This window comes from Hypanus sabinus, chromosome 1 (genome assembly GCF_030144855.1).
Source record: "Hypanus sabinus isolate sHypSab1 chromosome 1, sHypSab1.hap1, whole genome shotgun sequence".
Classification (NCBI taxonomy): Eukaryota; Metazoa; Chordata; class Chondrichthyes; order Myliobatiformes; family Dasyatidae; genus Hypanus; species Hypanus sabinus.
In genome coordinates, this window is record NC_082706.1 from 144,564,005 (window position 1) to 144,799,396 (window position 235,392).

A 235,392-nucleotide genomic window follows, 5' to 3' on the forward strand; every position below is an offset into this window, starting at 1 on the left:
AATAGGGGTACAAGATTGCAAATAAGGATGCAGCTTGGCAGTCCTGGGCATTGATAGTTTCACCCGAGAGAGATGAAGCAATCCCAGTACATTGCAGTATCAGTACTTGCTGCAATACTCTTTGTCAGTTGGATCACCAGTACCAGAACGTGCATATTTTTTTTTGTGCGGCACTGTAGTGTAGCAGTTGGCACATTGTTTTACAACACCCATGACCCGTGTTGAATTCCAATCACTGTAAAGTGTTTGCATGTTCTCCGCATAACTGCATGGGTTTCTTCCAGGTGCTCCAGTTTTCTCCCACATTTCAAAGCCATATAGATTAGTAAGTTAAATGGTCACATGGGTGTAATTGTGCCGTAGGCTCTTTGGGCTGGAAGGGCCTGTTACCATGACGTATCTCAAAATAAAAGAAATAAGTTCATGTTCCCCTCCTCTCACAATTCAGTATTCTGAAGGAACTGTTCTCTCTGCCACTCCCTCATCCATTTCATCATGTACACCAGTCACACCCTTTCTCTCAACACCTCCCCTTGGAACCACAGGAGATGTAGAACACCATTTTGCAGATTGCAGACATGACTCCAAGCTTCCACTTGCCTGTCACTAGAATTCTGAATCTTCTGACCTGTAATGCCTTTGGCTTCCTACACTGTTTCAACAACGTATGAGGAACATTACCTCATCTGCATTGTAGCACTTGAAATTTAATACTGAACTCAACAACTTCAGATAACCAGTCTTTCCAGTTCTACTTGTGTCAGAATAGGCTTATTCTCATGTAAGGTCATCAATCTTTCTCTTGGCAGGGTATTCCCAACTCTCTCTCTAATTTCAGTTTACCAGAATATGCTCTGTCATACCACTTATTCATCATTATCTTTTTCCCTCTCCCTAATTGTTCTCAGTGCTCCAAGCACAATCCCTTGGATATATGACATGTAAGGTAATTGTGTCATTTGGGCAACCCTAGTTTCCTCCCTGCTTCTCCCCACTCCTCACATCTCTACAATTACAAGCATGTAAGTTTTCTCACTTCCCTACTTCTTATGTATGGTTATTCACCTGCATTACTTACCTTGTTTCCCTCTCCACAGTTGTCCCACCAAGAGTGTGTCTTGGATTTCCTGTTTTTAAAGAGTCATAGAGAAGCACAGCTCAGAAATAGGCCTGTTGGCCCATCTACTCCATGCCAAAATCATTTAAACTGCCTACTCCCAATGACCTGCACTGGGACCAGAGCCCTCCATGTCCCTACTACCCTTGTACCTATCCAAACTACTCAAATGTTGAAATCGAGCTTGCATGGACCACTTGCACTGGCAGCTTATTCCACTCTCACCACCCTCTGAGTGAAGCAGTTTCCCCTTATGTTCTTCTTAAACTTATCTTTTACCCTTAACCCATGACCTCTGGTTATAGTCCTAACCAACTTCAGTGGAAAAAGCCTTCTTGCATTTACCCAGTCTATACCCCTCAATTTTGTATAGCTCTATCAAATCTCTTCTTAATCTTCTACGGAATACAGCCCTAACCTATTCAATCTTTCCTGATTTCAAACCTGATGAAAAGTCTCAGCCCAAAATGACTGTACTCTTTTCCATAGATGCTGCCTGGCCTGCTGAGTTCCTCATGTCAGACCAATTGTGTTGTGTGTGTTGCCAATCTTTCCTTTTAACTCAGGTCCTTCAGCCCCAGCAACATCCTTGTAAATTTTCTCCCCACTCTTTCAACCTGGTTTACATCTTTCCTGTAGGTAGGTGACCAAAACTGCATACAATACACCAGTTTAGGCCTCACCAACATTGTATACAACTTTAAAACAACACCCCATCTTCTGTAATCAATACATTGATTTATAAAGGCCAATGTGCCAAAAGCTTTCTTTACAACCCTATCTACCTCTGACACCACTTTCAACGAATTATGTCCCAGATCCCTTTGTTCTACCACATACCTCAGTGCCCTACTGTGTAAAACCTACCCTGGTTGGTCCTACTGAAGTACAAAACCTTGCACTTTTCTGCATTAAATTTTACCTGCATTTTTCCAGCTGATGCAGATTCCTCTGTAAGCCATGATAGCCTTCCAAGCAGGACCTTGTCAAATGCTTTACTAAATTCCATGCAGACAACACCCACCGCCTTGCCTTCATCCACTTTCCTGGTAACTTCCTTGAAAAACTCTATAAGATTGGTTAGACATGACCTACCATGCACAAAGCCACGTTGACTATCAGTCCATGTCTTTCCCACAACTGATGTCAGACTCATCAGCCTATAAATTCCTGGTTTCTGTTTAGAGCCTTTTTCAAACAGTAGAACAAAATTGACTATCCTCCAATCTTCCGGTACCTCTCCTGTTGCTAAGGTAGTTTTAAATATCTCTGTTAGGTCCCCAACAATTTCTGCATTTCCCTCCCGGAAGATCCGAGGGAAAACCTTGTCAGGCCTTGAGGATTTATGCACTCTGATTTGCCTCAGGGTAGCAAACACCTCCTCCTTATCTGTATAGGGTCCATGAAATTGATGCTACTTTGCCTCATTTATATAGACTCTCTATCTGTTTCCTGAATAAATACAGATGCAAAAAATGCATTTAAGATCTCTCCCATCTGTTTTGACTCCACACACAGATTACCATTCTGGTCTTCCAGAGAATCGATTTTGTTCTTAGCAATCCTTTGCTCTTAACATACCTGTAGAATTCATTAGGATTCTCCTTCACCTTGTCTGTTAGAGCAACTTCATGCCTTCTTTTAGCCTTCCTGATTTCTTTCTTAAGTGTCGTCTTGCAGTTCTTGTACTCCATAAGCACCTCATTTGTTCCTACTTGCCTATACCTGCTATGCATCTCCTTTTTACTCGTAACCAGGGCCTCAATAGGTCTTTTTAAAAACAAAGGTTCCCTACTCCTGTTATCTTTATCTTTTATTCTGACAGGCACATACAAACTTTATACTCTCAAAATTTCATTTTTGAAGGCAGCCCACTTTCCAAGAACACCTTTGCCAGTAAATAGCATGTCCCAATCCACACTTGCCAAATCATTTCTGATAACCATCAAAATAGGTCTTTCTACAATTTAGAATCTCAACTCACAGACCAGACCTACTTTGAATCTAATAGCACTGTGGTCTCTGGATGCAAAGTGTTTCTCTACACAAACTTCTGCCACCTGCCCTGTCTCATTTCCTAATAAAAGGTCCAGTATTGCACACTCTCTCATTGGGACTTCTACATACTGATGAAGAAAACTTTTCTGAACACATTTGACAAACTCTATCCCATCTAGACTTATTATCTGGGATTCCCAGACAATATGTGGAAAGTCAAAATCACCTACTATAGCAAACATTTATTTTGCTTCAGTACTGGAAAAAAATGTAATGTGAAATTTGAATAAAACTTTTAAGACTAGAGCACTAAGTGGTGAAAGAACACAAACACAAGAGACTGTAGATGCTGGAATCTGAAGCCAAAGAAAAACAGTTCCCAGCTTTTGTATTCTGTGCCATGGCTATGAAGGGATGTATCTCAAATGTCTTATTTACTCCTTTTTCACCTGTGCTGCTGCTTTCAAGGACTAATGGACTGTACTCCCTGTGTTCATCAACACACCCTGTCATTAACTGTGAATGGCCTAAACTTGTTTGCCCTTCAAAAATCATCTGTCACTTAACAGGATTAAAGCCCATCAATTCTATTTCCCTGAAATCTATTCTCTTTCATGTACCCATTAATGTCATCCTGATTTCCTGCCAATCACCCACACTATGGGTAATTTATTGTAGTCAAATAATCATCTATCCAGTACACCTTTGTTGATGCAGAAGAAAAATCTAGGGCACCCAGTGGAAATCCATGATCTCACAGAGATTTTGGCATAGAGAGGGTCAACAGTCAGAATATCTACCAAAGTTAGAAATATCAAATACTAGAGGACATACCTATGCTTTTAAGGTGAAAGGGAGAAAGTTCAAAGGAGATGTGTGGAGCAAGTTTCTTTATATAAAGAGTAGTGGGTACCGAATATTGAAAGGCCTAATTGAAGTGTACCCGGAGAGGATGTATCCATTAATAGGAGGCTCTAGGACCAGAGTGCTCAGCCCCAGAATAGGACGTCTCTTTAGAAGGGAGATCAGGAGGAATTTCTTTAGCCACAAGTTGGTGAATCTGTGGAATTCAATGCCACAGAAGGCTTTGAAGGCAAAGTCATTAGGTATATTTAAAGCAGAAGTTGGTAGGTTCTTGATTAGTTAAGGCATCAAAGGTTACGGAGAGAAGGCAGGAGAATGGGGTTGAGAGGGAAAAAATCAGTCACGGTCGAATGGTGGAGCAGACTCAAAAGGCTGAATGGCCTCATTCTGCTCCTATGTTTAATGGACACCAAGAATGGGTTGCAGGGGTGGTGTGGTGGTGGATTCAGATACGATATTGGTGGTTAACAAACTGTTAACACATGAATATACAGGGAATGAAGGGATATGAATCATGTGCCTCCAGAAGTAGTTTAGTTTAATTTGGCATTGTGTGCAGTATATACATTGTGGACCAAAAGGCCTGCTCCTTTGTTGTAATATTCTGTGCTGGAGGGACTCAGTGGGTAAGGTAGCATCTGTGGAATTGAACAGTTGGTTTCTGGTCAAGACCCTTCATCTGGAGTTTAAGAACATAGTGTAGTAACAGGAGTAGGCCATTCAGCCTCTTATATCTGCTATATCATTCAACATGAGCATGTGAGACTGAATCCTAATGGAAATAGAGACTTATTCACTGAGCCTCAGAGACATAAAAGAAAATAACATATAATTTTCCAGGAATGCTTTGCAAGAAACGTAAAAAATACACATGAGCAGGATGCTGTGCCATGCATTGATCGTGACTGACCTTTTACCTCAGTGCTATTTCCTACTCATTAATGCAACCCCATATGTTGATACCATGAAATCCAAAAAATGTATTAATGTCTTGAAAATAACCAGCCTCCACAGTCCTCTTGGATAAATATCTCCAAATATTTGCCACACTCTGTGTGGAGAAATTTCCTCTCATCTTTGCTTGAATGGTCAATTCTTTATCTTGAGGCTGTGACCTGGTTCCAGTCACCTAGCTAAGGAAAACATGCAAACATATTTGAAAGAGTCGGTTTCCTATAATAAATGTCTTCTCCACTCTCAGTTGTATTGTCATTCTTTAACTACTCTGTTACCACTTCCTTAATATAGATTCAGCAATTTTCCTGCCGCTGATGTCCAGCCACCTGGTCAGTAGTTAGAGTAGACTTTAACTAATTGTTCTCCTTGGGCTAGATCACCTTTCTTTTTTGCAGGCTGCTCATTTGTACTGATCAAACAACTGCAGCTTATCAGTTCCCCCCCCCCACCCCCCAGCACTAGAGCCAGCAGTTCGCCTGTGATACAGCAGGAAGGATTGTGTTCCTTTCTTTCTCCCCCAGTTGGTAATAAAATCACTTCATAGTGAACATTAGCTGCTCAAAAGATGTGTTGGTGATTTTTTTCCAATTGTTGTTTGGGGAGACTGCTACCACTTTAAGTTGAAGAGAAAAATAGGGTTAAGACAGTCCTGCTTACTGGAAATAAATCCTAATCAATTTTTCTTGATCTAGCTTCCTGGTTGAGGATGGAGTTGGCATGGTTTTTAGATTTATACATGAGAACAAGCTTGATGCTTTGGTAGAAGATAACAAGATCTAGATCAATTGGGAAAGTGAGCCAAGATGGTATTTAACTCAGGCAAGTGTGAAGTGTTAAAGCAAGGTAGGACCTGCACAGTACGTTGCAGGGCCATGGAAAGTGTCGTTGAACAGATGTACAAATGTTCCTGCAAAGTGCTAGACAGGATGGTGAAGAATGTTTTTGGCATGCTTGCCTTCCGCTATTGTGGATACTACACTTGGAACATTATGTGCAGTTCTGGCCATCTTTGCATAGGTTGGATTTAAGTTAGAAAGGCTGCAGGAAAGATTCAGAAGGATATTGGTGGGATAGAGGATTGAGTTATGAGGAGTGATTGATTAGATTGGGATTTTTTTTTACCCAGGAGCGAAAGTATATAAAATGATAAAAGGGGATAAGGGGATAAAGTGGACAGCCACAGCATTTTCCCCATGGTGAAGGAATCTTAAACTAGAGGGCAAAAGTTCAGGTTGAAAGAGGAAAGAGATAATGAGAACCTACAGGGTAACTTTCCCATGCAGAGAGTGATAGGTATATGAGGACGTGGCAGAGGCAGATGTATGGATAAGTTCAAAATTAAAAGTACATATATGCCACCATGCACTACCTTGAGATTCATTTTCTTATGGCCATTCACAATAAATACCAAGAAACACAATAGAATCAATGAAGAACTACACAAACCAAACAATCAACGTGCAAAAAAGACAAATTGTGCAAATACAAGGGAAACTAAATAATAATGATAGATAAATAAGTAATATTGAGAAGAGGAGTTGTAGAATCCTTGAAAGTGAGTCCATACTCTGTGGAATCAGTTCAGTATTGGGAGAGTGAAGTTATCTGCTCTTGTTTAGGAACCTGATGGTTGAGGATTAATAATATTCTTGAACCTGGTTATGTGGGACCCAAGGCTCCTGAACCTCCTTCCTGTTGGCAGCAATGATTAGAGGGCATGACTTAGAAAATGTGAGTCTTTGATGATGGATGCTGCTTTTCTACACTCATTGTAGATGTACTCACTAGTGGTGAGGGCTTTACCTGTGATGGACTGGGCTGTATCCACTACTTTTTGTAGGCTTTTCCATCCAAGGGCATTTAGTGTTACTGTATCAGGCTGTGATGCAACCAGTCAGTATTCTCTTCACTGTGTAGAAGTTAGTCAGTTTTAGATAACATGCTGAATCTTTGCAAACTTCTAAGAAAGTAGAGGTGCTGCTATGTCTTCTTTGTAATGACACTTACGAGCTGGTACCAGGAGAGATCCTTTGAAATTATAACACCAAAGAATTTTAAGTTGAAGAAAGTTTTAGAGAGATACGGGCAAATGAGAGTAGCTCAGGTTGGCAGCTTGGTAGGCTTGGATAACTTGGGCAGAAGGGGCTATTTTGCATTGTTTTGTACTGTTACAACTGGAACCTGCAAGGCCAAGTGAGGGCAAATTCCTGAAGAAGATCACAGCATAATCTCAGAAGCACCAGGCTATTGTGGGCTTCTGTACATTGTCAGAGGGGAACACCGACAAGCTACATTTGTCAGAATGATAGGTACAAATGAGCAGCCTCCACATGCATCTGTTATTGTCCAGGGACTGCTCTAACAGCTCCATTTGCATCTCAATAGGAGCAGCCTCCAAAAGCTGAGAAGGCTCTAAGAAAGAAAGGTAACTAAGAACTAAGCCCAGGGATAGCAATTAGTTAAAGTCTATGACTAGGTACCTTGACATCAGCCACAGGAATAATGATACACTGTTTATGAATCTGCTGGTGGACCAATAACAGCAAATAATTGGTGATTCAATTCCACTGAATTCACCACCAAGAATGACAGCCTTGATTCACTCTGACTCTGGATCTCTCTCCACAGAAGCTACTTAACCTGCTGAGTGTTTCCAGCATTTTCTGTTTTTACTTTCGGATTTCAAGCATCTGCAGGTTTTTGATCAATATCACCAAAAAAATCCAACAGGAAATTCAGAAGAAGCTTCTTTGTCCGAAGAATTTGGGTTGGACACTCAAGAAGGTATTAGTGTTGGTATGGACTGTGGGTTGAATGGTCTGTTTCTTTGTAGTACCTCCCTTGCACCAATGACAAATGAACTGATGGAAAACAATGGGGTTCATAAGAGGCGAGTGACCCTGCTTCTACAGCTAGGAGCTGCGTACCCAACGACACAGGGAAAAGAGAATCATCTCTAAGGATTGCATCAGTTGAGAAGGTGGTTCACCACTGTTCACAAGGACAGTTAGGGATAAGCAATATTGCTGGCCTTGCTAGCAATTCCTACATGCTTAAAATAGTGAGTATAGTAGCATCACTATTGAGCAGGCTTAGAATATCCATGGATCCCATCATGGAATTAAATAAATTGGAAATATAAAGGCTATGAACTTTTATATAAATATAATTTTAATATAAAATAATATAAAATTTATAAGCTCTGGTGGCTAGAAGCTACCATATTGTATCCCATTTATATAATAAATGGAAATTATGTATAATGAGATGGACTTTTGGCCTCACAGTCTACCTCATTATCTTGCACTTTATCATTGATTTGCACTGCACCTTTTGGGTAGTTTTTATATTTATTCTGCATTGTTAATGTTTTACCTTATTCTAGCTCAATATATTATATAATGATTTGATCTGTATGAACAGTTTGAAAGACAAACTTTTCACTATACCTTGGTACATTTGGCAATAATAAACCAAACCCAATACCAATAGTTAGAAACAATAACCTGGTTTTACATACTCATGCTACAGTCCCTGAAATGTGACTATACTCCCGGTGCTGTTAGGGAGGGAGTGCCAGGGGTTTTGACCCAGTGACAGTGAAGAAACAGTAAATTTAATTTTTCCAACTCAGAATAGTGTGAGGCTTGGAGGACAACTTCCAGGAGGTAGTGTTCCCCTGCACCTGCTGCCCCTTTCCTTTCAGGTGGTAGAGGCAGATGCTGTCTAGGAGTCTTGGTGAGTTGTTACAGAACATTCTGTATGATACACACTGCAGCTACTGTAAAACAGCTGGTGGAGTGAATGGATAGATGTGGACTGGGTGGCTGTCAAATGCACTGCCCTGACCTGTATGTAGTCAAATAGGCACTCATCCGGGCAAGTGGAAGGTGTTCCATCACACTCCTTATTTGAGCCTTGTAGATGGTGGACAAGCTTGGGATGTTGGGAGGTGAATTACTCACCACATGAGTCCTGGTCTGTAACCTGCTCTTGTAGCCACACTGTGTATATGGTTACTCTAGTTCAGTTTCTGATCAGGATATTTATAATGGGGCATTCAGTGATGGTAATGCCATTGAATGTCAGGGGCTGATAGATGGATTTCCTCTTGTTGGATATTGTCATTATCCACCATCTGTATGAAACAAACATTATTTGCCACCCATTAGCCCAGTCCTGAGTGTCATACAGGTTATGGCATCTCTCAATCTGGGGACCACCGGAGGCCGAGATGGATCATGCATTTGGCACTTAAAACCAGCAATGGAACTGGCCCTTTGGCCTATAGCACCTGTACCGACCGTGATTCCATCTGCCTCTACCCCCCCCCCCACCCCCATCATTCCCTGCCTGTCTAAATTACTCCTTAATCACCACTGTTAAGTCCGTACCACCACAATCCCTGTCAGTGCATTCCTGGCACTCACTACTCTCTGTGTTTAAAAAAAAAGCATTCCCCTCTCACCATAAAGCTACGCCTGCTAGCAATTGCCATTTCCACTGTGGGGAAAAGACTATCTACCCTATCCTTGCCTCTCATGGTTTTATATATTTCTACCAAGTCACCCTTCAGCCTACGATGCTCCAGAGAAAACTAACCAAACTTATCCAATTTCCTTTTATAGATGATCTTTCTAATCCAGCCAACATCCTGGTGAACGAACCTCACCTGCACCTTCATCAGTCTCCACATTCTTCCTGTAATGTGGTGACAAGAATCTAAACAACACTCCAAATAATGGCCTGACCAAAGTTTTATAAAGCTTCCCAACTTTCACACTCAGTGCTTCAGCCGATTAACACACGTGCTGTTTGCCTTCTTTCTATTTGTCAGCTATGGATTTGCACCTCAAGATCCCTCTGTACATCAGTGCTCCCAACGGTTCTGCCATTTACTGTATAGTTTCCCATTATATTTGACCTCCCATCAGTTGTCAACTCCACAAGAAACTCAGTCAAGTTCATAAGACATGACCTGCCTCATACGTAGCCATGCTGATTATTCCTAATAAGCCCATATTTTTACCAAATGCAAGTAAATCTTGTCCTTGAGAATCGTCTCCAGTAGCTTGCCTACTACTAATGTAAGGCTCACTGGTGGATTGTTGAATTATCCCTATTGCTTTCTTGAATAGAAGAACATCATTGGCTACTCTCCACAAAATGCTGGAGAAACTCAGCAGGCCAGGCAGCATCTATGGAAAAGAGTAATCAGTCGATGTTTAGAGTTGAGACTCTTCATCTGGATTGGAGAGAAGGAAGAAGTACAAGGTGGAAGGTACAAGTGAATCCAGGTGAATTTAAGAGCTGGGAAGCTGATAGGTGAAAAAGATAAAGGGCCGGAGAAGGGAGAATCTGATAGAAGAGGATAGAAGACCATGAAAGAAAGGAAAGGGGGAGGAGAACCAGAGGGAGATGGTGGGCAGGTAAGGAGTACCCTCCTGGAACTTATCCTTGCAAGCAAAACAAATGGCATACTTGCCCCTACACCTTGTCCCTCACTATCATTCAAGGCCCCAAACAGTCTTTCCAGGTGAGGAGATACTTCACCTGTGAGTCTGTTGGGGTCATCTTTTGTATCCGATGCTCCCAGTGTGGCCTCCTCTGTATTGGTAAGGCACAACGTAGATTGGGAGACCTCTTTGCCAAGCATCTACTCTCCATCCACCAGAAAAAGTGGGATCTCCCAGTGGCCAGCCACTTCAATTCTACTTTCTATTCCCACTCTGACAAGTCAGTCCATGGCCTCCTCTACTGCCACAATGAGGCTACATTCAGGTTGGAGGAGCAACACCTTGTATTCTGTTTGGGTGGCCTCCAACCTGATGGCATGAACATCAATATCTCAAACTCCTGGTAATTGCCCCACCCCCTTCACCATTCCCATTTCCCCCTCTCACCTTATTTCCGTACCTGCCCATCACCTCCCTCTGGTGATGTCCTGACGAAAGGCCTCGGCCCAAAACGTCGACAGCGCTTCTCCCTATAGATGCTGCCTGGCCTGCTGCGTTCCACCAGCATTTTGTGTGTGTTGTTGTTTGAATTTCCAGCATCTGCAGATTTCCTCATGTTACCTCCCTCTGGTGCTCCCCCACTTCCCTTTCTTCCAAGGTCCTCCACCCTCTATCAGATTTCCCCTTCTCCAGCCCTTTATTTCTTTCACCTATCAGCTTCCCAGCTCTTTACTTCACTCCCCCCTCCCAGTTTCACCTATCACCTACCACCTTGCACTTCTTCCTCCCCTCCCCACACCTTCTTGCCCTAACTTCTTGAATTTTTTTCCAGTCCTGATGAAGGGTCGCAGCCCAAAATGTTAACTGTTTACTCTTTTCCATTGGTACTGCCAGGCCTGCTGAGATCCTCCAGCACTTCAGATTCAGATTATTGTCATTTAGAAACTTTGTAGGTGTTGCTTGGATTTCCAGCATCTGCAGATTTTCTCAGCTTTGTCTACTCTCCAGTTCTCTGGAAACTCACCCATGGTAAAGATTTTTGTAGGAACCCCAACAATTTCTTCTTGCCTTTCTCAAAAATTAGCATAGCCTACACTGATCTCACTATGCTATTCTCCATCTGAAGTTTCTTGAAAAAGTTTCAGCTTTTGGTCCATTGACAATGAAGCCCAGGGTGATTGGAGTCAGAAACATATAAACACAAGAAATATGTAGATACTGAAAATATTGAGAAACACTCACAAAATGTTGGAGGATCTCGGGAAGTCTGGTAGCATCTATGGAGGGAATAAACAGCCTTGGGGTCTTAGCCTGAAACAGCAACTGTTCATTCCCTTCTATAGTGCTGCTTGTTTGTCCACAATTTTGTGTGTGGAGACTGGTACACACACACACACAAAATTTGGTTCAGCTGATAGAATACAATTTCAGAAGCAGAGATCAAAATGCATTTGTCAATGTATTGTGGGTTAGAGATTACTAGCCATTGATGACATTAAGATAGAGCTGGAGGTTATCTGTGGCAGGCCCATTCTTATTCTTACATTTGTAACTGCCTCAGAGATAGTGCCTTATCAGCCACCTAGTTCATGAAGTAAATTACTGTAGGACAAAAATGCCAGCCTTGTTCAGTGACATCCATATTCCAAAAGCAAGTGTGTCCCACTTTTACTCATCAACAACCCTGCTTATACAAGCAGAACATAACTGCAAGAATATTTAGTAACACCAAAGGATATTTCCTATCATAACCACTTTTTTTTCCCCTTAAACTTTTCACAGTACCATTCAATCACTTCACTCTGCATCAAGTTTGCCCCTTGTACCTCTCTGTGGTAAGACCATCAGCATGAAGAATTATATGAGAAAGCTCACACACTTACTTTTTGTTCCTTGCAAGCCTCCTCAAAGGGCGAGAAGCTGTGTGTCTTATGCTTGCTCCCCACCAGACATCGAGGGCACACACACTCCACACAATCATTGCAGAAGAGGATCAGATTTTCGCTGTGTATCACACACTGCACATCCAAACTCCCATTGCTGCTGGCAATACTCCCCTGATTACTTGGTAGAGTCATGTCAAATGGTAGGGGAAGGTTTTAAAATCTTCCTGAACTTCAAATTGCAAATTTCTACAGGAAGGTAAGTACAGCATAAAGAACAATCCTGACTGATAGTATCAAGGAAGCAGTGGGGTGAGTTATATATTAAGTTGCCACAGGGGAGGGCTGTGCAGTATGACCTCAGTTATTACACATGTTGCAGCAATTTTTTAGATTGACATTTAAAGTAAGATAAGGCCAAATTAAAAATAAATTAAAACTATGAACATAATTACCTCATTTAAAAAAAAATTCATAGGTCTTGAAAACGATGCTTTGTTTTTCTTCATGAGTGGTTCCTTTGCTTCAAAGAATCAGAGGCCTGTTTAAATTTACTATTGTAATTTATAACACCCAAGGGCATCTCTGCTGATCAAGACAGAATGGGTGGTGCACAGAGCTCCAAGGATTTGTGTTTCATCCCCATCTAGACTGCTGTCTCTGCAGAGTTTGCATTTCTCTCCATTACTACATGAGTTTTCTCTGATGTTCTAGTTTGCTCCTACATTTGAAAAACGTAGATTGGATAGTTGTAAGTTACCCCCTTTTTGTAAGTGGCAAAGAAAATCTATTAGAGCTCCATATCTAAGAAAGAAATTGCTGGCATTGGAGAGAGTCCAGAGGTGGTTTATGGGGATGAAAGGGTTAACATTTGAGGAGCATTTAATAGCTCTGGGCCTGTACTCACTGGAGTTCTGAAGAATGATAGGGGAATCCTACTGAAACCCATCGAATATTGAAAGAACAACACACACAAAATGCTGGTGGAACACAGCAGGCCAGGCAGCATCTATAGGGAGAAGCGCTGTCGACGTTTCGGGCCGAGACCATCAGGACCTAGTTACAGGATTATCAAAGAGGTGGCTCTGGTGGCCTTAAAGCACATTGAAGTGGATAAATCTCCAGGTGTGACCAAGTGCTTAACGATGCTACTTACGTAATTCTAGTTCCCATTCTGATGTGTCAGTACATAACCTCCTCTACTGTCAAGGTTAAAAAGCAAAACCTCATATTCTGTCTGGGTTCCCTCCCTATTGATGGCATGAACATCAATTTCTCTAACTTCTATTAATTTCTCTCCCCCCCCCCCCTTCCCTTGTCTCTTACCATTCCCCACTATGGCTTCCCTCTTAACCCTTCGCCCCTTCTCCCCTTTTTGCTCAGGGCAAACTCTCCTCTCCTATCAGATTACTTCTTAGGCCCTTTAGTTTTGCCACCTCTTACCTCCTAGCTTCTCACTTTATTCCCCCCTTCACCTATTCCCCCCCCCCCCATCACCTGGCAGGTTGTACTCCTTCCTCTCCTCCCACTTTCTTATTTTGGCTTCTTCCCCCACCCCCCTTCTGTTCCAGTCCTGATGAAGGGTTGTGGACCAAAATGTCAACCGCTTATTACCCTCCGTAGATGATCACTGGCATTTTGTGTGTGTTCTTTAAGATCTCCAGTATCTGCCCTTCTGTTAGTGAAGAGCAGGGCCTAGTGGATTACTGTAGAACAGGGGACTCAGGAGTAGAATTACATTAAAGCAACAATCTGCTCTAGGAATTCAAGCAGCATTCTGATGGGGAGAGGATGTGGGGAAGACAATAGGTAGGCTAGAATTATCAATATTTTAAATTAAAACACTGTGTCTGATACAGTGACTGCCACTGGAAAATGTGCAAATGTATTGACAAGGGCCTGTAAACAAAAGGTTGGTTTGGATTCCATACTGGATAAGGCAGTGGAGGATGACCAGCAACAACACAGGCACTTTCTATGGAGTCATCTGTAATAGGTGGCTATAAAAAGCCTGAAATGACAAGCTTTTGGTTTAAAAACAGGAAGCTATTCCTCGCAACCCCGAAACAGGCTGCATCCACATAAGGGATCAGGTAACCTGTGCCCGTGCATTCTGAATAAATCGAAACTGCGTAGAATGTCAGGACATGCCAATCTGCTCTCCCATTTCAAATACTGATATCCCTCAAGCTATTAAAGGAAGTCTTCAAGGGTTGCTAAGGCAACATTCTACTATTTGTAATTGTCAGTTACAGCAGATTCATTGAGAGGCACATTTGTGTTATGCTGAGAATAGATTTGTCAGGATTTTTGGAAAGCAAGATTGACATTGCAGTTGGACACAACCAGCAGCAGACTGAGAGCTAGTAGTAGTGTCGACTCATTGGTTCAGATCTATAGCACTCAAAATGATCAACGGGAAGATTCAAGGGCTCAGCTTAAATGCATTCTCTTAACGTAATGGTCTGGGTGATAACTTCCCCCACATTGGAAGCTGTCACCTGTTGTACAATCACCAGCCTTTAATATTTAAACTCACCATTCTGTCCTAGTGACCAAAGTACAATGATAATTCTTCCATCAGCCTCAGTCTCTCAGTTTTAAGATGTGGACATATTTTCTCCATCAGATTCTGTGTTTTTATATTTTATATAAAAATACTGAGGGCTAAGAACACAGTTATTTTAATTCAGGGCCATGATAAACTATTTATCCTGTAAACAAAAAAAAATCAAAGGATATTGATTGGGATCAATCAGAAAAATTGAATAGCTGTACATGGAACAAAAGGAAATGTAGTGTAATCCAGCTCCTATTTCTTATCAATAATGAAGGTCCAAACATTGATCCTTGCCGTACCCTACTAGCTAATGTGTCTCTGCCCCACCCCCAGCCCCAAGATTCATCCATTCCTACTGCTTCACATCTACATAAACATCCCAAACCATTTTCACATTTTTGCAACATCTTGCTCAATCATCCCATTCCCTGAAAGCCAACTCTCTCTGCTTCCCTGTATCACTATCCACCCACGCCAGTTTCTTGCCCTCCAGCTCGCACTGCCTGCAGTACACACTCAAGAAACACTCCCACATTCATTCACATTTGCAGCCTACTCTTTTATTCATTCAAGTACTGTGAGCCAGCATTTAATTGCCTGTCCTTAGCTCCCCTTGAGAAGACGGTATTGAGCTCTTTTCTGGAACTGCTAGTCTTTGAAGTATGGGTACACCCCTAGTATTGTTCTCCAGGAAGGGAGCTCAAGGATTTTGACCATATGGCAGTGAAGAAACAGTAATATATTCCCAAGACAAGAGAATGGTGTGCCTTGGAAGCACATTTTGGGCAAGAGGGAGGGAGCAATTTCTCCTCCATGGTTTTGCTGCCATTTTCTGTCTAGCTAGAATCAGACTGTGGTTTTGAAAGACATTGTTTAGGGAGTATTGGTGACACAGTCCTGCCTCCGTGCATTCATGGCAGAGTGAATAGTTGTGGATGAAGTTATTGTGAAGTTATTGTCTCCATTATTGTGTAGAGCTCTTGAGTGTTTACTTATTTAGCAATACAGCAGAGATCCTGAAGAGAGAATTTAGAGCTAGGCAGAAAGCTGAACAGGACCTCCCAGGTAGTAATTTCTGGATTGTTACCTGCGCCACATGCCAGTGAGGGTAGAAACAAGTGACTTGGCAGATTAATGTGTAGCTGTGAAGTTGGTGCAGGGGGCAGGGCTTGAGGTTCTTGGATCATTAGGCTCTCTTCTGGTGGAGATACGACCTGTACAAAAGTGGTGTGTTGCACCTGAACCCAAAGGGGACCGATATTCTCACAGGCAGGTTTGTTAGAGCTGTTAGGGAGGGTTTAAACTAATTTGGCAGAGTGGTGGGAACCAGAGTGATGTGACTCAGGATAGGATGAATGGTAAAAAAAAAGTGCAAAAATAGCACAGTCAGACTGTCAGGAAGTGCAGGCAGATGTTAAGACAAACTTGGAGCTGTTAGGACAAATCGTGAATCACGATTGAAGGATGGTTGTAGTTGGGTGCTTAATGTCCAAGGTTACACGTTGTATCCAAGGGTTGGAGGGTAGGTAGGGGGTGACATGGCTCTGCTGGTAAAGAATGGCATCAAATCAGTCGAAAGATGTGACATAGGATAAGGTGGTGTTGAATCCTTGTGGCTCCGCCGGCTCCGTCTTCGAGCCCACTTCTTCGGTAGGGACTCTCCTACCCCCACCGATGACCCGTTCTCCCGTCTCCAACCCTCCTCCGCCTCATGGACTCCCCGCCCAGGACTTCTACCCACCCTGGATCTGTTCATCTCTAATTGCCATCGGGACATTAACCATCTCGACTTCACCACCCCTTGCTCCAATTCCAACCTTACCCACTCTGGACGCTCTGCTCTCCATTCCCTCCGCAACAATCCTAACCTTACTATTAAACCCGCTGATAAGGGGGATGCTGTTGTCATCTGGCACACTGACCTGTACATAGCGGAGGCACGACGACAACTCGCTGACACATCCTCTTATCTACCCCTGGACCATGACCCCACTAGGGAGCACCAGTCCATTGTCTCCCAAACCATTTCCGATCTCATCAACTCAGGAGATCTCCCAACCACGGCCACCAAACTTATAGTTCCCACACCCCACACTTCCCGTTTCTACCTGCTACCTAAGATTCACAAACCTGTCTGTCCAGGCAGACCCATTGTCTCTGCTTGCTCCTGCCCCACTGAACTCATTTCTGCCTATCTCAACTCTGTTTTATCTCCCCTTGTTCAATCCCTTCCCACCTATGTCCGTGATACTTCCCATGCTTTACATCTCTTCAAAGATTTCAAGTTCCCTGGCTCCCACCGCCTCATTTTCACCATGGACGTCCAGTCCCTATATACCTCCATCCCCCACCAGGAAAGTCTCCAAGCTCTCCATTTCTTCCTGGATTCCAGACCCAGCCAGTCACCCTCTACCACCACTCTTCTCCGCCTCGCGGAATTAGTCCTCACCCTTAACAATTTCTCCTTTGGCTCCTCCCACTTCCTCCAAACTAAAGGTGTAGCCATGGGCACCTGCATGGGTCCTAGCTATGCCTGCCTTTTTGTCGGCCATGTGGAGCAATCTATGTTCCAAGCCTACACCAGCATCTGTCCTCTTTTCTTACGTTATATCGATGACTGCATCGGCGCTGCTTCCTGCACACATGCTGAGCTCGTCAACTTCATTAACTTCGCCTCCAACTTTCACCCCACCCTCAAATTCACCTGGTCTTTTTCCGACACCTCCCTTCCCTTTCTAGATCTTTCTGTTTCTATCTCTGGAGACCAATGTCTACTACAAACCTACTAACTCCCACAGCTACCTAGACTATTCCTCCTCCCACCCTGTCTCCTGCAAAAATGCTATCCCTTTCTCTCAATTCTTCCGCCGCATCTGCTCTCAGGATGAGGCCTTTCATTCTAGGAAGAAGGAGGTGTCTTCCTTTTTTAAAGAAAGGGGCTTCCCTTCGTCCACTATCAACTCTGCCCTCCATCGCGTCTCCCGTATTTCACGCACCTCTGCCCTCACCCCATCCCCCTGCCACCCCATCAGGGATAGAGTCCCCCTGGTCCTCACCTATCACCCTACCAGCCTACAGATCCAACGTATAATCCTCCGTAACTTCCGCCACCTCCTACATGATCCCACCACCAACCACATCTTCCCCTCCCCCCCCAGTCTCAGCTTTCCGCAGGGATCGCTTCCTAAGCGACTCCCTTGTCCATTCATTCCCCCCCCCCCCCCCATCCCTTACCATGGACCTCCCTCCGGGCACTCATCCTTGCAAACGGAAGAAGTGCTACACCTGCCCCCACACTTCTTCCCTCACCACCATCCCAGGCCCCAGACAGTCCTTTCAGGTGAGGCACCACTTCACCTGCGAGTCAACTGGGGTGATATACTGTATCCGGTGCTCCTGATGTGGTCATTTATACATTGGGGAGACCCGCCGCAGACTGGGAGACCGTTTCGCCAAACACCGGCACTCAGTCCTCCAGCAGTGGCGGGATCTCCCTGTGGCCACACACTTCAATTCTACAGACCACTCCCACTCCGACATGTCTGTCCATGGCCTCCTCTACTGTCAAGATGAGGCCACACGCAGGTTGATGGAGCAATACCTTATCTCCTGCCTAGGTAGCCTCCTACCTGCCGGCATGAACATCCAACTCACAGACCTCCGTTGATACCCCTGCCCCCCACCCTTACCCTCATCCCTATTATTTTAGTCTGGTTCTCTTTCTCTCCCCCCCCCCCACTATAATCTCCCCCCAGCCTTAAATTTTTTCTCTTTTATTTCCCATAATTCTCTACCTTCCCCCTAGCCCATTTCCCTCCAGCCTATCACTTCCCAGCTCTCTACTTTATCTCTCCCCCCCCACTTCTTATCCCCCCGCCCATCCCATGTTACTTCACTCCTGATGAAGGGTTTCGGCCCGAAACGTCGTCACTACTCCCTCCCATAGATGCTATCTGGCCTGCTGAGTTCTGCCAGCATTTTGTGTTTTTATTTATTTCCAGCGTCTGCAGATTCACTTGTGTTGCCTTTGAATCCTTGTGGATTGAGTTAAGAAACTGCAAGGGTAAAAGGATCCTGATGGCAGTTATAGGTGTCCCCCCACCCTTTATAAAGGTAGAGCATTACTATAAAACCTTTCTTAAGCCAGAACAGTGTAGTGAAGAACCATTTATTTATATGGGAAAATTTTTCATAAAAGCGAAAATCCTCTTTGTAACGCGAAAACAGGTTACTAATAAAGTGAAGTGTATAAAACGAACATTCGTAAAGCAGGGGCCACCTGCATATACAGGTCTTCCAACAGTAGCTGGGATGTGGACCACAGATTACAATGGGAAATGGAAAAAAGTGTGTCAAAAGACTCTAAGACATAAAATCTGCTCTGCCAATCAATCATGGCTTCCTAATAATTTTCAATGCATTTGGTGAATTTCTCCATCAAGTGATCAAGGAATTTAAATTGAGGTTCTATTATTAAATCTACATTTCTGCAACATTTTGCAAATAGTTCCTTGGAAAGCTTCAGGTTACAAGTATAGCCTAAATTAACATGCCCTAAAACATGGCTATAAAAAGGGCAATGTATGATAAGTCATGGGAGATTTCAACATGCAGGTCAATTGGGAAAATCAGGTTGGTAATGGATCTCATACCTATGAGTTGGCCTTTTAAGAACAGTTCGTTGTTAAGCCTGCTAGGGGATCAGCTATACAGGATTGGGTGTTATGCAATGAACCATAGGTGATTAGGGAGCTTAAAGTAAAAGAACTCTTAGGAGGCAGTGATCACAATATGACTGAGTTCAACTTGAAATTTGATAGGGAGTGAAGTTTAATGTAACAGAATTTCAGTAGATTAAAGGGAATTACAGTGGCATGAAAGAGGAGTTGTCCGAAGTAAATTGGAAGGAGAAGTTGGCAGGGAAATATTAGGATGATGCAGGATAGAAGTATTCCAAAAACAAAAATACTCAAATGGCAAAATAGAACAACTGTGGCTGACAAGGAAAGTCAAAGCTAATGTAAAAGCAAAAGAGAGGGCATACAACAAAGCAAAATTTAGTGGGAAAATTTAAAAAACCCAGAGAGCAACTAAAAGAATCATTAGGAAAGAAAAGATAAACTATGAAAGGAAGAGGGTAAACAATATCAAAGTGGATCGTAAAAGCTTTTGCATATGTAAAAAATAAAGAGTGGATATAGAACCGCTAGAAAATGAGACCAGAGAAATAATAACAGGGGATAAGCAGATAGCAGATGAACTAAATGAACATCTTCCATCAGCTTTCACTGTGGAAGGCACCAGCAGTGTCCCAGATGTTAAAGGATGTGAGGGAAGAGAAGTGAGTGCAGTTACTAATACAAGGGAGAAGGTGCTCAAAAAGTTGCAAGACCCAAGGGTACACAGTCACCTGGACCAGATGAACTGCAGCCTAGGGTTCTGAAAGAGGTAACAGTAGAGATTGTGATGGATTAGAAATGATCTTTCAAACATCATTGGACTCTGGCATGGTGCCAGGGGACTGGAAAATTGCAATTGTCACTCCACTCTTTAAGAAAGGAGGAAGGCCGCAGAATGGAAATTATAGACAAGTTAGCCTGACGTCAGTGGTTGGGAAGTTGGAGTCAATTGTTAAGGATAAGATTATGGAGCATTTGATGACACAGGACAAGATAGGATGAAGTCAGCATAGTTTCCTTAAGAAAAAATCTTGCCTGACAAATGTGTTGGAAATTCTTTGAGGAGATTACAAGTAGGATAGATAAAGGGGATGCAGTGGATGTTGTATATTTGGATTTTCAGAAGGTCTTTGACAAGGTGCCATACATGAGACTGCTAACCAAGTTAAAAACCCATGTTGTTACAGGAAAGATACTGATATGATCAGGGCATTGGCTGATTGGTAGGAGGCAGTGAGTGGGAATGAAAGGATCCTTTCTGGTTGGCTGCCAGTGACTAGTGGTGGTCCATAGGGGTTGGTGTTGGGACCACTTCTTTTTATGCTATCGATGATTTATATGATGATATGAAGATTGGTGGTGGGGCATGTAGTGTTGAAGAAATAAGTAGGCTGTAGAAGTACTTGGACAGATTAGGGGAATGGGTAAGAAAGTGCTAAATGAAATATGATGTTGGAAAACATATGGCCATGCATTTTGGTAGTAGAAATTAACATGTAAACTATTTCTAAGTGGGGAGAAAATTCAAAAATCTGAGAAGCAAAGGGACTTTGGAATCCTTATGCAGAACACCCTAAGTGTTAACTTGTAGGTAGAGTCGTGGTGAGGAGAGCAAATACAATGTTAGCTTTCATTTCAAGAGGTCTAGAATACAAGAGCAGGAATGTGATGCGGAGGCTTTATAAGGCACTGGTGAGGCTTCACCTTGAGTATTGTGAACAGTTTTGGGCTCCTCAACTGGGGAAAAATGAGCTGGCATTGGAGAAGGTTCAGATGATGTTCAAGGATCATTCCAGGAATGAAAAGGTTATCATTACGAGGAATGTTTGATGGCTCTGGGTCTGTTCTCACTAGAATTTAGAACAATGGGATCTCATTGAAACCTTTTGAACAAGAGAGGTTGCACTTGATTTGGTATTGGGAAATGAACCTGGTCAGACATCAGATCTCTCAGTGGGAGAACATTTTGCAGAGTGATCATAATTCTGTCTCCTTTACAATAGCATTGTAGATAGATAGGAACAACCAAGTTAGAAAAGCATTTGATTGGAGTAAGGGGAATTATGAGGCTATCAGGCAGGAAATTGGAGGCTTAAATTGGAAACAGATGTTCTCAGGGAAAAGAAGTGTGGCAAATATTCAGGGGATATTTGTGTGGAGTTCTGTATAGGTATGTTCCAATAAGACAGGGAAGTTATGGTAGGGTACAGGTACCGTGGTGTACAAAGGCTGTAATAAATCTAGTCAAGAAAAAAAAAGCTTACAAAAGGTTCAGAGAGCTAGGTAATGTTAGAGATCTAGAAGATTATAAAGCTAATAGGAAGGAGCTTAAAACGGAAATTAGGAGAGCCAGAAGGGGCCATGAGAAAGCCTTGGCGGGCAGGATTAAGGAAAACCCCAAAGCATTCTATAAGTATGTGAAGAGCAGGATAAAACATGAAAGAATAGGACCTATCAAATGTGACAGTGGAAAAGTGTGTATGGAACTGAAGGAAATAACAGAGGTACTTAATGAATACTTTACTTCAGTATTCACAATGGAAAAGGATCTTGGTGATTGTAGTGATGACGCAGCAGACTGAAAAGCTTGAGCATGTAGATATTAAGAAAGAGGATGTGCTGGAGCTTTTGGAAAGCATCAAGTTGGGTAAGTCACCATGACCAAATGAGATGTATCCCAGGCTACTGTGGGAGGCGAGGGAGGAGATTGCTGAGCCTCTGGTGGTAATCTTTGCATCATTAACGGAGACGGGAGAGGTTCTGGAGGACAGGAGGGTTGCGAATGTTGTTCCTTTATTCAAGAAAGGGAGTAGAGAGCGCCCAGGAAATTATAGACCAGTGAGTCTTACCTCAGTGGTTGATAAGTTGATGGAGAAGATCCTGAGAGGCAGGACTTATGAACATTTGGAGAGGTATAATATGATTAGGAGTAGTCAGTATGGCTTTGTCAAGGGCAGGTCGTGTCTTATGAGCCTGATTGAATTTTTTTGAGGATGTGACTAAACACATTGATGAAGGAAGAGCAGTAGATGTAGTGTATATGGATTTCAGCAAGGCATTTAATAAGGTACCCCATGCAAGGCTTATTGAGAAAGAGGCATGGGATCCAAGGGGACGTTGCTTTGTGGATTCAGAACTGGCTTGCCCATAGAAGGCAAAGAGTGGTTGTAGATGGGTCATATTTTGCATGGAGGTCAGTCACCAGTGGGGTGCCTCAGGAATCTGTTCTGGGACCCTTACTCTTCATGATTTTTATAAATGACCTGGATGAGGAAGTGGAGGGATGGGTTAGTAAGTTTGCTGATGACAAGAAGGTTAGAGGTGTTTTGGATAGAGTGGAGGGCTATCAGAGGTTACAGCAGGACAGTGATAGGGTGCAAAACTGGGTTGAGAAGTGGCAGATGGAGTTCAACCCAGTTAAGTGTGAAGTGGTTCATTTTGGTAGATCAAATATGATGGCAGAATATAGTATTAATGGTAAGACTCTTGGCAGTGTGGAGGATCAGAGGGATCTTGGACTCTGTGGTTAAGAAGGCGTATGGTGTATTGGCCTTCATCAATCGTGGAATTGAATTTAGGAGCCGAGAGGTAATGTTGCAGCTATTTTGGACCCTGCTCAGACCCCACTTGGAGTACTGTGCTCGATTCTGGTCACCTCATTACAGGAAGGATGTGGAAGCCATAGAAAGGGTGCAGAGGAGATTTACAAGGATGTTGCCTGGATTGGGGAGAATGCCTTATGAGAACAGGTTGAGTGTGTTACATACCCTGTAACTGGGTGTCTGAACGGCAGAGAAAGAAGAATCCGTTGGAGTCTGGTGGTACCAAACTAAAGGTGTTTATTAATAAACTACACAATATCAAAAATGCAAATATACATATAAAACAAGTTAGCAGTAATAAACCTAAAAGTGTAGGAATAATAATAATCAATAATAAGCAAGCTCTATTGATGTCTAGGGGTAAATGAATTGTCATAGGAAAGTATAGAGTTCAGTTCATAAATGCTGAGGTGGTTATGGTTGTATTGAAATCATTGGGAGGGAGAGAGAGAGAGAGCGCAAGCAAAATGTAACAGCAACAGCTGCGGCAGGCAAACCTTTTGTGGCTTTCTTAATCCGTCGTGTCATTGTGGCTATTCAGTTATGACCCTCTGTTCTTCAGCTATACCGTTCTTCTGTGGTGGACTCGTCACTCTGGCATGAGTGGACACACACACACACACACAAGTCCCCATCAGCCCTGCTGTAACACTGTGAGCTTTACTGACCGATCTCCTGGTTCGGTCTCCGAAGCCCCCTTTCTGTGGGTTCCCAACACTCAGTCAGTGTCCACTGGTGTGTCTCTCCAGACCTGTCTTTTATCCCCACTTACGGGGTCTCAGCTATCCATGAACTCTGAATGACTGTGTCCATCAAATCAGGCCACTCCTGCTGTCTCCTGAGGAATATTAACGAGCAAAGTCCTTGTAGTGGAAGATAAATAATCCAGGAAGAGACAAAATACAGTAAATCAAGTCTCTCTCCCCCTCTTATCTGTAGCAAATGTTCTTACCTCTCTCTCTCTCACATGAGCAGCATAGCAACAGCAATAGTTCGTAGTTCTCAGGAGGGGGGTTGGGAATGGTTAACTCTGCACCCCATTGTCGATCAGGTCTGTTCATCACTCATAACAAGTGAATTTGGCCTTTTCTTCTTGGAGCGACGGAAGATGAGAGGTGACCTGATAGAGGTGTATGAGATGATGAGAGGCATTGATCGTGTGGATAGTCAGAGGTTTTTCCCCCCAGGGCTGAAGTGGTTGCCATGAGAAGGCACAGGTTTAAGGTGCTGGGGAGTAGGTACAGAAGAGATGTCAGGGATAAAATTTTTTTACTCAGAGAGTGATGAGTGCGTGGAATGGGCTGCTAGCAACAGTGGTGGAGGCGTATAAGAAAGGGTCTTTTAAGAGACTTTTAGATAGGTACATTGAACTTAGTAAAATAGAGGGCTATAGGTAAGCCTAGTAATTTCTAAGGTAGGGACATGTTTGGCACAACTTTGTGGGCCAACGAGCCTGTATTGTGCTGTAGGTTTTCTATGTTGAAAGGTCAAGACTGATGTGGAAAGGATGTTTCCCATGGTGGGGGAGCTTCGGATAAGGGGGTGCAACCTCTATTTAGTGGAGCATCCGTTTAAAACAGAGATTGTGGAATTTGTTACCACAGGTGGCTGTGAAAGCCAGTTCATTGGCATCAAATGCTAAGGGGTGAAGGCAAGGGAGTGTGGCTGAGGAGGGGTATAGAAGGATTAAATGGCCTAATTCTGCTCCTCGGTCTTATGTTCTCTTCTAGTAGGCCCTTCAAGCCATGCTGTGCAGCAATCCTGATTAACCTCAACCTAATGGCTTACCTGGGACAAGCTGTGGCAGCCGGTTCTCTGGCACTGAGCCTGGTTCTGCAGTGCAGAAGGGAGGGAGGAAGAAGAGGTGAGCGGTAGTGATAGGGGACTAGATAGAGGTACAGACAGGAGATTCTGTGGTCGTGACAGAGACTCCCATATGGTTTGTTGCCTCCCAGGTGCCAGGGTCAGGGATGTCTCTGATCGCGTGCACAGCATTGAGGTGGAAGGGTGATCAGCCAGATATCATGGTACACATTGTTACCAATGACATAGGTAGAAAGAGTCAGGAGGTCCTGAAGAGTTGAGTGCCGAGAGCTTGGTAGAAAGTTGAAAAACAGGACCTCAAGGATAGTAATCTCCAAATTGCTGCCCGTGCCATGTGCCAGTGAGTTGAAGAGTAGGATGCTCTGGCAGATGAACATGTGACTGAGAAACTGGTGTAGGGGGCAGGGTTTCAGATTTCTAGATCATTGGGACCTCTCCTGGGGCAGGTGGGACCTGTACAAGAGACGGGTTACACCTGAACTACAAGGGGACCGATATACTTGCAGGGAGGTTTGCTAGTGTTATTGGGGAGGGTTTAAACTAGATTTGCAGGGGGATTGGAACCAGAGTGCCAGAGTAGATAATGGAACCGGGGTAAAAATAAATGATGTTAGTAGTTCATGCAAAGTCACAAATAGTAAGGTTGTGTGTAGTGGTAACAATCTTCTGAGGTGTGTATATTTCAATGCAAGGAGTATTGTGGGAAAGGCAGATGAGCTGAGGGCCTGAATTGACATGTGGAATTATGACATCATAGCCATTACTGAAAGTTGGCTGCAGGAGGGGCAGGACTGGCAGCTCAATGTTCCAGGGCTCCGATGTTTCAGACACGATAGAGGCAGAGGGAAGAATTTTGGGGGGGGGGGGGGGGGTGGCTTTGATAGGGAAAATATTACAGCAGTGCTTCGGCAGGAAAGATTAGAGGGCTTGTCTACTGAGGCCATATGGGTGGAGCTGAGAAACAGGAAAGGTATGACCACATTAATAGGGTTGTATTATAGACCACCCAATAGTCAGCGAGAATTGGAGGAGCAAATCTACAGAGATACGAAACAACTGCAGGAGACAGAAAGTTGTGATTGTAGGGGATTTTAATTTTCCACACATTGATTGGGACTTCCATACTGTTAAAGGTCCAGATGGGTTAGAGTTTGTGAAATGTGTTCAGGAAAGTTTTCTAAATCAATATACCAACTAGGGAGGATGCAATATTAGATCTTCTATTAGGAAGTGAGTTAGGGCAAGTGACAAGTGTGTGTAGGGGAACACACTTAGGGGAAGTGATCATAACATCATTAGTTTCAACTTGATCATGAATAAAGATAGATCTGGTCCTCCAGTTTAAGTTCTAAACTGGAAAAAGGCCAAATTTGAAGAAATGAGAAAGGATCTAAAAAGCGTAGATTGGGACAGGTTGTTCTCTGGCAAGGATGTAGTTGGTAAGTGGGAGGCCTCAAAGGAGAAATTTTGAGAGTGCAGAGTTTGTATGTTCCTGTCATGGTTAAAGGCAAAACGAATAAGAATAAGGAACCTTGGTTCTCGAGGGATATTGGAACTCTGATAAAGAAGAGAGATGTATAACATGTATAGGCAACAGGAAGGAAATAAGATGCTTGAGGAGTATAAAAAGAGTAAGAAAATACTTAAGAAAGAAATCAGGAGGGCTAAAAGAAGACATGAGGTTGCTTTGGCAGTCAAGGTGAAGGATAATCCTAAGAGCTTCTACAGGTATGTTAAGAGCAAAAGGATAATAAGGGATAAAATTGGTCCTCTTGAAGATCAGAGTGGTCGGCAATGTATGGAACCAAAAGGAATGGGAGAGATATTAAATGGGTTTTTTGGAAACCTATGGAAGTCTATGGAAACAAGGAAAACAAGTAGGGAGGTCATGGAACTTATACAGATTAAAGAGGAGGAGGTGCTTGCTGTCTTCAGGCAAATTAGAATTGATAAATCCCCAGGAGCTGACAGGGTATTCCCTCTGACCTTGAAGGAGACTAGTGTTAAAATTGCAGGGGCCCTGGCAGATAGATTTAAAATGTTAATATCCACGGGCCGGAGGATTGGAGGATAGCTCTTGTAGTTCCGTTGTTTAAAAAAGGCTCAAAAGGTAAGCCGGGAAATTATAGGCCGGTAAGTTTGACATTGGTAGTAGGTAAATTATTGGAAGGAATACTAAGAGATAGGATCTACAAATATTTGGATAGACAGGGACTTAGTAGAAACAGCATGGCTTTGTGCATGGTAGGTCATGTTTAACCAATCTATTAAGAGTTTTACGAGGAAGATACCAGGAAAATGGATGAAGGGAAGGCAGTGGATGTTGCATACATGGACTTCAGTAAGGCCTTTGACAAGGTCCCACATGGGAAGTTAGTTAAGAAGATTCAGTCGCTAGGTATACATGGAGAGGTAGTAAATTGGATTAAACATTGACTTAATGGAAGAAGCCAGAGAGTGGTAGTGGACGATTGCTACTCTGAGTGGAGGCCTGTGACTAGTGGTGTGCCACAGGGATCAGTGCTGGGTCCATTGTTATTTGTCATCTATATCAATGATCTGGATGATAATGTGGCAAATTTGCTGATGATACATAGATTGGAGGTGTAGTGGACAGTGAGGAAGGTTTTCAAAGCTTGCAGAGGGATTTGGACCAGTTGGAGGAATGGGCAGAAAAATGGCAAGGTGGAGTTTAATATAGGCAAGTGTGAGGTATTGCACTTCGGAAGGTCAAACCAAGGTAGAACATACAAGGTAAATGATAGGACACTAAGGAGTGCAGTAGAACAGAGGGATCTGGGAGTACAGATACATAATTCCCTAAAAGTGACATCACAAGTACATAGGGTTGTGAAGAGAGCTTTTGGTACATTGGCCTTTATAAATCAAAGTATTGAGTACAAGAGTTGGAATGTGTGGAATGGTGAGGTTGTAGAAAACCGAATTTGGAGTACTGTGTGCAGTTTTGGTCACCAACTTACTGGAAGGATATTAATAAGGCTAAAAGAGTGCAGAGAAGGTTTACAAGGATATTGCCGGGACTTGAGAAACTGAGTTACAGAGAAAGGTTGAATTGGTTAGGACTTTATTCCCTGGAGCGCAGGAGAATGAGGGGTGATTTGATAGAGGTGTAAAAAATTATGATGGGTGGAGACAGAGTGACAGCAAGCAGACTTTTTCCATTGAGGCCAGGGGAGAAAAAAAAAGTCATGGGTTAAGGGTGAAAGGGGAAAAGTTTAAAGGGAACATGGGGAGGGGGGCTTCTTCATGCAGAGAGTGGTGGGAGTGTGGAATGAGCTGCCAGATGAAGTGGTGAATGCGGGCTCAATTTTGACATTTAAGAAAAACTTGGACAGGTATATGGATGAGAGGGGTTTGGAGGGATATGGCCCAGGTGCAGGTCAGTGGGACTAGGCAGAAAAATGGTTCGGCACAGCCAAGAAGGGCCAAAAGGCCTGTTTCTGTGCTGTAATGTTCTATGATTCTAATCACAGGAACATTTACAATGACCAATTAGCCTACCCTGTATGTCTTTGAACTGTGGGAGGAAACCTGAGCACCTGGAGAAAACTCATGTATTCCACAACGAGGATATACAGAGACTCCTTACAGATAGTATTGGAATTGAACTCTGCTGTAGTAGTGTCACATTCAAGCTGCCCACATCCATTCCATTACACTTTAAAAGAACCTAGACTGAGCTTCTGTGAGAAGGATGTTGCAGTAAACAGACAATACACTGGCAATACAAGTATATTTATTTATTTAGATACAGCGCGGAATAAGCCCTTCTGGGCTTTCAATCCATGTTGCCAGCAACCTTCGATTTAATCTTAGCCTAACCAGGGAACAATTTACAATGATCAATTTACCTGTCAACTGGTATCGTTTTGGGTTGTGGGAGGAAACCGAAGGACCTGGTGGAACCCTATTCAGTCAAGGGGAGAATGTACAAGCTCCTTTCAGACAGTGGTGGGAACTGAACCTGGGTCGTTGGTATTGTAAAGTGTGCTAACCACTATGCTGCCATACATTACTGAAGACTTGTGCTACCGAACTTGCTGTATCCTTGGCCAAAATGTTCCAGCAACAACACTGGCATCTACCCAAGTAGGTCCTGTCCATAAGCAGCATGATAAATCCATCACTGTATATGTGGCCACACAAGGTATGTGACAGGTAAAATTCACACTATATATCAACACAGACCTGGATACTGACCAAGCTGCAATGATGTGATCTCTCCAGCAGACAATTCAATTCAAAATTAGGGACTCAAAAGATGCTGGAAACTCCTCAGACACTCCTTTTGACCAGCATCCTATTGATTTGGTACTCAAGATCCCCGAAGTCAGTCAATTCCTTGAGGTAAGTAAGAAAGAAAACTGTTGCACCAAAAGTTAAATAGGATTAGAAACATTCTCCAGTAAACTTTATTTTTCCCAAAATATAATGCTGAAACCAGACAATCTGCAATCACCATCTCCACATAACTGGGTGCTCTTTACTGCAAGGGATTCAAGTGTCCAATACATTTTAAAAATAAAATACATCAGAATCATTACTGCAAGACATCGCAGGATCCATAAACAATGCCAATGATACCATGTTTAGGATAGGTGACAAAAGCCCAACTATAATGTCCTTTCAAAATAATCATACTGGAGAATGCTCCAAATTGTGTGGTGTTGGACTGGAGTACTGGAGGGAACAGTTTGATCATTAACTCACTAATACTGGGGTACAGCATTGGTAGGTTAGTGGTGAGACCAAAGTGAGTGATGGGGTGAGAAAATGCACTGTTTCTGTTTTAAGTAAGAAAAGCTGTCCAAGCACTCTCCCGCCCCCCCCCCCCCATTGCACTATGGCCAGAGTTAAATCTCACGAGTCCCATGCCAAGATTTATTTCAGCAAGGTGGTAGGGAGAGGCAGAACTAAGCATGTTCTGGAACTCCTGGGAAGTGTCCAATCCACTCATCTCCAAAATAATCTCATTAGGAAAGAATGGACTCAACCCTTGAACAGTCTGGGAAGCTCCATCGAACTTCCAAAGGCAGGATGTCTGAAATATCCTCCAAAACAAACAGATGTTCAGCCCTGATAAGGATCTCTAAACCTTGTCTTTTACAATGCAGTTATTATTGGAATAGAATGCTCTTCTTTATGGGATTGGGTAGGAAAGTAAGAATTGGGAAAGGCAAAGAAAGGAAATAATACATGCAAATTCCAGACTGTTTTGCATCCCCATGAGCAAGGCCCCTAAGTTTACCTCCATTGTCAAGCATACCCAAGATCAAAACTTGGAAGACTTTTACAAAGAAAATGTTGGTGCTGATCTAAGCATTCACCACTTTGGAACACAACAGAGTAATGGCAGACACTGGTTTAGCAAATAAACAGCTGAGAAAAGAATGGAAGCCATACATTTCTCATGGATTATGGGACAATGACCAAGAGCAGTGTCCATACACAATAGAACAAAGGACTGTTTAAGCAAGCAGATATAGGGATCATCCCAAAGTTAATATTGAAAGATTACTTCCAGTCCCCTTTCCAGAAAACCTACAATTTTAGTTTGGGTGATACTACAGTATGGATTACAACCTTTCACATTGAAAGGATCATTATGCTACAGGGCAGCTATCACACAGTGGCAAAAGAAATGTGAATTTTTACTCAGATTCCATAGAAGTTTAAAAGGGACGTGGAACAGATTCCTGAAGCTTAAATAGAAACCACACTTCACTCTGTATTGTCCTTGCAGCAAGGGTTACAACTGTGCATCAACCACAAATAAATAGCTTGTGGTTCTCTCAAACTTTCACTTGAGAGCACCACTTTCGGGTGCTGGGGGAGGTATTGTGACAGTGCAACAAGTTAAAAGCATTCTTACAAAAATGAGCAAAACATTAATATAGAATTTAATTGGAATTGGCCATCAGAACCATAATCTTTGGATGGTTTCTTTGAGAGAAGCCACAGGTGTTCTTCTTTGAGAAAAGCTACAAAAGAATGTGGAGCTGTGGGTGTAAACTGATTGCATTAATCAGACAACAATGCACCCATTCCTTTCAGCAAATGTGCAACACCCTATATCCAGCCTGAACAGCAGAGAATGTTTAGTTCCTGGTCTGTTGCAGTAGGTGCAGCATGCAGATGTTAGGATTTGTCACTGCAAAGGACACTTCCTCTTCTTGGAAAACACTACAGCCCTGCCTGTTCAGGGCTAAAGGTCACAGGGAACAAGCATTCATGCCATAACAACCCCCAATCCCACTTTCTAAATATTCATTCCTGTAAAAAACAATGGGCTCAACAGCTTAATTTGAGGAACGGTTCAAGAATGGAACAAATCAACCCCCTCCAAAGAAAGTGCTGAAGCACAGTGGGGCCAGAAAAATCTTGGGGCTTGGCACAAAATATGAGGCAAGAGGTCAGATTTTCCAAGAATAGAGGTGCATTGCAGCAAGATAAGGGGTTGAGACAGGCAGTGGCCACATCAGTCCAAACTGAAGCAGGCAATCCTCCATTGGAGGATGAAGTGTTTTTCAGCCCTTCCTGTCCCACCCTAACCAGATGAGAACTACAGCTTCTAGGATTAGTAACCTTATGAACAGTGATTTCTGCACTTGATTTTTAATTGTCTAGCATGCTTAAGCTCAGCTGCACCCACACTGCTGTGTCAAGCCCCTTGGGGATAATCTGTAACACTTTATAGAAATTTTCCTAATGTCGATACCAAGTTGCTGCTGATACATCAGGCACAGGGAGTCTTCCTGCTGCTTTGAGGATTGTCACCCAACATCTTTGATTTCAGATGCTCCTTGTAGGACAGGATACCGCCTTGCCACTTCCTGATTGTCTGCTTCTCACACACCCAGATCTCCTGTGCTACCTGAGAAACAAATTGGAGATTAGTGTCAAGATATGCAAACACTTAAACTAGGACCCCAGAGGGAATTTTCTCCCAACCCAGCAGGCTAAGGCAGCCAGATCTCAATGAACTGCTACTCAAAGAGCACCAGTAATTCCTCCCACCTCTCTCTGGCTTCTCCCTGCCATGTTCTCCATTGTAGGCTCAGCAATCCAGTTAAATAGCATGACAAAAAGATGTTGGTGTAGCGGTGTGCTACAAGCAGCGCTAAAATTACGACACGGAGTCGGTAACTGCAGTCGAAGGAAAAACTTTATTCGAAAACTTCAGCCTCACTTTTAAGCCTCTGTCAACCGGCCCCCCATGGCGAAGAGGCTCCAAAGCTCTGTGCTCGCAAACCCCCGTAGGCTATCTAATTGTGAGTCGGTTCGCATACGCTAGGAAATGAGCCGCCACATAACCCCCCCCCAGAACCGGCGATACACCCCCCAATGTCCACAGCCTGGGCCAGAACCTGCTTGGGAGGTCGGCCTCTGCGCCGAGGCGCCGGAAACTCGGCCGGTTGCGCCAGGTCCACATGGGCCGGCTTGAGGCGGTCCACCGTGAAAACCTCCTCCCTCCCCCCAACGTCCAGCACGAACGTGGACCCGTTGTTCCGGAGCACCGTAAACGGCCCCTCGTATGGCCGCTGCAGCGGCGGCCGATGCCCGCCCCTTCGTACAAACACAAACTTACAGTTCCGTAGGTCTTTGGGTACGCAGGTCGGGTACCGCCCATGCTGTGAAGTGGGTATGGGGGCCAGGTTACCGAGCTTCTCGCGAAGTCTGCCCAGGACTGCTGCGGGAGCTTCCTCTTGCCCCCTTGGGGCTGGTAGGAACTCCCCGGGGACGGCCAGGGGCGCGCCGTATACCAACTCGGCCGACGAGGCGTGCAGGTCGTCCTTGGGCGCTGTGCGAATGCCGAGTAGGACCCAGGGAAGCTCGTCCGCCCAGTTGGCTCCTCGCAGGCGGGCCATGAGGGCCGACTTCAGGTGACGGTGGAAACGCTCCACTAGCCCGTTCGACTGTGGGTGGTAGGCAGTGGTGTGGTGCAGCTGAGTCCCCAAAAGGCTGGCCATAGCTGACCACAGGCTGGAGGTGAACTGGGCGCCTCTGTCGGAGGTAATGTGGGCTGGTACACCAAAGCGGGATATCCAGATGGCGAGCAGGGCTCGGGCGCAAGATTCGGAGGTGGTGTCGGTGAGCGGGACCGCCTCTGGCCATCTTGTGAACCGGTCCACGATAGTCAGGGGGCCCACGATATCCACATGAATGTGGTCGAAACGCCGGTGGGCGGGATGGAACTGCTGCGGTGGGGCTTTGGTGTGCCGCTGCACCTTGGCCGTCTGGCAGTGCATGCACGTTCTGGCCCATTCACTGACCTGTTTGCGGAGACCGTGCCAAACGAACCTGCTGGAAACCAGCCGGACAGTTGTCCGGATGGAGGGATGCGCCAAGTTATGAATGGAGTCGAAAACACGTCGCCGCCAGGCTGCGGGGACGACCGGACGGGGCCGGCCGGTGGCGACGTCACAGAGTAGGGTCCTCTCACCTGGGCCCACGGGGAAGTCCTGGAGCTGCAAACCAGAGACTGCAGTCCTGTAACTCGGAATCTCCTCATCTACCTGCTGTGCCTCTGCCAGTGCCTCAAAGTCTACCCCTTGGGAAAGGGCATGAACGGTAGGGCGAGAGAGCGCATCCGCCACGACATTGTCCTTACCCGAGACGTGCCGGACATCCGTTGTGTATTCAGAGATGTAGGACAGGTGGCGTTGCTGGCGGGATGACCAGGGGTCGGATGCTTTCGTAAACGCAAAGGTAAGCGGTTTGTGGTCCGTGAACGCGGTGAAGGGCCGGCCTTCTAGGAAGTACCTGAAATGCCGGATTGCCAGGTAGAGCGCCAACAGTTCCCGGTCAAAAGCACTGTACTTGAGCTCGGGTGGCCGCAGGTGTTTGCTGAAAAACGCCAGGGGTTGCCAGCGACCTGCGATGAGTTGCTCCAGCACCCCACCGACTGCCGTGTTTGATGCGTCCACTGTGAGGGCGGTAGGGGTGTCCATTCTGGGATGTACTAGCATTGCGGCGTCAGCCAAAGCTTCCTTCGTTTGAACGAAAGCGGCGGCGGACTCCTCGTCCCAGGTAATGTTCTTGCTCGGACCCGACATCAGGGCGAACAGGGGGCGCATGATCCGGGCAGCTGAAGGGAGGAAGCGGCGGTAGAAATTGACCATACCTACGAATTCCTGAAGGCCTTTGATCGTGGTGGGTCGGGGGAAGTGGCGGACCGCATCTGCCTTAGCGGGCAGAGGGGTCGCCCCGTCTTTAGTAATCCTGTGGCCCAGGAAGTCAATGGTATCAAGTCCGAACTGGCATTTGGCAGGGTTGATTGTAAGACCGTACTCACTCAGTCGGGCGCAGAGTTGACGGAGGTGGGACAGATGCTCCTGACGACTGCCGCTGGCTATGAGGATGTCATCCAAATAGATGAACGCGAAGTCCAGGTCCCGTCCCACCGCGTCCATTAACCGCTGGAACGTCTGTGCGGCATTCTTCAGGCCGAACGGCATGCGGAGGAACTCGAAGAGGCCAAACGGGGTGATGAGAGCCGTTTTGGGGACGTCGTCAGGATGCATCGGGATTTGATGGTACCCTCGGACAAGGTCGACCTTGGAGAAGATCCGGGCGCCGTGCAGGTTTGCCGCAAAGTCCTGAATGTGCGGCACAGGGTAGCGGTCCGGTGTGGTAGCCTCGTTCAGCCTGCGGTAGTCGCCGCACGGTCTCCAGCCCCCCGTCGCTTTGGGCACCATGTGCAGGGGGGAAGCCCAGGGGCTGTCGGACCGCCGGATGATCCCCAATTCCTCCATTCTCTGGAACTCCTCCTTCGCCAGTCGGAGCTTGTCCGGGGGAAGCCGCCGAGCACGGGCATGGAGGGGTGGTCCCTGTGTTGGGATGTGGTGCTGTACGCCGTGCCTGGGCATGGCTGCTGTGAACTGCGGTGCCAGAACCGATGGGAACTCCGCCAGGACCCTGGTGAAATCGTTGTCGGACAGCGTGATGGAGCCGAGGTGAGGGGCTGGCAACTGGGCCGTGCCCAGGGAGAACGTCTGAAAGGTCTCGGCGTGTACCAGTCTCTTCCTGGGCAGGTCAACCAGCAGGCTGTGAGCTCGCAAAAAATCCGCACCCAGAAGCGGTTGGGCTACGGCGGCCAGTGTGAAGTCCCACGTGAACTGGCTGGGGCCGAACTGTAGCTGCACCTGACGGGTGCCATAGGTCCTTACTGTGCTGCCATTCACGGCCCTCAGGGGGGGACCCGGTGCCCTGCTGCGGGTGTCGTAACTCGTCGGAGGTAAAACGCTGACCTCAGCCCCAGTATCGACCAAAAAGCGGCGTCCCGACCTGCTATCCCACACATACAGGAGGCTATCCCGATGGCCAGCCGCCGTAGCCATCAGCGGCGGCTGGCCCTGGCGTTTGCCGGGAACTTGCAGGGCGGGCGGCAACGGCGGGCTTCTGCGCCCCACCGCTGGTGGTAGAAGCACCAGTGGTCATTGGGCCGGGGGTTAGTGGGCTCTGCGACCGGGCCTGGACTGGTTTGCTGCCGGGAGCGTGGCTGGGAGATCTGTGCGATGGACGCCCCGCTCACCTTTTTGGCGTTCCACAGCAAGTCCGCCCGGGCTGCCACCTTCCGGGGGTCACTGAAATCCGCGTCGGACAGCAGCAGGCGTATGTCCTCGGGCAGCTGCTCCAGGAATGCCTGCTCAAACATGAGGCCTGTGTGTCCCTCGGCCAGAGACAACATCTCATTCATTAAAGCCGATGGAGGTCTGTCTCCCAAGCCATCCAGGTGCAGTAAACGGGCAGCCCGCTCGCGCCGTGAGAGTCCGAAAGTCCTGAGGAGCAGAGCTTTGAATTCCGTGTACTTGCCGTCTGCCGGGGGCGACTGTACGAACTCCGCGACCTGGGCAGCTGTGTCCTGGTCGAGGGAGCCCACCACGTAGTAGTAGCGGGTGTCTTCTGAGGTGATCCGGCGAACGTGGAATTGGGCTTCGGCTTGCTGGAACCATAGGTCCGGGCGCTGTGTCCAGAAACCCGGCAGTTTCAACGAAACCGCATGAACAGAGGCGGCGTCGGTCATTTCTGGTCCAAAAATCGTTTGGACCGTCGGGGTCACCAATTGTAGCGGTGTGCTACAAGCAGCGCTAAAATTACGACACGGAGTCGGTAACTGCAGTCGAAGGAAAAACTTTATTCGAAAACTTCAGCCTCACTTTTAAGCCTCTGTCAACCGGCCCCCCATGGCGAAGAGGCTCCAAAGCTCTGTGCTCGCAAACCCCCGTAGGCTATCTAATTGTGAGTCGGTTCGCATACGCTAGGAAATGAGCCGCCACATTGGAAGCAAATCAAATCCACATCAATACAATATTTTTTGTGAGGTTTGACACCTTGAGGTTTGCGCCTTGATTTCCAGTGACCTCAGTTTCAACATTACTCTGATACCATACCCTGGTCTCTTCACATCAGTATATTGAAGGAGCAGTGTTTAAGTGTTTCATATGCAGGGCACAGAAGGAATATTTACCAAAGCTTATGGGATCTTAAGTTTTATAAATGTTGGTTACAAAAGCAGTCAAGTCATGTTGAACTTTGTTACAATTAGTTTTCTACCTGTTTGACGCACACTATAGGAATGAAATGAAATTCAAGAGTGCACAGAAAAGATTTGTCCCGATGGCTTCAGGGATTAAGAATTCTACAAAGGTAGGTGGGAGAAGCTGGGCTTGCTCTCAGAGGTTGAGAGATTTCATTGAGATGTTAAAAAAAGACAGATAAAGCAGAAAAAAAATAAAATTTTTGGCATGTGGTACAAGAACTAAGGGACAGACTTAAGGCTTCGGAGAGAAGCGAAGCAGGATGAGAGTTAGACTTTTTTTTAAAAAGAAATGACTCAGAAAGGTGTTATGGAAGTAATGACAAAGAATTCCGAAGAAAACTGCTTACAAGGGAAGATTGCAGGGCTTTTATTGGTAGTGAAGGAAGACAACCAACTGGTTTGTTCAGATTTGAGCTAAACAGCTTCGTATACTGTAACAAACAAGACAAAATCTACAGATGCTGGAAATCCAAGCAACACACACAAAATGTTGGAGGAACTCAGCAAGCCAGGCAGCATCTATGGAAAAAAGTACAGTTGACATTTTGGGCCAAGACCCTTCAGCAGGACTAGAGGAAAAAAGATGAGGAGGAGATATTGTTTGGTGGTAGGATCCTTTGAAGATGGCAGAAGTTATGAAGAATGACTCGTTAGAGGTTGGGTGAGACTAGAACCTGAGGTCATAGATTAAAGGTGAAAGATTTAAGGGGAACCTTGAGGGGAATATTTAATAGGAACCTTTTTTTACTCAGAGTGGTGTGTGTGGAATGAGCTGCCAAAAGAAGTGGTAGATGCAGGTTCAATTGTAACATTTAAGAGAAGTTTGGATAAGTACACAAATGGGAGGGATATGGAGGATTATATTCCAGGTGTATGTTGATGAGACCAGGCAGAATAACAGTTTGGCATGGACTAGATGAACCAAAGAGCCTGTTCCTGTGCTATAGTGCTCCAAAACTACCAACAGTCAAATCCTAAAATGAGGAGAGGAAATATTCCTCCAGAGTGCTGTTAGAAGTATGGAGTAATCTGCCAAGAAATGGTTCAGAACATTGCACTTAGCAAAAATCTCATTGAAAATTTGAAGGAAGCATAGATTTAGGCCAAAGGGAGCAAGGACAAGCTATCGTCTTACATTCTGGAAACATTTGGTTAACAACGTTGAAGGGAATATTCACTATGGACCACCTCATGAAGGACTGACCTACAGCTGATCTCATGGGTCTTAAAGCCTAACAGATGAGTTTGGGTGGAAAGCAAGAAAAAAAAATTTCCTGACCTGTTGAATGAGCCTGAAGTCGTGGCTGACCAGCATCATACCGCCCTCAAACTCATTGATAGCATCAGCAAGGGCATCAATAGTCTCAATATCCAGGTGATTTGTGGGCTCATCAAGAAACAGCATGTGAGGAGACTGCCAAGCCAGCCAGGCAAAGCACACTCGACACTTCTGTCCATCCGACAGGTTTCGGATGGGACTCACCTGGAACACAATCCAGAAATAAACAATTTACCTAGACTGTGAGGTACAGCACAAGTTCAGACATGTGAAGCAGAAGAATGTTGTAGAGCTCTAACACAGCTCCTCTGTTCATCAAAATCATGAATGATCTTCTATTAGCACCATACCCAATCCTTTAGTGATCAAAATCTCTTGATATCTTTCTCGAATTAACACAATAAACAAGATTTTACATTTATTTAGGGGTTAAGTTCAGAGATTCCAGCCTCTGAAGAATATGGCCTCATCCAAGTCTTACACTGCTTATCTCTTATATTACACTGTGTCCTCAGTCTTCATCCTGACCTGTAATAAGATTGTAAGTTTTAGATCTCCTCTCATCCTTCTAAACTCCAAAGGATACAGTCACAGTCTACTCACTCTCCCCCTAAGCAGCAAACACACCAATCCAGCAACCAGACTAGTTCTTTATTACACTCCCTCTATGGCAGGTTATGTCTTATTTAAGCTAAAACAAATCTGTACTCAATTCTTCAGATGCAGCCCTATACAAAAGTGGTAAGGCTCATTTAATCTTGCTTGATAAGCATTCATATATTAAAGGCTAGTTGCTCTGCTAATCACTTGATGGATCTCCAAGTTGCTCTTCACTGATTGTGTACCATCTGCCATGCACTCACTTAGCATGCCTACATCTGACTATTTTACATCCTCCTCCAAACTTGAATTATTCTGACGGCACTACCAACAATTGGCTTCACAAACAAGCTTACACTTGAAAGACAAAAATGGGTATCCAAGGCCAGATGGTTATGGCTATATACCCTTTTCCACTTTCTGGGAGAGGATTCAAATTGATGCCCTGATCTAACAAAAGATAATGCAACACAAGACTCTCAAATCCCAGCATTCAAGCCAACTGTTCCAATTGTGGCACAAACCTGCTGCTTCCCTGAGAGCCCATAGCGCCCAATGATTTTCCGCATCTCCTCCTTTTCTTTGATTTCTGGATAGCACTTCATCATGTAATCCAAAGGGGAGAGGTCCAAGTCCAACTGATCTTGCAAATGCTGGGAGATGAGGAGAAATAACATTATAATAAGACTTCAAAGAAATGTAACATTGAATCATTCAAACCCGCTCAAGAAATCTGCAATCACACCTGATCCTCTAACCTGAATAGCCTATTCTCATTCTGTTCCCATACACTATGCTTTGTCCTTACAAATCAACACATTTTCTCAATATGTCCTCCCTAGCATTCTGTGTTAGAGAAGTCCACAGATTCACCACACTTTGACTAAATCAGGCAGCCTCTATGGAAAGAGAAGCCAGTTAACATTTCAAGTTGAAGATGTTTCATCAGGTTTCCATCCATAAGTGCTGCTTTACTAGCTGCATTGTTTCAGATTTTAGTAACTACAGTTTTTTGTTTTCTGTTACTTAAGATATTTCTCAACTCAATTGAAACCCTTATCCCGAAAATGACCCCTGGTTTTAGATGAGCCCTCTATGTTATTCTCACCAAGGTGAACCCTGCACCCAGCTTGTCAAATTGAGGTACACTTCAATAAGATCCTCCCCCTCATTCCTCCAAACTTCATGGAACTGTCCTTGAATGACAGTCCATGAGCAACAGAAATCAGAAAGGTGAACATTCCCTACACTTGCTCTATGGCCAGCATATCTTTTCTGGGATAAGGAGTCAAAACTGCACATAATACTCCAAGTGTAGCTCAGGATAATAGCAAGACAGCCTTATTCTTGAACTCAAATGTTCTTACAATGGAGGACAACATATTTTCTGCCTTAACTATTTGCTCTATGTGAAGATTTGCTTTCAGTAACTGTTGTACATTAAGTTATTTTGGACATTTCCTAGATTTCAGTAATTAAATTATACAACATTTGATCTCCCCACCAAAATGGACAATGTCACATTCATAACGCATCTGCTGTGTTCTTGCCCATCTACTCAAGCTGTCCAAATCCCGCTCCATTCACAATCCCAATCAGTTTTACAACTTTGAAGTTCAATTTGTTCACCAGAGCACTGATTAGCTGGTGCCCAGGCACAGATCTCTACAGTACATCGAAAGTTGTAATTATAGTGCCTCTGTAATTCTAAAAGTATATTCTGCATTGTCATTGCTTTTACTCTTGTACTACCTTGAAATACTGAGGTACAGTGGAAAAACTGTTTTGCATGCCATCCATACAGATCTTTCAATCACATCAGTAATTTACCAGATTCTGTCAACCCATTTTCGATCTATGTAAACATACCACCTCCAATCCCACATGCTTCTATTTTGTGTACTAACAAGACACTCTGAAAAATGCTTACTCCATCGGTTCCACCAGCTACATCCTCAAATCACTCCAGTAGATTTAACAAACACCATCTTTTCATAAATTCTTGCTGATTATCTAATCCCATTGAAATTTTCTATTCCATTATCACATCCAGTGGCATTTCCCTTATGAAATGAGTAACCAACCATATTTTCCCTCTCCCTTCTATTTCAATTTTTAAACTGGGGTTACATACAAAACCCTCCAATCTCAAGGAACCATTCTTTGATGTTTTGAAATTCTGTAGGTTATGTCCAAAGCATTCATTATTTCCATGACTACTTCAAGTAATATAGACCATTATGCTCTTGGGATTTATTAGCTTTCTGTTCCATTAAATTTCCCAGCAATTTCACCCCCTTCCCCAACAGAACTAACATACTACCTTGGTTTAACTCCTTTTTAATTATACACCCAAGTTATTTACCCTCTTCTGAAGATGGATTGTGGCTCCTCAACACAATGGCTTAAAAAGTTATCGCATACACATTCCAATTCAACTTGCACAATATTTGATTTGATCAGTCTACATGTAGACTAAACTCACCACTCGTTTCTGCTATACCCTTGTTATGTGCATTTCTGATTTCCTGAATGATGTTACCCCCTACATTACCAGCATTTGCAATCACAACTCCTCTATTTCCTGCCCTTTATTGCTTTTTAACTGTACCAACTTACTCTACATTCAGAATTTCTGAGCATCCATTTATTCACACCAATGCTGAGTTAATCCTTCATGAACACCCCACACCTCTTTTCCATTCTTTCTCAGATATTGAATATCCTGATTTGCAAATCCCAGCTTTGATCACCCTGCATAATTCAAATATTATGAATGTTTTTTTTTTGAACATTCAGATGTCTTTTTCCAGATACCTTAGCATTTCTTTATCACCTTTTTCCCATTTTCCCTTCCCCACATCCCATGCTTCAAGGCCACTCAAGTTTATACACCATCTTTCGGAAATGAACTTGATGGTTGCTGTCCCAAACAATTCCCTGGAATTAAACACCTTCTATCTTCTGCATTTCTCTCCAATGATGGTGTAAGACCAAGGGAGACAATAGGACTCAGACTCCCTGTGGATGTGGACAGTGAATGACTGCTCTAATTCAGCATCTCCTTTGCACACTGCTGACTTCTTCCTCAGTCAAGTGACTTGACAAAAGATCACAAATGGGATTTAGGACCAAAAGTTGTAGGAGCAGAATTGGGCCATTTGATCATGGCTGATTATTTTCCCTCTCAACTCCATTCTCCTACCTTCTCCCTATAATTTTGATGTCCTTACTAATCAATAACCTAACAAGCTCCACTGTAAATATACCCAAAGACTTGGTCTCCACAACTCTATGGTAATGAATGCCACGCTATAACCAAAGAAATACCTCATCTCTGTTCTAAAAGGACGTCCTTCTGCTGAACCTCAGAAGAAGCCCACATAGCAGGCCTACAGCAAAGGCAATTAGAAATAAACAATCCAGTGAGCAAAGCACTTCCTTTTGCCTATGGCTTCAGTCCATTTGATCCTGCAGTGACCAAGGAACACAACTACCAGAAAAGTAAGTTCACAGAAATTACTCCCCACATCCTCAAACTTGTCACACACACTCTGGACCAATAAATTACAAATGCTTCCAGCATTCCACCCAACAAAAGAGTAACATTTTCAAATATAGTAAAGGCAACTCTTGGAAGGTGGGGGGGGAAGCACAATCATCTTTGTTCAACAGGTTAATCAGTTTGGTAATGATTCAGCAATTCAATCACCACTGTAGCCATGCCACATATTTAATCCTTCATGAGTGATTTGACAATTAAAATTTGAGACTTCAGATCCTTAATTTTTATACCAGGGAACTCTGAAGAAACCGAGTCACTTATCTCGATAAAAGAAAACAGAACCAATACACTCCCAAGCTTTGGATACAAAATTGTTTGAGATTGCAAATACAGAGAATGTACAGAGGCATCAAGGCAAAATGACATGCTGAGTGACTGGATGAAAACAGGGTAGACAGCAAATGTGAAGTGTGAGATTACTTACTCCAGTGCACAAAACAGGATATGGGAAATATCGATGTTCAAAACTCAGGGGTACTTGTACAGGTCTCTAAAAGTAATACACAGTTCAACAAGCTGATAGGAAGGAAAATTCTTAGGAGTGGGGAGGACAGAGGGATCTTGGGGTCCACGCCCATAGATCCTTCAAAGTTGTTACACAGGTTGATTGGATGGTTAAGGCGGCGTATGGTGTGTTAGCTTTCATTGGTCGGGGGACTCAATCCATTAATTGTGAAGTGACGTTGCAGCTCTACAAAACTTCAGCTAGACCACACTTGAAGGATTGTGTTCAGATCTAGTTGTCTCACTATAGTAAAGATGTAGAAGCTTTAGAGAGGGTACAGAGGAGATTTATCAGGATACTGCCTGGATTAGATAGCACGTCTTGTCAGGAAAGGTTAAACAAATTAGGACTTTTCTCTTTGGAGCAAAGGGGGATGAGAAGTGACTTGACAGAGGATACAAGATGGAGAGAAAAGCACTGAGGGTAGACAGCCAGCAACTTATTCCACAGGGCAGCAATGGGTAATAGGAGGGGGCAAAATGTTAAGGTGATTGGAGTAAAGGATATGGTGGAAGTCAGATGTAAGTTTTCATTAAAAAACTGTGTGGTAGGCGTGTGGAACACGTTGCCAGGTGTGGTCTTACGAGGACATTTGAGAGTCCCCAAGATAGGCACATGGATGAAAGAAAACTGGAGGACCATGTGGGAGGGAAGGGTTAGATTAATCTTAGAGTAGGTTAAAATATCAGTCTGACATCATAAGCCAGAGAGCTTGCACTGTTCTTTGTTCAATTGTTGTGCTGGCCTTTCTGGTGGCAGGATGTAAGTACAGGTATAGGACTACTTACTGCAATTGCATTGCTCTTGGCAAGACCACATCTGGAGTACTGTGCAAGTTTGCTCTTCTGACCTAATCAAAGGATGTACATACTCTAGGTGAGCGCAACAGATTTGCCTGGCTAGGTCTTGGGATGGCTGTTTGATGTAGGAGGAAATACTGAGCAGAGAAGGCCTGTATTCGTTGGAGTTTGGAAGAATAAAAGGTGGCATCTTTGAAACTTACAGCCCAACAGTCTGAATTGGTAGGACATTTTCTCTGACTGTGTCTTAAAAGCTGTTAACAGGAAAAGATATTTAGGACTGAGATTGAGATTCTTCAGAGTGAAAAATCTTAAACAAAATTTATAGCCCAAAGGGTTGTGGTAATTCAGCTATTTATTCAGAACAGAGTGAACTATGATCTCGAAGGATGACAGTACAGGTCTGAAATGCCAAATGGCCTCCTTCAAATTCTTATTTGACCCAACTTCTCTATAGAGTAATTTAGATACATAGTAATTAACAGATATAGTAAAGGATAAAGAGGTGTAAAATTGTTTAAAGTAGCCCATAAGAAAGTGAACAATGTACACATTTCAAGGAAATGAAGCTAGGCAAGTGGTGGCTGTGAGCTCATTTTTGTTGCAGTCATCATAATGACATTTACCATTGTTATGGAAAAATAAAGGTATCCAAGGAACAAACATGCTGAACTGGGGCATGAGTGATTTATTAAATATGAACAGGAAATAAAGTGGTGCAAGAAGGCAGAATGGGTTTGGGAGAGGATGAGGGGCGGAGAGAGAAAGAAAGGGGAAGGTGCAAGTTTCTTTCAGAACATGGGCGTCACTGGCAAAGTCAACATTTACTGCTTGCTGCAGTTACTCTGAAAGTGCTTCCAAAGTGTTGTTGGGTAGACGGCTCCAGATTAGTCATGAAGGATTAACAATAAATTTCAAAGTCAGGATGGTGTGGGATTTAGAGGGAAATCTACATCTGGTATCATTTCCTGCTACAATCTACCTTCCTGGTGGTAGATATCAGGGTTTGGGAGATGCTAGGATAGTTAACACAGTACAGTACAGCATAGGAACAGATCCTTTGTCCCATGATATCACAATGTCAAATTAAACTGGTTGTCTTCTGCATTTACCTCCACATTCATGTGTATATAAAAGCCTCTTAAATGGCACTATAATTTAGTTACACTCCTGTCACACTGTTCTAGACACCTACCATTCGCTGCAGCCTATAATGGATGAGGATTAGATTTTCCAAACTGGGAAAAGTACTGACAGAGTGGATACAAAGAAATCCAAGACTTACAGCACAGCTACAAATTTTAGCCTTTCAGCATTTCCTTAAACAGCAATAGATCACAATCTATTTGAGAAAACAAGTCCAAAATTGATTTTTGTTTTGGCTAACCAAATGGTATGACAGAAAGCTAAGCATATTTAGTTGGGTCACATATCAACAGTGAACAGGCCTTCTCATTCATATTTTCCTACAAGATTGGTGACATTCGTTGCCCACCTTCTTGCATCACAGAAGTAGATGGGACCTGAGAAGGTTAGTAAGTTACCTGATGGTATCTCCCGATCTTGACGTGCGAGTGCTTTCGAATCATTCCATCGCAAGGCAAGAGCTACAAGAGAACACAAAAATGGGCAAAATGGTCAGTACAAAATTAGGACTGCACAAAGGCCCAAAGTTCAGTCAACAGTATCTCATGTTTTCAGGCAAACTAAAAACTTGCTAAAGGAAAGTTTATTTGAGCAAGGGTGACTAGGATGGCCATGATTTAAAGGGCATCAATGGACAGGAATCTCACCCAAAAGGACAGCCATTGCAGAGCTACTGGTTCAACTCCTACCTGATCTCAAGCAGCACAAATAGGAACCCATCCAGTCTCCTAGGGTAGAGTGTTGAAGGTGAATGGAAACCACTGCCAAGTGTTGTGGTAGAGGCAGGTACATTAGGGACATTTAAGAGACCCTTAGATAGGCACATGGATGAAAGAAAACGAGAACCATGGGAAGAAAAGGTCTGATTGATCTTAAAGTAAATTAAAAGGTCAGCACATCATCTATGTACAGTATAACACAAGATGTACAGATAGAGTAGTCCGCCAGGGGAGCCCTTCTCCAAGACATACCAGAAGACATCCTTTTAAGATGAGCAGAAAAAAGTTTACAGGAGATGTCAGAGGTAGTGTTTTATTTAAAATGTACAGAGAGACATTAAGTGCCTGGAACACAAGTGCCATAGGTGGTGGTTGAGGCAGATATATCAGGGACATGACTCTAGGATTGGTACATGGCTGTACAGGAATGAGGGATTAAATAGATCATGCACTAAGCATATATATATTGGTCGGCACAACACCTTGGGCTGAAGGGCCTGTACTGTGCTATACTGTTCTGTGATATTGAAAGGTGTCGCTATTCTGAGGGACCTGGCTACCTTGCATAAGAATCACAGAATATTAACATGCAAGTTTAACAAATAATTAAAAAAACAAATGGTATGGACTTTACTGTAACGGAATCCAAGTACAGAGTATTGCTCCAATTATATGAAGCCCTGGTGAGAACACATCCAGAGTATTATATGAAAGTCTGGTCTCCTGACGTGGTGTCTTGCACAAGCACAGTAAAGACTCACAATATTGAGCTCTGGATTGTAGTAGCTTTGTGCTAATGGAGAAACTTGGTAAACCAGGTCTATACTTTTGACTTTTGATAGAGGAGTTATTTATTAAAAGGTATTCTCAAGGTGGATGCACAGCTGATATTCTGTTTAGAACCATATTACTGCTTCAAAATAAAGGAATTTGCCACGGATGCAGAAAAGAAGAAATTTCTTCCCCGAGGTGCTGATCTCTGTAATTCTCCATTTGGATCGGTAACCATTCAACTGTTTGAACCATCCTTAATTGTACTTACATCACCGGCTAGCAGTTTGAGTAATGTTGACTTCCCAGCTCCATTTGGCCCAACCAAGGCCACCCTGGTATCCAAATCAATACCAAATTCTAGATTCTTGTAGATCAAAGGCTGTAAGAGAATAAAATGCCAAATAACATTTAATTTATGTCAAAACACTGGTCCACCATCCTGACTGCACCTTCATCTCAACCAAAATTTCACCATACTATTTCTTCCACCTACTATGAGTGCAAGTGGTTACAGCACTTTGATTTCTCTCCCTTGTGCACTAGATACAGATTTTAGATGAGGGACTACCCTGGAAGCATCAGCTGAAATGGGATATTGAGACTTAAAGATAAGAGTGTCTCAAGCCAGTACATTGAAGGATGTGAGTGAACAAAAATTCCACATGCCGACATACAAAAGCAGAGAACTTAACAAACCATCACAACACGGCCAAGAGAAATTAAACAAAACAATTACAATATGGGGATTCTCAGTATGGTTACGAGGAAAGCATACAGAGCTGGGGAATGAGCAAACAATGACAAATGTACCACATTCTCAAGGTCACCCATGGATACTCTTATTCAACATACCCCATCATTTGTGTACTTGAAGCTCACATTCTGCACCATAATAACCGGAGGAGGAATCTTCCCACATGATGGGAAATAGAATGATAAAGTCTGCAGGAAAATAATAAAGAATTAGAATGATAATCTCTGGCATATTCTCCCCATATCAAGCCCTGGAAAACATGTAGGAAAATGAGAATGGGCTACCATACCTCTCCCTGTCCATGCACCCAGAGAGAATTCAGCCACATAGCAGCTGAGAAGGAAATTCATGAATACTAAGGAAAAAATCCAAGATAAAAGTAATGCCAAACACTAACAGAACAAAGTCATAACATACTTAGTATTTCTCCTCTTCCCCAAGACCATGCTACTCATCTATTCCTTCAGTAAAATTCCCACTAACATCTGGGGCCTAGGTGATGCAATCACCCTCTGCACAAAGTGGTTTACTTCAGGCTCTGCAGTATGTGACAACAGTTGTGATCATGTTGTGGCAAGAACAAAAAATGCGCTTTATTGAGATATGATTAAACAGACTGTCCTCTAGGGCAGAGTAACCTTGGAATTTGGCTGTTGTAACTTGTTCCAAGTCAGCCATTCAAAAGAACGAACAAAATTTCTGAACACTATTTTCAGTGTATGGCTCAGCAGTGGTACAATCTTAGAATCCCACCATACACTCTAGGTCAGCAAGTAATTGCTTAAGATGTGGGAATAGCCCAAAGCACACTGTATGGGATAATATACAAGAGAAGTAAAAGGCAGTGACAGAACATACTAAATTCTAACAGGTTCAACTGAGTGGATACAGGATGATATTTCACCTTGCTAACTCTGGAACTAGGGGCCAGCTTCAAAATAAAGGCTGACTTCTTAGGATGTAATGAGGGGAAATTTCAAATGGCTGTGAACATTTGGAATTCTGCACACCAACTGCAAAGGTCCAATCACTGCACTCATTTAGAACAAAGATTAAATTGATTTCTGAATATCAGAGAAATTGAGAAATGAGGATGGGGCAGGATCACAGTATCAAAGGTAGGAAACAAACATAATCTAGAATGGCAGAGTTGTTGTAGAGAACTGAATTTCTGACAACTTATTTGTGAGACGGAGGTTTAAACTACAAATGGTTGCCAGGAAGAAACGCAAGCCTCCATCTGTGAACTTGCTCAATCTGAAATTAATAAGGCTTAGACTCTAATTTTTCCCTACAATAGAAAGGAAGGCTCACCCCAAGTAGGGCACCAGAGGCTCACGTGGATGTTAAGGGGTCCATCAAACTCACTGAAAGATATTAAAGAAACAGGACCTTCAGCTCATCAAGTCCATGGAACATTGCAAACAACCAAGGGAAGTTCAGCTCAAACTGGAGAGCTCTGACTTCCAACAACAGACGGGCTCTGCTTCGGACTGCAGAGCTCAAGGTATCAATTTCAACACATTTATCTCAACTAAGGAAAAACAATAAGTACAAGGCCCTGAGGATTTGCTTGCACCGAAGCAAAATTAACTACAGCCACCTGTTTTTTTTAAAAAGGGTGGATAATACTGAACGTCATGTGCTGATGCGTCTGAGAAGTATCTAGAGAATGCAAGGCCAAAGAAATACAAAAATACCGATGTCATAGTAATTACATCTTAACCTGACAGTTATGAAATGCTCAGTGCATGATAAGTAGCTTTAAAAAATCTTAATTAACTCTGGCTGGTATATATGGAAAAAGGAAATAAATTGTTTTGTGTTGAAGACAAGACAAATTCCGATTATGATCTCAGTTAAGCAACTGGTTTCTACTGGAGGTTCAAAAATTGCCCTGGTTTAAATTTAATGATAACATGGCAAAAATAATTGACAACAAAATAGAAAATGCCAAGGATATTCAGAAACCCAAGCAGCCTCTGTAAAGGAAAAAAGAATTCATGTTTCATATTGGTCAACTACCAGTTTCTTCAAGTATTGCTAGTTTTTTTTCCTAGGTGAGCAGCACTTACAATATGTTTCCAGAATGCAAGCTTCACTTTGAAGGTGCTGAGCACGATTCCCTGCAGTGCACCTGGAGGCTATGCTCAGATAAGGCAAATACTGAAGGTATGAAGTGCAAGCTGTCAAGGTGGATTAAGACACTTTGTAAAAAAAAACGATAGGTATGGCTGTGGCGACCCACTTCCTAGCGCACTCGAACTGGCTCACAAATAGCCAGCGCGCTGGCATAAAGGCCAGTCCCAAAAGGGCGCCAGGCCTGCTTCACCAACAAAGGGAAAAGCCCGCGCGGGACTGTGAACACGTGCCCCCTACAGCATCTGCGCACGGGACAGGACTGTGAATACGTGCCCCCTACAGCATCCGCGCCCGGGGAGGGCAGGATCAGGGAGGTTTTTAAAGCGAGGCCGCGAAGTTCGAATAAAATCTTTTTTAACTGCAGTTTACCGACTCTGTGTCGTTATTTCAGTGCTGTGTGTAGCATACCGCTACATGGCTACATTTAAATGTAAATGATCAGCACCACCTGAAGCTTTTAACACCTTAGATCAGGGGTCAGCAACCTTTACCACTGAAAGAGCCATTTGGACCCGTTTCCCACAGAAAAGAAAACACTGGGAGCCGCAAAACCCGTTTGACATTTAAAATGAAATAACACTGCATACAACGTTTTGTTTTGCCTTTATGCTATGTATAAACAAACTATAATGTGTTGCATTTATGAAATTGATGAACTCCTGCAGAGAAAACGAAATTACATTTCTGCATGCAACAAAAACATTTTGAACTCCGAAAAAAAGACGTTGGGTTGAAGGTTACTTTTAAGTAAAATACTCAACGGCTATTTGAGTCCTTCTTTTATTTATGAAAAACGCCAAACTTAAATTTGCCGCCAGCAGCAAACCAAAAATAACTTCAGCCAGCTGTCAACCTGAAAAATAAAAGGACTATTTCACTGAACAATGAAAACATATGAATATACGTAAAATAATAGGCAATTAAAATATTTATCATACTTGTTCAGGTTGACTCACACCTGACAATGCAGTCGTATTCAGTAGGGATGGATCGATGCTTAGGGGAGTGACCGGGAAGGATAATGTGTTTTTTTCCTCTCTGAACTCACAGAAGCGTTTCCCAAACGATGTTTGCATTGCGATGATTGCAGAATGTAAATACCCCGAATTTATCATGTCGTGACCTTGTTTGAACTCTCTCAAATTGGGGAAGTGAGACATTGTGCCTTTCTGTAAATCTCTGGCAAGCAACGTCAACTTGCGCTCGAATGCCAAAACATCCTCCAACATGTGCAGGGCTGTACGTCCTTACCCCTGAAGAGCTGTGTTCAGCGTGTTCAGGTGCGCTGTCATGTCTACCATGAAGTGTAGCTTTTCCAGCCACTCTGGCTGTTCCAGCTCAGGAAAGGTAAGCCCCTTGGCTGCCCAGGAAAGTTTTCACTTCTTCCAGACACGCGACAAAGCGTTTCAGCACCTCCCCTCTGGACAGCCAGCGATAAAAACACGTTGTAGCGGTGTGCTACACGCAGTCAGTAAACTGCAGTCAAAGATAGCTTTATTCGAACTAAACAGCGTTGCTTTTAAGCCTCCCTCAACCCGCCCCCCATGGGCGCGGATGCTGCAAAAGACACGTACTCACAAACCCCCGTAGGCTATCTCCCTTAGCCTGAACGCTGGCTAATTGTGAGCCGGTTCGGATGTGTCAGGAAATGGGTCGCCACGACGTCTTATTTAGATTGTACAAGATCACCATAATCTTCAAATTTAGATTTACATTTCAAAAACTAACAAACTAACATAAAATACATTTTAATTAAATACTGACCATGTAGCGGTGTGTACACGCAGCGCTAAAATTACGACACGGAGTCGGTAACTGCAGTCGAAGGAAAAAACTTTATTCGAAATCTTCAGCCTCACTTTTAAGCCTCCCTCAACCTGCCCCCCCCCCCATGGCGCAGAGGCTCCAAAGCTCTGTGCTTGCAAAACCCCGTAGGCTATCTAATTGTGAGTCGGTTCGGATGTGCCAGGAAAAGGGTCGCCACAACCAATTATTTCCCAAAGCAACAGGGAGCCGCAGCACAGACGTAAAAGAGCCACATGTGGCTCCGGAGCCGCGGGTTGCCGACCCCCGCCTTAGATTAACAGCATTCATTCCTTAAACACATGAGATCTGAAAATCCAGAGCAAAACACAGGAAATGCTAAAGAACTCAGTAGGTCAGACAACATCTACGAACATGAATAAACAGTTAACATTTCATGTTGAGACCCTTTGACAGGATTGGAAAGGGTGGCAGGGGTGGGAATACCAGAATAAGATGGTGCGGGAAGGGGAAAGAGGACAAGCCAGGTGGGAAAGATAAAGGACAATGTTATGTTTTGTATCTCCAAGCCATAACAACTAATTAAAAAAAACACAAAGCCGGGAGATGATTCGCTTTTACTTTAAGCGAGGTGCACACGTATTAAGTGGTAGCGTATTGACATATACCACGCATATACTTTTACATAAAACCAACAATGATTTAAAAAATGCTTAAACAATATTACTCAAGTATTACTGAAATATTAAATACACAACGGGCTGGAGAAGAAAGAATATGGTAGGAGAGGAGAGTGGATTATGGGAGATAGAGAAGGAAGGGCACTGGGGGAGGTGATAAGCAAGTGAGGAGGAGAGGTAAGAGTTAAGAGTAGGGAAGAAAAGATGAGGCAAGGGTGAACGGAAAGAATTTAGTAAGGAAAAATCAATGTTCATGCTATCAGGTTGGAGGCTACCTGGATGAAGTAAGTGGTGCTGCTCCCCCACCCTGAGAGTAGCCTTCTTTGTAGCAGAAGAGGTGGCCGTGGATCAACATGTCAGAACAGGAAGGAAGGGGATATGAATTAAGATGGCTGGCCACAGGGAAATTCTGCTTTTGGGCAATAGAGCGAAGTTACTCAATAAAGCGGCCTCCCAATTTACGTTGGACCCACCAGCATAGAGAAAGCCACATTGGGAGCACTGGACACAACAGACAACCCCAACAGATTTGCAGGTGAAATGTTGCCTTACCTGGAAGGACCGTTTGGGCCCCTAAATGGAAGTTGGGTGGGCGGGGGGGGGGGGGGGTTGAATAGGCAGGTTCAGTAGCACTTAAGGGGAACTTTTTCCAGTCAGAATGGTGCAAGCATAAAATGAATTGCAAGCATAAATGGTAGATGTGGATTATATTGCAATATTTAAGAAAAACGGGTAGGTATGCCTGTTTCTCTCTTCACCCTGCACAACTTAGAATAGGCAGAAGATGTAAAAGCCTGAAAGCATATACCACCAAACTCAAAGGAAGTTTCTATCCTGCTGTTATAACAGAACCATTCCCAGGAATGATAAAATGGAACAAACACACACACCTTATCACTGATTACTTTCTCAGTCAGCCCAGAAGCCATCATCTTCTGCAGGGTTTTCTCTTTGCTCTGTGCTTGCCTTGCCAATTTAGCACTGCCATGCCCAAAACGTGCAATGTAGTTCTGGGGAATAAAGGCAAAATAGAACCAAACAGGTCAGTGGGTAACAGCCCATCAAAACTCCAACAAGCAGTATCAGCAATGTGACACAATGGACATTAAGCACCTCATGCATGTTAAGCTTCTAAGAGAAAAATACAAATTAACAGTAATGTTGATAGTATAATTTATAAGTATTTTCAAGCAGGGCAGAACAGTCAAAGATAATGTTGTTTTCTGTGTTTGAGTCATTAATAAGTGTGATTTATGACAGGTTGAGGAATACACCAGAATTAGCAACTGAAGAGAACATAATACTTTTAAGGCAAGAGGTGAAGGAATGCAGAACTGGGCAATTAAATGGAAGAAAGCTAAATACAAATTGTGCATCTTCTGAATGACTTTCGAAACTAAACGAGATTTGTTATTTAATTTAAAAAAAATACCAACTGCTGGAGAAATTCAGCAGGTTGAACAGCATCTGTGGCTGGAGAGAGTTGAAATCCTATATCAAGGCTCAGGCTCAAATCCTAATACAGTGTCTTTAGCGAAAACACTAGCACTCCTCCCTGTACTCAATCCCCACCACCCAGATGCTGTTGAACACATCCAGCTCCTCTTGCGGTTATTTTTTGCTTCAAACTCCAGCATCTACAGTCAAGTTATTTAATTCGATCTTCTCCATTTCAAAAGTGTTAAAACCTCTGTACATTCCCACTTCTCCTTATACATACTCACCTTCATATGAGTGATTTGATCTTGCTCCCAATTAAATCGTTTCATCTGGTTCTCTTCCAGTTCTAATCTGGTCTTTACATACTGGTCATAGTTGCCCTGAAACAAAAGCACAAGCAATGCAAATGCAATATCAACATTTTTCTACTTGCATTACAGGAGCAACCTCGCTTTATTAAAACAACATTTAAGAGGCACTTGGACAAGCACACAAGCAGGCAAGTCAAGGGACAGCAATCAACTGCAGGCAGGCGTGCAGTTAAAATGGTCTTATGGTTGACAAAGACACCATGGCGCAAAAGGCCTGGACTCTGTTATACTGCAACAATTCAAGATGGCAGTTCACATCTTCTTGAAAGGTCTACTGCCCGGGACCAAATGGATGGCATGCTCATCTCCATCTGAAAGTCATGTGTTCACACATCAGGTGGTGAATTTCCTGCATTTGATTATGATATTTGCAAACACTCAAACTTGCTGAAAGAATCAACATTTCAGAAAAGAACACTTTTTATTCCTGGCATCAGTGCTGACTCTCTTCATTCAGGGTAGATCAGCATTGATTAGAAGCTGGGTAAAAGCTCCCACTGCACTCTTCTCTCAACCAGAACACCAAGAAAATACTTAAAATAATTATAGTCCCCACACCAAATGCTAGGGGGCAAAAGATGCTATCAGAATGTATTAACGGAAAATTTGTATTATATTTAGTGCAAGTTTCCTCAGAAAATGAGGCACCTCAACTTAATGTAATTCACACTCACTGTATAGTACTTGAGCTTCCGATTATGCATATGAATAATATTGTTGCAAACTCCATTCAAAAAATCCTGGGAATGAGATATCAGCACAAGAATCCTTGAGAACCTGAAGACAAAAACAAACCACCAACATTTCATTAGAAATTTTTGTTGATACTTTCCCAGAACTCCCAACAGCTGAGAATTCACACACCAAACACCAACCTTTCTTGCTTCCAACTTTAACCAAGAACTAGGGATACAAAATAAGAGTCAACCACTTGGTTCCTCCAGCCTGTCCTGTCATTCAATATGATCATGGATGATATGTTCATGGCCTTATTTCTTCTTTTCTATCAGATCCTCAAAGCCCTCAATACTTTAATCTTTCTAAAAATTAATCATCTGCTTCTCCTGAAAGAGCCTCAATGTACCAGACTTCACAAAGCTCCAGTATAAAAAGAAATTCCTAAAGTTCTATGAAACTCTATTTGGAGTGACAACTCTATAATTTTGGAATTGAGTTAACTTTTTTTAAGATTCACCCTTGAGGGGAAAGACTGATATCATGCTCCCAAAGGATATTGTGTTTTAGTAAGGTCACTCCTCATTGTTCTCAACTCATTACAGGACAATTTTATTGAAATTAAACTAGTGAATGTCTTTTTGATTGCTTCCAATGCCAATACATACTGCACTTTCTTATGGGGACCAAAACTGTCTACAGTATTCCAGCAGTTTCCTCACTTGGACTCTACAATGAAACTGTACTTTGCATTTATAAAGTTAATCCCTTTTGCGATAAAGACAAATAAGCAAGCCTCCTTCCTCACCATTTGCTATATCTGCCAGCTTTTGCAGTTCATGCATAATAGCATGTGAATGCTTCTGTACACTCATCAGAAATAGTTCTCCATTTAGATAATTGCCTACATTCTTATCAAAAGTGCACAACCACCCAAATTAAACTCCTTTTACCAAGTTTCTATCCACTTAATTGATATCCAGTTGTTCAATATCCTCATGTGTTCTATTTACTTCTATGTCACTGGCAAACTTTTGATACTTTACATCGTGCCCCTCCCAGATACAAATCATAAATACCAGACCCAAGAACTGATCCTTGGGACACCTCACCAATTTTCTATTCAACAACCAATCTTCAATCCATGCAAACATACTCTTCCCCCACACCCACAGCACTCAGCTCTTGTGTACTAGCCATTTGTAGCACCTTGTCAACTGCCTGCTAAAAAAAAATATCCTGAGCCCTACTTACTGCAACCTCAACCAGGGATATATAGTGCATGACAGAATTGATGATTTTGTAACCAAGTATGTCTAACAATAATAATAATGACAATAATAATAAAAAACTTTATTGATCCTGAGTGGGAAATTATTTTGATACAGCAATAGCATTTAAAAACACACTTAGCAATAATAGTATAATGAAGTGTAGAATAATAGATACACAATAATTTACCAATGTGCAATAATAATGCACAACACAATAAAACAGAGACTATTGTACTATGGTGTGTGTTCTCCTGTCGTACAGAGATGAACTGTTGTACATGCTTATTGCATTTGGTAGGGAAAATTTTCTGTAACGACCCTTGTAACAACAGAGCTGAATGAGCCTGTTTGAAAGGGTGTTCCTGGAGTCAGCTGGAGACGCTCATGGAGTGAGTACCGTTTTGGATTCGCTCCATAACTTTTACTTTTTTTAACCTTTGATCACCCTTATTCAGCTTATTTTTACCTATACCGAAAGTTTCTTTATTCTTTTTTTTTTTGTGAATTTGTTTGTTGTGAACTTTTGATGATATGCAAACAGAAATGTCTCTCAGGTCTAAGGGACGGGATCCCGGACGTAATCCGAACGGTAACGGAAAAAAGCAGGCTCCGACACAACAAACACCATTAACTTTTGAATTGTTTATAGAGGTTTTGGATCAAAAATTTGCTGAACTACAACAATTTTTTAAAGAAGATATAAAGGCTTTTCAAGAGTACATGGTTAAGACGGATTTAGTAATTAAACAGCAACAAGCTCTTATTGTGTCTCTGCAAGAAGAAGCTCGGAAGCGAGATTTGACTATCGGAAAACTGCAACAGGATTTAATTTCGACCATTAAGCTGATGGAAGTCCTTAAAGCCAAGAGTGACGATTTTGAGAATCGGTTCAGAAGACAGAACTTACGTATACTTGGTCTTCCAGACGGCATAGAAAAAGATGACCCTTCGAAATATTTTGCTCAACTTTTAAAAGAAGCGTTTCCGACAATTTTCCCGAATAACCCCCCTTTATTGGATCGGGCACATAGAATTCGGCGTCGATCACCGAGTGTTACAGACAAACCTTCGGTGGTAATTGTCCGGTTCCATTATGTACATGACAAAGAACAAGTTATAAGAGCAGCTCGTCGACTAGGAATGATTAAAATCAAAGATTTTTCCTTCCGCCTGATTGAAGATTTTAGTTCAGATCTTTTAAAAAGAAGGCTTCTTTTTAAACCGTTGATGGCTGAATGTTATGAGAAAAATCTGAAACCTGCGCTCCTATACCCTGCGAAGCTTCGAATTTCTCCGTCGAATGCTCCACGACAAGTTTTCCTTTCAACTTCAGAAGCGAGAAAATATCTGGAGGAGAACTTCCCTACTGCTACAGACACCAGTCTTTAATAAATCAATGATTCTGATCGTGTAAGATGGCTCTCGATCTCTTAAACCAGAATTATAATCTGGTTATTGGTGTAGGTTCATCCTACACTTTATACTCAAGTTAAAGTGTGTTTGCGTCATGTTAATTGTTTTGCCTTATACACTTTAATCATTTAACTACATACTTGTCTATTAACTTTGTTCCTTCGAAGGTATATTTTCCTTGATTAAGATGGTGGTTTTTTGGAAAAGATTTTTGGTTTTGCTTAAGATGGCATTATGTTTATATTTTTCGTGTTTCTTCCAGACAATGCATCGCTTATCTTAGCTTAAATATTTTTTGTTTTGTCTGGGCCAGAGCCCGAGTTATAATTGTTTTTTAGTGATTATATTTTTATTCTTTTTACAACTAACTATACTTAGAAATATGGTTTTTATTATAGCGATTTTATTTTTAAAGTCGGGGTGATTCTTTTATATATATCCTTTTTATATGGAGTGTTCTTCAGCTGACAATGGGGTAGGATTAGTCTTACTTTTTCTCTTTTTAAGTCATATTTTGGCTTTTTCTTGGGGGGTGGGGGGGATGGTCTGTTTTCTAATTCTATTTTTTTTGTACCAGTTTGTGTTAGTTTTTTTATTCGGGCTGTTTTTGAACTTCAAATATGTCTGTGTTGTCGTCACTTCCGGGTCTTCTCACTACTTTTGTTCCTCTTCCGGGTGCATGAGTTTATAAGTTGGTTAACCCTTTCTATACCAAAGGGTTGATTATAGAATTATGGCTCAGACCATTAATTTTGTGTCTTGGAATACTAATGGTTTAAATCATCCAATTAAACGAAAGAAGATTTTCAAAGTATTCCAAAGACTTAATGCTCATATCATTTTTGTACAAGAAACTCATGTGAGGAGGGAGGACAAGTTTTGTTTTTTTAGATTTTGGCGGGGTCAACAGTATCATGTAAATTCGAATGCTAAAGTAAAAGGAGTTTCAATTTTTATTGACTCCTCTATTTCATTTGTTCAACATGATATTTTTTCGGATCCGAATGGCAGATTTTTGTTAATTACGGGTTTACTTTATAATAAAAAGGTTGCTTTGGTTAATGTTTATGCTCCAAATGTGGATTGTCCTGACTTTTTTTAAGTCTTTATTTACTTCTTTACCCAATCTAAACGAATATAAGTTAATAATGGGTGGTGACTTTAATTGTTGTTTAAATCCTCTGATGGATAAATCTTTATCTATTCAGACTTTACCTAATAAGTCGGCCACTTGTATTAACTCTTTTTTGACTGACAATGGAGTTTTTGATATTTGGAGATTCCGGTATCCTAATGACAAAGAGTTTTCTTTTTTCTCACATGTTTATCACTCTTATTCAAGAATTGATTATTTTTTTGTAGACTCTTGTTTTATTCCATTGGTAATCGGTTGTAACTATGATATTATAGCTATCTCTGATCTCCGTTATTACTTTCTATGAAATTTACGGATACAGCTTTTAATGCTAGACAATGGCGATTTGACTCTACCTTGTTGCAAGACTCTGACTTTATAAAATTTATGGAGGAGCAGATCAACAACTTCTTCTCAACTAATTCTACAGATGATATTTCCTGCGGAACACTTTGGGACACTTTTAAAGCTTATATACGTGGACAGATTATTTCTTATTCTGTTGGTTTGAGGAAACGTATCAAGATGGAAACTCTTTTATTGGTTGATAAAATTAAAGAGATTGATAAGAAATATTCGATTGCTCCTAGTAAGAAGCTTTACAAACAAAGGGTTGAACTTCAAATGGAACATAGTTTATTACTTACATCCTCGATTGAAAATCAATTAATGAAAACTAAATCTGATTTTTATATACATAGTGATAAATCTGGTAAACTGTTAGCTAGTCAATTGAAGAATGCTCTGGTTAAACGTCAAATCACTAAGATTGGTCAGCAGAATGGGAATCTGACAGTTAATCATGATGAGATAAATAAGGCATTTCAAGATTTCTATACCTCCCTGTATCAATCTGAATTTCCTCAAGATTATAATACCATGTCTGATTTTCTTGGAAAATTAAATTTTCCAAGGTTATCATCTGATGATCTTTTGATATTGGATACTCCTATTACGGATGTAGAAATTAAAGGGGCTATTTCCTCAATGAATTCTGGGAAAGCACCGGGTCCAGATGGTTATACAGTTGAATTTTTTAAATTTTTTTCCGCTACTCTTTCCCCTTGGTTAGGTAAGGTTTTTGAGGAGGCCATTAGATTAGGGAATTTGCCACAATCTTTTTATAGAGCTTCCATTTCTCTAATATTGAAGAAAGATAAAGACCCTACTAATTGTGCTTCTTATAGACCTATATCTTCATTGAATGTAGACTCCAAGATTTTTTCTAAGTTACTGGCATCTAGATTGGAGAAGGTATTACCCAAAATTATTTCAGACAATCAAACTGGCTTTATTAAAAATCGTTATTCTTTTTTTAACATTAGGAGATTGTTGAATATTGTTTATACTCCCTCACATGATACTTCAGAATGCGTGATTTCATTAGATGCGGAGAAAGCATTTGACAGAGTTGAATGGCCTTACTTATTTAATGTGTTGGAGAAGTTTAATTTTAGTCCGATATTTATATCATGGATTAAATTGATTTATCATACTCCAGTAGCCTCAGTGGTTACCAATAATCAAAGATCTCCCTTTTTTCGCCTATCTCGGGGCACTAGACAGGGATGTCCTCTTAGTCCATTACTATTTAACATTGCCTTAGAACCTCTGGCAATTGCCTTCAGACAATCACAGGATATTTTGGGTATTAATCGTGGGACAGATATTCATAAGTTATCTTTGTATGCAGATGATTTATTACTATTCATTTCTAACCCGGAGAAATCCATTCCAGCAGTTTTATCATTATTGGCTCAATTTAGTGAGTTTTCTGGGTATAAGTTAAATCTTAATAAAAGTGAATTGTTTCCATTAAATAAACGGGTCCCAATTTATGGAAATTTACCCTTTAAATTAGTTAATGACTCTTTTACTTATTTAGGGATCAAAATCACAAAAAACCATAAAGATTTATTTAGATTTAATTTTTTACCCTTAATTGATCAGATTAAAGGTTTGTTTACTAAGTGGTCACCTTTATCTCTATCCCTAATAGGTAGGATTAATGCTATTAAGATGGTTATTTTACCTAAGTTTTTATATATTTTTCAAGCGATACCAATTTTTATCCCGAAATCTTTTTTTACTAATGTTGACTCTAAAATTTCTTCATATATATGGCAATATAAAAATCCCAGGTTAGGTAAAACATATTTACAGAAGACAAAAAAGGAAGGCGGGTTAGCATTACCTAATTTCAGATTTTACTATTGGGCAGTTAATATTAGATATTTGTTATGCTGGTTGAAAGATGGGGGTGGATCTTTTGGCCCTTGTTGGGTGAGTTTAGAAACTAAATCGGTATCAGCTTATGCTTTGGGTTCTATTTTAGGGACTTCTCTCCCTTTTGCTCTTTCTAAATTGCCGAAACGAATTGACAACCCGATAGTTAAACATACATTGCGTATATGGTTTCAATTTCGGAGATTTTTTGGGTTGACTCAATTCGTTTTAAATAGTCCTATTGTATCTAATTGTTTTTTTCACCCTTCCATTATAGATCAAGCTTATTCAGCTTGGAAATCTAAGGGATTACTAAGATTTTCTGATTTATTTTTAGATAATTGTTTCATGTCTTTTGAACAATTATCCAACAAATATAACTTGCCGAGATTTCATTTTTTTAGATATTTACAGATTAGACATTTTTTAAGTTCTGTACTCTCTACGTTTCCAAATTTTGTGCCTTCAGATACTTTGGAGAGTTTATTTGAATTAGACCCTTTTCAAAAAGGGCTTTATTTCAAAACTTTATAATATAATTATGAAGATACATTTAGAGCCTCTTTATAAGACTAAACAGGATTGGGAAAGAGAGCTTAGTTTTAGTATTTCTAGTGAGAATTGGGATAGAATTCTTCAATTAGTTAATACATCATCGTTATGTGCCAAACATTCACTAATACAATTTAAGGTCGTACATAGGGCCCATATGTCCAAGGATAAATTAGCTCATTTTTACTCTCATATAAGTCCTATTTGTGACAGATGTCATTCTGAAATTGCGTCTTTAACTCACATGTTTTGGTCGTGTTCATTTTTGGAGAAATATTGGAAAGATATTTTTGATATTATTTCTGCGGTTTTGAATATTGATTTACAACCTCATCCTATTACCGCAATTTTTGGTTTACCAATGTTAGATTCACAGCATTTATCTTCTTCAGCCCGTCGAATGATTGCATTTCTAACTCTGATGGCTAGAAGATCTATATTGTTGAATTGGAAAGAAATTGATCCTCCCACTGTATTTAATTGGTTCTCTCAAACTATGTTATGTTTAAATTTAGAAAAAATTAGAAGTGGTACTTTTGAGACTTCTATTAAATTTGAAAAGTTATGCAGACCATTTATTCAACATTTTCATATGATGTAATATGACCCTGTGCCAAGTACATTTGATTTTCCAGCTTTTAGCTTATGTATTTTGAGAGGACCGGAAGTGACGGCATTGATGAATACTTATTTTTGTGAGATATTATAAACAGCCCATTTTTTTTCCTTCTTTTGTTTGTTTTTTTTCTTTTATATTACTTATTAGTTATAGTTATTAGATTAGATTAGCTAGTTTTGCATTATATAAATTTTTTTTTGTTTTTTTTTCTTTTTTCTGTTTTTTTTATATTATACATTATGAAATATTTAGATTTACTATGTCCATACATATATCTTATGGCTTATGTCTTGGTAAACTCATTTATATTGTAACTATTATGTATGGGTTTTTTTTATATGTAATGGAATGTGTATGTTGGTAATTTCTTTATCAATATATCATCTGTATTCTGTCCATATTACTAATATTAATAAAAAGATTTAGAAAGAAAGAAAGAAAGAAAGGGTGTTCCTCTGCTTATTCAATAGGTCATGGAAAGGATGTGCCTGATTGTCCATAATGGATAACAGTTTGTTTAATGACCCCCCTCTCCACCACTAACTCAGAGTCCGGTTTCTAGCCAAGCGTGGATCCAGCCTTTTTGTTGAGTTTATTTAGTCTTTTTGCATCACCAACACCAATGCTGCTCACCCAACATAAACCCGCAAAGACTGCACTCGCTACAACAGACTGGTAAAAGATCTCCAACATCCTGCTGCACATGTTAAAGGATTTCAGATTCCTTAGAAAATAGAGTCTGCTCATCCCCTTCTTAGAAGCAGTCTATGATACAAAGATAGCTAGAGAAGCAGGTAGTGTTGAGGAAACAGAATCTGCAGAAGGACTGGGACAGGTTAGGAGAATGGGTAAAGAAGTGGCAAATGAAGAGGGTAAGAAAGTATGGTCATGAATACTTGGGCAGACTATTTTCTAAACGGAAAGCAGATTTAGAAATTCGAGACGCAAAGGGGATTTGGGCATTCTCGTGCAGGATTCCCTAAGGGCTAACTTGCGATCCTTACTACCAACTCAGCAAATGCAATGCTACCATTTATTTCAAGAGGACTAGAAAATAAAAGCAAGGATGTAATGCTGAGATTTTAAGGCACTGGCTAGACCACATTTGGAGTAATGAAAGTTTTGAGCAGAAAGGATGTTACTAGCATTGGAGAGAGCCCAGAAGAGGCTCAGGAGAATGATCCTAGGAATGAAAGCCTTTGAAGAGTGTTTGATAGCTCTGGACTCTGTACTTGCTGGAGTTTATAAGAACAAGGATCTCAATGAAACCTATTGAATCTTGAAAGGAACAGATAGAGTGGATATACAGAGGATGCTTCATATAGTGGGAGAGCTAGGCCATGAGGACTCAACTTCAGAATAACAAGGCTGTCTCTTTAGAACAGAGATGAAGAAAAACTTCTTTAGCCAGAGAGTGGAGAGTATGTGACCACAGACAGATATGGAGGCTAAGTCATAGGGTATATTTAAAGCACAGCTGGATAGGTTCCTGATTAGTAAGTGTGCCAAAGATTATGGGAGAAGGCAGGAGAATGAGATTGAGAGAAAAAAATTAAATCAGCCATGATCCAATGGGTGAGAAGAATTGATGAGCTGAATGGCCTAATTATTCTTCCATTTTTTTTTAATCATGCTGACTATCCTTCTATGTCTATGTGATTCAAGTACTCATTGAGAGACTTAATTAAATGCTGTCAGTACCCCATCTCAACCATTCTCGGGCAGTGTATTCCAAGTGTTCACCACTGCTGAGTGAAAAAGCTCTTAGCCATTCCCCTCTGAATCTCTTTCCCCTTATCCCAAATCAATGTCCACTTGTTTTATCTACTGATATAGGGAAAGGTTTTCTGAAGTTTATCTTTAGCCCTCATGGTTATACACCACATTCATGTCCACTCAATCTCTTTTGTTCCAGAGGACAGACTTTGCTTCTCAGGTTTCCACTCAAAGAACTTTCCATCCCAAGAAACATCCTGATGAATCTCTTCTGTACTGTCTAGTACAATCACATCCTTCTAATGGTGTGGTGCCCAGAACAGCATGAAGTACTCTAGTAACAATAGTTTCATGAAGTTGGAACATAGCCTCCTGGCTGATAAATGAAGGCCAGAATCCCATTCATGGTGCATATCATTGCCTAATTAATACTTCCAAGTGCATAAACTCACATTTATTGAGATTGAACATCTGCCATATATCAGTCCATTTCAACAACATATTGACATCACTACCCTCCACACAACAATCATCAGGAAATACTATGATACCTCATACATCCATATTGAAATCATTTGCACATATTACAAACATTGAAAGTTCTCATCACCAATCCCCAAATAGGCACAATGCTAACAGGTTAGCAGTTACAAAAATGACCTTCAAATTAAACTTCAACCCAGTTTGCCAAGATGACTTGGTTTAATTCAGGCTTCTCTAAAAGGTTTAGCGTTTCCTTCTCAATTAGAGGCTTCTCCAGGATCTTGCTAACAAATGTAAAGCTGCCAGATCTACATCTACTTTTATTGCCTTAGTTCCTGCTTGAGTATCGTAGTCATTTTTGTGATTTCCAACCTGCTAGTACCTTTCCAGAACTCAGTAAAAAAAAGCTACAAATTGCCCCACTATTTCTGCAGCAGCTTGCTTTTACAGATCATTGGGACCTAGCAACTTGTCAGCTTTTAATCTTATTAGTTTGTCTATTGTCTTGACCCCCGATAATTGCAATTATTACAAGTCCTTGCACAGTATTTGGGATACTTCAATTGAAGTTTTCTGGGCGTCTGTAGCATCATCCACTATGAAGACTGACTAATTTCCTCAACTACTGTAATTAATTGCCCAGATTTGCACGCTAAGGATCTTACGCTGTTATATTCGCTCATAACAGACAGACATGCTTTATTGATCCCGAGGAAAATTTGGTTTCATTACAGTCGCACCAACCAAGAAAGGTGTAGAAATATAGCAATATAAAACTACAAATAATTAAATAATAATAAGTAAATAACGCCAAGTGGAAATTAGTCCAGGACCAGCCTATTGGCTCAGATTGTCTGACACTCCAAGGGAGGAGTTGTAAAGTTTGATGGCCACAGGCAGGAATGACTTCCTATGACGCTCATCTCGGTGGAATGAGTCTCTGGCTGAATGTACTCCTGTGCCTAACCAGTACATTATGGAGTGGATGGGAGACAGTGTCCAAGATGGCATGCAACTTGGACGGCATCCTCTTTTCAGACACCAATGTCTATAATGTAAATGTAAACCTTTACCTAAAAAAATTACCTACTGGCCAAACCTACTCTGGGCACCCGAAGTGGGAATGTCTGAAATTCCTGGAAATCCTCATCTCAGTGAAAAATCCTAGTCACAACACCTGCTGCAACTACGTCCAACAATGGCATCAGGAAGAAACAGTAAATTCTTAAAGCAAAGTCAGCATGATCAGCTGGTTAGACTACTTCTGCATTTTTTAATACGTTCCCATTTCAGGATGTTGGTGTTGCTGACGAGAAGAGCATTTTAGCACTGGGTTAAAATTTCCACGAATGACATGGCTTTTTAAATCACTGCAGAGGACACTTCAAAATGCATTGTTGTGAGTTGGAGTCGCAATGAGTCAACCTTTTAATGATAGATTTTCTACTCCCCAAATCCACTGCATGAAAAACAAAAATCATTTCCGATTTCAAGCAGCTGTTTTTTTTTCTGCTTTTCAATCCATAATGTAACCGAGTTCATCTCTGCACAGGTACTGACCACAGGACCACAAGATATAGGAGCAGAATTAGGCCATTCGGCCCATCAAGTTTGCTCTGCCATTTCATCATGGCTGATCCATTTTTCCTCTGAGCCCCAATCTCCTGTCTTCTTCTTATATCCTTTCACACTCTGACCAATTAAGAATCTACGAATCTCTCCCTTAAATATAAAGACTTACGCTCCACAACTGCATGTGGCAAAAAATTCCACAGATTCACCACTCTCCAGCCAAAGAAAGTCCAACACATTTCCATTCTAAAAGGACAACCCTCTAATTCAGAGCCTATGACCTCTGGTCTCAGATTCTCCCACCATAGGAAACATTTTTCACATGCACTGTATCAAAGCCTTTCACTAATTGATAGGCTTCAATGAGGTTACCCCTCATTCTTCTCAATTCCAGTGAACACAGGCCCACCAAATGCTCTTCATATGACAAGTCATTCAAATCTGGAATCATGTCATGAACTCCTTTGAACCTTTTCCAATTTCAGCACATCCTTTCTTAGATCAGTAGCCCTAAATTGGTTACAACTCTCCAAGTGAGACATCACCAGTGCTTTAAAAGAGTCTCAAAATTACATCCTTGCTTTTATACTCTAGTCTTGAAATGAATGTTAACATTGCACTTTCCCTTCTCACCACAGACTCAACCTGCAAATTAACCTTCATGGAATCCTGCACAATGACTTGCAAGTCCCTTTGTGCCTCAGTTTTTCTGTATTTTCTCCATTTAGAAAATACCGTACATTCTGGAGTATAAGCCGACCTCCCCATTTTCAAGGCTAAAAAAGTGACTTTTCATGTTACCTTTGTATAAGCTGACCCTTTTTGTAGAGGTTTTGGACTTAACCAGAAAAGATCACAAGATCTCACATGCCAGTACTCAGCTTTACCGGATCTGGAACCTGGAAATTTTGTGAACCAGTACCTGCTAAGGAAACAGGCATGTAGCAGAAAACATTATAGAGCATTATAAGGGAATTCTTAACAAATAAATCAGGGAGGGAAATTTTGGATTAAGTTTCCAATGGAAAAGAATACTCTGAAATGTAACCCCCAGTGAAACTATTTAGCACCCATCGTAATCTCATTAAAACATAACATGGGGACTTCCGGTAAGATGGCGATTGCTTAGCTGCTCTGAACTTTTGTTCCGTTATTTTCGCTATCTTTGCACTAAATGTCTCCATTTTTTTAAACCTTAATTAGGAACTTTATTTGGTTTCTTTTACTTGCCTGTGAACACATCCACCTTGCAATGTCTAGCAAGAGTTCTAAAACTGGGAGAAAGGAAGTTCCAGCTCTGCCTTTTGAGACCCTCGCTGCGCTGGAACACCCCAACTATATTTTAAAGGAATTTAGAACCACTTTCAATCAGCTGGAAGCCAAACTGGATTGGATCAATGATAGAGTGGACGAACATGCTGAACACTTATCTCGCATCGATTCGACTTCTGAAAATTTAGAAAGTCGTGTTTGATACTTGGAGACTCTCTGTTCCAGCCTAGAAGAAAAAAATAATAAACTCCTTTCTAAAATGGTCGATCTCGAAAATCGGAGCAGACGTTGTAACCTTCGAATTCTTGGGTTGCCAGAGGCCACCGAACAGGGAACAACCGTGAAGTTTTTCGCCAAGTTTCTCTGTGAGATAGTCGGGAAAGATTTGCTTCCGAATCTGCCCAAGCTCGAAAGGGCACACTGGGTCTACGTTCCCCCCCGGAATTCTGGGCTCCCGCCCGTGACCGGTAATTTTATGCTTCCATCAATACCAGGTAAAACACCGTCTGATTATGGAGGCACATCGCAGAGGTACTTTTACTTTCCAAAATACAATCATTCGCTTTGTGGAAGATTTTGCACCCCAGACCTTAAAGATGTGCGCTGAGTTTAAAGGCGTAATGAAAGTGCTTTTTGATCGTGGTTTTAAACGCTCTCTTCGCACTCCTGCCGATTTACGAATCACGCTTAATACTGGAAAATAGAAGTGGTTTAAGTCAGTGAAGGAGGCTGAGGCATTTGTTGCAAGTCTTCCGGCTATCCAGCCATCTTCGGAACCCGATCGGACCTCCTAAAATGGTGGATAAGTACTTCTCATAGTAAAATTACTTTTCCCGGACTCAGACTTTACTTGAATCACTCAGACACTATTTATTGAAACTCTAAGGGCTGTTGACAATCTCTCCCTGGATTTGGTGTGTCTTTTTTAAATAGACATTCTGTGCTTAATGTTTCCCTATGGACGTTTAAATAGTACTTGTGTAATCTATTTTATTCTTGTATAACTTTATCTAGAGAGTTCTACAATTGACTCTAACTTGTTTTGGAGGTTTGAAGTCTTTTTTTGAAGGCCTCCCTGTTTGTTGGTTCACAGTTTAACTGCTGATTATTTTTTATTTTTTTATTTATTATTTTTTTTCACCTTTTCTTTTAATCTTTGATTTTTTTTTCCCTCTGTAAATGGTTGATAAGTACTTCTTGAATCTATAATTTTCCCCTTCCTCCCTTTTTTTCCCTTTCTCTTACTTTATTCTTCCATAATTTTTCGCGGGTAGGTTAGTTTTGGTTTTCTTCTGATTTACTCTGTATTAAGTTTTATATTTCTGCAGAAGATGTTCCAATTTGTAGTTATGTTTTCTAGTGCATAAACTAGTTACTATTTACTAGAGTATTTATACGGAACTGCTGTTAATGACACAGATCTGGAAGTTATATTTGGGTTAATTTTTTTGGTAGCCATCTAGTTTTGGGTTGTGTGGGTGGGGTGGGTTTTCCAGTTCCAACATCATTCACTGTATTTATTGTTTGTCTTTATTGCTCAGGACATATTTATGTTTTGATTTCATGAATCTATGCTTACATTTCTGCTCCCAGACTGCTATCGCATTGCTTGACTTTTTACATGCCTGCTGCCTTTTATGCATTAGTAATTGATAATGGCTAGTGCACTTAAATTCGTGAGCTGGAATGTAAAGGGATTGAATCACCCAGTTAAAAGGAGGAAGGTATTCGCACATATTAAACAACTCAAAGCTGACATTGCTTTCCTTCAAGAAACTCATATTCGTTGTCTTGATAACTTCCGGCTTCTGTCAAAGTGGGCAGGTCAGCATTTTCATTCATCCTTTGCCACTAAAGCTAGGGGAGTCTCCATTCTTATTAACTCAAATATTCCTTTTGAACTCTGTAATAAAATATCTGATACAAATGGCCGTTTTATTATTGTTTCTGGTAAACTATACAACACTAAAGTTGTACTAGCAAACCTGTATGCCCCCAACTTTGATGTTAACTTTTTTTTCCTCCCTACCAGACTTAAACTCATACTCTCTTATACTGGGTGGTGACTTCAACTGTTGGTTAGATCCTAATCTGGATCGATCGTCCTCTGTTACCAGATCACCTACTAAATCTGCCTTAGCTATCCAATCGTTTCTCTCTAATTTTGGTATCTCTGATATATGGCGTTTCCTTCATCCTACTGAGAGAGATTATTATTCTTTTTTTTTACACATGTTCACCATACCTTCACTAGAATTGACTATTTCTTACTCCATAACCAACTTATCCCATTGGCCTACTCTTGTGACTAACAGAGTATACTGATTTCTGACCATGCCCCAATTACTCTCTCGCTGAACTTTCCTGGTCTCCCTCAGAGGAATAAACACTGGTGGTTTGATTCAACTTTATTATCGGATGATGATTTTTTAAAATTTATTTTCACCTGAAGTGTCACCCCAGATTGTCTGGGATGCCATGAAAGCATATCTGAGGGGTTAAATAATCTCTTACACAGCAAATCTCAATAGAAGATCCTGTGCAGATCGATTAGACCTCATTAACCAGATTAAAGAATTGGATCAACTATATGCTCAAACTAAGAACCCTGAACTATACAAGAAGCGTGTTGAACTCCAAACTAAATTTAATCTTCTGTCTACTCAACCTGTCGAACGCCAACTTCTTGAAAGTAAGAGTCGCTTTTACATTCATGGGGATAAGTCTGGTAAATTTCTAGCCAATCAGCTGAGGCGTTCCAAAGCCAAACAACATATTACAAAGATCCGGAAGGAGAACACATACTTTACATCGGATCATTTAGAAATTAATGACGCATTTAAAAATTTTTATTCTCAGCTTTATTCCTCTGAATCTTTGAATGACAATATCTCTGCTGATCAATTTTTAAAGAATCTGAATATTCCTTCACTTTCATCTGATTCTAAAGCCAAACTTAATGCGCCTATATCATCAGAAGAAATATCTTTTGCAATTTCTGCACTGTCCTCAGGGAAATCTCCTGGACCTGATGGGTTCCCTGTAGAATTTTATAAATCATTCTCTTCACTTCTTTCTCCTCAGTTACTTTCAGTATTATCTGATTCATTTAATTATGGCAAATTACCACCCTCTTTCAATGAGGCACCTATTACTCTTCTATTAAAAAAGGGCAAAGACCCAACAGAGTGTTCCTTGTATAGGCCGATTTCTTTGCTCAATGTTGATGTAAAGATCTTAGCTAAAGTTTTGGCTCATAGATTAGAAACCGTCATTCCCTCCATTATCTCTGATGACCAATCAGGTTTTATTAAAAATCGTCTCCCTTTTTTTAACATTCGGCGTTTATTTAATATCTTATACTCACCTCCAACTGGGATTCCTGAATATGTTATTTCCCTCGATGCGGAGAAAGCATTTGATCGTATAGAGTGGAACTACCTTTTTGCAGTCTTAGAAAAATTTGACCTCGGTCAAAGTTTCATCTCTTGGATCAAATTGCTGTACCTGTGTCCTACTGCCTCTGTTTTAACTAATATTCAGAAATCCCAGATATTTAATCTCAAACGTGGCACCCATCAGGGATGCCCCTTAAGTCCCTTTCTCTTTGATTTGGCTATGGAACCTCTGGCGATAGCATTTCGAAACTGCCCTGAATTGACTGGGATTTGGAGAGGGGGTGTTGAGCATAAAGTTTCTCTCTATGCTGATGACTTATTACTCTTTCTCTCAAATCCGTCTACATCCTTACCCCTAATGTTTTCACTTCTTGACCAGTTTAGCCAGATCTCTGGCTATAAACTTAATTTACATAAGAGTGAACTTCTCCCAATTAATAAAGAAGCACAAGAACTAACATTTCATGATCTCCCTTTTAAAGTAGTCCATAATCAATTTACTTATCTTGGAATTACAGTCACAAGGAAGTTTAAAGATCTCTTTCGTGAAAACTTTGCCAATCTTTCATATGCTATAAAACAGAGTCTGGTACAATGGTCACCTCTATCTATGTCTTTGGTAGGTCGTATTAATGTTGTTAAAATGTATGTTCTCCCCAAATTTTTATACTTATTTCAATCTACCCTAATTTTTATTCCTAAATCTTTTTTTGATTCCTCAGACTCTATTATTTTGTCATATTTGTGGAAGAATAAGCGCTCAGAATTAATAAAATCCATCTCCAAATATCTAAAAAAGAGGGTGGCATGGCTTTACCTAACTTTTGTTTATATTATTGGGCAGCTAATATACGTTGTGCTACCTTTTGGTCTTTCTTCCATGGCCAACCCAAGTGCCCTAATTGGGTGGCAATGGAGTTGAGCTCCACTAAAGAATTATCTATCTCTGCACTCCCTAGCAGTCTGTCCAGATTAATAGCTAATCCTCTTGTTAGACACACTTTGCGTATATGGGCTCAGTTTAGGAAATGCTATGGTTTCCATGGTTCTTCCGTTTCCAGCCTTGTCATACATAATCACCTTTTTTTACCTACTACATACGATTCAGCATTCCAGGTTTGGTATAGGAAGGGCATTGGACGTTTTGAAGATCTTTTCATTGATAATCGCTTCGTTTCTTTTCAGCAGCTCTCTGTTAAGTTCAATCTGCCCAATGCTCATTTTTTTAGATATCTCCAAATTAGACACTTTATTGCTCCTTTAATTCCTAACTTTCCTGAAATGCCTGCAAAAAATGCTATGGACTTATTTCTTTCCATTAATCCACTAGGGAAAGGTTTAATATCAATTATCCAAGATAAATTAGCAGCCTTACAACTGGCCCCTGTGGATAAAATTAAAATGGCATGGGAGCATGATTTAAATACCTTCTTATCTGATGAGAGCTGGGACTCGATTCTCAAATCAGTTAACTCAACCTTTCTTTGTGCTCGCCATTGCCTTTTACAGTTTAAGATTGTTCATAGAGCCCATATGTCTAAATCTAAACTATCTCGATTCTACCCTGACATTAGTCTGCTCTGTGATAAATGCAAGAGGGGTGAGGCCTCTCTCATTCATATGTACTGGTTCTGTCCTAGCTTGGAGAAATTTTGTAAAGATGTCTTCACTACGTTATTGTATATTCTGAATCAGTACTTAGAACCAAACCCCTTAATTGCTTTGTCCGGTTTCTGGGGTGAGAAAGATTTACGTCTGAGTCCGACCAAATGCCGAATATTATCCTTTGCCTCTCTCCTGGCTAGACGCTTGATCCTCCTTAGATGGAGAGATGTTGCCCCGCCCACTCATGCTCAATGGCTTAATGACATTATGGCCTGCTTGGACCTCGAAAAAATTCATTATTCAGTTCTTAATTCGGACCTAAAGTTCCAAAAGGTCTGGGGACCTTTTATTGAGTACTTTCATAACCTTCCTCTTGACTGGGGTTTTTTTTTTCTTTTCAGTCCCTTGCTTTCAGCTCCTTTTTTTTTCCCCTGGTAGGAGGCATTGCTATCCTCTGTTGCTGAGTGTATTCACAGTCTGGGAGTTTGATTGTCCTGATTTATATTCTCTATATTGTGCTGTGGTTGGTCTGGAGTTTTTTTGTGTGTTGTGGGGCTTGGGGAGGACACTAAGTTTACTTGTCTTCAATTTAGGTGCTTTTTTTAAAAATTCTCTTTCTCTGTATCATATTGTCATTGTATGCTTAATTTTGCACTGTATTAATGTTCCTCATTGTGATTTGGGTTTTTTAAATCTGTAAAATGTATAAAAAAAAAACTAATTAAAAAAAAAACATAACATGGGGTGACAGGATCAGTAAGTGCACTCAGTATTGAGTTTGCGACCACCATGTACAAAAGATTAAAACGAATGCGATATGATGCTGGCTTCAAGCTGAAGGTTGTTGATTTTGCTAAAGGAATGAATAATTCTGCAGCTGCTAAGAAGTTTAGTGTAAACGAGAAACAAGTGAGAAAGTGGAGAAAGGCACAGGGCACGCTGAGGGAAATGCCAAAGATGAAATGTGCAAACCACGGGAAAACATGCCAGTGGCCAGAACTGGAAGAAAAAGTTTCAGAGTGGGTGAATCACCAGCGATCGTCTGGATTCATTGTTACCAGAGAAATGATTTAAGTTCAAACTTTGAAATGGGACGAAAAACACCATGAGGTCAGCAAAAATTTCAAAGCTATGCGAAGTTGGTGCACCCGATTTATGAATAGACGTGATCTTGTATTGAGACAGAAAACAAAGATTGCTCAGAAAATTCCCACGGGGTGTTGTTGTTTACGTCCAAAAACGCTGCTGGATGGACGAAGCAGGTTGCTTGAAGTAGGGGAAGAGGTGTGGTGTCGACGTCCCAAAGGTTTCGGGAAGAAAAAGTCGATACTTGTCTAGGACATGTTCAAAGCGCACTTGTCAGCTGAGACAAAAGCAGCATTGAAAGCTGAAAATACGATCACTGCAGTCATCCCAGGTGGTTTGATGTCCTTGCTCCAGCCACTAGATGTGAGTTTAAACAAACCATTCTAAGAATTAATGTGTCAACAGTGGAACGAATTTGACTCAATAACAGCCAATAAATACAACCTGTCTTCCATGTATTCGTTTTTCCAAAGTTGGCATCCTCTGTATAAGCCGACCCCCTAATTTTAGGACCAAAATTTAGGGCCAAATTCTCGGCTTAAACACTGTAACTTACAGTACTCAACCTTTTAATTTTTTTCTACCAAAGTGCATGACCATACACTTTGACAATGTATTCCATCTGCCACTTCTTTGCCAATTCTCGTAATGTCTCAGTCATTCTGTAGCCTCTCTACTTCTTCAAAACCACTTGTCCCTCCAACTATCTACATAATCGCTTGCAAACTTTGCAACAAAGCCATAATTATTAGCATATAACGTAAAAAGAATCGGTCCCAACACAGACCCCTGTGGACCACGGGGGTCTGTGTTGGGACCGATTCTTGGTGATTCGAAGTGATTCTTGGTGAGTGACATCTGAAGAACCCTACCCTATCCACACGTCATGATCATGATACTTTAAGCATTTGCAAGGAAGCTTTGACAATACAAAACATTCTGTGAATCCTTTGCATGTTCAGAGTTGTTTCTCAGATTGATATTTGTTGGTCGATCTGGTTTATGATACAACTTGCTAGGCCAAAAAGAGGAAAGAAAAAACAAGCAAAAGGAGAAAACTATGTACAAGTAGGGAGTGATTTTTTTTTTAAAACATATTCATTGATTTGTGAGGATAAAATCAGGCCTATGAGGTGTTATGTAGTTAAACCATTTCCCCAGTATGCATCAAATTATTCCAACTTATGATTAACAGATGCTGTTATCTTCTCCATTTTGTAAATGTCCATTGTAATTTCCATTTAAGGTTGGGCTCTCCTGTGATAATCATTTCCTTGTGAGTCTTTTTACCAGCCACCAGCAGTATATTCATTAAATATTTATCTCTTTTCAACCATTCTTGAGGTATATACCCAAAATATATGGTCTTACTTTCTAGGGGTATTCCACATTTAAAGATATCTTGTAGAGCATTGTGCATCCCACTCCTATAGTCTTTGATAACGCGGCATTCCCAGAAAATATGATAATTGTTTGCATTTTGATTTTCACAATTTCTCCAGCTAACAGGGAGGTTACTATCATGATGAGATTTCTGAGAGGGTGTAATAAAATATCTTATCAAGTTTTTCCATCTGAACCCCCTCTATTTCTGTGAACAGGTACACTTCCATTGATACCTACATAATAGTGTCCATTCTTCCTCATATATAATTAACCCTCCTTCCTTCTCCCATTTAGTTTTAATGTATGAAGTTGAACATGTTTTAAGATTTGACTTATCTGAATTATATGCTTTTCTAAACAGCTCTATCAAACATGTACTTGCGTTGGTTATATTTTTAACCATCCTATTGAAATATTGTCACATCTGTAAATACCGATAAAAGTCTTGTTTTTCTAATAAATGTTGCTCTTTAAGCATTTCAAAACTGAACAGTGTTCCTTCTTTCATTACATTGCAAAGAACTGTTATTCTTTAAATCTAGCATCCAGTTTATTCAGTGTAAAATCCGAGTCATATGCACACCATTTAAAAATTGCAATATCTCCCTCTCGTTCATATTCTTTTATAATAGTTTTCCATATTTTAAGAGTCCATTTCACCCATGGGTTATCAATAGTATTTATGTACCTTTGTGTTTTTCCATTGAGCGTCATATGATGGGTTGCACCAACATATCACAGCTCTCAACTGTGCTGCAAAATAATAATCTCCGAGAGAAGGTAGGCCCCATACCCCGCTTTCCTTAGCTAATTACAAAGTTTTGAGATGAACTCTAGGCCTTTTACCTTGCCAAATATATCTTGATAACATTTTGTTCCATTCATTGAATTGATTTTGATTAACCTCTATTGGTAGGGTCTGAAAGAGATATAATAGTCTGGGCAGTATATTCATTTTAGTAGATTCAATCCTTGAACTGAGACTAAAAGAAGGAATTAGGTTCCATCTTGTAATAACTTCCTTAATTTTTTTTATATATAGGCTGATAATTGCATTCTGATAATTCTGCCAAATCTCTTAGCATAAAATATTTGAAATATTTTATGCCCAAATATTTGAAAGCCTGTTTGCCACACCCAGGGATATCTCCTATTAATTTCTCTTGGTGGGCTATAATTATATTAAAGTAATTTGGTTTTATCTATGTTGATCTTGTATCCTGATAATTGACCATATTGTTCAAAGGATTGCATCAATTCAGGTTAAGAGTATGCTGGTTGCCCTAGATACATCAAAATGTCATCCGTGTAACAGCCAATTTATGCTGTCCTTTAATAGTAACTCCCCTGATATCTTCATTTTGTCGGATGTATTGAGCTAATGATTCCAGATATAACGCAAAGAGTAGTGGTGATCATGCATAACCCTGTCTCGTGCCCCTTTCTAGAGTAAAGCTATTTGATAAGTATTCATTGATTTTAATCCTAGCAGTAGGGTTTTCATATAGTGCCTGTATAGTTTTAATAATTGTGTTATGGACACCAAATCTATGTAAAACTCTAAAGAAAATTCCGATCAACCGAATCAAACGCCTTTTCAGCTTCCACACTTATCACTATTACTTTGATTTTATTTTTTTGTATATGATGCATAATACGAAATGTCCTTCGTATATTGTCTTGTGTTTAACGTTGTTGTAGAAAACCTGTCTGATCAGTATGAGTAGAAACTCTTCTAATCATTTGGCCATGATGGAGGTATATAATCTATAATCTACATTAAGAACAGATATTGATCTAAATGACCCACATTCCATTTTATCCTTGCCTTCTTTCGGTATAGGTGAGATTATCGCTTCCTTCCAGCCGGGTGGCATTTGTGCCCTTTTTGGAGCCCAATTCAGTGTGGGGAGTAAGACAGTAATTAACTCATTTTTAAATTCTTTGTACCACTCTGCCATATACCCATCTGATCCTGGTGACTTACTTAATTTAAGCTTACTAATTGCAGCTTTTAGTTCAACTTCAGTTATGTCAGCAATCATAGTTCTATTTTGTTCTTTGCTTAAAGTGGGTAACTCTTGAGAATTTAGGAAGGTGTCAATTTGGGTTATGCTTCTTGAATTTCAGTTAGCTTATTTCTCATAATTTTTGTTCTTGGATCCCTAATTCTATGAATTGTATTTTCTGCTATCTTTTTTTTTCCCGTTTCCATGCCAGTATTTTCATAGACTTAGATCCACTTTCATAATGTCTGTTTCAAAAACATTAAATTTTTCCGAGTTCTTGCATAGCCACACTATTACTTTCATTCCTAATTTTTAAAAATTTCCTCCAATGTATCCATTGCCAAATTCAATGTGTTTTTTTTTCTAGTTCCTGCAGCCTATTTTGTAATTCCTCTATAATGTTTTATTCCTTTTTTTTCCTTATATGAAGATATCGCTATAATCTTCCCTCTTAAAACAGCCTTCAGAGTATACCATAGAATGGGAGGTGAAACCTCTCCATTATCGTTGGATTCTAAGTAAAGACCAATTTCTTTTTTAATTTGTTCCTTAAAATAGGGATCATTGAGTAGACTTTAATTTAGTTTCCAAATAGTATTCTTTGGTTGTAGGCCAAAATCAACAGATAAATATATAGGTGCATGGTCACTTACATCTATTGTCCCAATTCCACAGGTGTTTATCTTGTCTGTCTTTTCCAAATGTTGTGAAATAGTCTTTTCTTGTGGGCAGAATAATGAGTGTAATCCCTTCTGTCGGGGAAAAGGTCCTTCCATATATCAATTAGACCAACATCCTTGAAAAGTGTATTAACCTTCTTATGTAAGGATTTTGTTTCATAGGTTTTTCTATTGTAAGAGTCTAACTTTGGTTGTAATTGTAACTTTAAGTCTCCCCCACATATCAGGAGACCTTCTGTTTCCATTACCATAATATTAGTAATTTTCTGAAAGAAACTACTATCACTTCCTGGGGGTGCGTATATATTCAATAGAGTAATTGAATTTCCCTCTATATTACCCCTTACCAGAATATATCTGCCCTCCTTATCTCCCATTTTGAAAACTTTTTCAAAATTTAGCTTACTTGAGATAAGAATAGCAATTCCTCTCCTATATCCTGAAAAACAAATTAGTGAAGCCCATTCTCTTTAGCTTTCCATGCTTATTATCACTTAAGTGAGTTTCCTGTAAATATACTACATGGGTTTGTTCTTTTTTTATTTTGGATAGAATTCTACTACGTTTGATTGAAATTTACAGCCCATTGACATTAAAGGAAATGAATTTTACTTTGTTCTTAGCCATGTGTATTTATCTGTCAATATATCATTGAAATTTGCAGAATAAAATTTAATCGAACTTCTCCCTGAACAAATAAGAACCAAGAAATGCAAATTAAAAAAAGGCAACAAAGGTGTGATTCCAAGGCTGAGGTCTCCAGTAGATGACCCTGGATTGAGCTAGAGGAAACATCTAGCTATGGAGGATAGCCCTTCCTACCTGTGAGTTGAGGACCCCCATTGCAGTACCCATAAAAGTAAGTGAACAAATCTATATCCATTACACAGAAAAGATTTCCCTGTGTACAGTCGGCCCTCCTTATACACAGGGGATTGGTTCCGAGACCCCCCGCGGATACCAAAAAATGCAGGTGCTCAAGTCCCTTATTTAACCTGTCTCAGTGCAGTGGACATTAGGACCCGGTTGCGCAGATCTGAATCCGCAGTATTTCTGTTCACGAAAATAATCACAATCGCAATTGAAAATAAAATGCAAGTAATAAAGCGATCAGAAAGAGGTGAAATGCCATCAGTCACTGGAAAGGCATTAGGCTATAGTCGGTCAACGATCGGAACAATTTTAATGGAGCATGTGAAAGGCCCCTCCCGATGAAAGCTGCAATTATTACTATACAACGCAGTGGTTTAATTATTCAAATATGCATTTTTCTTAAGTGTTTTATATGCACAGAAAGGTAAATATGTACTGTATGCTAAGAAAAATGTTTGACTAATTGACACTAAATAATAACAGATGTACCTGTTCCGACTTCAAATCCGACTTAAAGATGGGCTCAGGAACGAAACTCATTCATAACCTGGGGACTGCCTGTACTTTTAAGTCATTTCTAGATTATAATACCTAAGATAATGTAAATGCTATGTAAATAGTTGTTATACTGTATTCTTTAGGGAATAATGACAAGAAAAATCATCTGTACATGCTCAAGCAACCAGTGCTGGAGAGAGAACATCTGGGTCTTCCCGATCCCCGGTTGGTTGAATCCGCGGGTAAGGAGGGCCGACTGTATTCCTCCCGTGGGGGGGGGAGGGGGGCGGTGTGTGTGTGTGTGTGTGTGTGTGTGTGTGTGTGTGTGTGTGTGTGTGTGTGTGTGTGTGTGTGTGTATTCTCATTTAGGTGGGGGAAAAAGGAGTGAACGAATGGAAAAAAAAAATTGAGTAATATAAAATCCACATTATCTTAAGTATTTCTCGAGATAGGTGCAGCACCACCTATTTTTGCTTCTGTTTAACTTATCAACATTTTTAAAGTTAGCCAAACCTTATGGCTCTTCTGGAGGAGGCGAGGGCTGTCTTCGGAAAACTCACAGTCTCTTCCTGATATATTTCTCTCAACCTCCTCCCCTCCCCTGCTTTCTCTCAGCCAGGCTTTCCCTCGGTTTGATCACGCTGACGGGCAACCCTCTGGCCTTCATGTCTGTAGTCACCTCTTCCACTGTCTAATATAGTTGCATCCCATCTTCATAAAACAGCCGCAGTTTAGCAGGATACAGAGTTTGGAATCTAATCCTTCCTTGCTTTAATATTTGCTTTACTTCAGAGTATTCTTTTCATTTCTGCAGGACCACTGGGAGGTAATCTTGATCGAAATATATTAATTTCCCATCTAAAAACACCCTCTTCTTTCCCCAGGCCCTTCGTAGAATCTCTGCCTTGGTAATGTATCAAAGGAATCTAATTACTATTGAGCATAGCTTATCTTCTCTATCTCCAGTAGGCACATGATGTGCCCCCTCAATTTCAAGCTCTGTAGTCAAAGGAATCTCCAGCACATCCCGCAGCAACTTTCGTACAAACTTCATCATAGACAAACCCTCCGCTCTTTCCGGAATATGGCATATCCTGATATTTTTACGCCGTGATCTTCCCTCCTGGTCAAGCAGTTTACTTGCTTGTTGATTTAATATTTTTATAGTCTTACTTAGTATCCATTCCACATTTTGAACATGATCTTCCACCTTCTCAATTTGTGTCTCTGCCACTATTATTTGATTGACGTTGGCGAGCTCTGACTTGATATCATTTAGTTGCTGTTTTCTATATTTTTGGAATCCCCATATCTCTTCCAGAATTTTTATCGTATTTGCCGCTTCGCCTGAACGAAGCCCATCATCTGCCTTGCTACCACGCGTTCAGGTAGGAGAGTTGCTCACTGCACCCCTCTCGTCCACAGGCTCCGCAGAGATGCTTTTTTAAAATCTCCATTCTTGCCCCTCTTATCAATTCAGGTATTTTCGAAAAATCTTATATCTGATGGATTAACAGGGCAAAATATGCGTTTTTCTGGAGGAGCTATTGATTTAAGCTGCTATTCTGGACGATGATGTCACTGGAACCCCTCAGGCCAGGACATTTTCAACAGGCAACATTCATCATTAAGGATCCTCACCATCCATGCCATACCGTCTTCTCATTACTACCATCAGGGAGGTGGTACACAAGCCTGGAGCCCCACAGTCAACATTTTAAAAACCGCTACTTCCCTTCAGCCATCCGATATCTGAACAGTCTATAGACATCACCTTGCTATTCCTTTTTCAAACTATGTTTTGTAATGTATAGTAATTTTTGTCTTGCACTGTACTGCTGCCACAATACAAATTTCATGACATACTTCAGTAATAATAAACCTGATTCTGACCTCATTCCTGCAGGTATGGAAGTCTAGAACCACCTAGAGGGCATATCAGGGAAAGTCAGCCAATTCCCTTCCTAATAAAAGTAAACCAGATGAGTTTGAAACTATTTCATGGCTTCATCAAGTCAAATCCAGTTTATTGTCATTTAACTATATACATGTATATAACGGATATAATGTACAAGAAATGAGACGACGCTTCTACAAGCCAGGGTGTAAAGCAGAGTAGTATACCAAACACACATGGCACACAACAACTTATGGCAAGAATAGAATCTACAGATGAATTACACATAAATAACAAACTAAAGTGCAATATTAAATATTGCAAGTAGATATTATCATGAAGATTGTGCTTAAGTACTAATTATTAATTGAATTTGAATTCTACAACTGTTAGTGGTGAGATCTGAACCCATGTCTCAAGGGTCAGGACTACCAGTCTGAGAACCACTCTGCCACCACCAGTCCCACTAATAACAGTCATTGTAAAAATTACAAAGTGTCCAGAAACATCAGATTCTCCCAAGCTCCACATTCTAGTTCTTGTCTACATTCTCCAAACTCCAATTAAAGTCATGCATTTGTTTAGGATGTTTCTTATACGGTGCAAGTGTAGAATCAGAGGGCATAGCCTCAGACTGGAGGGACATCCATTTAGAAGAGAAGAAGAAGAAATTTTTTTAGCCAGAGGGTGGTGAATATATAGAATTCATTGCCACAGGTGGCTGTAGAGACCAAATCATTGAGTATATTTAAAGTGGAAGCTGAAAGGTTCTGGATTAGTAAGAGTGTCAAAAATGTCAAAGGAGAATAGGGTTGATAGGGATAATAAATCACCCCTGATGGAAGAATGGAGCAGTCGGAATGGAATAAATGGTCCAATACTGCTCTAATGTCTTATACTCTTAATTATTTAATAAATATGTACATGCAATTGCCTCCATGACACTGTAAAATTAGAGGATGTTAGCAGATTGTGATGTCAATCCTTATCATACTTGGCAACCATTTAATAGTCTTATTATGGAAGTGGGGCAGGGGAGTAAAAAGAGGGTCACTGAGCCTGGTGGTACATGCTGGAGTGAAATCCAAGCAACATCAATATTAATTAAATCACTCAACTTACGATTTCAGTTCTTCCTCGAGCCACACACAGGCATCCAGATCAAGATGATTAGTGGGCTCATCCAACAGTAGCATGAAGGGTTTGATGAACAAAGCTCTGGAAAATGGTAATAAGCCACAGTAATCAGAAATGATGGATCACAAATAATAAGCTACCTAATAGTAAATGTTTCTAACTTGCACTTTGGTTACTAATAGCTTCAAACTATACCATCCAGGTGGTGCTGAAGGGGAGGCACTGAGACCCAACAAAATTACCTGGAATCTCACTCAAATGCTCCTTACAAATTCAAATTAAAGCTCATGGAATAAAGTTAGATTTTTTTTTGTACAATTGTAATCCACATCATCCACTAATGCTACTTGACAACAATGAAATAACAAGGGATAGCAGAACTGCAAATTAACATACAAATCAGAGGCAGGATAATGTCACATGGCCTCTCAAGCCTGTTCTTTATTAACCAAGATCATGAGCAATCTGATTAGTAAAATCAGTTAAAAACTTCCTACTGTCAAATGCCAATTATGTTTCAAACACATGAATTCAAAATGCACCAAATGTTTTACACTGAACAGGGTAGGTGCTTTTTACACAAGAAATATCATATTATATTGAAATTAATGAGAACTTTGTACACTTTTGAACTTTCAGTTGATAAAGGAATGCTAACTGTACTACCAAAGAAACTGACTGGAATTGTGGAGAATATATCTAAACAGCTGTGAAATCTGGATTCAATGAGACAGTTAATCATACAAAAGAGCAATATACATTTGGCAACAAGTTTTTTCACCCAAACTTGAACTGCATCTCCTTTCTCAAAAAATCTACCTATGCCATTGTTTCCACGATGCTGAAGATTATCTAATGACCCATGATCTTTAGAAAAAAAAATTACATGTCATCTGCCTTAGACAGGCCACTGAATCTGCATCACCAAGACTCATTCTTCACTCGCTTACCTGGCAAGAGCTACTCTCATTCTCCAACCGCCACTGAAATCCTTCATCTTTTTCCGTTGCATGGCTGGTGAAAACCCAAGACCATGTAGAATCCGTGAAGCTCGCATTTCTGCCTTATCCGCATCCAACTCTTCCAAACGTTCATAGATTTGTAGAAGTTTCTCGCATTCAGCTGGAGTCCGGTAGGGAAGGGGAAGAAGACAGTGAAACTTCAAAAGTCACTGCTGGAAAATCTCAATCATAGGTCACATTTATTAACTGCTTTAGGCTGATAGACCAGCTGGAGCTCAAATGTGATAGTGAAAGACTGCTCATCAGCTTGCAAAAATGTGATTTGTAACAACTACAAACACCACATAGCACGTGAATTTGAGTCCCACCACAATTTCAGCTCAACACTATGATAGAGCTTGTAATAGCAGAAAGACAAACAGTCACCTCATGCCAAATTCCTCCAGGCCTAGAGAGTGTCCTACAAGAATCCAAAGTAGTTTCACCAAATACATCTCAATACTCGCGTGCTATCCAACAGGAAATAGTGCAGTGGAATCTGCTCCACAATTGGCCAGCCCATATCACAAAATTGCCAGTGTTAGCTATCAGTATCTGATGTTAGTGATAGCTGCACATGCTCTCACTAGCAATAATTGGCCACAGTGTTACTCACTGAAATTAGTTTGAAACCATTCACGTTCTGAAAATATTGCACAACTTTATCCATCTAACATTGGTGCCACATCTTTAAGGGCTTTTTTCAGCTAAGCACTGAAAACTGAATTATAGAACAGTGAGTGTCAAATGGATTACAACAGGTTTACAATTTATAAATGGAAAAATTGCCTCTAGAACATTACCTCCCTTTGTTACACTTGTCATACTGTAGACTCTTACCTCAAGAAAATGTAGAAAGAGAAATGATAGGGATTAAAGATAGAGGTGCCATAGCCAATGGAAAAGGAGACAGAGCCTGTTTAAAGCACAAGTTTCCAAAATTGGATTTATTTCGTCTTAAATTTATCTTCAAAATGATGGTGGTGAATCACCTTCAGCCATAGAATGCGCAAGTCATTGATGCAAATGACATACTTCATTGTGTTTTGATGTGTATGTGATTATTAAAGTTAATCGCTAACCTTCAAAATCTTTACCATCATATCTTTGGGATAAAGTAGGAAACCAGAGCAGGCAAGGGAAACTCAAGCAGTTGCAGAAACGAAGAGCAAACTCCACACCGGCAGTAGCTAAGGTGGGGATTAACCCTGAACAACTGGAGCCATCCAACAGCAGCACTAACTGCTATGCCACTGCACTCTCAAGTTCCACTTCCATGGACAGTCAACAACTTGAGATGTTTTTCCACAGATACTGTCTGACCTGTTGGCAGAAATCTGTATTTATTTCAGATTTCCTGCACCAACTATTTTAATTTCCAACTTTCACGCTTCAAATATAACCATCACAAAAACTAGACCAAAATCCAAAAGATAGTTACAGTCTTCATGGGCCAGACGCTCTGCCTCTTTCTCCAAATTGATGCGCTCCTTGTCAACCTCGACCACACAATCCAGTGGTGTATTGTCACTAGGTGGCATTTCTCGTGTAAGGTGGTAAATGTCGATGGGTTCTGGTATCGGTAACTCCCGATGACCTAGAGCAGACAGCAGCATGGATTTGCCTGGGATGAGAAAAGGGGGTCAATATTAGCAAAGAGCAAGACACAAATGTCCCCTCCCAAACTGGAGTGTCTGTTAGATTCTTTGGAAACAAAGTACAGTAGCACTGCTCAATCTGCAAAAATACTTTTGGGGCTATATTTATTGGGTTCCACACAGTTTTAGTTGACAAGTTTATGCTGTCTACAAGCTCCAATTTTTAAGTTGGCCAATTGCCCCAGTTTAATGATCTGGGAGGTCCCCATAAATCCCTGACCTACTGGCCCAAATACTGCACAGTTGAAGATCCAGTTAAATGATAGCAATAAATGCCCACTAGGGACCCTCGTAACCAGACACATTATGGAATCAGTAATGGACTGACCACATATGCCAGTGACACTGCTACGAAAAACCTCTTACAGGGTAATAGAAGCTGCCACATTTGATAAGCTTTCAAGAAAATTGAGGAAAATCAACTTTGGAAAGAGACACCAGCTCCGTAAAATGTTGAAGAGCTGCGGACTTCAAAAACCTTACAGGTACTTGTCCCAACATTCTGACCACTTATGACCTTACCAGTGCCATTGAGACCAATCAATCCATAGCGACGGCCAGTATTCAGCTCCAGCTTGGTGTCACTCAGTAGCTCTTGACCATGAAATGTGAGTGACAGATTAATAATATGAACATCTGTACTATTGGGATGAGAGGCCAAGACTCCTGTGACTGCCCGGGCTGCTGCTTTCTTCAGCTCAAACTCATCCAGCTCATTGATAACATGAGCCAAGCCTGTGAAAAAGAGGTACTTTTCAGGGACGTGGAGCCGATAACTAATGAAGGAAAGGGTTAATACAAGAGTTCCTAGAGGATTCAAGACACCCTGTATGATTGGGTGGCATTCCATTTAGTTCTTCAAGACGAATGTGAAACTAACTTGCTCTTTTTAAAATTAGATAAAATTATATTAAATTTACAGTTAAGTGATCCCTCAGCTGCACCATTGTATACTCCCCTTTGTGTCACTTCTCACCCTAACAGAGCACTTAATTTATTTCTCCCTTTTAAGCATTTAACCAGCTTTACCTTGAATGCAAGGTAACCAACACATAGTGCAGAACTTGCTCCTCTCAGGTGTTCTCTAGGTAAAGACTCATGAATTACCTACCGGAAAATTCCAAATTATAAACCATCTCACAATTTTGAACATCTTTAGGACATAATTTTAACATTCACATGTAACAATCTAGTTATGTTGAAATTAGAGGCCCAGCCTACTGCAAGGTAGCATAGCAGATAAATTACCCACAATCAGAACCATTGATCTGGAAATGTGTTCAAAACTCATTGTGGAAAATATGGAATTTAAATTCAAGAATAGATCTGGAATTTGAAATGCATTTTTAATTGATGTAATAAGCGATGTCCACATTCTTGTATATCGGACATCAATGCAATGCCTCTTATTCAAGGAGCTAGTGATGAACCACATTCTGGAACTGTTGCTGTCTTTGCAATAAAGGAACCTGTAGTCGCACAATGCAAAACATTGAAGATGCTCAGTGTTTCTGGTCAACAGGAACCTAAAGGTGAATTAGGGACCAGAATTTCATAAAAACCTGCCTGATGCAATAACTTCAGGGAAGGATATTTTGCCAACCTTACTTTGTCTACTTATGTTTGCAGATACACCAAAGATCCGTTAAGAGTATTCATGCTAAAATAGGCGAGCAATCCATTCAGCACAGTGCAAGTAGAGATAGTCCTTTTACAACAAACAAGTTAAAACCTTTCCTGACATTTATAATCTAACTTCTGGCATGTTGTATACTGCCATAACCAAAGTCCCTACCTGCATCGTGACCAGAAGACCCATTAATCTGTGTTTTGGAATTTTCCACTTCATCTGTGCCAAGATCACCATTTTCCTCAGTACCTTCTGTGGCTTTAGGCTTACGCTGACGAGCCTTTGCTGCTTCCTTCTTTTTGGCTGCCTTTTTCTTGGCCAAATCGGAAGGCATTTTTGCTATTAGTTTGTGTTACAGTGGAAGCAGAATCTGCCAAAAGATAAAATAGTTTAGTTTTACACCTTGGGGTTCCCACTATATGTTGAACTAGTGCTTCAGAAAAGTGACTTTGGTGCACTCCAGAATGTCATCCTCTGGCAGGGAGTGGGGTTGGGAAAGACACAGAATCATTCAGATACTTCATAGGGACCAACTACAGCTCCTAACACTGAGTAAAGCTGAACTAGATTGCCTTTTATCTGATCCTGTCTAGCTTCCAGCCCGTTATCATTGATATCCAAAGACTCTGTGTACCACTCCCTGCCTGCTCACCTGCTAAAAACCTATATCCGTAGCTTTACTAACTTCAGGCTCCACCAAAATAACATTCCCGACAGTTCCTTCAAACTTTTATTGCCTATATCCTAATTCACACTAAGTCCCATTCCCCATTATTCTGGCAATCATTCTAGATCTTGATACAGCAATGCCTCAAATCTTGTTTTCATAGTGGTGGCCTTGTTCCTTCTAATCCCAAATTACTGTCAACCTACATCTGGGATCTTGCACACTCTAAATAATTTCACTGAAACTGGCATGGAATCAAGAGCCCAAGCTCCAACCAGGTTCTTTATCATATTCTCTACCCTCAATTGTCCTGAGTTTAACTTATCTTTTACTTTGCATAGTTCAGTTTCAAATGTGTGAAGCCCCAAATAAGATTTTTACTGCTAATGCTGTAGGGCATTTAATTTAGTAGCTTTCGTAAAAGCAGTGTCCTGCTGGTAGAATGCTTTGGTTTCGGCTAAAGAGGAGCTATGGCATTCAACTTAGGATAGTGGAGTTGGCAGAAGAGCGGACAGAGATTAGTGACGGACACTGTTGAGGTTTGTGGGCTTTTGGTGGGAAATACGAGAAGAAAAGATCAGGAGAGATGGTCAAAGGATTCAATCCGACGGGAAGACGTGATTGCAAGGAGAGCTTTGCAAGACCAAGGAGCCAAAGATGAGTCATACCCAGCTTTTGGACATTATGAGCTTCAACTTCATGTGCACATTTAGACTGGCTTAATTGTAACTGGCCCTTCTATTTCTTTTCTCTTCACTGCTTGATAAAGGTGAAATTAGTAAATATACTTTTATAATTGTATGCAATTTACGATCCGTTATTTCTTGCCAATTGATAATTGTGTCTGGGCAGTAGTTACACAGTATTCACTCAAACTGGGGTACCATTAAATTGAAACATCACAACTTTCTTGTTTGGTTGAACCAGAAGCATACCGACCCGAGGAGTATATTGTTTAAGAAAGGTGGCCACTAAATCATATGGCTGTTCGCAGAGCCTGTTAACTAGCCAAGTTTGCATATGAGCTAGGTGAGGATCATAAATGCTTTGTTAATCAACTCATTGAAGTACCAGGAGATATTTACTATATTAAACTTGTTACATAAAAGTAATAATGAGGAAAGTCTGTGATCCAAGGGCACAGCCTCAGAACAAAGGAACATTCATTTATAACTGAAATGGGCAGGAATTTTTTCAGTTAAAGAATGATGATTCTGTGGAATTTGTTGCCAGAGAGTTGTAGGCCATGTCATTGGCTGTCCTTAAGGTTCTAGACTGGTAAGAGGGTTTAGGGTTACAGGGAGAAGACTGGATAAGATGATTTTAATAAAAGCCATGATCGAATGGCAGAGGAAACTCAGAAGGGAAAAATGGCCTAATTCTGTTCCTGTATCTTATGTTCTAAAAGGAAATCTGCATCAAATCTGACCAACATTCATCTGAGGTATAGACCACCTGGCACTTGGCTCCTGAGGAATGGCTCTGCAGCCTCTACACCCTCTGAACAAATCATGAAGTGCTGCCCAACTCTGGTTGATCACTGCGAAAAAAAAACCTACACATCTTGAAACAGTTAGCAGCTGGCCACATCTGCAATAATCCTATCAATTCAGAATACAGGAATACAAACCAGTTGGTTAGATTGAGATGTTTGGGGGGTGGGGGGGAAGAAATGATGAATAATACTTTTCCACACCAAGAATAGTTGAAATTGGAATGAGCTGCCAGTGACGCAACAACAATATTTCAGAGGTTTCTGGATTAATTATATATTCCTCTATCTCCTGCTCACTTCAATACTTTTCAAGATGCATAAATGAGCATGGCATAAAGGGATGTAGAATTCATGCAAGCAAGTTGCATTAGTACAGACAAGAAGTCAATTAGAATAGCAGAATTAGGCCATTCAGCATATGTTAGCTGCTCTGCCATTCAACCATAGCTTGATATATTTTCCTTCTCAACCCCACTCTGCTGCCTTCTACACATGACCTTTAATAATTAAGGAGCCATCGATCTCTGCTTTAAATATATACAATGACTTGGCCTCCACAGCTGTCTGTGGCAATGAATTCCACAGATTCACCATCTTTTGGCTAAAGGTATTCTTCCTCATCTCTGTTCTGAAGGGACAGCCTTCTATTCCGAGGCTGTGCCCTCTAGTCCTAGACTCTGCCACTATTGAAAACACCCTCTGTATGTCCACTCTATCTAGGCCTTTCAATATATACGAACAAGATGGCTGGAGTAGACATGGTGAGCCTACATAAGCCTGTATCAATGCTATGCGACTCTGACTTTGAATAAAAAGATATTGCAGAAACAATTAAAATTACAAATTTCAAAACTAATGGAAGTGACCCAAAAACTCAAGTCCAGGCATTTTGAGCACAGTGTACATGCTATCTACCTCCCAGAGTACACAATAGCAAGGTCAAACAAAAGAATACATTTTATCTAGTCATGCAACAGGCCATTTGGCCCAGCACATTCACACCAATGGAAACCTACCCTCATTAATCACAAATTCCAGCACTTGGCCCAAACCTTCTTTTCTAGGTGATTCAAATGTACATCCAGATCTTAAATGTTGCCTGTGACTCTGCTTTCACCACTCTTCAACAGTGTATTCTGGAATTCACCAATCTGATTAATAGAAGTCCCCTTCATATCCCTTCTAAATCATTTACCTTTTACCCAAAATCTATGACTAAGTTTACCTGTCTATATTAGGAATGTCACCTGCAATTTACCCTATCTATAAGCTCTTTAACCTCTTCTACACCAAGTAAAGCAAACCCCTGGCCTGTGCAATCCCTTCTCCTGGACAAAGAGGTAGTCACAGGATACAGGGGAGCAGCTACAGGATTGCTTCAAGATGGTGGACTGGGCCTTGTCCAATGACTCAGAGGATCCTGAAATACACCTTGGTTGTCATGGACTTTATTAAAAGTTGTACACCACTGTGTCTCCACAAAATCATTAAGGTCCCCCCCCCTCCCCCAACCAGAAGCCCTATATAAATCTGGAGAGCCGTAATCTGCTGAAGGACAATCAGAGACTTCCAGGTGTGGCAACCAAGTAAAATACAAGAGATCCAGGTACGATCTCTGGAAAGCCATCTCACATGTGATGTGTCAGGATTTGAACACCTCTTACAAAGTGAAACAGAGTGGCAGAGATGACAAACACGAGGAAATCTGCAGATGCTAGAAATTCAAACAACACCCGTCTCGGCCCAAAACATTGACAGTGCTTCTCCTTATAGATGCTGCCTGCCCTGCTGTGTTCCACCAGCATTTTGTGTGTGTTGGCAGAGATGACAACAAAGCTTCTCACCCTGATGAACTCATGCCTCTTAAGCTCGTTTTAACTGTCAAAACATGGAGGCAACTTCACAAACTCCCAGAGCTCTGATCACCCTGTGATTTCAGTGACATAACAGCATTCTTCACAAGGGAGAACCCACGAAGGATCTGGCCCAGATGGTGTACCTGGCTTGAGTACTAAAGACCTATACCAATCAACTGGCTGGAGTGTTCACTGATATCTTTAACCTCTCGCTTCAGCAGTCTGAGGTACTCACCTGCTTCAAGCAGGCTTTAATTATACCAGTGCCCAAAAAGAACATAGCAACCTGCCTCAATGACTGTTGTCCAGCAGCACCTACATCCACTGTGATGAAACATATTAACATTTTCCTGAGGAGAGACTTTGATCTGCTCTAATTTGCCTACCACCTTAACAGGTCAACAGCAGATTCAATTTCTTTAGCTCTTTACTTAACACTGGAACATCTGGATAGCAAAGATTCATACACCAGGATGCACTTCATTTACTCCCATTCGGCATTCAATACTATCTTCCCTTCAAAGCTGATCAGTAAGCTTCAAGAACTAGGCCTCAATACCTCCTTGTGCAACTGGATATTTGATTTCCTCACTTGCAGATTCTAGTCAGTTGACACTGACAAAAACAGCTCCTCCACAATCTCCAGTGGCAAGGTTGTGTACTTAGACTTTACTTGCCTGAAACTTATGACTGTGAGGCCAAGCTGATAACACCACCGTTGTTGGTCAAATCAAAGGTATTGATGAATATAGGAGATTGAAAATCTGGCCGAGTAGTGTCACATCAACAAGCTTCACTGAATGTCAGCAAGACCAAGGAGTTGGTTATTGACTTCAGGAGGAGGAAACCAGAGGTCCTAAGCCAATCCTCATTGGGGCAATCAGAGGTGGAGAGAAACAGCAACTTAAATTCCTCGGTGTCATCCTTTCAGAGGACGTGTTCTGGTCCAGCATGCAAGGCCAATTATGAAGAAAGCAAAGAAGCACTTCTGCTTTATTAGAAGTTTGTAAAGATTCAGCATGTCATCTAAAAACAGCAGACTTCTTTCAATGTGTGGTGGAGAGTATATTAACTGGTAACATCACAGCCTGGCATGGAATCACCAATGCTTTGAATGGAAAAGTACTGCCCAGTCTAGTACAGGTAAAGCCCTCCCCACCATTGAGCATATCTACACAGAGCTCTGTTGACAGAAAGCAGCACCCATTATCAAGGACCCCCATGTTCCTGGCTGTGCTTCTTGCTGTCATCAGGAAAGTACAGGAGACTCAGGACCCCCACCACCAGGTTCAGGAACAGTTATTACCCCCCAATCATCAAGCTCTTGAACCAAGGGAAGACAGCAAGATCCTTCCAGTAAGATGGCAGGACATTTAATTGCAGTGGCTTCTACTGGGCTAACCAAAGGTGTTACTGTAGCGGTGTGCTACACGCAGCCCTAAAATAATGACACGGAGTCGGTAAACTGCAGTTAAAGAAGACTTTATTCGAACTTCACAGCCTTGCTTTAAAGCCTCCCTGATCCCGCCCTCCCCGGGCGTGGATGCTGTAGGGGCATATACTCACAATCCCGCGCAGGCTTTTCCCTTTGTTAGTGAAGCAGACCTGGCGCCCTTTTGGGACTGGCCTTTGTGCCGGCGCACTGGCTATTTGTGAGCTGGTTCGAGTGCGCTAGGAAGTGGGTCACCACATTACTGTCTTTTTTACGATCACAAGGTGCTGTTGGACATTAAGAACTTAAATACTGCAGGTCTACATTATCAATGAGTTGCTCATTGGCAGAGAAACTGAATGAGCTGGACGTTGCAGGTTGTGCTGCTGTCTGCATTAGAGGTGTCAGAGGAGTCAGTGTGCAGTTTAACAGCCAGTGATCTTAGTCACTTTTCTTATGATCACAAGAAGCTGCTGGAAATTGTTAATGTGGAATTCTGCACGTCAGATTCACTGATATATTGGCAGATGGCAGGGCAGACTGTGAGGGAGCTGGATGGCCTCAATCACAGCGAGAACTAGGCCTCAAGATGTGGCGTCACCTGCTTATAGCAGCCTAGGAAAGAGGCATGGAGTTGATGCACTCCAACGGCTGCCACCCCCAAAGTTCGCTCAGCAGAAAACAAGCCATATTGTGTTTGACTGCAGACTACTGTAATATTCATAGACCAAGAGTCTTGGATATTATTTTTTGTGTGACAGTATTTTACTGATATTGTGGCGACCCATTTCCTGGCACATCTGAACCGGCTCACAATTAGCCAGCGTTCCGGCTAAGGGAGATAGCCTACAGGGGTTTGCAAGCACAGAGCTTTGGAGCCTCTGCGCCACGGGGGGCAGGCTGAGGGAGGCTAAAAAGCAAGGCTGGGTATTTCGAATAAAGTTTTTTCCTTCGACTGCAGTTACCGACTCCGTGTCGAAATTTTAGCGCTGCATGTAGCACACCGCTACAATTGGTGACCCCGACGGTCCAAACGATTTTTGGACCAGAAATGACCAACGCCGCCTCTGTTCATGCGGTTTCGCTGAAACTGCTGGGTTTCTGGACACAGCGACCGAACCTGTGGTTCCAGCAAGCGGAAGCCCAATTCCACGTTCGGCAGATCACCTAAGAACACACCCGCTACTACTACATGGTGAGCTCCCTCGACCAGGACACAGCGGCCCAGGTCGCGGAGTTCGTACAGCCGCCCCCGGCAGACGGCAAGTACAAGGAATTCAAAGCCCTGCTCCTCAGGACTTTCGGACTCTCACGGTGCGAGCGGGCTGCCCGTTTACTGCACCTGGATGGCTTGGGAGACAGACCTCCATCGGCTTTAATGAATGAGATGTTGTCTCTGGCCGACGGACACACACCCTGCCCCATGTTTGAGCAGGCATTCCTGGAGCAGCTGCCCGAGGACATACGCCTGCTGCTGTCCGACGCGGATTTCAGTGACCCCCGGAAGGTGGCAGCCCGGGCGGACTTGCTGTGGAACGCCAAAAAGGTGAGTGGGGCGTCCATCGCACAGATCACCCAGCCACGCTCCCAGCAGCAAACCAGTCCAGGCCCGGCCACAGAGCCCGCCAACCCCAGGGGCAGGGGTGGGGGGCCCAACCAACACTGGTGCTTCTACCACCAGCAGTGGGGCGCAGAAGCCTGCCGTTGTCACCCGCCCTGCAAGTTCCTGGGAAACGCCAGGGCCAGCCACCGCTGATGGCTACGGCGGCTGGCCATTGGGATAGCCTCCTGTATGTGTGGGACAGAAGGTCAGGACGCCGGTTTTTGGTCGACACCGGTGCCAAGATCAGCGTTTTACCTCCGACGAGTTACTACATCCGCAGCAGGGCACCGGGTCCCCCCGAGGGCCGTGAACGGCAGCAGAGTAAAGACCTATGGCACCCGTCAGGTGTAGCTACAGTTCGGCTCCAGCCAGATCACGTGGGACTTCACACTGGCCGCCGTAGCCCAACCGCTTCTGGATGCAGATTTTTTGTGGGCTCACAGCCTACTGGTTGACCTGCCCAGGAAGAGACTGGTACACGCTGAGACCTTTCAGGCGTTCTCCCTGGGTGCAGCCCAGTTGCCAGCCCCTCACCTCGACTCCATCACGCTATCCGACAACAACTTCACCAGGGTCCTGGCGGATTTCCCATCGGTTCTTGCACCGCAGTTCACAGCGGCCATGCTCTGACATGGCATACAGCACCAATTTCCGACCCAGGGACCACCCCTCCACGCCCGTGCTCGGCGGCTTCCCCGGACAAGCTCTGACTGGCGAAGGAGGAGTTCAAGAGGATGGAGGAATTGGGGATCATCCGGCGGTCCGACAGCCCATGGGCCTCCCCCCTGCACATGGTGCCCAAAGCGACAGGAGGCTGGAGACCGTGCGGCGACTACCGCAGGCTGAACAAGGCTACCACACCGGACCGCTACCCTGTGCCGCACATTCAGGACTTTGCAGCAAACCTGCACGGCGCATGGATCTTCTCCAAGGTAGACCTCGTCCGAGGGTACCATCAAATCCCGATGCATCCTGACGACATCCCCAAAACGGCTCTCATCACCCCGTTTGGCCTTTTCGAGTTCCTCCGCATGCCGTTCGGCCTGAAGAATGCCGCACAGACGTTCCAGCGGTTAATGGAGGCGGTGGGACGGGACCTGGACTTCGCATTCATCTATTTGGACGACATCCTCATAGCCAGCAGCAGTCGTCAGGAGCATCTGTCCCACCTCCGTCAACTCTGCGCCCGACTGAGTGAGTACGGTCTAACAATCAACCCCGCCAAATGCCAGTTCGGACTCGATACCATTGACTTCCTGGGCCACAGGATTACTAAAGACAGGGCAACCCCTCTGCCCGCTAAGGCAGATGCGGTCTGCCACTTCCCCCGACCCACCACGATCAAAAGCCTTCAGGGATTTGTAGGTATGGTCAATTTCTACCACCGTTTCCTCCCTTCAGCTGCCCGGATCATGCGCCCCCTGTTCGCCCTGATGTCGGGTCCGAGCAAGGACATTACCTGGGACGAGCAGTCCGCCGCCGCTTTTGTTCAAACGAAGGAAGCTTTGGCGAACGCCGCGATGCTAGTACATCACAGAATGGACGCCCCTACCGCCCTCACAGTGGACGCATCTAACACGGCAGTCCATGGGGTACTGGAGCAACTCATTGCTGGTCACTGGCAACCCCTGGCGTTTTTCAGCAAACACCTGTGGCCACCCGAGCTCAAGTACAGTGCTTTCAACCAGGAACTGTTGGCGCTCTACCTGGCAATCCGGCATTTCAGGTATTTCTTTAGAAGATAGGCCCTTCACCGCATTCACGGACCACAAACCACTTACCTTTGCGTTTACGAAAGCATCCGACCCCTGGTCGTCCCACCAGCAACACCACCTGTCCTACATCTCTGAATACACGACAGATGTCCGGCATGTCTCTGGTAAGGACAATGTCGTGGCGGATGCGCTCTCTTGCCCTACCATTCAGGCCCTTTCCCAAGGAGTAGACTTTGAGGCACTGGCAGAGGCACAGCAGGCAGTTGAGGAGATTCCGAGTTACAGAACCGCAGTCTCCGGTTTGCAGCTCCAGGACCTCCCCATAGGCCCAGGTGAGAGGACCCTACTCTGTGACGTCGCCACCGGCCAGCCCCGTCCCGTCGTCCCAACAGCCTGGCGGCGCTGTGTTTTCGACTCCATTCATAACTTGGCGCATCCCTCCATCCGGACAACTGTCCGGATGGTTTCCAGCAGGTTCGTTTGGCACGGACTCCACAAGCAGGTCAGTGAATGGGCCAAAACGTGTATGCACTGCCAGACGGCCAAGGTGCAGTGGCACACCAAAGCCCCACTGCAGCAGTTCCACCCCGCCCACCGGCATTTCGACCACATTCATGTGGATATCGTGGGCCCCCTGCCAGTGTCGCGAGGAGCGCGGCACCTACTGACTGTTGTGGACAGGTTCACAAGATGGCCGGAGGCGGTCCCGCTCACCGACACCACCTCCGAATCTTGCGCCCAGGCACTGATCTCCACCTGGATATCTCACTTTGGTGTGCCGGCCCACGTTACCTCCGACAGAGGCGCCCAGTTCACCTCCAGCCTGTGGTCAGCTATGGCCAGGCTTTTGGGGACTCAGCTGCACCACACCACTGCCTACCACCCACAGTCGAACGGGCTAGTGGAGCGTTTCCACCGTCACCTGAAGTTGGCTCTCATGGCCCACCTGCGAGGAGCTAACTGGGTGGACGAGCTTCCCTGGGTCCTACTCGGCATCCGCACGGTGCCCAAAGACGATCTGCACGCCTTGTCGGCCGAGTTGGTGTACGGCGCACCCCTGGTTGTCCCCGGGGAGTTCATACCAGCCCCAAGGGGGCAAGAGGAAGAACCCGCAGCAGTCCTGGGCAGACTATGCAAGAAGCTCGGTAACCTGGCCCCCATACCCACTTCACAGCACAGGCGGAACCCGACCTGCGTACCCAAAGACCTGCAGAACTGTAAGTTTGTGTTTGTACGAAGGGGCGGGCATTGGCCATCGCTGCAACGGCCCTATGAGGGGCCGTTTACGGTGCTCTGGAACAACGGGTCCATGTTTGTGCTGGACGTTGGGAGGAAAGAGGAAGTTTTCACGGTGGACTGACTCAAACCGGCCCATGTGGACTTGGCGTAACCGGTTGAGTTTCCGGCACCGCGGTGCAGAGGCCGAGCTCCCAAGCAGGTTCCGGCCCAGACTGTGGACATTGGGGGGTGTATCGTGGGTTCTGGGGGGGAGGTTATGTGGCGACCCATTTCCTGGCACATCCGAACCGGCTCACAATTAGCCAGCGTTCCAGCTAAGGGAGATAGCCTAAGGGGGTTTGCGAGCACAGAGCTTTGGAGCCTCTGCACCACGGGGGGCAGGTTGAGGGAGGCTAAAAAGCAAGGCTGGGTATTTCGAATAAAGTTTTTTCCTTCGACTGCAGCTACCGACTCCGTGTCGTAATTTTAGCGCTGCATGTAGCACACCGCTACAATATCTTATACAGTATCTATAAAAAGTATTCACCCTCCATCCCCACCCCCCGGAAGTTTTCATGTTTTATGGTTTTACAACATTGAATCATAGTGGATTTAATTTGGCTGTTTTGACTCTGAACAACAGAAAAAGACTCATATCAAAGTGATCTAAATTAATTAGAAATGTAAAACAAAATAATTGGTTGTGTATGTATTCACCCTTCCCCCCCCCAACCTTTAATATGACATACCAAATCATCACTGGTGCAGACAATTGGTTTAGAAGTCACATCATTAGTTAAATGGAGATCTGTTTTTGGATACCTGTGTGCAGTCAAAGTGTTTCAATTGAATGTAGTAAGAATACATCTGTACCTGGAAGGTCCAACTGCTGGTGAGTACATATGCTGGCAAGCACTGCACCATGAAGACAAAAGAACAGTCCAAGCAACTTTGCAAAATGGTTATTGAAAAGCACTAGTCAGGAGATGGATACAAGGAAACTGAATATCCTTTGGAGTACAGTTAAATCAATCATCAAGAAATGGAAAGGATATGGCACAGCTATAAATCTGCTGAGAGCAAGCCGTCTTCCAAAACTGAGACACTATGCAAAGCAGAAATGCAAAAGGGAGGCCACCAAGAGACCTATGACACCTCTGAAGGAGTTACAGGCTTCAGTGATTGAGATGGAGAGTGGAAAAGAGAAATCCTTGGTTGAAAAACCTCACACAAAATATCAGCTAGAGTTTGCCAGAAGGCAAGTGGGAGACTCTGAAGCCGGCTGAAAGAAGGTTCTAAGGTCTAATGCAGGGGTGGGCAAACTTTTTGACTTGTGGGCCACAAAGGGTTCTAAAATTTGACAGGGGGGCTGGACCAGGAGCAGATGGACGGAGTGTTTTGGTAATACACCTCATAAGAGAAAATAAAATATCATGGGATATGTAGAAAATATGTGCTTTAATTTCAATTGAAAATGAACAATTGCATTACAACAAAATATCTATCTTTGAAGTCCCATGGTATTTAGCTATTTATTGAAATTACTTTTAAAACACTTAAAATTAAATGAATACAGCTTTTTTTAATAGTAAGTTATTATTTTAAAGCACTGAAAATTCTGTTATCCTTCAAGATATTATCATCATCACTCTCCTCCTGACCGTCTTTATTTCAAAAACGGTAGGAGATGCAGGTTTTCTTGTCCTGCTCCTTATTCAATTGTCCCGAGCCAAAACTCAACAACGACCAGCACAAAGACAGAACAGTGACAGCGCGCCAGTATGTGGAGCGCGTTATTTGATCTGGAGCGCATTTTTATTTTGAGAATGTATGTGCACCTGCGCACTACTCATGTCCATCACTTAACAGAAATGACATGTAACATGTAAGGCTTATTGAAAAAAATATTTTCAAATGCATTTTTTACATAACACAACGAAGAAACTTATTTTTAATTTCAGTGGGAACAGTGTTGTTGCTCTCCCTTTTTAGACAGCACATCAAAGTCTGGATTTAGTTTTGTTGTGGCGATTCTCAGGATGGATCTGAGGTGTTGGTCAGTTAACTTGGATCTGTGGCTGGCTTTGTTGATGTCCATGACGCTGAACGCCTGTTCACACAAATAGGTCGAGCCGAACAAAGAGTAAAGCGCAAATGTGGAGTAATACGCTGCACCTCAACAAAGGTCAATGTATATAGAGTGCATCATCTATTGGGAAAACGCCAGAATTGTGGAGAAAAAACATTAACAAAGTTTATTAATATAATTTCATCAAATTCTGCGGGCCGGATTAAAAAGCCACATATGGCCCCCGGGCCGTAGTTTGCCCATGCCTGGTCTAATGAAACCATCAAACTATTCATGTTTGGCATCAGCCAAATACTCCAACCACAAACTGTTCCAGCAGCTACCATCCGGGAAATGGTACCACAGCACAAAAGCCAGGACCAACAGGCTCTTGGACAGCTTCTTCCACCAGGCCATCAGACTGATCAATTCATGCTGATAAAATTATATTTCTATCTTATATTGACTATCCTGTTGTACATACTATTTATTATGAATTACCATAAATTGCACATTGCAAATTTAGATGGAGAAGTAATATGAAGATATTTACTCAAGTATACGAAGGATGTAAGTAATAAAGTCAATTCAATTAATCAAAAACATACCATCTCTACTGGTAAGTACAATGACTGCATCATGATGTATAGATGCTTCACTAGAACAAACCCTGGAAGGCTTGTGAATGTAGAGGGTAAAATGAATGCAACAAAATACAAGGAAATCCTGAAGGAAAACCTAATGCAGTCTACAAGAGAACTGTGACTTGTGAAAAGATTTGTTTTCCAGCAAGACAATGAGCCCAAACATAAAGCCAAAGCTATATAGGAATGGCTTAAAAACAAAGTTAATGTCCTAAAGTGACCAAATAAGAGTTCAGGCCTCAATCCCATTGAGAATTTGTGGCTGTACTTGAAAAAAGCTGTTCACTTATGATCCTCATACAATCTAACAGAGCCTGAGCAGTTTTGTAGTGAAGAATGGGGGGGAAAATTGCAGTACCCAGATGTATAAAGCTGATAGAGATCTATCCATGTAGATTCAAGGCTGTAATTGCCGCTAAAGGTACATCTACTAAATACTGACTTGAAAAGGGTGAATACTTGAGCAATCAATTGTTTTGTGTTTATATTTGTAATTAATTTAGATCACTTTGTAGAGGTCTGTTTTCACTTTAACACAAAAGAAAATTTTTCTGTTGATCAATGTCAAAAAAAGCCAAATTAAATCCACTGTGATTCAATGTTACAAAATAATAAAACATGAAAACTTCCAAGGGGGTTGAATACTTTTTATAGACATTGCACGTGCTCACTATCTTATGTGTTATGAGTGCTTTGCGCTGTTACTGTTGGGACTGTGTTTTGCACCTTGACCCTAAAGTAACACTGTTTTGTTTGTTATAATCATGTATATTAATCTATGGCTGAATGACAAACTTAGAAACATAGAAAACCTACAGCACAATTCAGGCCCTTCGGCCCACAAAGCTGTGCTGCTCATGTCCTTACCTTAGAAATTACCTAGGGTTACTCATAGCCCTCTATTTTTCTGAGCTCCATGTAGCTATCCAGGAGTCTCTTAAAAGGACCCTATCATATCTGCCTCCACCACTGTCACCAGCAGTCCATTCCAGACACTCACCACTCTCTGCGTAAAAAACTTACCCCTGACATCTCCTCTGTACCTACTTCCAAGCCCTTAAAACTGTGCCCTCTCATGCTCGCCACTTCAAAAAGCCTGACTATCCACATGATCAACACCTCTCATCATCTTATACACCTCTATCAGGTCACCTCTCATCCTCTGTCGCTCCAAGAAGAAAAGGCCAAGTTCACTCAACCTATTCTCGTAAGGCATGCTCCCCAATCCAGGCAACATCCTTGCAAATCTCCTCTGCACCCTTTCTATGGCTTCCACATCCTTCCTGTAGTGAGGCGACCAGAACCAAGCACAGTACTCCAAGAGGGGTCTGACCAGGGTCCTATATAGTTGCATCTTCAACTTGAACTTTAATTTCACTCAACATTACTCACCCCATTGCTGAACTATTCCCACAACCTATGGACTCACTTTCAAGGACTCTTCATCTATTGTTCTCAAAATTGATGACTTATTTTTCTTTCAGTATTTGCACATTGATGCTTGTCCATCCTATTTCATTGATTCTATTGTGTTTCTTGTATTTACTGTGAATGCCAGCAAGAAAATGAACCACAAGGCTTTATATGGTGACTATTACATATACTTTGAACTTTGAATCTGCACTGCACCCTGTCCAGTGCTATCATTTCTTTCTTATTGCGTGTTAATTTTTCTGATTCAAGGGATGAAACTCCAAAGATTAAATGAGGGTGAGGAAAAGGAAAAGTCAGGACATACCAGGCAAGATAACTTAACCTATTCTTCTAACAATGTGTTCCCATCAGACACTATGTACTCATGTGGAAAACCTCAATGTTCACTGTATCTGCTATTGAATCAAACTGGCCCAGAATTGTATTCTACAAGTTAACCAACCACTTGTTCTAAGATTAAAGGATTGCAGCAAAATAGCACAGTCAGCAAAGTCAACAGATATTCTTCCCCACACTGGACAACACTGACCTTCCCCATAAACCTTGTGGAGAAGGAGTCCGCATGATGTTGTTAGCTGTGGAATTCCAGGATTTCAACCCAGCATAAGATGGCAAAGTGTGTGAAGTCAGAATGATGGATTCCAATGGCTTTACTTCTCCTTTCTCAGCGGAAAGGACCCTTGGTCTAGCAGTGACCAGGTTACATTTGATATGACCAAATGATAACCACCTTAAATAAATGAACTTGGTCTGTGACAGATCAGTATTGAATTGAATTGACCTTATTTCTTACATCCTTCACACACGAGGAGTAAAAATCTGTACACTACATCTCCAGCTAAATGTGCAATGTGCAATCATAGTAATAAATAGAATAGTCAATGTAATATAGAGTACACTCAAATCAGAGCGAGTTCTTCAGTCTGATGACCTGGTGGAAGAAGCTGTCCCGGAGCCTGTCAGTCCTGGCTTTTATGCTGTGGTATCGTTTCCCAGATGGTAGTAGCTGGAATAGATTGTGGTTGGGGTGACTCGGGTCCCCAGTGATCCTATGGGCCCTTTTTACACACCAGTAATTATCCAGCTCTCATCCAACATTCTCTAGAGCATCTGGACAACAACTACATCAGACTATTATTTACTGCCTACAACTCCACTTTCAATACTCTTGCTCCAAGCAAACTCACCATCAAATTCCAGATCCTGGGAGTCAACACATCCCTCTACAATTGAATTGTTGACTTCCTAACCAACAGATTGCAATCAGTAAGGATAGGAGCAATATCTTTTGTCACTATTATTCTTAACACTGGTGCTCAACAACAATACATCCTCACTCTCCTATACTCCTCGTACAATCATTACCGTGTGGCTAGATTCTGCTCCAAGTCCATCTACAAGTTTGCAGGTGATACCCCCAAAGTGGGCCATATCTCAAATAATGAGTTGGAATACCTGAATGAAATGAAGACTTTCCCTCAATGTAAGCAAAACAAAAAAGCTTGTTATTGACTTCAGGAAGGGGAGAGAATTGCAGTGCACATACTCCTGTCTATATCAACGATGCTGAGGTTGAGGGCTTCAAGTTCTTAGGAGTGAGCTTCACTAATAACCTGCCCTGGTCGTAGCACGTAGATACCATAGCTAAAAACCTCATAGATACCCCTCTTCCCACACAAAAGAAGATGAACAAAACAAATCAGACACAATGAACCCACCCCCTCTCCAATCCCTCCTCTTACACAGACAAAAACAACAAAACGGATTGGGCATATTGTTAGGGAGACAGAAAGGAAATTCTGTGGCTCCAAAAGAGACATCAGGATGGTGGGATGCCTCACAGGTGTAGAAGTCTATGATGTATCTGAACAACTGCAGGATATTCTCAAGGGAGAAGGTGAATAGCCAGAGGTTATGGTGCATATTGGTACTAATGGCATAGGCAGAAAAGAGGAAAGAGTTCCTACGCAGTGAGAACATAGAATTAGGAAAGAGACTGAAGGGGACCTCCGAGGTTGTAATCTCCAGATTACTTCCTGTGCCATGGGCTAGTGCAGATAGGAATGGGGTGAAAGCACGGATGAATGAGTGGCTGAGGGTGCAGGAGAAAGGGTTTCAAGTTCTTGGATCATTGGAACCTTTTCTGGGGACCCATGAACTTAGAACATGGATCAATACATGGAATTACAATGTTGTAGCCATAAATGAAACTTGGTTGAGGGGGCAGGATTGAGTGATTAATGCACCAGGTTTTCAAAGTTTTAGAAAAAAATAGAGGAGGTGATGGAGGGAGGTGGGAGTTTGTTGCACTACTAATCACGGACAATATCACAACTGCACTCAGGGGAGACATAATGGAGGGGTCAGACACCGAGTCCATTTGGGTGGAACTCAGGAATAGGAAGGATGCAATTCCAATGTACTACAGCAAACACACTGTACTACAGATCTCCTAATAGCTAACAAGACATTGAGGAACAGGTATGTAATCAGATTAGGGAAATGTGTAAAAATAATAGGGTTGCAGTCATTGGGGAATTTGATTTTTTAGCGCAAGGGATTACGATTTCTTAAATCAATATGTCGACAGTCCAGCAAGTTGAGGGGCTATACTGGCTTAGTGTTGGGTAATAAGCGAGGTGACTGACCTTTCAATGGGTGAGCTGTTAGAGAACAGTAACCACAATTTTTTTACTTTCAGGATAGCTAACGATAAGGACTAGACAGCAGGGTGACCCATTGGGGCATCCTTTGAGAGAAGGGTAGTGCAGTCTGATGTGACCAGAATGAACATTAAATTTGCCCCTGATTGCTTTTGGTAATGCTTTGCTTTGGAAACTGAAGAAGAAAACCTCAGTTTATTAAAGAAGAATGACGCATAGCAAGGCAAATATAGCTCCTCCTTGTTTAAATAAGGACACTTTTGATGGCATCATTTCTGGTTGATCTACCACCCTTGTGTCTCTCGTTGTTATTCTGGAGACATGCAGTCCTTTCATTTGCCATCTCTTCATCTCTTCTGCTGTTTATTCTTTGTCTCTGATCTTGGAGATGTGCGGCCCTGGACTCATCTGATTCTTGTTCTTGCCCTCTCCTTTCCACTTCCCGATGATGTCATCTCTTGACCATAATGTCCCCCTTCTCTTTCCATGTGGCATAATTAGGCTGACCATATTTTTTTTTACCCTAATGCTGGACAAAAGATATGAAGCAGTAACACCAAAGCCTCCAGGATGCCGATTATTCTTGATGGTTGGCACTCTCCTAAATGGACGTGATATAGTCACCGCTGTCCTTTGACTGCAGCAAAGGGTTTGATGGGTGTCTCGAAGTATGTCATTACAATAAGATTTAATTATCTCTTATTGATGGGTGCAAGTTAGATCTGTCCCAATCCTGCACATGCATATTGTGCTCAACAGAATGTGACCACTCAAAATAGACCTGCCCTGCCCTTTTGCTCTGGTTGGTGTCGCTGCTGTGAGCATTGTAAGCCGCTTCTGAGGCTGGCTGTACGCATGCGTCATGGTGTTGTGTTGCAGTTTCCATCATGGCTAACTTCGGCTCTCGGATGAAAGCGGGGCTGTTGATTTTGGCGAGTGAGCATTTTTATACATATAACCCTGAACTTTCCCTGCATTCTGTAAGTTAGCGCATCTTAAGTTGAGTTAGCCAAAAATAGTGCTGCTATAATGCACCGTTTGCGCTAACTGGTGATCACAAACAAACAGAGCATGAGTCTTAGCAGTATATAGATAGGTATGTCCCTTGTGGGAGTTTAAAGTTGGAGTAGGACAAATTATGAGGGCATTGAGCAGGAACAAGTAAGTGTTAATTGGGAACATCTTTTCTCTGACAAGTCCACATCACATAGGTGGAGGGTGTTAAAAGGTCAATTGCAGAGTACAGGAAAGGTATGTTCCTGTTAGACAGAAGGACTGCGATCAAAAGATAAAAGAACCTTGGATGTCCAGAGAAGTAATGAATTTAGTCAAGAGAAAGGAAAAGTATGTAAAGCTTCGGAAGTTAGGATCAAACAAAGCATGTGAGCAGTACAAAGCTAGAAATGTAAAGAAGGGAATTAGGAAAGCCAGGAGAGGCCATGAAACGTCTTTAGCAAGTAGGATTAAGGTGACTCCCAAGACATTCTATAAGTACATCAGAGCAAGACAATAACTATTAAGAGGATGGGACTACTTGAGGATAAAGGAGGGAACATTTGCTTGGATGCAGGGAATGGGAGTGAGGTACTAAATGAGTACCTTGCTTCAGTATTAACCAAGGAAAAGGACAAGAAAGACAAGGAGATCAGTGCAGAGTGTATAAATACGTTAGGGTCATTTACAGATTAAGGAGGAGGAAGTGTTGGGCCTCCTAATGAGTATTAAAGTGGATAAATCCCGAGGGCCTGATGGGATTTACCCAGGTTACTGAAGGAGGCAAGATTGCAGGGCGCTTGGCCAATATCTTGTCTTCTCTAGCCACAGCAGAGTTCCTGAAGAACTGGTGAGTGGCTAATGTACTTTTACTTAAGAAGGGAACAAGAGAAAACCCTGGGAACTATATCAGTCATAGGGGTAATTGGAGGGTAATTGTAGGGTAATTGCTGGAGAAAATTCTTAGAGGGGGAAGAGAAATAGGACATATGAGCATTTGGAAACCATGGCTTAATTAGGGAGAGCCAGAATGGTTTTGTGTGAGATACCAACTGATTGGATTTTTTAACAAGGTGATGAGAGAAAGACTACTGGCTGTAATAGCTGTGAGTGGTAGTTCAACTAAGTACTGAGCAAAGGGGGATGAATACTTTCAAACTGCTGACATTTCAGTTTTAGAATTTTTAAGTTTTTCATGATTTACAGTTATCCCTCCTTTTTGGGCTCTACTGTGGAAAAAAGAGCATATGATTCACAGATAAAAATTCTCAGTTAAATTAATCAAAATTCTTGATTGTAATACTCATTTATGTGAACAAAGGGTTGGGGGGGAGAATAGTTTTATAAGACACTGCAATATTACTGTGTTTCATGCCAAAACAAAACTGAAAAACAATGACCAGATCCTCTATATTCTATATACTCTATATAGGGTGGGGAGGGGGAGGGAAGATGTGCTTGGTGGTGGGATCCCATTGGAAATGGCATAAGTTATGGAGAATTATGTACTAGGTGTGGAGGCTAATGGGGTGGTAGGTGAGGACAAAAGGAGCGCTATCCTTGGCATGATGGCAAGAGGATGGGGTGAGGGCAGATGTGCACAAAATGGAAGTGATGCGGGTGAGGGCAGCATTGATCGAGGAAGGGAAGCCCCTTTCTTTGAAGGAATGGGATATCTCTTCGAAGGAATGGGAATAGGATATGTTCTAGTATGAAAAGCCTCATCCTGAGGGCAGATGTGGCAGAAATGGAGGATCTGAGAGAAGGGTAATGCATTTTTACGAGTGACAGGGCACAAAGTGGTATAGTCCAGATGGCTGTGAGAGTCAGCAGATGGAGGGAAAGTTGATAAACCTGTCATTAGCCAGATACTAGCCATGGTAGAAGTATTACTGAAAAAACATTTTGAACCTTAAAATAAATGAAATATAATTGTATACAATGATGAAATTATGAGCATCTCTGTTGATTGTGAGTACCGCACAAAACTTAACAAACAAGTCTATAGATGAAGCACTTTAAGCAAAAATTAAGCTATCACATTACATTTTAACAACCTGTACATCTTTGGTCTGAACTTCAAAGGTAATACATCTGCATTATCTAAAACAATTTTCCAATACTTTTATCTTTTTTTAAAAAAAAATATTGGAAAGGTTCCTTGAAAGAAAACAATTCAAGTCAGAGAATGGCTTGCAGCTTGTCCAACTAATAAAAATCAGTTATTATAAACAGAGCCTAAATATTTACACTGGAAAATCTGGAAATTGCAAGACTCAGTTAATATAGTGACCAAATTTAAAAAACTTATGTTGTGATTACATGAAAAAATTATAGAATTAGAATTTCTTAAAATTTCTTACATGCATCTCACAACATGATGACTGAAAATATTTATGTAGCATCTCTGTCACTATGTACAATAAATAAGGGAGGGAAATACTGCCCAAACACTAGGACTATATACATAATTGTTTTGCAACAATGCATGTAGCTGTATGTATGTGTACACAGAAAAATCATAATATTCTATACCACTATAGAGACAACTACTTTCAATAATATTCAGCGAGTGAATATGCTAAAATAAACTGTTCCCATTGGAGGCATCAAGAAATAGGAACAACTGGTCTTTCAAGTATGGTAAATCTTGTACACCTTATTTTTAAGGTAACTTTAAAAAAAATTCTTTCTTCTCTTTTAATATACATATATCTGTGCACTGGTAATGCTACTGCGATACTGTAATTCCTTTGGGATCAATAAATTATCTGTCTAATCTTCTGTTCTTACCTTAGTAACATTCTTTCCCCATCCCCCCCCCCATGAATTAAAAATCTATGTTGCAGGAATAGCCCACACGTACCTGCTCTATCATAATTTAAGAACACAACGATCACTAAACTCAGCACCATTCTCCTATACTAACTCCTTGATACTCTGAGGATCACTCAGCGAGGCCTCCACCGGATGGCCAAGGTTTGTCACCCTCTGACCAAGCAAATACTCCACGGAAGGCCCACCATAAAGAGACAAAGGAGGCCAAATAGCTGCGTTTACTGTAGGTTACACGAGGTCACTGCAACCAATATGTGTATAATCAGCAACAGGTCAAAGTGTTCTGAGAGTCGGGTCGGGGACGGCGCTATCTCTACCCCCACCCGCAAACAACGCTGGCAGGGCGGCGTTCCCTCAGTGCTGCAATGGTAGTGTCCCAAAGCTAAGGAGCATCCGATCTCATGGAAGCCTGGACCACCCGGAGAAGGCATAAACCGCATCAACCCTCCATTCATCCAAAGCTTGGAATCCCCGGATCCCCGGGAGCCGTGGCAGGCCCAAAGCCATAACAGACCGTCCAGGCCTGTGCCCCACAGTCGCGCCGGTACTTTCACCCCCTCCCCCACCACATTCAGTGGCGGATGTCACTGACTGAATCCATTCACATTAATAAAATCCTTGGGACTTAAGCAGACGGCCCACCCGGTCCGAATGACGGTTTCATGATAAGCTGCCGAGCGCCTCCTCACCTGAGGTCGGTGCCTGCCCGCCTGCTCTCTCCTTGCCGTCGCTCCCGTCAGAGAAAACCGCGTGCCCACCGGCTTCTGCTTCTCGTCAACGACGCACTGCAAAACGCAATCGGCGCCGCGCTTGGTCCTCTGGGATTTGTAGTTTACTGCCCTTTTCCGGCCTCTTTCCGTTTTAGGGCGAGATCAAAAAAGACTACATTTCCCACTGAGCATTGCGTGGTGGCGCAGCCAGTCTTCGCATTGCCTAGCTGCGAGCCGAGGCTATTTGGAGTTTCCCCAGATGATACCGCTCCTCTCTAAGCCTTCTGGGATTTGTAGTTCAATATGGGAAACTTGCTAGTTACTCAAGTAGTTGCTGTACTATATTTCCAACATTGGTAATTACATTTCTGGCGTCTTCCCCCTTCCTTTCCAGTCATAAAGAAGGGCTTCGGCCCGAAAAGTCGGCAGTTTATTCATTTCCATAGATGCTGCCTGACCTGCTGAGTTCTCCAGCATTTCGTGTGTGTTGCTTTAGGTTTCCCATAATTCTTACTCTTCTTGGTGTTAAGTTTAATGGCGGTTGGCAGACCAACATGAGATGTATAACTGCCACCTACTGAGTTGGGTATGGAACAAAGAAACAGGAACTATACCCACTAAATTCCCCACCCCCAAAAAAACTCATAATATCAAAAAGCCTACTGTTTTTCAGAAAGTCAAATATGCACTTGCATTCATTATGGTGACAGTGATAATCCTAACAGATTTTCCATGTTAAACTGCGTCTGTCCCAAAGATCCCAATTTAGCAGTTAGATGTTTCCTTTGCACCTCATAGGAAGTACATTTAAACAATATATGCTGCACTATTTCTTGACAAGCGCACTCCCTACAGATACCAGTATTATGCAAATTAATTCTTAACAGGAAGCATGTAAAATGTAAGTATTATCTTAATACCTGCTTTTATATCCATATCTCAGTTGAGTTCCCACCATCCTCTGAATTTTATATAAATGCCATCCTTTCTTTTCCTTATCCCAACTTTGTTGCCACAGTGAATGAATCGACTTTGTAAATATGGCTTTCATGTCCCCCTTATACAAAGGCACCACTACATTTATATCCTTAACTTTAGCGATTGCTTGGCAAGAATGTCTGCCATCTTCAACCCCTATATGGGCAGGGACCCTTATGAAATGTATACACAGGACTAGAGCCTCAACCTATGTCCAATCTCAAGAAGAATGTTTGGCCTACAATTTGAAGTACCTGTTTAAATAGATGTCCAGACTGAGAACGAATCACACCATAGAAGAACATAATTAAGGCATACTTCTTCGATCCATTCCAAGGCTAAAATTATACAACCATCTCAAATGTGAATACTGACACTTAGTCTAATAATCTGTTCTCAATAATCAGCTGAAACTTTGGAGCATAAACAGAAATGCCCAGGCAATGTCACTGGATCTTTTGAACCATCTGTGTTGATATGTAAGAATCCATACAATCTGCCTTGCATATAATGCTGAACTTCCTGTGTGGCTAATAAACAACCACTCCTCATCTTGTTATCTTCCTGAAGGCTAAAATCAACCACAGGCAAAGGGAAAAAACATAGAAGCGTGACAGAAAATGGTACACTGGAACCATAATCCACATTAAACCACCCAAGATTTTGTGCCAATTCATTTCCCATTCACTCAAAACTGAAGACCTTACAAATACAATGTTCCCAACACTCTACTCATGTTACCAATAGTGGATGGCCAACTTTATGTCCTCTTCCTTTAACCCTATAAACCATTGCTAACCGTAACCCACATAGATGTAAAAGTACTTCACCCATTTCTACCAGTAATGCCGAAGTTGGGAACGGTTTAATAGCACCACAACATAATCTTAATGCTTGAGCTTCAACTTTATCTTGGGGTGAGGCTGGCCCATAAGGAACATATCCATAATCAAAGACAGATCTGATTAAAGCAACATAGATTTGTTTAAGTAACCTATTACTCACATCACAAGCACCCGGGCACAATACGAGCTTTTTTATACTTTTCTCGAATTTTATTCACATGGATCCTCTGTGTTAACCTTGTGTCCATCCACATACCTAAAACTTAACCACTGACTTTTGTTTAAGAGATTTACCATATAACTTGAGATCAATTGTGGGTGTAATGTTCTTTCTTGAAAAATTAACAACTTGAGTCTTTGCAACAGAAAATTTAACCCCCCATGACCCCATTCCTCTACTTTATTAACAGCTGCCTGCATTTTCCTAATTCTATAAATTTAATTCCTGCCTCTCTTCCACACTTGGAAAAATCATTTGGAAAGATTTGGAAATATCTGAACCAATATTAAAAAGTATCATTATATTTTAAAAAGTATCATTAATCATAATATTAAAAAGAAGTGGGCTCCCTTTGTCTAACTCACATTCCTTAGAGAATCTATCACATTTTTTAAAAATCTTAAGTCCAATTGAACATTCTACCACCTATTCCCATCTTTTCCAGTTTAAGCAGGGATACTTGAGTCCCTAACATATCATAAGCTTTCTCTACATCAAAGAAAACTGCTACCACTTATTATTTGTTAATTTGGGCCGTACAAATATCAAATTCCTAATTTACATTTCCCCTAATTCCTAAAAATTCCTAACTGATTTATGTAAATCTGCTTGTGGATTTACAAAGGAGGATGGAGGGAGAAGTATTTCATATTATACTTTGAAATTAATCATGGATGACAACACGTAGCGATATTCTGATACAAAACTTGGGTGTTCCGGTTTCCTCCAACCGTCCAAAGGTTGGTAGGTTAATTGTCATTGTAAATTATCCCGTGATTAGGCTAAGGCTAAATCGGGGGATTACTGGGCGGCGCGGCTCGAAAAGCCTATTCTGCGCTGTATTTCAATAAATAATAATAAAATATAAATAACCAAGAAAATACTCCTACCCACTGCGGATCACGGTGCACTGAGAGTTACAAGCACAAGCGACTTGCCGTCAGCCAGCGCCATTCATGATCATAGCCAGTGGTGTTTACGTCACGCTCCGCGTGCAAAACTACAATACCGGGGGGGGGGGGGGGGGGTCGCGCTGTTGCCCGGGTAACGGAGTTCTGCGGTTGTCGGCTCTCTAACGGCCGTGGGTGGGCGAGTGAGAGCAGCGGAGCCTTTCAGTTAGCGAAGTCTCCCGGTAAGTGGATAGGGATGGTCTGCCTTGTGCAGGACGGAGAAGAACCGGGGCAGGAGGAGCAGCTTCAGGGTCCCGTCCCCTCATCCTGGGGGCCTTCAGCTCTCCCGCTGAATCTCTGATCCTGAACCCCGACCCATTCACTCCTTGCTCCTGACCTCTCAGCCCGTCATCCCTAAGCCATTGACCCTTCATCCTGACCTCAACCCTTTACCCCGTCTCTGATCCGCGAACTATTAACCACTTGCTCTTAACCCGAACCCTTCAGCCCCGCCCTTCATCCCCAAGCCGCTGACCCCTTACTCATGTTCACTTACCAACTCATCCCTGACCCAGTTCCTCATCAAGGTGTTGCAGTTAAAATTTTCCAGTAAGACTAAAACTGATTGTGGACTTCAGGATGGGGAAGTCGAGGGGATACACACCAGTCCTCATAGAGGGATCAGAAGTGAGCAGTTTCAAGCTCCTGTGTGTATGCGTCTCTGAAGATCTACCCTGGATCCAAGTATTTACAAAGAAGGCACGCCAGCAGCTATATTTCATCTGGAGTTTGAGGAGAGTGGGCACATCATCAAAGTTGCAAATTTCTACAGATGTACCACGAAGAGCATTCTAACTAGTTGTGTCACTGTGTAGTATGGAGAGGCCACTGCACAGGATCAAAAAATGCTGAGGAAAGTTGTAAACTCAGTCAGCTCCATCATGGGCACTAGCCTCCCGAAGGCCAAAGAACTTGTCATAGTTGTGGTCTTTTTTGGGATTTGTCAACTACTATAACAGGTTCCTGCCAAACCTGGCTATGGTGTTCCACCCCTTGAATTCTTCACTCTCTATTGAGCATTGCAGAACCAACATCCAAGCCATTGGATCTCACTGTAGATCTCATCCACCCAGTCCACCAGAGCTGACTTTGCATGCTAGGGCAGGCATGTCCCTATTTCATTGGGGTATGAGGCTGTTGTGTGTGTGTATGATTAAGCATGTGTGTTATGCAGCAAGAGTACATTGCAATACTTAATAAAAACTGGACCCAAATACATCCCTCTACAGTCTGGAGAAGTCCTGTCAGAAGTGGTCTTAATGTAAGAGTTGCTGCCAAAAAGCCATTCCTCCAAAATATAACAAGGTCAAGAGACTCACCTATGCACAAAAACACAAGGACTGGGGTTCTGAACAATGGCAGCAAATGTTCTGGACCGACAAGTCAAAATTTGACATTTTCCGCTCAAAATGTTTGTCCGTAGAAGAGTGCTACATGGATCTATCTGCAGCCAACAGTGAAGTAAAGCACAGGTTTCCTGCAGTTTTGTGGCTGCGTTTCTGTAAATAGTGTTGGTTTATGGAATTCTCATTGCTGAGAAGTACAAGCAGATACTCATTCAACACACAATAGCATCTGGGAGGTGTCTGATTGTCATGCTGCAGCAGGATAATGACCCCAAACACACTACCTTCAGCAAAAAGAAAAGCAAGTCCTGCAACAGCTGGTATGTTCTTCAGAGTCCTGCTCTCAACATCAACAAGGCTGTCTGGAGTTATCTAGAGAGAGAAGCGAACAAGACAGGCAAGGTCTGCAGAAGAACTGTTGCAAATTCTTCAATATGCTTGGAACAACCTACCAGCCAATTTTCTTATAAACCGTGAACCCATTTTAAAGGCAAAGGGTGCTTACACAAATTATTGATATGATTTAGTTTTTAACTATTTATAGCTCTTTAGAGTAATATTTTTAATATTTAGAACTTTTCATTATTTTTGAAAGCTTCTTCACTTTACATAATAGTTTTAGGTGCCTAAGACTTCTGCACAGTACTGTCTGTGTGCATTGGTACTGTATACTGTATTACACTGTACTGCTGACACAAAACAAGAACGAATTTCATGACAAAGTGATGGTAAACCTTTCAATATGGGTCTCTGTTGTCGACTGAAAGTGAGAAGGGGAAAGGAATCATGGCTGGGAAAAGGGAAGGGAGAAGGGAGGGAGTGAGATGCACCCGAGAAATATTCTGTAATGATCAATAAACCAGTTTGGAAACAAATGGCTTTGTCTGATGACTCAGGACCAGGTGTGTCTGCATCTGTGCTACTCTCCACTCCTGGCACTCCTTCTCCACCACCTGTCCTTTATCTCTCTTGAGGCACTTCGTCCTCACTATTCCCAACATCCTTTGCACCCGTATATATAGATGTGGGAACCATTTCCAAGGCACCTCATTATATAGATGCAAATATTCCAAAATCTGAAATCCGAAATGCTTCTGGCCCCAAGTATTTCGGATCAGGGGTGCTCAACCTGTATGTATGTGCATATAATATGTAGCCCATTATTCCCCCACCTTGTCTTTCTCCCATCTATACTCTTCCCAATTGTTTTCCCATGATATCAAGCTATTGATGTTGCTGGATTGTCATTAATCTGAAATCAACAGTTGCTTTTCCTAGTCCCCACATTCTGCCTGACAATGTTATAGAGATGAACATAGGTAACACCCAAGGAAATAAGGGCATACTGTACATGAATTATGTACACTGTGACAACCATATATCCAAAAGTAAGATGTCAAAGAGCAATGAAGTGAATGACTCTGTGCATACATATATTGATGTTATACTTGTGAGACAAAGATAAGATGGTCTCTCTATCCTATTTTGTTATTCAGTAGGATCATGGCTGATAATTGCCACAAGTCCTCTTTCTTATCTAACCCCACACCCTCTAAAAACAACATTCTGAAGCTGGAAATCTGAAATAAACCTGTTTGGAGGTTGTTCACTTAAAATAGTTCACTTTACCTTATTTCCTCTGGATTCCTGAATGTACAAAAATCTGTCTGTCACAGCCTTGAATTGGTAAATTTATTTATAATGTATTGAGGTACCGTGGAAAACTTTTGCATTTATACAGACCAATTCATTACAGAATACATTGTGATAGTTCAAGGTAAAACAGTAGCAAAAGGTAAAATAAAGTGTTATCATTACAGAGAAAATGTAGTGCAGTTAGACAATAAGGTGCTGGGTCATAACAAATTAGATTGTGAGGTCAAGAGTCCATTTTAACATACTAGGGAACTGTTCAATAGTTTTATAACAGTAGGGTAGAAGCTGTTCTTGAGCCTTTAGTGCATGCTTTCAAGCTTTTGTATCTTTTGCCCAATGCAACGGGAAAGGGCCTGGGTGGGTGGGGGAGGGGTCTTTGATAATGCTGATTACTTCACTGAGACAGCAAGAAGTGTAAACAGAGTCCACGGGGGTGGGGGGGGGGTGGGGGGGTAGTTTCTGACACACGGTGAGCTGTTGAGCTGTGTCCACAACTCTGCAGTTTCTTGCAGTCATGGGCAGACCAGTTGTCATACCAATTTGTGATATCATAAGGTCCATGGAAATTTTTTAAAAAATCAAAGATTTACCACCTTTACATTTAAAAAACATCTCTACTCAAGATAAGATGATCCCTCTTCCTAGGTTATCCAATTAAAAGAGACAACCTCTCTGCAACACCTGTCAATTCCTTTAACGTTCTTTTTATCTCTGATATCACCTATAATTTTTTTAAAATTCCAGTGTATGCAGGCTATTCATTACCAGTCTCTCTTTGGAGGACAAACATTCCAGAGATCAGCTCGGTAAATCTGCATTACAACAGTTCCCAAAACAACAACTCTTGATTTGTGGAAATGAACAGTTCATTTCCACGGATGCTGCCCAACCTGCTGAGTTCCTCCAGCGTGTTGTGCATGTTGCTTTGACCCCAGCATCTGTGGAGTATTTTGTGTTTAACTCTTGTTACGTACTGAGTATTATAGTATGGAGATGCAGAAGTGAAAGCAGTGTCATAGAACAGAAGACCATAAGATTTAGGAGTAGAATTAAGCCATTCAGCTCATCAGGTCTGCACTGCCGTTCCATCTAGGCTAATTTTATTAACCCTCTCAACCCCATTCTCCTGCCTTCTTAGATCTTGAAGGAGATGGACTGAGCAGAAACTGTTCTGAGTGAGATCTGCAATGTTGAAGTTTCCATCTTTTAGATATGATTTAAACCTGATACTAAAGATCACAGGGTGCTGTACTGGTATTGATATTGGTTTGTTATTGTTACATGTACCAAGATACAGTGAAAACTTGTCTTGCATACTGTCTGTGCATATCAAATCATTACTGATGTGCATTGGGATAAAACAAAGTGAAACAATAGCAATGCAGAATAAAGTGTAAAGCTACCAAAAAAATTGCAGTGCAGGTAAACAATAAAATGCAAGATCATAACAATTGTGAGGCCAAGAGTCCATCGTATTGTAGAATTGTCGTTTCAAGAGTTTGATAACAGTCGGGTAGAAGCTGTCCTTGAGCCTGCAGGTACATGCTTTCAGATTTTTTTATCTTCTGCCTGATGGGATAGGGAGAAGAGAGAATGACTGGGTTGGGTGGAGAAGTACACTGGCTGCTTTACTGAGGTAGTGAAGTGTAGACTGAGTCCATAGAGGAGAGGTTGATATCTGTGATTTGTTGAGCTGTGTCCACAACTCTCTGCAGTTTCTTGTGGTTTCATGCAGAGCAGTGGCCATACCAATCCAGATGAAGAAATGGGAGAACATGATATTTATTTTCCAACCAACTGTCACATCATGTTGTATATGGGATCTTGATTAGTTGTCATGTTTCCAAGTTACTACAATGATCACACTTCATAAAGTACTTAATTAGTGGTCGTGCAAGTTACCAAACAATATTCAATGCTTTGCTTCAAAAAGTTGAGCAACTTGCCAAAGTGAATTTCTGTTTTTCTTTCCTAGTATGCTGATATCTCACTAAAAAGCCAATGACTATTGAATCATGCACCTTCCTTCGGTAACACCAAGCTACAATGAGACAATTGCAAGTAGAGAGCATCCAATCACAGGCCACCAACCAGTGTCCACTGACCAGCAGACTTACCCCATGCAACAGCCCTACTCCCTACAGCAGCTGTATCCAGGCCAGCAGCCAACGAGTCAGCATCCGAACTGGGTTTTTGCACAACCTGGCCTCTGTAAGTATTCGTTCTCAGCAAACAAAAAACCTAACCTGCTAATTATTTTCAACATTTTGTATTTTTATTATGCAATTGCAGAACTTGCCTATACTGTCAGGAAGTAAACCACCAGCCCATTGCAAATCTGAGAATAACAGTTTAGTACAAAATGATCCCTACAGATTGGCTGTATGTACATAGCAGGTTGTGATCTGGAATTCATTTCCTGGAAAGATAATGAAGCAAAGGATCATTGGTAGATAATTGGAGGGAAAATTTTCAACAGTTTTTGAGAAAGACAAGCCTCCAGTCACTTTCTATAGCATTGCCAGGTCGCACTCTACAAAAAATTCCATATCTAGAAGTCACAAATCATGAGTGTGATTGAATACTTGTCTGGATGAGAGTAACTCCTGTAGCACTATCTACCACTGTCTGGGGTAGTGGAGGTATAATTTGTCCATCTGTGCTGATCACCCCATCCTTGACTAAGCTGTTCCACTGTGAACTGTGTTCCACTATCGCTGAGCAGCAGTGAACCATCTGATAGGCCTATCGGAGTTCTCTTTGGGAACTAGATGACTTGATCAGCATTTCTGATCTGGCTATTGTTCACGATTGCACTTTAAAAAAAGATCAAAGCAATCGACTTAATTGCCATTCCATCCGCGACCCTAAGCATTTGCTCAGTCCACCACAGGCACACCCTGGCTTCAGGGTTATTCACCAAAACCTCCTTGACAGTTAACCACTTGGCATGATTAGCTTATTATTTAATTATTTATGGCTTTATATTGCTATATTTCTTCACTATTCTTGGTTGGTGCGGCTGTAACGAAACCCAATTTCCCTCAGGATCAATAAAGTACGTCTGTCTGTCTTTCAAAAGTCTACCTCTATCACCTTGAAGCCGAGAATAAATGGCGCAGGTTCCCCCCAAGTTAGACAGTATCCTGACTTAGTAATACTGTGCCCATAAAAAGTATTCACCCCACCCCTTGGAAGTTTTCATGTTTTATTATTTTATAACATTGAATCACAGTGGATTTAATTTGGCTTTTTTTGACACTGATCAACAGAAAAATACTCTTTTGTGTCAAAGTGAAAATAGATCTCTACAAAGTGATCTAAATTAATTACAAATATAAAACTAAAATAATTGATTGCGTAAGTATTCACCCCCTTCATCAGTATTTATTCAGTGTACCTTAGGCAGAAATTACAGCTTTGAGTCTGTGTAGATAGGTCTCTATCAGCTTTGCACATCTGGAGACCTCAACTTTTCCCCATTCTTCATTACCAAACTGCTCAAACTCTGTCAGATTGCTTGGGGATTATGAGTGAACTGCCCTTTTCAAGTCCAGCCACAAATTCTCAATTCAGAGTTCTGAACTCTGACTTGGCCACAGCAGGACATTAACTTTGTTGTTTTTAAGCCATTTATATGTAGCTTTGGCTTTATGCTTGGGGTCATTGTCTGCTGGAAAACAAATCTCCCAAGTAACCATTCTCTTGCAGACTGCATCAGGTTTTCCTCCAGGATTTCCCTGTATTTTGCTGCATTTATTTTACCCTCTACTTTCATAAGCCTTCCAGGGCCTACAACAGTGTAGCATCCCCACAGCATGATGCTGCCACCACCATGCTTCATGTAGGGATGGTGTGTTTTTGATGATGTGCAGTGTTTAGCTTATGCCAAACATAACGTTTAGTCTGATGGCCAAAAAGCTCAATTTTGGTTTAATCAGACCATAGAATCTTCTTCCAGCTATCTTCAGGGTCTCCCACGTGCCTTCTGGCAAACTCTACCCGAGATTTCATGTGAGTGTTTTTTCAACAGTGGCTTTCTCTTTGACACTTTCCCATAAAGTTGCAACTGATGAAGCACCCAGGCTACAATTGTATCTCAGTTTCTCCTATCCCAGCCACTGAAGCTTATAGCTCCTCCAGAGTTCTCTTGGTGGCCTCCATCACTGATTCTCTTCTTGCACAATCACTCAGTTTTTGTAGACAGTCTACTCTAGGCAGATTTACAGCTGTACCATATCCTTTCCATTTCTTGATGATTGACTTAATTGTACTCCAAGGGATATTCAGCAACTTGGAAAATTTCTTGTATCCATCTCCTTACTTGTGCTTCTCAATAACCTTTTTGTGGGGTTTCTTGGCATGTTCTTCTGTCTTCATGGTGTAGTTTTTGCCAGGATACTGACTCACCAGCAGTTGGATCTTCCAGATACAGATGTATTTTTACTGCAATCAGTTTAAACACCTTGAATGTACACTAGTGATCTCCATTTAACTAATTATGTTACTTCTAAAACTAATTGGCTACACCAGTGATGATTTGGTGCGTCATATTAAAAGGGATGAATACTTATGCAATCAATTATTTTGTGCTTTATGTTTATAATTAATTTAGATCACTTTGTAGATCACTTTGTTTTCAAAAGTCTTTTTCTGTTGATCAGTGTTAAAAAAGCCAAATTAAATCCACTGTGATTCAACGTTGCAGAACAATAAAACATAAGAGCTTCCCAGGGGGTTGAATACTTTTTATAGGCACTGTATATCCCTTTTCATATTCATTCATCATCTAAATCTTGGGACTGCATATTATACAACTCTTACTGCAGCTGCTCTGAAGGCAGCTCATCACTACCTTCTCAAAGGCAGTTAGGGAAGAGACTGTGTGCATAAATTTGGTTACTAGCTATAGACGAACATCATTGGTTCTTCATTGTTGCTGGAATGGATGGCACTGTGGGAGAACCTTAACTTCTGGGCCTGATCACTTCCCTCTGCAACTGGATCCTAGACTTCCTGATTGGGAGACCTCAGTCAGTCTGGATTGGAAACAGCACCTCCAACACCATCACACTGAGCACGAGGGCCCCCAGGGCTGTGTGCTCAGTCCACTGTTGTTCACTCTGCTGACCCACGACTGTGCTGCAACACACAGCTCAAACCACATCATCAAGTTCGCTGATGACACGGCCGTAGTGGGTCTCATCAGCAAGAACAACGAGTCAGCATGCAGAGAGGAGGTGCAGCGGCTAATGGACTGGTACAGAGCCAACAACCTGTCTCTGAATGTGAACATAACAAAAGAGATGGTTGTTGACTTCAGGAGGACATGGAGCGACCATTCTCCGCTGAACATCGATGGCTCCTCAGTAGAGATCTTTAAAAGCACCAAATTTCTTGGTGTTCACCTGGCGGAGAATCTCACCTGGTCTATCAACACCAGTTCCATAGCAAAGAAAGCCCAGCAGTGTCTCTATTTTCTGAAAAGGCTGAGGAAAGTCCATCTCCCACCCTCTATCCTCTCCACATTCTACAGAGGTTGTATTGAGAGCATCCTGAGCAGCTGCATCACTGCCTGGATCAGAAATTGCACCATCTCGGATCACAAGACCCTCCAATGGATAGTGAGGTCAGCTGAGAAGATCATCAGGGTCTCTCTTCCCGCCATTACAGACATTTACACCACATGCTGCATCTGCAAAGCAAACAGCATTGTGAAGGATCCCACACACCCCTCATTCAAACTCTTCTCCCTCCTGCCATCTGGAAAAAGGCACCGAAGCATTTGGGCTCTCACGACCAGACTGTAACAGTTTCTTCCCTCAAGCCATCAGACTCCTCAATACCTGGAGTCTGGACTGACACCAACTTACTGCCCTCTACTGTGCCTGTTGTCTTGCTTATTATTTTTGGTAATGCCTGCACTGTTTCGTGCACTTTATGCAGTTTGTAGTGTAGTTTTTGTGTTGTTTTACGTAGTTCAGTTCAGTTTTTGTATTGTTTCATGTAGCACTATAGTCCTGAAAAATATTGTCTCATTTTTACTGTGTACTGTACCAGCAGTTATGGTCGGAATGACAATAAATAGTGACCTGACTTGACTTTGACTTGACTAGAAGCAGTACAGTTTACCACCACCTTCTCAAAGATGTTAGGGATAAGCAGGACAGACTAGTATCTCAATTCCAGAAAGTAAATAACTAACCAAAAATAAAACAACAACCAAAGCACCAAAAATGAATTACAAGCTGGGGTCTAACCAAATACTCAAGAATTTCTTTTTGCTTTGCTGTCCAGATCCTGGAAGCAGTTCTGGATATGTGTCAGCCACATTCTCTCCATACTCTCAGCCCAGCAACAGTGAGAGCATAGAGGCATCTGCCGCAGAGGCCTGGAACAACCAGATCGTGAGGCACAGGTTTGTACGGAAGGTGAGTTTGTACTTGGGTGATAAGACTGCCAGCCTCTGGGTCATAAAGAGTGGACCCTGAAATTCTCTGTCAATCTGTCTCTCTTACTCACATCTTTCTGCCGCACAAACATATACACATATGCTATCACTCTCCCTCAGTTTTTATCTGATTTTCTAATTCCCTATCTGTCTCTCGTTCACTCTCAGTCACCAGCTCTTGCCTGCCTCTGCAGAGGGAAGGAATTGTGGCAGAATGTTTATTGTCACTGATTTCCTTGGATTCTTGTCTTCCCAACAGGTTTATGCCATCTTGATGGTACAGTTACTGATTACTTTTGGAATTGTGGCTGTCTTTATGTTTTGGTAAGTGTCTTCATTCTGTTTTACTCATGCGATTTCTGGTGAACCTTACACTGCAAGGTCGCATTCGCAATCCTACTTCATAAAACTGAACCATTCAGTGAGTGCCTAATCTGCATAAAGATCGGAAGCAAGATCCCAACTCCTGGTAGTAGTCCCATTTTGTTTGCTCATCTCAACTGTATCTGTTACTGAATGAATTTTCTCCAGTGCAGGGTGATATGATACCAGTAACAGTGTTGCATATACATGGTTATCACAGGCACCTTCTATCACTTCTACATAAGATTTTGACATGGTAGATATTATAGAGATGCTTTTGATGCTGGGAAAGTTTGAGAACTGGGAGTCAATTTCGAAAATTTGTGGGCAGAACTGAGAAAGCATGTGCGAACAAGGAGGCCTACAAACCTGACTCAGTTACACCAGTTCTGTATGGAGCAATGGAACAAAATTCCAGTAACTTACTGTGAGAAGCTTGTGGAAGGCTATCCAAAACATTTGACCCAAGTTAAACAATTTAAAGGTAATGCTACCAAATACTAACAAAGTGTATGTAAACTTCTGACCCACTGGGAAATTGATGAAAGAAATAAAAGCTGAAATAAATCATTCTCTCTACTATTCTTCTGATACTTCACATTCTTAAAATAAAGTAGTGATCCTAATTGACCTAAGACAGGGAATGTTTTCTAGGATTAAATGTCAGGAATTGTGAAAAACTGAGTTTAAATGTATTTGGCTAAGGTGTATGTAAACTTCTGACTCTAACTGTAAGTCTCTGAAGTAAATGTAATGAACTGTTGGGAAAGTGAAAGATATATTGCGAAAGATTTATTGTAAGAGGTCAATACATAAATAGAGGTGACTAGCTTTGCTTATACAGGACCACATTCAGAATGCTGTACACTGATCTGCACTCCCAACACAAAGAAAGATGCACTTCCAACAGAGTGTAACACCAGTTCCATACTTCTCATATGTTTTATATGAAGAAATGTTTCCTAACTTTTCTCGTAACAGCTTGTTCTGATGTTTTAGTCATTTGTTCTTGACCAGTAAGATTGTATTTTCCAGATCATGAATGAGTAATTAATCAGTTGTGTTTGTGAATGTGTGCTTTCCCCTTTGCAGTGACCCAGTCAAAAGATATGTACATAAAAACATCATCTTGTACTACACCTCATTGTAAGTACAAAACTCCCTCTATCATTATGTGATACTGTAAGAAAAAAACTTTAAGAAAATAATGCTTAAAGAAATATTGAAGCTCCTGTTTACTTGTGAGTTTGTTTTGTAATTGAAGGAATTTTATTCATTGACCCGACTATTCATTTTTGTGGTTTGTGTGTTGCTAAGGTACATTGAATGTTAACCACAGGACCAAGCCTTCAGTTCAGCTGATCTGTGGAGTGCTCTTATTCAACATGAGCCTCTGAGCTTCATCCCCACTTAAAAAATAAGGTCACTTTATTTTTTTCTGTCTCTGGATTGGTATACTACAAATTTGAACACACATTCTTGCTGAGTTTCTAGTCTTGTTGAGGAGGGAGCTTACCATCAAGAAACTCCCTTCATAAATTATCTACTCAACAATGTTCAAAGGGTTTGACCACCTCAATGCAGCACTGTAGTCTGAGTGTTTCGTACATCAAACAGGCAGGACGTCTGATTTTTTAAAGATTGAGGAGGTGGAGTATGCTTTATGACGAACTCATCATGGTGCAGAGATGTGGCGGGTTCTGTCTCAATCCTATTCACCCAACCTAGAACATTGAGTGGTCAAGTGTCATCCATGTTATCAACTGATGGAGGTTTACACTGTCATCCTGGTAGTGGTGTACATTCCACCTGTGGACAACTTCTGGCAGGCACTGGAGGAGTTGAGCACCATTATCAGCAGTCAAGAAACAGCACATCCTGATACCTTCCCTATCATTGTGGGGGATTTCAACCAGGCCAGCTTGAAGTCTCCGAACAACTACCATCAACATATCACTTGTGGAACCAGAAGGGTCAACACACTTGCCCACTGCTATACCACCATCAAGAACACACTTATTGTACCATCTCACGCCCACTCTTTAGAAAATCCGATCACCTGGCAGTACTGTACTTCTAATCCCAGTATATGGTCAGAGACTAAAGACCACAGTGCCAGTAGTGAGGACCAAGGAATGCTTACAGGACAGCTTTGAGTCAGTGGACTGGACAGTATTCAGAGATTCATCTTTGAATCTAAATGAATACGCCACAGTTGTCACTGACTTCATCAAGACCTGTGTGGATCAGAGTGTACCTTTGAGAACATACTGGACATACCCAAACCAAAAGCCATGGATGAACGAGGAGATCCTAAATCTGCTGAGGGCTAGATCTGTGGCATTCAAGACCGGTGATCCAGAACTATACAAGAAGTCCAGGTATGACCTACAGAAAGCTATTTTAAGAGTGAGAAAACAATTCCAATTGAAGTTAGAGATGGAATAGATACACATCAGAGTTGGCAGGGTTTGCAGGCCATTACAGTTTTATAGTGGGGATTTTGAGGCTTTATCTCTTTGAGGCTTCAGCGAGGAGAGACGAGTGAGAGAAGGCAAAAAGCTTGTAAGTAGATATTTTTTTCTTTCAGTTGATTTATTATTTCTTTCTTTATAATTGCACAGTTAGAGCAATAGGGATGCCAGGCAGGATAGTTGAATGGTCCTCTTGCATGATGTGTGAAGGCAGGGAGACCTGTAGTGACCCTGACAACTTCACTTGCAAGAAGTGCATCCAGCTGCAGCTTCCAGCACTCTGCATTAAAGAGTTGGAGCTGGAAATGGATCGTTCAGGACTGAGGGGATGTTAGACAGGGCATATAGAGAAGTAGTTACACCTAAAGTGCAGGACAGAGGAAACTGGGTGACACCCAGGAAGGTGAAAGGGGTTAAACAGGCAGTGCATAGTATCTCTGTGGACAACCCCTGCCCACCCCCCCCTCAACAACAGGTGTATCTGGGCACCAGGGTACAGGACATCTTAAATGTCCTCAAACTTCTAAAGTGAGAGGGTAAGCAGCCAGAGGTTGTGGTCTACATAGGTACCAATGACATAGTAAAGAAGAGGGATAAGGTTCTACAAAGTGAGTTTAGGGAGTTAGGTGCTATGTTAAAGAACAGGACCTCTAGGGTTGTGATCTCAAGATTGTTACCCCTACCACATGCTAGAAAGATCAAACAGTATAACATATGGCTAAGGAGTTAGTGTAGGAGGGAGGGTTTCAGATTTTTGGACCATTGGACTGTCTTCCAGGGAATGTTGGACCTGTACACAAGAGATGGTTTGCACCTAAACTGGAGGGGGACCAATGGCCTAATCTGAAGGTCTGCTAGTACTGGATGGGAGGTGGAGTTAAACTAGAGTTGCAGGGAGATGGGAACCAGAGTGTCAGAACAGTTAGTGGAAAGCTTGTTAAGACCTCAGACAAAGTCAAGAAGCAAAAGGTTGAGCATGGTGTGACTAATGTTCGGAGTGGCATATATTTCAATACAAGAAGTATCATAAGACAGACAGATGAGCTCAGGTCATGGGCCACAAATGAAGTAAAAATATTGTAGTCATTAGTGAGACTTGGTTGCAGGAAGGGCAGTACTGGCAGCTCAGTATTCCAGGGTTCTGTTGTTATAGACATTATACGACATGAGGGATTAAAAGGGGAGGGTGATGTTAATAGTCAGGAAAAATGTCACTGCAGTGCTCAGTCAAGACTGACTGGAAGACTCATCTAGTGAAGTGTTATGGGTGGAAATGAGGAATAAGAAAAGTATGATCACATTACTGGAGCTATATTACAGACCACCCAACAGTCCTTGTGATTTAGAGGAACAAATCTGTAGAGAGATTGCGGATTGTTGCAAGAAACATAAGGTTGTTATAGTATGTGATTTTAACTTTTCACATATTGACTGGGACTCTCATGACTAGATGGGATAGAGTTTGTCAAATGTGGTCATGAACATTTTTCTTAATCAGTACGTAGAAATTCCAACGGGAGAGTGTGCAATACTTGATCTATTAGAGAATGGGACAGGGCAGGTGACGGAAATTTGTGTAGGAGGAAAAGTTGCATCTAGTGAACATAATGCCATTAATTTTAAGGTAATTATGGAAAAAGAATAGGTCTGATCCTTGGATTGAAATTCTAAATTGGAGAAAGGCCAATTTTGATAGTATCAGAAAAGATCTAGTAATTGTGGATTGTAACAGGCTGTTTTCTGACAAAGGTGTTCTTGGTATGTGGGAGTGCTTCAGGAGTGAAATTTTGAAAGTACGAAGGTTGGATGTGCTGGTCAGAATAAAAGGCAAGGATAACAGGTTTAGGGAACCTTGGTTTTCAAGAAAAATTGAGTCCCTAGTTAAGAAAAAAAGAGGTACATAGCAGCTATAGTCAGGTAGGAACAAATGAGGTACTTGAGTATAAGAAATGCAAGGGTAGACTCAAGAAAGAAATTGGGAGGATTAAAAGATGATATGAGGTTGCACTAGCAGAGAGGTGAATGAAGATCCTAAGGACTTCTACAGATATACTGTATGAAGAGCAAAAGGATTGCAAGGGACAAAATTGATTTTCTGGAAGATCAGAATGGTGATTTATGTGTGCAACCAGAAGAAATGTAGGAGATCTTAAAAGGATTTTTTGCATCTGTATTTACTCAGGAGACAGACACAGTGTCTATAGAAGTGAGGGAAAGCAGCAGTGAGGTAATGGACCCTGTACAGATTACAGAGGGTGAGATGTTTGCTGTCTTGAGACAAATCAGGAAGGACAAATCCCCAGGGCCTGACAAGGTGTTCCTTTGGACCCTTTGGGAGGCAAGTGAAGAAATTGCAGGGGCCCTAGCAGAGATAGTTAGATTTTCCTTAGCTAATGTTATTCCACTGTTTAAGATATTTGCTGCACGCCAACTCCAGGAAAAATGTCAAGAGCAGCACGGAGACCTCTTTATGACCTTCGTCGATCTGACCAAGGCATTTGATACGGTCAGCAGAGATGGCTTATGGAAGATAATGGAGAAGTTTGGCTGCCCTAGCAGGTTCATCACGATTGTTCGGCAGTTCCACGATGGCATGATGGTGAAAGTTTTGGATGATGGTGACGAGTCAGAAGCCTTCCCAGTGATGAACGGTGTGAAGCAAGGATGCATTCTTGCCCCTACACTCTTTAGCATGGTCTTCTCTGCTATGCTGAATGATGCCTTCCGCGATTGTCAGGATGATATACACGTCAGATACGGGACTGGCGGTGGGCTATTCAACCTCCGGCATCTACAAGCTGTTACAAAGGTAAAGGAGACCGTCGTCAGAGACCTCTTATTCGCTGATGATTGCGCCCTCAACGCCAGCACAGAGCAGAAGATGCAGCGAGAAATGGACTGCCTCTCACGAGCCTGTGACAATTTTGGACTTACAATCAGCACCAAAAAGACCAAAGTTATGTACCAGCCCGCACCCGGAAAGCCCTACCAGGAACAACACATCACAGTAAAGGGGCAGAAGCTACTGGCAGTCGACAGCTTTACTTATCTGGGCAGTACTCTCTATCACGAGCGGTGAACATAGATGCAGAGATCAGCAACAGAATTGCTAAAGCCAGTGCCGCCTTTGGGAGACTCCGTGAGAATGTTTGGGAGCGGAGAGGACTCAGCCTTACCACCAAACTGAAGGTCTACCGAACAGTGGTTCTCACCACCCTCCTCTATGCCAGCGAGACCTGGACTGTCTGCAGCAGACATGCTAAACAGCTCAACCACTTCCACTTGAGCTGCCTCCGCAGACTTCTCCACGTACGATGGCAGGACAAAGTCCCAGACATGGAGGTCCTGGAGTGGGCTAGCACCCACAGCGTCTACACCTGCCTACAGAAAGCCCAAGCCAGATGGGCTGGCCATGTCATCAGGATGTCTAACAGTTGGCTACCAAAACAGCTGCTGTATGGAGAGCTGAGCCAGGGCAAGTGCTCAGTTGGAGGGCAGAAGAAACGTTTCAAAGACTGCCTCAAAGTGTCCCTCAAAGACCTCAACATCAATCCCAGTGACTGGCAATCACTTGCTCTGGACTGCCCAAGCTGGTGGAGCATGACCACTAAAGGAGCATATGCAGCAGAAATCAGACGCACCGCAGAGGTTCAGAGGAAACGCGTCGCGCGCAAGGCTCGAACTACCTCCACTTCCACTGCAGCACCTACCCTCATATGCCCCACATGTGGGCGAGCTTTCAGGGCCCGGATTGGCCTCACCAGTCACCACCAGACCCACAGTCACAAACCCTCCATCTGACAGAAGTCGTGGTCGTCTTCGACTCCAAAAGGCAAACAACAGCAACAGCAACTGTTTTAAGAAAGGCTCCAAGAATAAATCAGGAAATTATAGGCTGGTGAGCCTGATATCAGTAGTGGGAAAATTATTGGAAACTATTCTAAGAGACTGGATATGAGTATTTGGATAGATGGGAATTGATTAGGGGTAGTCTGCATGGCTTTGTGCATAGTAGGTCATATCTAACCAATCTTGTAGAGCTTTTAAGGAAGTTACCAGGAAACCTAATGATGGCAAAGTTGTGGATGTTGTCTAGACGTACTTCAGCAAGGTATTTGACAAGGTCCCACATGGGAGTTTGGTCAAGAAGGTTCAGTCAATTGCTTGGCATTTAAGATGAGGTAGTAAATTGGATTAGACATTGGCTTCGCACGTGAAGCTAGAGTGGTCGTAGATAGTTGCATCTCTGACTGGAGGCCTGTGACGAGTGGAGTGCCACAGGGATTGGTGCTGGGTCCGTTGTTGTTTGACATCTATATCAACAATTTGGATGATAATGTGGTTAACTGGATCTGCAAATTTGCAGATGACACCAAGATTGGAGGTGTAGTGGACTGCGGGGCGGGCTATCTTGGCTTGCAGAGGGATCTGCATCATTGGAAAAATGGGCAGAAAAATGGCAGATTAAATTTAATGCAGACTAATGTAAGATGTTCACTTTTGGACGACCAACCAGGATAGGTCTTACACAGTGAGCAGTAGAGCACTGAGGAGTATGTTAAAACAAAGGGATCTGGTCCATAATTCATTGGAAGTGGCATCACAGGTACATAGGGTCATAAAGAAAGCTTTTGGCACATTTGCCTTCATCAATCAAAGTATTGAGTAGAGGCTTTGGGATGTTATGTTGAAGTTGTATAAGACGTTGGTGAGGCCTAATCTGGAGAACTGTGTGGAGTTTTGGTCACCTGCCTATAGGAAAGATGTAAATACGAATGAAAGTTCAGTGAAAATTTTCAAGGGTGTTGCTGGGACCGCAGGATCTGAGTTAGAACTTTATTTCCTAGAACATTGAAAATTGAGAGGAGATTTGATAGAGGTATACAAAATTATGAGGGATACAGATAGGTAAATGCAAATAGGCCTGTTCCACTGAGAGCTATAATTGGATTCATGGATTAAGGGTAAAATGTTTAAGGGAAAACTGGCAGCTCATTAAAGGAATAATGAGCTGCCAGTGCAAGTGGTGGATGTGAATTTGATTTTATTGTTTAAGAGAAGTTTGGATAGGTACATGGATGGGAGGGTATGAAGGGCTGTGGTCTAGATGCAAGTCGACTAGTCAGTTTGATGGTTTGGTATGGACACATTGGGCTGAAGGGCTTGTTTCTGTGCTGTAGTTTTCTGACTCTTATGACTCTATAATTCTATCTCCTACAAGGTGAAACCTAATATCTTGAATACTTCAGTCCCTTAAAGCCTTTTATGCATACTTTGAAATTGAGAATAGAATCAACACCTGTGTGAATCCTGCAGCATCTGGTGACCGTGATCTCTGTCTTGGAGGTTGATGTCAGAAATCTTTCAAGAGGGTGAACCCCCACAAGGTGTGTACTTTGTGGAGCACTGAAAACCTGTGCCAAGCAACTGGTGGATGTGTCCATGTCTCACTGCTGTAGTCAGAGGTTCCCACCTGCTTCAAAAGGGTAACCATCATACCAGTACCCTAGAAGAGCAGGGTGAGTTGACTCAACAACTATATTGCCCATTTCTACTCACATCTATTGTGATAAAGTTTTTTGAGAGGTTGGTCATGGCCAGAATCAACTCCTGTCTAAGCAAGGACTGGAAACGCTGCTATTTGCTTATTGCCACAATAAGTCTTAAGCAATGTCATTGATATTCGGCCTTGGATCACCTGAACAATAACAATGCCTATGTCCGGCTGCACTTTATTAATCACAATCAGCATTCAAATCAATCATATGCTCAGTTCTAATCGATAAGCTCAAATATCTGGGCCTCTGTATCTTCCTCTGCAAATGGATCCTTGAATTCCTCACCGGGAGACCACAGTAAGAGTGGATCAGAATTAACATCTCCTTCTCACTAACAGTCAACACTAGTGCACCTCAAGGACGCCACTGCTTTTCTCTCTCTGCACCCATAACTGCGTGGCTAGGCACAGCTCAAACACCATCTATAAAATTTGCTGATGACACAAGTTTTGCTAGCAGAATTTCAAATGGTGACAAGGAGGCATACAGGAGTGTGATAGATCAACTGGTTGAGTGGTTTCACAACAACCTTGCAATCAATGACCAAGGAGTGAATGTGGACTTCAGGAAGGGGAAATTGAGAGAACGCACACCAGTCCTCATTGAGGGATCAACAGTGGAAAGGATGAGCAGTTTCAGGTTTCTGGGTGTCAATGTCTCTGAAAGTATTGATGCAATTAGAGAAGGCACCACAGTGGATATATTTCATTAGGAGATTCAGGAGAATTGGTATGTCACCAAAGACTCTCAAATTTCTGCAGTAACAATAGACAATAGACAGTAGGTGCAGGAGTAGGCCATTCGGCCCTTCTAGCCAGCACTGCCATTCACTGTGATCATGGCTGATCATACACAATCAGTACCCCGTTCCTGCCCTCTCCCCATACCCCTTGACCCCGCTATCTCAAGAGCTCTATCCAACTCTCTCTTGAATGCATCCAGAGACTTGGCCTCCACTGCCTTCTAGGGCAGAGCATTCCACATATCCACCACTCTTTGGGTGAAAAAGTTTTTCCGCATCTCTGTTCTAAATGGCCTACCCCTTATTCTTAAACTGTGGCCTCTAGTTCTGGACTCACCCATTAGCGGGAACATGCTTCCTGCCTCCAGTGTGTCCAATCCCTTAATAATCTGATATGTTTCAATCAGATCCCCTCTCATTTTTCTAAATTCCAGAGTATACGAGCCCAGTCACTCCAATCTTTCAACATATGACAGTTTTGCCATTCCAGGAATTAACCTTGTGTACCTAAGCTGCACTCCCTCAATAGCAAGAATGTCCTTCCTCAAATTTGGAGACCAAAACTGCACACAGTACTCCAGGTGGGGTCTCACCAGGGCCCTGTACAGCTGCAGAAGGACCTCCTTACTCCTACACTCAATTCCTCTTGTTATAAAAGCCAGCATGCCATTAGCTTTCTTCACTGCCTGCTGTACCTGCATGCTTGCTTTCATTGACTGATATACAAGAACAGCTAGATCTCATTGTACTTCCCCTTTTCCTAACTTGACTCCATTTAGATTGTAATCTGCCTTCCTGTTCTTGCCATCAGTGGATAACCTCACATTTATCCACATTAAACTGCATCTGCCGTACATTTGCCCACTCACCCAACCTGTTCAAGTCACCCTGCATTCTCATAACATCCTCCTGACATTTCACACTGCCACCCAGCTTTGTGTCATCAGCAAATTTGCTAATATTACTTTTAATCCCTTCATCTAAATCATTAATGTATATTGTAAACAGCTGCGGTCCCAGCACCGAACCTTGCGGTACCCCACTGGTCACAGCCTGCCATTCCGAAAGGGACCTGTTAATCACTACTCTTTGTTTCCTGTCAGCCAGCCAATTTTCAATCCACGTGGAGAACATTCTATCTGGTCGCTTCACCATCTGGTAAGAAAAAGCTGCAGGAAGTTGTAATCTCAAGCAATTCTATTATGGACCCTCTCCTTTCCAGCATCCTTCAAAAGGTGATGCCTCAAAAAGGGAGTATCCATCATTGAGGGTCCTATTGCCCAGAACATGCCCTCTTCTCATTGCTGTGATCAAGTCAGAGGTACAGGAGCATGAAGATGCAAACTCAATGTTTCAGGAATAGTTTCTTCCCTTCCACTATTTGATTTCTGAACATCAGTGAACCTATGTACACTATCTCACTTTATATTTTCTGATTTTGCTCTCTTTTTGTATTACTTATTTATTTTAATTTTGATATATATTTATTAGTGTAATTTATCATTTTTTTATTATGTATTGCAATTACTGCTGTCACAAAACAACAAATTTCATGACAAATGTCAGTGATACTAAACTTGATTCTGATTCAGTGTACCTTGAACTGTTCTAATCTAAATCTCACTCTGTGCTATATTGTTTTCTGTTCTACTTTTCTCTAGTGGGATCTTCATTTCTGTGTACTTGGTTCTCGCCTGCTGTACAAGAGTCAGGTCAGTTCCAAACAAAATCTCTTAGCTACTGCCACTGATTATTTGCATTGCTCACTCTGACACTTTCGAGTGAACTGCCCTCAACACACACAGGTTTAGTCTTACCCCAATTTGTCCTCATTATATGAGTCTACACAATCACCTTATTCCACTATCTTTCAGTACTTCCTTATACATACTTAACTTAACTCTGTAACCTTTGGGTTAAATTCCAGCAGAACAATGTAGGCAAATGTTCGCTAGGTTCAGGAAACCTGTTTAAGCATTCCTGTCTGGGGTGAGTGGAGTTGCAGTTCGTTGTATGTGTGTGTGTACTTGGAGAAAATATCAGTGGTGACCCTCAGCAGGAAAGGCAATAGTTATCATCAGAGATTGAACCTCTTATGCTCACATATTAAACCATCCATCCTGCCTTGTATTTATCTTTTTCACATTTTACCACCCTGCCCCCAACATGCGGTATGCTTGTGCAGACACACAGTTGCACATGCAGATGCACTCACTCACACACAGACACAGAGGCACAGACGGACATAGACGCACACAGACAGAAGTACACAACGAACACATTACCCTTCAGATCCATCACTTTATGTCCTTCCTTAAACAACAGTTTTAGTGGATAGTTTTGGAAATTCGAAAGTATTATGAATGTGTTTCAGATATTCAATTCCTCTAACCTTAGAAATTCCATTGCACTTTTTAGTATAATCTATTTGAAAAACAATTATTTTTCCAGAATAAAATGCAATAATGACAGCTTTCAGATCATTTGGGGTTGAGTCTGGAACTTTAACCAGGCCCTTGCTAACTGTTGCCCTTGTGAACAAGCTTGATTAATGTGTCAGCAGTGTCAATTGCTATGTGACACAGGGATTTTGGATCTTGGCAGGGTCAGCCTTTACTTTATTGTCACCAAACAATTGATACTAGAGCGTACAATCATCACAGTGATATTTGATTCTGCTCCCTGGTGTACAAATCGATGATGATCTTCTTAGCACTGCTGGGCTGGGACCCTGCCAAGTAAGGGAATAACTTCATCGTTGCTAACTAACCCTCACCACTGATGCACCTAAATCAATTCACCCCTCGGATTTCCCCCAATTCCATTGGAATGATGTCTCCAGTCCACACACACACACACACACACACACACACACACACACACACACACACACACACACACACACACACACACACACACACACACACACACACACACACACACACACACACACACACACACACACACACACACACACAAATCATCAGTGCCAATCAGCTGAATGCTTCCGTTGGAGGACTCCTTATTCCCTGATTTCTGCTCCCCCCACCATCACCCACCACCCATGATCCACTCCAATTCTTCAACTTTAACTCTCATCAGAAGCCCATTGGGTCAATTGTTGCCAGACCCTGTTGTGATGGAAATAACTGGTTCTTTGAGTCTCAACAGTCGAGGCCTGGACACACACAGTTTTGATAATAAGGAATTTATTATTAAAGGGGAAGTCGGGTAAACACAAGCAACTACAATATACAGGAAGTGGTGTGGGGACAGGGTACGGTTACACATACAAAGAACAAGGGAAAAGCACAACAACAGCTATCCCCCTTGACCTTGGATAGCCGCGGCTCCCTTACCAGGACAAACGATAGACCTTCCCAAACATAGATCAATGCACTTACCTCCAATGAGGTGGTCTGTGAGAGAGACCGATCCAGGGTCAAGTCTCATCTTTTGTAGCATGGGGCTGGGCGTGATAATCCAATTAAGGTGACCAATAATTTAGGTGTGAATTGATTAGTTGGGAAGGACCAAATGTTGATTGGCACGTGGTGTGTCCTCCGACCAGCCAGGTGGCAGTGCAACTGTCACGTGGCCGGTATCTCTGGATATACGCAGCTAGTGCACTGGGGTCTGTGTCGGGGTGGAAGTAGTGGCTGATGATATTTGGGCAGCCTGGTCCACAGCAGTGTTAAACGTTGCCTCTTCATTATCTTTCTGGGTCTGGGCATCCACATGGTGGACAGAAATTTTTCTGTGAGCAGCCTGGTCCCAAATGAAATGCCAGTGGTGCTGTCCCCAGAGGGAACGTCCATGTATTTCCCACCCCATGTCTTACCACCGGGCCATCCACACTGCAATGCCGTTAGCTACTGCCCAGGAGTCAGTATAGATGTGGACTGGTCCGGTAGTGTTTTGGAGGGTGAGGGCTACTGCCACCAGCTCGGCAAGTTGACTGGAACCCCCCTCTCCCTCGGTGGTTAAAATTCTACCCGTGGCGGGATGAAGTGCTGCCGCTTTCCAAAATTGTTTACCCCCTTTCCAGCGGCTGGAACCATCTGTGAACCAGGCGCGCAGTTTGCTGTCGAGGTCAAGGGAATCGAAGGGTTGACCCCAACATGCTGGGGAGGGTTGTACCTCGGGGATGACTTGTTCATGGAGGCGGCTGACCCCTTCAGGACTGGGCTCAGCCTGGTCCACAATGTACCACTTCCACTTGACAATGGAGGACCTCTGGGCACGGCCCTCCTTGTGGGTAGAATCAGGGGACTTGACCCATCGCATTATGCGGAGATGGGGGCAAAGGACGACAGGGTCGGTGCCTGTTTGGTGTTCTGTGGCGAGGAGCGCCAGGTAGCAGGCTAGTAGCTGGAGCTCAAAGGGGCTGTAGCGCACTGCCGATTCAGGTAGGGACTTAGTCCAGAAACCGAGGGGGACTCTATGCCCTGGGGTCTTCTGCCAGAGGCTCCACTTGGCGACCGTCTCGCTTGCTGAGACCTGTAACTCAAAAGGCAGACCCGCCTGGCGGGAAACAACAGCGTACCAGGGTTTATGGGGACGGCCTGCGATGTCTTCAACAAAGGTGACAATGTCAGGTACAGCGGCGGCGAGGGGGGGTGCAGCCTTGTTCAATTGCCTATAATCAACGGTCATCCGCCAGGAGCCGTTCCGCTTACGGACAGGCCAAATGGGGCTATTGAAAGGCGAGGCAGCGGTTCTAGTAATCCCCTCCCATAACAGGGCTTGAATGGAGTCTGCGATTTCTGGGCGCCCCCCCCCCCCCAGCACTCTGTACTGACTGTTACAGATTATCTTGGGGAGGGAGGGGGAACAACGATTGGCTCCCACTTAGCCGCCCTGATGACAATAGTGGCTCGCGCGATGCCGAAGGTGAACTTGCCCCTGTTTGTTTCAAGTGATTGTCCCTTTAAAACATTGATCCCGAGGATACATTCCGGGGAGGAGGCAATAAGGACTTGTACACGTCTGGGGGAATGGTTGCCTATGGCTAAGCGAAGGGTGACCTCCCTAGCTGGTAACAGGGAGCCCCCCAATCCCTCTATCTGCATGTCCGTACCCCTCCATAAGGCAGGATTGCCTGGGATAATCGTGTGCTGGGCGCCTGTGTCGACAAGCGCCATCCACCTCTGTGTGTTTCCCTTTCCCCAGTGTACTGTGACGGGTAAATGTGGCCTCAGGTCCACCTCTGTGTGTTTCCCTTTCCCCAATGTACTGTGACGGGTATATGTGGCCTCAGGTCCACCTCTGTGTGCTTCCCTTTCCCCGATGTACTGTGACGGGTATATGTGGCCTCAGGTCCACCTCTGTGTGTTTCCCTTTCCCCAGTGTACTGTGACGGGTATATGTGGCCTCAGGTCCACCTCTGTGTGCTTCCCTTTCCCCAGTGTACTGTGACGGGTATATGTGGCCTCAGGTCCACCTCTGTGTGCTTCCCTTTCCCCAGTGTACTGTGACGGGTATATGTGGCCTCAGGTCCACCTCTGTGTGTTTCCCTTTCCCCAGTGTACTGTGACGGGTATATGTGGCCTCAGGTCCACCTCTGTGTGTTTCCCTTTCCTCACTGTACTGTGACGGGTATATGTGGCCTCAGGTCCACCTCTGTGTGCTTCCCTTTCCCCGATGTACTGTGACGGGTATATGTGGCCTCAGGTCCACCTCTGTGTGTTTCCCTTTCCCCGATGTACTGTGACGGGTATATGTGGCCTCAGGTCCACCTCTGTGTGTTTCCCTTTCCCCGATGTACTGTGACGGGTATATGTGGCCTCAGGTCCACCTCTGTGTGCTTCCCTTTCCCCGATGTACTGTGACGGGTATATGTGGCCTCAGGTCCACCTCTGTGTGCTTCCCTTTCCCCGATGTACTGTGACGGGTATATGTGGCCTCAGGTCCACCTCTGTGTGCTTCCCTTTCCCCGATGTACTGTGACGGGTATATGTGGCCTCAGGTCCACCTCTGTGTGTTTCCCTTTCCCCAGTGTACTGTGACGGGTATATGTGGCCTCAGGTCCACCTCTGTGTGTTTCCCTTTCCCCAGTGTACTGTGACGGGTATATGTGGCCTCAGGTCCACCTCTGTGTGTTTCCCTTTCCCCAATGTACTGTGACGGGTATATGTGGCCTCAAAGTCCACCTCTGTGTGTTTCCCTTTCCCCAGCGTACTGTGACTGGTATATGTGGCCTCAGGTCCACCTCTGTGTTTCCCTTTCCCCAGTGTACTGTGACGGGTATATGTGGCCTCAGAGTCCACCTCTGTGTTTCCCTTTCCCCAGTGTACTGTGACGGGTATATGTGGCCTCAGGTCCCCCGGGCGGGAAAGGGCAAGAGAGCAAATGCGCCGGGGGCCCTGGCCTTCATCCTATGGGAGGGGGGAGGAGGGCTGGCACGCCGGGGGTGAGGCACTTTGCTGATGGAGGTGGGACATTTCCTGCCTGACGAGTTGTCAGAGTTCTGCTTCGAGGGTCTTCGAGACAGTTTCAGGCAGGGAATGCGCGGAGGGTGGCTCGGTGTGGGTGGTCTTTTTGTAAGTAGTCTTCCCCCTGCAATGCTCCTTCCACAGGGCATATGGGTTGGGGGTGGGGATGCCATCTATCTGGTTACGATCCACCCCTGCACGCAGCAGGTCTGTGTACAGCTGCCTGTGTGTATATCTGAGAGGGATAGTGTCTAGGGCCCTTGTCTCAGTCTTGCGGACCTGCGTAGGTGCCCCGCTCTGCATATATTCTAATCCCTCCAGGAGGGTGATGGCATACCATACGGTCCTACCGCTAGCTGGTGCCATGAGGGGCAGGATTACCGACTTCAGATCAGGGCGTGCAATAGTGACCAAGTATCCCGCTAGGGCACCGGTCACTCGTGTGTTTTCAAGGAAGTTACAGTCACAGGCACCTTGATAGATGCCGTTGTCCAGTGCCCATTCCCTGATAACCTGGGTGCCCTCACTGACCGTACCCCATTGCGGGCACCCGTGTAGATCCCACTCCAGAAGTGTGGGATAGCGAGCTCGTTCCGCGGTCACTACCCGATCCCACAGGGTTGTGCCGTTGCAGATTATTGTTTATGCTCTGCTGGTCAGAGAGGCTTCCCAGGGCGCTTGCTTCCTGATGGGAGAGGCAGAGGTTGGGCACCCCCTCATCTCACAGCTGGAGCAGCCAGGCAGCAAGATGCTCGCCTGGTCGTTGGCGGTAGCGATCCGCCAACTGGGTCAGCTCCTTGGGGGAGGTCCCAGGTCTCCGTGGTCTTGGAGTGACTAGGGGAAGGTCTGGCCGACTCCCCCTCGTTCCCTTCCTCCCTGCGATGAAGCTGGGACATCGTGGTGACGGGTTGGGCATGTTGGAGCTCAGGTGAGAAGGGGGAAGGGTGGTTGTGGGACCTTGGCTCCTCGGGCATCCCCTCGTCGTCACTACCAGCCAGATGTCCCCATCCCCCAGCCCTGCGTCCAGCTTGTTGCCGCACTGGACTAAGGCTGGAATCTTTAATGGGTCCGGCTGCCAGCCAGACCGATGGGCTGCCCTGGCCGGCTGAAGTTTTATGAGGCGACAGGCAAGTTCAGTTCCCCTAACTTCAAGGTCATCGGCTCGGGCCTGGGCAGCCTGTGCTGCTTCCTTCAGTGTGCAACAACGCTGACTGAGGTCTTCAATTTCCCTGTCCTTCTTGACTCCCCTTGGCTTTGGGGAACCCTGATTCCTTCAGGAGGGAGACCACATGAGGGCCCAGCTTCTCTCCACGGGGCTCTAACTGCTCAGACCAGTCCGCTGGTTTTCCGTGGTCTGCCAGCATGCTGACCAGACTCTCAAATCCCTCCCTTTCATCAGCCCACCCGGGGATCTTATCCTGGGTGCCTGCACTGGCTTTCTTCCCCTTATTCCAGAACATTATCCCCTGTGCTTGTGTCCAGCCAAAACCTATGAGACCCTGCTCCACAGCACCAAACGTTGTGATGGAAAATAACTGGTTCTTTGAGTCTCAACAGTAGAGGCCTGGACACACACAGTTTTAATAATAAGGAATTTATTATTAAAAGGGAAGTCGGGTAAACACAAGCAACTACAAAACACAGGAAGCGGTGTGGGGACAGGGTACGGTTACACATACAAAGAACAAGGGAAAAGCACTACGACAGCTATCCCCCTTGACCTTGGATAGCCGCAGCTCCCTTACCGGGACAAACAATAGACCTTCCCAAACATAAATCAATGCACTTACCTCCAATGAGGTGGTCTGTGAGAGAGACCGATCCAGGGCCAAGTCTCACCTTTTATAGCATGGGGCTGGGCGCAATAATCCAATTAGGGTGACCAATAATTTAGGTGTGAATTGATTAGTTGGGAGGGACCAAATGTTGATTGGCATGTGGTGTGTCCTCCAACCAGCCAGGTGGCAGTGCATCTGTCACATGGCTGGTATATCTGGATACAGACCCCTCCTCCCAATCCCAACTTCCAAACAGAATGCCAGCAGGGAATTTTGGCACCCCATTGGCCATTGGAGTGCTTTAGCAGGGGATGAATTTCAATATGATTGATGGTGTCCATTTTACAGTCTTTAAAGTGCAATTTAGTCCCTGAGCACCTTCCTTCAATCTGTACCATTCAGAGGGGAGACTTTAATACCTACACTCCCAATATTATTTATTAATTATTCAGAGATACAGCAGGGGCCAATGAGCTTGACCCACTAATTAATCTACTAACCCATATGTCTTTGGAATGCAGGAGGAAACCACAGCACCCGGAGGAAAACCACACGGTCATGAGTAGAATATACTAACTTCTTATTGACAGCAGCGGAATTGAACCAGGTTGCTGGTGCCATAATAGTGTTACACTAACTGCTATGACACTGTGCCATCCCCAAACAACAAATTTCACAGTATATGTCACTGATTGTCAATGTGATTCTGAGAAAATTTGAAAACCTCTTGCAGTATTATCCATGTTTTTTGTTCAATAGTTTCGATAATTTTTATTGATCTAACAATTCCAAACCACTGAGCACATGAAAAATTGCCGTAGGAAAGCAGCATCAATCATCAAAGATCCTTACCACCCAGACCATGCTCTTTTCTCTCTGCTGCCATCAGGTAGAAGGTACAAATGCCTCAGGACTTGCATCACCAGGTTTAAGAACAGTTACTGCTCCTCAACCAAAAGGCTTTTGGACAAAATGGTATAGCTGTAGCGGTGTGCTACAAACAGCGCTAAAATTACGACACGGAGTCGCTAACTGCAGTCGAAGGAAAAAACTTTATTCGAAAACTTCAGCCTCACTTTTAAGCCTCTGTCAACCGGCCCCCCATGGCGAAGAGGCTCCAAAGCTCTCTGCTCGCAAACCCCCGTAGGCTATCTAATTGTGAGTCGGTTCGCATACGCTAGGAAATGAGCCGCCACATAACCCCCCCCCAGAACCGGCGATACACCCCCCAATGTCCACAGCCTGGGCCAGAACCTGCTTGGGAGGTCGGCCTCTGCGCCGAGGCGCCGGAAACTCGGCCGGTTGCGCCAGGTCCACATGGGCCGGCTTGAGGCGGTCCACCGTGAAAACCTCCTCCTTCCCCCCAACGTCCAGCACGAACGTGGACCCGTTGTTCCGGAGCACCGTAAACGGCCCCTCGTATGGCCGCTGCAGCGGTGGCCGATGCCCGCCCCTTCGTACAAACACAAACTTACAGTTCCGTAGGTCTTTGGGTACGCAGGTCGGGTGCCGCCCATGCTGTGAAGTGGGTATGGGGGCCAGGTTACCGAGCTTCTCGCGAAGTCTGCCCAGGACTGCAGCGGGTTCTTCCTCTTGCCCCCTCGGGGCTGGTAGGAACTCCCCGGGGACGGCCAGGGGCGCGCCGTATACCAACTCGGCCGACGAGGCGTGCAGGTCGTCCTTGGGCGCTGTGCGGATGCCGAGAAGGACCCAGGGAAGCTCGTCCGCCCAGTTGGCTCCTCGCAGGCGGGCCATGAGGGCCGACTTCAGGTGACGGTGGAAACGCTCCACTAGCCCGTTCGACTGTGGGTGGTAGGCAGTGGTGTGGTGCAGCTGAGTCCCCAAAAGGCTGGCCATAGCTGACCACAGGCTGGAGGTGAACTGGGCGCCTCTGTCGGAGGTAATGTGGGCTGGTACACCAAAGCGGGATATCCAGGTGGCGATCAGGGCTCGGGCGCAAGATTCGGAGGTGGTGTCGGTGAGCGGGACCGCCTCTGGCCATCTTGTGAACCGGTCCACGATAGTCAGGAGGTAACGCGCTCCGCGCGACACTGGCAGGGGGCCCACGATATCCACATGAATGTGGTCGAAACGCCGGTGGGCGGGATGGAACTGCTGCGGTGGGGCTTTGGTGTGCCGCTGAACCTTGGCCGTCTGGCAGTGCATGCACGTCCTGGCCCATTCACTGACCTGTTTGCGGAGTCCGTGCCAAACGAACCTGCTGGAAACCATCCGGACAGTTGTCCGGATGGAGGGATGCGCCAAGTTATGAATGGAGTCGAAAACACGTCGCCGCCAGGCTGCGGGGACGACCGGACGGGGCTGGTTGGTGGCGACGTCACAGAGTAGGGTCCTCTCACCTGGGCCCACGGGGAAGTCCTGGAGCTGCAAACCAGAGACTGCAGTCCTGTAACTCGGAATCTCCTCATCTACCTGCTGTGCCTCTGCCAGTGCCTCAAAGTCTACCCCTTGGGAAAGGGCATGAACGGTAGGGCGAGAGAGCGCATCCGCCACGACATTGTCCTTACCCGAGACGTGCCGGACATCCGTTGTGTATTCAGAGATGTAGGACAGGTGGCGTTGCTGGCGGGATGACCAGGGGTCGGATGCTTTCGTAAACGCAAAGGTAAGCGGTTTGTGGTCCGTGAACGCGGTGAAGGGCCGACCTTCTAGGAAGTACCTGAAATGCCGGATTGCCAGGTAGAGCGCCAACAGTTCCCGGTCAAAAGCACTGTACTTGAGCTCGGGTGGCCGCAGGTGTTTGCTGAAAAACGCCAGGGGTTGCCAGCGACCTGCGATGAGCTGCTCCAGCACCCCACCGACTGCCGTGTTTGATGCGTCCACTGTGAGGGCGGTAGGGGTGTCCATTCTGGGATGTACTAGCATTGCGGCGTCAGCCAAAGCTTCCTTCGTTTGAACGAAAGCGGCGGCGGACTCCTCGTCCCAGGTAATGTCCTTGCTCGGACCCGACATCAGGGCGAACAGGGGGCGCATGATCCGGGCAGCTGAAGGGAGGAAGCGGCGGTAGAAATTGACCATACCTACGAATTCCTGAAGGCCTTTGACCGTGGTGGGTCGGGGGAAGTGGCGGACCGCATCTACCTTAGCGGGCAGAGGGGTTGCCCCGTCTTTAGTAATCCTGTGGCCCAGGAAGTCAATGGTATCAAGTCCGAACTGGCATTTGGCAGGGTTAATTGTAAGACCGTACTCACTCAGTCGGGCGCAGAGTTGACGGAGGTGGGACAGATGCTCCTGACGACTGCCGCTGGCTATGAGGATGTCATCCAAATAGATGAACGCGAAGTCCAGGTCCCGTCCCACCGCGTCCATTAACCGCTGGAACGTCTGTGCGGCATTCTTCAGGCCGAACGGCATGCGGAGGAACTCGAAGAGGCCAAACGGGGTGATGAGAGCCGTCTTGGGGACGTCGTCAGGATGCATCGGGATTTGATGGTACCCTCGGACAAGGTCGACCTTGGAGAAGATCCGGGCGCCGTGCAGGTTTGCCGCAAAGTCCTGAATGTGCGGCACAGGGTAGCGGTCCGGTGTGGTAGCCTCGTTCAGCCTGCGGTAGTCGCCGCACGGTCTCCAGCCCCCCGTCGCTTTGGGCACCATGTGCAGGGGGGAAGCCCAGGGGCTGTCGGACCGCCGGATGATCCCCAATTCCTCCATTCTCTGGAACTCCTCCTTCGCCAGTCGGAGCTTGTCCGGGGGAAGCCGCCGAGCACGGGCATGGAGGGGTGGTCCCTGTGTCGGGATGTGGTGCTGTACGCCGTGCCTGGGCATGGCTGCTGTGAACTGCGGTGCCAGAACCGATGGGAACTCCGCCAGGACCCTGGTGAAGTCGTTGTCGGACAGCGTGATGGAGCCGAGGTGAGGGGCTGGCAACTGGGCCGCGCCCAGGGAGAACGTCTGAAAGGTCTCGGCGTGTACCAGTCTCTTCCTGGGCAGGTCAACCAGCAGGCTGTGAGCTCGCAAAAAATCCGCACCCAGAAGCGGTTGGGCTACGGCGGCCAGTGTGAAGTCCCACGTGAACTGGCTGGGGCCGAACTGTAGCTGCACCTGACGGGTGCCATAGGTCCTTACTGTGCTGCCATTCACGGCCCTCAGGGGGGGACCCGGTGCCCTGCTGCGAGTGTCGTAACTTGTCGGAGGTAAAACGCTGACCTCAGCCCCAGTATCGACCAAAAAGCGGCGTCCCGACCTGCTATCCCACACATACAGGAGGCTATCCCGATGGCCAGCCGCCGTAGCCATCAGCGGCGGCTGGCCCTGGCGTTTCCCGGGAACTTGCAGGGCGGGCGGCAACGGCGGGCTTCTGCGCCCCACCGCTGGTGGTAGAAGCACCAGTGGTCATTGGGCCGGGGGTTAGTGGGCTCTGCGGCCGGGCCTGGACTGGTTTGCTGCCGGGAGCGTGGCTGGGTGATCTGTGCGATGGACGCCCCGCTCACCTTTTTGGCGTTCCACAGCAAGTCCGCCCGGGCTGCCACCTTCCGGGGGTCACTGAAATCCGCGTCGGACAGCAGCAGGCGTATGTCCTCGGGCAGCTGCTCCAGGAATGCCTGCTCAAACATGAGGCCTGTGTGTCCCTCGGCCAGAGACAACATCTCGTTCATTAAAGCCGATGGAGGTCTGTCGCCCAAGCCATCCAGGTGCAGTAAACGGGCAGCCCGCTCGCGCCGTGAGAGTCCGAAAGTCCTGAGGAGCAGGGCTTTGAATTCCGTGTACTTGCCGTCTGCCGGGGGCGACTGTACGAACTCCGCGACCTGGGCAGCTGTGTCCTGGTCGAGGGAGCCCACCACGTAGTAGTAGCGGGTGTCTTCTGAGGTGATCCGGCGAACGTGGAATTGGGCTTCGGCTTGCTGGAACCATAGGTCCGGGCGCTGTGTCCAGAAACCCGGCAGTTTCAACGAAACCGCATGAACAGAGGCGGCGTCGGTCATTTCTGGTCCAAAAATCGTTTGGACCGTCGGGGTCACCAATTGTAGCGGTGTGCTACAAACAGCGCTAAAATTACGACACGGAGTCGCTAACTGCAGTCGAAGGAAAAAACTTTATTCGAAAACTTCAGCCTCACTTTTAAGCCTCTGTCAACCGGCCCCCCATGGCGAAGAGGCTCCAAAGCTCTCTGCTCGCAAACCCCCGTAGGCTATCTAATTGTGAGTCGGTTCGCATACGCTAGGAAATGAGCCGCCACATAGCTACATTTATTTAAGGACTCCTTTATTTTGTTATTTCATGCTCATTATTTATTGCTATTTATTTATATCTGCATTTGTATAGTTTGTTGTCCATTGATCCTGTTTACAGTTACAGTTTTATATATATATACACACTAAGTGCGCCTGCAGAAAAATAATCATAGGGTTGGATTTGGTGACACGTATGTACTCTGATAATAATTTTTGCTTTGAACTTTGAATTCTTTGAAGTTTGCTTTAATCTACTCTGTTTTCTCTATGCAGGAGATGTTTTCCCTGGAATTTAATTCTTCTGTCAATTTTTGTATGTATTTCTCATGGTGGTGTTGCAGTTGATGTGTCTACATTTCTGAAAATATTAGACGTGTTGCATTTTAAAAACCTTGAGCTGTTGGTTAACTTTTAATGATAAACTGAGGGTCTACATCTCAAATTTCAAATAGAAATGAAAAATCAGAAAAAGAACTGGAGAATGTTTCCCCAAAATTCTGGGGTCTGTTTTAATCACTTAACCACATTAGTTAGAGTAAAGAAAATACCTTTAAATTCATTCTTCATTCTTTTTGATTCAGTAGCAACAGGTATTCCCAAAGGAGGCACTGTACATGTATAGAAGGTTTTAAGAGATTACTCTAGATTACTCTATTAGAGTAATATATAGAATTAAAATATGAAAAGAAAGACAAATGTTCAATAAGGTAGTAAAGGAAACAAAATAATATTTATCAGCCAATCACTAAACCAAGCTATACAAGGTACCAGAAGGACTGCAAAAGTCTGACAACCTTTTTCTCTCTATCTCTGAACTCCAGTTTCTACCCAGCCTCAGAGAAGATCCCCTTTGCACAAAAAAATTGCCCCTTATTTCCTTCGAAACCCTGTACCCAAATACTTTCCCCTTGCACTGTACCAGGTGCACACAATTTAAAGGAAAAAATAGAATGCAGTACTGTACATAGTTTTTCAGTTATGGAGAAAGTGCAGTGTTGGAAATATTCCTTCCTTAAACATTAATTTTTCTGTGTCTTCTTCCAGTTATCTGTTTCCTTCCCAGTTTTCTACCCCTCACTCCCTTAATTTACCTTTCACAAAACAATTGGGCTCCAATTCTGCAGCATTTTCCTTTTCTACAAGATGTCCTCAGTGACCAGCCAATGAATAGCTTCAAAGTGTAATTGCCGTTGTCGGTAGTAAGGCTGCACATAGCAAGTTCCAGAAACAGTAATGAGAAAAATGACTCAATTAGTTTTCAGTAATGGAGACACAAGATACTGCAGATGCTTCGACCTGGAGCAAAGCACCATCTGTTGGACTCCAGTAGAATTGGAGAATTAGAGTCATAGAGTTGTAGAGCACAGAAACAGTATCTTCAGTCCAACTTGTCCACATCAACCAAGATGTGTATCCAAGCTGGTTCTGTTTCCTTCCATTTGGTCCATATCTATTTTAACCTTTCTCTCTGTCCATGTACTGTACCTGTCTAAACGTCTTTAAACATTATAATTGTACTCGGTTCAGCTACAGCTTCTTTAGCAGTTCATTCCAGATACCCACCACCCTGTGTGCAAAAAAATTTCTCCTCTCACCTTTAACCTAAGCCTTCTAGTATTAGACTCCCTTACCCCTGGAAAAAGACTATGACAATCCACTTTATGTCTCTTATGATTTTGAGGTCTTTGAGGTCACCCCTCAGCCTTCTACAGATTAAAAGAAAAACTTATAGCTGGACAATAAGTCATGATATCATTGCCTCATCCTAAGGACAAATTAAAACAGAGCATAGAGTGTGTTGACCTTTCTGGTTCTCATCATCCTGGCCAGTTCCCATTGAAACTCACATGTCATTGAACTTAAGTGAATCTGAGTGTTTACCTTTATCTGATACAACTTCTCCTTCTTTACTCAGACTCTGAGCATGTCATATATGGCAGGGATGCTTACCACGTAAGAGATGATTATAAAATGTTTTTTTTCATTCATGGGATGAGGATATTGTTATCAAGACCAACATTTATTGCCCTAACATAATTGCCTCAGAGGTGGTAGTGACTCAGCCTTTCAGGGTGCTCCTAGAGTGCTGTGGGGGAGGGATTTTCAGGATTTGTATCCATCAATGATGAAAAAATAGAGTAATGTTTCCGGGTCAGGATGGTATGTGAGCGGGACGGAACCTGTGGGTGGTAGTGTTCCATGCTGGCTCTTCTGGATGAGGGAAGCCACATACATGGAAGTTTCCACTTAAGTAGAGTTGGGCAAATTGCTGCTGCATGTTATTACAGATAGTGAATAAAATAATTGATACAGTGCAGTTGGCACCAAATTCATCATCTGTTCGGAACACTGATTCACTTATCAGGGTTTACTTGATAGGGTCCAGGATATCTCGGCACTCTTAAGTGGGAGGGTGAACAGTCAGAGGTTGTGGTCCATGTAGATATCAATGACATAACTGGGAAGAACTCCCTTTGCAGTGACGAGGTTCTGCAAAGGGAGTTCAGGGAGTTAGGCACTAAGTTAAAATGCAGGACCTTCAGGGTTGTGATCGCAGAATTGCTACCTGTGCCACATGCTAATGAGACCAGAAAAAATAAGACATCCTACAGTTTAGCACATGGCTAAGGAGGTGGTGTAGGAGGGAAGGCGTCAGATTTTTGGATCATTGGTCTGTCTTCATGGTAGGTGGGACCAGTACAGAAGAGACTGTTTGCACCTGAACTGAAGGGGGACTAGCAGGAAGGTTTGCTAGTGCTGCATAGGGGTGGAAGGGGTTTGCAGGGAGAGATTTAAATTGGAGTCAGTTGGATGGGAGCCAGCATGCCAAAACAGATAGTGGAGAGGTTGTTGAAACGGATGTTATTAAGATCTCAGATAAGCTCAAGAATCAAAAGGTTGAGCATGGTGTGACTAATGCCCTGAGTTGTATCTATTTCAATGCAAAAATATCATACACAGATAGCTCAGGGCATGGTATCGTAGCTATTAGTGCGATTAGGTTGCAGGACAGGCAGGAAGAGCAACTCAATATTTTGGGATTCTGTTGTCTTAGAAGTGATAGAAAGCCAGGGATTAAAGGGAGAGGGGTGGTGTTACTAGTCAGGGAAAGTGTCATGGCAGTGCTCAGTCAGGAAAGACTGGAGAACTTGTATAGTGAAGTGTTATGGGCGGAACTGAGAATCAAGAAAGGTATAACCACGTTAATGGGGCTATATTACATATCACCCAACAGTCTGTGGGACTTAGAGGAATAAATTTGGACAGAGATCACAGACTGCTTCAAGAAACAAAAGGTTATTATATAAGTGATTTTAACTTTCCACATATTTACTGGAATTCCCATACTATAAAAGGACTAGATGGGGTAGAGTTTATCAAATGTGTTCAGGAAAGTTTCCTTAATCAGCATGTGGAAGTTCCAATGAGAGAGTGTGCAATACTTTATCTGCTATTAGTGAATAAGGTAGGGCAGGTGACATAAGTTTGTGTAGGGGAATACTTTGCATCTAGTGATCATAATGCCATTAGTTTAAAAGTAAATATGGAAAAAGATAGGTCCGGTTGTGTGTTGAAATTCTAAATTGGGGAATTTGATGGTATCAGAAAAGATCTGGCAGGTTATGGATTGGGACAAGCTGTTTTCTTGCAAAGGTGTACTTGGTCAGTGGGAGGCCTTCAAAAGTGAAATTTTGTGAGTACAAAGCTTGTATGTGCCTGTCAGAATAAAAAGTAAAGATGTCAAGTTTAGGGAACCTTGGTTTTCAAAAGATACTGAACCTGGTTAAAAAAAGGATGTGCATAGAAGGTATAAACAGGTAGGAACAAATGACGTATTTATGGAGTATAAGAAATGAAAGAGAACATTTAAGAAAAACATCAGGAGGGTTAAAAGAAAGCATGAGGTTATCCTAGTAGACAAGATGAAGGAGAATCTTAAGGGATTCTACTGATATGTTAAGAGCAAAAGGATTGCAAGGGACAAAATTGGTCCTCTGGAAGATCAGAATGGTAATCCATGCGTGGAGCCAAAAGAGATGGGGGAGATGTTAGATGGATTTTTTGCATTTGTGTTTACTCAGGAGATATACAGAGTCTATACAAGTGAGGAAAAGCAACTTTGACTTTATGGACCCTATAGAGTCTACAGATGAGGAGGTATTTGCTGTCTGGAGGCAAATTAGGGTGGATAAGTCTGTAGGGCCTGACAAGGTGTTTCCCTCAGACCCTACAGGAAGCAAATGCAGAAATTGCAATGGCCCTAGCAGTGATATTTAAATCATCCTTAGCAACAGGTGAGGTACCAGAGATTAGAGGATTACTAATGTTGTTCCTTTGTTTAAGAAAGGCTCTAAAAATAAACCAGGCTGGTGAGCCTGACACCAGTAGTGGGAAAGTTATTGGAAGGTATTCTAAGGGACTAAATACAATATATGAATATTTGGATAGAAATGGGTTAATTATGGATAGTCAGCATGGCTTTGTGCATGGTAGGTCATGTCTAACCAATCTTAGTGTTTTTCAAGAAAGTTACTGGGAAAGTTGATGAGAGTCAAGGCAGTGGATGTTGTCTATGTGGACTTTAGTAAGGCATTTGACAAGGTCCCGCATGGGAGGTTGGTCAAGAAGGTTCAGTCATTTGCCATTGAAGATGAGGTAGTAAATTAGGTTAGATGTTGGCTTTGAGGGAGAAGCCAGAAAGTGGTAGTAGATGGTTGCTTCTCTGACTAAAGACTTGTGACTAGTGGAGTGCCGCATGGATCGGTGCTTGGTTTATTGTTGATTATCATCTGTATCAACGATGTGGATGTTAATGTGGTTAACTGGATCAGCAAATTTGCGTTTGGCACCAATATTGGTGATGTAGTGGACAGCAAGGAAGACTATCAGAGCTTGCAGCAGCATCTGGAAAAATAGGCTGAAAAAATGGCAGATGGAATTTAATGCAGACAAGTGCAAGGTATTGTATTTTGGGTGAACCAGCCAGGTCTGGTCTTACACAGTGAATTGTAGGGCACTGAGGAGTGCTGTAGAACAAGGGATTTGGGAATACAGGTCCATAATTCATTGAAAGGAGAATCACAGGTAGATAGTGTTGCAAAAAAAGCTGTTGGCATATTAGCCTTCATAAATCAAACTATTGAGTATAGGAGATCGGATGTTATATTGAAGTTGTAAAAGATAGTTTTGAGGCCTAATTTGGAGTATTTTGTGTAGCTTTGTTCACTACCTACAGGAAAGATGTAAATAAAGTTGATAGAGAAAATTTACAAGGATGTTGCCGGGGCTGAAGGACCTGAGTTATAAGGAAAAATTGAATAGGGTCGGACTCTTCCTTTGTACATAGAAGACTGAGGGGATATTTGATGAAGGTATACAAAATTATGTGGGGCATAGACCGGGTAAATGCACGATTTTTCCACTGAGGTTGAGTGGGACTACAACTAGAAATCATGGGATAAGGGTGAAAGGTGAAAAAATTTAAGGAGAATATAAAGGGAATCTTCTTCATTCAGAGGGTGCTGGAAGTGTGGAACAAGCTGCCAGCACAAGTGGTGTGTGTAAGCTTGATTTCAACGTTTAAGAGAAGTTCAGATAAGCACATGAATAGTAGAGGTATGGAGGGCCATGATCCGGGTGCAGGTTGATAGGAGTAGGCAGTTTAAATGGTTTGGCATGGACTGAAGGTCCTGTTTCTATGTTGTACTTTTCTATGACTTTATGATTCTAATACTGAACTTTTCACATAAACAATAGTCAATATTTTCATATGTAATATGATTTGTTCAGTTTAATTGTGGGTGCAGAGAACTCATGTCTGCTCTTTCTTCCAGCTACCACAACACAAAGATTGTGCTACTGTGCATTGGGATCACGGCCTTGGTCTGTTTTACAGTTACCATCTTCTCCTTCCAGACAAAGGTTTGTGCAAGTTTTTGTTTAAATTTTCAAGCACATGAGGTAAGTTGGTTTATTATTGTTACATGAACTGAGGTACAGTGAAAATCTTTATTTTGTATGCCGTACACACATCATTTCATCACATCACATTGAAGTAGCACATAGGAAAACAACAATGCAAAATAAAGTATTACAGTTACAGGAGGGTACAGTGCTGGCCGACAATAAGGTGCAAGGTCATAACAAGGTAGATTGTGAGTGTTATAACCATGTGGTAGAAGCTGTCCTTGAGCTTCATGTTCTGTGCTTCAGGTATTTGTGCATTCTGCCCAATGGGAGAGGTTGGGGAAAAGAGAGAATATATGGGGTGGGTGAGGTCTTCTATTATGCTACCTGCTTTACTGAGGTAGCAAAAAATATAGAGAGTCTACGTAGGGAAGGTTGGTTTCTGAAATGTGCTGAGTTGTGTTTACAGCTGATACTGATAGAGCCCAACAATCCACAACCTGAGTATTCAGAAAGCAATGCGCTGTAGGAGGGGCAATACTGAGAGAGTGCTGTTGTACCAAGCTTCTGCAAGTTAGCCCAGTGGGATGACAGAGTGTTTGTAGGTTGGAGGGATGTAAGGTGTTGATTCTTGTAGTCAATGTGGTCATTTTCCATGCAGTGGATAGGGGCTCTGCCTACAAGGCAGTCTTTTTACTGACAGCTGCTCTCATTTTTAGTTTGACTTCACCACCTGCCATGGCCTGCTGTTTGGGTTGACCATTGCACTGCTGCTGACGGGATTGGTCATGGGCTTCACCGTCCCCTTTGGATACGTAAGTAAATGTTTGCTGCTTCAGATGGACACACGGCAGGAAATATTGGGCAGAAAGAAAGAAGGAAAATTCTAAAAGTATTATTTGTAACTGGTACAAAGAGAACAGACTGGGATTATCACCGGGAGATGGTTCCTGTGACCCCCATGCTTATTCTTGGGATGGAGGGTATTACTATTGAGACTTCAATTCTGTAAGGAGTTGTTGATCATCTTTGAGGCTGCAACAGAGGACAGGAGTGTTGCAGCCTGTTTGAGCAACACTTCAATCCTTCTGAACAGGAAACATCCCACAATGAGGATTGAGAGCAAGAAATATTTGCTAGCAAAGGAGTCCAGTGATTGAAGAGCTGGAAATAAAGTAATCCTTCTGAATCTTTCCCTCCTCTTCCTTTGGGTTCTGCAGATCCTCTTTGATCTGCCACCTTTGCTCACCAACCTGCAGCTTTCATGAACAATGCTTTGACTAACAGCAATGATGAGTAGGCAAAGAGGTGGTCACTGGCTCTTGACAGAGACCATTTCCCATACACATCCAGAATCTCCAGATAATTGAGTAATGTGAGTGCCACTAACTGCTCTTTGCAATTCTGATTTCAGCTGCCCTGGTTACACATCGTTTATGCAGGTCTTGGAGCTATTGCCTTTACTCTGGTAAATAAATTTCTATTATATTATGTGTTACTTGCAATGATCATGGATGATCCTTTGGGATCAGGGTTCAGGATCCAGAGGCCCTACTTTACCTTAGGCACCTTCTTCCTATTTACACCACCGTAGAAATGTTTACTGTTTGTTTTCATATGACATGCAATTAGTCTCTCAAAATTCATTTTCTCCCTTGTGAGCATTTTAGTCTTCTGCTGCTGAATCCTAAAACCCTCTCAGACCTCCGGTCTTCAACTAGTCCTTGTCACTTTGTATTCCTTTCTTTTTAATACAGCTCATTCTGTGTACTTACCACTGTTAGGTGCCATTAAATCTCTTAAACCTGGGCTCTCCAGTTCTTGATTTCCCAATGCTGGTAAAAAGACTGTGTGCATTGACCATATCTATGCCCCCTGTGATTTATACCCTTCTATAAGAACATAGAACACAAGATCAGATCTAAACCAGCCCATTCTGGGGTACTTTTTGCAATGCACTGCTCTAAAAACCAATTCCAGATGCATTCTACAAATTCTTCTTCCATCATACCCTTGCCAGTTTAGTTCATCAAATAATTTCCCCCATGATAATTGCACTTCCCTTCAAGCATACCCTTGATATCTCCCCATTTATGCTCCACCCTGCTCAGGTACCTTTTTTGATTAACAATGCCAACCGACCTCCTTCCCCCTTTGGCCTGTTCTTTTGGAAAAGTGTGTAACCTGGAATATTGAGCATCCACTCCTCCTCACTACACAAACACGTTTACATCATACTGTTTCTCCCTATTGTTAACTCACCGACCTTGGTGCAAATGCTCTGTTAATTCAAATGATGAGCATTAAACATTGATATTTACAATTCTGGATTAGCTGTTTTTGCTGCTCTTTACAAGATCTGCTCTGCACATCACACTCTGTCAGATTCCCCCTTGTTATTTATGCTACTGCTTTTTAATTTCTTCCTGATTTATTACTCCTTCCTGCTTCTGTTCATTTAAAGCCGTCTACAACCGTGGTAATGTAATTTGTCAGGCATCCGGTCCCAACACAGTTCAGGTGAGGCCTACCCATGGCTGATGATGACATACATATCTCAGTCAGGGCTCCCATAATTCCTTTTCTGGCTCCCCACTGTATTCTCGGATATACTTGACAAGGCCCTGGAGATTTGATTATCTTCAAACACTTTGAGCCACCTGCTGTAAGGTTGATTAGCCCCAAGACATCCCCAATCTCTGTCTGAAGTTTCAGAATTTTCATGTGTTTTTCCATAGTAAAAACAGATGAGAAATACACTTTAAGGAGCTTGCCCACCTCCCATGGCTCCACACAAAGATGTCCACTTTGGAATTTGAGGAACTCCGTTCTCTTCTTACTCTTTTTTTCCAGAACATAAAGTACTTTTTTTGCCAGAGCTATCTCATGAATCCTTTTTGCCCTCTTGGTTTCCTTTCTGAATTCACTCTTAGATCTCCCAAATCCCCCAGGGATCCTCTTGATTCCAGCTGCTTGTACTGACCCATGCCACAATCATACACAGCTCTCCCTGCTCCTGTCAACATTGCCCTCCATTCTAACAGAAGCATGCATACCTTGAACTGTCATTATCTCCCTTTTAAGAGCCTCCCACGTACCAACTGTTCCTTTGTCTGCAACCTACCAACTAGCACAGGAGTACAGAAACTGCATCTACACTGACGTCACCGGGGGAAGAGGGAGGGAACACTTGCCAAGAGGCCGTGGTAACAGCAAGCTCAAGTACAGATTTTAAAATTGTGTTTAATCTTTTTACATTTTAGACTTCATTTTTAAAAAATGCTTAACATGTATCAGTAGTTACCGGTATATCAGTTTTTAATTTTTTGATCATAGTGCTTGTTTCTGAAATCACCGTCTCATTACCAGGGACTAATTTTTGTTTTACTTTTGCACTAATGTTTTGCCATTTCTTTCTTAAATCTTATAAAACTTGTGTACAATTTATGTTGTGTGATAGACAACATGCTTGTGATGCTGCTGCAAACAAGATTTTCATTGTTCCTGTGCCTCACTCTCTCTCTCTCTATATATATAGATACACATATACATGTGCCAATAGACTTGACTATATCTACTGTAGTACCAACTGTTTCATGGCTGAGCTTGCTCCCTGCTGGTGGTTGGACTGGTATGTATGTGGCTGCATCTCACCCTTTTGTCCTTTCTCTGGTAGTTCCTGGCTTATGATACACAGCTTCTGGTAGGGAACAAGCGCTACTCCTTGAGTCCCGAGGAGTACATCTTCGCTGCACTCTGTCTCTACGTCGACATTGTCTTCATCTTCATCTTCTTCCTGGAATTTGGGAATCGTGAGTGATCAGCTGCTGGCGTGCCCAACAGCTCACAGCTCCTTCCCATTGCCTTTCTACCTGTAAAATTTGAAGCAAACCAGCCTTGGAGACTCAATTCTCCATTTAACCGCCTGCAGCTTCTTCTATCAGTTTCAAAGTGGTGTTAGAGTGATGTACCCTTCCCTGTTCCATTCTCACCATGCAGGGTCAGGGAGGGTATGGAAATAACATGACGTCAGTTTTCCCTGCCCTGACACTAGCACAGAACCATGATCCCAAGGTCAACTTTTGCTTCCCCATCTCCATCCACTCTGTATTCTCCCAGACTGCACAAGGCAAGTGAAATCTGTGTCCAATCAACAGATAGACCCTTGTTTAAATTCATCCTTTTAAAATCTGCTCAAGTAAACTGAAGTATTACATTAGCTTAGTTTATATTGTGTTTATCAATCTAGTGAGTTCTGGTCTCTGGTACTGAGTGGGCACTGCAACATCTCTTCCAGAGCATTATTCTGTTCACATCCACCTGAATTCACTTCAGATAAAAACAGACATTGTGGTTGGGTGCTATGGACTTGGTGTAAATGTAACAGTTATTTTCTGTAATCTTTGTGCATTTTGATTAAAGATTGTTAAAGCTTTTCAGTTGATGTCCAATCTTTTTTCAGTCATGGAATCTTAAAGCAGGGTCCAAGTCTTTGAACTGACCCTACTTCCCTGCTTTTTCACGCAATTAAATTCCATCACTATTCACTTTGAAAGCTTCTTGTGAACTTGCTTTTTGCCAAATGTCATAAATTGATAATTTCAACCTCCGGTTACTAATCCTGCCATGATCAGTAAATTTCCCATTTCCTTAATAAAAACACCTTCCTGATGTTGAACACCATTAAATTTCCCTTAATGTTCTTTGTTCCTTGGGGAATCATCAGAGTTCCCACAATCCTGATTGATAAGTTACAGAACCTGGGCCTCTGTACCTCCCTCTGCAATTGGATCCTCGACTTCCCAACCAGACCACAATTTGTGTGGATTGGTGATAATATCTCCACCTGGCTGATTATCATCACTGATGCACCTCAGGGGTGTGTGCTTTGCCACTGCTCTATTCTCTCTATACCCATGATTGTGTGGCCAGGCATAGCTCAAATACCATCTATAAATTTGCTGATGATACAAGCATTGTTGGTAGAATCTCAGATGGAGATGAGAGGGCGTCCAGGACTGAGAGACGCCAACGTGGAGTGGTGTTGCAGCAACAACCTTGCACTCCCACGTCAGTAAGATGAAAGAGCTGATTGTGGACTTCAGGAAGGGCAAGACGAAGGAACACATACCGATCCTCATAGAGGGATCAGAAGTGGAGAGAGTGAGCAGTTTCAAGTTCCTGGGTGTTAAGATCTCTGAGGATTTAACCTGGTCCCAACATTTCGATGGAGCTATCAAGAAGGCAAGACAGTAACTAAACTTCATTAGGAGTTTGAGATTTGGTTTGTCAACAAAAACACTCAAAGCCTTTTATAGATGTACCATGGAGAGCATTCTGACAGGCTACATCACTGTCTGGTATGGGGGAAGCACAGGACTGAAAGAAGCAGCAGAGGGTCGTAAATTTAGTTGACTCCATCTTGGGTACTAGCTTACAAAGTACCCAGAACATCTTCAAGAAGCAGTGTCTCAGAAAAGTAGAGTCCATTATTAAGGACCCTCAGCACCCAGGGCTTGCCCTTTTCTCTCTGTTGCCATCAGGTAGCAGGTACAGAAACCTGAAGGCACACACTTGGTGATTCAGTAACAGCTTCTTCCCCTCAGCCATCTCATTCCTAAAGAGTCACTGAATCCATGAACACTACCTCACTTTTTTAATATATATTATTTCTGTTTTGCATGATTTTAAATCTATGGTATTCAATATACAAATATTGTTATTTATTTATTTTTCTTCTGTATTATGTATTGCATTGAATTGTTGCTGCCAAGTTAACAAATTTCATGACACATGCCAGTGATAATAAAAGTGATTCTGAGTAGAGAACCTAAAACCAGCACTATAGATACTATGGGAAGCCCCCAGGTTCTATTCCTGAGAATTGTTGATGACCTGAGCTATTTGTAAGTCAGAAATGAATATCACTATGTGGGAGAGAGACACAAAACTACTGTAACAGGAGAGCAAGCAGCCACAGGAAAAGTGTCTGCCAGTAGGCCTCACTGAGAAGTGAGAATGTTCAGTGCTCTCAGCTCAACTCAGCTTCCTAACTACTAACTGTTGCAGTTCATTTGTAGGATATGTGTCTATAACTTAGGTGTTTGTATACCAGAGGGCCTGTATGTGGTTTGATGTAATTTATTTACTTCCCTAAGAAATACATTCACTGAACAAAAAAAAGGAGTAACCAGCTACAACAAATCACAGTGACAGATTTAACACAGAGAATGCAGACCTGTTAACTTATCCAATGACCATAATGTCTTAGGTCCAGTATTATCTATGTTAAGTCTGTTTTGTAGCCCTGAGGCTCAATATTTTCCTCATAATACGGTAAAACTGGAACATTCTCACGACTTCAACCAAAAGACTGCCAATGTTGGAAATCTGAAATAAAAGCAGAAAATGCTGGAATAAGATGCGCATTCCAGTTACTGCACTATACTGTTTGTGATACTGGAGAGGATGCAGGGAATTCACCAGGATGTTTTCTGGGGTGGAGCATTTCTATTATGTTTTCTCTGGAGTGAAGGAGAATACAAGGGATGATCAAAGTATATAAAATTATGAGGGGTATAGAAAGAGGAGATTGCAGAAACTGTTCCCTTTCTCAGAGGCAGATAAAACTGGAGGATATAGGGTAAGGGGAAAGAAATTTAGAGATCTGAGGGGAACATATTCAGATAGTGGTATCTGGAATACACAGCTGAAGAGAGTGGTGACTGTGCTTGAGAATTTATGGATGAGCATTGAAGTCACCTAGTATTAGAAGGCTCCTGGCAGATGAGATTAATGCAGAAGGTTGACATGAATGGGGGAGGAAGTCCGAGTGGGCTGTTCTACCTGTCAGATCCCTTCACAACTTCCTGTTCTAAAATCAAATCATGCTTCTCTAGTCTGAAACAAAAGAAAATCTGCAGATGCTGGAAATCCAAGCAACACACACAAAACGCTGAAGAAACTCAGCAGGTCAGGTACATCTATAGCAAAGAGTAACCAGTCGACATTTCAGGCTGAGATCCTTCATCAGGGCTGGAGAAAAAAAGACGAGAAGTTAGGGTAAGAAGGTTGGGGAGGTGAGGAAGAGATACTGTACAAGGCAGTAGGTGATAGGTGAAACTGTGAGAGGGGAGTCGATTGGTGAAAGAGATCAAGAGCTGGAGAAAAGGGAATCTGATAGGAGAGGATAGAAGGCCATGGAAGAAAGAGAATTGGAGGTGCTCCAGAGGGAGCTGAAGGGCAGGTAAGGAGGTAAAGTGAGAGAGGGAAATGGGAATGGGGAAGGCTGAAGGGGGAGGGGTGCATTAACAATAGTTCAAGAAATTGATGCTCATGCCATCAGATTGTAGGCCACCTAAATGGAAGATAAAGTGTTGCTCCTCCAACCTGAGTGTGGCCTCACCATGGCAATAGAGGAGACCATGTGATCCACAATTATTCCTTCACTGTATCTTTCACCCCTCCTCAGTTCTCCAATCACCTCAGATTCCCATCTCACTGCCACCACACCCTCCTCTTTATACTGATAATCTCTCTCAGTTCTGATGTAGTTTCAACCCAAAATCTCAATTCCACATCCCCCTCCCCCTTGACTCACTGAGTTCCTCCAGCGGTGTTGCTCCTTCACATTTGCTTTAATTTTGTGCAGGATCCTTATGCAGGTCCACCCTTTCCTGAGTGACTCAAAACAAAGTTTTCCATGTTGCTTGTTGATGGATATACATTTGTCTTACCCGCACTAACTCAACCAGACCTGAATGCTGTGGAATTTCAGTTTTCTGCCTTTAATGGAAACTTTCCCTCTGTACCCCTCAGCTCAGTCCCTTCACTTGGATTTCTTTGAGACATCATAAAATACATGTTCAATGCCTTGGATTGAACATGGAAACGATTAATCAGAATCCTTTGATCCATTTCAGGAGGAATCTCCAGACATTTCAGACAATGGACAGAAAGACCAGGGATCTCCCACTGATTTAATCCACACTAAGAGCTGGGCATTCTGAAGCATCAAACAGGATGCTGGAGAAACTCAGTGCGATGAGCAGTAGCTATAGACAAAAATGGACACCCAATGTTTTGGGCTGAAACCTTCCATCTAGATTTCCAGTGAAAGAAATCAACCTGAAAGATAAACTGTCCATTTCCTTCCACATTTCTTAATCCTGCTGAGTTCCTGCAGCATCTTGTCTGTTACTCCAGATTCCAGCATCTACAGCCTTCTGTGTCTCTACTGGGCACACTGTACCTGGGTCCTCAGCTCAGGAAATGCTCCTGGAATTTACCTTTATTTGGTCCAATGGCTTGTTTACAATTTCTTTACATAGAAACATAGAAAACAATACAGTCCCTTCGGCCCACAAAGCTGTGCCGAACATGTCCTTACCTGAGAAATTACCTAGGGTTACCCACAGCCCTCCATTTTTCTGAGCTCCATATACCTGTCCAGGAGTCTCTTAAAAGATCCTATCATATCTGCCTCCACCACCGTCGCTGGCAGCCCATTCCACGTACTCACCACTCTCTGCGTAAAAAAAACTTAACCCTGTTGTCTCCTCTGTATCTACTCCCAGGCACCTTAAAACTATACCCTCTCGTGCTAGCACTTCAGCATTGGGAAAAAGCCTCTGACTATCCATACCATCAATGCTTCTCATCATCTTACACACCTCTAGCAGGTCACCTCTCATCCTCTGTTGCTCCAAGGAGAAAAGGCCGAGTTCACTCAACCTATTCTCATAAGGCATGCTCCCCACTCCAGGCAACATCCTTGCAAATCTCCTCTGTACCTTTTCTATGTTTTCCACATCCTTCCTATAGTGAGGCGACTAGAACTGAGCACAGTACTCCAAGTGGGGTCTAACCAGGGTCCTATATAGCTGCAACATTACCTCTCGGCTCCTAAACTCACTCCTATGGTTGATGAAGGCCAATGTACTGTATACTTTCTTAACCAGAGTCAACCTGCGCAGCAGCCTTGAGGGTCCTATGGACTCAGACCCCAAGATTCCTCTGATCCTCCACACTGCTAAGAGTCGTACCATTAATACTATATTCTACCATCATATTTGACCTACCAAAATGAACCATTTCACACTTATCTGGGTTGAATTCCATCTGCCACTTCTCAGCCCTTTTGCATCCTATCAATGTCCTGCTGTAACCTCTGACAGCCCTCCACACTATCCCCAACACCTCCAATCTTTGTATTATCAACAATCAGGAGTTACAAGTAAATGTGAAATAGAAAGTATTTCAGCCAGTCACTGCTTGGGTTTGATGGAATCTCCTGCATTGCCCTCCTGCTTTAATAATGAAATTTTCAAACCGTTCCACTTTTGTTAATTGTTTTGCACTCAAGGAGGTATAAAGTTTGGCACTCCAGTAAATTATACCATAATGATTTTCTGCCATGGTTTACAAGTTGCTTGCAGATTGATATTTATCAGCTACAGTATGTTGCACAGACAACTGCTTACTTTCTTTGCTACCAAAACACAAGAGGAACTGGAATGATTCAGTAACCTAAGTGTTGAAATAAGTGCATTAACTGGAATTTCCAACAATACTGCTGAACCAGATTAAGTGAGACCTTGTTCAGTAGCGAGGTCAAGCTGTGAGGTTTGGGTGGATGCTGATAAGATGACTCTTGGAATCTGAGCTCCACAGAATCTTCACTCAGTAACAGGGACATCCAGCAAAAAATAAAGGGTCCCTAAATACACACACACACACGTACACAAAAGCACATTAACAGAGACACAAGGGAGCATATATTACACACTACACACACATCAATAGCAAACAGTGACATCATGTACAAGTGTGTGCACAAGCACATGCACCTGCCAACAACACAAACAAAATTATAAACAGTTTTTGAAAGTTTCAAATTTCTTTGAAAAAAAGTGCTTTCACTAATGATAAGCTCCAAACAAAGTCATTCTCCACAACACATGACCACAGGTTCATTGCCATGAGTTCACACTAACACAGTGAACAAAATATTCTGAAATCACACAAATCTGCTAATCCACGATAACATTCAGACCCCCAGGAGCACTGACAACACACACCCCACTCAAAGAGGCCACACAGCACTAACCTGTAACTGACTAGTAATGACATAGATGAGGGAGAGCAGAAATGATAGAGAAGGGCATATTTAACATACATTAACAAAAAGTGACATAATTACACACGTAATGAAAATAACATACATAAGTACTTGAGACATTTATCATTACTAAATACATGGCAACACATGATATAAAAGCATATATACAGAAGCAACACACCTGTGCACAAAGTCACACTTGCTGATGCACGACACATTTGTGAATAAGGATACAAATGTGTAAACATGACAGCTGACTGGACAAATGTCAGATGAATTCTTTACAGACAAAAAGTGCTCTTCTTCATGACGCTCTGTATGGAATGCTAAAATAAAAATCCTTCCAGACAAACACACCAATGCTTCAAGTGAGATTCTCATTCTTAAGAACCTGCCCACAATGAGATCACCTCAAGGGTCCACCACTTTGGTCATGACTGAGTCAAGAAGCACAGAGAGGGGAGAGGCAGCTCGAGTTTCAGTTAATCCTTCAGGTCCAGTGCCAACGGGGAAGTGCCAAAGGGCAGGTGTTCCTTTAGGGAGGGCAGAAGTCCGCAAAGTAGGGATGTTGTAAGGCTTCCTCGGCTGAAATTCTCTGCACTGGGTTACACTTCAACAGGTTCTGCAAACACAAGGCACAAGGATATAAAGTCAACCACAGAAATGGGGGCACCTTCTTCAGCTGTCAAAAACCGGACAGCATCCAAAAATGTCTGATGGTGTAACCCTTCCTCAGTAATGCCCCTCCCACAGCGTGACACTCCCTTGTTACTGCCCCCTTTTCTTTTGTAAAATGTACAAAACTTTATTCAAACACAAAAGACATACAAAGGATAGTGGTTACAATACAATTATTAAATTCAAATTAAAATACAACTATTAGCATCTATAATACACCCAATTCCCTCAGGGGCCCACTGTTCCCAGAAATAAGCCACTGAACCCATGATGATCGCATGTTCCCTTTCTAAGGACACCCTGGCACAGATGAACATTGGAAGAGGGGCAGGCAGTCAGCTCAGGCACAGCCCTCGACAGCTCGCTACATGCACACGAGAAAGACCAGTTTGGCCAGGTGCCAGAGCAAGCCTACCAGGACATCCTATGAGGGAGCCTCCCTCCATTCTTACTGGGTGCCCATAAACCATGGAAAATGAGACAGAAATGCAGCCAAAACTTGAGAAGCAGCCTTTTCATAGATTCAACCAGGAGGTGTAGCCTCTTACATTCTATATTGACATGGTACACTGACTCCTTGCATCCACAGAAAAGACATGTCGATGGGGTAAGAGCGTACCTGCTCAGGAATCTATTACATGGTACTGCTCTGTCCAACACCCTCCACTCTAGTTCCCCAAAGTCCAAGGGAAAGACCTGTAGCTTCCATTGAGGCTTCCATACTACCTGATGCTAAGAAGGACTGCCATGGCATGTTCAGAAGGCAGATAAGAGCAATAAGGTGAAAAGTGTGCAAGGACAGCCCGCACAGGAACAGTCTTGGCGCATCGCGGATTGGCACAGCAGGACCCCTGCGAGGCGTCTCATGACCAGCTCCCAAAGGAGATCTCGGGATTTAGGTCCCATAAGCACCTCCAGCAGAGCAGGGGTTGCCACAGCCACAGCCATTCCACACCCACCATGGTGGGATGGGAAACAACCCCATCCATGTCCTACCTGCCCCCCCCCCCCCCCCGACAGCACAAGCACTGCTCCCTGTGACGCAGCAGCACTCTGACCAGAACACACTACACCAGACCCCAAAATAACTGCTGGAAAAACCCCAGCAGCTCCCACATAGCGGCACAGCCGATACACACACTGGGATCACGTGCCATCCTGAAGGCAATGCCCTCGGCAACAAAAATGTGTCACCAGTACATGCTTCCTCGGAGGGTGCTCAGTATACATGTATTTCTATAGGGTCCCGATGAAGAGAGTTGCTAGCTGGATATATACACACACCAGCGACTGACCATTCTCCACAATCAGAAGACTCAAGGCAGCAACAGAGACCCAGTGTCGGTCTTCAAGGTGGAGGACACGTCTAATATGCCAAAGAAGGATGTTATGGACGAAATGAGAGGTGAAGATCTTGATAAAATCACTGTCACTAAAGAGATAGTGATGAGCAAACTAGAGGTCCTAAAGGTCGTTAAGTCCCCTGGTCCTGATAGGATGCATACCAGGGTGCTGAGGGAATTGGCAGAGGTTATAGTAGACATGTTGGTAATCACTTCTCAAAACTCTCTAGACTCTGGGCAGGTCCCAGCGGACTGGAAGGCAGCAAATATCATGCCACTTTTTAAAAAAGGATATAGGCAAAAGACGGGCAACTATATGCCAGTTAGCTTAACACCTGCAGTTGGTGGTGGGGGGGGGGGCATCACGTGATGACGTAGGATCGAGACATTGGGAATCCAGCTCCCTCGTAAAAGGTAATGAAATAGGGTTTAAATGAAGAAGAGTTAACAGATACCTACTAGAAACTATAAGCAACTCAGGATTATTTTTAGATATGGCTCCTAAACCAAAACAGAAGAAAGCTACTACTTCGAAGACTGCGCAAATCAGCGGGGAAAAAGGCCTAACCGTCTCGGCGAAGTCTCGGACTCAAGTTGGATCTCCTCCCGGCGAAGTGCATGGCACTTCTGATGATGCAGGACAGGAAGTTGCAGCAATGTCGACGGTTTCTAAGAAGAAATGGCAAGAACAACGTATGCGCAAAGAGACAAGTATGCATGAACAGATATTAACAAAACTACAAATCCCAACTACGGCTGGAAGTGAAATTGGAAGTGAATCGGAAGTGGAATCAGACTCTTTGAGAAACACAGAGAAAGAAGAAGAGGAAAAGAAGGAGGAGATTAAAGGAGACGTAAGAGATATCCTGATATATATGATGAATGAATTAAAAGCTATAAGAACAGATATAAGAAGGATGCAGATTACACTCGATAATGTGGTGGAAAAACAAAAGAAGATGGATAATAAAGTTAAAGAGATGGAAGTAAAAATGGAAGAAAACACTGAAAGAATAGATAAGATAGAAGACAATAATCTTGCCTGGACAATAGAAAGAAAACGGATGTTGGAAAAAATAGATGCGCTTGAAAACTCTAGTAGACGAAATAATATTAAAATTGTTGGTCTTATGGAAGGTACAGAGGGAAAAAATCCAATAAAATTCTTTCAAGAATGGATTCTGAAAATTTTGGAAATGAAAGAAGGAAGCCAAGTAATTGAAATTGAAAGAGCACACCGAGCTTTAAGACCAAGACTTCAACAAGATCAAAATCCAAAATCAATTTTGATAAAATGCTTAAGGTACCAAGATAAAGAAATGATCTTGAAGGCAGCTACTCAAGGTGCTAAAAAGAGAAATGGGCCATTGATAATAGAAGGGGAAAGAGGTTTTTTTTATCCAGACATAAGTTACAATCTTCTGAAGAGGCGGAAGGAATTTAATCCAGTGAAAAAATCTTTATGGGAAAAGGGCTATAAATTTTTATTGAGCTACCCAGCAAAATTGATCATTTTCCTGGATAACGAAGAAAGAAGATTTTTCTTTGACTACCGGAGAAATTTGTACAAGAATTACCTGATGTCCACGAGGAGGAGTAAAGAATTATAGAAATGAAGTGGACTAGTGATGAAGACTGAAATAAGGTTGGACTTGACGGACATTTATAAGGTAAAAAAAATAGTTGAAGAGTATTAATTGGGAGTAGAGACATTAATTATTTTCTTTTATTTTCTTCACTAATATATTTTCTTTTTTTTTGCAGGGGAGCTGGAGGAGCTCCTGATCAATGGCTGCGAGTTTCACGTGTATAATCATGGCGATTGTAAAATGGGGGGGAGGAGTAATGTTGTGTTCTTTTTATTCGCAACATTAGTGGGGGGGGTATTTTGTTTTTTTTTCTTATATATTAGTTACCTTTCTTCTATTTTTCTTCCTTTTTGCCTGGATGGTTGGGGAGAGACTCATAACAACATGGAGAATTTTAAAGAGTTCCCAAGGTATTATGAATGATTAATTTACTTAATTTTTTAAGTTTTAATGTTAATGGACTTAATGGACCTGTGAAAAGAAAAAGAATTTTAACATATATTAAGAAAATGAAAGGAGATATAGCTTTTTTATTAGAAACACACTTAACAGAAACAGAACATAAGAAATTAAAGAGAGATCGGGTTGGAAATGTCATTGCAGCTTCGTTTAATTCAAAATCGAGAGGAGTTGCAATTTTGGTTAATAAAGCTTTACCAATTAAAATACAAAATGTAGTAATTGATTCTGTGGGGAGATATGTGATTATACATTGTCAAATTTTTTCAGAATTATGGACTCTTATGAACATTTATGCACCAATGAAAATGATGCAAAATTCATACAAGAAGTTTTTTTGAACTTGGCTGATGCACATGATAAAATATTAATAGGTGCAGACCTTAATTTTTGTTTAGATCCAGTTTTGGATCGGTCAACTAAAGTTGCTACAAAATCAAAAGTAATAAAACTAACTATCATTAATGAAAGATTTAAACCTGATTGATATATGGAGAAAAATTAATCCAAGAGAAAGAGATTATTCATTTTATTCAAATAGACATAAAACTTACTCAAGGATTGATTTTTTTTATTATCAAAAAATATTCAGGATAGAGTGAAAAGTGTGGAATATAAAGCAAGAATACTGTCAGATCATTCCCCCTTGATAATGACAATGATAATGATGGATAAGGAGGAATCGATCTATAGATGGAGATTTAATTAAATTTTATTAAAACGTCAAGATTTTTGTGATTTTATGAAAAAACAGATTCAATTTTTTTTGGATACAAATTTACATTCAGTTGAGGATAAAATTGTATTATGGGAAGTGATGAAAGCACATTTAAGGGGTCAGATTATAAGTTATACATCTAAAATTAAGAAGGAATACATGGCAGAAATAGATTAATTGGAAAAATATGTCATAAAGTTAGAAAAAGAATCTCAAAGAAATATGACAGAAGAAAAACGAAGACGACTTGTTAATAAAAAATTACAATATAATACACTCCAAACATATCGTACAGAAAAAATAATTATGAGAACTAAACAGAAATATTATGAATTAGGTGAAAGATCACATAAGATTCTTGCTTGGCAGTTGAAAACAGAACAGGCTTCTAAAACAATAAATGCAATTAGAACAAGTGTAAATAAGGTTACTTATAAACCTTTAAAAATTAATGAAACTTTAAAAAAATTTTATACTGAACTATATCAATCAGAATCACAAAATAAGATTGCTGAGATAGATACATTTTTATCACAAATAACCCTTCCAAAATTAAATTTGGAAGAACAGAAAGGATTAGGTATGCCCTTTACATTAAAAGAGGTTGAAGAAGCTTTAGAATCACTTCAGAGTAATAAATCCCCAGGAGAAGATGGTTTTCCTCCTGAATTTTATAAAAAATTTAAAGATTTATTAATTCCTCCTTTTATGGAATTAATATATCAAGTGGAAAGAATGCATAAACTCCCACAATCTTTTTTAACAGCGATCATAACTGTATTGCCAAAAAAAGATACAGATCCTTTAAAACCAACATCATATAGGCCTATTCAGATTATAAAATAATAGCAAAAATTTTATCTAATAGAATATCTAAATATTTACCAAAATTAATACATATGGATCAAACAGGTTTTATTAAAAACAATCAATGGATAATATAACTCGGTTACTTAGTATAATTCATTTGGCACAAAAAAGAGAGGAAATGAGTGTGGCAGTTGCTTTGGATGCAGAAAAAGCATCTGATAGATTGGAATGGGATTTTTTATTTGAGGTATTGGGAAAATATGAGTTAGGAAAATCTTTTATACAATGGATTAAAACCTTAAATACTAATCCTCAAGCTAAAGTAGTTACAAATGGTCAGATTTCAACACCATTTTGTTTAACAAGGTCAACTAGACAAGGCTGCCCATTATCACCTGCTTTATTTGTATTGGCAATAGAACCATTAGCTGAATTAATTAGAACAGATTCAGACATCCGGGGCTTTAGAGTTAATCAAGAAGAATATAAGATTAATTTATTTGCTGATGATGTTTTGATTTATTTAACAAACCCATTGCAATCTTTGCAAAGATTATCTTTTAGATTGGAAGAATATGGGAGAGTATCAGGGTATAAAGTAAATAGGGAAAAAAGTGAAATTTTACCCCTTACCAAAGGAAATTATAATTAATGTTGATTAGTAACTCAATTTTGATAGTCCATAAATGGGATAAAATATTTAGGTATTAGATTTGATAATGATGTAAAAAATTTATATAAACAAAATTATTTGCCATTATTAAAAAAAATAAAAGAGGATCTTGATAAATGGGTGATGTTATTAATAACATTAATAGATAGAGTTAATGCTGTAAAAATGAATATATTTCCTAGATTGCAATATTTATTCCAAACTTTACCAATACAATTACCTCAGAAGTTTTTTCAAGAACTGAATAAATATGTAAGGAAATTTCTTTGGAAAGGAAAGATGTCAAGAATATCATTGGAAAAATTGACATATAAATTTGATTTAGGAGGGTTACAACTTCCAAATTTTAAGAATTATTATAAAGCAAATCAACTTAGATTTATTGCGTCTTTTTTTGATGAAGAAAAAACGGCATGGATTAAAATAGAATTAGATAAGATAGGAGAAAATATACCAGAAGATTTTATATATAAATGGGAATCTAAATGGATACGGGAAAAAAAAGAATCTCCTATATTAAGACACTTGATTGATTTATGGAATAAGGTAAATATGGACAATGAGATAAAGAAATCTTTATTAGCAAAAAGAACTTTAATTCAAAATAGGCTTATTCCTTTTACAATGGATAACAAACTTTTACATAATTGGTTCCAAAAGGGGATTGATGTTGTTTGATTAATTAAAAAATATAAAATATCAAATAACATTCTTTTCTGTTATTTTCAATTAAAGGCTTATTTACGAGAAAAGCTGGGTCAAACAACGTTGATGCCAAAACTTAGTGAAATAGAAATATTAATTCAAAAAGGAAAAATTTAAAAAATTACATCTTGTATGTATAATTTGATTCAAAAACAGACAATTAAATCAGGAATTCATAAATCAAGACAAAAATGGGAATCTGATTTGAATGTTAAAATTGATGGAAAAAGCTGGTCAAGATTATGTTCTGATAGTATGATAAATACAATAAATGTTCAACTTAGATTAGTACAATATAATTTTTTACATCAATTATATATACCACAGAAAATAAATAGATTAAATTCAAATATGTCTGACCAATGTTTTCGATGTAATCAAGAAATTGGTACTTTTTTACATTCTACTTGGTCTTATTTTAAAATTCAACCATTTTGGATAAATCTAAGACCTTTATTGGAACAAATTACTGGAGTACAACTCCCACATAGTCCAATGTTATTTTTATTAGGAGATATTGAAGGGACAATACCGAAACTTAAATTGAATAAGTATCAGAAAAAATTTATAAAAATTGCATTGGCAGTAGCCAAAAAAGTTATTGCAGTTACTTGGAAATCTGATTTATATTTAACTATGGATCGTTGGAATAATGAAATACATAGTTGTATTCCACTTGAAAAAATTACATATAATCTAAGAAATGAATATATTTTTGAAAATTTGGCTCCCATACCTACAAAAGATAGGATTAAATACGTAGGTCCTTTGAAGATAAAATTATAAAGTAATTGGGGAAAGTAAAAATAAATATTAAAATTATTTTGAACTCCATGGAGCATGTGGGGATCCTCCGATATCCAGGCAATCTTTCTCTTCTTTCTTTCTTTTTTTTCCTCTTTCTTTAGATAAGTGTTAAGGGGGGGAGGGTTAAGGGGAGGGGGGAGGATTAATATTATTTTTCCCTTTCTCACTATCATTACATTTATTCTTTGTAATTTTCTAAAAATTTAATTTAAAAAAAACACCTGCAGTCAGGAAAATGCTTGAAGCTATCACTAAGGAAGAAATAGCAAAATATTTAGAAAGGAGTGGTTCCATTAGACAGATGCAGCATGGATTCAGAAAGGTCAGGTCCTGTTTGACAAACTTACTGGAGTTCTTTGAGGACGTAATGAGTGCAGTGGATAGAGGGGAACAGGTGGATGTCATATACTTGGATTTCCAGAAGGCGTTCGATAAGGTGCTGCACGAGAGACTTATAAGTAAGATACGGATCATGGAGTCGGAGGAAATGTACTGGCATGGATAGTGGATTGGTTAACCAATAGAAGGCAGAGGGTTGGTATAAATGGGTGTTTCTCCTGTTGGCAGTCAGTGATGAGCAGGGTGCCGCATGGGTCGGTGCTGGGCCCGCAGCTATTTACCACTTACATTGATGATTTGGAAGAGGGGACTGGGTGTAGCATAGCAAAATTTGCTGATGACACTAAACTGAGTGGAAAAGCAAATTGTGCAGAGAATGCAGTCTGCAGAGGGATATAGATAGGTTAAGTGAGTGGGCCAAGGTCTGGCAGATGGAATACAGCGTTGGTAAATGCGAGATCATCCACTTTCGAAGGAATAATAGAAGAGTAGATTATTATTTAAATGGTGAAAGATTGCAGAATGCTGTTGTGCAGAGGAACTTGGGAATGCTTGTGCATGAATCACAAAAAATTGGCTTGGGGGTACAACAGGTTATTAAGATGGCAAACAGAATGTTAGCCTTCAGTGCTAGAGGGATTGAATTCAAGAGCAGAGAGGTCATGCTGCAACTATACAGGTTATTGGTGAGGCCACACCTGGAGTACTGTGTGCAGTTCTGGTCTCCATACTTGAAGAAGGATATACTGGCTTTGCAGGCAGTGCGGAGGAGGTTCACCAGGTTGATTCCAGAGATGAAGGGGTTAACCTAAGAGGTGAGATTGAGTCGCCTGGGACTATACTTTCTGGAATTCAGAAGAATGAGAGGGGGTCTTATAGAAACATACAAAATTTTGAAAGGGATAGATAAGATAGAAGTAGGAAAGTTGTTTCCATTGGTAGGTGAGACTAGAACTAGGGGACATTGCTTCATGATTCAAGGGAGAAGATTTAGGACAGAGATGAGGAGGAACTGTTTTTCCCAGAGAGTGGTGAATCTGTGGAATTCGCTGCCCAGGGAAGCAGTTGAGACTTCTTCACTAAATATATTTAAGATACAGTTAGATAGGTTTTTACATAGTAGGGGAATTAAGGGTTATGGGGAAAAGGCAGGTAGATGGAGCTGAGTTTACGGACAGATCAGCCATGATCTTATTGAATGGTGGGGCAGGCTCGATGGGCCGGATGGCCTACACCTGCTCCTATTTCTTATGTTCGTATATTCAATGCCTTCTGTTGGCCTAGAAGTTGTCCAACATCCTACTCCAGTAAGAGATTGTGCAGAGTAGATGTGACCAGTGTCCCAGTCGGGGGCAGAGATTTTTGACTCCAAGTCCTGCAAGTTCGCTAGCCAAGTCTCCATGGCAGATCTTAGGTAGACCTCCAGGTAGAGGAGGAACATGATGCTCCACACAAATGGTCTTAGCTCCTCTGGCAGAGAATGCATCTCCCACCGATCCACTAAAACATCAGAGTTTTTCTCCAGATGACCCTAGCAGAGGAGGCAACTGAGAAAACCTGCTGACAGTCTTGCATCCTCTGTAGGTCAACTGGGTCAATGATCATAAGGAGTACATTGTCGACATAAGCCGAGAGGGCTACATTCATCACGGGCTTGCGCAGAACCAGTCCTGTCAACTGCTTCCGGAGAAGGCAAGGAAAGGCACTGTACAGAGTCAGTTGCCCCAACATCAGCCAGCCCTGACGTGCACCCCCCACCCCATCCCCAAAGCAAAAGAGCGCAGTCAAGGATCCATTGAGCTTTATTAGGCATACAGCAAATGGACAAGGGCAACACAATGCAGTCCAAGTCTGAATGCGTGCAGTCCCAAGGAGACAGTCATGATCCACTTAGTCAAGAGCCTTCTCCTGATCGAGAAAGAGAAAGACTGCCGACAGGCCAGCCTTCTGGGACAGATGGATCAGGTCCCAAACGAGGTGGACATTGTCCTGAATGGACTGACCTGGGATTGTGCAGGACTGGTCTGGATGGATCGTCTGGGACAGTGATTTGCCAGGGCCCAGGCAAAGAACTTATATTCGGTGCACAGGAGAGACACCAGGCACCAATTCGTCAGGCAGTGAAGATCCTCCTTCAGCAGTAGGACCACGTCCACCCTATGCCAAGAGGGGGGCATTTGACCTGTCGCCAGGCTTTCACCCAGGACTCTGGTGTAGTCAGCACTCAGTATGTCCCAGCAGGTCCAGAGGAATTCCAAAGTCAACCTATCCAATCCTAGTTCCAACAAGAACAGGGTTAAAATAATCATGTCAGGTAGATTTGTCTCCTGGAATGGTGTGAGTTTCCTGCAGGAATCTCACTTCATATCTCCATTCCCTGAGAACTGAGAAATGGTGGAACTCCCTGATATTAAACAAGTATCTAATAAAGTAATAAGTAACTAATAAATATTAGTAAATACTTGCTACTGTGACCTTCATGATAGTGCTATATCTTCTTGCCAGTGTCCTGGCTAGCGGGAGCAGGCCTCCTTATCCTGTGCACCACCAACAGGGCTTTCAGGAACTCCCTAAAACAGCTTTGCTCCTTCCCAGCCACTATGGAATCCCTCCCTTTTTGAGGGATTATTTTTTAAGAGTGTCGCCATTCTTGTCTGGTGCATGGTGTCAGGATTGGTCTCCTTTCGGATTAACCGGGTCACGATAATGAACGTTCCTGACTCAACCCTTTTTTTTTAAGCAAGGCAGAGTAGCTAGCTCAACGCTCAACCTGGCACCGATGGATAGTGTGCTCGGGGGTGGCCTGACTTGGATTTGAACTCAGGAGCCTTTGCTCCAGAGTCCAGCACTGATGCCATTGTGCCACCAAGTAGGGATGGTGTGGCCGGATCACACAACTCTGGGCAGATCCATCTATTGGTCAGCAGCTGGTCAGGCTTCATACCGATTGCACTGAGAGTCAGCTAAGAACTCCTGAATTTCCTTCACATTGAAAGTCCAACACTCACTGCTGGGGATAAGCTCCTCTGCCATCTTGGCTTCAAAAGTGTCCTTTGAGTCATGTCACTGCATCCTAGGTCATCCTCACTGTCCTGTTTGCCCCTGGGGTAACACAAGGCAGAGTTGCAACATCCCTACTTATCGGGACCCTGGTACTTTGCTCCTTTGCTGATGACGGTGACCTAGGAATACTTCGATCCTGTCAGACCCTGGGGCTCAATGACCTCTAGAAGCTTTGCTTCTATGGAGGATACAATCCTGGAGATCGCCCCCCATCCCAGACAACCCCCTACCACAAGTAACCCCTGTTCACCAGTGTCAATCTCGTCTCGAGTGTACATGTACTCCAAGTACTCCCAGGAGGATAAATTGAACTCCTTAGACAACCTCTTTGGCAGGGGTACCCATTACACTAAATCCTACAAGCTCAGGGGATGCAGTCCCGGCAGAGACTCTTTTCCACAGATGGCCCCTGACTAATAGGACCATCTTCCTACTCCAGGAAGAGTGCCCCAAGCATACAGCCTTTTGCAGGGGTAAACCTTCCCCCTTAGCTGATTCCCTATCTTCGGATTCAGAGAATGCGCACCTCCTCCTATTTGTATCTCAACACAGGGAGCTCCGGTGATCTCCATTTTGGAGGAACTCTCAGTCCTCAGACCCACATCCTCCTTGCTTAGCCACACAGATATCCATGCCCTCTAGGCTGGACTAAGGGAAGGTTCTGACTGCTGCTCCTGTGATGGAGAGCCTGGAGATTCTTTTTCTTCCTCTTAGCCTTCTTGCCCTTTACCTTAACTCACCCATCCTCACCGTTCTCATCCCTGCTACCACAGGGTCCACAGGGTCAGGAGGAACAACAGTGGGAGAGAGAACAATGAGTGGGGTAATGGGGGCAGGGGTAACTGGGGGGAGACCCTGCAGTTCCCTCCTGCACCACCGCTGTGGAGTTAGCAGTTTGGCATTTAGGGTAATTCAAACCAGCGGATCCAGTAATGCCTTCTTTCATCCCACACACCTCAGTATTTCCTGGCTATTCCAGTTCCATGAATACCTCATGTTGGAGGGTCAACACATGCCCAAGACGACCTCTGGCTTGAGCAGCATACGACGACCGGTGACCTCACCTCACTCAAAGAACGCATAAGTGAGAAGGTCTGCTTCGCAAAGGTGAAGATGTACATTATAGAGGGTTACCTTCTGTACAGGGCCTGTCGCCAGCTCTCATGGCACTAAGACCCCTTACACACTTAACCCCTTACTCAGGGCCAGGGACTCCTCTCCAGTAGACCAAAGGTAGAAAAGGGACGTGATGCACCTTACCGATCCCAATAACACCCTCATCCCCACCCACAGACACAGCCATAATAGCCAACTTCTACATTGCACTCAGGGGTTCAGTGATATTACATTGCACCACGTTTTTTAAAAGAATTATCAGGTTTAAAAGTGGAGGGCCTACAGGAGTTCTTTCACCAGAGGCTACGAATCCTGCACAGGAAATAGGTCTCACCATTTCGGAGCTGCAGCCCACCATGTTAAAGCCCCATCTGTCAGAAATCAAAATCCTGCTCACTACACTTATCAGCCTTTCAAAGAGCAGTGCCAAGAAGACAGGAAGGATAGTAGTCTCCTCCAGATAGGCAGGGAACTCTTTGCAATGAAACTTCAGTGCTTCCCTCCCGGTGCGCAGCTGGGCCACTACGATGTTCCTCTATACAAGCTGAAGTCCAAGGATTTGCAACAAAACTCTTCACTTGGTCGTCCTGGACCAAGTACTCCAGCTGGGAGAGGATATACTGATGCAAACAGTTTGAGAAATCCATCCCAGTATCCAGTAAAAGTTGCAGACACCATCCTTGGCAAGCTACTAGCCACTGTTGCTGCCATCACCTGAGCATAGACTCAACAAAACTTGGCAAAACAGCCTTTCTCCGAGAAGAAAACTTCTGCAGTCCACTGCCAGAGATTAAACAGCTCTCTCCTTTATCCTCATCACCTTTCTTCAGGGTTTATTCCTGAAATAAATTGACTCTTCTAAGAGCTCACACACCACCACCTATCCCACAGTTTACCTTCCTTCATTAACATCCCTCACAGTGTTTATCCTCCCTCAGTATCATCCGTCCCAAAGTGCGATTCTCCCTCAGTACCACTAGACAGTGTGACCCACCCTCTTTGACAGAGCAGAAACTCGTGAGTCTGTGAGTTTCTGAATCAGTGTTGGGATAAAACAGAATGGTGATGACTTTCGCACTTACTCCCCTCACAGTATATATGCCTTACCTGCAGTAGGTCTCGACCAGTAGTGTTGAGCTTCGGAACAACGTTTAGTAGGGACGTTGTCGCTGGATACATAGGATAGGGCTGAAAAGAAGAAAACTTCACTTAGAACTTACAGATTAATTAGAAATAGTCACATTCTGCAGATTAAGACAGGCTCACCAGCAACATTTATAAGCCACCGACATTGAATTGACTTTATTATTTACATCCTTCATATACACGAGGAGTAAAAATCTTCACGTTACATCTTCGTCTAAATGTGCAATTTACAGTAATTTATAATGAATAGTACGTACAACAGGACAGTCAATATAACATAGAAATACAGTTGTGTAAGCATGAATTAAGCATGAATTAAGTTAATGTTGGTCTTGGCTTTTATGCTGCAGTACCATTTCCCGGATGGTTAGCAGCTGGAACAGTTTGTGGTTGGGTGACTCGGGCCCCCAATGACCCTTCGGGCCCTTTTCCTACACCTGTGTTTGTAAATGTCCTCAATAGTGGAAAGTTCATACTTACAGATGCACTAAGCTGTCTGCACCACTGTCTTCAGAGTCCCGCGATTAATGGAGGTACAGTTCCCATACCAGGTAGTGATGCAGCCAGTCAGTTTGTTCTCAATTGTGCCCCTATAGAAAGTTCTTAGGATTTGGGGGCCCATACCAAACTTCTTCAACTGTCTGAGGTGAAAGAGGCGCTGTTGTGCCTTTTTCACCACTCAGCCAGCATGTAAAGACCACGCGAGATCCTCAGTGATGCTTGTGCCAAGGAACTTAAAAGTTGTTCACCCTCTCAACCCCAGATCCATTGATGTCAAGACGGGCTAGTCTGTCTCCATTCCTCCTGTAGTCCACAACCAGCTCCTTTGTTTTTGCGACATTGAGGGAGAGGTCATTTTCTTAACACCACTGTGTCAGAGTGATAACTTCTCTGTGGGCTGCCTCATTATTACTTGAGATTAGTCCAATCAGTATGGTATAATCAGCAAATTTAATTAGCAGATTGGAGCTGTGGGTGGCGGCACAGTCATGGGTATACAGAGATTAAAGGAGAGGGTTTAAGACAGGGGTCAGCAACCTTTACCACTGAAAGAGCCACTTGGACCCGTTTCCCACAGAAAAGAAAACACTGGGAGCCGCAAAACCCGTTTGACATTTAAAATGAAATAACACTGCATACAACGTTTTTTTTGCCTTTATGCTATGTATAAACAAACTATAATGTGTTGCATTTATGAAATTGATGAACTCCTGCAGAGAAAACGAAATTACATTTCTGCATGCAACAAAAACATTTTGAACTCCGAAAAAAAGACTTTGGGTTGAAAGTTACTTTTAAGTAAAATATTCAATGTCTATTTGAGTCCTTCTTGTATTTATGAAAAACGCCGAACTTAAATTTTCCGCCAGCAGCAAACCAAAAATAACGTCAGCCAGCTGTCATCCTGAAAAATGAAAGGACTATTTCACTGAACAATGAAAAAATATGAATATAAGTAAAATAATAGGCAATTAAAATATTTATCATACTTGGTTAATGGGATTTCTGCTCCTGGACCTCAGCGCACAGCGTCTGCACATCAGGGCTGTATGATGTCACCTTCATCTTTACACAGGATCGCAAGCTGTCATCCGTGAGGTTTTCAATATCACTCCATTTGTGTTTCTGAGCAAGAACGGCCTTCTGACGGGCAACATCTTCAAGGTCTGCTGTCAAGCGTCTAAACTTGGACACCCATATGTCTTTGTCGGCTATGTCGGCCAGTTCCATCTCAAGATCAGGTTGACTCACACCTGCCAATGCAGTCGTATTCAGTAGGGAAGGATCGATGCTTAAGGGAGTGACCGGGAAGGATAATGTGTTTTTTTCCTCTCTGAACTCACAGAAGCGTTTCCCAAACGATGTTTGCATTGCGATGATTGCAGAATGTAAATACTCCGAAATTATCATGTCGTGACCTCAAATTGGGGAAGTGAGACAAAGTGCCTTTCTGTAAATCTCTGGCAAGCACTGTCAACTTGCGCTCGAATGCCAAAACATCCTCCAACATGTGCAGGGCTGTACGTCCTTTCCCCTGAAGAGCTGTGTTCAGCGTGTTCAGGTGCGCTGTCATGTCTACCATGAAGTGTAGCTTTTCCAGCCACTCTGGCTGTTCCAGCTCAGGAAAGGTGAGCCCTTTGCTGCCCAGGAAAGTTTTCACTTCTTCCAGACACGCGACAAAGCGTTTCAGCACCTTCCGTCTGGACAGCCAGCGATAAAAAACACGTTGTAGCGGTGTCAGTAAACTGCAGTCAAAGATAGCTTTATTCGAACTAAACAGCCTTGCTTTTAAGCCTCCCTCAACCCAGCCCCCATGGACGCAGATGCTGCAAAAGACGCGTACTCACAAACCCCCGTAGGCTATCTCCCTTAGCCGGAATGCTGGCTAATTGTGAGCCGTTTCGGATGTGGCAGGAAATGTGTCGCTACACTTAGGTTGTACAAGATCACCATAATTACATTTCAAAAGCTAACAAACTAACATAAAATACATTTTAATTAAATACTGACCAATTATTTCCCAAAGCCACAGGGAGCCGCAGCACAGAGGTGAAAGAGCCACAAATGGCTCGGGAGCCGCAGGTTGCCGACCCCCGGTTTAAGAGATAAGAGAACTATGGGCCAAAGGCAGGCAGGTGTGACGAAGGGCTCGTTTCCACACTGTCTGACTCTGTAACTGTAATAGGATTAAGTGATGAGTTGTAGTTGTATGATGTGGCAATTGGTAGACCCCCACTGTGATTCCTGGTGATCAAATCTTCAGCAACATTGGCTGCTTGAAGAACTCAGGCTCAAAGCTGATGACCTGGAACCTGAGCTTCAAAAACTGTGATGCTTCTGCGATGTTACCTGGACACTGTGCTACACAATCATGGGTGTACAGCAGGGGGATGAGTACACAGCCTTGTGGGGCACCGGTGCTCAGAGTGATTGTAGAGGAGAGCTTGTCCCCTATTTTTACACCCTGGGTCCTGTCTGTGAGGAAGTTGAAGATCCATCTGCAGATCTTAATTCTGAGACCCAGGTTCCGGAGCTTAGGAATCAGTTTATTTCAAATGATGGTATTAAAGGCAGAGCTGTAGTCGATGAAAATCAGCCTTACATATGCGTCTTTATTCTCCAGTTGTTCTAAAGAAGAACGTAGTGCCAGAGAGATGGCATCTGCCATTGACCTGTTGCCCCGGTAGGTGAAATGCAAAGCGTCAAGGTTGACCGGTAGGTTATGGTTGATGTGTGCCATAATCAATCGCTCGAAGCACTTCATAGCAATTGATGTTAGAGTCACAGGTCGGTAGTCATTCAGGCATGCCACCTTGCTTTTCTTCAGCACCTGGATTATCGTTGCCTTCTTAAAACATGATGGGATCTTAGACTGAAGCAGGGAGCAGTTGAAGATGTCAGCAAACACTCCAGCTAGCTTGCTTGCACAGGCCCGGAGAACCCGTCCCTGGATGCCATCTGGGCCTGTCGCCTTCCTTGGATTTATCTTCACTCACTGCAAGTGAGTCAAATAGTGGGATCCTGGACAGAGTGCTGGAGGAACCTTGGCGCTTGAGCTTGCTCAACAGGTCTGAGATTGTTACTCCCCGTGATGAGAGTGGGGTTGTAGGAAAGATGAGCAACCAGACCATGTAACTGTGGATCAGGGAGCCATTCAATTGGGGGGGGGGGGGGAAGAGAAAAGAAATGCAGTTCTGATTTGGGATAGTATGGTTAGGGAAACAGACACATTTCTCTGTTGCAAGGATTGAGAGTCCAAAAGGCTGTGTTGTCTGCCTGGTATCTGGATTCAGGACATCTCATCTAACGTAGAGGAATCTGAAGTGAGAAGGGAAAGATCCAGCTGTCATGGTCCATGTGAGCACCAACAATGTAGAAGGAATAAGGAAAGAGGCTTTGCTGAGGGAAATTGAGCATATAGGGGCTAAATTAAACTGTGGAACCAAAAAGGTAATAATCTTCGGATTGTTATATTTGAGTCATTGGCAAAGCAATAACTGGATCAGAGAGCTAAATGTGTGGCTCAAAATTGGTTTGGGAAGTGGATACGAACTTGTGGGACATTGACACCAGTCCTGGGGAAAGAGCAAGCTGTTGCAGTGCGACAAGCTACACATGAACCATGCTGGCGACAAGGTGAATAGAGCTTTAAACTAAATAGTAGGGGTAGGGGGCAGTGGATCCAACAGTTTGGAAAAGAGAAGATAAAGTAAAAGGGAAAGAAAATGCAGAAAAGGTTACGGGAGTCTTCAGAATACAGAAAAAAAGCAGAAAGTTTAGAAAGGGTTAAGAATTTAACTTTCAATAACAAGGGAGCAACATTGAAAAAAGGTGATGAATAAAGGGCTGAAGGTGGCTATAGTTGAATGTACACAGTATATAGATTAAGGTAGATGATCTTGCAGCACAGTTAGAAATTGGGAGGCATGACATTGGGATATCACTGAGTCATGGCTGAATAAAGATCACAGTAGGGAGCTTAACATTAAAGGATATTATATCAGAAATACAGGCACGTGGGCAAAGGGGGTAGGGTAGTTCTGTTGGTAAAAAATGAAATCAAATCCTTAGAAAGAAGGAACATTAGATTGGCAGATGTCGAATCCTTCAGGGTAATATTAAGAAATTGCAAGGGTAAAAAAATGTTCTGACATGAGTTATATACAGTCCTCCAAACAGTAGCCAGGATGTAGGGTATATTACGAATGTGGAGCAACTCTGAGGGGCTGAAGGGTACAAAGTCGCTCCCTCCTTTTTGAGAATCGCAAGATCGCTATTATTTCGGGTCTGAGACCCAGGAAATGAGAGAGATACACATGATGTCAATAATGAGAGAGCGAGACTCAGGATCACAGCAAAGGCAGTTGCCATAGACAACGCAGAATACACAAGATAGGGGAATGCCTCCTAACAAAAGCAGAATGGAACCACTGAGTACTGCTATTGTCTCTTGGAGAAGGAATTGTGTATTGAGTACTGTACTATTCATTGAAACCCCTCAGGGGACAACCAGAGTGGTCTGGTTGAGGGATTGCATCATCCCAACCTGAATGACATCTGAGACCCCGTGAGTGAGGATAAAAGACGGGTCTGGGGAACACTCCTTGAGACGCACCAGGAGAAACGCTAGAAATCCAGTGACAGCGTTTTATAGCGAAAGCCGGTGGGGGCTCGTGTGAGTCCTCCCTTGCCTGGGTGGTGGGCTCATCATGGAAGAATGGTTTAGCTAAAGGAGAGGACACACTTGAACGGCCACGACAATGAGACATCTGACGGATTGAAATCATAAAGGAAAGTCGGCAAGTTTTTCTCTATCTCTCTCCAACAATTGCAACACAGCGACAACCAAACGACAGCAGCTTGTGCGAACTTTATATTTCCCTCAGACAATTCATTATCCCCTAGACAACAATAGAGCTTATTTTTTATTGATTATTATTATACCCGTACTTTCTGGTTTAGTATTGATGACGTATATTATCTGTATATTTGCATTGATATTATTTTTGTGTATTTTTGCTAATAAATACTGTTCAAAATAGTATCATCAGACTTCAACGGACCTCTCTATCTTTGCTGGTAAGTAACCCAGTTACGGGGTTTGTAACAGGTACAAATTACCATAAGACATTGGAGCAGAATTAGGCAATTGACCAATCAAGTCTGCTCCACCATTTCATCATAACTGATCCATTTCCCTCTCAACACCATTCTCCTGCCTTCTCCCCGTAACCTTTCACACCCTAACCAAGACTAACCAAGAACCTATCAAACCCTGCCTTAAATACACCCAATGAACTGGCCTCCACAGCCACCAACAGAAAGGAATTCCACAGATTCACGACCCTCTGGCTAAAAACAAATCCAACTCATCTCATTCTAAATGGGCGTCACTCTATTTTGCCTGCAATTCTAGACTCCCCCACTACAGGAAATATTCTCTCCACATCCACTCTATCTATGCCTTTCAACATTTGTCAGGTTTCAATGAGATTCCTCCTTCAATCTTCTAAGTTCAAGCGAGTACAGTCCAAAGCCATCAAACACTCCTCAGATGATAAGACTTTCATTCCCGGAATCATTTTCTTGAACCTCCTTTGAACTCTCTTCAATGTCAGCACATCCCCTTTCTTAGACAAGGTGCCCAAAACTGCTCAGATTACTCCAACTGAGGCCTCACCAGTGCCTTATAAAGTATTCTTCCTCATATATTCTTGTCCTCTTGAAATGAATGCTAACATTGCATTTGCCTTCCTCACCACCAACTGAACCTTCAGGTAATCCTGCACAAGGACAGCTGAGTCCCCTTGCACCTCAGATTTTTGAATTTTCTCCATTTAGAAAATATTGTAGTCTACGCTTTTATTCCATATACTTCCCGACAAGATATTCCATCTGCCACTTCTTTGCCCATTCTCCTTATCTAAGTCTTCTACAGCCTCCCTGCTTCCACAACGCTACCTGTCCCTCCACCTATCTTCATATCATCCGCAAACTTGGCCATAAAATCATGTCAATGAATTATCTAAATCATTGACATATGACATAAAAAAGCATTACAAACAGCGACCCCTGCAAAACCAATCAGTGAAGGGTCCCTTTGTTCCCACTCTTTCCCTCCTCCCAATCAGCCAATGCTCTATCTACGATAGCATCTTTGCTGTAAAACAACAGGCTCTTAACTTGTGAAACAGCCTCATGTGTGGCAGATTGTCAAAGTGCATTCTGGAAATCCAAGCACACAACATCCACTGTTTCTGCTTTGTCTCTTCTGCTCGCTATTTCCCCAAAGAATTCCAACAGATATGTCAGGCAAGATTTCCCTTAAGGGAACCATGCTGACCCTGTCCTACTTTATCATGTGGGTCCAAGTACCCCAAAACCTCATCCTAAACAATTGACTCCAATATCTTCCCAACTACTGAGGTCAGACTAACTGGCCTATAATTTCCTTTCTTCTGCCTTCCCTCCTTCTTGAAAAATGGAGTGACATTTGCAATTTCCTCAGGAACCATGCCAGAATCTATTGATTCATGAAAAACCATTACTAATGCCTCCACAATCACTTTAGCTACGTCTTTCAATCCTGAGGTGTTGTCCATCTGGTCCAGGTAACTTAGTACTTTCAGACCTTTAACCCTTTGGCTAAAAACAATCAGGTTGGTAGTGGATCCCAAGAGAAGGAATTTGTACAATGCCTACAAGATTTCTTTTTATAGCAGTTTGTGTTTGAGCCCACCAGGAAAAAGGCAATTCTGAGTTGAGTATTGTGTAATAAACATGATTTTTATTAGGGAGCTTAAGTGGAGGAACCCTTAGAGGACAGCGATCATATTATGATAGAATTCACCCTGCAGTTCGAGACGGAGGAGCTAAAATTAGATGTATCCATAATGCAATGAAGTAAAATTAATTACAGAGGCATGAGAGGAGAGCTGGCCAAAGTTGATTGGAAAGGGACACCAGTAGGGATGACACAGAAAAGCAATGGCTGGAGGTTCTGGAAGCAATTCAAAAGTTGCAAGATAAATTTATCTCAAAGAAGTATTCTAAAGGGAGGATGAGGCAACTGTGGCTGACAAGGGAAGTCAAAGCATAAAAACAAAATATAACACAATTTACTGGGAAGTTAGAGGATTGTAAAACTTTTAAATACAACAGAAGGCAACTAAAAAGCAGAGGATACAAAAAGATTTTTCAGATTTGTAAAGAGTAAAAAAGAGGCAACAGTGCATATTGGACCATTGGAAAATGACATTGAGAAGTAGTAATGGGGACAAAGAAATGGCAGACGAACTCAATAAACTTTTGTGCCAGTCTTCACCGTGGAAGACACCAAGCAGCATGCCAGAAATTGGACTCTTGTAGATGACAAAAGAGAGTGAAGTCACTATTACAGCAGAGACGGTGCTTGGGAAGCTGAAAGGTCTGAAAGTAGGTAAGTCATCTTGGCCTGATGGACTACAGCTAGGGTTTTGAAACAGTTAGGTGATTAGACTATGGAGGCGTTGGTAGTGATTTCTCAAGATTCTGGAATACTTCCAGAGAGTTGGAAAACTGCAAATGTCACTCCACTCTTTAAGAAGGGAGGGAGGAAAATGATTGGAAATTATAGGGCAGTTAGCTGGACTTAAGAGGTTGGGAAGATGTTGGAATATATTATTAAGAATGATGTTTTTTGGTGCATGATAAAGAAGGCCAAAATCAGCATTGTTTCCTTAAGGGGACATTTTGCATGACAAATCTGTTTGAATTATTTTAAGAAATAACAGGCAGGACAGACAAAGGAGTCAGTAGATGTTGTTTATTTGGATTTTCACAGTGCCACAAATGAGGCTGCTAAACAAGGTAAGTGCCCATGATATTACAGGAAAGATACCAGCATGAATAGATCAGCACACTGGCAGGAGACGAAGTGTGTGAATAAAGGGGGCCTTTACTGGTTTGTAGAATGATGGGGGGGGGGGGATCTCATCAAAATTATGAAATATATTGAATGACCTAGGGAAAGTGGACTTTGGGAGGATATTTCCAATACTGGGAAATCTAGGACAAAGCACAGCCTCAAAATACAAGAACATCCATTTAGAACAGAAATGAGGGGGAATTTCTTCCACTAGAGTGTGTTGAATCTGTGGAATTCAATGCTATGGATGACTGTGAGGCTAAGTCACTGGATATATTTAAAGTGAAGGTTGATATGTTCTTGATTACTAAGGGTATCAAAGGTTACCTGGAGAAGGCAGGAGAAATTAAGTTGAGGGGGATAATAAATCAGCTTTGATAGAATGGCGGAGTAGACTCGATGAGCCAAATGGCCTAATTCTATTCCTCTGTCTTATGGTATTGTTGATAAATGTTTTCCCCTTGAAATTCCCATGTACCATTTTCCCAATATTTCATATGTCACCCTGATCCTTGAACTAACTACTAATGGCAACAGCATCCCTTTATTTACTGTAGTTAAGCCAGTAAAGACTGTACAGTACATGCTGCAATCAAATCTCTGCACATCCTCCTTTACTCCAGGAAGAACTCTAGCTTTTCCAGTTGAGCCTTGCAGCTGAAACCCATCGGTATTGAGACCATTCCAGTAAATCTCCTCTGCAGCCTCACTCAGGAACTTCATGCTGACCAGAACTGATGCTCTAATCATTTATGGTCAAACCATTACTTTCTATTGGATCAATACAGCTACTCTAGTATTGTACTCTAACCTCTACTTACAAATGTCTTTTCAACGAGGCCTGCCTTCAAGGAAACACAAGAATCTGCAATGTTAGAGTTGGAACAAAATCAAGTTGTTAGAGCACTTTGTTGCCCCCACCTATCACTTCCCAGACTCTACCGCTACCTCCACCTTTCCCTTCTCACATAACTCCAACTGCCAATGAACCCCACTTCACCTAGCTCTATCATCTGCCAGCTCTTGGTCCACCAATCACCCTTCCCCTTATCTCTTTTTACTGGCCACCTCCCATTTATCTGTCAGTCCAGCTGAAGGGCCTCTACCCAAGCCGTCGACTGTCCATTTCTTGCCACAGACGCTGCCTAATCCACAGAGTTTCTCCAGCACTTGCTTTTTTTGCTGCTACTTTCAAAGATTTGTGCACACACAAACCCAACTATTCCTACTATTTTTCACTCTCTGCCAAAGTGTATCACATTTCCCTAGATTAGATTTAGATTATCATCTGCCACATTAAGCCAATTTATCTGCAATTACTTCTAGCCTCAAACTATTCAAGAATGGCGGGTAAATGGAACTCACTGTCAGGTACATAAGGGACATTTAAGAGACTTTTAGATAGGCACATGGATGAAAGAAAAATGGAGGGCAATATGAGAGGGAAGGGTTAGATTGATCTTAGAGTAGGTTAAAAGGTTGGCACAACATCATTGGCTGTAGGACCCGTACCGTGCTGTACTGTTCTATGTTCTCATCCTGAGCCCCACCTTTCCACTTCATGAGCTCTGTTTACCCATGTGTCTAATCCATCTTAAAATATTTGCATGGTTTGTAAAACACTGGACAGAGCTCAGCATTAGATCACCGTTCAGTTCTGCCCGGTCAGGGAGAGGAAGGCACACAATTGCAGAGAGACCCACACTCACCTTGTAATCAGGAAGCTTGGTCATAGTCGGCCACTGTTCCTCTGTTGGGGTTCCCAGCAAGGTGAAAGTGTCAAGGAAAGTTCAGGGAGCTGAGAGTAATAGGAGGACAAAGTGTGGAAGATAATGGGGAGTAGGGGTGAGTTTTAGCAGAGTAAACAAGAAGGGTGGGCGGAGTGAGAGAGCCAATGGAATAGTAATAAGGTTTTGATGGTCATACTTGAAAGACACATTTACTAAGTCAACTGTACTTCCCCCATTTTCCCACCGAAAAAAAAAATCCTGTTACTTGAACACACTACACATTTAATGATCTCTGCTGGTTTTTTCCAACTAAGCAACCTTTGCCCCAGTGACTCAGACTTCTGCCTCTGATTATCACCTCTACATTTTTCCAGTGACTAGGTTATGCTAACTGACCTGCAGTTTCTGGTTTATCCCTACACCCTTCTTGAACATGGGTGTAACATTACACCTTCTGTCCTCTGACAGAGTCAGAAAGACTATGGTCAATATCTCTGCAATTCCACCCTAACCTCCTTTGGCAACTGAGAATTTTCTCCAGACCAGTGATTCATTAACTTTAAGTGTAGCTAGCTTTTTGAGCCAATACCATCAGTTCTGCTCTCTGATCACCCCTTAAGTGCAACAAACCCCATAACCACTCTCCCCTTATCGGCCTCCTTTAAAATCCTTCTCAAAATCTGTACTACCCGTCCTCCAGCTTCAGAATGACTCCTTTTACTCAAGGTATTTTGTACAGTAAAGAGGGTAAACAGATTTACTTAGAGATACAACATGGTAACAGGCCAGTGGTGTCCAATTATAACTATGTAACCAACAAAACCATATGTCTTTGAAATGTGGGAGGAAACCGGATCATCCAGAAAAAACTCGCGTGGTCACATGGAGAATGGGCAAACTCCTTACAGACAATGGCAAAGTTGAACTTGGATCACTGGTGCATTACCCCATTGCAGAGTACGTTGCTGAAATCTTCCACATGAAGCTAAAAGCATGGAATTTGAAAAGGATATCGGAAAATTCTCTTCAGCTGGTCATCTACATCATTCCCAGGGAATAGAGGCCTTCCGGCATTTGCCAATTCTGAAACAGAAATGATTTAGAAACATAGGAAACCCACAGCACAATACAGGCCCTTCGGCCCACAAAGCTGTGCTGAACGTCCTTACCTGAGAAATTGCCTAGGTTTACCCACAGCTCTCTATTTTTCTAAGCTCCATGTAGCTGTCCAGGAGTCTCTTTAAAGACCCTATTGTATCTGCCTCCACCACCGTTGCCAGCAGCCCATTCCATGCACTCACCACTCTCTGAGTAAAAAACTTACCCCTGACATCTCTGTACCTACTTCCAAGCACCTTAGAACTGTGCCCTCTCGTGCTAGCCATTTCAGCCCTGGGAAAAAGCCTCTGACTATCCACATTATCAATGCCTCTCATCATTTTATACACCTCTATCAGGGTACCTCTCATCCTCTATTGCTCCAAGGAAAAAAGGACAAGTTCAATCAACCTATTCTCAACAAGGCATGCTCCCAAATCAGGCAACATTCTTGTAAATCTCCACTGCACCCGTTCTATGGTTTTCACATCCTTCCTATAATGAGGCGATTAGAACTGAGCATAGTATTCCAAGTGGGATCTGACCAGGGTCCTATATAGCTGCAGCATTACCTCTTGGCTCCTAAACTCAATCCCACGTTTGATGAAGGCCAATGCACCGTATGCTTTCTTAACCAGAGTCAACCTGTGCAGCAGCTTTGAGTGTCCAATGGACTCAGATCCCAAGATCCCTCTGATCATACTGCCAAGAATCTTACTATTAATACTATATTCTGTCATTATATTTGAACTATCAGAATTAACCACCTCACAGTTATCTGGGCTGAACTCCAGATAAGTACATCTCTGTACCTACTTCTAAGCACCTTAGAACTGTGCCCTCTCGTGCTAGCCATTTCAGCCCTGGGAAAAGGCCTCTGACTATCCACATGATCAATGTCTCTCATCATTTTAGATGATGAGTCCAGTTACTTCTCAGCCCAGTTTTGCATCCTATCAATGTCCCGCTGTAACCTCTGACAGCCCTTCACAATACCCACAACACATCAGCAAATTTACTAACCCATCCCTCCACTTCTTTATCCAGGTCATTTATGAAAATCACAAAGAGTAGGGGTCCCAGAACAAATCCCGGAGGCACACCACTGGTCACCAACATCCATGCAGAATATGACCCATCTACAACCACTCTTTGCCTTCTGTGGGGAAGCCAGTTCTGGATCCACAAAGCAATGTCCCCTTGGATCCCATGCCTCCTGACTTTCTCAATAAGCCTTGCATGGGGTACCTTATATCACATGTGTTACTGAAATCCATACACACTATATCTACTGCTCTACTTTCATCGATGAGTTTAGTCACATCCTCAAAAAATTCAATCAGGCTTGTAAGGCATGACCTGCCTTTCACAAAGCCATGCTGACTGTGTGTGGCCTCCGTCGGTCGTGGTTGACCATGGGTACATGCGTCTCTGGCAGTCACTGGTTTGTGGCCTCTCCAGGGCACAAGCCAGGGCAGAGTTGATATGGAGATCTGCCCATTGCCCATGCAGCGGGACCCCCCTCTCCATGCTGGTGACGGGTCCAAAGGAACGACGAAAGTCGATACAGTTTGGTGCCAGCAACATCGTAGGAGTTGCCGTGCCGGTTGGTGCTGGTCAGCTGTCTTCGGGACTCCAACTCCGGATTTTTCCTCAGGGTTTACTCCAAAAGCCTTTACTGTGAGTCGGTATAGCCGCAAGCCAGTAGAGGTTTGAAATTGGAGTTTTCCCTCCCTTAGATGAGCTACCATCCATGATTAATGAGTCCCATCTGCCCAGAGCAACTGATTTTAAGGCGCCAGTGGCCTGACTTTGCCCCTTCCAAAGGTTGTCCTAGCCGAAGGGTGGTAGTGGGGACAAGCTCCCACTGCTAAACAAATGCTCTTCAAGGCGTGCGTCTCACAAACAACCTCTGACACCAAGTCCAACTCCTGGCCTTCACGTGAGACATAGTTCTTATGCCCGGCAGAGCAATTCTTACGTGCTGACTATTCCTAATCATATTATGCCTCCCCAAATGTTCATAAATCCTGCCTCTCATGATCTTCTCCATCAACTTACCAGCCACTGAAGTAAGACTCACTGGTCGACAATTTCCTGGGCTATCTCTACTCCCTTTCTTGAATAACGGAACAACATCTGCAACCCACCAATCATCCAGAACTTCTCCAGTCCCCGATGATGATCATCATCGTCAGAGGCTCAGCAATCTCTTCCCTCACCTCCTACAGTAGCCTGGGGTACACCTTGCCCAGTTCCAGTGACTTATCCAATTTGATGCTTTCCAAAAGCTCCAGCATATCCTCTTTCTTAATATCTACATGCTCAACCTTCTCAGTCCACTGTAAATCATCCCTACAATTGCCAAGATCCTTCTCTGTAGTGAATACTGAAGCAAAGTATTCATTAAGTACCTCTGCTATCTTCTCTGGTTCCAGACACACTTTTCCACTGTCACACTTGATTGGTCCTATTTTCTCTCATGTCTTATCCTCTTGCTCTTCACATACTTGTAGAATGCCTTGGGGTTTTCCTTAATACTGACCGCCAAGAATTTCTCATGGCCCCTTCTGACTCCCCTAATTTCTTTCTTAAGCTCCTCCCTGCTGCGAGCCTTATAATCTTCTAGATCTCTGTCATTACTTTTGAACCTTTCATAAGCTCTTCTTTTCTTCTTGACTAGATTTTCAACAGCCTTTGTACACCACGGTTCTTGTACCCTACCATCCTTTCCCAGTCTCATTGGAACGTACCAATGCAGAACTCCACGCAAATATCCCCTGAACATTTGCCACATTTCTCTTGTACATTTCCCTGAGAACATCTGTTCCCAATTTATGCTTCCAAGTTCCTGCCTGATAGCCTCATATTTCCCCTTACTCCAATTAAACGTTTTCCTAATTTGTCCGTTCCTATCCCTCTTCAATGCTATGGTAAAGGAGATAGAATTGTGATAACTATCTCCAAAATGCTCTCTTCACTGAGAGATCTGACATCTGACTAGGTTCATTTCCCAATCGCACATCAAGTACAGCCTCTCCTCTTGTAGGCTTGTCTACATATTGTGTCAAGAAACCTTCTTGAACACACCTAACTCCAAGCCCATCTAAATCCTTTGGTCTAGGGTCATGCCAATCGATATTTGGAAAATTAAAATCTCCCACCACGACAACCCTGTTATTATTACACCTTTCCAGAATCTTGCTCCTCGATGTCCCTGTTGCTATTGGGTGGTCTATGAAAAACACCCAGTAGAGTTATTGACCCCTTCCTGTCCGTAACTTCTACCCAGAGATTCCGTAGACAATCCCTCCGTGTCTTCCTCCTTTTCTGCAGCCATGACACTATCCCTGTCATGTCCTCATCTGTTTTGCCTCCCTCCCTGTACCTTCTGAAACATCTAAAGCCTGGCACTCGAAGTAACCATTCCTGCCCCTGAGGCATCCAAATCTCCGTAATGGCCACAACATCATTGCTCCAAGTACTGATCCACGTTCCAAGTTCACCTGCTTTGTTCATAATACTCCTTTCATTAAAATAGACACATCTCAAACCATCAGTCTGAGCACATCTCTTCTCTACCACCTGCCTATCCTCCCTCTCGCACTGTCTCCAGAAATGCTGTGGAGATTTTGTTAACAGAAATGTTGTGGAGGTTCCATGTCAAATCCAATCACTTCACAAACTACAGAAAATATAGTAAAGGACATTTTATTCCCAGATAGGATAAGCTTGTTTGGTTCAGCATTTTGCTTGCAATATCAATCAGTCCAATAAAAATCATAACTGCCGATACTAAAAATCTGAAATAAAACAGCATCCATGCAGAAGGATTCCTTGTGAAGAAAACAAAGTCCAAGTTACAGGTCAATTGTCTTTCTATCAAATTAACATTTTATATTCTTTATGTACAAGAGTTGGGACATAATGTTGCAGCTGTATGTCACTGGGGGGGGGGGGGGGGGGGAGGGTCACATATGGAGTAATGTCAACTGTACTTTTTTCCACAGACGCTGCCTGGCCTGCAGAGTTCCTCCAGCAATTTGTGTGTGTTGTATGTGTACAGTTTTGTGTACCTTGTTAAACTGGAAAGAGTGAAGAAAAGATTTTTTGAGGATGTTAATAAGACTAGGTGTGAGTTATAGGGAGAGGTGAACAAGCTAGGTCTTAATTCCCATGGACATAGGAGAATGAGGGGGCAACCTTATAGAGGTTTATAAAATTATGAGGGTCAGGGATAAAGTGAATGATAACACTTTTCACTAGGGTTGGGGAATCCAAAATTAGGGGCATCTGTTCAGGGCAAGTGACAAGTGTATGGAATAAAGTGTACAGGAAGTAGTTGAGGCAGGTACAATAGTATAATTTATGAAGCACTTCGATAGGTACATGGAGGGTCAGAGTTTAGACGGATATGGGCTAAACACAGCAAACTGGAACTAACTGGGTGGGCACCATGAACAGCATTAACTGGATAGACTGAATTTGTGCTGAATTGTTCTATGATTGTGGCTGCTTCATCTTCTTCTCTTCTCTCCACTCTCACCTCAACCATTCCACCACCTTCTTTGTCTCTCAAGTGGGATACTGTGGAACACAGTCCACAGGCACTCATTAAATCTATTTAGTTTTACCGTGCATACATTGGTTTGAGGACGTTAAGATTTAACTTTTGTTAAAGCACCACAGACACAACATTTAGCCCACTGCCCTTCCCCAACACTTTGAGAAAGCTCTCCAATTAAATATTTTTGAAAGCTCCAAATTATAATTCACTTATTGTCACTGACCAAAGATTGAATAGTCAAAAAGTAAAACAGTTTGGAAGCAGGCCCTTTGGTCCAACTTGTTCAGGATAACCAGCTGCCCATCCAAGTTGGTCTTTCTTACTCCATTTGGCCCATATCCCTTTGAATCTTTCCTATCCATGTACATAGCTCAACACATCACATGAACTATAGACTGTCTACATATCTGAATGCCTTGGTAAGACTTAAGACACAAGTCATAAAACACAGGAGCAGAATTAGGACATTTTGCCCATCGAGTCTGCTCCGCCATTCCATCATGGCTGATTTATTAACCCTCTCAACCACACTCCAATGCATTCTCCCCTTAAACTTTGACACCCTGACTCATCAAGAACATACCAACCTCTGGTTTAAATATACTGAATATACTTGGCCTCAACTTGGCTTCCACAACTGTCTGTGGCAATGAATTCTATAGATTCATCACCCTCCAGTAAATAAATTCCTCCTTATCTCTGTTCTAAATGGATGTCTCTCTATTCTAAGACTATGTCCTCTGGTCCTAGACTCACCTGCTATATGAAACATTCTCTCTACATCCACTCTTATCTAAGCTTTTCAATATTTGATAGGTTTTAATGAGATCCCTCCTCATTCTTCTGAACTTCAGCAAGTACAGACCCAGAGCTATCAAATACTCCTCATATGTTAACCCTATCATTCTTGTGAACCTCCTATGGATCCCCCTCCAATGCCACCACATCTTTTCTCAAATAAGGGACCCAAAACTGTTCACAATATTCCCAAGTATGTGATATATTATGTAACTCTAAAATCAAGCAGAAGAAAAACCAGGAATCAGCTTATTTGTGCATGCTTAGTTTCTCTTTCAGTGAGGCACGTACATATGGATTGTTGCTTAATGACGAATGCCATTCACGTACTTTTGTGTAAAACTCAAACTGAATTATGTAAACAACATAGAATGCTTAATCAAACAAAATGTTTACAAGGTTACTTAAACAACACTGACAGCCATGAACACCTTTCTTTCTAACAATTGACTCTGTTCTCCTTAACTTATTGATGTGTTATCTCCAGATGACATCAAATGTAACCTCCTCTGTGTAGGAGAGTGATCGAGTTCTGTCCTTAATTTTGTAGTCACTTGCCAAGACTGTGTCTCCAGAAGTAAAACATCGAACCTCCTTACATAGGGAGCTTTCAATTTGTCTCAGCTGTTTGTCCTGCATGCTCCTTTTGAGATTGGGTTTTAGCACTCCAAGCGTGAGTGCAGGGATGAACCAGGAACAGCATAGCTGATGAGTTGTTAGCTGCAGAGTGTGCTGCATTGTGATATGCAAGGAGGAAAGTGGCAAGCTTCTAATACAGTGTTAGTGTAGTATGTTCTGCTGACAGTACTTGGAGTGCTTTCTTTAGACTCTGGACAAAGCTTTCCATCAAGCCATTTGTAGGAATGACCAAAACTGTTCCGCAACAAACTGTAGTCCATTGTCAATGACCAAGTGTTGTCGAACACCAGTCCTTGAAAAGACATTTCTCAACAGCTATTGGGAACACTTCTGGCCACTTTATAGCTGTATCCACTCAAGAAATTTGTTCCAATGATAGTCTGGCAAGATCCACATGAATTCTTTGTCAGGGCAATGGAGATCATTCCCAGTGATGGAGAGGTGCTGCACATGGCATTTTCTGGGTGTGCTGTTACCCAGAGATTAATCTGCTGATCTAACCCAGGCCACCAGACAAGGATTTGAGCCAATGCTTTCATATTGACCACGTCCAGATGGCTGGAATGAAGCTCCTCGAACACTTTAGCTCTCAGCTTGGATGGTACAACAGCTCTCAATCCTCAAATTAGGTAACCCCCATTGAGGGCAAGTTCATCCTCGTGCTGGTAAAAATGAGGGAACTGGAATTTCTGCAGTATATTCCAGCCATTTTGGGTTGCCGTATAGACCTGAGACGGAGTGGGGTATTTTCTGGTTTCCGTTCGGATATTCCCTGCCATTATAGGGAGATGTTTGATTTGTATTACGGAGAATACGTCAAGAGGAGTGTCCTCTTTTGTAAATTTTTCAGGTATTTCTTTTTCCAAGGGTAAACAGGACAATCCATCAGCATTTCCATGATTACTTGTCCTCTTGTATTTGATTTTGTAATTGTGCTCTCCAAGAAACAGGGTCCATCTCTGCATTCATGCTGCTACTGTTAGTGTAACACCCTTCTGTGGATTGTAAGTGGACACTAGTGGTTGATGATCAGTAACTTTCTCCCCCAAAAGTCATAGTTGAAAAGCTTTACAACCCAAACCAGACTCCAGGCTTCTCTGTCAATCTGTGCATAATTTTTTTCTGCAGCAGTAAGCGAACGTGGTGCGAATGGGTCATTCACTTCCATCACTCATAGCATGTGACCTGTCTGCACTTATACCATAAGGCAGAGCATCACAGTCAAGCTTCACTGGACAATATAGATCATAATGTGTGAGTTTAGTGTCTGACGTCACAATTTCCTTTGCCTCTTAGAAAGCCACTCATATTGCTTTGTCCATTGCCATTTCTTCTGAATCTGCAGTAATGAGTTCAGAAGATGGAGCGTAGTAGCCAGGTCTGACAGGAACCTGTTACAGCAATTGACAAATCCTAAAAAAGACTGCAACTATGACATGTTCTTTGTCCTTGGGGAATCCACCATTACTTGAATTTTCTCAGCACACCTGTATGATCCTTGTGTGTCAATGTGCAATCATAGTAAGTGCTGCTTGGTTTAAAGAATTCACACCCATTGCATGATGTTCTGAGCCCATACCCAATAATCTTCTTATCTTTTTAACACTATCTTGAGATTTTGGAGACATTCCTTGTCATCCATACCGGTAACAATGAATTAATCACACATAACCTCGCAGCACCTGGCCCATAGCTTTCTGCCAGAGTGCAGGTCCAGATGCTACTCCAAGAGTAAGCTTATTATAACGATAAAGCCCTCTGTGAGCATTTATGGTGAGAAACACTTTGGACCATTCTTCCATCTTCAGCTGTAGGAGGCCTCAGCCAAGTCCACTTCACTGAAATGTTTCTCTCCCAAAAAAGTTTGTAAAGATATTCTCTATCCTGGGCAGAGAGTATTGATCTACTCTCAGTACTGTGTTGATGGTGACCTTAAAGTCACTATAAATTCTTACAGACCCATCATTCTTCTTAGCTACAGGGACCACTGTCATTGCTCATAGGCTCAACTCAACCTTGGAAAGAATTCCTTTAGTCTTCCAGTGATCTAGCACATTGGCTACTTTATCAAGGAGGGTATAAGGAAAAGGATGGGCTTTGTGAAACTTGGATGTGGCATTTTCATTTAACACTATTTTACCCTTGACAAGTCTGAGTTTTCTAATGCCAAACTTGAACACTGCTGTAGCATCATCCAGTACCCTTCTTAATTTGTATTCAGTTGACTGTTGCAGGGGATGTGACATGCAAATACTAGATGGATCAGCAATAAAGTTGTAATTGCCTCAGCCAATCACAGCCCCATAATGCTGTCTGTCCTAGTTTTACCACATACAAACCCAATGTGGCTTGTTGGTTGTTGTATTTCTCTGTTACAAATGTCATTCCCACAGGAGTACCTTTTTTGCTGTATAAGTTCTCAGGTGGCTATCTGCAGGCTTCAGTTTAGTATAATTAAAATGCTGTTCAAACTCATTTTGTAGAATGACTGAAACAGCCACACCAGTGTTCAATTCCATTTTAATGAATTTGCTGCTCATTTCTGGTGTAAGCCTTACTGCTTGCCTCCAAGTACCCTGAGACCTCATCCCTAATTATCATCTCCAAAATCTTCCCAACCACTGAGGTCAGACTAACTTTCCTTTCTTTTGCCTCTCTCCTTTCTTGAAGAGTGGAGTAACATCTGCAATTTTTCAGTCCTATGGAACCATTCCAGAATCTAGTAAAATTCATTACTAATGCCTCCACAATCTCTTCAGCTATCTTTTTCAGAACCCTGGAGTGTAGTCCATCTGGTCCAGGTCTAGATGACTTATCTACCTCCATACCTTTCAGCTTTCCAAATACCTTCTCCTTAGTAATAGCAACTACACTGACTTCTGCCTCATGACACTCTCAAATTTCTGGCAGACTGCTAGTGTCTTCCACAGTGAAGAATTGTAAAGAGTCACCATAATTAAAGATCCCATCCACCTGACACATTCTCTCTTCACCCTCTCCCATTAGGCAGAAGATAGAAAACCCTGAAAGCACAGAACAGGATATAAGCTACCACCAAACTTCTACCCTGCTGTTATCATGCAATTGAATTGTCCCCTAGTATGATGATAGACTCTCAACCTCACAATCTACCTTATAATTGCAGTTGTCTTTTATTGTTTGCTTGCACTGCACTTTTTCTATAACTGTAACTTGATTCTGCATTCTGTTATTGTATTCTGCACTACTTCAGTGCACTGTGTAATTAAATGATCCACATGGCATACAAAATAAATTCCTTCACTATACCTTGGTACAGGTGACAACATTAACCCATCTAAATGACTCCTAAATGTTATTGTATCTGCCTCTACTACTCCCCCTGGCATTCATGTCAATTGGTTACCTGGAACCACAAACTGCTTCTTTCACCACAGCTGCTGTCCAGTCCAAAGGATGTTCCTCACATTTGCTGATGTCATTAACAGTGACAATATTTTGTTAACAACACCACACACACAAAGCAGGCGAGGCAGCATCTATAGGGAGAAGCGCTGTTGACATTTCGGGCCAAGACCCTTTGTCAGGACTAACCAAAAGGAAAGATAGTAAGAGAATATTTTGTTGTTGTCTTATCTACAACACTTTTGCCAATCACCAACTCTGTTATCTGTTTCCTGCTTCTACTTACCTATTCAAAACTTCTCTTAAATGTTGAAATCAAGTTCGCTATACCACTTGCGCTGGTAGCCCATTCCATACTCTCACCACCCTCTAAGTGAAGGCTTCCCCTCATGTTCCCCTTAAACTTTTCACCTTTCATCGTTAACCCATGACCTCTAGTTGCAGTCCCACCAGCCTCAATGGAAAAAGCCTGGTTGCATATGTCCTATCTATATCCCTCATAATGTTGTATACCTCTATCAAATCTCTTCTTAGTCTTCTATGTTCCAAGCTATAAAGTCCTAACCTGGTGAATCTTTCCATTTAACTCATGTCCGCCAGTTCCAGCAAAATGCTTGTAAATTTTCTCCGTACTCTTTCATTCTTGTTTACATCTTTCCTGTAGATAGGTGACCAAACAGCACACAATACTGAATTAGGCCTCAAAAATGACTTTATCAAATGCCTTGAAGTCCATATAGACAACATTCACTGCCTTGCTTTCAACAACTTTTCTGGTAACTCCCCCACCCCACCCCGCAAACTCTTGCATTTCTTATACTCCATAAGCACCTCATTTATCTCAACCAGTCCATAACTGCTGTGCATCTCTTTTTTTTTCTTTTAACCACAGTCTCAATACCTCTTGAAAATGAAGGTTCCTGACACCTGTTACCTTTAACTTTTATTCTGACAGGCACGTCCAAGCTTTGTAACCTCCAATTTTCACTTTTGAAAGTCTCCTGCTTAACAAATACACCTGTGCCAAAAACAGCCACTCCCAATTCACACTTGCCAGATCTTTTCTGATACCATCAAAATTGGCCTTTCTCCTATTTAGAATCTCAATCCACTATCAAATCCTATCTTTTTGCAGACTTAATTTGCAAATAATGGCATTGTGTTCACTAAATGCAAGGTGTTCACCTACAGAAACTTCTGTTGTCTGTCCCGTCTCAGAACAAGTATCACTCTCTCACTGGAACTTCCATGTACTGAACTATGTACCTATACAAAAAGACACAAACATGTGTAAGACCCCCCATATAGCCACGCTGACTATCCCTAGCAAATCCACACTTTTCTGGATGCAGCTCGTTCCTATCCCTAAAAATTTTCTCTCCAATAATTTCTCTACCACTGGGATAAGTCTCACTAGTGTACAATTTACTGGTCTGTTTCTATTCCCCTTCTTAGCTTCTTAAACAGACAAACAACATTAGCTATTCTCTAGTACTCTGGACATCCCCCCCACCTCCCACGGTCACTGAAGGGATAAAAATATCTCTGTCAAGGCCTAGCAATCCCACTCCTTCCCTCTCTCAATAACCTGGAATAGATTCTATTAGGTGCTAAGGACGTATCCACCTTAATTCACTTCAAGATATCCAACATCTCCTCCTTGTTAACCTCAATGTCCTTGTCCTTGGTGAATAGTGATGGAAAATGCTCCTCACCCTCATCCCCTGGCTCCAGGCACAACTGACTTCTTTTGTCTTTGAAAGGTCCTACCCTCTCCTTAGGTACCTTCTTGGTTTTAATGTATACATAAAGTACCTTGGCATTCTCCTCAATCCCATCTGCTAAGGATATTTCATGGCCACTTTTCAGTCCTCCTGATCCCCTGTTTAAGTCCTCTCCTGCTTCCTTTATACCCTTTAAGTCCCCTGTCCAAATTCAGATTCTTAAACCTCAAATGTTTTTCAATTTGCAACATCCCTCATCATCCTCATCTTTCTTCCTTACATGAACAAGTTGGCTTTGACCTCTAACTAGCTGGTCTTTGTATGTCTCTAACATTTCAAATGCAGACTTTCCCAATAACAATCTCTCCAAATTTACCCTCCCCAGTTTCTGCCTGACAACTAGCCTTTTCCCAATTAAGTACTTCTTTTGAATTCCGAAAACTTCCTTATTGTGCCCAAAATCTTCTTCCACTGAAACTCTGATCTGGCTTGGTTCATTTCCCAATACATGATCAAGTACAGACCATTCCCTGGTTGGATTGCCTACATTCTGTATCACTTAACCTTCCTGGATGTACAGAACAAATTCTGCCCCATCTAAGTCTCTAGCGCTAAGGGAATCTCAATCAATATTGGGGAAATAAATCACTCACTGAAATAGCCCCATTCAAACAAAAATTTCCATAATCCATTTTCATATCTGCTCCTCTATCCCCCAGCAGCTGTTGGGAGGCCAATGTTAGTATAACCCCAACTTTGTGATTATACCTTCCTTATTCAGATTCTAGTCAGATTTATTTATCACATGTATGTCAAAACAGACTGAACTGTGTCATTTGTGTTTATAACCAAGGATGTGCTGCAAGATGTGCTGAGTGCAACCCAAAGGTGTTGCTACACATTCCTTTGCCAATATGACATGCCCACAATGTTCGGCAGAACAACAGCAGCAAAACAAGCCCCTTTCTCATGCTCTTAGCCACTGACCTTCTCACGCACACTTTGGCCTCCGACTCCAGGATATGGCGCCACTGGGTCTCCAGATCTTGGCCTGGACTTTCAACATCAGGTCAACCACCATCTTCCAATCCTTGGCCCAGAATCACAGATCTGACCTTAGGGCCTCAACCTCTGGACTCTGCGAGCTCTGGACTTAAAGCTTTGGCTTTTCCTCTGGACTTCGTCCACCTCTGAATATCAACCCCAGGATTCGCCAACCATGTGTATTTGGCCCTTGGACCTTGACTCGAGGACTTGATGATCATGGGTTTGACCTTCGTGCCTTGACTCCAGGACGCATTGATCATGGGTTTGATATTCAGGCCTCAATTTCACGACTTGAGTGGACCTCTGACCCTGGCAATCTGGGGCTGAGGGTGTGACATGTCCTCCTGACTCTCACCAATTCAGATCTCCAACTCGAAACATGTCGAACTGCAAATTACTCGTCTCCTCAATACCTGCTGACTTCACCATCAGAATTGCTCATCTTCAACCGTGGAGCGCCTCAGGCCTTGACTCTGTACTCACATGGACCTTTGACCCAAGTGACCTGGGAATCACTGACCCTCTTGAGTCCTGAGCATTATCCATATTACCTCACTGAGCCCTCCAGGCATTACTGTGACATTTGCCCTGATCAGTTATTCAGCTCTCTCACCAATTTACATTCCTCTCCCTCAGATCTATATCTGCCTTACTCGTAATACTCCTTGCATTGAAATAAATATACTTCAGCCCATCAGTTCTCTAATGTTCTTAACCTGATCTGCATGTCTTTCCTTCCACCATTACCTGACCAGAAATTCATTGAAACCTGTGTTAAAAGCAATGAGCTGTCTGATTTAGGGGCTGTAAATCAATGATAACTGCTGAGGCACTAATATTAAGTAACATGAACAGGGTGATTTGAACATTCTGTACCACATTCCAGCCACTTGCAGCACATGGGCTAGATTTGCCTATTCGGCCATCATGGGAGAGGAGAAATGTTGATTGAGCAGAGGTGGGCAGACAAGGCAGAGTTGAAGAATGCTCTATGTTACCTGCAAATATGCAACCTGCTGACCACATGTCGATAGACGTTGAATAAAGTTTGGCACCAAACAGTACATCTGGAGGGCGATACCACAGTGTCACCACCTACAACAGGCAGAAGGGAGTACAGATCATATCAACCATTCACGTTCCTCATGCTAGGTGAGAAAATGTAAATGCTCTTCACAGGAACTTAACTATAAGCTTAAGAAGGTATCTAAGTTAACCACTTGTTTGAAAGGCTGCAGCCCCTGTGGTGCGGAACCCCCTTAGTACTGCATCTCTCAGACAGCGTGGTATTTACTCAGTACTGCATGCCTGATGGTGCAGTACTCCCTTAGGCACTCCTTCAGTACCACCCCTGATGGTGCGCTGCTCCCTCAGAACCACCCCTCTGACTGCGCGACACTCCCTCTGACTGTGCGGCGCCCCCTCAGTACCAACCCTCTGACTGTGCAGCGCCCCCTCAGTACCAACCCTCTGACTGTGCGGCGCCCCCTCAGTGCCAACCCTCTGACTGTGCAGCGCCCCCTCAGTACCAACCCTCTAACTGTGCGGCGCCCCCTCAGTAATGCCCTTCTGACAGTGCAGTTTTCCCTCAATGCTGCCCCTCTGACACTGCGGCATTCCCTCAGTAATGCCCTTCAGATTGTGTGGCGCTCCCCCAGTACTGCTGACAGTGCAGTGCACCCTCAGTAGTGTATTTCTCAAACAGTGCAGCATTCCCTCAGTACTGCATGTCTCAAACAATGCAGGTCTCCCTCAGTAGTGCATGCCTCAGATAGTGCAGCAATTGCACAGTAGTGTGTAATCCTCCCTCAGTACTGGCCCTCTGAGTGTGCAACTCTCCCTCAGTACTTCAGTGTGCACTAGGCTTATACCTACATGTCTAGAGTTGGGTTTGAATCAATAATATTTTGAGAGGTGCAGGGCTGATCCACTGAGCCATGTAAATACCCAATATGTCAGATGGCAGAAGAAGATGCAGACTTGTCACCAGCTTTACTTCCAGTACTTTAGATCAGCGGTATTCTGCCATTACATATTATTGGCTTGGTCTCTCACTGGAGAACTGTTTCAGAACTGTTCTGATGAAGCATCTTTGACCCGAAACATTTAATGTTTTTCTCTCTCTCCACAGATGCTGCTTGACCTGCTGTGTGTTTCTGGTATTTTCTACTTTAAACTTTCCAGCTATACATTTTTAAACTTACTTTGGCCTTTCTTTTTGGCCCATTCTATTACTTCAGTGAAAAAAAGCAATCCTCAAGAGTGACCATGAGCTTCCAATTGCCTGTAACTTTCCCTCAACAGTCTGACCTTTTCTGGTTCCTTAAACTGTTCCAGTGAAACTTAATGCATCCTTGAGGAACAATATCTCATCCTCCATTTGGGCACACTGTAACTCACAAGGCTCAACAATGAATTCAACAAATTCAGATAAACAGCCCTTTCAGTTTGTTTCAGAACTGGTCACGGTATGCTAGGAATGCTCCACAGGTTGGAGGATATCTGTGGAAACCCTTTTGAGACTTAGTCAGAACACACATATTTTTCAACAGTTTGCAGTTCTAAAGAAAAATTGACCTGAAATATTATCCCTGCTCCTCTATCCACAGATGCTGCTTGACCTGCTGACTATTTCCAGTATTTTCATTTTAGATTTACAGCATCTGTGGTACTTTTCAGTTCTCAGGGTCTCCTTTCCCAGTCTCACCAAGCATCTGAGACAACAGTATTGATGGCTTGTGAGAATTAGAGAAGGAATAAATATGCATAACAACTCCCCACAGCGCAACAACGTAACACTGGACACCAGAAAAATTGAGTTAAATTGCTCCCGTACCTCGGCAGAATAACAGCGGACAGGTATCCCAAATGCTCGAGCCAGCCCAAAGTCAGCCAGCTTCAGCTCCCCATTCTGTGTAGAAAGAAAATGGTGTGAGTATGTGGGTATGTTTGGGGGGGGGGGGGGGGTGGAGAACTCAGGTTGCGGTCAGAAACTATATCACTCTCAAGTGAATGCACAAAGCAAGCACTCACATAAAAGTCACAACTGATGAAGGCTCCTTGGCCTGAAACATTAACTTTGCTTCTCTGTCCTTCATAGAGTAATAGAACTTAGAACAGTACCTTTGGACCAGCTCATCCACGTTGACTAGTTTGCCTAACTGAGCTATTCCCATATGCCCACATTTTATCCATAATGCTCTTGAGAGTGACACATTAGCGTAGTCAAGGCACTAGTCAAGCCGCACTTGGAGTACTGTCAACAGTTTTGGGCCCCTTATCGCAGAAAGGTTGAGTTATCGCAGAAAAGTGGAGAGAGTCCAAAGGAAGTTCACAAGGATGATTCCATGAATGAAGGGGTGAACATCTGAGGAGCATTTGGTAGGTCTGAGCCCGTACTCACTGGAATTTAGAGGATAGGGTGGGGGAGGGGGTTCTCATTGAAACCTACTGAATGTTGAATGCTCTAGATAAGGTGGATGTGGAGAGGATGTTTCCTATGGTGGGGATATCCAGAACTAGAGGGCACAGCCTCAAAATTGAGGGGCAACCTTTTGGAATGGAGGCAAAGATGATTTTTTTTTTAGCCAGAGAGTTGTGAATCGGTGGAATGCTCTACTACAGGCTGTGGTAGAGGCCAAGTTTGTGGATATATTTAAGATGGAAGTTAATAGATTCCTGGTCAGGGCATCAAATGATATGGTAAGATGTCAGGTGTATGGGGTTGAGTGGGATCTGGGATCAGCCATGATGGAATGGCGGAGCAGACTCGATGGGCTGAATGGCGTATTCTACTCCTAAGTATTCTGGTTTTATGGGTTGGAGTACCAGTAACTGAGGTCCAATTCTGCCGTTGTCTGTAAGGAATTTGCACATTCTTCCTTTGACAATGTGGGCTTTCTCTGGGTGTACCAGTTTCCTCCCACATTCCAAAGACATAGGAGTTGGTAGGTTACATGGTCACATGGGTAGTGTGGTCTTGTGGGGCTAAAAGGTCTTGTTACTGTGCTGTATCTCTAAATGAATAATTAAACATTTCTTATCCACAACCTTATCCAAATTATGTTTAAATATTGTAATTGTCAACTTCTACCACTTCCCCTGACAGCTCATTCCGTGTATCCACCATCCTCTTTCTGAAACAAGTTGCCCCGTAATTCCTTTTATAATCTCTCCTTTTGCATTTTTATTTACCACAGACACCAACCTCAGATTACCCTGAAACTTAATAACTCTTCAACCAGCTGAATCATAGATGACAAAGAAGAGCAACAAGCCCTAAACCTCCATGTCTGTGCTGACCATGATGCCAATTTAAACTGCACATCTGTCTGCACAAAGTCCATGTTCCTCCATTCCCTGCCTGTTCATGCACCCCTCTAAACATTGCTACTAAATGCACTGCCATCACCTTCACTGTGGCACTTCTCCCTCCACTCCCCTCACCTTAAACCTTGGCATTTTCACTCTGGAAAAACAGACTGACTCTCCACCCTTTCTATGCTTTTCACAATTTTATATAAATTTCTTTCTGGTCATCCCTCAGTCACCGACACTCCAGAGAAAGCATCGAATCTCTTGTAGAAAAGGTATATTTGCCCATCCCATCAGCAGCCGCAAGAAGTCAAGGTAGCACCTTTCAGTCTCAGCTAGGATCTCTATTTTTCTGAAGGCCAGGTTCCAGATCCTGGGGAAAGGTCTCCACTAACAAGTACCAAGGTTCTGTTCAGCATTCTCAGACCTACCCTGTTGATCAGGAGGTTCTGGGGTTTTAAGTCCCTGTGCAGCACATTCCTGCTGTGACAGAATGCCAGTCCTTTCAGCAACTGATACATGAACGACTGCAAGAAGAGAACAAGAGAAACGTGATTACACAGATCCATGGAAGTAAAGATTAAGGATGAACTTTGTCACATATACATTGAAACAGTGAAATATTTTGTTTGCGTCAATGACCAACACTGTCCAAGGATGTGTTGGGGGTGTTACAAACTTCTTTCGATCTACCCGATACAAAGACACCACTTACTATGGTGAAAGTAACTTTAACTCTTTATTAGCAAGTTACTCGAGAGAACCCTCTTTAAGCACTCGCTCTCAGAGGCTGCTTCGAGGGTCTCTCCTTCCTGAAGCAAATACAGTTCTTTTTATATCATGCAGTGATGTACACAGATACATGTGGGTTCACCCCCTTAGTTTCTCTACAGATGAGTATTGTTAATGTTATCAGTCATAAATTGTTTGTATAACAGTTTTAATTGCTACTATATCTGGATCAGACATGCATTAAGCCCATCACCCAAAGTCTGCTGCCCTTGTAAAAAGTCACTCCCTCTAATTGCTTATCTTATAGGTGCCATAAGAAACACAAAGCACGATATGTTTCCCACACCATGGCTGTCGTCACCCACTCAGCTTATCTTATGGGAAAGCATTTGTGCATTTATACTCTTTTTCTCAAGCTCATAGCTGCTATGACCTTTAAAAAAATAGCCAGGGTCACAAGCGGCCTACGAGATGCTAACTTCTTAATATTACAGGGGCAGCACGAAAGTTTTGTCATGCTTCTGGCACTAACATTGCGTGCCCAAAACTTATTTTCAGTCTTTGGGAAGAAACTGAAGCACCTGGAGGAAAACCACATCATCATGAGAACATACAGACCTTTTCAAACAGTGGTTGGAACTGAATCTTGAACATTGGTGCTGTAAAGTGTAACACTAGCCACAATGTTACTGCACCACCTACCTACCATACCGGTCACAAGGAGAATAAGGAAATCACTTTGAGAAGCAGGTCTACTTTGGCAATGTTTGATGGAATAGTGTATTATTTTTACTTTTTAAGCTAAAGGAAAAAGTTAAATCCGATTCCTCCTTGGTATATGCTCATGTAGAATGAAAGTTTATAAGACAAAATAGTGTTAGCCTTCAAGATTGATTGTTTTGAAAACAATTATAAGTCTAGAACCTTGAGAGGAGATAATGATGAATGCAAGTTTGTCTAGAGAAGGTGAATCATTGTGCAGGTCCAGGTACAAAATGGTGCCTTATCATGAGAGAGTACTTGTGCAAGGGGTTTTGAAGGGTACAAAAAGAGGCAATTTCTTTGTGCACAGGGTAATCTCCTTTTAGGCATTTTATCATATAACCATACAACAATTACAGCACGGAATCAGGCCATCTTGGCCCTTCTAGTCCATGCCGAACGTTTACTCCCACCTAGTCCCACCGACCTGCACTCAGCCCATAACCCTCCATTCCTTTCCTGTCCACATACCTATCCAATTTTACTTTAAATGACAATGTCGAACCTACCTCTACCACTTCTACAGGAAGCTCGTTCCACACAGCTACCACTCTCTGAGTAGAGAAATTCCCCCTCATGTTACCCCTAAACTTTTGCCCCCCAACTCTCAACTCATGTCCTCTTGTTTGAATCTCTCCTACTCTCAATGGAAAAAGCCTATCAACGTATGATCACATTATTTGCAAAATGCTCTTTGATAAATCAGTTAAGAAAATGCAATGCATTTTAAAATATTTTTGTAACCCAAATGGCATAGTCAGTAGGATTCAGCACAATGGGCGCTATGTATCACAAGTAACAGGACGTACTTGCAGGCAGGTCTGAGCATAGGGTACTAAGCTGGATAGTCAACATCTATGACTTGGCACCAGTAGACCACGTGTTGCCCACCCATGTGCTGGAGAGCCTAGATAGTGTTATGCCCGTGGCCCCCTCCTTTTTGAGAATCGCAAGATCACTATTGAGTCAGTTCAGGAGACCCAGGAAATGAGAGAAAGACATGCAGAATCCACAAAGAGTTTGGAATGTGTCCTGGCCCCCAAAAGGCGGAACCATTGATACCGGCTATTGTCTCTTGGAGACGGAATTGTGTATTGAATCCTGTATGATGCATCGAAGCCCCAGGCAATGAACCGAAGGGGGGGGGGGGGGTTGGTGGAGGGATTGCATCATCCCAACCTGATTGACATCTGAGACCCTGTGAGTCAGGATAAAAGAGGGTCTGTGGGAACAGCCCCTCAGACGCACCAGAAGAAACGCTAACGATCCCATAATAGTGAAAGCTGGTGGGAAGGCCACGTGCGTCCGTTTCCATTTGGCCCGGAATCGGTGGGCCTTTACCACGGAAGAACGGTTTTTAGCTAACAACGGGGAAATCAACTCCCAATGACTCTTGAAGGATTCACATCATAACAGGAATGGGCAAGTTTTAACCTGTCTTTCTCTCCAACCAAAAAGCTGCAGCTTGAATGAACTAAAGTGACTTTTATATTTCCATTGGACAAGACATTATACCCTAGACAACGACAGAGCTATTCCTTATTGATTATTATTATACCCGCGCTTTTAGATTTAGTATTGACGACATATATTATCTGTATATTTGCATTGATATTATTTTTGTGTATTTTTATCAATAAATACCGTTAAAAATAGTGTCATCAGACTTCAACGGACCTCTCTATCTTTGCTGGTAAGTGACCCAGTTACAGGGAACGTAACAATAGAAAGCAGCAGCAGTGACATCCTGGGTATGGTTACCATTCCGCTAATTAATGTAGTTTCCCCAATGGGAGGAAAGTAAAGATATATCCTGTTGGATTTTCCTATGCACTTTGAAAATGACCTATGACATGTACTTGGCAGCAGAGCAACAAGTGGCCACCACCATCAGTGAGAAAGTAGGAATTGTAAAAAAGCAAAATGTTACCTTAACTGAATTGAAGTCAGCAGCACATGAACAAGCTGACAAAGCCAAAACCCAGCAAGCCACCCGAGCATATAAACAGCTTAAACCACAGCAGGAAGAATGGGCAAAGCTGAGGGATCAAGATACAGATTCTGTCAAAGCAAAGGCATTAATAGCCAAGGAGATCCCAACAACTGGGAATGTGATATCTAGTACAACACTGACACCTGGCATGATGACGGTCCCGAGGATCTCACACTGAGGTACAATAAGATCAAGAAGGTTCAGCTGCTTGGCATTCAAGATGAAGTAGTAAAGTGGATTAAGCATTGGCTTTGAAGGAGAAGCCAGTAAGTGGTAGAAGCCTGTGACTAGTGGAGTACTGCAGGGTTTGGGTGCTGTGCCCAATGTTGCTTCTCATCCAGATATTATGATATTCTGGATGATAATGTGGTTAACTGGATCAGCAAATTTGGGGGACACCAAGATTGGGGGTGTAGTGGACAGCGATGAAGACTATCAAAGGTTGCAGCAGGATCTGGATCAGATGGAAAACTGGGCTGAAAAGTGGCAGGTGGAAATTAATGCAGACAAATGTGAAGTGCTGCACTTTGGGAGGATCAACCAGGGTAGATCTTACACAGTCGGTAGTATGGCACTGAGAAGTGTGGTAGAACAAAGGAATCTGGAATTGTAGATCCACAATTTATTGAAAGTGGCATCACAGGTAGATAGGGCCATAAAGAAAGCTTTTGGCACATAGGCCTTCATAGATCAAAGTACTAAGGACAACAGTTGGGATATTACGTTGAAGTTGTATAAGACATTGGTGAGACCTAATTTAAAGTATTGTGTGTAGTTCTGGTCACCTACTTACAGGTAAGATGTAAATAAGATTGAAAAAGTGCAGAGAAAATTTACAAGAATGTTGCCAGGACTGGAGCACTTGAGTTATAAGGAAAGATTGAATCGGTTAGAACTTTATTCGCTGGAATGTAATAGAGCTTTGACTAGCGGCCAATCCAGACATCTGAAGTTTGGAGAGAAGGGGACTTCAATCAGATCCACTGCATGAAGATAAAAGGCAGCAGAGGTAGCGGCGGTGTAATACAGCCTTGACCAATGGCTAATCGAGACATTTGATAGTTTGGAGAGGAAGGAATTTCAATCAGGTCTACTGCTCAAGATTTAAAGACAATAGCAGGTCGTGGCAACATGGTAGTGCTTTGACCAATGATCTATTGATGTCTAGGATTGATTAGTAAGAACAAATAAAAGGAAGGCGAGGATGGCTTTGAGGCTGTGACTTTTTAAGGCTTCCACAAAGGGAAACTTCAGACAGAGAAAGCAAAGGAAAAAAAAACTCAAATTATTTTTTTTCTCTTCGTTATATCTGCTCAGCTTGGACCGTAGAGATGCCAGGCAGGAGAGTGAAATGCTCCTCCTGTACGATGTGGAAAGGCAGGGAGACCTCCAGTGTCCCTGACTACAACTACAAGAAGTGCAACCAGCTGCAGCTTCTAACAAACCGTGTTAAGGAGTTGGAGCTGGAACTGGATGAACCCCGGATAATTCCGAAGGCCGATGGGGTGATAGATTAGGACATACGGAGAGAGAGTTACACCCAAGGTGCAGGACACAGAAAACTGGGTGTACCCTTGTGGCCATCCCCCTCAACAACAGGTATCTCACATTGGATACTGTCAGAGGGGATGACCTAACAGAGGGAAGTCACAGTGGTCGGATCTCTGGCACAAAGTTTGCCTCTGTTACTCTGAGGAGAAGGGAGAGAAGGGGCACTCTGTGGAGATTGGGAATCCATTAATTAGGAGAACAGATAGGCGGTTCTGTGGGTGAGAACAAGATTCCAGAATAGTATGTTGCCTTCTGGGGGCGCCAAGGTCCAGGTTATCTTAGATCGAGTCCTCAGCATTCTTAAGTAGGAGGACGAACAGCTATAAGTCATGTAGGTACCAATCACTTGGAAAGGACAAGTGATTAGGTTCTGCATAGGGAGTTGAATAATAAGTTAAAGGACAGGAGCTCCAGGGTTGTGATATCAGGATTGCTACCCATGCCACGTGCTAATGAGGCCAGATTTTTGCATCATTGGGCTCTCTTCCAGGGAAGGTGGGATCTGTACAGAAGGGACAGCTTGCACCTGAACTGGAGGGGGACTAATATCCTAATGCAAAGGTTTGTTAATGCTGCACAGAGGGGCTTAAACTAGAGTTGCAGGGGGATGGGAACCAGAACAGTTAGTGGAGAGATTGACGATGCAGATGTTCGTAAGACCTCAGACAAAGTTAGGAATCAAAAGGTTGAGTGTGTTGTGATTAATGTCCTGAGCTGGTTATACTTCAATGCAAGAAGTAACATGGAAAAGGCAGATAACAGTGTTGAAGTTGAGGTAGCTAGTTTACAAACAAAGGCTATGTGTAGCATGTAGAGGCTGATGATAGGGCAAAATTGCAGTCCACCTGAAAGGCAGATAAAATCAAAAAGGGTGAATTCAAGATTGAATGTATTGAAATTCAGCTACAGATTGGCAAGTATGACATTGCGGCCATCTCCAAAACTTGGCTAAAGGATAGCTGTCATTGGGAGCTGAACGTCCAAGGATATACAGTATATCGTAAAGATAGGTTAGTAGGCAGAGGGGAAGTGTGGCTCTGTGTATAAGAAATAATATTAGATCATTAGAAAGGGATCACATAGGATCGGAAGGTGTAGAGTCTCTATGGGTTGAGTTAAGAAATGGAAAGGGTAAAAGGACCCTAATGGCAGTTGTATACAGGCCTCCAAACAGTGGCCAGGATGTGGATTACAAATTACAGCTGGAGATAGAAAAGGCGTGTCAGAAGGGCAACATCATGATAATCATTGGGGAATTTAACATGAAAGTGGATTGGGAGTACCAGGTCAGTACTGGACCTCAAGAGAGAGAATTTATAGAATGTCTAAGGGATAGCTTTTAAGAACAGTTTGTGGTTGAGCTCACAAGGGGATCAGCTGTGCTGGACTGGGTGTTGTGCAATGATCTGGAGGTGATAAGAGAGCTTAAAGTTAAGGAACCCTTTAGGAACAGTGATCACAATATGATTGAGTTTACTTTGAAATTTGAGAAGGAGAAACTAATTTCCAATGTGTTGGTATTTCAGTGGAATAAAGGAAATTACAATGGCATGAGACGGGAACTGACCAAAGTTATCTGGAAAGGGACACTAGCAGGAAGGACAGCAGAACAGCAATGGCTGGAGTTTCTGCGAAAAGCGAGAGAAGTGCAAGACAGATATATTCCAAATAAGAAGAAATTTTCGAATGGAAGGAGGATACGACCATGGCTGACAAGAAGACAGAGCCAAAGTATAAGCAAAAGGGAGGGCATACAAGGAAGCCAAAGCTATTCGGAAGATAGAGGATTGGGAAGCTTTTAAAAACTTGCAGAAGGAAACTAAGAAGGTCATTAGGAAGGAAAAGGTGATTATGAAAGGGAATCTGGTGACTAATACCAAAGAGGATACTAAAAGTATATAAGGGGTAAAAGAGAGTCAAGAGTAGATATAGGGCCAATAGAAAATGACATTGGAGACATAGTAATGAGAGGTGCAGAAATGGCAGAGGAACTGAATGCATATTTTGCATCAGTCTTCACAATGAAGACATCTGTAGTATACTGGACTTTCAAGAGTGTCAAGGAAGTGAAAATTATGACTGAAAAAGTGTTCAGGAAGCTTAATGGTCTGAGGGTGAATAAATCTCCTGGACCTGATGGAATGCACCCTCGGGTTCTGAAGGAAGTAGCTCAAGAAATTGCAGAAGCATTAACAATGATCTTTCAAGAATTGATAGATTCTGGCATTGTACCGGATGAATGGAAAATTGCAAATGTTATTCTGCTACTTAACAAGGGTGGGAGGCAGCAGAAAGGAAATTATAGACCTGTTAGCCTGACATCAGTGGTTGGGAATTTGTTGGAATCAATTGTTAGTGATGAGATTACAGAGTGCCTGGAGGCAAATGACAAGCTAGGCCAAAGCCAGCATGCTTTCCTGAAAGGAAAATCCTGCCTGAAAAACATACTGCAATTTTTTGAGGAAATTACAAGAAGAGTTGACAAAGGAGATGCAGTAGATGTGGTGTACTTGGATTTTCAGAAGGCCTTTGACATGGTGCCGCATATGAAGCTGCTTAGCAAGATAAGAGCCCATGGAATTACAGGGGAGTTACTAGCATGGGTGAAGCATTGGCTGATTGGCAGAAAACAGAGAGTGGGAATAAAGGGATCCTATTCTGGCTGGTCGCCGGTTACCAGTGGAGTTCCACAGGGGTTGGTGTTGGGACCACAGTTTTTTAACGATGTCAGTGATTTGGACTCTGGGATTAATGGATTTATGGCTAAATTTGTCGATGATACAAAGATAGGAGGAGCGGGTAATATTGAAGAAACAGACAGCCTGCAGAGAGACTCAGATTGTTTAGGGGAATGGGCAAAGAAGTGACAAATGAAATACAATGTTGGAAAGTAAATGGCCATGCACTTTGACGGAAGAAATAAATGGGCAGACTATTATTTAGATGGCCGGCTGGAGGCGTAGTGGCATCAGCGAAGGCTCCCGAGTTCGAATCCAGCAAGCTCCCTTGCACACTTTCAATCCATGCTGGGTTGAGTGTTGAGCTAGCAACTCGGCTTTCTAAAAACAAGAAACCCTGCTAAAAAAAAACGCTGTCATGATGGCGTCCCGATGACTCCACTCGGAGTTTAGGGTTTTCTTCTTCATCTATTATTTAGATAGGGAGAGAATTCAAAATGCTTGGGAGTCCTTGTGTAGGATACCCTAAAGGTTAACCTCCTGGTTAAGTTGATGGTGAAGAAGGTGAATGCAATGTTGGCATTCATTTCTAGAGGTATAGAATATAAAAGCAGGGATGTGATGATGAGGCTCTATAAGGCACTCGTTAAACCACACTTGGGAGTATTGTGTGCAGTTTTGGGTTCCTTATTTTAGAAAGGATATACTGACACTTAAGAGGGTTAAGAGAAGATTCACAGGAATGATTCCAGGAATGTAAAGCTTACCATATGAGGAATGTCTGGCACCTCTTGGACTGTATTCCCTGGAGTTCAGGAGAATGAGGGGAGATCTTATAGGAACATTCTGAACAGATTAGATATGGCAAAGTTATTTCCCATGGTAGGGGAGTCTAAGACAAGAGGGCAGAACTTCGGGATTGAAGGACTTCCATTTAGAACGGTGATGCGGAGAAATTAATTTAGTCAGAGGGTGGTAAATCTGTGGATCTTCAGATCTAAATCTTCAGATTTACATCTATTACAAACTGGTGAAACATCAGGATAAAAGCTGTGCAACTTTTCTTTGGAATAATGGAGTCTATGTATTGTTTTAAACTGTGTAAGTCTGTGTCTGATGTTGACTGAACAGTCATGTATATTCTTCAAACACTCATGCCAGACCTCCTCTGTCAGTTCTATACTCAATTCATCCAGCCATTACTTTTTGCCTGGCCTGAACGATTCTGTTTTCTCGTCCTGGAAACAGAGAGGCATCTGTAGTGTAGGTGACCTATATATTAACGGAAACTTTGCCTCATTTGTGAAGTTACAAGCAGTTTACAATATCCCTGCCTCTAGTTTTTTTATATATTTACAAATTCGAGATTATGTTAGGAAATATATACCTAATTTCGAAGTTCTAAACAAACATGAGTCCCTAGAGGCAATAAATAAATTGATCCGGTTACTAGTACTGCCGTAACCTATTTTTATCAGATCCTATATAATGCAGCTCGGGTGAATACTGCAGGTCTTAAACAGCATTCATTTCAAGAGGACTAGAATAGGATATAATGTTAAGACTTTATAAAGTACTTATGAGGCCTCACTTGAAGTATTGTGAGCAGATTTGGGCCACTCACCTTAGAAAGGATGTGCTGAAACTGGAGAGGATTCAAAGGAGATTCACGAAAATGATTCCAGGATTGAATGGCTTGTCATATGAAGAGCATTTGAAAGCTCTGAGCCTGTATTCTCTTGAATTCAGAAGAAATTATTGAAATCTATTAAATGGTGAAAGGCTAGATAGAGAGTATGTTTCCAATGGTCTAAGCCCAGAGGACACAGCCTCAGAATAGCAGGGCGTCCCTTTAGAATGGACATGAGGATGAATTTCTTTAGCCAGAGAGTGGTGAAGCTGTGAAATTCTTTGCCACAGGCAGCTGGAGACCAGGTCATTATGTATATTTAAGGCAGAGGTTGATTGGTCAGGGCATGAAGGGATGTGGAGAGATTGGCACTGAGAGGAAAATTCGATCAGCCATGATGAAATGGTGGAGCAGTCTTGATAAGCCAAATACCCTAATTCTGCTCCTACATCTTACGGTTTAAGATTTGACAGAGGCATACAGAACTATGAAGGGTATAGATAGGGAAAATACAAGCAGACTTTTCCACCGAGGTTGAGTGAGACTACCACTAGAGGTCATGGGTGAAAGGCGAACATGAGGGGAAACTTCACTCAAGTGTGTGGAGAGGGTGCAGAATGAACAACTGCTGGATGTGACTTTCATTTCACCATTTAAGAAAAATTTGGATAGGTCCATGGATGGAAGGGGTATGAAGGGCTATGGTCTGGGTGCAGTTTAATGTGACGAGAAGCCCAACCTCTCTGAACCTCTCAAGTAGGGGTGGGTCAGTGTCAGTGTCTCTGGACAATCAGAATGATAATGTCTCTCTATCAGGAGGACCTGAGACCTTCTATAATTAACACTTCATGGTGGAAGATTGAAGGCAAGTAAAGGATTAACGCTCTGTTATATTGATTGGCTACTGGGGAGGGACCACTGATTGAAGCCTGAAAACATAACTAGAATGAATGTGCTGCAGGGGCAAGCAGTGTAGACTAAATTGGGAACATTCTCATTTGGCATTTTAAAAGCAACATCCTTAGTGGGACCCTCTTACAATACTGCCACTTCGTGCTCTGGTATCTGTGAAGCAGTATGAATGATGAAGAATTATTGCTGCTTAGTGCCAGCTAAGTATATCCCTCCCCCCAGCATGTTTGAAGCAGACAAATGCCACACCTGGTTTATGAACTGCTCCAGTTGCTGGGCTGGGAAGCAGGTGACCAGGGGCGGAAGGCTGCAGTGCTGAACCCAGTCACAGAAACGGTTCTGCAGCAAGGAGGAGAGGGTCATTCCGGCCAGTGAGCTGAACTGGTGGCAGTCACTTTGCCACTGCAACACAAAACAGATCAGCTGCACACATACACTGACTCCTGGCCAGTGGCAAATGGAATGGCTGTATGAATGGCAGGCTGGCAAAAGAGGATGAATGAACTTTTGAAAAAATGATACATTTACTGTACTAACTTAAGCCTCATACCAACTAAACAACAGATCTTTACCCCAAGGATCACTGATAATCAAAATGATCAAGTGTACCCTAAACCTGAGGAGGAAACAGGCACTGAAGGGCCCCCACAGTGGGAGGGAAAATGTGGGTGTGAACATTCATCATTCTCCAGTTTGCAAGGGAGAGATTGTAGCAAATGGAGAATGTAACACTTACTTGGTATCAGTACAAGGGAAAGACCATCTGGTGTATTTAAACAGGGAGAAAATCTCTGTAAAATTAATATTAACAGATGCTGTTTTCTTCCAGGTGAAATGAAAGTGCTGGAATTAATCTTGTCAACAACATCAATGTGCAATGTGCATGTAAAAACAAGCAGAGACCTACTACGAAAGAAGGAATCATTGTCAGATACAACAACAAACCCACACATCTGTTAAGTTTAACCTTGGTTAATTGCAAACTGGTTCACATCATTCGAAATAAAGTGTGTGGACCTGGGGAATAAATAGTAAACGGGAACTAAACATAACATCAGTTGTGCTTTTTGTACAGTTTATTTTAGTCTACCTCCTATATGGAATTCATATTATAATCTTAATGCTCAAGAAATTATATTGTAATAATTCTAGTTAATTTTTATTTACTGTAATCCTTATAGAAAGTACAAATGAAGAATTAAGAGGTAGAGATCAAGGAAAAGAGTTAAGTGTGATTCCTCCTTCAAATATTGTAAAATAAAATGGAAGTCTGGAAGGCAACAGTCTTAGCCTGGAAGTTGAATTGTTCTGATAACTAAAAGAGTACAAGTGTACAGCCTTGACAGTACATAATGATGAATACATTTTTGTCCAGAGAAGGTGAGATTGTGTAGATGCAGATTGCAAATGGTGCTTTATCATGAGAAAGTACTAGTGTAAGAGAGTTTGAAGGATATAAAAAAGGGCAATTTCTTTGTGCAAAGGGGAATCTTCTAGGCTGGGTCATGATTAGTGGTAGCACTAAGGGTTGGATGTTGGAGATAGAGAGAGAACATCCAGAGAGCAAGAAAGATTGTGAGAAGAAAGGCTGCGTACAAGTTTCTCAGAATTCCTTCTAGTATTCAGCAGATCAGTGTATTTAGTGCATGCCAAGTATTAGTTTGTTTTCTGTACTACTACTTCATTAAATATTTGCTTTGCTTTCTGTATTCCAACTTTAGCATAACTCTAATAAAGTGATTTATTGTGTACAAAGACTCCTTTGTTTGCAAATATATTTGCAAACGCCCCTTGCTGAATCAGAAAAGAACATGGAACAAAGTATAAGGTATTTTTCATTACAGTAACCAACACATGCTCTCCTTGCCTTGGGAGTGTTTGATGATGCAGTGTAGGGGAAAGATTCACTGTTTAACACATGCCCAATATGATCTAGAACAGGGGAACCCAACCTTTTTTATGCCATGGTGCAATACCATAAGGGGGTCTGTGAACCCCAGGGTGGGAACTCCTGATTTAGAACAACTTGACATGACAGTGCATTTATAACTACAATACATAAAGCTCCCAGCAGAATAAGGAATACTGTGCTTACCTTCACAATCTCAGCATCAAGATCTCCAGTACAACTATCAAAATATTTCTTCAAATCCTGAAAAAAATCCAAGAGGTTGAACAGTAGAATTACCAGGCACCAATATGAAAACCAACAATAAGATTTACGCCATAGAATCCAATAAGAAACCTTTGAGTTTAGTCCACCAGTAATCGTTTCCAAGTATATGATGTATATATTGCTCTATTTTTTTTGCACTATTTATTTATTTTTATATACTTGTTGCATTACAGTAATTTTTATGTATTGCATTGCACTGCTGCTGCAAAACAACAAATTTCATAACATACAGGTGTTCCCTGTTTTTCGAATGTTCACTTTACGACAGCTCACTGTTACGAAAGACCTACATTAGTACCTGTTTTCGCTAACCAAAGAGGATTTTCACTTTTACGAAAAAAAGATGCCTGCTTTATACATGTGTTTACTCCGAGAAAGACTCCAATGACCGTGAAGCCTTGTGCGGGCATTGTTTGCGCATGCGTGTACTTGCATAGGCATGTATGTGCCAATTTTTTCCTCCAAATCAATTTTGGCTCGCTGTCTTCCCGATTTTGTTAAGTGAAACTACACCGTACATACAATATTTCTACTTTATATAAGGTGTATATTTATCATATCATTCCTGCTTTTACTATATGTTAGTGTTATTTTAAGTTTTATGTGTTATTTGGTTTGATTTGGTAGGTTATTTTTTGGGTCTGGGAATGCTCAATAATTTTTCCTATATAAATTAATGGTAATTGCCTCTTCGCTTTATTACATTTTGGTTTACAAATGGTTTCATAGGAATGCTCTACCTTCAAACAGCTGGGGAAACCTGTATGTCAGTTATAATAAACCTGACTTGGATTTCTTTCAAGTATTTCTCCACTCACCCTAACCTATGCCCTCTAGTTTTGGACTGCCTTACTCTGCAAGAGAGCTGAGGAGAGATTGGAGGATCTGGCTGGTCCATTTGTTGATGGTACAGTTGTTGATGCTGCTCAGAAATAGGCAAACTCACCGTGACAGCTCCACACCTCAGTGTGGAAAGGTTGCACCAATCTCCCCAGCCTGCTCAACACTAGCTTCACAGGCATTGTCACCACACTGAGCTGTCAGTCAACTCATTGCTGTCAGGTCTCATCACAGTTGAGAGCGACCTCAACATGTGTGTTTTTAAAGCACAGGTGGGTACATACTTCTGAGTATTCTCTGAGCATTCGGGCTCTCACGATCAGACTATGTAACAGTTTCTTCCCCCAAGCTATCAGACTCCTCAATACCCAGAGCCTGGACTGACACCTTACTGCCCTATTGTCCTGTTTATTATTTATTGTAATGCCTGCACTGTTTTGTGCACTTTATGCAGTTCTGAGTAGGTCTGCAGTCTAGTGTAGTTGTTTTTTTTCTCTCTGTGTTGTTTTTTACGTAGTTCAGTCTAGTTTTTGTACTGTGTCGTGTAAACACCATGGTCCTGAAAAACGTCTAATTTTTACTATGTACTGTACATAACAGTTATGTTCGAAATGACAATAAAAGTGACTTGACGAGTATTCTGACTGAGGACCAACTGCCAATCCATGCCTTCTGAAACATGTCATTTAGATTCTACCTGCAGGACCTGAGTGCCTTTTATCATTAAAACTTGAAAACGTAGAAGGAATGGACACAGAGAGCTGTTTCTAACAGTGCAAGACCCTAGGACCAGAGAGTACCACCTCAGAATTGGATGTCCCCTTATAATAGAAATAAGGAGGAAGTTTTTTAGCCAGAGGGTGGTGAATCTGTGGAATTCATTGCCACAGACAGGTGTGGAGGTAGTCATTGGGTATATTTAAAGTACAGGTTGATATGTTCTTTATTAGTAAGGATGCCAAAAGTTATGAAAAGGCATGAGTGGGGTTGAAAGAGAAAAATAAATCAGTTATGATCAAAGCAGACTTGATGGGCCAAATTGTCTAATTCTGCTCCAATGTCCTATTGCCCTCCCACATCAACTCCTCAAACTCTAATGGGCTCAGTTGTTCCCTGCTGATGATGGGAGGCCAGGCTGCAGCAGTTACCTGATCACAATATTCAAACACGAGGGTCAGCTTCTTATCGCTGTGAAGAACATCGTGCAGTCTTTGGAGAGAAAAAAAAATGAAAATCAGATTGAGAACTTCCAGCAGGGGAATTAATGTGTTACTTTTCAGCTCAGATACGGATATTCCAGCATGAAACTTCTTCCCAGGTTTTACAACCAACACACCCAGATCTGTTCTCAGAAAAAGTTGACATGAAATGGTGTTTATAATATAGACTTATAATCACGCAAAGTATATGATCCAGAAATAGACCCTTTGGCTCACCGAGTCCATATCAACTATCAAACATCCATTTACGCTAAATGCTACATTAGACACATTTTGTTTTATTCTCCCCATTCTCGTCAACTCTCCTCAGGTTCTACCCCTCACTTACATACCAGGGGCAATTTAGAGTATCAATGAACTAATTAACCTGCACATTGTTGGAATTAGGGGTTAACCAAAGTGCCCAGTGGGACTCCACCCAGTCACAGGGAGAAGGTGCAAATTCCACAGTGCTGGAGGTCGGAATTGAACCAGATTTTCTGCCCTCAGCACCAGTTCCTGTGGCACACCACTAGGTACAGGCCTTCAGTCAGAGAGGCAACCTTATACTACCACTCTGGATTCTCCCACAAAGCCAATGTCTAATCCAATTTCCTACTTCATCCTGATTACCAGGCAATTGAACCTTCTTGACTAGCCTCCCGTAAGGGACCTTGTCAAATGCCTTACAAAAATCCATGTAGACAATATCTACTGCCTTGCTTTCATCAACTTTCCTGGTAACTTCCTCAAAAAATATAAGATTGGTCAGACGTGATCTACCACACACAAAGCCATGCTGACTATACTTAATCAGTCTATCATAATACTTATATATCCAGCCCCTTAGAAAACCTTCCAATAACGTTCCCACAACTAATGTCAAACTCACAGGCCTATAATTGCCTGGTCTATGTTAAGAGCCTTTTTTAAACAGTGGAACAACATTGGCTATCTGCCAATCCTCTGATGCCTCTCGTGTCACTAAAGATGTTTTAAATATCCCTGCTAGGGAAATTTTTGCACTTGCCTCCCATAAGTCTGAGGGAACACCTTGTCAAAGCCTAGGGATTTATTCACCCTGATTTGTCTCTGGGTTGCAAACACTTCCTTTTCTGTAAACTGTACAGAGTTGTTGGAGTTGATGCTGCTTTGCCTCACTTCAACTCTGTATCTATCTGCTGAATAAATATAGATGCAAAGAATTTATTTTAGATCTTCCCTATCTATTTTGCTCCACACATATTTTACCATTCTGGTGTTCCATAGAAACAATCTTGTCCCTAGCAATCTTTTTGCTATTAACATATCTATAGAATCCCTTGGGATTCTCCTTCACCCTGACTGCTAGAGTAACTTCATGCCATCTTTCCGTTTTCCTGATTTATTTCTCATGTTCTCTTACATTTTTGTACTCTATAAGCAACTTATTTGTCCCTACTTGCCATGCACCTCCCTTTCTCTCTTAACAAGGGCCTCACTATCTCTTGAAAACCAAGGTTCCCTACACTTGTTATCTTTACCTTTCACTCTGACAGGCACATACAAGCTTTCTATTCTAAAAATTTCATTTTTGAAGGACTCCCACTTTACAAGTGCACCTTTGCAGAAAACAGCTTGTCCCAATCCACACTTGCAGATCTGGATAGCAGATCCAGAATGGCACGCACTCTTTTTTGTTCTTCTATGTACTGATGAAGAAAACTTCCCTGAACATATTGACAAACTCTATCCCATCTAGTCCATTTACAGAATGGGACTCCCAGTCAATATGTGGAAAGATATAGTACTAATCAAGTTATTAGAAGTGCACATTTTGGGATATAGACAAGCTAGAAAAATAACAGTGATAAAGTAGATGGAGTTTAATATGTACAAGTATGAGGTGTTACACTTTGAGAGGTTAAATAAAAGAGGAAAGTTCACATTAAATGGTAGGACACGATGAAGCATTGAGGTACAGAGCGATATTGAGATGTGAGTCTGTAGCTCCCAGAAAACAGCAACACATGTAGATACAGGAAGTTAAAGGTGGTGTTCAGCATGCTTGCCTTTGTTGCTAGGATGTCGATTATAAAGGTCAGGAAGTCATGCGGCAGCTGTATAAAACTTTGACTAGGCCACATTTGAAAGGGTGCAGAGGAGATTTACAAAGATGTTGCCTGGATTGGGGAGCATGCCTCATGAGAATAAGTTGAGTGAACTTGGCCTTTTCTTCTTGGAGCGACAGAGGATGAGAGGTGACCTGATAGAGGTGTATAAGATGATGAGAGGCATTGATCGTGTGGATAGTCAGAGGCTTTTTCCCAGGGCTGAAATGGTTGTCACAAGAGGACACAGGTTTAAGATGCTGGGGAGTAGGTATAGAGATGTCAGGGGTAAGTTTTTTACTCAGAGAGTGGTGAGTGTGTGGAATGGGCTGCCAGAGACTTTTAGATAGGAACATGGAGCTTTGTAAAATAGAGGGCTATAAGTAAGCCTATTAATTTTTAAGGTAGGGACATGTTCAGCACAACTTTGTGGGCCGAAGGGCCTGTATTGTGCTGCAGGTTTTCTATGTTTCTATGTATTGTGTGTAGTTCTGGTTGTCCCATTACAGGAAAGATGTGGAGAGTATGCAGAGGGTGCAGAACAGGTTCATCAGGATGTTGCCTAGAATTGAGAGTATTAGCTGTATGGAGCAGTTAGACAAACTTGGACTGTTTTCTCTGGACCCTCAGAGGCTAAAGGGAGACCTGATGAATGTTTATAAAATTTCAAGAGTCCTAGACAGAATAGATGATCAGTATCTTTTTCCCATGTTAGAAATATGTGATACTAAAGACAAAAGGGGAAGTTTCCGAAAGAACATTTAGGAGGCAACTTTGTTTTTACTCAGAAGTGGGAGGTTATTGAAATGCACTGCCAGGGAAAGTGATGGAAGTAGATACACATGGGGATGGGAGACAATTAGACAAGCTCCTAGACAGAGAGGGAATTGATATATACTGACAATGTGCAGGGAGATGTCCAGTTTAAACTGGCATCATGGTTGGCAAAGACATCATGGACCAAAGAGCCCATTCTTGTGCTGTACTATCCAAGTAATAAGAAATATAAGGGAACTGAAGGCCCTGAGAAACTGACACAGAAGTGGAGTTGAGGCCTTGGTTAGGTCAGCCATCATCATAGTGAATGGCCAAGTAACCTGGTCTTGTTCCTGTGTTGTATCATAATATCTATTATGACACAAGTCCACTGGATTCAAGAGAGCAACCCTATTCCGCAAAGCTGGACTGAGAAGAGGCAGACAGAGCTTAATCTGGAAAAGTATGAAGTGAATCACTTTGGAAGGCTGAAGTTGAAGGCCAAATTTCAGGTTAAATGGCAGGATTCTTAGCAGTGTGTAGGAACAGAGGGATCTTGGGGTCCACATTCATAGATCCCTCAAAGTCGATAAGTCAGCCTTCAAAGTTGGGGGGGGGGGGGGGGGGTTGGCGGTTGAGTTCAAGAGCTGTGACGTAAAGTTGCATCTCTATAAAACTCTAGCTAACACACTATGCTTGAAGTATTGTGTGCAGTCTGGTCCCCTTACTACATAGAAATACAAAAGTATAGAGATTATTAACCAAGATGCTTCCAAGATTACAGAGCATGTCTCATGAAGATAGGTTGAACAAGTTCTCTTTGAAGCGAAGGAGGTTGAGAGGTGACTTGATAGAGCTGTTTAAAATGAAAAGAGGCATTGATAGAATTGACAGCCAGAGATGTTTTCCCAGGGCAGAAATGGCTAAAACAAGGGGTCATAATGTTAAAGTAATTGGAGAAAATTATACGGGATTTGTCAAAGGGGGTTCTTGTTGTTTTTCTTACACAAATACACAGAGAGTGGTGGATGTGTGGAACACACTACAATGGATGGTGGTAGACATTAGGGACATTTTAGATAGGCATATGGATGAAAGAAAAGTGGAAGGCTATATGGGAGGGAAGAGTTCATTGATCTTGAAGTAGGTTAATAAGCTGGCACAGCAATGAGGGCCGAAGGGTCCATATTGTGCTATATGGTTCACTGTTGTACAAGACCCACTTCCTCTCTTATTACAACTCTTTAACTTTTACTGGAAGAGTTTAAGCAACAGGGCCTGAACTCATTTTAGAAGAATGAGATGATATGAATAAAATGAGCAGAATTCACCTGAGCTGGAAAGGATAGAAGCAGGGGTGATGTGAACTCTCACTGGACCAGGGATAAGGAATCATCCATGTAGCACTGAGAAGAGAAATAATTCTTTACCCAGAAAGTAATAAATATTTGGAATTCTCCACCTGGAGACAAGTGGAGACTCAGTTGCTGTGTACATAAAGACAAGTTAGAAGACTTTAAAATATTTAGGTAATCAGTAGTTGGTGGAGGAGAGTGATGTTGTGGTAAAAGATCAGCCACATTATCTTCTGCAGTGTCCACATCCTTCTGACCAGCAGATTACTCCTACCTCACAATGTTTTTATGTTTCAGCTCCTTCAGAAGACAGATTTCTCGTAGGGCTGAGCTGGGCACCCCCTGAGTGAGAAAGAACACAAATAAATTATGTGTATCAGCTTTTGGCTTTAACTGCAGAGGGTGCTTCATACCCCATAACTCAAGAGGACCACAGCCAGATATGTTAACGCCAGCTAAACTCAGTAACATCTTGCAGCTCCGTAAGCTTCCCCTGAGCAAAATGCCACCCCAGAGGGCCAAAATACACATTGTAACCCCAAATTCTGCATTTCCGGGTGCTCTCCAGCAGACATGTAACCCTAGAGTAGAGGTTACACTACAACTGCAGGAGATACAGGCATCTCCTGTACTCCAGGGGACGAACTATGTCCTATCACAACAGGTACAAGTGAGTTGCACCCCAGATTTTTTGGATCATTTACCTCATCATCATCATCCAGTCGAACTCTCTTCAGTGCCACAATTTCATGAGTTTCTTTGTTCTTTGCTTTAAACACTGTCCCATAGGTTCCTGAGTAAGGAGAATAGATGCTGATGGCATTTCCAAATTTAGACTCACAGAATTAGACATAATAGAAACAGGCCCTTCAGCACACCTTGTCCATCAGGAGCTACCTGAGCTGATCCCATTTCCCCACATTTGGCTCATATTCTTCTTAACCTTTCCTATCCATGTGTCTGTTCAGATGTTCTTTAAGCATTGTAATTGTTACACCTCCACACTTCCTCTGGTAATTCTTTCAAAATACCCAACACTCTCTGTGTGAAAAACAGGAGGGGAAGAATTGGAGGGTTAAGGGCTGAACACGAGCCACTGGGCTTCACAGAGAATAAAGATGTGTTGTTAGCATTGACCATTTGGGCTGAAGCACCTTTTTCTGCGTTGTGTTACTCTATGACTACAACAATTATAGGGAGAAATTGGTCAGGCTGTCTTCATTTCTTGGAACATCGAAGAATGAGGAACAGCCTTATAGAAATGTTCAAAATTATGAAAGGCATAGATAAGGTCGATGGCATCAATCTTTTCTCCAGGATAGGGGAGTCCAAAACTAGGAGAAAATGATTTAGGGTGAGAAGAAAAGATTTAAAAGAACCCTGAGGAGCAACCTTTACCATACAGAGAGTGCTGAGTTTGTGGAACGAGCTGCCAAAGGAAGTGTTTGAGGCAAGTGCAAGATATTGTCATTTAAGAAACACTTGCATAGGTAAATGGAAAGGCAGTCTTGGAGGTACGTGTGCTGAATGCAGGAAACAGGGACTATCTGCATATGTACTATGCCAAAGGGGTCTTCCAACTGTGCTGCATCAGTTGGTGAGAAGGTCAGGAGCATTACCATGTTGAGTATCATGTCATACTATATATCGTCACCCCAGATGTCAGGATCCCAACCCCCTAGCTATTAATTCATTCACTTTGATGCAATCTAGACCCAGATCCTGATCCCTCGGGTTTGCTCAATCTTTGTGCTATGCTTTAAGCGGTTTACATGTTAGGTTGAGTTGCTGGGTTTCGACTTTGTTAGCTTGTTCTTGGACCAACAGCCAATTCAGTTAAGGCAAAATTTTACTGTTAAGGATTCCCATTTTCTCAGTCAGGGTGGCTTCTTGTTCTGCTGCCATAAACACATCAAATGTCATTTTCAAAGCACAGAGCAAAATCTAACAGGCTGTATCTTTACTCTCCTCTCTTTGGGGAAACACTATCTTAATTAGCAGAATGGCTACCATGCCCAGGACATCACCACTACTGCTCACCATCTCAGTTCTCCAACATGTGGGAAGGCAACAACATGTAGACAGGATGCTGCTCATTGCCACAAGACTATAGGTGTTGTCTGTCCATCCCGGTATCTTAAGCTCAGTCTCACCTGCAGTTACATCCTGCTGTTTGTGAAACATAGTGCATTTTATGCTGAATCCTGCCAACTTTGCCAATTGTGTAACAAAAATTATTTCAAAAATTTGTTCTGTGTTATTTTCTAATTCAGCTCAGGGTACTTGCATATGTATTTGCAAATAAAGGGAGGCACTGTTCAAGTGTTGAAAGCAAGAAATAACTTTATTGAAGTGATAGAAAATGGAATACACAAAGAAAAACAAATGATAAATGAGATAATATGGAAAACATCACAAGACTTATCCACTGCAATGATCTCTGCAATGTCAGAGGGAACCACAAATCTGACAACCTTTCATGCCACCTCTCTCTCTCTCGATGTATTTGTCCCCATCTCCAACATCTAGCACTAGTTGTCACTTAGCCCAAGAGACAATTCCCTTGCACAAAAAAGTGTCCCTTTAAATACCCTTCAGATCCCTCACAGTTGCAGTGGTTAAGAAGGCATATGGCACATTGGCCATCATGAGTCAGGAGATTAAGTTTGAGTTCAAGAGCTGCAAGGTAATGTGGCAGACCTATAAAACTCTGGTTAGACCTCACTTGAAGTATTATGTTCAGTTCTGATTGCCCCTTTATAGGAAGGATGTAGAAGTTTTACAGAGTGTGTGGAAATTTACTAGGAACTGCCAGGATTAGAGAGCATGCCTTATGAGGATAGCAGAGTGAGCTACGGCTTTTCTTTCTGGAGGTCACTTGAAAGAGGTGTACAAGGTGATGAGAGGAATAGATTAAGTGGATAGGCAGAGATTTTTTCGCCAGAGCAGAAAAGGCTAACATGAAAGGGGGCTTCATTTTATCATGTGCCTCCAACTACTCTGAAACTCATCCTTAATAATAGACTCCAACATCTTTCAACCACTGAAGTCAGGCTAACCGGGCTATAATTTCCTTTGCCTCCTTCAGAGTGGAATGACATTTGCAATTTTCCTATCATCAGGAACCATTCCAGAATCCACTGAGTCCTGAAAAATCATTACGAATGCCTCCACAATCTCTTCAGCCACTACTTTAAGAACCCTGGGGTGTAATCTACTGGTCCAGCTGGCTTAACTAACTTCAGAATTTTCAACTTCCCAAGTACTTTTGTAGTAATAGCAATGATACTCACTTCAGTCCCCTGACACACTTGCATTTCTGGCATTCTGCAAGCCTCTTCCACAGAGTAGACAGATGCAAAATACTTATTAAGTTCTTCTACCTTTTTTTGTCCTCTCATTACCTCTCCAGAATAGTTTTACAGCAAACCAATATCCACACTCATCTCTCTTTTTATATACCTGAAACACTTTTTGTATCCACTTTTATTACCTCTTCTCTCTTTATGACTCTATTAGTTGTCTCCTGTTGTTTTTAAAACCTGCCCAATCCTCTACTTTCCCACTAATTTTTGCTTTATTATATGCCTTCTCTTTTCCTTTTATGCTCTCTTTGACTTCCCTTCTCTGCTACGGTTGCCTCATTCTCCATTTAGAATACTTCTTCATCTTCAGGTTGTATCTTTCCTGTATCCTCTGAATTTCCCACAGAAAAACCAGCCTTCGCTGTTCTACTGTCATCCCTACTGTTGTCTCCTTCCAATTTACTTTGGCCAGCTCCTCTCTCATGCCTTTGTAATTCCCTTTACTCCACTGTAACATTGATACATGAAATTTTAGTTTATCCTTCTCAAACTGCAAGGATGAATTCTATCATATTATGATCACTACCTCCTAAGGGCTCCTTTATCTTAAGCTTACTAATCAAATCTGGGTCATTATATAACACCCAATCCTGAATTACTGTTACTCTCGTGGACTCCACTGCAAACTACTCTAAAAAGACATCTCTTAGGCATTCTCTCTCTTGGGATCCAGCACCAATCAGATTTCCCCAATCCACCTGCATAGTGAAATTCTCCATGACAATCGCAACATTGCCCTTTTTACAAGCCGTTTTTTATTTCCCATAGTAATTTGTAGCCCACATCCTGGTTACTGTTTGGAGTATATAGCACCCATTAGGGTCTTTTTACCACTGTAGTTTCTTAACTGTACTCACAAGGATTCAACATCTTCCAATCTTTTGTCACTTCTAAGGAGTTGATTTAATTTTTTTTTACCAACAGTCCCTCCCCATCCCCTCAGCCTACCTGCCTGTCTTTTCGATACAATGTATATCCTTGGATGTTAAGCTCCCAACTTTAACCTTCTTTCAGCCATGACTCAGTGATGCCAAAATCATTCCAGCCAATCACTACCTGTGTTACAAGATCATCTATCTTGTTCCATATATTTTCTGCATTCGCATATAACACCTTCAGTCCTGTAATCATCATCCTTTTTTGGTTTTGGTTCTCTGTTACACTTCAACTCATTCCACTGACTGCAATTTTGTCCTTTCATCTGCCTGTCCTTCCTCACCATCTCACTACACGCTGCAGCTACTTGTATAGCAAATGCCCCATCCTTCGTCCTATCACTCCGGTTCCCATTCCCCTGCCCAAATTAGTTTAAACCCTGCCTAATAGGTCTAGCAAACAAACTGCAGGAGATTTGGATGTTATACTCAGTTGTTTGGTATCTAGGAGGATAGGTCAACGGACGTCTGGGCATGAGGGGCATGGGTGAGAAAGTAGTGATGTTTTATTGAGTGGCTGAGCAATCTGAAGATGCTCGCTGTCAACACCTGGCAGCTTTCAAAGATTAACTTTATTTAAAGTAAGCCGACCAAACCTGTAAGCAGAACTCCTTACGTGCTCCAGACCATTTGCGGACTTGGGTGCAGTATTACCCTTAACCCCATCGTCCAGATCCTGCAGACTATGAACAGCTAGAGCACGAAGGGCAGATGATCAAGTCTAGCTGTATACTCCACTGCGTCCTTTGTTTACCAAATATCCAAATCTCCTGCAGTTTGTCTGCTTTAGAGTTCACATGATCTTCACAGAGGACCAAAGGGTCATTCTGGTTTGGGACGGCCGGCGCTTGGGGTGTCAGGGGAAGCTAACGGTTTACAACGCCACACACAAAATGCTGGTGGAACACAGCAGACCAGGCAGCATCTATCGGGAGAAGCGCTGTCGACGTTTCGGGCCGAGACCCTTCGTCAGGACTGCTGTCGACGTTTCTCCCTATGGATGTTGCCTGGCCTGCTGTGTTCCACCAGCATTTTGTGTGTGTTGTTTGAATTTCCAGCATCTGCAGATTTCCTCGGGTTTACAAAGCTCTGTGTCTGCATCTATAAACTCCTTTTCAAAGACAAATTACCAGTCTCACATCCTAAGAACGTACCATCAGCTCTGTATTTACCAGATAAAGTAAAAGCCTTTTATATTCTCTCATCATTCCATCTTATTTGACCTGGATTCACATTTGAAGTGAAGACAATAGAGCCTTCGGATATTAGAACAAGGTGCCCACCAATGAATGAATGAATGAATGAATGAATGGGTCAAAGGATCGTTAGAGACTTGTCCAACAAATCTGGAGAGATTGAACTGTGGGTAGGGGGTACTGAGGGAACATTGTACTGTGGAGCGCCGAATAGTGAGAACTCACTGTGAAGGAATAGGCTTAATTTCGAGAGCAGTCCTCCCCTGTTGCTGCTTCCGGGCCTGTCAGCAGAGCAGACGGGTTCCGTGACGGGACCCTGAAAGAGGGAGTCTCCGTGGCCTCACACTTGTCATCGACAACCGCCCCCCCCCCCCCCACCAGCTTTCGTGACGCCCCAAGCGCCGACCCTCCCAAATCGGAAGGACCCTTTACCTTCGCCGATTTTCTCCAGTTTCTCATATTTCTGCATCACGGAGACTGGAGTCGAGCAGACGGATAACTAACTGCGCGACAACACAACTCGCAGTACCAGAAGGCACAGCGCCTCACGCAGAATGGGAGGGCTCACATCCACATAAGCAGCACCAACAGCACCAGAGGGCTCACCGCCACGCACAGCGCCGCCTGTAACATGGGAGGGTTCAATAGCACCGCCTGCACCCTCGCCCCACACACACACACACACACACACACACACACACACACACACACACACACACACACACACACACACACACACACACACACACACACACACACACACACACACACACACACACACACACACACACACACACACACACACACACACACACACACCATCAATCACAGCGCCATCCACAGTACCGGAGAGTCACTGCCAAACTAGAGGCCAGGTGAGAGTGGTATGTAATAGAAACTTCAGAGGCAACATTTTCACGCAGATTATGGTTAATATACGGAACGAGCTGCCAGAGGAATTTGGTGACATTGGTACATTAACAATAGCTAATCCAGGCAGTAGCCTGGCGAACCTCTCCAAAAACTGGATGAGGGAATATTAGCTGTAAAGAGAGCTTGGACAAACTTGGATTATTTTTTCTCGAGTCAGAGACAGAGGGGAAATCTGATAGAATTTTTTTAAGATTAGGAGATCAGAGATAGGGACGATAGTCAGAGTCTTATTCCTGGGGAAGAACTGTCAAATACAAGAGAAAGAAGCTATAAATTGAGAGGGGACAACTTTAAAGGAGTTTTAGGAGGCGTTTTTTTGTACACAGAGAGTGATAGGTGCCCAGAAAGTGAGGGGTGGTGGTGGAAGCAGATATGGCAGTAACACTTAAGAGACATTTACACAAGCAGATGAACAGATAGGGAATGGAGGAATATAGACCCCAAGCAAGCAGATGGGATTAGTTTAAATAGGCTTAAATTGCAGCATAGGAAAGGTGTTTACGTGCTGTACAGTTCTTTACTTTCTTTTTCCAATATTTTAATTAAATTTCATATATGTGTGGTGAACTACATATACCTGTCTGGACACGCCCCCCCACTGACTGCTCCTGTGGCTCCTCCCACAGACCCCGGTATAACGGCGATTGGAGGCACAGACCCTTCCTCAGTCTCCAGGATGTTGTGTGATGGTCACTTGCTGCTTGTGCTTTCTTCCAGCCAATAAAAGCCTACCTTAACCCATGTCTCAGAGTTACTGATGGTGCATCAATATGTTCTATGTTTTATGTTCTAATTTCACGCAGCACCTACCCCTGACTTCTCTGTGAGTTTGTCAGCACCCTGTGATTGGAAGAAATGCCACTGGTATTACTATGAAGAACACTTATGTATACAAGTTGTTTAGGATATTAAACTGGCTCCATGTAGGAGAAGGTCTCAACTAGGCTTGATTTGTTTTGCATTAAGCACATCATGTATCTTTCAGTAAAAGAGGAACAGGAGAAAGTTTCTCAATGATCTCATGCTACATCCATGTTACAACATGACTTTCTCTTTCACCATCTTCCTGTTCAACCCCGCTACCATAGAGTCTCATCAGAGGATGTAAGAAGGCTTTGGGTTTCAGGGCAGGGGAGGCTGTTGTGGCAAGGATCTCAAGGATTCTTCTTGTGATTGCAATGAAGCCCAGTGTCAGAAGTTTCAGAAGATCTGAAGAGAAGCAGTTCTCTCAAGCTGCCACATCACAGCCTTTCATTCTCCAACCTGAGTCCAGCAAATCAGACAATGTTCCTGCTTCCCTTATTTACATTTCCCTCCAGAGACAGCTCTTGCTTTTTTACTGGTCTTCTCCCTGTAACTTTGTCCCTCACATTAGTTAATTTCACTTTTCTCTGGTTCAGAAGACCTTTTGGGAGTTAATGACAATTCCAAAAATGTTCCTGAGGTCATAGATTGCGCAGCGACACACAAAAAATAGACCATAAGATATAGGAGCAGAAGTAGGCCATCTGGCCCATTGAGTTTGCTCCACCATTCAATCATGGGCTAATCCAATTCTTCCAGTCATCCCCACTCCCCTGCCTTCACCCCATATCCTTTGATGCCCTGGCTAATCAAGAACCTATCTGTCCTTGCCTTAAATACACCCAAAGATTTGGCCTCCACAGCAACAAATTCCACAGATTTACCACAGATTTCTCTGCATCTCAGTTCTAAATGGACGTCCTTCAATCCTGAAATCGTGCCCTCTTGTTCTAGAATCCCCTACCATGGGAAATAGCTTTGCCATATCTGATCTGTTCAGGCCTTTCAACATTCAGAATACTTCTATGAGATTCCCCCTCATTTCCTGAACTCCAGGGAATACAGCCCAAGAGCTGCCAAACATTCCTCATACGGTAATCCTTTCTTTCCTGGAATCATTCTTGTGAACCTTCTCTGAACCCTCTCCAATGTCAGTATATCCTTTCTGAAAAAAAGCCCAAAACTGCACACAATACTCCAAGTGTGGTCTCACAAGTTCCTTATGGAGCTTCAACATCACATCCCTGCTCTTATATTCTATACCTCTAGAAATAAATCTCAAAATTGCATTCACCTTCTTTACAACCAACTCAACCTGCAGGTTAACCTTTAGGATATCTTGCACAAGGACTCCCAGGTCCCTTTGCTTTGCTGAATTTTGAATCCTCTCCCCATCTAAATAATAGTCTGCCCGTTTATTTCATCCACCCAAGTGCACAACCATACACTTTCCAACATTGTATTTCATTTGCCACTTCTTTGCCCATCCCCTAAACTATCTAAGACCTTCTGCAGGCTCTCTGTTTCCTCAACACTACCCACTCCTCCACCTATCTTTGTATCATCATCAAACTTAGCCACAAATCCATTAATCCCATAGTCCAAATCATTGACATACATCGTAAAAAGCAGCAGTCTCAACACTTACCCCTGTGGAACTCCACTGGTAACTGGCAGCCAGCCTGAATAGGATCCCTTTATTCCCACTCAAAATAGTGAAGGAACTCAGCAAATCAGGCAGCATCTATGGAGGGGAATAAACAGTCAACATTTCAGATAGAAGCCCCCTTCCTTTCCAGTCCAGATGAAGGGCCAAAACATTGACTGTTTATTCCCCTCCTGGATGCTGCTTGACTTTTTGAGTTTCTCTAGAATTTTGTGTATGTTGCTCAGGATTTCCAGCATTTGCAGAATCTTGTGTTTTATAAATTATGGAGGTGCCTCAAGAAGGTGGCATCCTTCTTGAGGCCTTCCTAAGGAATTTCACCATCCAGATATGCCTCTTCTCATTACTATCATCAAATATGGATAAAGACTCCTCTGCTAAACTCTCTCTCTTCACCCCTCTTCATTGGGCAGAAGATACAAGAAAAACTTAAAGCATATACCACAAGGCTCAAGGATAGCTTCTACCCACCTGTTACAAGACCACTGAATGGTTCCCTAGTAGAATAAGATGTACTCTTGACTTCATGATCTTGCACTTTAATGTTTACCTGTACTGCATTTTTTCTGTAACTGTCACACCAATTTTTCATTCTGTTATTGTTTTACCTTGTACTACCTCAATACACTACATAATGAATTGTTCTGTGTGAATAGTTTGCAAGACAAGCTTTTCGGTTTGCCTGTGTATATTGTGACAATAAAAATCAATTCAAATACCACTCGGCCCATACATGTCCAAGCTGACCATGATGTATATTCAAGTTAATCCCATTTCCCAGCATTTCACCCTTTTCTCTGTAAACTCTTGTCATCTACATACCTCTCCCCAAACTTCTTAAATGTATCTAATGTTCCTGCCTCAACCACACCCTCTGGCAGCTGGTTCTCGAGTCATAGTGTCAGAACACTACATCACAGAAACAAGCTCTTTGGCCCATCTGGTCTACACTGACCTGTTTTTTGGCCTAGACCCATCTATCTGCAATGGACCATTGTCCTCCATGCCCCTCATCCATATACCTATCCAAAATTCTCTTAAATGTTGCAACTGAACTCATGTTCCCCTCCTCCACTGACAGCTCATTCCATACTCACACCACCCCTTAAATGAAGAAGTTCTCCCTCACGTTCCCCTTAAATATTTCACCTTTCATCCTAAACCTATGATCTCTAGTTCTAGGCTCACCCCATCTCAGTGGAAGAACCCTGCATGCATTACCCCATTCATACCCCTCACAATTTTGTATAACTCTATCAGATCTCCCTTAATTTTCCTATAAACCAGTGAAAGGTCCTAACTTATTCAACCTTTCCATTGAACACGGGTTCTCAAACCCTGACAACATTCTTGTAAATTTTCTCTGCACTCTTTCAAGTTTATTTCTATCTTTCTTGTCTTTAGATTACCTGAACTGCACACAATACTCCAAATTCAGCATCACTAACTTCTTACATAACTCAAACATTACATTCCAACTCCTGCATTACCACTCCACCAGGATAAATTATATCACCAATTGTGTAAATAAAGTTACCCCTTAAGTTCTTATTAAACCATTCACCTCTAATCATATGTGTTATTAAAACTACGTTCTCTGGCTTTTGATCTCCCAACCATGGATAAAACAATGCTCACCCTATCTATGACCCTAATAATTATATATATTCCTTGAGACCACCCCTCAGTCTCCTAAACTCTAAGGAGTAAAGGCCCAATCTGAATAACCTCTCTTTATAACTCAGTCCCTTGAGTCTTGGGAACATCCTTCCAAATCATTGTTTTAAATTTTCCAATTTTATCTATCACATGCTTCCTCCAATTCAGTTGCCCAAAACTGAACATAATATTCCAAGTGTGGCCTGACCTAACATTTTGTACAATTGCAACCAAACCCTTCTGTACTCAATGTCCTCACTGATGAAGACCAGTGTGCCGAAATCCTTCTTCATCACCCTGTCTACCTATGATTCCATTTTAAGGGAACTATGCACTTGTATTCCAAGTTCCTACTTCAGTACCTAGGTTCCTTCTATACAATGTCAAAGTCCTGCTTGATTTACCCTTCCAAAATGTAACACTTAGCATTTAACTGAATTAAATTCCATTTGCCATTCCTCAGCCCATCAATCTCACCAATCAAGATCCTGTGTTTCTTAATACTCTTCTTCTCTGTCTACGATCTTACTTTAGTGTCATCAGCAAACTTACCAACTATTCCTTGTACATTATCAACCAAATCATTAATGTAGGTGACAAATAACAATGGGCCCAGCATTGACTCTGAGGTGCAGTACTCCACTAGTTACTGACCTCCAATCTTGGAAACATCCTTCCACAAACACCGGCTGCTTTCTACCATCCAGCCAAGTTTGTATCCAGTTTTCTAGCTCCCCTTGAATGCTATGCAATCTCATCTGCCTTGCAGAACCTTATCAAAGAGTCACTGAAATCCATATACAAATCTACCACCCTATCCTTGTCAATCTTCCTTGCCACTTCATCAAAAATCTCAGTCAAATTCATAAGGTAAAATTTCCTATGCATGAAGCCATGTTGGCTACATCCAACTGACCCTTGCCTTTTCAAATTTTAGTATATATTATCCCTCAGAATGCTTTCCAGCAACTTACTGTGGATATTAGGCTATTGAGACTATAATACATTGATATACCCACTTAGCCTTTCTTAAAAAAAGGCACAACATTTGACATCCACTCGGCTTCCTCCAGCATTTGGAGGGGATCACTAACAGTATTTCAGTGAAGTCCCGGCTTCAAAGGCTACAAGTCAAGTGCTGAAAGATGGGATTAATACAGATGAGTTCCCACTGGTCAGCATGGATATAGTGGGCCTAATAGCATGTTTCCATGAATTAATGATGAAGCACTCTGGAGAGACCACTCTATCTCTATTCAAGAGACTCACCTGATTTAAATGCCTATTATTGCTAAATGTTTCCTTTCTTTCTTGATCAAACTGTTTTGATCAAAATCATATTTTGCCATCACCTCCTGTCTGGAAAGCACTGGCCCTGAACTCTTATTAACTCTTTTTTGAAAGCACTTTAAGCACCTGCTCCCAATCTACCATTGCCAGATCCTGTCTTGAGCTATGAAAATCAGCCCTCCCCCTATTTAGGACTTAAACTTGGGGGCCTAAAACCTATCCCTTTCTACAACGAGCATGACATTTACAGAATTATAATCAATATTCTCTAAATACTCCCCCACCTCCACTTGCCCTGTTTCAATTCCTCAGATAATGTCAAATATTGTCTCAAAAACCCTTGTTCCTCTCTTATTCTCTGAAAATAGGTGGACCCATGAGACCAAAGACAATGTTTTCTGTGTCACAAAACAACAAGGGTCTCCTGAGTAAATAACACGGGCTGACCTGTCATGTACAATTAAATTATTAGCTCACTGGGGTTGTGCAGTACTCAGTATTTTTGAGAAGTTTCACAGCATTACACACTGGAGACAGAACAGGAAGTTGGTTCAAGATGGCACCAAGATGTGACCTCTGGCAAGGTGTGGCTTGGACTTAGTTGTTTTTAGGTTTGTAGGAATGGATTTGAGAACAGTTTGGTGATATAAGGGTCAGGTTAAGTTTTATGGACAGGGATAAGGAGGAGTTAGAGATCAGGGGTGGAAAATGAAGAGTCTGGGGCAGGGGTCAGTGGTTGGAGTCTAGGTCAGAGAGCTCTGCCGTTGAAGGCCAGCGATCCCCATGGTCAAAGATGCCCCAGGTCAGCGAGACATGAATTTATATCAGAGGTATGTGCAAATGAAAATCCCTACAAAAAGTAGTGGACTTTCAGTATTATCTGACTCGTTTAATTATGGCAAACTGCCACCCTCTTTCAGTGAGGCATCTATTATTCTTCTTTTAAAAAAGGGCAAAGACCCAACAGAGTGTTCCTCGTATAGGCCGATCTCTCTGCTCAATGTTGATGTAAAGATCTTAGCTAAAGTTTTGGCTCATAGATTAGAAACCATCATTCCCTCCATTATCTCTGATGACCAAACAGGCTTTAGTAAAAACCGTTTCCCTTTTTTTAACATTCAGCATTTATTTAATATCTTAAACTCACCTCCAACTGGGATTCCTGAATGTGTTATTTCCCTCGATGCGGAGAAAGCATTTGATTGTATAGAGTGGAACTACATTTTTGCAGTTTTAGAAAAATTTGACCTTGGCCAAAGTTTCATCTCTTGGATCCAATTACTGTACCTGTGTCCTACTGCCCGTTTTAACCAATTTTCAGAAATCCCAAGTATTTAATCTCAAACGTGGCACCCGCCAGGGATGCCCCTTAAGTCCCTTTCTCTTTGATCTGGCTATGGAGCCTCTGGCGATAGCATTTCGAAACTGCCCTGAATTGACTGGGATTTGGAGAGGGGGTGTTGAGCATAAAGTTTCTCTCTATGCTGATGACTTATTACTCTTTCTCTCAAATCCGTCTACATCCTTACCTCTAATGTTTTCACTTTTTGACCAGTTTAGCCAGATCTCTGGCTATAAACTTAATTTACATAAGAGTGAACTTCTCCCAATTAATAAAGAAGCACAAGAACTAACATTTCATGATCTCCCTTTTAAAGTAGTCCAATATCAATTTACTTATCTTGGAACTACAGTCACAAGGAAGTTTAAAGATCTCTTTCGTGAAAACTTTGCCAACCTTTCATATGCTATAAAACAGAGTCTGGTACAATGGTCACCTCTATCTATGTCTTTGGTAGGTCGTATTAATGTTGTTAAAATGTATGTTCTCCCCAAATTTTTATACCTATTTCAATCTATCCCAATTTTTATTCCTAAATCTTTTTTTGATTCCTTAGACTCTATTATTTTGTCATATCTGTGGCAGAATAAGCGCTCTAGAATTAATAAAATCCATCTCCAAAAATCTAAAAAAGAGGGTGGCATGGCTTTACCTAACTTTCGTTTATATTATTGGCCAGCTAATATACGTTGTGCTACCTTCTGGTCTTTCTTCCATGGCCAACCCGAGTGCCCTAACTGGGTGGCGATGGAGCTGAGCTCCACCAAAGAATTATCTATCTCTGCACTTCTTGGCTCTGCACTCCCTAGTAGTCTGCCTAGATCAATAGCTAATCCTCTTTGCGTATATGGGCTCAGATCAGGAAATGCTATGGTTTCCAGGGGTTTTCCGTTTCCAGCCCTATTGCTCATAATCACCTTTTTTTACCTACTACATACGATTCAGCATTCCAGGTTTGGTATAGGAAGGGCATTAGACATTTTGAAGATCTTTCCATTGATAATCGCTTCGCTTCTTTTCAGCAGCTCTCTGTTAAGTTCAATCTGCCCAATGCTCATTTTTTCAGATATCTCCAAATCTGACACTTTATTGCTCCCTTAATTCCCAACTTCCCTGAAATGCCTGCGAAAAATGCTATGGACCTATTTCTTTCCATGAATCCACTAGGTAAAGGCTTAATATCAATCATCCGAGATAAACTAGCGGCCTTACGACGGGCCCCTATGGATAAAATCAAAATGGCCTGGGAGCAGGATTTAAATATCTCCTTATCTGAGGAGAGCTGGGATTCAGTTCTCAAATCGGTTAACTCAACCTCTCTTTGTGCTCGCCACTGCCTTTTACAGTTTAAGATAGTTTAGATTTAGACATATGGGCTCTATGAACAATCTCGATTCTACCCTAGTGTTAGTCCGCTCTGTGATAAATGCAAGAGGGGCGTGGCCTCTCTCATCCATATGTACTGGTTCTGTCCTAGCTTGGAGAAATTCTGGAAAGATATCTTCACTAAATTATCGTGTATTCTGAATCAGCACCTAGAACCAAACCCCTTAATTGCTCTGTTCGGTTTTTGGGGCGAGACAGATTTATGTCTGGGTCCGACCAAATGCCGAATATTATCCTTTGCCTCTCTTCTGGCTAGACGCTTGATCCTCCTCAGATGGAGAGATGTTGCCCCGCCCACTCATGCTCAATGGCTTAACGACATCGTGGCCTGTTTGGACCTCGAAAAAAGTCATTATTCAGTTCTCAATTCGGATCTAAAGTTCCATAAGGTCTGGGGACCTTTTATCGAGTACTTTCATAACCTTCCCCTTGACTAGGGTTTTTTTTTTCTTTTTGGTCCCTTGCTTTCAGCTCCTTTTTTTTTCTGGTAGAAGGCATTATTATCCTCTTTTGCTGAGTGTATTCACAGTCTGGGAGCTTGGCTGTCCTGACTTATACTCTCTATAATGTGTTGTGGTTGGTCTGGAGTTGCTGTTGTTTTTTCTTGTGTTGTGGGGCTTGGGGAGGACACTAAGCTTACTTGTCTTTAATTTAGGTGCTTTTTTTTTTGCTAAATTCTCTTCCTTTGTAACATATTGTTATTGTATGCTTAATTTTGCACTGTTTTAATGTTCCTCATTGGAATTTGGGGTTTTTAATTTGTAGAATGTTTTGAAAAACTAATAAAAAAATTTTTAAAAAAAGTAGTGGATAATGCCCAGTCCATCATGATAAAGCCCTCTCCATCATTGAGCACATCTACACAGAGCAATGTTGCAGGAAAGGAGCATCCATCATTAGGAACCCCTACCACCCTGCTCATGCTCCCTTCTCGTTGCTGCCATCAAGAAGGCAGAACAGGAACCTCAGGACTCACACTACCAGGTTCAGGAACAGTTATTATCCCTCAGGCATCAGACTCTTGAACCAGAGGAGATAACTTCACTCAACTTCACTTGCCCTATCACTGAAATGTTCCCACAACCTGTGGACTCACTTTCAGGAACTCTTCGTTTCATATCTTTACATATTTAATGTTTATTTATTTATTTATTATTATTTCTTTCTTTTTTTATTTGCACAGTTTGCTGTCTTATGTACTCTGGTTGTCTGCCATGTTAGTGCAGTCTTTCATTGATTCTATTATGGTTATTAGATTTATTGAGTATGCCCACAAGGAAATCAATCTCAGGGTTGTGAATGGTGACATATATGTACTTTGATAATAAATTTACTTTGAACTTTGAGTCTGGATTTCAAGGTTCCATGGTTGGTGAGTCCTGGAGCCAGTAGTGGAGTTTGGACTGCAAATGTCAAAGACTGAAGTCAGCGAGTCCAGAGGACAAGACCCGAAGGTTGAAGCCCTTGGGTCGACGTATCTAGAAGTTGGGGGCATGATGTCTGCGAGTTAGAGTCCAGAGGGGCCTGTCTTGGGATTGGAGGTCTGGCTGTGTGTGTGATTGGATGGGATAAGGGCTTGTTTTGCTGATGTTTTAGCTTGCTGCCGCTGCTTGTGTTGGTCTGCTGAAGATTATGGACATGTGATGTTGGTGCCAGATTGTGTGGTGACACTTGCAGGCTGCCTCCAGCACATCCTTGGAGGTGTTGGTTGTTCACACAAATGACACACTTCACTCTATATTTCAATATACATCTGATTAATCTGAATCTGCGTCCATCTTGAAAAAAAATCCTCACCGGAGGAAACATCACAGAATCCTGTAGCTACACAGCAAGGGAATAGGCCCTTCAGCCCACAATGTTCAAACTGACCTTTCTTGCCCATCTACAGTAATCCCATTTGTTTGCATTAAGACTGTATCCTTTTATACCTCAGTCCAGATGAGGGGGTCTCAACCTGACACATTGATTGTCCATTTCCCTTCAGAGATGTTGCCTGACCCACTGAGTTCCTCCAGCATCTTGTGTGTTACAAAGTTTCCATCTTTGCAATATCTTGCATCTCCTTCTCTGCATTACCTATTTAATTTTCTGCCCAAATGCTGGGAATTTGTATCTGATTTCACAAGCTCACCTGGCAGCAAATTCCAGGTATCAACCACTCTCTGTGTAAAAATATCCCATCAAATCCTCAATAAAACTCCTTCCTCTCACTTTAATCCCCTGCTACAGCCTTCGAAAAAAGATACCGTTTACCCTAACTATGCCTTGTGATTTTCTACACTTCCATTTGGCCACCCCTCAGCCTCCTTCACTCTCGAGAAAACAAACAGAGCCTATCCAATCAGCCTTTATATTAAATGGTGGATCAGGCTCAATGGGCCAGACGGCTTTCATTCATTCATTTATTTATCACATGTACATCAAAACATACAGTGAAATGTGTTGCTTGTGCCAATAACCAACACAACACAAAGATGTGCTGGGGCAGCCCACAAGTGTCACCAAACATTCCAGTGCCAAAATAGCATGCCCACAATGTTCAGTAAAATAACACAAGCTATAATGACAACAGCATAACAAACCCATTTACTCCCATCCACCGATTCACACACACAGACAGGCCTCCAATTCCAGGACACACCAACTCAAGCATCCTCAGCCCTGGACTCTCAGACTTGCAGTCGCAGACACTGGGCCTCTGATCTCCAAACCTGTCAACTCAAGCTTCGACCAGTGGACCTCAACTTCTGGACTCACCAACTTTGGTCTTCAACGTCTACTGACCCCAGGACTAAATACTCTGTGCTTCAAACTCCAGATGCTTACAGACCTCCCACTGCAGGACTCACCTCTTATCTTCTAATAATTTTTCCCCATAACTAAAATCCTCCAGTCAGACAACATCCTGGTGAATCTCCTCTGCAGTCTCTTGAATACAACAACATTATTGACTGAAAATTACTAAAGTGTCGGTCAGTGAGTTCAGCTGTGATCACTTGGCTCTGGACCTCAATGATCTTTGCTCCGTGAGATTAAAGAGGCAGCTGAGGTGGGCAGCAGAATTTGGATGAGGTTTGCTCTAAGAAAATTTGAAAAGTTCAACAACATCTGAAACTTCAATGGTGTCTACTTCTCCTGTAATATTTGTTCCTTCTGCCTCACATTCACTAGCTGTGCTCGGGTAACTGGTCAAAGATTACATAGAACATAGCAAATTACAGGGCCTTCAGTCTACAATGTTATGCTGCTCTTTTAACCTTACTCTAAGAACAATCTAACCTTTCCTTCCCACATAGCCCTCTAATTTTCTTTCATCCATATGCCAATCCAAGGGCCTCTTAAATATCCCTAACGTATCTATTTCTACCATCACTCCTGGGAGTGCATTCCACACACCCACCACTCTCTGTTAAAGAAAAAACTACCTCTGAAATCCCCCTATACTTTCTTCCAATCACCTTAAAATTATGCCTTCTCATTTTAGCCATTTCTGCCATGGGAAAAAAGCACTGGCTGCCCACTCTGTCCATGCTTCTTGTGATCTTATACACTATTATCAAGTCATCTCTCACCCTCCAGCACTCCAAAAAGAAAAGCCTGAGCTCGGTCTACCTTTCCTCATAAGACATGCTCTCTAGTTCAGGCAACACCCTGGTAAGTCTCGTCTGCACCCTCTGAAGTGTCACAGTGCAAGCAACATCACACATGGACTTCAGTGATAAAGATGACCCAAGTTCTTTTCAATGCATTGCAAAATCTCTCATAGATCACGATATTTTTCAGTTTGACTGAATAAAT

The 235,392-nt window shown here is 42.6% G+C and overlaps 4 protein-coding genes across 9 annotated transcripts in view; 1 reads left to right on the forward strand and 3 right to left on the reverse strand.

Moving 5' to 3' along the window:
- Positions 1-12,470, reverse strand: part of LOC132380302 (zinc-binding protein A33-like) — a 25,754-nt gene extending 13,284 nt beyond the window's left edge. Inside the window, exon 1 of the mRNA XM_059949077.1 lies at positions 12,276-12,470. Coding sequence (XP_059805060.1) covers positions 12,276-12,470 — 195 coding nt within the window. The remainder of the gene's footprint in view (positions 1-12,275) is intronic.
- Positions 12,471-29,345: 16,875 nt separating this feature from the next.
- Positions 29,346-106,272, reverse strand: abcf2a (ATP-binding cassette, sub-family F (GCN20), member 2a). Its single transcript, XM_059978189.1, has 15 exons — positions 106,153-106,272; positions 85,003-85,207; positions 83,730-83,942; positions 82,991-83,173; positions 81,499-81,670; positions 80,534-80,629; positions 53,717-53,819; positions 52,956-53,051; positions 52,122-52,241; positions 46,744-46,833; positions 46,160-46,270; positions 44,797-44,859; positions 38,907-39,035; positions 37,783-37,986; positions 29,346-31,835 (listed from the first exon to the last, which is right to left on the reverse strand). Exons 2-15 carry the CDS (start codon positions 85,169-85,171, stop codon positions 31,698-31,700), a joined length of 1,887 nt encoding a protein of 628 aa, XP_059834172.1. The 5' UTR covers positions 85,172-85,207; positions 106,153-106,272; the 3' UTR covers positions 29,346-31,697.
- Positions 106,273-109,247: 2,975 nt separating this feature from the next.
- Positions 109,248-153,044, forward strand: faim2a (Fas apoptotic inhibitory molecule 2a). The gene is made up of 12 exons (XM_059978245.1): positions 109,248-109,348; positions 114,144-114,379; positions 118,466-118,599; positions 118,879-118,943; positions 120,075-120,128; positions 129,418-129,468; positions 141,434-141,473; positions 143,076-143,113; positions 146,995-147,082; positions 147,787-147,882; positions 148,482-148,535; positions 150,744-153,044. The coding sequence occupies exons 2-12, from the start codon at positions 114,184-114,186 to the stop codon at positions 150,885-150,887; spliced, it is 960 nt and encodes a 319-aa protein (XP_059834228.1). The 5' UTR covers positions 109,248-109,348; positions 114,144-114,183; the 3' UTR covers positions 150,888-153,044.
- A 148-nt stretch (positions 153,045-153,192) lies between these two features.
- On the reverse strand, positions 153,193-223,275 carry cdk5 (cyclin dependent kinase 5). Of its 6 annotated transcripts, XM_059978196.1 has the most exons (14): positions 222,944-223,250; positions 222,737-222,827; positions 217,720-217,808; positions 217,290-217,357; positions 212,764-212,824; positions 210,695-210,751; positions 198,773-198,868; positions 196,864-196,938; positions 195,026-195,122; positions 181,784-181,853; positions 180,750-180,810; positions 170,595-170,675; positions 159,777-159,877; positions 153,193-157,809 (listed from the first exon to the last, which is right to left on the reverse strand). In XM_059978196.1, the coding sequence occupies exons 1-14, from the start codon at positions 222,968-222,970 to the stop codon at positions 157,800-157,802; spliced, it is 984 nt and encodes a 327-aa protein (XP_059834179.1). In that variant the 5' UTR covers positions 222,971-223,250; the 3' UTR covers positions 153,193-157,799. The 6 variants fall into 6 exon arrangements, with proteins under 6 accessions (XP_059834179.1, XP_059834197.1, XP_059834188.1 ...); XM_059978214.1 differs by lacking the exon at positions 222,737-222,827 and having other exon boundaries at positions 222,944-223,243; XM_059978205.1 differs by lacking the exon at positions 159,777-159,877 and having other exon boundaries at positions 222,944-223,235.
- Between the last annotated feature and the right edge of the window lie 12,117 nt (positions 223,276-235,392).

Coding starts and splice junctions, on each gene's coding strand:
- abcf2a (XM_059978189.1), bottom strand. CDS start 85,171: ATGCCTTCCGATTTGGCCAAGAAAAAGGCAGCCAAAAAGAAGGAAGCA. Junction 39,036..44,796: donor AGATCGGGAGATACCATCAG/GTAACTTACTAA, acceptor CTCATCTCCCAG/CATTTGCAAGATCAGTTGGA. Junction 31,836..37,782: donor ACTTCAGGCTCATTCAACAG/GTCAGGAAATTT, acceptor TTTGTTTCTCAG/GTAGCACAGGAGATCTGGGT.
- cdk5 (XM_059978196.1), bottom strand. CDS start 222,970: ATGAGAAACTGGAGAAAATCGGCGAAG. Junction 212,825..217,289: donor AAACATAAAAACATTGTGAG/GTAGGAGTAATC, acceptor TTCTCTCCAAAG/ACTGCACGATGTTCTTCACA. Junction 181,854..195,025: donor AGCAGGTTGCATATTTGCAG/GTAACATAGAGC, acceptor TTTCTGTTTCAG/AATTGGCAAATGCCGGAAGG.
- faim2a (XM_059978245.1), top strand. CDS start 114,184: ATGCACCTTCCTTCGGTAACACCAAGCTACAATGAGACAATTGCAAGT. Junction 143,114..146,994: donor ATGGCAGGGATGCTTACCAC/GTAAGAGATGAT, acceptor TCTTTCTTCCAG/CTACCACAACACAAAGATTG. Junction 147,083..147,786: donor TCTTCTCCTTCCAGACAAAG/GTTTGTGCAAGT, acceptor TCTCATTTTTAG/TTTGACTTCACCACCTGCCA.